This window comes from Malaclemys terrapin, chromosome 16 (assembly GCF_027887155.1).
Source record: "Malaclemys terrapin pileata isolate rMalTer1 chromosome 16, rMalTer1.hap1, whole genome shotgun sequence".
Lineage (NCBI taxonomy): Eukaryota > Metazoa > Chordata > Testudines > Emydidae > Malaclemys > Malaclemys terrapin.
In genome coordinates this window covers 20,147,221-20,435,578 of record NC_071520.1, presented here as the reverse complement: position 1 = coordinate 20,435,578, position 288,358 = coordinate 20,147,221, and the positions used below count along the sequence as shown (strand labels likewise).

Genomic DNA, 288,358 nt, shown 5'->3' with positions numbered 1-288,358 from the left:
ATATGAAATTTATTTAATTTGTCCTGCATCCTTCTATTATATAGTAAAGAACACTGAATAAGTGAAAGGGTCAAGAAAGAGGCAGTGTACATGAACAAAATAAGTCTGCTTCAACAACAGTCTTAGTATGAAACATTTTTGACCACCTTGCATAGGCAGCAGTTAATGAAAGTCGCATTAATTTGCTATTCTTTAACATCTATATTCAGAGGAAACAGGTTATAAAGCCCTTGCCTGTCCTTCTGAGAAACTGAATACATGTGTTGACAAAGTAGAGAGAGACATTTGGGGTTATGTGTATTTGGATTTTTTTTCTTCCATTTCTCTAGTGTTCCTGGGTAGCTCCTCTGGAAGTGGTGAAGAAAAATATGTTGACTTGATTCCTCACTCTAGTTATTGCAGTGGGACAACAAGAGAATGCTAAACACTTGCTATTCATTTCATTCAAGGTGTAGGCAAAAGTAATTACTGTAAATTACAAAGTTTACATTTATGTTGCTATTCAAACTGATATATTTTGGAGACTAGACCTCCCTGTTTAGCATTGTGAGGCTTAACAAATTTTTATAAGTAGTTTAGATATCACTGGATGTACAACCGACATTATTCTCCTCAAAACTCCCCTCTGCATCCCAATCGAGAAAGGTGTAAAGCAAGGAGATACGATTTCACCGAAATTTTTCACCGCCTGTCTCAAAATGGTTCTGAACAAGATCAATTGGAGTGGTGTTCACATAAACGGAGAACGATTATCTCATCTCAGATTTGCAGACGACATTGTACTAATTGCCAAAAGCACCAACCAACTGCAGAGCATGCTATGAAGACTCAACAAGAAAAGCAGTCAGGTGGGCCTGAAAACGAACTGCTGCAAAACGAAATACATGCAATCAGATGTCTTACGAAAATCCCGAATAACGAACAGGAGAAGAAATCGAAGAAGTGGAACAGTACATATATATTTTGGCCAAGAAGTTAATATGCACCAAGACCTGAACGGAGAACTCTTGCAAAGGATTCGGGCAGGATGGTGTACGTTTAATTCCATCAAGGACACCTCAAAGGAAAAATCGACAAGACCAGACGTACAAATATCTTCAATTCAACAGTGCTTCCAGCCATGCTGTATGGCAGTGAAATGTGGGACTGACGAAGAGAGAAGAGCATTGGCTGTTGGTAGCTGAAAGGGCAATTGAACGAGCTATGTTGGGAATTTCCCTTCTGGATCACATCCCAGATGACATGATCAGAGAACGCAGCGGTGTGAAAGATACCATCGTGGAAAGCAGATATAACAAGATGCGATGGGCGGGCCACACAGCACGGCTCACAGACAATAGGTGGACCGCAATGATTGCTGAGTGGTACCCGCAAGAACAGAAAAGACTACCAGGTCAGCCTCCAAGAAGATGGGAAGATGACATTGTTAAACGTTTCGGAGGAATGTGGAGAAGAAAGGCAAGAGTGCGAGAAGAATGGCGGACGTGTTGTGATCGGCGCAGTCTTAACAACAGCTGAAGACCGACTGATCCAGGTGATCCGGGTGAAGATATCATTTGAGAAATATATTTTTACTTATAAGTCAGAATATCAATAGTCATGACAGAACACTCAGTGTGATGAGAGGAGCCAAGACTTGGAAACTTTCCCCAGTGCCTGTTAGCATTAACATTTCAAATGACCTTTGCTCTCAGGTTTCCTAAAGACCATGTATATTTAAATTCCTTGAGACATCTTCATTCACCAATCATTTCTATCTCAAATTAGTTGTCTTCCCTGAATAATTAATTCTGCCCTTCTCCACTTCATGGGAAGGCATTCTTAACAAATAATCTAAGGTCTATCTCTGGCTGTGTTTTTCTTTTCTCTTGCAATAGATATAAAGTTATTTACACCTGATTTAGCTCATGGAGCTGCATGCCATAAACCAACTTAAATTCTAATGATGTCACTAACTGTATCAGATAAAAGAGAAACTGAATTTGCAAATCTTTCATTTCTGAAATGTCGATATAAAATCAAAGGATTTTTATCCTTCAGCTCTTTTTATATTTAGAAAATATAAAAAATTATATTTATTTTATGTCATCATAAAAATGTTAACACTGCTGTTATATGGCACTGTCAAGTGTTTACCTTCAGCTTTTATTTTATAATGTTGTAAACGTTAAGTTGAATGAAATATTTCCATAATTTTCTGGAAAACTCACTCTTTTACTTGGAGAGAGAATCTGATAACTCATAAAGATAAACAAACTGAAACTGCACGAAAAATAGGTGGAATAGAACAGGCATCAACCTATTTATTAAGTTTTTGTACACATGAGAAACCGGGTCTGTTACTGCATATCTATTGACAAATTGCTATAATTTGTTTACATTTAGGAAAGCTGGTGAGAATATTTTCAGTTAAGTTCAATTTTGTTGAAATGTGCAGTTTCATCAAAGCTGAGATGTATTAGCTTTCATTGGGAAGCTTTTTTGGTTCATGGCTCTCTGGTGACTTCTAGAGAGAGAGACTCAAATCAAAAAGCTCATGTTCTTCTGAATATTGTCCTTATGGGTGCTCCACTTCAGGAGTGCGTGCATCCCCTGCATTTTTGATCGGAGTCTTTTGGTAGTAGTGTTCATTTTCCCCCTGTGAAAGTGACCCATACTATGGATATATAGAATTGCACAGGCAAACCACCCTTGGTTTCTTCTCAACTGCCTTCAGCCTGATACGGAGGGTTGAGCATGACCGCTTCATGTTTACTTAGCGTAGTTTACATAGTGGTATGCAGTTTAGTTTGGGGTTGTCGTTTCCCCTCTGTTTGTGTTTCACCATTTGAGGGGTTATTTTGGACTTTTTGTCTCTGGGGTATGCCAAGTTCCCCAGGCTTTAAAAGTTGTCTTTCCTATGGGGAAGCTATCCCAGTTAGAGGTGTACATTTTTTGGGTCTTCATTGTTTGGGAGATCCCATATACCGGCAAAATATAAGATCTGCTCCTCATTCAAAAGTAGATCTTGTGAGAACAAGGAAATAAAATTCGAGCTCTTGATGACTAATCAAGCTCTAAGACCAGCTTCTGACCCTGGATCCAAGAGCTATCTTGTACACCAGCTTCTGAGCGCACTTTGTTCCCCGTCTACCTCTGGGTCCCAGTCACTGAGCGCTGGGGGAGGTAGCTGGAGGTGGGTCTGATTTCCCCTTGAGAGTGGCCATGCATGGGAAGAGTAAGTCCTGTCCCTTCCTAGCCCAACCATGAGTAGCAGCTAGGAGCTCCTGGCTGGGGCGCTCCCTGCAGCATGTGGGAGATCAGACCCACCTCCACCTACGACTGCAGAAGTGCCGCAGATGCTGCCTTCAGAGTCCAGCTCTAAAGGCAGCGCAGAAGTGGGTCGGCAATCACGCAACCCCCCTACAACAGCCTCGTGACCCACCATGACCCCTTTTTGGGTGGGGATCCCCATGATTACAACACTGAAATTTCAGATGTAAACATCTGAAAATGTGAAATTGACTAATTTTAATACCCTCTGGCCCTGAAATTGACCCTGAATTTGGTAGGGCCCTACCCATCATCTGAGACTGCAATGCCCCCACTACTTCCCTTGGTAGTTGACTTCAGGCAGTTACAGGAGCTGATGAAACGCCTTTAATAGCGGTCCAGGATTCCTTTTGTAAACTGGATGTTTTACATACTTCTGTACATATGGCCCGCCATGTCAATAAAACTATGCTATAGCCTACCAATACCATCTAGCAGACTCCACCTACATCACCTCCTACTTGTAAACTTGCTAACAAAAAACAGTGTGTCAGCTCCGGTTTCAGAGTTTTATTTTCACATCCAACATCGAATTCCCAGGTAGTGGATGCAGTTTTATGAACATGGTAGACAACACAATACTAAGTCTACCTCTTATCACAGAAACCGGCTTGACTTTGGTCGTAAAAGTTATTCCTCTGAAACATTACAGTTCAGATCAGTGAATCATCAAGCGCTTACGTCAAAATATGACTATCTGAATTACAGTGAGTTTAACGGCTTTATGGAACTTTTACCAGAGAATCCACATGAACAATTGAAGACCATGAAGTGCAACTCTTAGCAAAAACACTATTGCAGGGCTCCTTAGATGTAGCCTGTACTGCAGCCTGGACCGTTGCCACTGTGATCATGATGCGACAAGCATCTTGACTCCAGTCGTCCTTCACTAGGGAGTTAGAGTACTGCAGAGGACCTTCCCTTTGATAGTCACTATGTACAGGTGGCTCACTTGACATCTTGAAGGATTTGAGGGCCATGCACAAGTCCCTCAGATTTTTTTACGCCTGTAGATAAGAGAATGTAGCAGGTCTCAAATAGCACAGAGATCTCACCCAGTTCACTTTTCTAATTTCCGTAGACCACCTGAACCACCAGCTAAGAGACAAGGTATTCAAAAAAGTCAGCTGCTGCTGCTACCAATTCATCTCAGCCACCCATGTTGTCTAAACGTTTGGCATTTGATGGTTTGGTCAAGAATCTGAACCTTCTGCTTGATACCATTCTTCGCCCTCCCCCCGGACACTTTCCTGTTTTCAGTCTTCATGGGGAAGAACAACATCTGATGTATGGATGCTGGAGGTCATGACATCTGGTTATTCTGTCTTTCACCTCCATTCCTTTCTCATATTCCCTTTTCCCTGTCCTTTTTCAGGGACCTATCTCACAATGAGTTGCTGAGATAGGAAGTCACCTCCCTTCTATGCTCTCTTCCACTAATCAGAGCCAAATCTGTCAAGATAGTGACACTGTGGCCTGTATGTTTTTCATCAATTGTCAGAGTGGGGTGTGCTCAGTCTCTCTCTCTCCCTGGAATTGATACATAGCTAACCAGATAGTCATTTCAGCGTCTTATGTTCTGCATATATAGAACACCATGACTGATGACCTCAGCAGATGCTTCTTCTAGAATTGTGAATGGGAGGTGGAGTCACAATTCCTCAAAATATTTCTAACCTGGGGGTTTCCAAAAGTGGACCTTTTTACCATCACAGCCAGTGCAGTGTGCAAGAAGCTCTGCTTGAGAGGTGGACTTTGTCCTCAATCACTAGGAGATGCTGTCCTCATTTCATGACTGAAGCTTATCCACCAACACTCTTGCTCTTGACAGTTCTCAATGAGATCAAGCAAGACACGGTCTTTTTGATTACACTGACTAGGTTTGGTATCCTTACCTAGTTTGATTCACTTCTCGTCCATCACTGAGACTTCCAAACAGTCGCCACCTGTTGTCTCAGGAGAACACTCAGGCCCTTCATTCCAGTTTGGATGCTATGTGATTCTAAGTGTGGCTTCTAGATGGTTCTCAGTGACAGGGATTGCCCATTCAACAGAGGTACAGTAGGTATTGTTTAATAGCAGAAAGATTGCTACAAGAAATACCTTCAGAAATGGAAGAGATTTCACCATTGGTGTACCGATCATCAAGTCTCTCCTGTTCGCTTTTCCCTTGCCACTATCCTGGATTACCTGGTAGAATTAAAAACATCAGGTCTCACTGTGAGTTCCATTGAAGTTCGCTTGGTGATCATAACAGTTTTTCACTCTGTGCAAGGTTTTCAATCTCTGCTAACCCCACAATGTCAAGATTCCTTAGAGGACTGATGAATCTTTTTCCACAGATTAGACAGCCTATTCCAGTATGGAACTTGAACCTTATCCTTAATTGCCTCAACCAATCCAGTGCTGTGTTTGAATCGAAGTAAATATTAACTCTAGTTAAAGCAGAAAGCTGCTATGCTTTTGTCTCTTTAAAGGAGCAGTGTACCTCATTACTTCTCTGAATGTTCCAGGTAAGGACTGGACATTTCAGGGAAGACTGTTTTGGGGAAATTTGGGTGGTGGGTGTGCTGGTCTCTAGCCAAGTGAGCCCAGAGTGTGACTGTAGTGTAACAAGTAGGTTGCTGGAGTCAAAGTTGCTGAAACTGACCTGCTGTGCGTGCGCGCGCACACACACACACACACACACACACACACACACACACACACACACACTCTGCATGTTTTCTGTTGGTGTCTGAGCTGTGAGCCACAGCAGCAGAGCATTTAAGGTTCCAGGTAGTATGTGATACAACCTCTCAGTGGTCTGCAGTGCACCCCGAATTGGAACATTGGCATAGTTGTTATTGGGGCATTTAGTGTACTGCATGAAGTACACTGCAAGTTGTGTATGTGGGTGAAATGATAGTCCCTACACTCTCGAATGAACTCACACAAAAAAAAGACAAAAACACCATATCACCCATGGGTGAACACTTTTCTCATAACCATGGCTCTATATCTGTTCTTGGTCCTCATTCTCCAAGGAAACCTTCAAAAGACTAGCCTGGGAGCTTAAATTGATAACTTTACAAGATACTAAAAATTGTGGACTTAATAAAGACACTGGATTTATGGCTTATTACCACAATCTGTAACCCACTGACCCTCCTTTTTTCTGTGACTGCAGAGGTGTTAACTGGCCACTTCACCTTGTGTGAATTTCTCTCTTACAACTTATGGAAAACAATTCAACCTTGTATTTCACTTTGGCACTCAGTGGCCTGTTCTACACTATGAATTTACTTAGGTATGGCTTGTCTCTCGGAGGGTGAAAAATTCCTGTGAAACATAGCTATACCAACTTAACCCCTGGTGTAGGCAGTGCCAGATTGGCAGAAGAATTCTGTCAACCTAGCTACGACCTCTTGAGGAGGTGAATTATCTACATTGATGGGAGAATTCCTCCCATTGGTGTAGGTACTGTCTATGCTGATGTGCTACAGTGGCACAGCTGTGCTGCTGTAACATTTTATGTGTGGACATATCCTGAGTACCTTTCTCAGACCTGAAGAAGAATTCTGAGTAAACTCAAAAGCATGTCTTGTTCACCAACAGAAGTTGATTCAGTAAAAGATAATTACCTCACCCACCTTGTCTTTCTGAGTTTCAGACCTTTCATCTCCTGATTTTGATTTTTTTTTTCCTGAAACCACATCAGACTAGGCAGGAAGCTTGGATGTCAGAAGGGCACTAGACTTCTATTTGGACAGAACCAAACCATTCAGAAAATTTTCCACAGTCTCCACCCACAGACTTTCAGGTTGGATTTCGGGGCATATTGCCATGTTATGAGTCTGTCAGCATTCAGTCTCCATCTGAAGTGCTAGCCCATTCTATGAGGTCTCAATTTATCTGTATGACAACTTGGATTTCAGTACATACATTCTCCACACACTGTGCTTTGGTTCATGCCTCTAGATTAGATGCTGCAGTGGGCAATGCAGTTCTGTCTTCAGTATTAGACTCCGCTCCAAAGCACCCTCCTTCCTGTTGGGATACTGCTTGGCAGTCTCCAGAAGTGGAGTACCTTTAGGGACACTACTCAAAGAAAGAGAGGTTACTCACCATGTGCAGTGACTGGAATTTGAGATGTGTACACCTTCGGGTGCTCCACTACCCACTCACTCCTGCCTCATTTCCTCTGTGGGACTTTGTGGTAGAGCAGGTACAGAAGGGTGGTTCGCCCACGCAGCCCTATACATTCTCAGTATGTGGAATGAGGCTGTATGGCCTTCATGTGCAGGCTGAATGGGCACTTCTACTGAAAACCTCCGATTGAAGGCACGGGAGGCTCATGCACAACTTAAGTGGAGTACCCTCAGGGGGACACACTTTGAAGAACATCAATTCCTGCACAAGATGAGTAACCTCTCCTTTTTGATTAAAAATTTCTTTTGACAGAATTCCATGTCACCAAAGCTTCAAAAGGTATTGTTTTTGTTATAATGCAGAACAACAACAAATTGCTGCAAAATGGAATTTTCATCCTCTGCAGAGCTCTAACATTTAATTCGGACTAGTGTACTAACTTAAAGAACAGTGGAGTGGTATCATGTATGGGATAGTTCATTTGTTCAGAGATTGGAAAAGAAGAATGCATGTATTGCACTGCAGTGTGAAAGACACAGGTTTGGAAACTATTGGAGTTACCTTAGTTTCAGTCAATGGAGGCCAGTATATATCACGGAGCTGACATAGAAGAAACAACTTGCATATACTCTTTAACGAAGTGAACTGTGACATTTCAGTGGTGTTAATTGACTCACCCCCAGAAACCAAATGAATGATTAAGGTGTTTATTCTGACTTATAGACTCCTAAATTCCAAGAGTCCTTAATACTGCTTCTTTCCTTAGGTGAGACTGACATTTGTGATCAGCTATGGTGCTTGACCTAAGTATCTCCCCAGTTTGATGGTGGAGACAACTTGTGGTAGAGCATTTTCAGTGATGGATGTGCTAGAACTTGCACTCCTCTGCCTCTTTAAACAGTGCTCAGGTTTGTTGGTCTTCGGAGCACTTGATTTCTTAGGCTTTTCCTGTCTGGGTTAGTTAATAGGGTGGGAGTGGATTGAGGAAGAAGACTAAGATAAAATAGTTAATTTTAATAGATCTTTCAAAGAAAGAAATAAAGCAATGATGATAAAAGTAGTTGCATGTGTCCTTACCCATAGGAAAGATGCTGGAGTCATGAAAGCTGTACATAAGGACAAACAAAGGAATATATTCTGTTCCTCTTACCACTTTCTTGTAATTTTCTAGAAAACACTGAACTTGTCTTTAAAATGTTGTATAAGAGGGCGAAGCCATTTGGATAGTCAACTTTACGCTGTATATTGTGAATGGATTGCATGTCAGACATTGTTATTTTCAACAATTAGCTGTGGTCATTAACATTTTGAATTTCTCTTTGAAAAGGGTGTATCTTTATCAGAAGATGTTCCAGCAGATACTGCTTCTGACACACAGGGTGAAACTCAGTTTCTGGATGATCACACTTCTGAAGATGCATCTGAGATGGGTGCTCCAGGAATTAAAAAGGATTCACCTGTCAGTAAAACTATCAGCGATGGTAAATTGGTGAAAGGTATGTTGAGACAGTTGGAAGATGAAGTCTTTGTAGGCATACATTTAAAACAGATCTATAATTAGCAAGGAAAGGACTTCAGTGTAAAGGCATCAGAAAGCACCGAACTGAATAATTTGATTACTTTCATACTTCAGTGTGTCAGACTTTGAGTTTGAAACCCAAGAGGATAGTAACTTGAATGTCAAAAAGTTTGAAGAAAGCAGAATTGTATACGGTTGAAAACTAGTATGTAAAAGGAACTGATATTTATAGACCAGTTACTTAAAATTTTGTGGATATTAATAATTTTACATATCTGTACTACACTTGCATAATTTCTAAATGTTAACAAATGGTATGTTCTGGCTCACTCTTAAGTTTAGAAACCATGGTATAAATTTTCAGATGGGCAAAGTCCTAGCCTCCATATTTGTGGGCCTTCTTTGTTTTCAAAACTAATGCTAGGTTTAAGGCCATATCTACACTACAAAGTTAAGTCGACTTCATGTAAGTTGACATCAAGCCTCCGATTTAAGCAAGTCAATCTTGCGTGTCCACACTACGATCATTGTGTCGGCAGAGTGCGTCCTCACTAGTAGGGCTTGCATTGATGCACGAAGCACTGCACTGTGGGTAGCTATCCCACAGTGCATGTAGCCGAGTGGAATTTTGGGTTGGGCTTGCAATGCTTTCTGGGACCAAAACATTGTTGCAGATGGTTATAGGAAGATGGTGTTAGTCTCCCATGATGCACTTACTTTCCTCCCTCCCTGAAATCAACAGCAAACAACCCAAGTCTTTTTCGCGCCTTTTTTCATAAGCCTGGGTTACACGTGCGGACACCATAGCACAATAAGCAAGGACCCCGCTCAGCTGTACACTTTCTGTGAGCATTACAAACACCTCGCGCCTTATCCTGCACTATTTACACAGCTGACACAGGAGCTGCTGTGCACAACCATGTGATGCCACACAAGCAGCCCTGCTGGAAGACATAGTGGAGCAATTTGCAGTTGCTGGCAACAGTCACACGTCATCTTGAAACAGTGAAACAAACACTGACTGGTAGGACAGCATTATTATGCAGCTATGGGATGACGAGCAGTGGCTGCAGAACTTTCGAATGTGTAAGGCCACTTTCCAGGAACTGTGCAGTGTGGAGAGCTTTCCCCAGCTCTGAAGTGCAGCAATACTAAAATGAGTGCTGTTCTGACAGTGGAGAAGTGAGTGGCAATAGCTCTTTGGAAGCTTGCAACGCCAGACTGCTACTGGTCAGTGGGGGGGGGGGGGGGGATGATATCTATTTAGAGTGGGTAAACCTACCGTGGGATTTGTTCTGATCCAAGTTTGCAGGGCCATCAACAGACTTCTGCTAAGAAGGGTAATGACTCTGGGCAATGTGCAGGACATAGTGAATGGTTTTGCCGTGATGTGGTTCCCTAACTGTAGTGGGGCGCTAGACCGAACGCATATCCCTATCTTGGGATCAGATCACCTTGCCAAAGGGTACATAAACCGAAAGGGGTACTTCTCAATAGTGTTGCAAGCGCTAGTGGATCACAGGCTGTTTCACTGACATCGACGGATGGTGGGGAAGGTACAGGACGGGACGTGTGCATCTTTAGGAACACAGGTCTATTCAGAAAGCTGCAAGCAGGGACTTTCTTTCCAGACTGCAAAATAGCCATTGGTGATGTTGAAATGCCAATCATGATCCTGGGAGACCCAGCCTACTCCTTGCTTCCATGGTTCATGAAGCTGTACACAGCCTGGACTGCACTAAGGACCCGTTCAACCATAGGCCGAGCAAGTGCAGAATGGTGGTTGAATGTGCCTTTAGTCATTTAAAAGGTCACTGGAGTTGTTTGATTACTAGGTTAGACCTCAGTGAAAGCAATATTCCCATTGTTGTTGCTGCTGGCTGTGTGCTCCATAATATCTGTGAAACAAAGGGAGTAAAGTTTCTGCCAAGGTGGGGGGGTTGAGACAGATCGCCTGACAGATGACGTTGAGCAGCCAGAAACCAGGGCATTAAGAAGAGCACATAGAGGGGCTCTGCGCCTCCGTGAGGCTTTGAAAACCAGTTTCAGCAATGAGCCAGAGTAATGTGACCCTTATCTGTGTTGTTCCTTACCAAACTATTCCCTCCAGTGCATTGTCTCCCCTGTAAACTCCACCCCCACCAAACACCATGTGTTGAATGAATAAAGAACCTTTTCTCTTTAATCCGTTAAGTTTTTTTATGCACACAAACACACAGAGATAGCAAAGAATAGTAAGTTAACTTGGGGCAAAAGGGCTGATAATATTGTAGTGTGGGGGGCAAGAGGAACAAGGAAAGCCTCGTAGAACGTTTGGAGGAGGAGAATGTAGAATTGCGCGATGATGGCAGCAGAGGGAATCTAGCATCCAGCTGCCTTTTTTGAACCTCAACCAGACGAATCAACATGTCTGATTGCTCCTTCATAATCCACAGCATCTCTTCCCGCGTGGCATGCTCTTGTTCCCTGCATGCTCTCCTGTCCTCCCTGTCCATGTCCAGGTTCTCAAACAGTGTAATCCTCCATGCTCTGAGCTACGTCTTGTCACTCTCAGAGGCACACAGTGACTCATTAAACATGTCCTCCCGAGTCTTCTTTTTCTGCCTTCTAAACTGGGGAAGTCTCTGTCCCAGTGTGGAGGATGTGCTGATGGACAAGGTTTCAGCTGCAAAGAATGCAAAGCACAAGGGTAGCATTGACAGTTCATACATTGTTTCTGGCACAAGGTTAATTTTTTTTTAATTAAAAATACACCCCTCAATGTACTTCACTTCAAACCACAACGTAATCACAACTGCTGGCTATTGTAAGAGTCGGTTTGCTGCTCCAGCCATGGTGAGTAAGGCCGTGGAAGCATGGGCGAGAGGTCTTGCACTGCTGCTTTTGTGAAGACATGGTTGGGATCACAGGTTGGAACTTGAGAAAAGCCCACTTCCCCAAGCAACCAGGATGGTGCTTGAGGACAGGCACCAGTGTAATGCCCCCCTAAATAGTTTGTTTTTTATAAAAGCGGCACTGGGTTGAGGGGGAATGGAGACAAACAGGAAGACACCACCCCCATCCCTTTTTTTCAATGCTGCTTGCAATACACGGTCAGCCTTTCCAACCACAACCAGGGCACGTGTGGGAAAGTGTGATTGTGTGGCCCAGATTTAATCAAATAGGGCAGATTACATGCTTGAATTGTTTGTGGTTTAAGGGCTATCATTGAAAATTTCCCCCATATCCCATGGGTAACCTTATGCAGAATCACTCTCCTGGGGGTAACAGAGGCAGCAAGGGAGCAGATGCTGCAAGTGTCTGGGTACAGACCTGGTCCTTATGCTGCATGCTGCAAAGATTCCAGCAGAGTTAATACTGGAGTGGCGCGGGAAAGTGTCCTAACATGGTGGACAAAATAAGGCAGCCCTTCCCAGAAACCTTCTGCAAAGGATTGCAGAGTACCTCCATGAAAGCTTCCTAGAGATCTCCATGGAGGATTCCCAGGCCATCCCCGTGCACATAAGCAGTGTTTTTCAGAGAGCACCTTCTGTGTAGCTGGAGTGGCCACCGATACCCACCTCACCTACTTTTTTATTCAGATTAAACATAAATAATAGCATGTAACTGCTACAGTTTGATTGGAAATGTGTACTCACCAGAGGTACCTTCCCCAGCATGACACTCCGCCACCAACTGGTCCTGTAAAGGGATATGCTCCAGGGTTAAAAACAGTTCTTGGCTGTTGGGAGAATGGATCCTCTGCTTGCCTGCCTCACATTCTTATCGTCATCATCATTAACAGTGTCCTCCTCGTTGTTGCTTGAGGTCGCTGGGGCTCCTGGGAGGTATCTGTGGAGTGTTTTGGGGTAGTGGTGGGGTTGCTGCCAAGATTCATATGCAGCTCCTCATAAAAGGGGCATGTCTGTGGGACAGAATCGGAAAGACTGTTTGTCTCCCTTGTTCTCTGGTACGCTTGCTGGAGCTCCTTTATTTTCACATGGCACTGCTGCGTGTCCCTGGTGTAGCCCTTCTCTCCCGTGCCCCATGCGATCTTGGCATAGATGTCTGCATTTCTTCTGCTGGATCGGAGTTCTACATGAACAGATTTTTCTCCCCACACAGCAATAAAATCCACCATCTCCTGTGTACTCCATGCTGGAATGCTTTTGCAGCCTTGAGTCTCCGTGATCAGCTGAGCTGGTGAGCTCGCCACACTGGTCAAACAGGAAATGAAAATTCTCCAGAGCGGTCACAGTGGAGCACTGTGGGACACCTAGAGGCCAGTTGATTCGAATTATACAACGCAGTCATGTCAACTCGTGGATGTCGAATCAAGTGCTACACCTCTCGCAGAGGTGGAGTACAGAAGTCAACTTTACAGGCCACTTAGGTCGGCAGAAGGGACTCAGTAGCGTAGACACATACGTTATTAGATTGACTTAAAGTGGCTTATTTCAACCTAAGTTTGTAGTGTAGACCAGGCCTGAATCTGAGTTCACATGCCTCTTAACTACCTGATTTGTGCCTGCAATAATAACTCAAATTTGTGGATGGTTCGTGCATTGGCAAAAGGAAGGCTACCCTTATGAAATGTTCTCTCCCCCCATTGGTATCTATTATTTATTACCAACTTTTTCTGTACAAGAAACTGTACTGAATTGTTTTATGCACAATAAGAAAATGCAACTAGCCTCAACAATTCTAATGATTGAAACCGTTTGTATCTCTCAGGATTAGTCTATTTCAGATGTCTACTGTTTGACAACAAATAGCATAGAATTTTTAATAAATTGAGTTATTCAGCACTAGACCATATTTTTATATGGTGAGTGTTTGAACTTAGTGGAACCTTATTTTTGCCATTGCTAAGCAATTTAAAAATATAAGGACATAAAATCTGTTTTGTTTAATAATTGAAAGCACTGGGAAAAATAGAGTTGGATAAAACGGAATCTTTAAGACTTCTGCCTGATTATTTCATCTGGAAAATGCTGTAGTCTAGTTGAAGCTGCAAATATTGGAAGTATATTGAGGTCACTTTCCACAATTACTTCATTTGCTGGAAGAAAAAGCCTTACTGAAGGAGAAGTCTATTTAATGCTAGAGGAATTTTCTGCATGTGAGATTTTTAGCAGTTTGAGGACAATTGGGAAGATATGTTTAAGACCAACCTTGCAAAGTCAGCTAATGGAGTTGAAGTGCACCAAGTCTGTGTGGTAGACGTATTTCCATTCAAGGGCCTGTTTCCTGGGCTGTTGGCATCCATTTACTTGATTTATTGGGAAAGGAAGCAAAAAATTATTTCCCCCCTCTTTTTACAGTTTACTACAAAGATAAAAGCACATTAGATCATAATTGTCTCTTGTTTTGTTGACATGACTCTTAAATTGTTTAACATGAATTATTTCTAATGTACAATTTAGTAATCTTGTTTAGACAAGATTCCTGAGCCTCCACATGATTTATGCTAAGCAAATGGGCAAATAGAACAACTAAACTTCTGTCAGTGACTTCTAGTGTCCTTAAAGGAAAAATCTTAATCCAAGAGTAGAGCAGATCATGAACCACAGAGGTCTTCAGAAATCTGAAGTCCTTGGGGTAATTAAAGACATTACACAATCGTCTTAGTAAGAACTGGGCTTTTGAAAATTTCTCTTCCAGTAGATGCCAAAGGGTAGATATAAGATCCAACCTTAGAACCTTGGGGGCTAGAGGGAAGAGAAACAATGTATGGCGGAGAACACCTTCCATCTCCATACCAAAGTCCTTTAACAGGTAGCAAGTCTCGGACCTATGCAGACAACCCCCTTTCTTCCAGAGGCTCCAGGTAATTATTCCTATTGACTTTTCCCTTCCCTCTTTTAGCACTGCTTCCCTTCCAGAGCTTTCTGAGCTCCCATTGGGAACCTAGATCCCTTAGTCTTTTCAGGGCGCCACAGTCACCTCCACTCCAGGTCTGTCCCAGAACTAATTTATTCAGGTCTGCATCTTTTACCCCAGACCAAGTATGGATGAGTTCCTGTCCAACTACCCAGAGAGCACCTCTGCCACTGTCTGCCTCCCACACTTAAGATCCAAAGTGGCTTCAGGAAAAAGCCATAAAGATGTCCATGTGGTCCAAAGACCATCATGTGGCCCCAGTCCCTCCAGTGAGGAATGACTAGCCCCTCCTTCCCCACTGACGGGACCAACCCACCCCCTTCATCTAGGTCCTGTCCTTTCTAACATCTGCTGTTTCCCTTTTCCATTCAGAGCCAAGTCTAACAGATTTTTCGAAACTGGACATTCTCAAGCTGTTTTATAGCATAGATCAGAGACTAATAGAGAAGTGGTTCTCAAACTTCAGCTATGGTCTGCAGACTTATTTGTCATTGTTAAAGCCTCTGCCATTCTGTGAGAGATGGCATTTTCTGCCAGTTGTAGCCTAGTCCAGAACTTTCTTTAGGAGTATGTATACAGACCAGCTGGGAGTGTGCTGCCCAGCATAGGTAGACAGACACAGGTTAGCTCTGTTTGAGCTACTGTGCTAAAAATAGCAGCGTAGCCACAACAGCACAGGTAGTAGCTCGGGCCGACTATCTGGGTATGTACCTGGATGAGTAGCCCAATCCGCCACCTGTTGTGCTGTGACCACACAGCTATTTTTAATGCACTAGATTGAGCACAGCTAACCTGTGTCTATCTACCCATGCTGGGAAGCATGCTCCCAATTGCAGTATAGACCTATTCCAAGAGAGTTCTGGACTGGATTATATAGCCCCTTAAGAAAACTAAGGATTTTTTTTTAAAACTAAGGCCATGTGTACACTTATAGTTCTACAGTGGCACAGCTATACCAATACATTCTGCCGTTTGGTCACACACTAACTGTAACCTAAGTATAGAATCCCTAGAATTGTAGATATAGTCAGTAGAATTATAGATACAAAATACTTTGGTTCATGCACAAAATATCAAGCTCGTCTGATCCAAAAGACCCACAGAATGACCTGCACAGAACTCTACTTACATTTCTTGGAAGGGTAAGAGAAGTTCAGATTGTGGTAAGGTCGGCTCATATTTCTGAAGAATCTGGGTCTTCCAGATCTGATTTGAGACCGACTCTATATGGCAGATATTTCTTTCCCATTATCAATACCATTTTAAACTTCAGCATTCTGTTCTATAAAATGTCCTGTTTTGTCCAAATGACAAGTAGAAATTGCATGCTATTTCCATTTTTCAGTATTTTGAGTATACTAAAGGTGTATATTCAGTATTATTCTATTTGTAGAGTGCTATACTGTTATGGAAAAAACTATTCCATCTGAACTTTTTCATTTGCCTTGGAATTTTCTTTACTTTTTTAGCATATCAGTTAGATTCTTGTTAAAACAAATCTAAGCATCTGAAAATTTTTGCCTTTTAGCAAAAAGAGTTTTCTGTCTATAACGTGTTTATTTCTCAGTAATTTTCATTGGGAAATTCCAACTGCTGATACCAAAGGGTTAATGAAAGTTTGTGTGCTCCATTGGCCTCTTGTCCATGTGTTTTTATAATATTTTTTCAACCTGTGACTTGTAACTTTTTATACAATTGATCCAATGGATGACTGAGGGCTTGTCTACACTGCAAATAACAGCACTGCAACTTTTCTCGCTCGGGGGTGTGAAAAAACACCCCCCTGAGCGCAGCAAGTTGCAGCGCTGTAAAGTGCCAGTGTAAACAGTACCCAGGCACTGGGAGCGACGCCCCTCATTGAGGTGGGTTTTTTTAAGAGTTCTGAGAGAGCTCTCTCCAAGCGCTGCGCAGCGACTATACAAGGCACTTAGTGTTGCCAGTGTAGACTAGCCCTGAGTGTTTTCCTTCTGTCAAACCTGGCAGCAGGTCAGAAAAGGCAGCTCAACAAGTAGCAGATAAATTTTTCACTTGACCACAGCTCAAAAACTGATGTCTTTTCATTGAAGTTTGAGCTAAATGAACATAAGAAAGGTCATGCTGGGTCAGACCAGTGGTTCATCTAGCCCAGTATCCTGTCTTCTGACAGTCGTCAATGCCAGCCAGGTGCTTCAGAGGGAATGAACAGAACAGGTAATCATTGAGTGATCCTCTGTCGTCAACTCCCAGCTTCTGGCAATTAGAGGCTAGGGACACCCAAAGTTTGGGGTTGCATCCCTGACCATCTTTGCCTATAGCCACTGATGGACCTATTCTCCAAGAACTTATCTAATTCTTTTTTGAACCCCATTACAGTTTTGGCCTTCACATCTTCCCCTGGCAATGAGTTCCATAACTTGACTGTGCACTGTGTGAAGGATTACCTCCTTATGTTTGTTTTAAACATGCTTCCTATTTATTTCACTGGGTAACCTCTGGTTCTTGTGTGAAGGAGTAAATAACACTTACCAGTACTCATTTTCTCTACAAAAAGCAACAGAGGGTCCTGTGGCACCTTTGAGACTAACAGAAGTACTGGGAGCATAAGCTTTTTTGCATCTGAAGAAGTGAGGTTCTTACCCACGAAAGCTTATGCTCCCAGTACTTCTGTTAGTCTCAAAGGTGCCACAGGACCCTCTGTTGCTTTTTACAGATTCAGACTAACACGGCTACCTCTCTGATACTTGACATTTTCTCTACATCATTCATAATTGTACGGACCTCTTAGGTGTCGCTTTTCCAAGCTGAAAAGTCTGTCTTTTTAATCTGTCCTCATAATGATTTAACAATAGTGTAGTGTAGTTATTGCCTTCTACAGGCCATTTTTACAGTGAGATTGAAATTTAGTAACTACTTGTTTGCTTCAGTTTTAAGGTGTCAAGTTGTATGAAATGCAGAGGAGGAATGTATTTTTACCCCCATGCAGCAAGGGTTGTAAGATGTAAAGTAAGAAAGCACAGCCTATAATACAGGGGTCGGCAATCTTTCAGAAGTGGTGTGCCGAGTCTTCATTTATTCACTCTAATTTAAGGTTTCGCATGCCAGTAATACATTTTAACGTTTTAGAAGGTCTCTTTCTATAAGTCTATAATATATAACTAAACTATTGTTGTATGTAAAGTAAATAAGGTTTTTAAAATGTTTAAGAAGCTTCATTTAAAATTAAATTAAACTGCAGAGCCCCCCCGGACCGGTGGCCAGGACCCAGGCAGTGTGAGTGCCACTGAAAATCAGCTCACGTGACGAAGGCGGCACGCGCGCCATAGGTTGCCTACCCCTGGCCTAATACTACAAATCTAGATGTCTCAAGCATTTCCAAGCTTCATGAATGTATTTTTAAAGTTCTCTTTATTTCAACTGTAGCACACAATGTATAAATCATGCCTAACCTTAAACAATAGAATTATTTAAGAGTGTAGAAAACATCAGCATGTGCTGGTCTTAAGCACTCAAAAGCTGAATACTAGTTTTTGCAAGGAAGAGATTATATAAACAATGATTATTATTTTTTTGGACCAGATATAAAAATTAACTTTAGTTTTATTTAACTTTTTTTTTGATGAATACTGAAAACAGCATGTAAATGCATCTCTAATGAGAAGGCTGAGCAATTTATAGAAGCAGCTAGAAAACATTGGCGGGGGGGAAATGATCAGCCATTTTCCCTTTCCCCAGAGTAGTGTGTACTGCTAACAGCACACTGTGTTTTGGGCAAGAGGATTATAAAAATGGGGCAGTCATGTTTCATCTTTCAGAGTTTAATCTGCAGAGGTGGTAATTAAGCAGAAGAATTTAACCTGCTTTCCACAGTAGTGCTAGTGATACATAAAAGTGTTACTCTTTTATCCAACAGCATCATTTGCTCCAATAAGCTTTGCAATCAAGGCCAAAGAAAATGACCTCCTTCCCTTGGAGAAAAACCGTGTTAAGCTAGATGATGACAGTGATGAGGAGGAGGAAGAGGGCAAGGAAGGCCAAGAGAATACTAGCAGCTCTTCAAATATTAATCCAACACTCGCCGCTCCCTGTACTGCTGCTGAAGAGAAAAAACCTCAGCTTACCCAAGAGGAGTTGGAAGCTAAACAAGGTATGCTGAATAATACTGAAAATGATAAATTGCCTAAAGTAGTCTGAATTTTTCAGACCTCAAAAGCATTGTAAATAAGACTTGGTTTTAGTTATTTTGGATCTTAACTATGTTTTCTGGTTTTGAAAACATTTTGAATCACTGCTCTCTCTACTTCCCCTGCTTATCTCACTTAAATAGACTTCCAATCCATTGCTGTTGTCAATTTAGATGGTAAGGAATCAAGCGGGCATCCCTACCAGCAACAAATTAATACACTGGAGCAGAGTGACTTTATTAGTCCATATGATATTTCTTTGTTTTGATTACAGCTCCTGAGTGAAATGTTAAACTTTTAGTTTTAAGGCTGTATTAATATGTATGGACATAGCTTTCTCTGTTCTTCTTTTTGCGGATACAGACTAACACGGCTGTTACTCTGAAGCTTTCTCTGTAGAACCCTTAATGCTTCCAGCTTTCTTCCCGTCATGTATCATACTCATGCTCTCTAAAGACATGTTGCTCTCTTGTTACTGGTGTAATGCATTGCTATAAGCTTCTGCCTGTTGCTCTGTTTATTTTGCGTGTTAGGGGGCAGAGAAGAGTTGACTGAAGTGATCATTTAAGGGGATCAGACACCCTCAAGCCATTTCACATTAGATGTTAATTTTATAAATGTGAAGATGCTAGCAATGTGTATGAACAAAACATTGATGTAGCTTGTTTTTAAAACCTTGCTTTTATATACATGTCAGTATTCATGGTCACTTATATCTTTTTATCCTGCAAACGAATATTGCTGCTTCAGAAAATGTATCATGGAATCATTTAATAGCATATCCTTTTTGCATTATGCATTCTACTCTACGGCAATGATGCATATCTGTCACCGATACAAGGTTTTTGATATAGTAACTAATAAATATAAACATGGAATACAGTTGTTTATCACAAGAATTGTGTACCACATAGAAAATGTTAGCCATGAAAAGAAAATACATACCAAAAACTTGACACAGAAAAAATATCCATCCAGCATCTGTGTAGAATGCAGGAAATCATAGTGGAAACTGAAAATGACTATACAAAGTGCTATGAGATTCACACAATACTTTAAAACTTTTTTCTCTAATCATTAGTGAATGTTGCTTATACCAGTTGTATGTTTAAAAAAAAAAAGCGGGGGAGGAGGGGCAAGCTGCAGAGTTTATGTAAAATTTGAAGAGCATTGGGTATAAAGAGGGTTCAGGGTCAGTGCTACACTGTGGATGTGGTTTGTTTTTGTTTTTTGCTTGGATTATTACTTTTAGCTGAGAATAGACAACTGGATTTCTAGTGGCATGTTTCATTTTTCATGGCTGGCAAAGGTACTTAGAGAATATGATAGGTGATCTTTTATTCTGTATTTTTAACTGCAAAAATATCATTAAAATAGTATTTTGGAACGATGTATCTTTCCCCAGCACAAACTCCACGAGATATGGTGCAACCTGGAAGAGAAAAGATTCTTATGGCAGGAGGTCTAACTGCTGTGGCTTCTAGTACAAACCCACAGCATGTAAATATTTATGCCATATGTTACAGGTCATGATATTTTAAATATATATTTTAAATCCTAATTTGCTATTATACGTAAGTTTGTCTCTATTTTATCAACCTATTTCAATGCATCTTCTATTGTTGAATCTGTAGTAGTCTAATCCTTATCTTTAAGTGTATTTTATTTTAATTGAAAAAAGTCAGTGATACACTTTTTCTCATGCACATTAAAGGTGATTTACTTTTGTGGATATGAAGACTATTTTCACAAATAGGAATGAATTATATTCATCTAGCTTTTTTCTTTATACAAAGTCTAATTAGGTTTTGATCTAAAGAAAATGTCTCAGTAGAAGCAAAGCACTGTAAAGTCTCTCAAGAAACGGGTTTTGCCCCTTATAAAAAGTGATTAAGCAACTACATTTCTACACTAAAAATCACTTTTATTTTGTAATCTCATAATTAACAAATGCAGTTAAATTACCATTTCATTTGTAGAATATCCTTGAATGTATAATAGTAATGAAGATGATAGCTCAGACTTGCATTTGGCTACTTTAAAAGGTTGTCAGTACATATTTATATAAAGCTTTTCCAATTAAACATTTCAAGTGTACAGGATATTCCCAGACACCATTTGGTGGTCCCGTATATGCATTATATGATGATTTTCCAACTGCTTATCAATCAATGAAAATAAAACTTTCATCCAGACCAACTTTGGTTGAAGTATATTAACAGGGGTGACCCAAACTTACTGGCCCTCCGAGCCACATATGACAATCTTCAGAAGTTCGAGAGCCAGAGCGTGCCTGCCTTGAGGCCCCCCCTTCCTGCTGGGCAGAAGTCCTGAGACACCCCTCCCCACTGGGCAGAAGCCCCTACCCCACCACCCCGCTGCAAGCCCGAGGTCCCGAGCTCCCCACCTTCTAGTAAATGGAGAACGGGGAGGGGGTGTAGGGGCCGTACTTTAACACTAGAAGAGCCACATGTGGCTCACGAGCTACAGTTTGACCACCCCGATTATATAATCTGTTTTTTCAGATTACAGCTATATTATACACTTTGGTCCCACATGCTTTGTAGACAATATTCCTGATCTAAATGACCATTAAATAAAAATTATAATAAATTATTCCCTATGAAGAATAATTGGAAAAGTGTAATTACATTAAGGATTTGCACAGTGACTAAAAAATTAGTGCATCAGTCAAGTCATGTATTTTCTTGATGTTTTAAAACTTTTCTCTATGTATACCTCAGGATGATTTTGCATGGTGCTTTACAGAAATTCTTTGTGATTTATGGTACAAACCACAAAGAATTTATAATATAAATGAGAAAAACACAGGAAATAAAAAAAGCGGGATAAAGATTCCAACAATTAAGGTGTGCATGTGAAGTTTGCAAGTTTTTTTGGTAAGACTAGAAAGGTAAAGCCATATTTCACTAGTGGAGGTCACTGGCTGTACAAGAGGGTGAGTTTTGAGGATATATTACAAGGAGAGTGGGGATGCATGCTGAGAAGAGGGAGGCTGTTACAAGCAGAGCGGCCTCTGGGGAAAGCGTGGGCAGCCGAAGAAAGACAAAGGGAACAAGAAGCCTAGAAGAGTCAGCAGAGCACAAGACGGACTAGGAAGAAACAAGGAAAGAATTGTAAGCAGATGCAGTCTTGAGAAGGCCTTTAAAGGTGAAGGGTTGGAACTCTATGTATACAGAAAGCCAGTGAACAGATACAATAGGGATGTGACATGGTCAGGGTCATGAAATTAACATTATTTTAGATGGTTGAAAGGAGTTGGGGAGGGTTGGAAAGGAGGATGTTAGTAAACTTCTGACTACCATATACATGAAAACGACGTGTGTGTGTGTGTATATATATATATATATATATATATATATATATATATATATATATATATATATATATATACACACACACATATATGTTAACAGTTGAATCAAATTAAAATTTACATATTTCCATAATACAGTGAAATATGGAATTATAATTTGTCAAAGACTGTATCTTAAATTCATAACACTAGAAACTATAGAATATGTATGTTGCCTTTCCCTTTGCCTGACTGTGCTTTGTTACTATGGCAGAAAGATGCAAAGGCTCAACCTAAGTATTTTTTGAAAAAAAAAAAGTATTTTTTTAGTGGAATTATTTATCAGAAGTATTTATATGAGATCTTCCCAGTTAAATTCCAGGTGAGTATTATTTGGAGTGGCAGGTTAATGAAACTAATAGAGGCTGAACTATGTAGTAATTGTAGGTGAGGGAAAGTTGCTAGATGTTATCGTATTCCAGGGGAGTTCTTCTTTGCTTGTCTTTTGGACAGATAAAATATATTTTTAATATACACCTCTACCCCAATATAACATGAATTTGGATATAACACGGTAAAGCAGCGCTCCGGGGGGGGAGGGGCTGCGCACTCCGGCAGATCAAAGCAAGTTTGATATAACACAGTTTCACCTATAACGCAGTAAGATTTTTTTTTTTGGCTCCCGAGGACAGCGTTATATCAGGGTAGAGGTGTATTTACTAATATTGGTAAACATGTAAGTTTTTGGAAAGAGTAACATTTCATTTAAAGGAGCAGCAGTCTGAATTTAAGAAAATATGGTCATCTTTCATGGGACCCTCTAGCTAGTATTTTTTAATTGAAACAAGAATTTTAAAAGGAGAATTATTCTATAACTAATAGGTATTGATACTTTGTTAGAAGCAGTCAGTATGCTCAAACTCTGCTGGTTACATGTTACATCAGGGCCGGCTTTAGGCCGATTCCCCGGAATCAGGCCCTGCGCCTTAGGTGCCTTTTTAATTTTTTTTACTCACCCAGCAGCGGTCCGCTCCGGGGTCTTTGGCGGCATTTCGGCGGCGGGGGGTCCTCTCCGGGGTCTTTGGCGGCATTTCGGCGGCGGGGAGTCGTTCAGTGCCGCGGAAGACGCAGAGCGGACCACCCCCGCCGCTGAAGTGCCGCCGAAGACCTGGGCCGCCGCCGGGTATTCGAATAGAGTCCTAAAGCCGGCCCTGTGTTACATTATAAAGAGGGTTTTCTGTAAGATTTCTAAATCTGTGTGAGAGTTATTGGTTTAAATACCTAAATATGTTTTTCTGCTAATAAAAACTAATTGTTCTGAATCCTGTAGAATTAATTTTGCCAGAGTTCAAAGGTCTGTGATTTTCCTATTTTGAGACAGTGAAATATACAGTTGATATATCTGTTTATAAAATGTGAAATGGAGAAATGTATCACTCCAACTCAATAAAGAGGCAATGGCAATATAAATTACATTGCAGGTCTTAATTAGTTGTCATTTGCAATTTGTCTGTTATCCTGTTTAAAAGTATGTATTTAATGATTTTAAGGTTACTTGAACAGAATTAAGCAAATAAATTTGTGGTTTAATCAGGATACTTTTGTAATCATAGCACATTATCATAGTGTGCTTTGCTTAATTTCCTTTGAAGGAATAATAATAAAGATCTATAATTCCTAATAGTCAGAAGTACTTTGTGTTCCTGCAGGTAGTAAACAAGAGTTCTTTGAAGAATAGTTGCTCAATAATACCTAAGAATTCTTAGTGAAAGTATAATTCTGTAGTCAACATTGTAACTTAATTTTCGTTAAAAAACCTTTTGTGTGATGTCTCTTTTCCCCCTTCTGCTCTCCAATTTAATTTTCTCATGGGCATATTGACTTGAAATTTCTCAGATGGTCTCTAGCCAGAAGAGTTTTATGGCAAACTCATGATATTTTGAAAAGGTATTTTGGAGATGTGGGATTTTATTTTTATTTTTTAAAAAGTTATGCTTTTCCCGTTTGAAACCTCTTTTTTCAAAGTAGTATTTAAAAAGATAATCTAAAAACAAAATAATTATTTAAAATATTTTTCTCACCAAGCATCAGTAGGAACTTGTGCATATTGAGAACAGCTATAAAGGTAGGCAGAAACATCTAGCATTAGTAGCTAGAACTTCCTAGAAGCTCCATCATGTCTTGGCTGATATTTATGACTTGATTGGTCAAGTCAGTAGAGCTTGAAAAGGCCAAATGCCATGTAGCTCTGGTTCAAGGGATTTGGAAGAGCTTCTGACTCCTGGTGGAGCTTGTAAAGTCATCACTGTATCTGCTTGAAAGAACGCTCATGTTTTCCTGATTAATTGAGGAATTACAACATCAAATAGCTGCTTATTCATCATTTCTGGACAGAACTTTTTATGCAAGAATAAACCCGCAGAGAATTGTTCAGAAAACACGTATGCACTGCAGTATGAACTACCTTGCATCACTAATTATAATATGAAATAGAAACACATTCAGTTGCTTATTGACAAAATATTTGATATATTGCCTTCATAATAATGTATCCACTAAAAGTCTTCCCCAGCAGAGATCTTTAAACTGGAGTTCTCTTTCAAGATAGATATATTATAAACAAAAAGATCCTCAGAGCATTTTAGTTGAACAAAAGCACTTAACTCTAAATCATCTGAGTTCCAAATATTTAAGATTCAACTCTGACCTGATTAACCTATATATCTACTTTACTCCATATACATTTCCCTGTCTCTTTGCTTGCTGTGAGCAATCACCAACTTTCACATACTGGCTACAGACCCAATTCCTTTTGGACTGCCGGCCCATCAAGAGCCAGAGATATTAATTTCTTCTCACATCTTTGTCTCCACACAGAGATTAGAGGTAAAGTCCTTCCATTGCTCATCTTAATGCTGTGATGTAAAGATCATGGTGCCATCTTGTACCTCAACCTTTAGATAAGGAGCTGAGGAGAAAAAACACCCCTTTTACCATTCTATAAATTGGATAACTTACTTTCCCTCATCTTCCTTCTTTATACACAAATCTCTCATGCATCTAATACGATTCGGAGATTTTTCTCTCCATATACATGCCAGATATACACATCTTTACCCCATTCACTCTTCATCTACTTGGTGCAAATGTGAGACACTACATCTGTTGGAACAGGCTTGGGACCTTGGTTCTTCCTCATGGATGCCAGCATGTGTGTAGAATATGTTAGATTTTCATTTCTTTCAAACATCAATGATATCAAACGTTTCTGAAAGTTGTAGCTATGCACACATATATCCCAGTTAGGTTGACAAAGGGCAGGAAAGCAAGTTGAATTAATACTGTTCTGGAACGGTAGTTTGAAATTAACTGTCATATAGTATTTTCTGAATTAATATTTAGTGTTCTCTGTTCTAGTAAGGTTTGTTTTGTTTAACATATATACATTTCCAGATTTAACTCTCAAAGGTATATTTTCTCTGGGAATTCCCTATGGTCTTCAGGTCTGAAGAGATCTTATTTAAATGTTCAGTTATTGTGAAATTAGCTCCTTTGTGTTTTTTATCTCTTCAGAATCTTGATGAAACTTGTACAGAGTTGAAATAATCCGGTTAATTTATAGGCCAACATTTGAAAATATCTTGATGAAGAGGAGAGTGTTTTTATACAATAAACAATCTACTGTAGATGAAAAATTGCTGTTCAGATTTTCCTTTTATCAAAAAAAAAAAAAAAAAACGATTGAAAGAATATATATCTTGCCCTTCACTCCTAGAATATTAAAGATGATACATCTGCACTTGAAAGTAAATTGATGGTATATTTGCAGTTAAATGGGGGGACATGTTTATATTTTGCTAGGTGTGAAACATACATCATATTTAGTGGGGTTATATATAGAGTGTGTAACTTGTTGATTGTTAAAGGGAGCCACTTTCATAATGCTACAGAAAAATAATTCTCTAGGGTCATGTCCTAAACTCCACAGTTACAACGGTTGTACTTCTGAGAAGGGCTGTTGGGGATCTTGCAGGACAGGAAGTGATGTAAATGAGAATGAAGTTGAACTCTTGGGAATATCCTCTGAGTAGATAAGAAACACACTTCTTTTAAAAAAAAAAAAAAAAAAAAAAAAAAAAAAAAATCTAATCTAAACTTCATGCTTAAGAAGAAAAATTCCCTCCTTCCCACTCTCCCTTCCACAAGGTGGCTGTGCTGGGCTGTGAGCATCAGCTCCCCTTCTGTCTCTAGCTTGAGACGTTTTAGGGAAGAAGGGAATGGATAGGCTTTCACTCCCTAGGACGACTCTTCAAATCTTGCATTTAGAAGTGGGGGAAGGGTTTTTATCTGAGTTTAACCATTTAGTATAAAAAGCAGTCTACATTTAAAATGGTAGCAGCAACACAAAGCCTTGTGCTGCCACTGAATATGTATGTAAATGGGGTGAGGAATGGTAGGAAAAGGATTAGTATCTCTACGCAGGTTAGGTGGTTTTGGGCCCACCTCTCTTCTTGTTGAGAAGACCCTAATAATCCACAAAAGAGGAGCAGAAAAACTCTTATCACTCTCTCCCTCCCCGTCAAAGAAATTTAAAAATAACAATTGGGACATACTATTGAAAGGGTTACTGGCTATTTAATCAGAAATTTTATTCTTTAAAAAATTAGTCCGTTTAATGGTATCTGTTCAATATTTGCCTAAACCTCAAACATCAATGTAGACAGTGTCTACACCTGAGTATAGTGAGTTGTTATGAAAGCAGTAACTACAACTCAGAAAAGAGTTGAAAACCCTGACATGCTAGCTTACTACCTTTTTGTAAAAACAACGAGGAGTCCGGTGGCACCTTAAAGACGATCAGTTAGTCTTTAATATGCCTCTGGACTCCTTGTTGTTTTTGTGGATACAGATTAACACGGCGACCCCTCTGTTACTTGATACCTTTTTGTAATAAAGAATATTTGAAGAAAAACAGCCATTCTTTTTATAGACTAATAGTTTTATATTGTGACTACAGACTAATGTGGCTTCATATTGTGTACCGATACATCCTTTCCAAAAGAAATGTGAAGATACTTGAGTTAGACACGGTATTTTTTTGTAAACTCAGTGCATCTTTGTATGTTCCCCCCCCCATAGCAAAGCAAAAACTAGAGGACAGACTGGCAGCTGCCGCAAGAGAGAAGCTAGCACAGGCCTCCAAGGAATCAAAAGAAAAGCAGCTTCAAGCAGAACGCAAACGGAAAGCTGCACTGTTCTTGCAGACCCTGAAGAATCCCTTGGCAGAAGCAGAAGTTGAGAAAATTGAGGAGAATTCCTTTAATATGGAGGTAAATTAAGAGTAAATTCCATGTACCGTAGTGGTTAATAGAGAGAGCCTATGCATAGAAATTCTCTGACTACGTTATTTTTTAATTAAGCTGATTTAGAAGTTACAAGCTCTTCCTGGATAACAGAAACCTCAGTTTAGAAATCTGTCTTTTCAGATGCCTTGTATATTTTTTGGATCAACAGAAATGTATCTATCACAATTGGTAGATAAATTTGAGAAATATTATTACTGTGTCAGTTTGTATGTTCTATACAATCAAATGAAAAAAAGCATGGTCAGATTTAAATCTAACGCTGCATTGAAAATCAGTGGATCAGTATCCACCCACCCGAGATTAAAGTACATCTGATAGCATTTTTCATTTTCAGTTCCTCTGTTGCTTGTAAATCTATAAATTGGGTTTTAGAAGAGGCATTTTGAGGTTTCAATACAGTTCAGCTGTGGTTTGCATACATGTGGTTTATCTAGAGAACTGAAAATTGAGTTAAACTTAGTGTAAAAATGTGCTGCTGGAAATGCTAATACAAGACCCAAACAAGATGTGTGCACAATAAGCCCCAGACAATTGGACACTGAATTATATTGAAAGACTGGCGGTGAGAGAATCCAGGGGCCTAATCATCCTGTCAGTTGCATATCCGTTGACTTCGGTGGAAGTTGCACATGCACAACTAATGGGATCACGTGGTCCCTTATGTTTTATTTTTGCTGTTGCTCTTTTCCAATGAGCCTTTATATAGTGTAAGGAACCAGGGTTTTTGGTACTGGAGGAATTTGCAAGTCGGTTTGGAGTATCACGTTGCACATTTCTTATAAAGCTCAATCTTTGATCAGTGGGGATGATTACCTCTTATTGCCCTGTCAAGAATGCCAGCAAGGAAATTATGGTTGGTCTAAACTGAAAAGTTAGGCCTTGTCTACACTACGAGAGTAGTTCGATTTTACTTAAATCGAATTTTTGGAATCGATATTGCAAAGTCGAACGTGTGTGTCCACACTAAGGACAGTAATTCGACTTTGTGAGTCCACACTAACGGGGAAAGCGTCGACATTGGAAGTGGTGCACTGTGGTCAGCTATCCCACAGTTCCCGGAGTCCCCGCTGCCCATTGGAATTCTGGGTGGAGCCGCAAATGCCTTCTGGGTAAAAAAAAGGTGTCCAGGGTGCTTTTGGGTAACTGTCGTCATCCGTCCATCACTCCCGCCCTCCCTCCCTGAAAGCGCCGGCGGGAAATCAGTTCGCGCACTTTTCTAGTCAGTGACAGCGCGGACGCCACAGCACTGCGAGCATGGAGCCTGCTGCAACCATCACTGCAGTTGTGGCCGCTCTCAACGCCTCGCAACTTATCATACACCTTTCCCTGAGGCAGATGCAGAAAAGTCAGGCGAGGAGGCTACGTCAACGCGGTGATGGCCTGAAGTCTGAGAGTAGCACAGACCTCTCAGAAAGCAGGGGACCCAGCGCCGAGAACATCACGGTGGCAATGGGTCATGTTGATGCCGTCGAAAGGAGATTCTGGGCACGGGAAACAAGCACTGAGTGGTGGGACCGCATAGTGCTGCAGGTCTGGGATGAATCCCAGTGGCTGCGAAACTTTCGCATGCGGAAGGGAACTTTCCTGGAACTTTGTGAGTTGCTGTCCCCTGCCCTGAAGCGCAATGACACCCGGATGCGAGCAGCCCTGACTGTCCAGAAGCGAGTGGCCATAGCCCTGTGGAAGCTTGCAACGCCAGACAGCTACCGGTCAGTCGCGAACCAGTTTGGGGTGGGCAAATCTACCGTGGGGGTTGTTGTGATGCAAGTAGCCAAGGCAATCGTTGATGTACTGCTGCCAAAGGTAGTCACCCTGGGAAACGTGGAGGCGATCATAGATGGCTTCGCAGCGATGGGATTCCCAAACTGCGGTGGGGCCATAGATGGAACTCACATCCCTATCCTGGCACCGGAACACCAGGCCAGCCAGTACATTAACAGAAAGGGCTACTTTTCCATGGTGCTGCAAGCACTGGTGGACCACAGGGGACGTTTTACCAACATCTACGTGGGATGGCCGGGCAAGGTTCATGACGCTCGTGTTTTCAGGAACTCTGGTCTGTTTAGACGGCTGCAGCAAGGTATTTACTTCCCGGACCACAAAATAACTCTTGGGGATGTGGAGATGCCTATAGTCATCCTCGGGGACCCAGCCTACCCGCTAATGCCCTGGCTCATGAAGCCCTATACTGGCGCCCTGGACACTGAAAAAGAACTCTTCAACTACCGGCTGAGCAAGTGCAGAATGGTGGTGGAGTGTGCTTTTGGCCGTCTCAAGGGGAGATGGAGAAGCTTACTGACTCGCTGTGATCTCAGCGAAACCAATATCCCCATTGTTATTGCAGCTTGCTGTGTGCTCCACAATCTCTGTGAGAGCAAGGGGGAGACCTTTATGGCGGGGTGGGAGGTTGAGGAAAATAGCCTGGCTGCTGATTACTCACAGCCAGACAGCCGGGCGATTAGAAGAGACCAGCGGGAAGCGCTGTGCATCCGGGAGGCTTTGAAAGCAAAGTTCCTGAGTGAGCAGGGTAACCTGTGACTTTAAAGTTTGTGTATTGAGAAGCTAAACCTGCCCCCATTTCTTTGCCCAGTTAATGTTGACTATCCTATCCAGTTACATACCCCCTTCACCCCACTTCCAACACACGTTTCAAAATAAAAATAGTTCTACTTTGTTAAAGCACACCGTTTTCTTTAATACTGTATTCGCGGGAATTTTTTAAAACTGGGACGCAGACTGTGGTGCGGAGCGGGTGTACTGTAGTGGCGCGAATGCAGCTTCTAAACTCAAGGATTGACAGGCTCCGCTGCGGTGGGATGGTTGTTTCAACGGAGCCTGTCACCCCTCCTGATAGGGACTGTGTGTATGGGGGGGTCTATGTGACTTTGTGGCAGGGGGAGGACGGTTACAGATCCCCTGCTGTGTGGCTCTGTGATCCTGCCTAAGGACCGCCGCTTAAGATCTGTAACTGCCCTCCCCTGCCACAAAGTCACAGAGCAACCCACCCCCCACCACATAACATGAAAACAACCTCCCAGACTAACCAGGGTAACTAGTCACTGCATCACTGCACTATGTATGTGCCCTGCTGCTGTGCCTGCCCCCGACTATATACCCTGCCAAAGGTGACTGTCCTGTCGAATTACCAACCCCCTATCCCCCCCTCCTGCAAAAGAACATGATGGAAACAGTAGTTAACAGAAACGTATTTTTTATTATCAACCAAACATGGAACTGGGAAAGTGAAACTTGGACGGGGGCTTGTGTCAGGCGGGAAGGAAAGAACTTGTCAAATTTTGGGGAATGAGAGCCTTCTGCTGCTCGAGCTCTCTGCAGGGGTGGAGTGAGAGTTAGCAGGGACTCTGCCGCCTCTCCTTCTGTGCACTTTGGGTGAGGGGAGTATGGGACTTGGTGGCGGGGGAGGGCGGTTAGAGATGGACTGCAGCGGGGCTCTGTCCTCCTGCCTCCGTTCCTGCAGAACATCCACAAGGCGCCGGAGCGTGTCCGTTTGCTCCCTCATTAGTCCAAGCAGGGTTTGAGTCGCCTGCTGGTCTTCCTGACGCCACCTCTCCTCCCGATCCATGTTGGCTTGGTGCATTCGGGTCAAGTTCTCCCGCCACTGGGTCTGCTGTGCTGCCTGGGCTCTGGAGCAGGCTATAAGCTCCGAGAACATGTCCTCCCGTGTCCTCTTCTTCTTATGCCTAATCCGCGCTAGCCTCTGGGAGTGTGATGACAGGCTAGGTTGTGAGACAGTCGCAGATGGGGCTGTGGGAATGGGAAAAAGGGAGTGAATTCCTCAGAAAGATAAATGTAGTTGTGAACAAAGAACATAGTCTTTCTCTGTGAACAAGACCATGCACAGCACCTCTCACATGCGCACTCAGCACAAGGTCGAATTCTCGGCCTTCGCATTCAGTGCCTGGGGTCTTCTACAGCACATTTGAGAAGCCTCTCAGGAGAACGGAATTTCTGTTGCAGGCAGACATGGTAAGCCGTAGACTTGTGGCAGCTTAAAACTTTAATATTAGCAATGGCCTCATTTCACATTGAAATCAATGTCGGTCCCTGCTGCCAGCAATTCGGCAAGCAGGAAGTCTGCTCCTGTCCCACACCCTCGCGGCTGTCCCCGGGAACGATCCCTTTCGGCTGCCCCTCTCCCGCCTCCACCGCGTGGCTGCAAACCAGCGGTTACAGTTCTGTAAAGGAACGGCAAAGCAGTCCCAACACTAACATTCCCCTACCTCATTCAAAGCAGGTCATCATGAGCGACATCACCCTCATGAGGATCTCTGACAGCGAGAAAGAGAGAATGCTCCGGGAAAGCCTGCAAAGACCAGGGCCGTATGCCGCCATGCTGTGCAGAGCAATGATTCCAGAGTACTTGATAGTCTCGTGGCGTGGCAACGTGTCCTACTACGGAGGACCCAATAAGGCCGCTCTCCCCAAGAACCTAATGCAGCGGATTTCCAATTACCTCCAGGAGAGCTTCCTCGAGATGTCACAGGAGGATTTCTGCTCCATCCCCGGACATATAGACCGCATTTTACTGTAGCTGCTGTAGCAGTGACTAACCAGTAGAGCGGCTTGGGCAGGACAATCATGCAAAACCGGACATTGCTAGATTTTTTTTCAATAGTTGCACTGCCCATGACTGAACCGTTAAGCTAATCAAACTAATCATGAGAAACCCATTTTTTAAATTGTTAATATTCCTGTTCTGTTACAAATAAATGTTTAGATTTTTACAACACTTACTGGCTGATCCTTCCCCAGATTCTGTGTCCGGGGTAACGGCTGGGGAGGGTTGGTAGGGGATCTCTGTAAGGGTGATGAAGAGATCCTGGCTGTCGGGGAAATCAGCGTTGTGAGCGCTGTCGACTGCCTCGTCCTCCTCATCTCCTTCCTCATCTTCCCCGTCCGCTAACATGTCCGAGGATCCAGCCGTGGACACTATCCCATCCTCAGAGTCCACGGTCACTGGTGGGGTAGTGGTGGCGGCCGCACCGAGGATGGAATGCAGTGCCTCGTAGAAACGGGATGTCTGGGGATGGGATCCGGAGCGTCCGTTTGCCTCTTTGGTCTTCTGGTAGCCTTGTCTCAGCTCCTTGATTTTCACGCGGCACTGCGTTACATCCCGGCTGTATCCTCTCTCTGCCATGTCTTTAGAGATCTTCTCGTAGATCTTTGCATTCCGTCTTTTGGATCGCAGCTCGGAAAGCACGGACTCATCGCCCCACACAGCGATGAGATCCAAGACTTCCCGATCAGTCCATGCTGGGGCCCTCTTTCTATTCTGAGATTGCACGGCCATCACTGCTGGAGAGCTCTGCATCGTTGCCAGTGCTGCTGAGCTCGCCACGATGTCCAGACAGGAAATGAGATTCAAACTGGCCAGACAGGAAAAGGAATTCAAATTCAAATTTTCCCGGGGCTTTTCCTGTGTGGCAGTTCAGAGCATCCGAGCTCGTACTGCTGTCCAGAGCGTCAACAGAGTGGTGCACTGTGGGATAGCTCCCGGAGCTATTAGCGTCGATTTCCATCCACACCTAGCGTAATTCGACATGGCCATGTCGAATTTAGCGCTACTCCCCTCGTCGGGGAGGAGTACAGAAGTCGAATTAAAGAGACCTCTATGTCGAACTAAATACCTTTGCGGTGTGGACGGGTGCAGGGTTAATTCGATGTAACGGCGCTAACTTCGACATAAACGCCTAGTGTAGACCAGGCCTGAGATCAGACTAGCTACAACTCTTGGATGTGTAAAAGAGACATAGTTAAGCCAATCTAACCCCTGGGTTAGACACTTGGTCAACAGAAGAATTCTTTGTTCAAGCTTGCTACTGCCTCTCAAGGAGGTGGATTACCTACAGCAATGGGAGAAGGGGATTACCTACAGCAATGGGCGAGGGATAGCTCAGTGGTTTGAGAATTAGCCTGCTAAACCCAGGATTGTGAGTTCAATCCTTGAGCAGGCCATTTAAGGATCCGGGGCAAATATCTGTCTGGGGATTAGTCCTGCTTTGAGCAGGGGCTAGGACTTGTCGGAGAAAAACTCTCTGCTTCCACAGACTAGATGACCTCCTGAGGTCCCTTCCAATCCTGACGTTCTGTGGTTCTACACTGAAGTGCTACAACAGGGTAGCTGTAGACATTCTGTAGCAGTGTTTTGAATGTAGACATAGCCGTAGACATATGGCCTGTGAGAGGCTGCTTTCCTGCGTCTCTCTCCTACCACTAAAATACTTGTCTGTGGATATGGTTGTCAACCTCACTAGATCTAATACAAGGCAAGAATCAGCTGGGGTGTTTTCAAAATCTTTGTTTGAGTGAGTCAGTACAGTGTTGTTCTCTCATACAGGCAAAGGCTGAAAGCTGCTTGAATGTTGATAATGACTTAAGATCTGGTTCTGGGGAATAATAGAACTAACAGTAGTGTCCCCTCACTGCCCTAAATGCCTCTCTGGATCATTGTCATCAAAGAAATTAGGGGAAATTGTCTTGTCGGTGTGAGCCAGTTACTGGAATTTACCGTGTCTGGATTAAAGATGATTACTGACTCCGTTAACCAGTTTTTTCAGCAGATAATAGAACGGCCAAATAATTTATCACTAGTATAAAACTATTACACGTTAGTCTACTGATAACAGCTGAGCATAACAGTATCTTGCTGGCTTCTTAAAGCCTTGTAGCTTTAAGAATTACATTGATCCTTTTTATAAGATTTGCATTTTAACTAGCCAAGCTTTTAAAGAGGCATCATGGATCAAAAAAAGTTAAATGTTAACACATGTTCTAAAAGTATATTTGTTTTTAATTATCAGGAGACTATCCTATTGATTTTTAAGGTAAAATAAGATAATTTTGCATTTTTATTACAGCCATATAACTATCTTTTGAGTGAAAATGTATTTGCTCTGTCACTGCATGGAATAATTATCACAGACAACAGTAGGCATCAATCTTTGGTTCATAATTAAATCATGAAATACTGATCACAATGTATGTCCCATCTTATAACATAAATGAGAGCTAAAATTTTACCAGGCTAACTGTAGCTTTCTTTTTTACTCTAGGAGTATCTTTAATTTAATTTTTAATTGATTTTCATTTCTACACAATATAGAGGCTCAAACTATATGTATAGTTCAAATAAAAAAAAAAGAGTAAGAGAACTGAAAAAATGCCCTGATGACTAAACAGAGTAAAAAAAGATTTTTCAAAAAATAATTAGGTTCATCGATGACAGGTCCACCAATGGCTGTTAGCCAGCATGGTCGGGGACATAACTCCATGCTCTGGGAGTACCTGAACCTCTGACTGACAGAGCTGGGAGTGGACAACAGGGATGGATCACTTGGATAAATTGTCTGTTTATTCCCTCTGAAGCATCTGGCACTAGCCACTGTTGGAAGACAGGATACTGGGCTAAATGAACCATAGGTCTGACCCAGTATGGCCATTCTTATGTACTTCTCCAGCTTTGCACCTAAGGCTTTAGCTTGCACGTTCAATTACAGTTCATCGACAAGGTAGGTCTATGTCTAGACACTAGAGGGTTGTTTCCCGTGTCAGGAACTAAAGCAGAGCCCACATTCTTCATAAAGGGAGAATAATAGCATTCTGAGGAGGAGGATTGATTAAATAAATGCATTCATGGACTGAGGAGCGATGCGATTCTGAAATAATATTAAAATTCAGCTTGGACTCGGTTGCTGAAGGGCCTTTTTGTTGAAGTATTGGAAGGCCTGGGAACATTAATAAAAAGTAATCAGGGAATCCAGTAATTCCTTGTTTATATTATGTCATTTAATATGTAGTATTTAGTATCCGTTTGTATAATGTGTAGAATGATGGGAACCCAACCTGGCTGAGGTCTCTAGGAACTCTTGACTTTTCATTTTAACTACAAGACTTCTTAGAGGACTGGAGAATAACCAGTGGTATTGTGCAGTGTTGTAGCCGGGTCCGTCCCAGGATATTAGAGCAACAAGGTGGGTGAGGTAATACCTTTTTTCGGATCAACTTCTGTTGGTGAGAGAGACAAGCTGATTAGTGGAGAGAGAAGGAAATAGTTCCAGTTAGACTGTCTCAAACTTCATATTCTTGGTTGAGTTAAACAAATTAGAACTAAAAACACCTTCCTGCCAAACAATTAAATTAAAAATGTCAGTGAAGTGCTCTAGTCCCTTTCTACATCAGTTGAAGTCTGAGCGAACCCTACTTCCGTTTTCCATTGCTTCAAGTGGGTGGAGAAGAAGCAGCACTCTAACATAACTCAGATGATCAGCATGTGCTTCGTAATCTTAACTATATGTGCAGAGTAAACCAAAAGACAAAGAATGAGAGCTGTATTAAAAAAACAGGATATCTCTCTGTTAAGGAGCATTGGAAACAAGAAAGAACTAGAAGACATTAAGTGAAGCAGTTTAATATCTAGTGTGCATAATGGAAACTTGGTGGGATATTTCACTAACTAGTATAAAATCCATCTAAAAAATTGGAGTAGTCATCCTGAGATGTTATCTTTGTATTGAGAGGTGAAAGAGTTAGCATTTTCTATCGATGACATGTACTTTTGCACACCATGTTGCCATCAGCCTACTACTGCCTGAAATTTGACAACTAGGTGTGGTAGTGATTTTTGTGCTGAAGTTACGCTTGTCACAACTGTGTAGATAGATGCAAAGAATGAGCAAACCTGTTTTACCTCTATCAAACGGGTTTTGAAGTAATGCTAGTGCTGCGTTTTATTTTATACCTTCAAAATTGATTCCTCTGGTACCACATGTGCAGGATATTTGATGCTATTGAGACCAACTGACATTTTAAAGCCTTTTTGCATTAAACTGTACCTTGAAAATAGTCAAATTGGTTTCTGCTGTAGTTGCATTTTTACTACTGTTTGTGTAGTTCTCTTGTAGCATTTTATCTTGACTTATTACTACAATATACATGCACATCTCTTGAGGCAGTTAGCACCAGAAACAATTTAGGACTTGGTGAGTACAGACCCAGTACCAAAAGTTACCGAGAGCTCTGAGTGACACTAGTAGCCAGGGTTCTCCTCACCTTTTCAAGGTCAGACTTGAAAGAGAACTATTTCTTCAATATTTTGTTTTCTGCATGTGTATTTATTTTTAAAAATGCACTTACACTATAACAAGAAAACTCTACCCATCAACTCCTCTCCTTAGGAGAAGTTTGAGGAAATAGGAGGTGCAGCTTGTCCTGAAAGGTAGCAAAGAAGTTAGCAAATTGACCTAAGATGGGAAGCCCTGAGGAGGACTTCGGAGTATCACTTTGAGCATCCCTGGTTAAGACAGTGATGCCCTTTCTGTTTTCAAAAAATACCACCTGTATGATAGCACTGAAAAGTCAGTGTGTTTAGTTTGCTGTTTTATGCAAAGCCAGTGTATGCAGTTTAAATGGAAAACTCTGATTATAAAAGATTTACCAGTCACTTCCTTACAAAGAGTTTCTCAGCCTGCACTACTAAACATACTCTAAACATTTTTTAAAAGCATATCAGTATGCTTTTAAATTGATGAAGATGAGACTTAATATTTATGAATAGAATGGAAACATTTTTGGAAAATGTATGTAACTACCATGAACTGAGTCCAGGGTTTTGTGTTCTCATGATACCTATTTTAAGAACCGCAGCTTCATTCTTTTTTGTTTATTTGCATCAGGGAATGGAATAAATTCACTTCATTCGATTAAATACCTAATTCTGGCTATTTGTATTGGTTGAACTCTAAATATGCGTATCAGTATTGATAGCCTCTACTGAACAAGAATGGTGTAGAGCAGAGGTAGACAACCTATGGCACGGGTGCCGAAGGCGGCACGCGAGCTGATTTTCAATGGCACTCACACTGCCCGGGTCCTGGCCACCGGTCCAGGGGGCTCTGCATTTTAATTTAATTTTAAATGAAGCTTCTTAAACATTTTAGAAACCTTATTTACTTTACATACAACAATAGTTTAGTTATATATTATAGACTTATAGAAAGAGACCTTCTAAAAACGTTAAAATGTATTACTGGCATGCGAAACCTTAAATTAGAGTGAATAAATGAAGACTCGGCACACCACTTCTGAAAGGTTGCCGACTCCTGGTGTAGAGGCCTACTAGACACATTCATCTGCCCTTATTGCAGTCCAGATCAAGTTTCACAACTGGTACACTAACTGAAATCTCTTTGGGACGGCAAGGAGCAATCAGTAAAATTGCCATAGGCATATTTGGGGAAGAGGAAAGCAGTGGGGAGGAAAGGAGGGATTTTGAAGATGCATTGGCAGCATGGAGGAGGCTCCTTGAGCTACATCAGGTAGTGGAGAAAGCCAGTGTCGGGGCAGGCTGCAGTTTACTTCAGAATGGCAGCAGCCTGCTGGCAACAGGCAGTTTTGCATTAGTGGTTCAGTTTAGGTTTCTGTGAACAAGTCATGATTTACCAGGTATTCATATAGCTAGTAAGGATTCCCTTACCTGTCTTCCTGGTATTATAAAATGTCAAAAATTTGGGTGATAAAGTAGCATGAACCACAGAAGAGGGGCTATTAGAATTACCCAATTTGTAAACAGTAGCACTTTCTAAATACCTAAAAGAAACCGGGAGAGAAACACAATCATAAAGTTGTGACACGTAGTCAAACATCTAACTTGAAAGTAATCTTCAATAGATTGTCCCAAATGTTGTCTGTTTCTGCCTCTGAATATGACCGTTCTATAGCATGAAGCAATCTCTCTTTTGGCCTTTCATTGTTTTAGGCTTGAAGATCTGTTCTTTGTTCTTTTCCTTTAGATGTTTGTCCTTATTTTTGTGCTGTGTATGACAGTATTCTTAACTCTATGGAGGGTAACATATTAACAATTGAAATGAAAATTCATAATGCAGAGTCTAAAAGTAGGAAGCTATTCAAAATTTGCCAAGCCTAAACGGGCTATCTAAATCAATGTCATGCACACATTTTTCATATTTACTAATATAGTCAGGAGTATGACAATTAAATAATATACAGTTCGGGGTTGCATGGATTTTTGTATGCTTCTATTTATTTCAGCTTTTTATTAAATGGATAATTTTAAAAACATAAATTAGTATGTTGTCACCTGCTTTGATTGTGGAATGGACTTTCATTTCTTAATGGATATTATGAGATCAATGTTAGGTAAAAGTGAGTCTTTTCAGGGTCTTCCGTTTCACCTTGTAACTAATGCATTTTTCAAAATATTCTTATTTAAGCCCTGATTCTGCACTGTGGAAATCAATTAAAGTTTTGCCATACAAGCAGTATCAGGCCTTAATCCCCGGCCATTCTTTAAAAAAAAAAAAAGAACAAATAAAAAGCATAAAATATATTTACTTACTAAGTGACCAGTTTCTTTGGGAAAAAAATCTAAATAAAATCTACTAATTAACGTTTTGAGTCGTGTGGTCTTTTGGCCCTAGTAATAGTTCAAAAACTTCACAATGTACCCAGATGTTAAGTTTTTTGGTAGCCTTCTCTTCAGTTCCAAATCCTTTCTCTGTTCCTTCTGCAATGACATGTCTCCTCTGTGATTCCATCATCTATAAGGCTGTCAGAAAGTCTCACACTGCAGTTTCGTTGTGGTAACCACATGACGGAGGGGAGGCCGGGCCAAATTTGAGTGAGTAGCATTCTGACCTGGCACATGAGGTGAGATGCTATTTCAAGCCAGGTGGTTCTCCTTACTGGGGGGGGCAGAGGCACACAGAGCCAACTGTGGAGACTCTGGTCCCTGCCACTGGCAGTAGCATCCAAGGGATGACTGTGCTGAAATGAGCCGCCATTAGGGAGCAGAGGTGCAGGGGAGGCACGGTGGAGGGAGAACCTGATGCCCGGTCCATGTTCCGCTGCCTGTTTTGGGCTGTGATAGCAACTCCTTTTTGGGGACCCTCGTGGTGGGGAGTAAGGCTGGATGTGGGGCAAAGTTGTGGTTTTGATGTGACCGTATCAAAGCCACAGCTTTCTTATAGCCTTGTTTATCTGCACTTTGGGAAAACATTTGACTGTTTTTACTGAGGGCTCGCATCTAGTCTGCTAGATGAGGCTCCCATGGGGACTCATTGATTTGATCCTAGCCCTTCTTGGAATTTAGCTGTAAAACATCAGAAGCTACTGTTCAAAATGAGGGTCAATCTTTCTGTTCCTTTCATAAGTCCTGTAGCTTGACTGCTTTCTTTCTGGTTCCTATTTTTGGCACCTTCTGCCCTTTGTGGTTTCCAATATGTCATTCCAATTGTAGTCATATAGTTATGACCAGTATTTTGTCCCTTCATTTCAAAGTTAATTTGTCTCAGTCTGTCCTTGTGAGAAGATCCCACATGTTTATCCTCACTGTAGGAAATGGCTGTAATTTGAGGCCCTATGGCAAATTGCTTGACAGTTTTGCTGAACTGTCAGTACTGAAGTCAAGTGCATGCTCTCTCAAGCTGCTGTTTTCTGTTTTTTTATTTGTTTTGGATTTTTTTTTTTGTGCTAGAATGTCTTTCAGATTTTGTTTTCATGGATTTCAGATTTTTTTCCCCATGTTTGGCTATTAATTGACTATTGGCTTGTATTTATACAACAATTAAATGGCAAGACAACATGAAATTAGGTAAATGATGGTTTAAAAAACAGAAGCACATAATCATAGAATGATAGAATATCAGGGTTGGAAGGGACCTCAGGAGGTCATCTAGTCCAACCCCCTGCTCAGAGCAGGATCAATCCCCAACTAAATCAGTAAAGCACTCATTCATCAGTAATATTTTTTGTCTTTACGTATAGTTAAAACAGCACTTCAGTGAAATCTCACTAATGTTGCTAGAGGATGTTAAAATACAAACACATACAATTACATGTACAAAATACACAGAACTTTGCCTTGATAAAGTTTCCCCCCAAAAACCCACCATTATAGTTTTCTTCAGCTGTTTTACTTTTGTTTATTGGATGGAGATGAAACCAGATAATGCCATATTATGGAATTTATTGACAACAAAATATTCTCATTTTTTAAAAAAACCTATAAAATACACTTGCTACAAGATAGCTCTGTTAATCCTGAAGATACTCATCTCCACCCCATAAAGATCTAAATTTAGACAGTGCATAGTGTACTGTGCGGTGAAACCTGTTGTAAGGCTCTAATAAAACCAGTAAAAGTTGTCAGTTGCATAGTGATGATCATATCATATAATCATTGAATTTAGGAATACTTTAAAGTGGTCTCTAAAAATATTTACTGGAGGGGAAATTTACTACAACTACCACTATAGATCTTTAATGAAATAAACAGGACGGTTAAACTCAGTTGATGCATCTTTATGTACAAGACATACAATTTATAATTCCAAACTTTTTATTGTTAATGGCCTGGATCAGGATATCGTAACCATGGAATGTGCCAATCTAATGTTATGAAAAGTGGCTATCTCCATTTTAATAACCTCAACCCACAACCACATTTGAATCTCTATATAGCAATTTGGTGTATTTTCTGGATTATTTTGAATTATAGCAATTTCATTTACACTTCCAATGAAAGGTTAAGACTTCAGACCATTAATCCTGCATATGACGTACTGTGCAGACCTAAGGTGTGCAATAAGCAATACATTCATTTTCCTACCTGCATCTAACAGCTAAAATCTTGATTGCTACATAGATTTTTAGAGCAGTGTTGTGTTTACACCTCTGAATTGTGGTAGCTGCATGAAAAAATTAGGTGATCCAAAGAGATGTAAGAGTTGCACTAATGGAAAACATGATGCTTACGACAGCATTCCTTCATGAGTTGGATGTTTAGATACTGTAGTTAATAAGTGTATTGTTTGATTTTCCTGTTCCAGCTGTGGTGCTTGTTTATGTTTCAAAATTTGTGTATCATTTAAGGCAAAGGCACGTCAAGTTGCCTAGTTCTATAATCCTACTCATCTACTGTGTAGAATATCACCTACAGGGTGGTGAGAGGCCAGCTAATTGGTCCTATTTTCTCTAGAATTTTTTTTTTTAAATATCCAAATTATGATCTGTGTTGCCTTGAAATGTAGCAAGTGTTAACCCTTTCTCTACAACAGCAAAATAAGAACAAAATTGATAAATTGTGGGTTTATTGTTGATGAACAAAAATTGGCTGCTTGAGTTAATCTATTATGGTGAAAGACAAATCGAGTATATATCATGCTTGTGTGCATTAATTTGTGGTGAATGAGAATCTATATGTAAATTAGATACATCCCTCAATCTCTACCAGAGTACCAGGGCTGCGCTAGGTGTTAAGTTTGGGTATCACAGTTTCAACTTGTTTTATGTTAAATATTTTCTGCAAATGTAAATTTAATTTCAAAGTTATCTCTATTTAAGAATAACAGGCTGTTCGTTACATTGTTGAATGGTGTGTTATGGTATTATGCAGAACTTACTTTCTGCTTTTTAGGTTCATATATATTAGATTTGGGATTTCTGTGTATAACTTTAGCTGTGGTGGTTCTTTAAAATTCTCTAATTTTTCAGGGTTGCTTAAATAATACATTTGAAAACATAATTTGTCATAAATGTTTCTGACCAGCCATCATACACCAGCAAGCTTTCTACTGAGTGCGCACGTATTAAATGAAATAATATCCTAGCTTTAATTATATTATATAGGGCCTGAATTTCCTTTCTTCTACACAAGTATTATGCTTGTGTAACTGATGTATAAACAGCGATAGCTGTTCTGGAGATTCAGGTCTATATATATGAAAGGCATTAAAGGCTGCTGTTCTCTCTGTTATGCCTTCTGAAAAAGAAATTAGCCTTAAAAATTCAGCAGTTCTTGTCTACAAGGGAACTGCATTAAATAGCATAATCATACTCCTCTTGATACAGTAAAAGCTAAGTTTAAGTTCTGGTGGCAAACTTCATTAGCAGCTGTTTCTCCCAACTATACTTCAAACAGTGGTTGAGTTGTGAATGCTTTTAACTTCCAACAGGATTTCCCCACTGTCGCAAATGTATAAAACTCACAGGGACTGTCAAACTTAAATCTGTAGAATTTCAGCAAAGGGAGTGCTACATTAATGTTGTTTGAAAACTAATTCACTCACCCTGAAAAGTACTTTTAAGGGTTTACCTGATGCATGTCATTTGCTTCATTTTTTTTTTTTAACAACATGAGGAGCCATTTAACATGATTTGGCTTGTCTAGTTTATAATGTTTAAGTTTGTATGTACATTTTGTTCCCAGGATACATTGCCTTTTTCAATAGATAAATTTAAACTGTCTCAGGATTCTTTGCTCTGCGTAGTGTTTGGTTCACAGCTTTTTTGCCCTCATGTCACTACTTTGATAAGCCATCGGACAGCTACTCTATTTTAATTCTGTGAAATGAATTGTTGGTGTTAATTGATTGCTTAGTCTGTAGATATCTACCTCATGCAAACCACCAGAACATGGCACCCAGACCTGAGGCAGCCATGGTCATCATAAGTAAGTGGTGTTCCTAGTCACATGAGGGGAACAATTGCCCTCCTGGATTGTCAGCCAAAAACTTGGAATTCTTTATTTCAGAAATGCCAAGAGGGGAAGTGTCATCAACCAGGGAAAAGAGTCAGAAGGCTTTGCCATGAGTACTGTAGCAAGGTAAATTAATTTAAGCCATACTAGTGATAGGGCCATTTGGAATAATGACATAGTACTTAATACTAATACCTTCATTCACATCCTGTTTAATTACAGTTACAATCTTGGTTGCTTCATCCTTTTGGCATCTGCTTTCTCACTCAGATCCTATTTAAAATTATGATACAACATTCTGAAGATGCCTTTGTGAAGTATATTACAATATTGGAAATTATAATGTATTCTAAAAACATCAAGGAGAGCGAGGAGCAGCCCATTATTCTCAGACTGGGGGAGCTTTCGCATAAACACAGAAATGACTCTTGCATGAAGCTAGTAAAAAATTGCATAACGATGTTATGTGCCTGATAGCATCAAGATGAAGCAGATAGCTTAAGTGTTTAAATGTTTAACTGAGCTGTGTATATATTTTTAGTTTACATGAACCTTTTTTGGTAATTGGGAGTTGTACAGTTGTATTGTACCCATTATTAAGGGGATATTTAGCTATTTTCAGCGGTTGCTCTTTTTATCAGATTTTCTTCACTTTTTTTCAGCTTCTGTTAGTTTCCCAAAGTTTTTCTCATCCCTCCTTTTGGAAAGGCATTTTGTGCCTTATGTTTTTAACCCCTCTTTGCTGCGCTGTTGTTTTTTTGGGCGGGGGTAAAGTCTGGGATTAAAACCACCTCCCTAAAGGCAGCTTTCACCTGCTACCTTGGCAGAGTCAGCTGGTTTTGTTTAATACACAGCAATTTTCATGCATTCCCACAGCTTATAGAGCACAGTTGCTTATTGATTTGGTGCTTTGGAGAGCTTAGACATAAGCCTTGGGAAGCTGAAATGAAGAAAGGTGACATGGTAGGACGGAGAGAAGCCAGGAGAGTCTCTTATATAATTGTTGATGTTCAAAAAGAAAACTGGGGAACTGCACTTGTTGGTGTATGAAACATCTCCAGAGAACAAAAGTAGGCCCATAGTAGTCTGTTTGGAAACCTTAAAGATCAGCGATGATAAAGCTGTCTGAAGTATCATGTCAATTGTAAGGTTAGCTTTATTTGAGACGGGTTTCCAGTAAACTCATCATCCTGAAATAAGAGGGGCAGTCTCATTTAATTCAAATGTTGATGCTGTTGTCTTTATGGTCTTTGAAGCATACTACCATAGTACAGCTTTATTGCCATGTTTTTTGTAAATATCATTGTAAAATAGCTACTGTCAATTAAAGCTCATAGAAGAAACATGACTTTGGCATAATATTTGACATGAAACAGAACTTCCAATTATCCAAATGTATTGAAGTGTTGACTTGACACAATCACAATAGAGAAAGGGGGAGAGCAAAAAAGATTACCAATTTCTGATTTGCTTATTCTAAGTTTTAATATATTAGTTGCTGTTTAAGTCACAGCAGGTATCCCAGTATCAAGTGGTGGAAGTGTCAGACCGAGCAGAGTGGAAATTATGGCGGGATAATCTTTCTCCAGGTGCCTTGAAAAACAGCAGTTTGAGGAGTGACAGAATTTGAAATAAGGAGCAAACCTACAGTGTCTAACTTGATTTGTTCTCAGCAAGCCATTTCAGCAGGGTTCTCTGAGGCAAAAAATAATAAATTGAAGTTATCTTGGTGTGCAGTGTTTAATTGTCTGCAGTCTAAATTATTCATTTAGCATGAATTCAGCAATGACCCTTTTGATCCATAGGGTAAAGGTAGTTTTATGGGCTTACAATCCTTTTTATACAAAATGTTTACTTTACAAACTAGAGAAGTGATTTGTAACGGTATTTTTTCTTCATTTTGCTACTTTTGTGAACATAGTAGTGTTGGATGAAAGGTTGCCTTGTTAGATTAAAACAATATTGAATGTGTACAGGTATTACTGTTTTAGAGTAAATGTGTCCAGTTTATCCTTTTAAATTGAGGGCATAAACTGAGGAGAACCTGTCTATCTGATAGTACCAGTTTCTTCAGAACCATTATTAATCTTTTAAAACCAAGGCTGTAATCTTCAAAATTGTGCCCAGATTAGGCACGCACAAACCTGTTTGCATGTGAGTCTGCAGGAGCGGCGCCAGGGTTTTCAGGCGCCCTAGGCAGGGGTCCTTCCGCGCTCCTGGTCGTTGTCGGCAATTCTGCGGCGGGGGGGTCCTTCCGCGCTCCCGGGTGCTTCAGGGCACTTCGGCGGCGGGTCCCGGAGCGAGTGAAGGACCCGCCGCCAAAAACCCAGAGCGCAGAAGGACCCTCTGCCGCCGAATTGCCGCCGCGCCCTCCCCCCCCCCAAATCCTGGTGCCCTAGGCAACCGCCTAAGTCGCCTAAATGAAAGCGCCGGCCCTGTGAGTATGGGGGGCAATGTCGACCTATGTTAAGCTCTGGCAGAAGCATGCATACATTTTAAAAGACTTCAGCCTTACCTCTCCAGACTGTGTTTTATTTAAAAATGTAAAGTGTTGACAGGGGGTTATATTTTGGTAGCTCTTGTGGAGTTAGCTAATTATTTTGTTCTAATTTGTATTGGGGTACCTAGGGCTTTTGATAGATGCCTCAGTTTATATTTTCATAACTTAAAAGAAATATTTAGTAAAATGAGTGCTAATTTTTAATATGACTGCTGATAGACTCCTCCAGTATTCCTTCCCTCAAAGGTCAGTAAAGTACATATAGCAAAGCCATTACACAGAGATGCTAAGTGACTTTATCAAGGCTACACTGCAAGTAAGTGGCAGTCCCAGAATTAGATCTGAATATCTGGCTCCTAGCTCTTTGCTCAGTGTACTAGGCCAGTCTGTTTCTAACATGCATATGTGTGAGATCTGATAGGTTTTCCTCACATTGAAAATCTACATAATCTTTGCTGAAAACTGAAAGCCATGTTAATAGTTGATTTATTTCTTATTTCAGGCTGTCAGTAACATGCCATATCCTTTGTTGACTGGAGTCAGAACTTTACCCACCGTAGAAGTTAAATCATCAGAAAAGCCTTCAAGCCAAAGCAAAGATCCTCCCAGAGATGAAGAAAAGGAAAAGAAAAAAAAGAAACACAAGAAAAGATCTCGGACAAGATCTCGGTCACCTTCCAAATATCATTCATCATCTAAGTCCAGGTCTAGATCACATTCAAAAGCAAAGCATTCACTTCCCACTGCCTATAGAACTGTCAGGCACTCAAGGTGGGTTTGGAAGTGGAAAGTATGCTTTACTATTCTATTTGGGCTAGTATTTAATTTGCCTCTGCACCTTTTTCTATACACATCAGAAAGAAAATCAACGTGTATAATATAGATAAGAGAACTGGAAAACTTTCAGTAAATACATAATCTTTATATTTGATAATGTTCTGAAAGATTTCATTTAAGTATTTGCAAGATAGTTTCTAATCACAACTTTATAGAGTGAATCTACTAAATGATTCTCTAACTGGTCCACGAAACGCTTGTTGATGGTCTTGTGTTAAGTCATAGGGCGCTGACTCCCTCTGTTTCCAGCTACTTCCACAGGTAGTTTTATTCATTTCAAAGAGGAGCCTGGACACCTGTAAAATAGCTGCGAACAAAGGTGGGGAGCAAATTGGGAGGGGGTTCTGTAGTTACATCGGCAGAGGAAGAAGTATGAGCTGTCCTCCGTGACTAGGGCCACCAGCAGGACAAACTGCAAGTAAGAGTGTCCGGAGCTACCAATGGCTCTGCAGCTGGTACTGGGATAGAGAAGTAGAGCAGAAGGGAATAAGGAAACAAGGTGTCATGTCTGGGTAAGCAATGAAAAAGAGAGGAGCAGGTGGTAGAGCAGCACACCCAGGAGAGTAGAGAACGAAACTAAGGAGTTGGGCAGTGTGTGCCAAGATGACATGAAGGGCCAGCAGGGCATCTGAGAGAGAGAAACAGAATAGACTGGAAAGGGACACAAGAAAACAGTGCAACTAACTTTGTTAAAAAAGCCCATTAAAGTCAGTTAAAAATACAGAAATACATTCCTGTTATATTACCACATAAGCAAATACTTCAGTCAACACAGGAAAGTTGCGTGATTGCAAGTGGGAGAGGCAGTGTCCATGAGACACTTGAGATGTGGTCCACACTGTGAAAAAGTCCCCAAACCCTTTTAGTAACTTAGAGTTTTGGGTGATTTTCCACGTAGATTCCACTCTTCGTGCTCATGCATCCCATGAACTTCATCGGATTCTTTTGGCTAGCTGTGTCCCCAACTCACTCATCTGAGGGCATAAAGGGAAGAGCAGGCCCAACAACCTCTAAGGCTCTTCTTTACTGCCAGTGGCTGTGAGGTGGAACTCCTGGCGTCATTGTTCCCTCTGCAGTTCACCTTAGATTTAGGATAGTGTTAGTGTAGTTAAGTTTCCTTTGCTTGTTGACATGTATATAAAACCCTGATTTTGATCCTTTTTCAGTCATTTACATTTCATTTTGTTGAGGAAAGCCCCCCGCACTCCATACGGAGGTGCTATGACCATGGCAGAGGCTAAATCACTAGGGTATTAAACACGTCCATTAGACATGTCCCCCCATCTAACTCTGCTGGGCCAGTCAATAACAGACATTCTTGGTGCCTAATATGCCTTGGGAAAGGACACATTCTGGAACATTGTTCCATGTATCATTTCTTCTCCAGGTGTATCCAGAGAGTGAGGGAGGTGAGAATAAAACTTCTCCTTGTGGAGAAGTCAATGCAGATCTTCTCAGACTCTGAGAAATCTTGGGAGAAGCCTTAATCTGTGGATTGGTCAGCGTCCTGGTGACTCCATTCTGAACTCCCAGGCCACTTCCTGTCTTAGCCCTTATTCATCCCTCACTACATCAGCAATGACATCCGGTAGAGGCAAGTGATGAGGCAAGGTACAGGTTGCCTTTCTCAGGACCTAACAGGAGGCACATGAGTCATCATGACTTGGCCCCAGGCTCAGTCAAGAGTCATAAGAGAATACCTTTGCCAATAGGTCAGTACGACATCTATGGCAGCTCACGTGATACTGTTTAAATCTAAGGACTTCTCTGCCTCCAGTACTGGCCCCTCAGCACAGGCTTCGGTACCCAGCATGTCCTCGTTGACTACCACATTCTTGCTGATGACTGTACCCATTCCATCACTACAGACTATCTCTTTGGGACCTGAGACATTAGTATTAACTTCTTTGGCACTGTAGCAATATAAATTGCCAAGTGATGTGTTGGTCGGCTCAGTTTTGGAGTTTCAGAGAGATCTGGGGAGGTTATTATAAACTTGCCTACTGCAGAGCTTCCACACCTGGCCAGGGAAGTATTCTGTATTCTGATCCCCTGGTTCATAGGCAGGGGACTCCTGACAGGACTTCCCCTTCCTTAGAGGAGATATGCTCCTCCCCCTACCATGAACATAGCAAGGAAGTATCCCTTATCTATCCTTCATCTCCTCCCGAATAGCTCAATGGGAATCAGGGAGAGAATCCAGAAAACAATCAGTAAGGGGAGCTAGGAAGAGCACTCCACCTTGCATCCCTCACTGTGCCACTATCCCCCTGCTTTCTGGGGCTTTCAACCCTACTATAGAAAACTAGTGTCTTCCACTGTATTTAGAGATAGGTCGTCTCACGGAAAAAGCAAATTTAACCTCCATAGGCAACTCCATCCATGGCTGCTGCAGAGTCAAGAGAAGAGTGGCAAAGAAGAGCAATCTCCTGAGCAGAATCATCAAATTCTGGTTCCAATGTCTTCCTTCACAGATAAAGCAGGGAACCCACTTTCATTGCTCTTGACAAATGAATTCAGAGATATCTAGGACTTCATAAAAAGTACAGCTGACACTTTCGATATCTCTTTGGAGATTATACAAGAGAGAGCATAAATTCTTTGATGTTCTCTGGTGTGCAACTCCAGAGAGATTGGCCATGCCATTCAATCTGTTGGAACCCAGCGAATCATTTTGGCCCACAGCAGAGATGGAAGCGGCTACCTCTGAAAAAGCAGAAAGAAGATGTTGGATTCCTGCTAAGGGGTTTGAATACTTTTACCAAATATCCTATATCTGGCTCTCTGGAGGTAGAAGCTTACAGGAGAGGATAAAAGAAAGCGTCTACAGCTCATGAGACAGACCCCAAAAAGCTAGGATTTTTTGGTCAAAAGGTGTATTTGTCTGCGAATCTACAAAGGAGGGTAGCAGACTGCCACGTGATACCCTCAAAATATATTTTTTTTTAATTGGTACAAACTATCCAATGTGGTGGATAAATTACCCAATGAGCACTAACTGAAATGTGTTACGACTGAGGGCCACCTAACTGCCAGAACATCTCTGCAGACTGTGCTGGATGTGTCTGTCACTCATCTGAACAAAGGCCACTGCAGCTGCTGTGAAGAGATTGTCAGGGCTCAAGTCATCTGGGACCTGCCAGGGGGTCTAGGCAACAGTCAAGGACCTCCTCATTTGAGGGCAACAATCACTTTAACAGTGGCACTGATGAGGCGCTCCATACCCTGTAAGATTTCAGGGCAGCTTTGTGCTCCTTGGGATTCTGTCTCCGCTCCAAAAAGAAAGCAGCCAAGACAAGCCATACTTCAGGCAGTGTTCTTTGACACGATTATCATTAGGATCCTTACAGCCTCCAAGGAAGAGGCAGAAAGTGGAGGCAACCCTCTGCTGGCTCCTCAGCTGTTCCATAGTCTGGTGCGTCAAATAGGCAGAAGAATCAATGCTATTGTCGGGAGCCTGCTTGGACCATCACGGGATCTCTTCTTTTTTTAACCCCACTCTCCCAGCTTAATATTGTAAATAAAGGGCGTCCCATCCAGTTTCAATCCCTTCCAATACACACACTCCCAGGGACCCTCTCACAAGAAACTCCCCTGGCCTTTCCCGCCCGCCCCCACAAGAAGCAAGATGTAAACTGCCTCTTACAACTGTGAGCAATGTAGGAGGATGCCCTTGGAGTTCAATGTGTTAGGGTTCAATTTAGATTATTGATGAAATGTCCGATAATCCAGGCCCAATCACTGTATTACTCAAAGATTATTAGTCAAAGGTTAATCAGCATGATAAAGAAAAGCAAATACATTACTGATCCGGGGAAGCAGTGCTGCTGCCTGGTCTATTCCAACTACTGTTAAGAAATTTACCCTTGTATATACCATCCATGTCTGCGAAAGAGACCAGATTCCATTCTCATGCCCTATTGAACCATGGAGTTCCCTTCATGGCCTCTTAATTTACATAATAGATAAGCTAAAGACATTGATCACAGAAGGGATCTGTAACAAGTATTCCCTTTTTTAATTTTCTGGATACAATTTTCTGAGTGTCAACAGTCAGAGCAATGAGACGAAACACACTAAGATTTAGATGCAAAGCGTTACAGGACTCTGGTTCATCTATAAAGGCCTCTGGGAGTCTGCTAACGAGGGGCAATGGTTTTTATTCCCACTACCTCGTACTCTCAAAGAAGAACAAGGCTTGTGAAGGCTCATCCTCAAATCTTCGACATCTCAACATCTTCATCTGCAATTTTCAAATTTAGAATGGTGACTTACTTCTGACTTTTATAAATTCCTTCATTAGATCCTATGGACTGATTCCCACAGCTTTCGACCACCAAGGTGCCTACCTTCCAATCACCATGTATCCAGCTCACAGGAAGTAACAGATTCCTTCTAGGGACATCCTACTGCCAATAGAGTTCAGCCCTTCATCCCCTTTACCTTGCCAAGTTTTTATCACATGCCATTTGGTAGTGGCAGGTCATCCAAGGAGACAGGGAATCCAGCAATAATCTTACCTAGATGACTGTCTAATTCAGGAAAGATCACTACACTTAATTGGTTCAGTACAGACCGTCCTGAAAATTTTCACCTTGTTAGGTCTCAGTATAAACACAGAGCAATTCTTTCTGACACCATAGCACTAACAGAAGCATTGTTAGACTCCAGATCAGTGAGGTCCTACCTTCAAAGTGCTGCAGCAATGCACTGTATCAACAGGCAAGGGGCAACATGATCATCCCTACTGTATCAAGATGCTGTATGCCTTTTGGAGTGGTGCATTCTGCACCAGATCTTGCCAGTAGCTCTGCACCTTCTGGGTCTTCAAAATACTCTAGCAGACCGGTTTAGCTGGGGATTTTTCCAAGAACTACAAATGGTCTATCAAATACTCAGTTCTGCACAGTGTCTTTTGCAAGTATAGATCTGTTTGCAACAAACCACAACAAGTGTCAGAATTTCTGCTTCAGAGGAGGCACAAGTCCCAAGTTCCCTGTCAGATCGCTTCTTCATTTCTTGATCCCTGAGATTAATATGCCTTTCACCAAACCCCATGATACCAAGTTCCGCGAAGAAATTGAGGCAGAACGCAAGATGCATAATCATAGTAGCCTCAGCATGGGCCAGGCAATTCTTCATATTCAGATTTGGTGACTGTCAGCACAACCATCTTACCTGTTCTATTCACGTCTCCCAGAACAATGGTCAGATCCTGCACCTGCACCCAGCATCCTGGCACAAGACAGCCTGGATGCTGGTTGAATAAATCCCATAAATAGGACCCTACCATATTCTTGGCCGTGAAAAATGTGTCATGGACCGTGAAATCTGGTCTTTTGTGTACTTTTACCCTATACGATGGCAAAAAAAAGCATACAAAAGTACACAGTGTTTCTCAAACTGGGGGTCCCGATCCAAAAAGGGGGTCAGAAGACTATTGTAGAGGGGGGTCACGGTATTGCCACCCATACTTCTGTGCTGCTGCTGGCAGCAGCGCTGCCTTTAGAGTTGGACACCTGTCCAGCTGCTGCTGCTCTCCGTCCGTCCAGCTCTGAAGGCAGTGCAGAAGTAAGGCTAGCCTTGCAACTCCTTTTTGGGGTTTATATTTTACCGTTTTTAAATACACACTCATGTTTTGTTACAACACTGTGATATTTAAGATTTAAATATCTGAAACTGTAATTCAAGATTTTTAAAATGCTGTGACCATGAAATTAACGAAAATTAACAGGGAATTTGGTAGGGCCCTACCTATAAATCAAAGCTATTTTGCTGCAGTTCAGAACATTGTGCCCCAGAGCAGGAAACCTTCAACTAGACTTATTTGCAGAGCTAAATGGAGAAGGTTTTCTATTTGGGCATCTCAGCACCAGCTTTCTACCCTCACAACACCACTGTCAGTTTTGGACTATCGCCCTGAAGCAATCTGGACTCCATCCGTTAATAAGAATCCATCTGCCAGCAGTATCATCGCTCTATTCAGGGCCACACTGTATCTTCCCACATTAGTGACAAAATTTCTGAAGCGGCTCATGCATGTCTTTCCCTCAGTTCAAGAGCCCCTCATCCTTGGAACCCAAGGCCGATGGATTGTGCAAGCCCTCCCTACCCTCTCAATTGTAGCCAGGGTAAGGAAGTCAAGCTAGGAGGATAAGGAAGAGTCAGGCTCTTATGCCAGGTCCTCTGTATATATTTCACAAAGAGAGGGTTACTCCGAGACCTTACCCTAAGTTTCTGCCCAAGGTGGTCTTGGAATTCCACGTAAATGAGTTCTTTCATGTTCTGGTATTCTTTCCTGAGTCTCTTCCTACCTTGTGTGAAGCTTGATATAGTGACAGCATTATCTTTTTATTCAGATAGTATTAAGAAATTTAGGAACACCCTTAAACTTTGTGTTGCATTTGCTGATAGGCCGAGGGCAACTTATATCCTCAGTGGTTATCCTAGTGCATCTCAAACTGTATAAGAACTTACTACAAGTTAACCAGGAAAGAGCCCGCAGCCATATTTGAGCTCATTCCACAAGGGCTCAGCAGAAGAATGGAACTTGATCCAGACATTTACTATTCTTTCCCTAGTACAGGCCTCCAAACTGGTTGCCAATTTCAGTAGATCTGTCCTGCAGTGGCCTTTAGGCTGGACTCCACATACCCACTGCCAAGTAAATAGACAACTACTTGTTAGTCATCAGCAGTGGAATCTGTGTAGACAATCACTTGAAGAAAAAAGAACAGTTACTTATCCTACAGTAACTGATTCTTCGAGATGTGTTGCCTACACGGGTCCCCTGGCTCACCCTCCTTCCCTGCTAATGCAGAGACTTACTCCTATAGGAATTAGTATTGGCAAAGGAACTGTGGCAGTTGGCCGCACTTCATCTTTTATACCTTTGGGACTGAGGGTGCAGATGCAGCCCCAGCGAACATAGAAGAATCTGATCTCAAGTGAATGGGTCTCAAAACAGTGTTTTGCTGTCTCATGTATTTTGTAATGTTGATAGTAGGGTTTACATGTTTGCTATGTACCTATGTAAACACACATATGAATGTACATAACTTCAGCTTTCCTCATGCAACTCTGAACAGGCTTTGGCTTGCTTTCCTTGTCACTTTCAGGCTAATGTAAGCATCAGGGTTTTTTTCCAGGCTTGCTCACTTACAAAGAGGAATTCATTTACTTTTGCAGAGTATTTAGTAGGATATTCTTTAAAACAAAACAAAAAAAATCTTCTGGATACAGTGTCTTCTCTTTCTTTGCCAAGTTCTAGACAGGAAAGGATTCATTGAAAGACAATCCTTTAAGTAGGCAATGCTGCTTTGTTTTCATTTTTTAAGTTTAGAACCAACTGGCATTAAAATTTTATAAATCTTGTTGAATATGCTTAGTACTTGTCACCTTCATAAAATCTTTTTTGTAAAAATAGCTCCCATAACAATATCTTGATAGGCTTTGCATGCATGACACTGCAGTGTTGAAACAAAAGTATAATCATAATTGTGTGTGTTTATAGATGCTGTGATCCCAATATGTTGGGAAGATAATGATTTAGATATAAAACAAAAAGAGGGAAGTGCCAACTTTGGGTCTTTGTACCCTTGACGTAACTGTAAAAGAACACTGACAAAAATAACATCTTCCCAGAACAGAAAACTTCAAATAGCCAGTCAGAAATGGCAATCCAATCCAAACCTGTCAAATTGCCCTGAAGTTCATCACTCCCCAGAAATCTGGGTAAAAACCAAGGGTTTTGTGTCATGTTGGAATGCCTGTGGCTACAATTTTACAGTATCAGAACAATGTCAAATAATTATCAATGCAAGCCTGTGAAGATAATGATGACATGACCACACTAGTAAAACAATTTAGCTGAAAGTTACATTATTACAATGGAGAATATTACAAAATGATTTCAACATAAGTTTATGGAGACGTTCCAGTGTCAAAATGTTAAAGATGAGCTTCCAATGTGAAATGAAAAAATTCTAAATTGAAGTAACTCACGGTCTGTGACCTAATACTAAAGCAAGTTTAACACCTCTGCAATTGAATTGATAGGTAAGTCGGAAACTTTTCAATAGTGCTGTTAAAGCATTGCATTGTCATGTCGCGTACAAAATGTGGCTCTTCACACGTCTTTCTTGTTTTGTATGCCTAGAGTCAGACATTGCAATAAGCATGTTGTTCAGTCTTTAGATTCCCACAAGACCCAGTGTTACGACTTCCTACCATACCATACGTTATTTAGATGTAGAGACTAATTAGAAGTATATTGTTTCCCACTTGTATTACATTACTCTAAACTATTTGTAAAGATTGATCTATGATGAATAGCCCCACTCAGTGACCTAGGATAAAGGGCTATCCTATAATACCTGGACACTGTTATTAAATTACATAAATTCTAACAGCTTTAGGCTTTGTCTACACTAGCACTTTTGTCAGCAAAACTTTTGTTGGTCAGAGGTGTGAAAAATACACACCCCGACCGACATAAGTTTCACTCACAAAAGCGCTGGTGTGGACAGTGCTATGTCAGGGGGGATGATCTCCCACCAACTTACCTACCGCCACTCATTGGGGGTGGTTTAATTATGCTGGTGGGAGAGCTCTCTCCCACCAGCATAGATCTGCCACACGGGAGACCTTACAGTGGTGCAGCTGCAGCAGTACAGTTGTGCCGCCGTAAGGTCCATAGTGTAGACATACCCTCAGTTGCTTTATTTGTCTATGTCAACCTTAAAACTATTTTAAACAGGTGTGTTATGCTTTTGTAACCTTATTTTGTGCTGTGCAGGCAGCCGATCCTAACCTTCGAACCTTAACAGAGAGGTTGTCAGTGATTACTTGGCACCTGGAGCAGATTAGAATGATAGTAACTATGGAGAGAGAGAGACTTCCTATTGAACTTTTTTTTTTTTTTTTTAAGTTTGACTAATGATCCTGTTCAACAAAGCATTCCAGAATAAGGATATCTTTTCAGAATTACCAAAATTTCATGTCTTTCTGACAGACCAGCACATTAAACGATGTATCTACACAGGAGTGATTTGTGTCTTGGTCCTGAAGCTGTTTAAATTAGTAATCATTTAAATTAATTGTGACAGCCAAAAGAGAAGCTGTACTTTTTCCGAAATTTCTGACTAGGGTATGTTTTAATTGAACATTAATTAACTCTACGTTGTGAAATGTAAAAACAAATAATGACCTATTGACACACATTTCGCTTCATTTGGAAAACTGTTTTGGTTTAGATCTTTTCAGATGTTAAAGAATTTGTGTATAGGTGTTAATTTGACTTTCCATTTACCTTGATATGTGAATTACTGGCTCCTGGTTGCTATTGCTTATGTAGTTGTAAAAATACATTGAGCATATCATTCTCAAGGGATAATTTGGTAAAGCATAAGAATTGTAGTTAATTTGTTGGGGCAAGTTAATAGGGGATGAGCTGAGGGAAGTAAAGCTAAAATATAAGTTTATTTAACTTTTCAGAGCATATTTAATTTTTGTTTTGCCTTTTTTTTTGTATGAGCGATAAGCCAAACCTGTCTCACAAGCAAGTGATTTTAGAGGCTTTTACATCACTTTTAAAAAATCCTTATGTGTAATATTTTATTTTTAGAAGTGTAGCAAATTGCACTGGCAAATTGTTATTTGGTATAAATGAGATTAAGAGTGCGATATATTTTTATTTGTTCTTACACTGTTAACATACTAGAGTCACAGCTTAGTAAATACACATGATGCACCATTGATGTTAATATAGCTTAATTTTTAAATAGTTTACTTAATTTAATCTTGTACCTTACAGTAGAAGTTGCAGAATTCACTTCCTGTTCAAATAACATCACTGATTCAGGGTGATGTCAGATATTTAATTATGTATTGCTTAAATGTGTGATCAAAGCAATTCTCCTAGACAAGGTAAAAACTGTAGATATGCGAGGAACCCAGCTGTATCAATTTTATTGCAGTCCTTGTGTTAACAATGACTCCTTTCCATACATACATATTCCTTCCATTACTGTTCTCAAATGTGTAGCGCGAAACTAGTTCCTAAAGCTCTTGATATACCAAGGATTTGATTGCAGACCAAGAAGATGCATCTAGAGTTTTAGAAAGCAGTAAAGCATGCACAATAGCCCCATAGTGTGTTGCAGCACTGCTTCCTGTGAACACTTTAGCTCAATAAAGTTATTGCCTCAAGTTCACAAATTAGTAACTAAAGTCTAATGCAAAAAGATGTGTGTGAATTTGTTAGAACTGTTTTGGAAAACAAGCAAGTTTTGGGACCCTCTTGTTTAGCTATAGTCAACACTCCATCAGTGCCCTTTTTCCTAATAAACTTCAAAGCACCATAACAAATTTGACGTAAATTGTATCTGATAGTGGTGCTCTGTTGTAGTAGCATAGAATGTCAATCACTGAAGTTTTACGCATGATGTTCTAGCTGAGAAGTTTCAAATTTCACAGTTGATGACCAGTAAATGTAAATAATGACCATATTAATGAGAGTATGAATCTTCCTATTTTGTATGAAATAGATCATCATAGCACAAAATCTAGGATAATGCATGGGGCATGAGTTGGAAGAAGGGAGGAGAAAAGGGGCTGCAAAGCAACTCATTATACAGTGAATGATTTAATGATTTTGCAGATAAAATGTAAGTCTGCATTTTGAACTTGTGAGTAGGACTGGAAGCTCTAAACTTCCATTTCATGTTAATCACTTTCCTGGTATATTTTAGTAATAGCTTACTGCTAAGCCACCTACTCCATTTATCCAGTTAATGAACCATGGGTAGTAATTAGGAGCAGGATGCATCATTAAAGGGTTTGTAAACCAAGCTGGATGGAATAGGTAAATGTGTGCTATGTTTTTCATTGGCCCAGTTTCAAAAATTCAACTAAAATTTACCTCAAAATAGCAGTCCCTCACCTAATTTGTAAAATGGGTGTTTCCTGTTGCTCCAAAATCCATCCATTCATCTTGGAGGCAATATCTATTCAAATACTTCCACTTTCTTCAGATGTAATGTGACCTGATAACTTTATAGAATAATGAAATTCTAAGAGAGCCTATTAAACAATATTACTGGTATTAACTTACTCTATTTAAAGGAGTATAATGCCTTATGAATATCTCATGAAGTCTAGTTTAAAATAATAATTCCATGTATTCCAGTGAAAAAGTTAAGCCATTTTTTAATCATTTAAAGGCTAGTGGCTAAATCTCTTCAGGTTGAAGTGATTGGAAAAATGTTATAGAACCAAAACAATCATACCCAATTCATAAATATTTTAAGCTAATGTATTTTTCTCTGACTGTTTGGACTTTTGTAGGCTGGTCCATGTAAGCATGCTTTCACTAAGGTTCAGCTTTGCTTAAGGGATTAAGTCTTTTCAAGATTCTAGTTAATACCAAAACTAGAACATTTATTCTCAATGTGAAGTGTGTGCCTCCATATCACAGACTCACAGCATCCACAGGGACACTGAGCATGGAGCCGAGTCTGAGCAACTCATCAATGGCAGCAGCAACAGAGCGAGAAAATTATCAGGCAGCTTCGACCACGAAAAGATTTGACTGCTGGAGCTCTTTAGAGGGAAATCCTGGTAAAACGTCAAGGTGTCTGACTGACCTCAAACTTTATAATCTGTTTTTTCCTTTAATCCTTCTGAAAGGCCTGGTAAAGGTCAGATTTCTAAGTTGAAAAGCAGTTAAATAGCAATATGGTACTTAACTGCTGTTGTGATTTTCCTTTCAGTAGGTCTGTTTGACTGTAATAGGATCTATGATTTACAAATGGCTTGTCTATTAGTCATTGCAAAATTTGGTTTTCTGAAGAAAATGAATGCTTGAGGTGCATGGGGTAAAGTATCTTGTATAAAGGAGATGGAGTAAAAATTCAAAATCCCTAAGCAAAATGATTAGATCTACATATCTTATTGGGAACAGAGCTAACTACTACTAAGGTATTTTTCAAGTAAAGGAAAGATTTTTGCTTTTTTCCTATTGTATGTATTCTCTATTGGAAAATGCTCAGGTTTTACTTTTACAAACACTTAGCGTTAAATCTTTGAGATAAGCATGCGCTCTTACGTTGATCTCTAATCTTAACTGGGCGCGCTCTGTTTCTCTCTGTAGGCCAGACATTTCAAGTTGAAATGCTAATGCTAAATAGTATTGGTCAGGAGTTGTTAGTCAGTTGCATAGGTTGAAAGTATTGAGTAATCAGGATTTCCTGCAGAATAAGGAACAGAATTTTTTTGACTTGTCAATATTCAGAGGAAACTTACAAATTTCAAAACAAAATGATCTTTTTAACTCAGTATCTTCACTGTTTTCAATTTACCTGCATGATGCAGCAACACTAGATACTGCTAATTTGGAAAGACAAAGTCAAGTCTAACTTTAAGATTCTAGGCTTTAAACCAAAATGGACTTAAGCAGAACAGTTAGCGCAAACTGTCTTCCATGAGAGGTAACTGACTAACTGCACTGTGACATTCCAGTGCTAATATGAGTTGAGAGTGGTTCACGTGGCACCTCTTCCCTGTTGAGAGTGAAGAGCAAGTCATGCATTCTCATACATATTAATATAAATAAATAAAATATTTTGATGGTGAGAAACCCTCGTGGCACTAGCAAGCCTTAGAGACTAGGAATATCCCATGTTGATATGAAATCAAATAAGCATTTGAAAGGCACCGTAGTTGGGTTCGATGACTGCATAATCCACTGAAATAAAAATAATACAACAAATTACGGCATTAACAACAACAAAAAATAAAACTTTCCCCTCCCATTCAGGTCGCGATCGAGATCTCCCCGGAGAAGGGTCCACTCACCTGAAAGGCGAAGAGAGGAAAGGGCTGTCCCAACGGCTTATCGCATTAGTAACAGTCCTGGAATGAGTAGGAAACGCACACGTTCCAGGTATGTGCACCAGTCATGACAAATGCCCCATTTGGGGTTTTAAATATTGTGTGTTGCTTTGTGTACTGTTTATGTAAAGCTTGTTTTTTCTGTGAGCTGAGGCTTTGTTTCACCCATGATTTATATAATGATTAACAAGCCAACCTGCGAAAAAACAGTTTGCAAGTAGAAACACTGGTCCCTCTTGTATAGAATGTGTGTACAGGTCTACAGCATAAAGTGATGAGCATGTACATGCTTTGGCTGTATCTAGTACAGTGACAGGTTATTTTACAGTTCATGTTTGCTGCTTGATGCACTGTAATTGGAGTATTCTAACCCCTTCCCAGTCTGAAACATCTTTGCTGTGCTTTCCTTCCTGCAAATACTGGAAACTGTTCAGATTTGTACTTGGAATTCCCAGGGTCTGGCTACACTGCTTACCCCTTGGTAAGATTCTCTGGCTGTAGTTGCGCAAACAGTGTGCCGAAATGCCATGCCATATTGGCATTTTAGTTGAGTGAAGATTGCATAGTCATGATTGGATCTAAAGCTAACTAATGGGGAGGGGGGACAATACACTTTAGCACACATTACGTTTTAGAATAAAATATATTTTGAATGTACAAGTGGAACTCAGCCTGTAAAATGGTCAGTGTTTTTTTCCTGTAGGAGTTGTGGTTTCTTTCTACCATGTACACTGCAGCCAGGGCCGGCTCTAGGTCTTCTGCTGCCCCAAGCAAAAAAATTTTTGGCTGCCCCCCCCACATGCTCCCCAACTGCACCCTCCTGCTGTCCCAACCCTGGGTCACTGGTAACTCGCTCCCAGGGCGGGTCATTCAGCGGGAATTTTAGATGTGCACAGAACACAGATACGATTGGTTCCCATATGGTTACAGAACTGCAGTGAAGTGGAACAATTTTCACTTGTGTGACTGGAGGATATCTGGATGCATATTATAAGACTGTCCTACATAAATGAGGAAAAGCTGAGGTGCCTTTATTATTCTTTTGTTCCATTCTTTGTTTCTGTGGGGAATGCACTATCACCGTCTTCCTTTTAAACAAATAAAACTAAAACTTAAAAAAAAAAAAAAAAAAAAAAAAGCTGCAATGGCTGTTGAAAGTAGCAATTCCAGTCCTAACAACCACTGGGAAGCATTTCTTGCTCAATTTATTCTACTTTGTCTACAGCAAGTTACAGTGGATCAGTATATTTGATTTGGGGGAAATGAAGTAACAGCTGCCCAAATTGAGCTTGAGCACTCCTGAATTTTGAGGGTGTTCAAATCTGGAAGGCAGGTGCTAGATTCCCTTTCTGAATATTAGCTATATCTGGAGAAGAAAAGTCAATTTCTGCTTCCATGGCTCAGAAGTGGAAATCCTCCTAAGTGCCTGGTACTGTATCTAAAGCTGCCCAGGTCCAGAGCCTCCCCTCCCTTACTTTTCATTTTAAAGTCTAGTGGGATCCACATACCTCCCTTGCTAGGCTTCAGATAGAGAGGTGCACCGTCCATTTAGTCCCCCCCAATTCCTTCTTTGGGGGAGAGCCCAGGGCTGGGGCGGCAGGGGGTGTGGGCGGGGGAGAGCCCAAGGCTGGGGCAGCAGAAGGGTGCAGGTGGGGGCCAGAGCTGGGGCAGCAGGGGGGGCGGGGGCGGGGGAGAGAAGAGCCCAGGACTGGAGCAGCAGGGGCATGCAGGTGGGGGCCAGAGCTGGGGCAGCAGGAGGGTGTGGGCGGGGGGTGGCAAAAAACCTAGAGCTGGCTCTGTTCCTACCATTCACAGCAAGCTGCAGATTTCAGTTCCATACTCCTTTCCCACACCCTTTCCTGTTGCTAGTGGCCAAGGGAATGCTGGGAAATGTAGTTCTTTCCCTGCTCCAGGGCTGGCTCTATGGGCAGGGAGCTAACCAAGGAACTACAGCTCCCAGGGCCCCCTGTTGGTTCTCAGCTCCCATGCTGGATTCTTGCACCCCTTGCAAATCTGCTGCCCCAAGCAACTGCTTGCTTTGCAGGTGCCTAGAGCCGGCCCTGACTGCAGCCGCCTATGTACTGGAAATGTGGAATTTCGGTTTTCATGATGAGAAAAATAAATGCTCTGTTACCTACTTTTGTCAGAGATGCTTTGTGCAGTCTGTGCTCTGAAGAGGAGAAACCGCAGTTTGTGTTACTTTGGGGACATTAGACCAAAAAAATTTCCAAACTCAAAAAAAATTGTTTACCTGGGGCTTTTTTTACTGTTTCACTTTTTGTACAGTTGACTTCTCTAGTCATGTGCTGCTCTTATGGTGAATATTTATTAATAAAAGTATTTTTCAATATCTTTCTACAAATTAAAGTAATTGCATACCTACCATTGTCCTAAATTTTTAAACAGGCATATTCTGAAAGCATTGTGTGATAAACATTACATTTAAAACACCTGTTGTAAAATTTGATTTCTTCTGGATCTTCATTTTTGTGCTAAAATGCATATTTACTAAGCATAAATATATTTTGATTACATTACTATGGTTATTCAATCAATATAAAGTCTAAGCATACTGAAAAAATGATCCCTTACTTTAGCAGCCCAAAACACCGTAAAAATTTAATAAAATTAATTACTGCTGTGTTCTATCATAAGCCATGAATCACTTTTTCCATTGCCTTTACATGCTCAACACAGATATGGTCTTTCTGAAATGAAAAAGCTTTTTGTCTTGTTTTAGTCTGTAATGAGAAGATTACATAAGTAAAACATCATTTCAGGTCAGTGAGCTCCGTAGAACAGTACACGTTTGCAAAGTTTTTAAGGGTTGATGGGCATGCACTCTTGCACCCTCAATTTAGGTGTGCAAATATTTGTGCAATGTGTGCACTCATCAGTTTGGGAGCACACACGTGCATATGCACTCACAAAGCTAAATTAGATGCACTCTTTAGGGTAACTGCATCTAAAGTGTGCATGTCACAATTTCATATGCCTGTCTCGGAATCCTACTCAGTCCCAAATTTAGGTTGCTTATCTGTTGGGGGGTGGAAAAGCAGCAAATTATTTTCATTGTTGTCCATGTTTGGTTAAAAAAGTACTTGGTCTCCACTTGTCTTTTTTTTTTTTTTTTTTTTTAAATGAGAATAATCCCTATTATGTATCCCATTGCATAGCAGCAGTGCATCCACGTTGAGGAATTATATGTCCTTTTACTCTCTTTCCTGACAGCAAAAGTTAAAAACATGGTAGAATCCAAGTCCACGGGCCCCTATGGATCCATGAGGAGAAGCCCTGAGCCACCGGGGGCATTGCCCTACAAACTGCAGTGCCTTAACCAAAGTGGGGCAGTCCCGAGGGCACAGACACACACCCCACCTCCTCTCCCCTGCCTCCTGGCCAGCTTGGAAGGAGGAAGTTGGAGCTGGGCAATCCAAGGCAGCTGCTGCTCTTGCTGGTACCATTGGGCAGACAGCTGCAGCACACCCCCATCCCAGAGCCCCAGCTGCTCCTCAGTTCCCAGCACCCTTTGACTGCTCATGCAGCCAGTAGGAGCCACCCAGGTGGGGGGACCTGGCTCGGGGGTCAGCAGAGCCCCTGGGAGCTGGAACCGCACAGCCTCTAGGTCGCCCCCCCCCCCCCTTCTGCACCCTGAGCTACCCCCCTGCCTGCATACAGTTCCTAGCTGCACCCTGCCTGCACCCTTGAACAGTTTTCAAACTTTTTGAGCTGAGCACACCCTCCCCTTTAAGTTATAATTTTTGGCTGCACCCCAACCCAACTCAGACAGCCTGGGTGGCCTTCTGAGGTGACTCAGGCTGTAGGTGGCTCTCTCTCCCCTGGCTCTGCCGTGCAGAGCTGGCCCAAGCCCCACCGGGCCCGGCCCCAGCAAAATAAAAGTCAAACTACGCCTATGGGGCCTGGCCGAAGCTCCGGCACCCCGCAGAGCTAAAGTCCCAAGGCGCCCTCAACACCCCCTCTCCTCTGGGTCCTGGAGTTATTATAGTATGTTGGGGAGGGGCTCAAAAAGAAAACGTTGGAGAACCCCTGGTTTAAAGGAAACCTCACCAGTTTGTCATCTGGTTAATTAGTTTTTCATATTTATTGCCTCATAGTAACAAAAGACCCTGTTGCATACTCCTGGTGGATTGGGTCAAGTAGATCAGAAGACTCAACATTCATAAGTCTTAAGATTCTCCCTTCCCTGAAAAACCAGAATGTCAGGGAAAATGAATCCTTTCCCCCAAGTCATGCACTAGATGTGCATACACTTAAGTTCAGTATTTAGTGGCATGAGTTGCTGACCATTCAGTAGTTTAAATGAATAGAGGATTCTTACAGTTGCTACACTACTAGGGGTGCTGAATTGTGACTGCTTGCTTTGAAGACCTCCATGATTCAAGAAGGAAATCTGTTTTTACCCTTTAAAATTGTTATTTTAAATAGCATTATCCTCTTAATATGGATAGAAACCATATATAGCCGATCTCCAGCACAAAGCTGAAACTAAGATCTTGTGGGTATGGTTCCCTGAACAATGCATAATAAAAACTGGCAGTAAATGCCAAAAATTCAAACAACTGGGGAAACAGTATTAGACAAACATACATGCAGCCAGTTCTGAGAGCTTGCTAGTCATATTATTAGGGTTCAGTGAAATTTCTAGGCAAAAAAATCATGAGTGAAGCTGGCCTGTTGGATTTTTATGAATGGAAAACATACTACCTGCAAGGACCCGGAAGTCACCTTTCCTTGTGTCAACTTCAATGAATTAGAGACCTCTTGTTCATTTAGTATAGTGAGACCTATTTCTAGAGTACATCTGATTGCCTTTTCCAATGTAGGTCCTCTTCCTGTATTTCTAAATTGCCTGTAATAATCCACCTAACATGAGATTAGTGAAAAAAGTAGAGTATGTTCAAATCAAAAAGTGACAAGAAATGGCCTTAGTTTAAGAATGTGTATGGTACTTCTACTCCAGATATATATATATTTGGGACACTGTTTATAAGTACATCCTGTTTATGGTATGGGCTGTTGAGAAATAAGCCATGGAAAATTGAGATGTGATTAATATAATATTGTTTGATATTTTACTACTAGAATGTCATTACATGTTAGAATAAAAACAAATAAAAAAGCTTACAGTGAAACATTTTTACTTTTAAAAAAGGACTATTAAAAACTTAATAAATACTTGTGCTCTATGAAATATGTTCACAGCACAAAAATATGGTTTGCTGCTTAAGAAACTCAGCAATTAAAATACAGAGCTTACCAGTCAAGGGATAGCTGAGTCCCATGGCTTTGCTCCTTATGGTAATGGGGAGCTTAAATAGGTCAGTGAACCTGTCTGATGTTCAGTATCACTTGGTAAGTATAAGTAATTAATGTATTTGTTTTTGTCACGAATAGTGTTTTCTATTTTAAATACAAGTAAAAGTGTAACCGTTTTGTAATTATAAGATTGTGGTTTTTTAAGTTCCAAATGTTAACTGATATTTCAAAAGTGAAGTCTCTTCCTGGATTAAGTCTTAAGCATCAGAGATGTACAGTACTTGTTTTCCATTGTTCATGTTATATTGTTACAACAAAATTGATGTTTTATTCCCTAAGCAAGTTATTGTTTAATGTTATCAATTCATTTTATAGAATGCATTAATTACCTTTGGACTGTGCATAGTATTTATCTAAAACGTAATAATTATTCCACTGACTGCCCTGAAAATTACCTTTGTTTGCTAATGTTAGCTCACTGGAAATGTTACCAAAAGAATAAGATGTAGAGAATGATATGGGATATATATAGTGCTTTAAAGAGTGTACTTTTTGCAACTTTACCTCCATTCATCCATATAACTACTAAGTACAGAAATGTAAGACACTTTTCTCATCTTCCAGATCTGTGCTAGGCTTTTTTATGAAATCATAAATTTTCCAGAACTTCATTCCATACATTATTATAACTTTCTGATTAAAGATACTCTCTTAGGCTAGTAAATACACTAAAAAGTACATTAATTGGGCTATTCAGGGGCAAAAAATTCCATGGAAATTGGAGTGAGCTAATAATTGACATTTAGAATGTGGCTTGAAATGTTAAGGCACAGTAGAAGCATCAAGCAACTTGTAATCTACTTCCAATGAGTAGACTGTAAAAGTTATAGCAGAACTTTTTGGATTCCTCAGTGGACATTAATAGTTTGTTTTTTGTTAAGCTTTTAAAAATAGAGAGAGAGTAAAGTAGTAGAATAGGGAGACAGAAACACAATGAATTGTTGCATGGAGGTTGATTCAGTAATCTTAATTACACAACTGGGATGTTAGTCTGTAAATTCATAGCAAGCTATAAACGTCTAGATTACTCAGTCTCCAGTGTTACCTTTAGAATTCAACACTAGAGTTCAGTGCTGGATATAGTTTTAGAATATTTGTGTTGTCCCCTTGTTTTGTCAACAATAAAAATAATTTTATGTACCCATAAATCTACTTTATTTCTATTTTTTTAGTAATAATTGTCAGTTATAGCTAACAGTCATGTTGTCTACTCAAAGCAATCCCAAGCATATTGCTTTGGGTAGGACTATTTGAGAAATACAGTAGCTCAGTTGTAATTTCGTTTCAGACTGAAGTTTGTCATGCAGTAGGTTTGGTCATCGAAACCTATTTGTTGGTTTAGAAGGAAAATATACAGTATCAGTTTGCCTTTTAGATGAGACGGTCTATAGTTCTGTTAGAATGGATTAAAAAAATAAAGACTGTGAACACTCATGTTCCAGGTCATTAGGGAGTTAGGATCAAACTTTCCCTATAGCCAGGTTATTTTATAATTGTCCATTACAGGATTTGCTTGCACCTTGCTCTGAAACATCTGATTCCTGATTGGTATGTTAATGTCTGTGTTTCTGTGAAGGTCAAGTAAGGGCTGAGGAGCCAAGTACTCTTAATGCTCAGGTACTGGGTTGAAGTCTGGGAATCATAATGTATAGGTTAACTGTTGCATCACTTGCATCTGAAGAAGTGAGGTTCTTACCCACGAAAGCTTATGCTCCCAATACTTCTGTTAGTCTTAAAGGTGCCACAGGACCCTCTGTTGCTTTTTATAGGTTAACTATGAGGACTCCTGGGAGTTTTTCCTTCCTACTATCATAGGAATATAACCACCCATGGTATGATGGTTACAGTGTGTACTCAATGCACAAGGAGCACCACATCCAGGAGGGCTAGAAGATCTGTTAGAAATGACTAATACGATTTCTGCTTAAACTGGTTAACAGCACATAATTTTAAATCTCCTCTAATAAAATGCTTCCTTTTTCAGAAGCCCCCATGAAAAGAAGAAGAAACGACGGTCTAGATCATGTACCAAGTCCAAAGCTAGGTCTCATTCACCATCCATGTCACCTGGCAAACAGTCCGCACATAAGAACTCTGTACATTCAACTAGTGTATCTCCTGTGGAGAGTAGGGAATCCAGCCAAGAACGGTCCAGGTAATACTCTTTCACAACGGCATATGGGGATACTGACAGCTTTTGACCATGAATGTACCTTTTGATTGGATTTGTGTGGGGAGAATTGTAATACAAGTTATGTAGAGCTATAAGAAGTTAGGGCTATATGCCACTGTGGTTTTCGGGTGGGGGGTACTAGAACTGTGCTGGGTACCTGAGATTGTGAGGAACCCTATGAGACTCTCAGGGCCAAATTTTAAAAAGGGTGAATTTTCTAATAAACATTTCAGGCGGGAGGAAATGATAGAGAACTCAATTGCCTAGGGAAGAGCATGTGTAAAATGTGAGAGATGAAATAGTCATTTAAGGGAGGCACAACAGGAATAGTGCAACTTTTCCATATACACATCTCAGTGCAACTTGAACCAAAGTGATACTATTGAGACCTCCATAATCTAAATCCTACAGTTAAAATGTGGTTAATGTTACTAAAAATCATAATACTTCGTTGGGATGGATTTCTTTAAGTTTCTCCTTTTGATTGTAATTGTTATTGAGGATTCATAAGTGAATTACCCCATTGAGTAGAGTCTGTTCACAGTTCCTACACTGATACTCAGAGCTCTCTATAGCAGTAGTTCTCAAACTTTTGTACTAGTGACCCCTTTCACATAGCAGGCCTCTGAGTGCAACCCCCCCGCCCCCCTTCTAAATTAAAAACACTTTTTATATATTTAACACCATTATAAATGCTGGAGGCAAAGCGGGGTTTGCAGGCTGACAGCTTGTGATCCCCCCATGTAATAACCTTGTGACCCCCTGACGGGTCCTGACCCCCAGTTTGAGAACCCCTGCTCGATAGCATTGGCCACAGGTATGTGAGAGAGAACCTGTGTGACAGTGACCTGTATTGACTATAGTCCAGTGAAACGTGAAAACTATTGAGCAATATGAGGGAGGCTCATGCACATACAAGACAGAATTGTTGCATGAGATATAGCTAGAAAATGTATACATTTCTAATTCTTAACTTTTAATTTTTAGGGGCGTTTCTCAGGAAACAGATGGCCAGATCTCTTCAGCAATCGTGTCTTCAGTGCAAAGTAAAATAACTCAGGTATGAATTAAGACACTCTCTATTGTTTACTGAAGTGTATTACCATCATTGTAGCATGCTCCTTTAGGTATTTTGTATAATTGTATGATGTAGAACAGGGATTGGCAACCTTTGGCACGCGGCCCGTCAGGTTAAGCCCCCTGGCGGGCCGGGCTGGTTTGTTTACCTACCATGTCCGCAGGTTCAGCCGATCGTGGCTCCCACTGGACGCGGTTCGCCGCTCCAGGCCAATGGGGGCGGCAGGAAGCGACCGGCCAGCACATCCCTCGGCCCATGCTGCTTCCCACAGCCCCCATTGGCCTCGGAATGAGACCGGTGCAAATTCAGTCATAAGTGGCAAAAATTACTGAGGGCCTAATCTTCCATGCAATGTCTTTTATTGAAGAACCCATCTTGACACCAGGTTTGCAAAGCTCGCGTGGGGGGAAAATCATATTTCTTGTAAACTGTCGATATTTAATATTTATGTCACTGAGACAAACATGGATGCCATTTTTACTGAGACACTTTTCAGAGCAGAACTGCTTCTGTTCTATTAAACTTTTACTCTTTACTTTTACTTAAACAGTTGTCATTGGTGGGAAAGCTTAACTCAGACATAGAGGTGATAAAATAAAAGTAGAAAAGACTATTTATAGAAATTGTTCAGTCATTGGTAATATTGTTCTGCATAAAAATATCTGCCGGCTACAGCTAGAAAATTTCAGGTAAGTCTTGGCCCCTGACCAAGAATCATACTGTACTATCCAGATGAGTGAATTTCAACAGTGATAAGATCACCCTGTTTTTGGAAAATCATAATTGGAATGCTTAGGCATAACGGGAGAGTTAAAAAGAGGTGAAATGACTTCCAGTTGAAGTGCAATCTGTATGGTATTTCACAAGAAATATAGATGGAATGTAGAGGTGTAAGAGGTGTGAGTGTTGTGCTTGGAAATAGGAAACGTTTCATTCCGAGCTCTGGGGAGGAGTTTTGACTGGCCATGCTTCCCTCTCCCCATTTACTCCATGGTTTGCTGTGGGATTTTGTTTTGTGCTGCAGACTTTATCCTCCATGTGTGTGAGATGTGTACAGAGAGTGGTATGTAAAACCAGAAGTCCTAGTAGGTAATGGGCCCTTCATATCTGCAAGGGCATGCTTATCTCTCTGCATCTGTAATTTTTATAGATTGGGGTGTTTTTTTACTACTGTGTCTGTGGATGCTACACGTCCTACTAAAATTTTGGCTGAAAATAGACAAAAATAATACATTCTAAAGTTTTTCTTCTGGTGCTGAATTATAAATCTAAAAATAGGTTATTTCCAACAGGAAGTACCCTTAAATATAATAGTGCCGCAAGAACCACTTTTTAAAAAACAGATGTAAGACTTATTTGCCACTTCGGCATAATATAGCTGTACATTACTTTGCTGTGGTCACTACATGACGTTACCATAATGAAAAAAAGTCGATAAGAACTAGATATTATCTTTTAGCCTATGTATAGCAAGTCACCTTTTGACATGCATTATGGAAGATGGATATTACTCTTTTGAAGTAAACACATTTTTAGTAATTTTGCATTTGGTATTCAGAAGTTTTTTTTCATATATTTTGTAGTCATAAAGCTTCATGGAAGCCGTCAGATTCAACTTACCTAAAATGACAGTTCTTTTGTGAGGCACGGTCTCTACTGGATATTGGCAGGACAGAATTAAGTGCTATGACTCTCTGGACAGCAGCTTTCTTATATTTCATTCTGACTTCGTGGAAGTACTTGTTGTTTGTTCAAAATATTGTCTCCTATTGTTCTAAAGGTGAATTTTAATTGCTGCAGCAAGAGTCTTCTTCTCCAAATTCTCTTTTTGGGGGGGCGTGGTACCATTGGAATCAGAGTATCATGAAAATGAAAGTTTATGCTGCAGTGTATGCCCTTCATCTCGTGTGTATTGTGTATGGCCACTGCCTCGATTCCATTCTTTCCACCTACTCACCTCACACACTTTCTACCCTATCGTTTGTTGTTTCATTTCTCTTTCGTATTGTTTTATTTTTTTACAGTGAGATTTAATTCTTAGCTATTTAAAAAGTTTGCTAGCTAGCAGATCTATTAGTTTATAATTATTGTATGTGATTTTGTGAAATCAAGAGGCCAGTGCTCTGGGAAACTTACCAGTAGGACTGCTGACTTCAGTGCAGAGTTATACATTTCAAACTCTTGATTAAAAACTAAGGGAATTCTGACTATTTTTTCTCTATTCTCCCTACAGGATCTTATGGCCAAAGTGAGAGCGATGCTTGCAGCTTCCAAAAACATACAAACTAGTGCCTCCTGAGACTTGTTGAAGTGACCATCAAGAAAACGGTGTGAAGAGGAACACTTTAAAAAACTGCCTCATCTCAAATGTACAGCTGGCAAATTTTGCTCATTTTGGTTCAGTTCTCTTTCGTCTAAAGTTATCAAAACCTGAAGAACTGAAAACCTTATCTGTACAGAACTGTATCCTTGGAACTTCAATGACTTTTTGCACCCAGAATCTCTCTTGACAGCTTTTGGTTTTTGTAAATTGATTTTTTTGACTAATTCTTCAGTAAGATTTTATGATCAGCAGACTGTATATATGTAAATATCATGTTTCTGTGATAAAGTATTACTCAATAAAAGAGGAGAGAAACACCTTTTATTAGCTACACACTTGTTGGAAGTTGCTTAAGTGTGAGTGTTTTTTTTCTTTACTTTCTTTTAAAGCAGTTCCTCAGGCAATGCTGTTGCTAAGTTGAACTGAAAAACACCTTTCAGCTTCTTTAGTTCATCAAATGATCTAAGCACATACATTGCTCAGCATGTTACACCAGAGTTGGTTTTCATGCGGACTACAGAATTTTTTTATCCTTTATTAAACTCCAGTGTGCAGAGCACATTGGAAATCTGTTGTTTTCAGTAACAGCTCCCTTCCTTCTTCAAGATGAGCCTCTGCATTTTCACACTTAAGGGATCACTGTTCCTGCCTTGTGAGCATCTGGAGCCTTCTGGAACCTGGGCCAGTGGGACCACTTGCCCCTCTCTCCAGGGCCGGCTCTAGGCACCAGCAAAGCAAGCAATTGCTTGGGGCGGCAGATTTGCAAGGGGCGCAAGAATCCAGCATGGGAGCTGAGAACCAACATGGGGCCCTGGGAGCTGTAGTTCCTTGGTTAGCTCCCTGCCCATAGAGCCAGCCCTGGAGCAGGGAAAGAACTACATTTCCCAGCATTCCCTTGGCCACTAGCAACAGGAAAGGGTGTGGGAAAGGAATATGGAACTGAAATTTGCAGCTTGCTGTGAATGGTAGCAACAGAGCCAGCTCTAGGTTTTTTGCCGCCCACACCCCCTGCTGCCCCAGCTCTGGCCCCCACCTGCACCCTTCTGCTGCCCCAGCCCTGGGCTCTCTCCCGCCCACACCCCCTGCTGCCCCAGCACTGGTCCCCACCCGCAACTCCTGCTGCCCCAGCCCTGGGCTCTCCCCCCACCCGCATCTCCTGCCACCCCAGCCCTGGGCTCTCCCCCAAAGAAGGAATTGGGGGGACTAAAGTGCACCTCTCTATCTGAAGCCTAGCAAGGGAGATATGTGGATCCCACTAGACTTTAAAATGAAAAGTAAGGGAGGGGAGGCTCTGGACCTGGGCAGCTTTAGATACAGTACCAGGCACTTAGGAGGATTTCCACTTCTGAGCCATGGAAGCAGAAATTAACTTCTCTTTTCCAGATATAGCTAATATTCAGAAAGGGAATCTAGCACCTGCCTTCCAGATTTGAACACCCTTAAAATTCAGGAGTGCTTAAGCTCAATTTGGGCAGCTGTTACTTCATTTCCCCCAAATCAAATATACTGATCCACTGTAACTTGCTGTAGAAAAAGTAGAATAAATTGAGCAAGAAATGCTTCCCAGTGGTTGTTAGGACTGAAATTGCTACTATCAACAGCCATTGCTGCTTTTTTTTTTAAGTTTTAGTTTTATTTGTTTAAAAGGAAGACGGTGATAGTGCATTCCCCATAGAAACAAAGAATGGAACAAAAGAATAATAAAGGCACCTCAGCTTTTCCTCATTTATGTAGGACAGTCTTATAATATGCATCCAGATATCCTCCAGTCACACACGCTGAAAATTGTTCCACTTTACTGCAGTTCTGTAACCATATGGGAACCAATCCTGTCTGTGTTCTGTGCACATCCAAAATTCCTGCTGAATGACCCGCCCTGGGAGCGAGGTACCAGTGACCCAGGGCTGGGGCAGCAGGAGGGTGCAGTTGGGGGGGGGCTGAGCCCAGGGCTGGGGTGGAGGTCAGCCAAAAATTTTTTTGCTTGGGGCAGCAAAAAACCTAGAGCCGGCCCTGCCTCTCTCCACCTCCCATCGCGGTGGGTTCCCAGGTAGTAAAAGGAAGCGTGACCACTCCTCAGTTCCTTCTAACAATCAAAGGTGCAGTGAGCTCGGATTACACACACACACAAGGTGTCCTTGATGTTTTCTTTGTTGGTTTATTTTTTTTAATCTTTCTGGCTTTTTAGGGAACATTTTGTTTCCACTTAGTCCAGCTGGCTTTTCTTTTTAAAGAAAAAAAATATTCCCCTCTGGCACAAGCTTTGTTGGGTCCCTGAGTTTATCCATGTGGACTTTTAGAGACCCAGCTATATACCTAAAGTGATTCTTTGCCTGTTAGATCTGTGGTCCAAAGGAGTTAGATCTGCAGAGAGTGGATCCTGCAATCCAGCACAGATCCAGGGATGCAAAACCCAGATATGGATCCAGAGCAACAACAACAAAAACGCTGAGCATGGATATCTGGCTGACAAGTATGGATCTGCATCCAGAGCCAGAAAGCAATCCTGCATTTGGATCTAGCAGGTGAACATGAATCCAGGGTCATAGGTTGAGTTCAGATTCAACTGCCAAACTTGAAGGACTGCCAAGAATAGATCAGATTGCCCAAGATCCAGACATCATGAAGATCTGATATCTCTGTGAGCAATTTGTCTAGTGGTTCTGTACCACTGAGACCCCCCTGAATCTACCCAGGTTGGTGCAGTCCGATGCTGCAAGTTCCAACACCAGAATCTTCGCAGAATTGTTTGCCTTTCTGGTTCTATGCCCAACATAGTAGCTTTAGGAAGCAGATCTTCTGTGGCAATCCTCACAACACTGATAAGGGAAAGTGCGTTAAAAGCTTCTGATCAGACCTGGAATGCTAGATTGTGTTACAGTGTAGAGTTTTAATGTTGTGCTTCCTCTGTGGCCATTGTCAGATGCCCTGCTTGTCTGAGAGAGGGATTTTCCCCTTCTGATGCTCCATCTGTCTGGCCCTTGCCTTCTAGGCAAAAGGAAAGGTCCGGATCCCTTCTTAGACTCTTGTAAGTCCAGTTTCAAACATAACTACATTAATGCTCCTAGGGAACTTTTACTGCACGCCTGCAGGGTCCAAGCAGGCTAATTGGTATGGATTAAAATTTACACCCCTCTGATGCAGACTAAAGTACCATGCCCCTACTGTCTGACGTCTTAAGACGCCAATTTACTTGGTTCTGAAACTGTCAGTTCCCTAAGTTCTGGGTAGGACATACTGTGGTTCTCTTGGGTTTCCAGCCAATCCATGATTGGTAAGTCTAGTAGAAATTCAGCTGCCCCGGACCAGGTTTACAAGAATACAGCTGCTGAGAACTGGTGCTTGGATCAGAGGCTCCCTCAGGATGTGAGGGTCATATACCCACCACAGTTCTATCAGTTCTGAGATCTCCTGGACCCAAAGATTTCTCGGCTATGCAGCCTCCTAGGAAAAACAGGTTACCATAGAACAGGTGTCATAGAATCAGTCTGCTTCAGAAAGTCCTGCCTATTGACTTCAGAGCCTCTTTTTTGCTTTTTCATTCAAGGGCTGCTGTTCCTTTTTCTTCGGGGAATTAAAGGCACATTGCTAAGGTTCTTCAGAAAAGATAGTGCTGAAGGTCCTATTTATATTTAGAACTGTTTATGTGGGACTGAGAACCATTCTGATATCCAGCATCAAAAATACACTGACAGATCCAGGTGACTCCTCTCATAGGAATTAATTTTATTGAAACACTCTTGATCTCTGGGCTACCTGTCTCTAACAATAACTAGCTCCAAACTTTTCAGGCCCAGGTCTAGGTCCACTATGTAGTATGCAGTGTTTAGGTTTGGGTAGTGGCTTGGGTAGCACCCCTGTATGAGTAGTAAAAACACAGAAGGGGTGCCCATCCTTACCGTACAAAGGATTTCCTTGGATCTTTCATTAGATCCTAAATCTCTTTTGCTGCAATTTAAGGGAGATTTAGGTTAGCCATTAGGAAAAACTCCTAACTGTAAGAGTAGTTAAGCACTGTAACAAATTACCTGGGAAGGTTGTGGAATCTCTTGTCATGGAAGTTTTTAAGAACAGGTTAGACAGGGATGTCTAGATAATATTTACTCCAGTCTCACTTTGGGGGCCTGGATTAGGTAACCTCTTGAGGTCCCTTCCTGTTCTCATTTTTATAATTGTTTCACTTTCCGAAATTTGTCCTCTGGCAGAACAGCTCTCTCCTCTACTGAGTCCTATATGTCGCCTATAAAAGGAATCCTTTGTGTAGGACAGAGGATTGACTTTGTGTAAGCCAAAGGATTTCTCTTATGTCTATTAAAAAAATCAGTTTCCCCACCTAGAGGGTAAGGTTCTTCCTGGGCCTCATGGGGTTTGTGGCAGCTACAACTTGCATGACTTTGGTTGCCTATCTGAGAATGAGACCTATGCAGCGCTGCTGTCCCAAGTCACAGTCCAGGTTCAGACAGTCTCCAGTTATTGATCACCATGCCTCAGAACATCACAGTCTCTCTAGATTGGTGGTCAGGCAGGGCTAACATGCTCATGGGTGTGCAGTTCAGTCCTCCAAATCCATCGCAGACAGTGACATCAGATGCATCAATCAGTGCTTGGGCAGCACACTTGAATCACGTAGTTCAAGGCCACTGGTGTTCTCAGGCAAGAACATTCCACATCATACCAGAACGCAGAGCTGTTCATCTGGCTCTCAGATCGTCCCTCCCACATTTGCAAGGGAAGGTTGAGCAGATGGTAACAAATAATACATTGGCAGTGTATTATATCAATAAGTAGGGAGGTGCTCAGTGCACTACTTGATTGCAGAGGCAATCAATCTTGATTGGTTTGTTTGCAACAACATTTATCCTGTGGTGCTACACTTGGCAGGGGAGAACAAATCGCCTCAGCAGAGTGGTTCCTGAAGGGATTTGTTGGTTCAGACCATATTTTCCAGATAGGATCGACCAGTTGTGAACATGTCTGCAATGAGGTTTGACAAAGTGTCATTGTTTCTGTTCCAGAGCAGCCAAGGACAGTCTGTCTTTATCAGGTGCTTTCCTGCTGCACTGGGGATGGGATCTGATGTACGCTTGATCTTCCTTTCCCTTCATACATGAGGACAGGACTTTTATTACATCAGCCAGGAGAGTGAGTGAAAGGTTATCTATGTAAAATGCACTACAGTATATGTTTTACAACTATGACCCAACCGGGTCAGCTGTCTGGAAATATCAGTCCTTGTTGAGGTTCTGTGGCATTCCCTTGTGCTATCTTCATTGCATTGTTATGATAGCTATATGGTTTTAGCAAAAATTCTTCCTTGTTAAAATGTGATTTGGGGAGAATGAGACTTTTAGTTGCCTTTGTTCAGTCATGACCTGGCATCCAGAGCCAATGCTTCTTTTCAGAGCTCTGTCCTTATTTACCTAGAACTCAGTCTATCTCTTTGGGAGTTGTACTACTCCTTAAACTCCCACAAGTAGGAATATGCAAAGACCACTCAAAGGAAAAAATTTAAAATATTAAAATATATCTGTAAACAGAGTTCTTTGAGATGAACCTCTGCATGTTTACACTCCCTGTCCACCTTCCCCACTTCAGAGTCTCAGGTTAGGAATTCCTCAGTTAGTGGAAGGAACTGAGGGGTGGTAGGGGCCACTCCCTCTTTTATATCCTTGGAATTGTTGTAATAATTGGAGCTACACATTTACCATAATGGTGAGCTCAACCATAAAAAGTAAGTTCACAAGATGTCACAATAACCTATAACAAACATTGATGGGAAAAAGGAGACTGAATTAGTCCAAAGAAAAAGGCCTACTGATATAACTCAAGGACTGGGTTTAAAACCATGCCTGATAAACCAAAGGAGTTGAGGACTAATAAACCAAAATTGACATTTCAGATATTAGGCCTAATTGGTGAACAAAATAATGAGGGGATGGGCTATTCGACCCATCACTTTTATTACGTCAGCCAGGAGAGCTGCTTTTTGGAGTCTTTTTAAAGAAAGATTTCAGGGAGAAACATTGGCTGTGGGAGAAAGCATCATGGTCTTGGCTGCCACCCCCATCATCTCCTGAGACCCTGGATCTTTGTCCTAATTCTGAAAGATGTCCTGACCAGACCGGGCCAAAGAGAAGGACCCAGATAATACTTCCACTTCTATCAGCACTAGCTGAATCTCAAACATCACCTGTCATGTGAGATGTCTCTCTTCCTCCTCCCACCCCTCCATCCACCCACCATGTGCCCTTTTCCTTCCCCAGCTTATTTCTTCTTTTCTTTCCCTCTCCTTTTTCCGTCTATGTAATTAGAGAAGACTACATATTTTGCAACACTGTTGTAAGCATGTGACCAGAAAAAGGCAGCTGAATGCAGTGCCCTAAGCAGCCTGATGCTGGTACAAGTTTGCCAGGTCTCAGAGTGGGTGATAAAATCCTGTGCTATGCCTTTGTTTCTCAAGCAGTGGGGTTGCAAGTGAGAGTCAACGCCAGAGACGGAAGCTTCGTTTTCTATCTTTGCTGTTTTTTTCTTTCCCTAGGTGTGTGTTGGTCTTGTTTTGTGTTCTAGAAAATGGGATTGGACTTTAACAGCAGCAATGTCGACAGCTTCAACCCATCTCAGCTAACTTCTTTTTCCCCCCTAACAGGAGAGTTATTGCCATCTTTAATGCCATGTTAGAGATTGTCAAACAAAGGGTTTTTTCCAGGGAAAGGGGAGCAAGGGATGTTGTTAAAATGAAAACATTACTTGATACTTTACATTTCAAATGCTTTACCTGTTTTTCCTTTTCTGTATGTTTAATAAAAGGTTAAAAAGGTATTTAATGGTGTGTTTGCCATGTTATTAAGCAGGTTAAGGTTTCTTTATACCTGACCCTTGTTTAAAACTGTTTAATGTTGGACAGTGACACAGTCATGTTAACATCTTTTACTCTCTGGGCACATATACGCCATCTAAATTAATACAACAGAACCCTGCAGGATGGGAAGGGGATGGAGGGTGAGTGGGCACAATGGACGCCACTTTCCAGAAGGTTCCAGAAGCTTGTGGCGTAGGCGCCTTGATCCCACAAATGTCAATATGCGGAGGCTCATCTCGAAAAACCTCGTTACAGGGAAGCAACCTACATTTCCTTAACATGCAGTGTTCTCTAGTAAGTGTTTAAAGATATCCAACAGATCCAGGGCTCTTGCCGAATATAAAAGTTTTCATGCTGTTAAGAAAAATAATTTTGAAAGTTAGGGAAGATGCTATCTTGCCTTTATAAACGGCTAATAACAAATGCCAATTATGCTTTTTTGAAGGCTTGTGAAATTGATATAATTACAAGTTCATTTATAATCCATTCTGTGAAGTTCAATGAGATTGTTTAAATTATTTTTAAATAGAGTTAAAATGGTCCAAAAGCTAGGTTGAAAGTGACTACAAAAACGCAATAATTGAAAAGTAGATAATTAAGATAGTTGTCTTTTTCCAAGGCTGAGCTATGTAGTTCTACAGTTCCTGAGTTATATAAACCTCTAAAATGGGTTGCTGTAAGCTCTGAATTAAGTGTAGAGGAGGTAGACACGTCTTTGGACTAAAAATGATATTTAGAGCAAGCATAGTCCTGGTAGGCAGAAGATGAAGTATTTTTCCTGCAATAAGTATGCTGAAGATAATATTTTAATGAAGCTTTTTGGACATTGGCTTTTTATCTGCACTATTTCATTTTATTTAGTCAGAGCTGATTAGGGTGACCAGATGTCCCGATTTTATAGGGACAATCGCGATATTTGAGGCATTTTCTTATATAGAAGCCTATTACCCCACACCCCTGTCCCGATTTTTCACACTTGCTGTCTGGTCACCCTAGAGCTGATGTTGGAGAAGGGGTAAGGCAAATCTGTGATGGGCTGCCATTTTTTAAAAAAGGAAATAATTAAAGATATAGATGTGTGTGTTAGAAGAAATAGGTCAGCCAAGATTTTTGAGAAACTAGCGTTTTGGGTGCCTCAATGTTTAGGTGTTCAGTGAGAGGCATCTTTAACGGGACCTGACTGAAAGGGATGGAGGACTGAATGCTTTCTGGAAATGATTTAATTACATTAGTGGTGGTTCTAGTCTGCTAACAATGGCAGGATATTTTTGAGCATTTATTAGAGAAGGATGTATGAGAGTACACTGTGAAACCCAGTTCATTCAAACAATCGGGCTGCGGGTGATTTTGATTTCCATAATGTAAGGACACTGTGATGATTAGCACCATACAAGTGCATTATACCTACGCTAAATAAGGAATTCCACAACTGGACACCCTCTTCTGAAAACAATCAACTCCTGAAAGTTTTATTCCATCAACTGCAACATCCCATTGAGTTCAGCTACCTTGGAGAGTATGTGTAATGGGAAAGGTAGTCTCCAAAATAGCTCTAAGGATTTCAAAGATTAGAACCAGGGCCTTCAACTGGATCTAAAAACAAGTGAAACATGTTGCTAGCATGTTGGCCAAAGGTCTAATAACGTTGGAGTTTGGATGCTACCACCCACCTTGATAATTTTGTTCAGGAAAGCTGGAATGATGGCAGATGTGACAATAGTTGCCAAGGCTATTGGCACTAAATGTCCATTTCTTGAGAACTGGCTGCACTACCAAACATTTTGGTTGTCAGGTTGGTTTATATCAGTCATGAGGAACAGGGATTTTATTCACATGCAGCAACCCATATGTTGGCTCCGAAATCGACATAAGAGCTGTTAAGAGTTCAGCAAGGAAGGTGGAAAGATTGTCCTTTGTTTCGTTTTCTTGCTTCTAAGGAGATTTTCTAATTCAGCCAGTCCTTTCAGTGAAGTGGGACAAGAGTTGTTCTCAATGAGTAGTACCTGGATACGTGGTTGGCGATAGCTCATTCTCTATTTGGCCAGCATGTCTTTTTATGTTGCATCACTTATGCGGTGACCTGTCTAGTTGCATCTCATGTCAAAAAAAATGAATGCAGAAAGAAAATCTGTCCCTCAAGTTTAAAATGCCTCGCTGCCTTTTTTTTTTAATGGTGCTAAGTCAAGGCTTAATTCTTACTAAATTTCAGGCAAGTCCTTGTACCTTTGTCATTACTTTGGCTTCTTTGGTCCTTGCAGAGTATTATCTTTTAAAATAAAAATAAGTAGATGATCAAGTAAAATATCACCCACAACTTCTGTCTTAGGCATAAACCCTTCCCAATGAATGTGTCTTGATGGCACATCATGCCTGACTCTTTGCATAATGCAGATTCATCTGATTTCCATAAGTTCCCTTTCTGCATGAAACATGCTTGCTATTCTATTCCATGTTGAGCCTGCGTCTCTCTTGACCTATGATCATGTGAGGTTTTAAAATAGTGTTTATTCTAAAGTTGGCCTAATAGGAAATGGTCTGATCCATTAAGAAATAGGGTTTGAATGCCTACTGAGGGACTGCTGTCTGGCTGGTATCCAGAAGGCTGGTACTTGTAATGTATGGCCTTCAAATTAGGAGGTATAGAACTGTGGGAGGAAAGGGAGGAAGAGAATGGGTTCTCAGGGCTTTGTTAGAGAAACTCACATGGCAAAATTTTTCTTCAAGTGGAGCTGTGTTGACGACAAAGAACCACAAGGGTTGGTAGTTCCAACAAAAAATGGACAGATAAAATCCCATATGTGGTAACTTGGTGATCAAGATGGCTTCAACTGCCTTCCTGCTTGTGGTAATTTTTACTTGACGTGAAAGAAAACAGTAGTGTTTCTCCTTTGTAGGTTAGACTTTTCACAACCAATAGTAGCTCAGGTATGTTTCTATTTAACTTATATTTAGCCAATGATAATTGGCAGAGCTAGGGGTTCTCTGAGCAATATACAGCACAGTACCTGGGGCACCGAGATCTTTTATTGGTTACCTAAAGTACAATGAAACTGAGTCATCAAATAAGTAACATACATCAATTGCTTCCATCCTTTTACTCTGTCTAGTTCTCATAAAATTTAATGGTTTGTTCTGGCACAAAAAAGGGAGTTCAGACAGTATATAGAATAAAAGGTTTTGATTTTATTTTTTTGTTTGTTTACATGTCTCAATATGTAAAGGAAAATAAATTTATGTATAAAAATTTAAAATAATATATATAAAATGAATGAGGATGCAGCATAGATTTTACTCACTTGCTGTAGACTGCTGTGCAGTGTAAAAATTTACGGGAATTTATATTTCTCCTCCCAAATGGAGTCAAAACCCTTACTAGAATTTTATGATAAAGTAAGTGGCAGGTTGAATGCCAATTTTGTCATAAATAAAAAAAGCCCAACTCTGCAATAAAATAGGTTGGCCTGTTTTTGTGGCTGCTTTACGAATTTATTCTCTTTAAAAATGTTGTTGCTTAATGTCTTCTTAAAATATTTTCTTTCCCTGTAACAAAATCTTATTTGTTTCCCCTCAGTATGTCCTAGGTGAATGAGATGGACTGTTAGCTCCAGGAAAATGTAATGTTAAACTGCATTTTCAGTGTTTACTGTGGCTTGTTCACATTATGTGTGACCAGGGTGGGGGCAGTGGGCATTTACATGTGTGCACTATCTGTATAGGTGACTAACCCACCACACATGTTGACACTGTGTTGGAGAGTAACTCAGGATTTTTGGTGTTGTCCTTCAGAGTTAAGGTCCATTGACAGAGGTCTCATTGCCCACAATGTACCTGAAGCCAGTCTTTTTTGTCTCACTGTTTCATGAGTATTAGATTACAAATATTCTGAGGATAAAAACAAAATCTCTAAAAAATAGATATGTACATGTTGCAGTGAACTTCAGTTATAAAGAAGGCTTGTTTCTGGCATCTTTACTTATCCCTCATTCAATAAGTGCCCCAGTATGTAAGGGTCTCAGACCCAATAGTCATTATTTCTACCACTGGCAAAGGGTCAAACCTTGCTTCTATTGAAGTCTAACAAAACTCATATTGACTTCAATGGGAGAAGGACTGGATCCTAAACCTACATTAAAGGATGGTGGGAGATGAGGGCTTTTTCATCCAGTGACCAGTTCTGTCCCAAGTCTTGCTTGTCAGGTAATAGCCATTTGTTTCCTATTGCTCAGAGCAAAACATGAGGCTTTCATCCACCTCCATTCTGTTCTCTACCTAATTCAAGTTCTTCGTGCAGTTGGTTATGAATTCAGTGTCTGTGCTTCTTCACCTAGGATTGTTATATCCTTCTGTTGTTTTTCACATAGCTTTTAATTTTGCTGTCTGCAGTCTCACATCATTATATCTGTTGCAGCTTCAGATCTGTCCTTTTATGCTGTGTGATGAGTCAAATCCCTCAGTTTTGATTAATATGAAGTGAAGGGTCACTTAAATCCATCTCCTAGCTCAGTGTGAACTGCCACATCTTATGCAGACTCACTTATTTTTAGGCATTGCAGATTTTCTGTTTTCTCAGAATTATAAAAACAGTATTCAACGTTACCATAATAAAAGAAGCAAAGGGAGCTTCTAAAAGCTGTCTGCATTCTTGGCTTGCCCATCTTGCCTTTATCATGTGGAAGAAATATTGTCCTAGTTTAGCAGCAGGTAGTTGTGAGTGTCACCCTATTGACCCCAACAATGAATGTCCTTCAGAAACCTTTTGAGTCACAGCAATTCTGAAGAAAGGACTGAACTTCCACTTCTCTGCTGAACATACTCAGTAGCTGCATTAGTACAGCCTAGAATGTGGATCCACAATAACTTGTGTATGTCCTAGAGGTCCTTTTCCTTTCAGCGTGTTAAATATCTTAATGATCTCTTCAGCCATCTGATGTACAGCCTGTGAAAAAGGCAAAATCTATTGGGGCAGCAGGTCTTCATTATATCTAGAGATACCATTTTGTTGCCTATGCTGAACAGTTTCAGGATGTCCTAACTTCCTCTTTTAGGTCAGCCTCTGTCAAATCAATACTGAATTCATACTGATATTGAATAGAACTATTGCTCTGTCAAGGAGCTGTCAGCAATTGAGGTCTATTTGCATTCTGTTGACATTGATCATAATTTCTCATCCGTTGTCATGCTCAAATTCTTTGTAACATAACTTATTTTGTTAGATGCCAATTATTCTTGAGATTATAAATCCTAGTTCCCATTGCTGCTACTGTATGTACCCAGAGAGTATTGAGCACTGTTCTCTGTTTGTCAATAAGGCAACACAAATTATTACAGTTCAGCATTCATTATGCATTTGGGATGCAGGGAGGGGAGAAAGGACACTGCTGATCCTCTTCTGCTTTCTGAATCCCTAACGCTGGATATTTTATTGAATTGAGAACATCCCTATTACCACCTGTGAAGAAATTGTGTAGCAAAGTCTAACTCACTATTGAACTGACTCAGAAGGACACAACCCAGTCAAGATGAGTTTGTTTTGCATGTTCCTTCTCCTATCCCACCTCACACAGCAATTACAGACGGAGTAGGATTCCATCTACTAAGAAGCAAGGGAGTGAAAGATAAGTCAATCAGATTTATTATATAAGGGCAAATCGACCCACTTCCGTTCTAGTTTTCTTTGCCTCCTGACCTGGAAGCATGGACTGTGGAGGTATACCACTCAAATATCAGTTATTTTCCGCTCAGAAGCTAATTTGGCTATAATCTTTTAAGACGCTGTTTGAAATCCGCCCAAAATACAGCCCTAAGATGTGAACACTCAGGTTTTTTGATTGAATTATTTTTCTAGTGTGACTTAACTGCTAACACTTTCTGCATATTTTGTTTTGCCTCCAGCCAGCTCCTTTCATCACCAAAACTGCAGCTGGGTGCAATGTTTGGAACAGTTGGTTGAAAGTGAATACATGCTTGCCCACTAATTAAATTGTCTAGAAGGCACTCCCTCTTCCCTGCAACCAGCTTTCATGGCATTGTGCCTGCACTATTCTATCCGTAAATACAACCATGAAAGAATACCTGGTAAGGCATATAATACAAAACAACTTATACCTTTGATCTCACCTTAATTTTCCTTACCACGGATAAACACTGGAGATCAAATTTAGGTGAAAAAGTGCTTTGCTGGATTTTGTATATTCTTGAAGCAAGCTTCAATTTAGTCCTGCCTGTTATAACAAGTCTTCATTTACCCTCCAATGATCTTGTAAAGACCTAAGTACTTCATTTCATGCTTTTGCATGAAAAAGAATGCCTGTTGACACGAGTGAGTCCTTCACATGTGCAGAGTGACAGGTGCTACACAACTCAGCTCTGCCAATCCACTTTAACACTGACCTACTACTCTGCTAATCCTGGGCCTCTGGCACAGTTTGCTCAGGAAACATACGGTGGAGAAATGTCATCGGAGAGCTACACTGATGCTGTCAAATCCATTTTTCTCTTTAGACCTAAGCCACATTTAAACCACTGTTCTCTGGAGAGGAAAGTCAGTCATTTCATGATAATACTTGACATTTATATAGTGTTACAAAGCTTAATCAATCTGCACAGCAACCCAGTGAGGTCACTAAAATCCCAGTTATTGTGACGGGGCAATAAGCAGCCGGCGCTGACTTACCTAAACCACATACTGAGTGGCAGACCTGTGATACCTGGCCTTTGCATTCCTAAAGCCAGGCCTGATCCAGTAGTCTTTACAGTCTCTCTTCTTGTAACCTAATGCCTCAGACCATATTCCTAGGGGAACAAATCCTGCATTTGATTTTGTTTCATCACATGGTAACAGGCCAGATTTTGGATTTCATTTTATTTTTTTTTTTAAATCCAAGTTTGTTGTTCACAGCCAGGGCCGGCTCTGGCTTTTTGGCAGCCCCAAGCAAAAAAAACGGGGTGGCCAGAACGGCAAAGCAAAAAAAAAAAAAAAAAACCTGCAGCACGGCCGGAGCATGGGTGCAGGGGGACCGGCTGGGGGGGGAGGAGGAGTGAGCAGGCTGGAGAGAGAGAGAAGGGGGTGGCCAGGGCTACAGCAGGGGCGCTGCCACGCGGCCCCTCCCACTGCGCCGCCTCCTGCCGCGAGGGCTCCTCTCCGGTCGGCGGGGAGGGAAGGAAGAGGACTGCCCTGCAGGGTGCTCTGGTTCTCCGCGCTGCTGCCCCCTACAGGGCGGCCGGAGTGGGGGGGGAGAGAAAAGCGGCCATACCGCCCTAGGATTGGGCAGAATGCCGCCTCCAACAATCTGCTGCCCTAAGCACCAGCTTACTCAGCTGGTGCCTGGAGCCGGCCCTGTTCACAGCACTGCTTACATCTTCTGCATCTTCGGTGCATGCTGTTATGTTCAACGATTGCATTGCTGTCCATTAGAGAGAGAACCCAGACCCCTTTAATTTTGCTAATACCAACTGCCCTGGCTAAAAGTTAGGTGCTAGACATGGAAGTGGAGCCAAGCATAGGAACCGCCTTAAGAAATAAGTGATTGACATGATGTCCCACTACAAGAAAAGTGTCTGATGAAATTGGCCATCCCCATTGGCTGCTGATTTGTGATAAAGGCTGAACAAGGTAACATTTTTCCCCCTTCAGGGTGTAGTGTGACTGAGGTTGAAAAAAGATGGGGCCTTTCTGCTTTGAGCAGCGCAGATGAAGTAATTTATGATTTCAGCCAAAAAGCTGTAGTAACGATAATGCTTTTTTAATCAAGTGCTCATTGCCCACAGATCTTTGAGTGCCTGTCCATAAGCATAACAAAACCCAGTAATTATCAAACAGCATTATGACCCCAGTAAATCTTATGACATATATAATGTACATGCGCACACACTCCAGTGCCGTGTCCCCCCTCCAGTAAATACCTCCCCCCTCATTTAACTTCACCTGGAAACCAATTTCACATGAGCTCTGACAAAGTCGGAGGATAAGTACTCCAGAGCTGCACGCCCTCGGTGGAGGAGGCTCCTGTCCCCTCAGATTCATAGAATGGGATGCTCAGCAGTGACAATGCCGTCTGGTAGTGCAGTGGTGGGAGTTCAAAGGTTCCTCAGGTGCACCACGCCTGCATGACTTACAACATTATGTACACAAAGTAAAACCGCCCGGCATACTTGCTAAACTAGAGGCAGCCAGTTCAGTTGATTGTAGCAGGAGTGTCAGGCTTCCACCCACGAGAACCAGATTTCCAACTCTTCTGTGGTGAGGATGACATCATTATCATCAGAGTGGGCTCTCCTCTCTCCACTTGCAATTGCACACACCACTTCCCCATCTGTTGGGATGGCACAACATCCCGGTAATAATTGCAGCAGTTACTCAAATGGAAAATAAATGTTAGGAAAGTCTTTTAAAATGCCTCAGCAGCTTAAAACAAAGAGGAAAGCCAGCCCCATAGGACCAGGCAGCCTTCTGAGTCCCATGGTTTGGGACCCTCAGATTTAAAACTTTGAGAAGTCCTGACTAGCTGCAGCCTGCAAGTGGTTTTAAAAAGTAGTCCTATGTACCCACCAGGAGGGATTTTCAAAAACACTTAAGGGAATTAGGAATTAGAGCATCTTCTATAAAGGCATCTACTCTTGATTTAAAGACTTCAAGTAGAGTCTCTTTAAAGGCTACTGTAGATTTCACATACACCATAAAGGCTTCTCTGGGACTTCCATGTTCATTTTATGAGCAAATCTGACTCCCAGGTTCAAAATTTTACTTTTCTATTTCCAGGTATTTTTCTCCAACCCACAAAGAAGGAATATGGCCATCTTATCCAGGCTGAATCTCTACCCCATTACCTTCCCATCCACTCTGCAAACTCTGTCAGCAGGAAAAGGATTGGAATTGTCCTATGCTATCCTGGTAAGGTTCTGGGACCTTTGCCTGATTTTCTGGTATAGGAAAGGTATTTTTCTACTTGGGAACCTAGTTAATTGCAAAGATGAATGTCACGTGAGTCATCCCCCACAACATGTGACACATATTGCCTGAACCAATGTTGCTGAGAGAGGCTGATGATGTAACATTTCCAGAGCTAACTTCTCCAGATACATTTAGGAGTAGGATATTACAGCATGTAGTCCGGGAGGTATCTGTAGTTAGGCATGAGTGATGTCTGAAATGTTTGTGATGCTCTTAAAATGCTCCCCATTCTTTCACATTGCATCACCAGTAGGCTCATGCACTGTAGTCTCTTTATATGTACCTGAATATGCCTGTGCTTAGCTGCATCTCCCACTTTCACTATCTGCATGGACATAAACTGGATGACTTTTTAAAATGATAGAAATTGACAGCTACAACCTCACATGGTGCAAAGAAAATAACATTGGACACATATCTGTTAATCACATTACGTTCCCACTGTTTGCAATCTCCCATCAGAACCAGCACTGGCTAATAATGACTGACAGCATCACAACTAGCAAAAATTAAAACCATTATTCACAGAGATGAGACTTCCTTCCTTTTTCAAAGCGTTCTATATTAAGGTAGCACAGATAACATGACAAGGTGGACGTCAAATGATCTATTACCTGCTGGATCCCAGAATACCATAAAAATGAGAGCAGTGCTGGTAAACCGGATGACATTTGTCCAACTTTACTTAACTGAGTAGCATTCACTTAGCTCTGACAGCCTATTGATAACCATTGCCCAATGAGAGCATTGGTAGAGTAATTTGAGTTGAGCAGCTAATGCATTCTCACTAATAGGCACTGAATGAAAATTTGTTCATGCTCATAAGGTCATTACGAACTTGCAGGTTAAATAGACCACAACCTGTGACGGTCAGGAGGACCTGTGGGACTAACTTCAGGGTTTTCTTCCCTAGATAATGGCAAGTCTGCACTAATTCTTGGGTGGGGCATGACTGCACCACCTGCTTTAGAGAGGTGATAAAGCTGGATTCCTGCCTTATTAATAAAGAGAGGGGGCTTAATGAGGGCTCTGATGCTTCATCCCCCTTGGTCCAAGCATGATGCAGAAGACCTCTGCTCAATAGGGTTTTTGGAGATGGTTAAGTGTGTGCTTCCCAGAATGACGAAAGAGTGGAAAGGAGCTTTTTTGTAGAGGGCAGGCTGCTAGAGTTCTTTTTGGAATAATTATTTTAATGTTGATGGGGTTTTGTGGTACTATTAATGGCAGGGCACCTAGAGCTTTGTGTTGAAGTCTTATTATTTAAATAAAAATAAATAGGTTTTATTTGCTTTGCCTTTCTATCCGTAGATGAGTTACCCATGCCACAATAAAAGGCTAAGTGGGAGAGAGATTAAAACAAAATGATCAAGGATGGGATAGGTGAAATGACCCCATTCCATGGATTGGTAGGTAGTGATGAGGGAGTACATGCTTAGTCCCCGCAACTGTTTGGTTTTAAAGAGAACCATCCATCTTGTTCAGTGCAGCATGCTGAAATTCACACACTCAGAGCACTGTGGGCTGTGTAGGAACTCTGAAATGTAGTTGAAAAATAAATTTGTATCTTATTCATTACTCGGTGTATTTTCTGCAGACAATGCAGAGGAGTGTGAATGCAGCAGTCCTATTCAAGCCTCATACAATGGCGGGGGTAGCCCTCTTTCACACAAACACATTCCAGATTCTAAGTATTCTAAAGGAAACCGTTTTCTTTGCCTTTTTGCTGTAAGAATATGGTGATGCAGTAAATGCTACCATTCAGCCTTTAACAATGGCCCTGTTGTGACCAATTTCCCTGTCTGAGCGAGGAAAGGGAGGATAGAATGTTCTCAGCAAACGGAGCAAAGCACTGAGTCTGTGGAAAGCTAGAGACGAATGAGTTCAGTAAACTGCATGTGGCAGTTTGTTCAGGTTCAGCCGAACAGCTTAACATCCTGCAATTGGCCACCCTCTAGGAGGCCAGAGAATGGACTTGGGGAATAATTCCTCCCATCATGTACCACAGCAAAAGGTCAGAGATTCTTCCCCTCTATGCAACAAAGAAACAACAGTAACCCCCATGTCAATATCTAAAGCTGCAAAATGGAATCTGAAACATAGTTCTCGTGGGCTGTTTGGCCCAGTCATGCGAGCGTTCTGGGTAAGTCAAGGGGAAGAACACTTTTTTAGGGCTCCCAGTTTGGATGAATTTTCAGTAAACTATACAACATCAACACGTTTCTGATTGGAAAGATCTAGACAGCTGCAATCCCGTCGCTTAGCACAGCAAATCAGTGATTCCAAAGTAACTGCACATGAGATTTTTAAGTTTATACCAGTGTGTCTTGAACTCAGTCCAAACTGAACATCACCAGACTCCGGGGACAGTTTAAAATACAAACCCAAACTTTCCAGATTTTTCCTCCTATAAATGTTGGGGTTTTCAAGATCGATATGCAGTGCTGGTCTTTTATGAATAAACTATACAAGGCTTACGTTACAAAAGATGCTCCAGTGAAGTTAGATTTAATGCTACTTCCTTCACAGTCACAGCAGAGTCAGTGATACAATTCAGACATCATCACTGGTACAAAGCACCTTCTCAGCTGTCTTCCTGTCAGTGAACTGTTACCTTAATGAATAGCTTTCCAGCACTTTTTTCTACCCATATCATATATCCTGAGTTCAACTGAAATTTCAGCCTTTTCATTGTAAAAAGCTTTCACTTCCATCTCCCTTTGCCTAGACAGAAATTAGGGGCACAAGTGGTTTGCAGAATCTTTTATGCAGTTTGTGATATCTTTAGTAGAATGGATTGCTTGTAAAACTCTCTCTCAGTCCCTAGGATGTGACGGAGAACTGCATTTCTGTTGTGTGTTCGTACAGTGTCTAGCACTATGGGTTCTGGATGACTCCAACTCCTAGGTGGTCCTGCAATACAAATAAAAATGCTAACTAAATCCATGTATATTTTCCCCCATCCTCTTAATTCTAAGAGTTTCTACTTTTCTTTATTGCCTTATGTAACAATTTCATAGACTTAACTGGTACGACAGAGGGCGGGCAGAGTTTAGCATGTTGCTATAAATGTACAACTACATACACAGAGAAGTATAAGGTATCTACATTCTGAGTCAAAGTTTGTACAATTGCTGTCTGGTTAATTATACAGATATGAACGCCGATGGCTGTTTGGTAGCATGCAGCTGTAAATAGCTCTTGTGTCTAGTTACATATGTGGGCTGCCCACTTGTTAAGCAGTGCTTTGCGCAGAGAATAGGGATGCTACTCACTGTTTAATGTTTGCCAAGCAAAATAAGTTCTATAGAAGTTCTAAGTGGTGGCCAGGCCATTCAGAGCGTTGCAAAGGGGTTAAGAAAGAGACGTCTCCTGTATAATTGCCCCCTCCGGCTGGGCATATTGCAAGATGTTATCACCTTTGGCTAGCTGGGTACCTGTAAATGACAAAGTCTGGGCATCAGATTAGATGGGCTTGTTTTATGGTCAGATCAGGGATGGTAAATCCTATGTGTCCCTCCGGCATTAAGCTTTCAGACCCCTAATATAATAAAGTAATTATATGACGCTTTTCAGAGAATGACTCCGACAACCAAAAGGTTTGATTATTCTGAAAACAGCCAGGAAGCGTTTTTTAAAGAGAAAGAAAAGAGTGGGACTATTTGCGGTGGGGGGAAAGGGGTCAACTTTAAAACACACAAGAACCTGATTCAAATGCATAACTGCATCAACAGCCATCTGAACAACTGTTTTATAAATAAAATGAAATGTTTCATTGCAGTGTAAAAATGCTTCTTTCAAAAGAGGCAGTGGACTGTAAATGGAGAACAAGTCAGTCTCTATGAATAACAAATCAAATTAATTTTTTATTCTGCCAACTGCTGTCATGAAATAACCAGGAAAAAAGCTGTAAATAATGTGTTTGTGATGAAACACTGTAAATCACTGAATCTAACGTTTAAAAATTGAAATGTCTGGAGGAAGAGCTGTTGCGGTGTCTTGAAATGCCCATGAAAATTCAAAAGGGAGAAAAGGAATATATTAAAGTGTCTAATTTGTAACGTAACACCAGCCTGCCCTTTCCACTTTCTGTATCAACAGAAATGTTAACAGAATAATTATTCGCCGTAAAATGTTTTTGTGTGACTAGATCTACTGGAGTGCTGTGGAGACTCTAAAACAGAGACACGGGTTGGCTCTAGCAAAAATAATCATTCCCTTGTGACAACACCAGAGTGAACACTTTTTTGGGAGACTAACTGTAAACAAGCAAGGGTAAAATCACCTTAGTAGCATTGTCATCATCATCGCAAACAATCCCAAAGGGACGTAGCTTCCTTGTAGATCAAGCACCACCCAGATTGATCTGCAATGAGGTCCTTAAAGTGGTGAAGCTGGATATTCAATTTATGTCCATCATGGGTGACCTTCGTGTGCCACCAAAGCTTTTGCAACCCACGTGATCGCCGGACTTGTAGCGGCATTCCTTGGTAAACATGCTCCATAATTCGTTGGCCTTCCATCCGAATAATAGGTCTGTACCAAGAAAGCTGCCTCAACTGCACCTGATGGAGGCAGTTAGTGGGTTCAGTTATGAATATCCTCATTACTGAACTTGTCCTGCCACTTCATGTGGAGTAGCTAATGGAGATGACAGGAATCGAAATGTCAATCCTCTGCTCTTCAGCCTTCCTTGGTATACACATTTCTCTTCCGTACCATGAAGATGGTGTAACTGTGGTTCCACAGATTTTGTAGTAAGCTTGATGTCCCAACACCTCCACAGAGCCACTGAAGATCCCGTAACACAGCGGAGGCTGCTGCTCTTTGAGCATCCACATCTTTGGAGCACCCTCCAGTCCTGCCTGTGATGTTCCCAAGTATTTGACAGTTGCCAGTGCGCCATCTCCTGTCTGGACAAAGAGATACTGAGGCAGTTGTAATTTAAAGTTTGGAGGCCGCTTGATGGTAATGGCCAGCAACTTAATTTTGTCTGGGTTAGTAGCCAAACCAATGCACTCCGCTTCTTGCCAGACCAGATCAGACATGCACTGCAGCAATTCACAAATTGAGCCAACAAGACGATGTCATTGGCATATTCAAAGTCCTGAAACAAAATGCTGTTCAGTTTGACACCATTGACAGCTGCCCCTTCAAGTCTATCCATCAACCAATCCCTTTTATTATAGAGAGCTGTGAAATAGGGTGACCAGACAGCAAGTGTGAAAAATCGGGACGGGGTGGAGGGTAATAAGAGCCCATATAAGAAAAAGACCCAAAAATCAGGACTGTCCCTATAAAATCGGGTCATCTGGTCACCCTAGATGAAAGGTGGAGATATCTGTAGTCTTGTTTGAATATAGTAAAGGATATGGCACAAACAATGACTAAAATACTATGTGTAATAGGAGCTCCAAAGCCCAGAGCCTTTCCATTGATTTCAATGGGATTTGGACCATGACCACAGTAAATATACAAGAACATTACAACACAAATCCATTGACTGCCTTTGATAACATGGTTTTTGACATGGTGTTGATGTGCCCGTGGACTGTAGAAGGGGTAAATAGTCACTCATGAGTAGTGGCCCTCCTTCCATATTGCAGTTCTCCCAAGTGTCCTCTGGGGAGTTGTTGACTGTGGTTATGGGTGTTGATGAGCTGGAGTTCGTTTTGAGTTCCTAGAGGGGACTTTTTGTTTTTGTTTTGACTGTTGATTTGTTTTAAATGTTATGCCCATGCAGATCTCATTACAAGATTGAGCTCTTAGACTGCTACTGGGATGTGCAATATCTAAATCTAAATAAAAAAAATGCACTGAGAAACAGAGGGAGATTCCGGAGACATTTTGGTGCTTCCATGTCATTGCCTGTAACATCCATTATATTTTTCAATATATGGGATTTTTTAAAAGAGAAGACTCCTGCACTGTTACCAGATGTTGCTGTTTAAAAAGATAGAGTAAAAATGTGTTTATAAGGCTGTGTTGTTATATCTTCAGTTTTAATTTACATTCAATGCACTTTTTAATCTATATGCAGTTTAGTGCAATGCTGTAAATTATGTTAACTGCTAAATTTAATTGTCATGATTCATCCAACCATATTCTGTCATCTGACTGATTAAGCAAATGTGCAACATCAGGGCCCAGATTTCTTTGCCAGTTGCTCTGACATTTCTACCTGTTAATTTCCTTGCGTGAACGTTACTGTGGGGCTTTGATAATTAATGGCAATGCATTAATTATGTTAATCTCCTGTTAAAGTGCTCTTAGGTTGCACACTTCTGCAGTTATAGGTTGAAGCATTATCCACCATAAGCACATATCAAGATGTAATACCAGCAGTACAGTCCACTCTTTAAAAATATTTTAACTAACTAATAAAGCGAAGAAGGAGGTTTTCTGGTTAAGGCACTAGATTAGGACCCAGTGTGATCTTTTATAGAACACTGGCACTCTGAAGGATATTCAGTTGCCCATTAGTAAAATGGAGATAACACTTCTCCCACCCTTTTCTGTCTAGATTGTAAGCTCGTTGGAGCCGAGATCATCTTTCTAGGTATCTGTAGTGTGCCAAGCACATTGGGGTCCCAATATTCTAGTGCTGCAGGCAGCACTGTAATATAAATACTAATATTTTTATACCACACCTGTCACCATGCTATATGAGCACAAGGAAACGTACCTGGCATTATATTAATGTCTGAGAATTTACAGACATTCATGTAAAAACAGGATTCTAATACAATATAGAATGCTGGAGCGGGATCCAGTTTCATGCTAAAGCTCTTTTGTAGCTCTTGTATCTTTAAAGTTGCCTCTCTTTTTCAAGCCTGGAAGTTATTTCCTTTTCAGTTACACAAATGCATTAAAGTCACGTTTGCACAGGGTCAAGTTCTCAGCTATTAAAAGTAAAAATATATTATCTGGCACTACCACATACTTTTCATCTCACATCTCAATGTCTTCGTAGGGCTGAGGCAGTAATTTCCCCTTGTTTGAGGAGAAACTGTCAGTAACAGTATATTTAGAGAGAGTCTCTTGCAAGTTCCTTATTCATTGTGGATTTGCTTTCTTTCTAGCATCTTGAGGACTGAAGAGTTATCTGACTGATGGGTTGATTCAGTGTATCTTGGAGGTAGCTAGATAGGATGATTCATACAGTTTAAGGGAAGATGGTGAGCCTAGAAGATTTAATACATGGCCTAAAATGAAACGTCAGTGTTTGAGACCTGTATCCATTTCTAAGACACATTCATTTTGGGGGTTTTAAGTTTTCTTTTCAAATAGGAAGAATTACAGCTGAACATCTGCAATAATTCCTTAGTTTAATAACCTCTTCTTATTGATGAATAGTTTTGAAAAGGGATGATTTTGTAATCCCAGCTATTCATCTTCTGAATAATTACGTTTGTATTTATTACAAAGAGATAATGAGAACGTCTGTGTATGAATTTTCTTTCATTACTTTACTTTAAAATACATGCATTGTTTTGAGTACCTGCTTGGGGGAAATTGTTACGATAAAATAAGGAACTTAATGATCATTTATAAGTTACAGGAATCATTATCATACCATATAGGGATAAGCACTCTCACTGTTTCATTCACTGGAATTCTGTGCTAAAAACTTGAATAGTAGTTTTTGTAAATGAATCTGGTATAAACAGGAAAATCTTCCTGCTCGTGCCCAGGGGTAAAAGTGCTGCTAGTATAAAAATATCATTTGGCACTTGCGAAGAACATTTAAAATAAGCTGTTACTTTGTACATAGTCTTGCTCTTTTTTCTACTGTTTGCTCAGAAACACGCAAGTGGGAGCAACTTCGGTTGATTCGGTGGTACTGTGCTTTTCTTCAGCCAGCAGCGAATTTCGCACTGGATGTGTTTGGTTCTTAACGCATTATTTTTTGAGCGTGGCATGAGCCTGCTCATTAACAATAACTACACAGGGCAGCATTGTTGCTAGTGCTGTCTCCAGAGACCCAAGATGGTAGCAGGAGCAGAACGATTGTATGGCAAGGTAGAGATCTTTTTGGCAGGGAAACGGGAGGAGCCCCAAAGATGATGTCAAGATTGAAATGTAATGGCAGACCTAACTGAGGATCTGGCACTGTGCTGAGCCTGCCCTGTACCTACAGCAAGTTAAGTCATGTGCTAATATTGGTAAAGAGTTTCTGTTAGATTCTTCTAAACACAAAGTTCTCAGGGGGGTTCTTTTGTGGTCTTTTCGGTGGCATCAGTCTGCTATTGCAATAAAACCCTGTTCCTGCAAACTCTTGGGTATAGTAACTCATGGAAATTAGCACTGTGCTTGGGAGTGTTTGCAAGGTCAGGCTCTGTTAGTGACAAGTTTCCATTGCAGCACACGGGCCATGCTGGATGAGTGTGTGTGTGTGTGTGTGTGTGCCCGCGCGCACAAAAGTGCAAGGTACAGACATGAGGAAAAATACACTTCATTTGCATCAAAAGGCCAGATGTGTGTAAACTAACGTGCAGCTCAAAGGGCTGGGAGAGCAGTCATCTCCCTCCATTCCTGAAAAAGAGGGTAAGAAAGCACCTCCTTCCTGGACCTTCCAACTAAACTGGGTGTTCTCTTTGGGCTGTGATGCCAGCCTAGTCCTGCAGGGCCTTGCCACATGTGCAAGGTGTGGAGCATTGACTGGAATTATGCCAAGGTCTGACTACTGTGGTGGTTAAGGGCACTTAGCAGCTTACAGGATCCAGGCCCATGCTGATGGTCCAGCTCTGTTCCAAGTAACTGTTTGGTTTTTTTCGTCCACCCCCCACAAACAGCATGCCAGTCTGATAATCATCCTGTAGGAACCACTGTGGCTCATGGGCCAACGTGGGGCACTGGGATAGCTGAAATGAAATAGCGAACGGTTGGGGAGACTAGGGTCTCAGCAAACTGGGAAGCCAAGAGAAACTCTGAGTAATGGGGAAGAAAGAGATAAGGGAGCTATGGGGAACTAAAACAAAGAAAGGGAAAAAATTGAGGCCCAAGGGGAGAAGCAAGAGGCAGGGAGAAGACCATATAAACTAAGGGTGTTAATGGCTGAGAGTGCAGACAAGATTTATGCAAGCAAATATTTGTGGGTCTTCGACTATTTTCACAATCCATTACACCACTATCACAATCTATAAAAATATAACACCTTATGCTCCTTAGCATCTGAAAGTTCCTGCTGTTTTTAAAAAGCCCCGTTGCTGTAAAGACTGTGGATAGTGTAATTTATGTCACTAACGGAGCTTATGTATGTTGTCCTTTCAGAACTTCCTGGAAACATCCAGGAAGTATTTCAGGTCCACAGGAAAGCCTTGTTTTTCTGTAGGATCCACACCCCTCAAAACAAGCCACAGTTGGTGCCCTGTAAGCATTTGCCTTTATTGGGGGTATTGCCTATTGACCTTTTAAAGAATCCTACCACATGGAAGGTTTCCGGACGGCTCTAAAATGAGTGATGCAAAGCTGTTGCCTCCATTTCTACCTGTGTGTAATATTAGTAACTATCTAGTTGACCCTTAAATTCATCTAAATGTGCCCTGGCATAATTGAAGCTGCCCACATAATTCTCCATTCAACATTACAAATGGACCTCTTGGAGAGATTCACCTATTCATCTGTACAGATATTTTAATGACTTGCAAAGCGACTTCCAGCGTATGAGCCCAATCCTGCAACTGTAGTCAAGCCAGCACGGCTCTTGAGGACGGTGGGATTGCTCACGTGAAGGAGAGCGGCTCAGATGAGAAGTGTCTTTGCAGGCTCAGAACCTATATTCTTGCTAGGCCCAGGTGCAGATACATGTTCATTAACTGCACTAGGGTGACCAGATGTTCCAATTTTATAGGGACAGTCCTGATTTTTGGGTCTTTTTCTTATATAGGCGCCTATTTCCTCCCCCCCCCCCCCACTCCCTTGTCCGATTTTTCACACTTGCTGTCTGGTCACCCTAAACTGCACGGTGTCATTGACTGCACTGTGCACTCCCCACAGAACTTGGAGAATCTCTTCGTTGGGGTGTTAAATTGGATCATTGTCATTAATGAGTTGGTGGTGGCTTTGGTACCACACAATTCAGCCTGATACTGCTCAGGGACAGGCCTGGCTCTAAATCAGCTGGAGTGCATTCATAGATTCATAGATTCTAGGACTGGAAGGGACCTCGAGAGGTCATCGAGTCCAGTCCCCAGCCCACATGGCAGGACCAAATACTGTCTAGACCATCCCTGATAGACATTTATCTAACCTACTCTTAAATATCTCCAGAGATGGAGATTCCACAACCTCCCTAAGCAATTTATTCCATTGGTGGAGTTCTGCTCAGGAGGCTGTGAATGGAGGGTGAAGCAACTCAGGCCCCTGCGGTAAATGGCTTTAGAAGCCTCCATCAGTTTCTTCCTTGCAGATGAACTAGATAATATGTACTACACACACTTCCTCTTACAACCAGTATTCCGCTTTCTCCTCCCACGGCCGTAGAAATGGTGAAACATCCCCAGGAATATTTTTAATCATGCTTATTTGTAATTTTTCTCTGTATTTTTGCTAGGTCCCATACAAAAAAGAACTGAGGATTTTCCTTTAAAAGATAATCTCCCGCCCCACAAATAAGTCTGTCATGTTTTTTGTAAGAATTTTATTTTACATTATCAGTAGCAACTTTATCAGTATCAGGGGCTTGCCCTGTTAGTCTGTATCCACAAAAACATCAAGGAGTCTGGTGGCACCTTAAAGACTAACAGATTTATTTGTTAATATAAAATAAATAAACAAACAAATAAATCTGTTAGTCTTTAAGGTGCCACCGGACTCCTTGTTAACTTTAACAGTATTTCTAAGCCACCTATTGGCGAAGCATCTAAAAATACCACCATGTGATAGCGCATCTGAGCAATTCTGAGATGACTATTAGACCAAATTTTCAGCTGGTGTAAATATATGCATCTCTGCTGACTTTGATGCAGTTCCACCCATTTACATATTAGCAAAAAAATTATCCCATCTTCTGTAGCTCAGAAGGAATGGTCTTGTGGTTCAGGCATTGGATGGGACTCGGATCTGGGTTCAAATTCCAGGTCTGGCACAGATTTCATGTGACCTCCAGCACAGCAATCTCTGTGTCTCAGTCCTGATCTGCAAACTGGGAGATATCTCCATTCTCCTTTGTCTTGTCTATCTAGATTGTAAGCTATTTGTTGCAAGGGCTGTCTAACACTGTACAGCACATAGCATACTGGGGGGGTCTGATCTCTGTTGCAACTACTAGCATTATCATATTAACAATGTAACTGTAATTACGTAAACCTACTTTTTTCCCAAAAACATTCAAAGAATGGGATGTCTTTTATTCTTTCCCTTCACACACACACACACACACACACACAGATCAAAGCAGCATCTGATATATGCACACACGCTGGTCAGTTATCCATTATTTAAATCCTTTCAATCAAGAGTAATTACCAACTGGGCATGACTCAGAGAGCATTCTCTTGTTTGCCGGCTGTTGAATAATCTGTCCTACTTCCACTTCAAAATCCCACATAATTGGCTAAAAATACCCAAGGCAGCCCTAAGTTCCACAAGTCTCTCTGAATAATTATTACATTTATTTTTTTAATTGATTACTGGCCTAGTCAACACCTAGGGAAACAGCAGGTGTTCTACCATTTGTAAAGGATGAGGGCTTTAGATACTACCAAAACATAGTATTTATGTGGCGGTGGCCTGCCTTTTTGCAGTTGTACATTCAGTGTGTGTATGATTTTTTTGAGAGGTGGGAAGGGAATTAATATTTTCACTCATCTTCACTTTTTATTTCTAGAAATGCTGCAGTGCCTGTAAAAGCATTGAGCTACTGCTAAAAATAAATACTTTCCTAACACCCAATTATTTCAGAGTAGAAGAACCAGCTGCGATTTAAGTTTTAAGGCAGCATTCAAACAGGCCTCCAAAAATGTGTCCAATTTGCAAGTGATTGTAGATCATAGGGAGAGTGCTGCTGGCACCTGCTCGTCTAAGGGAAGGAATGCATGGGATAATAAAGAAAGAGGAGATAGCAGATGAGAGATAAAAAGGAAGGATGGGACAGGGGGAGAAAACCTTGTGAAGAAGATGAGAAGCAGAACATAGTGGTTCAATGAACGTGTTTCACTGAATGATCCAAGGCTCTTTATTGGTAATGTGATGGGATCAGCAGACCCTGCTCTGGCATGACAAGTCACTGAAGTTGCCTTCAGCCAGAAAACAGGTGCGTTTTGTGAAAAAAATTGAGGTTTTGAAATATTTCATTCCGATGTGGAACCAAAAAGGGGGAAAAAATTATCTCGCCCACATACACACCCCATCTCCTCCCACAGTGCTTAGGGTACTTACCTGGGATGTGAGAGACTCAGGTTCAAGCCCCTGCTCTGCCTGGTTCAGACATGCCCTCGCCAGCTGGCTATAAAGACAGTCTCTCTCTCTCTCTCAATCACATGTTGGAGCTTTTCCGCTTTGTATAAATAATGAAATATTCCTTGGGACAGAGAGAGAGAAAGAGACTGATTCTATAACCCAGTGGTTAGGGTGTTTGCCTGGGATGTGGGAAACCTTTCTGAATCAGGCAAAACAGGGAGTTGTATCCCACGGGAGTGAGAGACTGAGTGTCTCATGTTCCATCTACATTTATTCTATCCGTGTACATGGCTTTGAATGGGGGGTGGAGGGTGTCAGTGGGCAAGAAGATGCCCTTAGTGCCTGTCATAAACATACAGCTAAGGGTAGCATAAAATCCCTCCTTACCTGTAAAGGATTAAGAAGCTCAGATAACCTGGTTGGCTCCTGACCAAAAGGACCAATAAGGGGAGAAGATACTTTCGAATCTGTGTGGGGAGGTTTTTGTTTTTGGATTCCTTTGTTCTCTCAGAGTCAGCAAGGAACCAGGGCAGGGAAAATACATCTCCCTAAGCCATATCTGACCTAAGCATCTAATATTGCAGAAATAGTAAGTAATAGCTAGAAATGCATTAGATTCTTTGTTTTAGCTTGTGAATTTTCCCTGTGCTAAGAGGGAGATTTATCCCTGTTTTTGTAACTTTAAAGTTTTGCCTAGAGGGGAAATCCTCTGTGTTTGGAACCTTTTTGTTACCCTGTAAAGTTATCTTCCATCTGATTTTACAGAGGTGATTCTTTTATCTTTTTTTAAATAAACTCCTTTTAAGAACCTGATGGTTTTTCAGTGTCCTAAAGACCCAGGGGGTTTGATCTGTGCTCACTTTGTAACCAATTGGTTAGGATATGATTCTCAAGCCTCCCCAGGAAACAGAGTGTAGGGGCTTGGGGGGAGGTAGGGCTCCAAGTGGCGCTCCCTGAATGTTTGTTTAAATCACTTAGTGGTGGCAGCGATACTAAGGGCAAGGAAGGAATTCGTGCCTTGGGGAAGTTTTTAACCTAAGCTGGTAGAAATAAGCTTAGGGGGTCTTTCATGCGGGTCCCCACATCTGTACCCTAGAGTTTAGAGTGGGGAGGGAACCCTGACAGTGCCCTTCTGGATGCACTTGGGAGTCAGGGACTGAACCATCCATTAGATCCCAACTTATTTCAGGAGCTAAAAGCCCCAGCGAGAGAGTGTCATAAAAAGACACACACTGTTTTGGTAGAAAATAACATCAGACCCTTCTCTTGACAACAGGAAAAAGGGCCATAAGAACTGGAGGGATCCATTCAGATTGCCAAGATGCCTTAAAGAGGCACTAAACTATTCCAGTGTAGGAATCCATCCATGTGGGTAGCTGCAAGTAGTCATCACAACATGATAAGATCCAACATGACACATACATCAAGCCATAAGTCTGTAGTGGGGACGATAACTCTTAGGCATCTCTCCCTACTGACTTTCTTTTATTGTATTGTTTTTTGTTTCTCTAAGTAAGAGCATCTTAATTTTTCTGTTACATGTTTTATCAAACTATGATAAGATGGAGGGAGTCCTTCCATGCTCCAAAAGGAATACTGACGTTTCCGAAGGACATTTCTGTTTTCACCAACAATCTGAGTTGAATTAAAGGACGGGTGGGGGTGGGGGAAGAGGGCGAATCAACACAATCAAAACCAATATGTCGAAGAAGAAGAAGAAGGACCTTTCACAATGGCTAATGGACTGTCCTTTAGAAATGGAATGTTTGCCTCTGGGGACAAAGTTCTAAGTCAGCCAAGCCTGAAGTGCCTGAAGATCACGCTGTCAATAAGACTGGATAATTTCACGTTGCCTTCAAGTCAAAGAAAGTTTTCGGAGGTTCATTGCTTATTTATTGCCATGTTTCCTTTTGCTTTGAAAAAAGAAACAGGAAATTCCTGCAAGATAAAAGACATGCTCCCTCTCACCCGGAAGAAAGAGCCTGAGGATTTCTATGAATTCATCATTACAAATTGCTGGCAACGTTCATTGAAGTGCTGGATGGGGCCGAGGAATATTTTTTGCCTTAGATATATTCTTTGCCTAAGTGCACTCTCTGGTTTAATGATATTTAATGTATCCGTGTACAGAATAAAAACGGATTGCTTCTGGGAAGTAAAAATACCATCCGAATTGCTTAAAATCTATGCATTATTTGATGGTGGTTTGAGAATTATAGTGCTTTACAGGTGCAAAAGAGAGAGAAACTTCCCACTTTATTTTCAGGAGCAGCCCTTCATGCAAACAGCTGAGTTATCTGTTTCTCTGTCTGTACCTTACTTGGCCATGTGTTGGAAGAAGAGGCCCTGCTACATCTTTTTGCGTGCCTTTTATCAAACAGTACCTCCAGTCCCCTATGCTGAGCCAGCGCCAGTAGGTCATGTTGCCTTTTCAGAGCTTCTGTTGCTTGTTCATATCTGGATCATCTCTTCACAAGTGTATGGTAAATGTATTAAACCTATCCTGTGGGACACTTTTTTTGTGTGGCCTGGCTCTTGCAGCAGTGAAAGAAGCAATGATCCATGTTAAGAACAAACAGGAGGTAAAAGCCTTCAACATGCTTTACTGCATAGCCATTATAATAGCGTGGCAGGTATCATTCATTTGGGGGATGTGGGCTGAGTCGATGGAAATAAGCTGCTCAAGTGAAATCCACTCCATCATTTTTAATACAAGCAGCTGAAAGCACAAACAAAAACAGGCCAAGAACTTCAACAACCTCTGATTTGACTGCTGTGTAGCTTCTTGTTTTAGTCACAAGAGACCTGAATGTCCAGTAGCGTTACCTACAAGGTATGGTGGTAGGGCTGAGAGTACACCCCCATCCATCAGTAGGAGAAGAATTAAAGAACAAGAAGAAAGATGGGGTTACTGTTAAAGCAGTGGGCCAGGACTATGGAAACCTGGGTTCAATTCCTGGCTCTGCTAAAGGCTTCCTGTGTGACCTTGAACAAGTCATTTAATCTTTCTGTAGCAGTTCGCTAGTGGTAAAAAAAAAAAATTCTCTCATCCTGTGCCTGTTTAGATTGCAAGCTCTATAGGGTAAGGATACACTCTTACTATGTGTGTGTCCAGTGCCTACCACAATGGGCTCTGATGTCTGCTGGATCTCTTGGCATTACTTTAATACAAATAAATGGGATCAGATACATTGGATTGGGGTTGTGATGATTATATCCATTGGAGCATTTGTGAATGAAGACCAAAGTTTCATCATTTAGTAAAGAAAATATATAAAGATAAGTGCTTTTATCAATTGTAAATATAATGAATTTAAAGAGCAAACCCTTGATTAGGTTGGGTTTTAATATTGCCTTAAGTCTCACTGTGTACATTTAAAAAAAAAAAAAAAATTCTGAACACCCATTTTCATTGTCCAGAAAGAAAGCGTTATGGGCATGTATATGTATAGGTGCCATCTTCAACGTCTTCTGCCATCAACTTCACAGCCCTGGCTGACAACTCACTCGCATGAATCCGTAGTTCAAACGATCTATGCCAATTAGTCCAGCTCCGTGGAAGACTCCACCATTCACTTCATCAGCAATGAAAGCGTGACAACTCCCACATGGGTCACTGAGCTCAGCGTCCTGATGGAAAAGAGGAGGAGAGAGAGATTTTGAACGTGGAAAGTGACAGGGCTTGAAGGGCCAGGCAGAGAGGGAAATGTGCCAAATGCACAGGTCACAGAGACCAGCAGCAGCAGTTAGAATTCTCTTCTGCTGTCTCGCACACGCAAGAGCCAGCACTCAGAGATGGGAGCTGAATTGTGACCAATTACTTGCCCAGTGAAGTTAATTGTGTCAGTGATTTTTGGCTGAACATCGCTGGAGTGCAGCAGCCAGCAGGGTGCTGCTGAAGAGGAAGAAATGCAGTTTATTTCTGCCACCTTGGGGTGAGGATTACAGACATTCGTTCAGGCCACATCACTAAATGAGCCAGTGGGCACAAGCAGTTTTCCCATTTGGTATCACGGTGCAACTCATGTGGAATTCACACAGCACTTTGGTACCAGTTTCTGAAAGTGAACACGGGTTCATGACGTCTTGGATTGCAAACAGCCTTGCAGCAGGAGGAGGAGAGGAAACAGCTCCGCCAAGGAGTGCAGCTGAAGCTCCTTCACTCGCTGCTGTCTCTTCACGGAAGGGGAAACTGTTGTCACACTATCTGATTACAAAGCTGGAATTCAAGTCACATTCAGGTTCACTGGGCCGGTAAGCAGGGGCCTCACTAGACAGGGCAGTTCTGATATAAATGGTCCCCAGAGACCATTAGCTAGAGACCCGGCATGTGGATTGAAAAAAGAAAACCTAGCAGTATAGAGGAGAGATACTTAGTGGCCTACTCCTCAGGGTAGTGCAGGTAAGACTTAATAGGAGAAGAGAGAAGCCCTGTCATGGAAGCAGAGTAATGGAGTGCAGGCCTGAATAAAACAAAGGAAGATGATGATAGCCGGCTGGACTTACTGTAGGGTAAACCAGAGCCACGAATGTTCTTTGAAGTGAGAGGGACATTGATGAAAAGACACCGTCTGAAGACTTGTCTTTGGGTATGTCTACCCTGGCAGAGTTTTTGCACTGTCAGTTTCACCGGTAATAGGGAATCGGTGAAAGTAAAGTGCTGGTTTGTGTACTCCATTCCTCAGGCATCAGAGAGTGTTTACATTAGCACAGGGGTCGGCAACCTTTCAGCAGTGGTGTGCCGAATCTTCATTTATTCACTCTAATTTAAGGTTTCACATGCCAGTAATACATTTTAACGTTTTTAGAAGGTCTCTTTCTAAAGTCTATAATAGATAACTAAACTATTGTTGTATGTAAAGTAAATGAGGTTTTTAAAATGTGTAAGAAGCTTCATTTAAAATTAAATTAAAATGCAGAGCCACCCGGACCAGTGGCCAGGACGCGGGCAGTGTGAGTGGCACTGAAAATCAGCTTGCGTGCCATAGGTTGCCTACCCCTTCATTAGCGGCACTTCCATCGCGGATGAGAGCAGTGAACTGCGGGCAGCTATCCCACAGTGCAGCTCTCTCCAGTTTGACGATGGGTCTTGTGGGAAGGGAGTGGGGGGGGGAGAGTGATCGCAGGGCATCCTGGGTCCCTGCACAGCCTCGTCTCCCCAAACACTGATCAGCCCCAGTAGCTCCGCATTGCTCCAAGCAGGGGATCGTTTGCTCCGTGGAGCCGGCATTGTCACCTGGCCAGGTAAGTGAGCACTTGCCAAGAAAACAGGAAGGGGAGTTTCAAAGTTCCCTGGGCTTTACGGGGGAGGGGTGGACATCTGTTTACCTGGCCTCAGAGCAGCAGAGCTGCTGACCAGAGTGGTCACCTAGACCCTGTGGGATTCCTCAGGAGGCTAAAAGCTGTGTAAACAGGCAGAACGTGTCTTCATTTGCACATCACCACAAAAGCATCACCGGTAAGAGCCGTATGCCTCTCGTGAGGGTGGTTTTCTCTTTGCGGGGACACTTCCGAGTTTCACTGCAAAAAGTCATTGGCAACGGTAAACGCGCCTAGGATTTTGGTGCAAAAAAGGGACTTTCTCCGCTTTAAATGGCAAGTGTAGACGTGGCCTGAGTTACTAAACAATCCTGTAGCTCAGCGTCATGGTGGAGCCTCAAGAGGGCTGGTGCAATGCTGGCGATGATCCTGTAATCAGTGTAAACCAGGGCAAATCATGTTCACCATCACATCAGTTAGTCATGATTAAACCAGGGTCCCTGTTCCAGAGATTAATTATACGTAATGTTAGGAAAAAAAAAAAAAACCTAAACCCCACAATATTTCCTTTATTCTAGATAAAAATTGCTACCTTTCTACTTCAGGTCATGTCCCCAGTTCTTGTATTATGAGAAATAGTGAGACCGGGCCATGCTGTTATCTTCTCTATACCATTCATTAGTTTATACATGTCTGTGATGGTCCCTATTTTTCATCTCTTCTCTGAAGAAAACAGTCCCACTCTCCGTGCGAGTTTTTCCATGCCCCTAATGGTTGTCATCGCCAGACTCTGAACCCTCCTCTAGTTCCGCTGTATCACTTTTGAAATAGGGTGGCCAGAACTGAATTTGGTATTTGGCTGAGGATGCACCATAATTTTTATAACGGCACTTTCAGTATTGTTTTCTATCCCATTCCTTAAGCATCTGCACATTGAGCAGAGGTTCTCATCTTCTCTATATTTGATTAAGTTGCAAGGAAGCAAGAAGTGTATTGCAGAAGAGCTCCGTAATCCCAGATTCTGTAGCATCAGATGAAAGCCTCATGAATCTTTAGATTAAGTTTAAGAGGGAACAAGACATTTGCAGCTGCCTTATTGATTTTTGTATCTCCTCTCATCTCTGCATCCTGTCGCACTGCTCAGAATTAAATGCGTTAGAGGCCATCTGATGAAGACTGCAATCTCAAGATTGTAACCTACTTTTGTCATCGTCTTCTTTTTTTTTTTTTTTTGCATCCTAAAATCATGTTGTTAAAATCTTTTCTTCTTGTCCAAGGCATTGATTGTAATTATCTTGCGTAGATGGTGAAAAGCATGAGTAGCTGTTTCTTTGACTTAGGGGTAGTCCCCAGGTCGGTTGGAAGTAGTTTTTTCATGCAAGTGGCTCAGTTCATAAGCTCTACAGCAAATATCGCCAGTCAGACAAATTACAGAGCCGTGAAGAGGTTAAAATAGCAGAGTTGACTGCTATGTTTTGTCAAATGTGTAATTTATAAGCCTAACTCCTGTAATAAATTGGCACATAAAACATTCCAAGAGTAATCCGGTTTTTGTGACAATTGAGGCAGGACAGGAAAATTATAGAAATGAAACCCCTTTTTTAAGATGTCTTCAGATTGCAATCGTCTGACCTTCCTTAAACATTCATAAATTATAGTCTGAAGCTTCTGAGCTATCCCCAGTCCTAGCCAACAACCGTCAAGATAAGGGAGGCTAGTGATTGAATTTGTGACAGCAGCAAAACTAATATTTGGTGGTAAAGTCAGCCTGTTTAAAGTATATAATCTAGGGCCTTGAAATTTCCATGTCCTATTATTTTCACCCCAAGCTCCTAAAGGGAACAAACACGCCATTCTGTTTTGGAGAGTAGCACTGAAAGGAAGAGCAATTTAATTTAGAAATTGGAGCTAGTGGTGCCAGTTTTCTCTCATTAGCCAGCAGGTTCTCAGTGACTTGTTATGACAGTCAGGGCACTAATAGAGGCTTTCAGTTGTCGATGATCCTGATTAGCATAAATCAAGGGGACAGTCACATAAATTAGAGGCAAGCCCACTTAGTCATGGTCAGATAACTACTCATTTCCTATGTACCAATAAACTCACCCTGCCCGTAATGTGGTGGACTAGATAGGGCTCTAGTGTGGAAGTCAGAAGACCTGTGCAAGCTGCCCTGACCCATGTGTGCTTTAAACTCTTCTGGGTGGTCCACCTCTAGGTGACTGATTTATTCCTATGTCTGTGTTAATTTCTTAGCCTCTCTCTGGAGACTGCCAGCAAGGATGTCCGTTAGGGTGGTTACATCCACTTATCCCAGTGTCATGTTCTGAGATGCAATCCAGACCAGTGAGGGCTTGTGTCATTGCCTGCCCTGTAACCCTAGGAGCCTTGAATGCTCTGCTGGTGTGGCTCACAGCCTGGATGCTGACAGCCAGCAGATAGGCATACACTGAGGGTACGTCTTCACTACCCGCCGGATAGCAATCGATCTATTGGGGATCGATTTATCGCGTCTCGTCTAGATGCGATAAATCGATCCCTGAACGTGCTCCCCGTTGACTCGGGAACTCCACCAGGGCGAGAGGTGGAAGCGGAGTCGACGGGAGCAGCAGCCATCGATCCCGCGCCGTGAGAATGGGAGGTAAGTCGATCTAAGATATGTCGACTTCAGCTATGCTATTCTTGTAGCTGAAGTTGCATATCTTAGATCGATCCCTCCCCTAGTGTAGACCAGCTCTAAGTGTCGGCATGATGAGCAGCTCTGAACCAGCAATTCTGATTCCAGCCACCTGCTTGTTTGTTTCATCCCAGCCAAATCAGCTCAGGTTACACCTGGCCAGGTGACCCCAACACCATCCAGTCCTAAATTTTCCCAAAGCCACATGCTCTGCAATGTCCAATCTTCTCCTGGCCCATTCAGAGGAATAATAAGGTATGTTTGCTCCTCAAAAGAGACAAAATGCACAGATTATCACTTTAACTCAAACCCAGCAATGGCTTGGTTTAGATTAAAAGTAAAACAAGTTTATTAACAAAAGGAGATAGCATTTTAAGTGAGTTCAAGTATAAAGGATAGAGTTAGAAATGGTTATGAGCACATAAGTGAAAAACTTCTTAGAAACTAAAACTTAACAAAACTACAGTCTTGGTTCAACTTGATTCTTATCTCACTATCTTCCAGCAAGATGGCAGACCACCTCTGGGTCAGGATCTTCCACAAAGTCTAAAGGGCTCAGCTCCTCTGTTGTCTTAGGTGAAAGATGACTTGGAGTTCTTTGCCCTTCCTTTTTATAGTCTAGTAAACCTTCGCAATGGATTCTTCTGAAAGTTACCTCCCAAAGCAAAGATCACTCAAGCTGTGAGGAAGGCAACATGGAGTCTCCTGGTGTAGGAAGTTTTATGCTGTTTTTTTCCCCAGCTGATGTTTGCAGGAAACAGATCAATTTGTATTTTAGCAGTCTCCTTCCTTGGCTATGATAAGTGGTTTTCTCCTCCCCTTGTTGGCTTGATGGCTCTGTTTACCTTTTATGTAAATCGCATTCCTGTTGTCTCTTACTGTACCTTCAAGGTGGCAGAACCACATTCCTTTGTTTAGGGTGGGGTAACTTCAGTCCTGCCTGGCAGACACACTTCAAGAACATAATTCCCAATGTGTTTGTAATTTTGCATTTGACCTCCATTCATACACCGTGCAATAATAGTAATGATCAGCATGTTCTGAACTTTCTATTGGTATCATACATGGCAGCTTTTGGGTACAGGTTATGACATTAGTGAGCTGGGGTACGCTGAACTGGTCAGGCCATTTGAAATTCTCTACAAGATACCAGTGAGCCCTTTGCCCTCTTGTGTTGGGATGCTGTTAGGTCACACCCAATAAGAACAAGACTGAGACCACCAACTCATTTTGTATAGAAGGGAAGGAAATGATTCAGAGAGCGTTGGGCTCTGCATTGCTGTCTGGTGTCCTGGCTGCAGTAATAATACTTAACACTTGTGATCCACAGAGCACTTCCCAAAGCCGATTAACCGTTATTACCCCCGCTTTATAGATGGCGGAAACAAAGGTACAGAGTCGTGAAGTGACTTGTCCAAGGTGAGCTGCAAATTAACAGTAGAGCCAGGAATGGAAACCAGATCCTCCGACTCCCCGTTGCGGGGGCCACGCATTGGACCATACTGTCTATCTGTCTCAAACTCTGTCTTTCCAGCTAACCAGAAATGGGCAGCACTCAGCCACCATGCAAGCAGGATCCTGTCACATGACTCTTGCAGCAGCACATCGGCTGATTGAAGTTGATTGACTCCTTAGGGAGAATCACTTCCAACCCTCAGCTAGAAGAACTGGTGACTACAAAGGCCTTCAGGAAAGGGTGTGAAATCCCCAGAGCTCTGGAGGAGATGTGAAGGTGGGGAAAGCTGAGGCCTTCAAAAGGTTTGGTACATTTTATAGTGATCCACTGAGTCCCTGGAGTTTTAGACTGTTGTTCTCTGCACTGTATTTTATCACTGTTTTCTTTTATATGGATACACAAGAATTTTAATGTTTCCCTCACTCTCTACCCCACACCCATCCATACCTGCTCTACAGAGAAGAGAAAAGATTTCCACCCCACACCCATCCATACCTGCTCTACAGAGAAGAGAAAAGATTCTTAAGGTATAGTTGGATATTTGTTTCCAATTGCTCTCCTTGTTTTAAAATAGAAATCTTAGGTCCAGTGCACAGGCTGTGTTCATTTCCAGTGTCCGTCCAGATGAACCCCACTTGCTTTTACATTGAAGTAGGGTCTAAAGATCGCAACTGAGATCAGAGCTGCTGTGCTTAGTACTGTATAGACACATAGTATGGGACAGTCCCTGCCCTGCAGAACATACAATCTAAATAGACAAGAGAAAGAAATGAAGTTTCATTCTTCCTATTTTAAAGACAGAGAACGGAGGCAGAGGAGGAGGAAGGGCCTGCCTCGTAGAGATGCTGAGTACCTGTCACTGCTATTAAATTCAGCTGGAATGGCAAGAGTGCAGCACCCTGGATACTTAGACAGACCCCAGGGAATTTTTGCCCAAAGTCACAAGAGAAGTATGTGGTTGAGCCAGGAACTAAACTCTGATCAGTTTGAGAAAATGTGGGTACATCTTTCCATTTGGCCTTGCAAGTAGAATATGGATTTCGGAAAATAGAAAGTGGAGTCTCAGATGTTGATTTTATTGCTAATGAAAATCTCTTGGGGTTCTTTTTTTAAGATCATTTAAAATAGCAGCAAACCTGATGTTTTAATGTTAATATATCCTACAAATCTATTTTAATTGTGTTTAATTTAAAGTTACAGCCTAAGTGAATGGACCTTGTCCGCTCTAACAGTAACTTCCATTGCTGTGATTTGGAGACACCTAAAAAGAAATACTTTTTTTTTCTTTTCAGATGTATTTGGCATTGCTTCTGTTATTCCCAACTGGAGACTTTTGCTTAGTGTGGGAATTTGCAAACTCATTCTGGCTGTTATAATGATGTTTGTAGGAAAAAGAATATTTTTCTTATTAACCATATTGCGTTCATTATCATTAAAATAGCCATGTCACAGTTGGATAGAACATTTTTATAAAGTCACCTTTTTTCTTAATGAGAATTTGCTGCTGGCCAGTTACATGTATTTTTAACAAGAGAGAAGCTAGTAATAAGGCCCTGATCTACTCAATATGGCCAAAATTGGGTCTTGGTTCATCACCTCCAAAAATTTTAGGCCACTTCCAATTTCCAAGTAGGAAAATGTTGGCTGAATAGCGCTGGTTCTACTGCCTGAAAAAAAATCTCCCTGCGTTCTGCATTGATTATTTCGTACAAGAAAAGCTACATCTATGATGTTCTAAACTTTGATGCCTTCTTGAGATTTTAATATTTGCTTCCTAATGACACTGTAGTGCAGATGCACTGCCCAGGAGTCATACTCAAACATGCCTTGGCTAACCTTCATATTCATTGTAACAGGTAGCATTTGGGCCAAAGTGTTTGATGGCAAATATAGTTATCAAACCCTAATTAAAGTTCACCTCCAATATCCTGAGCAGCCAATTAAACCTCCAAGTTTTGCAATACGATTCCATTTGGCTTTTAATTAAATGCTAACCTCTGATAAATAGTTAAGCCCTTGGGCAGCCATTTAAATCAGGTTTCAGTGTATGTATGGTTTACATTCCCCCTCCTAAACTTAGTGGGTCAAACTCAGCTCAGATATATTTTCACCTCTTTCAATAGTTACCCCAGGGATAAGTTTTACCCTCAGGGTGTCCTTCAAATAAACATTGTTGAGAGGGCTTCTACAGGGGATTTTTCTTCTATGCCTAAAAATTCGAACGTGTATGTCTGTGGTATCAGCAAAGCCATTTCTTTCCATAGCACAATGTCATTCTATGCAGAAATTCACTCTGCACACAAATGCAGTTTGCTCATTGATGCACTGAAGCATTGTGGGACTTTCTTTCAATTTCACTACAAGGAGGATTCCCTGTATTTGAATTCACTAGGGGTGAAAAAATCATTCCAGCACATAGTCCTATGCACCATTTGGTACCCATCCCACTTAATCCCTGGCAGGAGGGCACGTAAGTGCTGCACAGGCCTTCTGCTGGCCCTCGATACTGGGGTGAATTTTACCCTATAATCATGTTCCATAATAGTACATCAAAGCACACTATGGGAGAAAAGGGCAATACCCCATTCCATTCCCAACAGCCAAATATTCACCACTTTATTTCCCTTCTGCCACATGTTTCTTTTGAAGACCGATATTCTTAGCTTCTCTTTATGTGTGTCGCAGGATAGGTTTCATTACTAAAGTAATGAGGAGCTCTCACCCACTGATTTTTATTTTCCACTCATTTTTTGCATTGATCAGAGGAAAAGTTTTTGGCTTCATCCAAATATCATTCAGATTAAGGTTCACTTTGTCAAATAAAAACAAACTTTTTTAAAAAAGAAGAAAAACCCTTCTCCTTCCTTTGTCTATTAACTCTCCAAAATCCTCAATAAAAACATTCAGTATGAAGTGACAAGCTGCAAAAACCTGCACACTTCATTTATAAGTAACAGTTACTCTGCTAGGAGAGACTCTCTCATGTCATTACCTAAAGCACATTTTGCCTCATTCTGTCAAAAGTTAATCAGCGCTTTTAGGCAGGGTTTAATGCTCTCAAAGGATGACCTAACATGTTCAAAGGGATGTCTAAAGTTCAGCTAGATAGATAGCACCGATAGATTGATGTTGTCTTGGTGACATGAGGATCCCAAACTTTTCAATGCCACCTCTACCATAAAATAAGGCACCCGGTGTCTGTTAGAATTAACTTGTGAGGTGGTTGTTTATTGCTTGTATGTCACCCCTCCTTTGCTAAATCACTTCTCAAGGAACAAGAAAATTGGCCTCTTTCCTTGGAAGAAGGAAGGCTGGTAATGTTGTTTGGATCATTCCTATTAGCTTCAGAAATTGGGTTTGTTGCAAACATCTGTTCCAAATGAGTTTGTTTTGTCAGCGATGTAACATTACAGATCTATGGACTCTTGCACCCACTCTAAATCTGCTGAACGATGGTATAATTCTCCTCTTCAGGGTCATGTGGAATGTCTTCCACTGTGGTTTGACTTTCTTATGCCTTCTCCTTGATTGCTGGATCTTGAAGATGAATTCATCTTATCAGTGAATTATCATTTGAGTAACATGTTACTACCTATTAGAAATACATTGTGTTCTCCAGACCTTTAACTCAGGTACTATCTTCTTGCGAAAGGGAAAGGATGGCACAATAAAAAAGAGGAGACCTGGTACCCTGTTGCTCTGCACCTTGCGTTGTCATTTACACCAGAGCGAAGTCTGAGCTGGTAGCAATTTACATCCTCTTCACACCCATTTTGCACTGTTGTAAAAAAATACACAAGGTCAGGGCAAAGGTGAACTGCACCCAATGTGCTTTCACGGGTTCTTGACTCTGGATCTTATCAGATATAATAGAGCTGAAAGTATAGTCCTGGTTCAAACTAAGCACAGCGGTGCCAGGTGGTCATAAGGCTAGTTACACTGAAGTTAACTCAGTGAGACCATTCGTACTCCCATGTATTTTCAATGGGGAGGGAGCCTCTCTGATCTGTCCATGTCCATTTCCCTTAAGATGCAAACAGAGTGCTAGCCTCAAAGGCATTCGCCTTCCTTCCCTTCAGCAGAACACAAGAAAACAGCTTTTAATACCTGCCTCTTTCTTCAACAAGGCTTTTATCCACCTGCTCCCCTTTGCTCCCAGCATGTTAGAGTTAACCATCTTCCAAGCCTTGTCCCTTTCGGATTTAACATGCTCAGATTACCAATGAACATGTTCAGTGAGTAGGAAAGAAAACACACTCCACTTGACTTCGCTAGTGCTGCTTGGGTCAATGAGAAGCATTTCTTCCAATGATAAAGGCAAAGGGCATTTAAAAATAAAACCGTGGTAGTCAGTGCTATTAGCCCATGAAACAAAAGGGTAAGTTAATTTCAGGAGTCCAAATCCAAACTTTTTCCACCCACAATGTGTTTTGTTGGTTTCTAGGCACACAACTCCACTGGCATTGCAGGAGCGTGTTTGGTTGCAGTGCCTTCCGAAGAGCTTTTCGCTGCTGTGAAGACTAAGATGGATACAGTGAGAGGAAGGCAGGTGTTGTAAGAAGAAGGCTGAGCAACATTTCATTGTTATATTTTTATCATTTCAATAGATAACATGGATGTTTCTTTTTTAAGTGTTTTTCTCCCTAATTTTTATTGATTTAAGTTTTCTCAGTTGTGCAAAATTATTGGGGAGGGGGGTTACACATTTTTCTCTATTTAAATTTTCACCGTAGCAGGAAATTATGGGGAAGTCAGATAATTATTTAATGATCTCAGATGTTGAGATTCAAAAAGTTGAAGCTTTATAACAGGGATCGTCAACCTTTGGCCCTCGGCCCGCCAGGGTAAGCGCCCTGGCGGGCCGGGCTGGTTTGTTTATCTACCACGTCCGCAGGTTTGGCCGAATGCGGCTCCCACTGGCCGTGGTTCGCCGCTCCAGGACAATGGGGATGGCGGGAAGTGTCAGCCAGCACATCCCTCGGCCCACGTTGCTTCTCGCAGCCCCCATTGGCCTGGAGCGACGAACCGCGGCCAGTGGGAGCCGCGATCGGCCAAACCTGTGGACGCGGCAGGTAAACAAACCGGCCCGGCCCGCCAGGGCGCTTACCTTGGCGAGCCGCGTGCCAAAGGTTGCCAATCCCTGCTTTATAACCATTAAAACACAAATGGTCAACATCTCACATCAGAATATACAGAGCAAATATCCTTAAATCAAACCAAGAAGTTCTCCAGCAGCACTTTTCTTTCTTTGCCTATCTGTAAATTTTGATTATCAATGGAAAGATTTTTTTCATCCATTTCTGTGTGTCCGGAGAAGTAAACTTTTACTGATGTTGACAGGTAAACATCTAATCTTTCCAAGCCTCTGGATAAAGTTCAGCGGCAGGACTCAGGAGGTCTGGATTCAATTCCTGGCTCTACCACAGACACCCTGTGGGAACTTGGAGAAGTCACAATCTCCTGTGTCACAGTTCCCCGCTTCTATCATGGAGGAGATGATAATGCTTCCATTCTCCCAAACTTTGCCTTTCTAAATTGTAAGCTCTTCAGGGCAGAACACAAGAGAGGGGGTTGGGAACCCCCTAAATGTTAATCCTAGCCCTAGCTTCTCAACCTTTTGCAAGCATTTAGGGTTATCCACTTACTCAATGAGTAGTACCTTATCCAGCAGGTAGACTCAGTGAAGTGAATGAAGCCACATCTGGAATAAGGTGCTACCCAGAAAGAGTGTTGCAATCAGGCTGTATATCTCTGTGCCTCTGTTTCTCCGTCTGTAAATGAATTCCTGCTCCCAACACAGGACTATTGCCAGAAGCATTTCCTTGAAAGCAAAACTCTGCTTTGACCATGCAAACTGTTCTGTGCTAAGAAGTATTATTTTCAGGTGATAATACCAAGCAGAAGCTAGGTGTAGCATTTTGTAGACTCATCTTTGAAACAAAGCTAAAACAATAGCCTTTCCTGCACTCATTTAATGGCCTTTAATTCCTTTGCAGACCTGCCTTATCTCCACAGGAATGGGAAGAAGTCGTCCCAATGACCCTGGACACCCCAAGACCAGAGAAATCATGATATTACTCCTGCGCCATTGTCCCAGCTGGGAAATGCAGGAAATATATAGGTAATGAGATGGTTGGAATCAAAGGAGCTATGATAGTTTAAAATACCTCAGGATGTGGCTTAATATGAATGCTATCCGCGATGCAAGAAAACTCTTTCCACAGAGTGACATTTACAGGATTCCCTTCTTTCTGCTTTACTTAATCAAGTAGGGGAACATTCACAGCCATTTCCTCCCCCCAAAATATAATTATTTAGATGTGACAGTGTAAAATGCCAAGGCTGGGCAGAGCTATGCAATAGAACAGGCATTAATTGTCTGTAAAGAAATAAAAGTAAGGATGTGATACTGACATGGCTGCCATCAGGATCCTGCAGCCATTTAAAAATAGGAGACAATGTCTAACCTCAATATGTTTAGGAAGCAAGAAGACTAGCAAGGCATGAAATCTGCTAACAGGCACCCCCAGAGTGGAAGGATGGAGTCTGGCATTGGAGTTTGCAGCTAGGGACGCGTGATTGCAGGGTAGTGTTATTGCCCAAGGAGCGACTGGGTGCCGGAGGCTCAGCAGTGCCCATCAGATTGGTTACGATTCTACTGCTCAGCTCCAGGAGCTTAAGAAAACAACGGACAGAAAAGGCTCTGGTGTGACTCAACTCTCTGTTTCTTTGTAGACACAATTATTAAATGCAAATATTAGGAAATGGATTTCTCAGACTCAGGAGAGTTTGTTTGAGCAGCGGTTGAATGCTTCTGTTCACTGTCATGCCAGGGGAGCTGGTCAACATGCTAACCCCATGAGGGAAGGAAGCAGCAGGGTGTTTGTGCAGATTCCGGAGTGGGGGGATGAGAGAGCTTCCATGATGCTCCGAGAACCTGTGAGAGGTGGGAGCTGCCCAGGAAAAATAAAATCTCTTCCTCTGCACAATTTGCGTGACTGGGCTGACCTGTCGTGTGTCAGCCACTTCTGCTAACCTGGTTAAAGTACCAGCTTTGTAGGAAGGCGTGACATTGTCCTTGGTGGCTGAGGGCAAAGAGACTAAGAGACCCACTTCTGTTAGCAGTGAGAGGGAAAGGTGTTTCTCTTAGCAGTAGCAGTGGCCTCTCTTCTGGGAGCTGAAGGCTCAGGGTTCTAATCCCACCTCCCTACTGTGTGTGATTGATTTAAATTAAATTGATCTTCCCTAAATTCGATTATTGACTTAAAGATAGCAAACAGTGAAGTTCCCCTACAATGGTCCCTGCAGTGCTTCTCTAGACAGCATGTCAACTCCTGTAGTGTGATGGTCTGAAAACACAGGAAGAGAGCAAAAGCAGTGCTAGAAATCGTGCCTAGAAATGGCTGACTTTGCAGAAATCAAAGGGGTATTTAAAAGAAAATGCAGTTCAGCTACTGTATCTACCCTTTAGAATAAGGGTTCAGTGACCATCTATCAAAGATGGTTAGAATAAATGAACTGACCTGAAACTTTAGCCAAAACACAATCCAAGCCTATATACCCATGTTGAAAATACTATGGATCACTTTCCCCAGCCCTGTTATTTCCCTTCCGCACAGCTGTTTACAGCTGTGGCTTGAACTGGGAGAGGAAATTCTGAAATATCAGAAATTAGTGCTGGGAGAATAACAGATTTTTCAGTTTGCTAGAAATTCTGAGAAATTAAAAAAATTCATTTGGGGTCAAACTAAAAATTAATTTTTCTACAAATTGAAAAGTAAAAAAAAGAGGGAGAGCTGTTTCAATTCTGAGCATTTAGTGTTTTAATTTTTCAAATACAATTAAAGGAAATTTAGAAACAACTCCATTCTGAATAAAAAAAAAATCAAATTTTAAAAAGTCTAAACGTTTTATTTTTTTCTGATTTTTACATTTTTCCTCCTTGAAACAATTGGTGAAATCCACCCAAATTCACAAAAACGTTTTGGTGTAGCCAAATGTGCATTTTACACTGAAAAAGTTTTGGACAGATATTTTTTTGCCGGGCTTTTTCAGAAATGGATCCTCCGGTATTTCTAGCTTTAACTGAGACCCCCGTTCAGCAAGGTACTTAAGAACAAGCCTCACTTTAAGTATGTGAATGATTTATAGATTCCAAGGCCAGAAGGGACCAATTTTATCGTTGAGCCTGACCTCCTGTTTAACACAGGCCAGAGACCTTCTCCAAAATAATCCCTACAGCAGATCTTTTAGAAAAACATCCTGTCTTAATTTTAAAATTGTCAGTGATGGAGACTGCAAATTGTCCGAGTGGATAATTACTCTCACTGTTAAAAATGTACACCTTATTTCCAGTCTGAATTTGTCTAGCTTCAACTTCCAGCCATCATGTTATGCCTTTCTCTGCTAGATTGAAGAGCCCATTATTAAATATTTGTTCCCCATGTAGGTACTTATAGACTGGGTTCAAGTCACCTCTTAATCTTTTCTTTGAGCCCCTTCAGTTTTATTATAAATCATGCATTCTAATCCTTGAATCGGTCTCCTGGCTCTTCTCTGAACCTTCTCCAATTTATCAACATCCTTCTTGAACTGTGGACACCAGAACTGGATGCAGGATTCCAGCCATGGTTGCACCAGTGCCAAATACAAAGGTAAAATAACTTCTCTATTCCTATTTGAGATTCCCTTTGTGTATCCAAGGATCGCATTAGTCCTTTTGGACACACATTATACTGAGAGCTCATGCAGTGGTGTAGCCAGCTTCTAAGGGAAGGGGGAGCAAATATAAAAAAGGCGCCCCCCCCTTGGCTCCTTCTCCAGCCGCACCGCCTCTTCCCCCCCACCCATGGCTCCTCCGGCCCTGCTGTGCCACCCCCGTACCTCCCCCCCCGCTCCTCTGGCCGCGGCTGCTGGGCCGTGCTGCAGGCCCCATGCTGCCCCCCCCCCCCCCGCCCCACTCCTCTGGCCGCTTTCAGAAGGATGGGGGAAGCGGCTACACCCGGCTAGCTACGCTATTGAGCTTATGTTCAGCTGGTTATCCACCCCCAAAACAGTTTGAGTCACTGCTTCCGAGGCTAGAGTCTTCTGCCCTGTATCTGTGGCCTATATTCTTTGTTCCTACATGTATTGAGCTCATGGAATTTAATTTATGATTAAAGCTAGGCACATGCCTCAGTGAATGGGGGCCTGAACGCAGAAGTCTGAACAGTGGAAGTCTCCTCAGCCAGTTTTTCAAAAGATTTTTCAACCCAGGTTTTCAGCACTAAAGACTCTGAAGTCAACATCTAACTGTTTGGGCACTAAACTGATCTGTATGCTCTGGGTATGTCCGCACCGCATTTTAAAACTCACAGCAGTGAGTCTCGGAACCCGGTTTTTTAGCACTAAAAACAGCAGTGTTGATGTTTGGGCTTGGGCTCTGAAGCCTAGAGAGGAGGGTGGGTTCCAGAGTCCAAACTCCAGCCCAAGCTGCAATGTCTACAGTGCTGTTTTTAGTGCCATAGCATGAGTCCTGCAAGCCTGAGTCTGTAGACCCGGGGTCTGAGAGTTACCATCACAAGTTTTAAAACAGAGTGTACGAGGCCTGCTCACCAATGGATCACGTATCTCCTGTATTGACTTGTCTCTCCTTGCTTTATCATTGGATTCCAATTAGGTTCAACACTCTAATGATGTTATTCTTGTAACAGCTCTCAGATAAAAGAATCCTAACTCCCCGCTATCAATTGCATGGCCACGCACAGCTGCTTCAGGGAGAGGAATTTAAAACAATTTCAGAAGAAATGTACTTTGTGAGCCATCCTCATAATTCCATTAGCCTGCTGCCATTCAACTTACCTTGGAGAAAGGACCCATGTGCACACACATGGCACCCCCAGCAGTTTCAATAGTGCCCAGAACTCCAATGTCAGCCTGTCACAGGAAATAGGTTGATCTGGAAAAACATCTCTGGTGACATGGGCAGGCATGTGTTGCTTCAAAGGTTTCTCTAGCCAAATGCACAATGCATAGGGCCCTGCTCGTGCACATGGGTGAAATGCTGTTGTAGTCAATGAAGCTGACACCATTTGCACCAACAGAGAATTTACACAAAAGGGGCCGCATTTTCAGGAGTGCTCAACGCCCCTTATTGGCCTGTGGTCACTTAGTTCTTCTGAGCATCAGGCTGATAGGTTTTAGAGCAGTGTTCTAGCCAGGTCAGCAAGCACAGATGTCTTACATCCTCCAGGAGACCATTAATATGGTATAGCCCAAATGCATATCTGTGTGTACATATGCAGATCTTCAGCCTGCAGGCAGAGGAGACATTGGAACATGAGATTTTCAGACCAGCATCTCATTTTCAACAATGACCAACACCCAATGCTTCCAAGGAAAAGAAGAATCCCATAAGGCCACCTACAAGAGCGTGAACTGCTGTATATGGCAGGTAATTTTCCTTCCCGGCCTTTATGTGACACATTCTCTCCTGAAGCATGAGATCTGATTACTCTTTGTAAGATCGCAAAATCATTCAGCAGAAAAACAGCAGGCATGAAACCAAGTAAGTGACCATCAGCAGAAAAGGAAAACTAAAGCTCCCCATCTTAAAGCTCAGCTGGGTCCTGTGTCTCTGGGCGCGGAGACTGGCATTCCCCTTTCTTCCCTTCTATCTCCCCCTCTCAAGGAGCTGAGTTGGAGTTTATCCTGTGAAGCCCCAGATCCATGAAGTCCTCTTGCTTTCATCTCACCAACAGTTACTAGTCCTAACATTCTCTATGCAATGTTGTAGCTGTGTGGAGCCCAGGATATCAAAGAGATGCGGTGGGCGAGGTAATATCTTTTACTGGACCAAATTCTGTTGGGGAGAGAGACAAGCTTTCGAGCTGAAGAAGAGCTCTATGTTATCTCAAAAGCTTGTCTCCCTCCCCAGCAGAAGTTGGAGTAACAGAAGATATTACCTCACCCACCTTGTTTCCATAAAACTCTCTAGCCCTTTTACAACTCCAGCTCTGACCTCCCGCAGCAGCACATGCCTAAAGCTAACTCCACGCCATGTGTTTCTTTTGACCTGCATCTAGCATCCATCAGGCACTACTTGATAATACATTGGGTAGAGAATTCCCTGAGCCCTCCTTGGGGGCTGGAGGCAGAGAACACCTGTTCAGTGGAGGTCCGATGCTCTGCTGATGCTAGAATCCATCCTATATGTCAGCCTGACACCAGAATCACTGCACATGAGCATCATGGACATTAACCAGGCATTACCCACCCCCACAGATGATGTGCAAACAGGTTAGGTGCCTGCCAGACTATGACAACTGGCAGTGCAGAGGAATGCTGAGTTCCTTTGACCCTCCCTGCTCTGTACGTAAGGCGTATAATGGTGTTTAATGACATCCTCATCTCAGCTCATCTATAAAATGAGCTCCAAGCTGAAGGTTACATTAAAAAGATCTCAATTTATTTTATACTCCATTTACACTATACACATTACCCACTGGAGGGCCAGTATGTTAGAGGCCACTGAAAGGGCTTTGTGCTCCAGTCTGATTTCCCCTCCCTCCCGCCCCCCGCCCATGAACAGAGGAATGGTGACTTACTCAACCAAATAAAGCAAACCTGATTGCCATGGGTACTGCTCTCATTTTATTTGGCAGGCTGGCTGTCTCCTCCTGCCCTCACATTCTCTCCAGCTATCAGGAATGTAACTTCAGTAGCTATCAAAAGGCGAGTGGCAAGTGCCCTTCACAACTCAGCTGGAGGGCAGGGGTTAGTCCCAACTTTTGAAAAGTCAGCCACCTGCCTCTAGGAAAACAAAACTGATTCTCCTCCCCGCTCCCGTACACAGATTCTTTAACCAGGCCGTGTTAGCAGGGCAGCATGGCCAAAGTTTTCACTGTCATTCTTCCACACATCCCATGCCAGTCCACTCTGCTTCAGCAAAGAAGCTGTCCCTCACTGTCCACGTTTGTTTTTGCAGAGCTCTATCAGAAATGGATCCTCCAGTAATTCTAGCTTTAACTGAGACCCCAATTCAGCAAGGCACTTAAGCGGGACCGATGTTATCATCTAGTCTGAGCCCCTGTTTAACACAGCACTTTCTGCGGGAAAAACATTCCATCCGAAAATTTCCGACTGGCTCTACTTATCCCTGCTCTACTCTGCTGCTCTTGGGACAGAAGCAAAATGTTTGCTGTCATTTTGAATCATATATTTATATATTTAATCCAGATCAAGGGAACGTTATGGACCTTGGCCCCAATCCTGCAAACATTCATGCACGTGTGTGACTTTAATCATGGAAGTAGCTCCGCTGAAGTCAATGGGACTGCCAGTGTGCATGAAGTTGGGTGTGCGCCTGGGAATTTGAAGGATTTGGGCATTCGCCCTTTCGGCGTCAGTTTTCTCATCTCTTTTTCAAATACACCAAGTTTAAGCAAAGCCACTCGGAGCATTCTCCTGGAACTCCATTGTTTGTCTGGAGACAAAGTCCCTTTTCAAGTCGTCCTGAGTGCCGGAGGGCCCGTGGCAATTAGTTGGCTGAGCAGATTTTTTCACCCAATTCATTTTCTTTCAGCTTGTTTTATGCATTTCAGCTTGAAACACAATATTTCACTAAATCAGAACTGCCAGGTCCACGCTGCACACAGAAGCTTTCTATCCAAGCCAGTCTCCCTGGAACAGAGCGTGGCTTGGAAAGCGGAAAAGGCAGCCAGGTTATTACCCGGCTCTAACCAGCTGTGAGCAATGTGCAGAAAATCTAGGGTGCACTGAGGCTGAAGGTAATTGATATGTGCAAGTGGTGCTGGGTGCCAAGGGGAGGACATGGTAGATTAAATCGCCTTTGCCTTTATGGTAACTGACTTGTTTTCATAATTTCTCTTCCTCTTAAGGTGCTTGGCCTCTAACGAAAGGGACAATGTCAAGGCTGGTAGGCTCAGAAACTGGCCGACCTTTTTAACCTTTGCATAAAGTTCTTTGTACATGTTTCTTCCCTCTCCCTATTCTGAGACCTCTGTGAAACCTTTTAAAGGAGAATTATTAAAGGTGGCTAGGCTCTACCCTGACTGTTAATTACCTAAAAAAAAATGAATATAGACACATCTGAATGTTCCACACATTCTGAGGAACATTTCATGTCTCCCTAGCTGCGATTGGTTCTGGTGTCACTCTCAGGGAGGGCTGTCATTCGACTGTGTCTGAGCCTGACCCTACCAGGCACAGGGCTTGTTCCTATCATGAGGAAGCCTGCTGGTCACACAGACCTAAATCTTCAATAATATCTAGGTGCCTAACTCCTATTGGTTTCAATGGGAGCTAGGCATCTAAATACCTTTGAGGAGCGGGGCCATAGTGCTTACTATCAGGAGTAGATCCTCTGAGAATTGTGATTACCAGGGCAAGTGGTTCAGGGCCGTGCTTACCACGGCACATAGTCCCACTGGACATAATGTTTACCCCTACAAACAGTCCCAGTTTGGCCTAATGGATAGAGCATCGGCCTGGAATTTGGATTACTAAGGTTTTGTTCTCAGCTCTGCAACTGGCCTGCAGGGTGACCTTGAGAAAGTCATGTCATCGTATTGTGCCTCAGTTTCACCATCTGTAAAATGGGGATGCTACCGACCTGCTTTGTAAAGTGCTTTGCGATCTAGTGATGAAAAGCTCTAGATAGAAGCTAGGTATTCTTATTATTTGCCGTAAGCCCCACAACTGGTAACCTTTGCAGGGTCAGCCCCTATACTAGCAGGTTAGACTTTCTACTGGAAAGTCCTAATCAGCAAAGAAATGCAGTAGAGAGGCTTTTGCTCTTTTTAAATAATTAAAGGGATCAATTCTGGTACAAAAACATTTTAGTGCGAAGCTTTTACGGGGTAGTTCTAGTAAAGTTAAAATGCTGACAGATGGCAGACTTATGCCCAGTTAGACCTAAATAAAGGCTTGCTTAATTAAAATAAAAGTGCCCATCACATCAATATTCTGTGGCTGGGTACCTTTGTCTTGGGATTGGATTTTTCATCATGGAATCATTAAGGGAATTCTGGGTTTTTGTGTTCTGTGAGTCTCGGCTCCAGGTTTCAGGCTTGTAAGGTGGGTCTGATGAGCCCAATTGTTTAATATGAAAAAGCTGTAGCTTGGAGGTAGGGTGACCAGACAGCAAGTGTGAAAAATTGGGACAGGGAGTGTGTGTGGGGGTAATAGGAGCCTATATAAGAAAAAGACCCAAAAATCGGGACTGTCCATATAAAATCAGGACATCTGGTCACCCTACTTGGAGGCACCCTAGCAAGAGAGGATGAATTTCTCCAGCTCCTTAAAGTGGAAAAAGTAAAATCTTCTTGAAGAGCAGCGTCTGGGAATAAAGGGGTCAGATCAGTCAGTTTAACAGGTATCACATGGATGAGGTTGATTTGTGTAATCACTCTAACTCTTTGACTGGCTTGGGTGGGGGAATGTGTCCTTGATGGGCCTAGTGCAATATAGTTAGTGAGGGGAGGAGCAGAGTTTCTCGCGTGGACATGAAATAAAATGAATCCTAGAAATGCAGGGCTGCAAGGGACCTTGAGAGGTCATCAAGTCCAGCCCCCTGCGCTGAGGCAGGACCAAGTAAACCTAGACCAGGGGTGGGCAAACTTTTTGGGCCAAGGGCCACATCTGGGTGGGGAAATTGCATGCAGGGCCATGAATGTAGGGCTGGGAAAGGGGGAGAGGGTGGGGTGTGCGGGATGGGGCTCAGGGCAGGGGGTTGGGGTGCAGGAGGGAGTGCGGATTGCAGGCGGGAGCTCAGGGAAGGGGTGCAGGGAGGAGTGTGGGATGGAGCTCAGGGCAGGGGGTGCAGAGTGCAGGAGGGGGCCCAGGGAAGGGATGCAGGGAGGACTGCAGGATGGGGCTCAGGGCAGGGGGTTGGGTGCAGGAGGAGGTGCGGAGTTCAGGAGGGGGCTCAGGGAAGGGGGTTGGGGTGCAGGAGGGGTGCGGGGTCTACAAGGGGTCTCAGGGCAGGGGGTTGGGGTGCGGCAGGAGGCTCAGAGTAGGGGGTTGGGGTGTGGGGTGCAGGAGGGGGTTGGAGTGTTGGCTCTGGCCCGGCACCGCTTACCTGGAGTGGCTCTAGGGTGGCAGTGGCACACAGCGGGGCTAAGATAGGCTCCCTGCCTGCCCTGGCCCCGCGCCGCTCCCGGAAGCAGCCGGCACCATGTCCTTGCGTGATGGGGAGACAGAGGGCTCTGCGTGCTGCCCTCCCCTGTGGGTACCTCCCCCGAAGCTCCCATTGGCCACGGTTCCCTGTTCCTGGCCAACGGGAGCTGCGGGGGGCGGTGCCTGGAGGCGAGGGCAGCACACGGAGCCCTCTGTCCCTCCTCCCCAGGAGCCGCAGGGACATGGTGCCAGCTGCTTCCAGGAGCGGCACAGGGCCTGTGGCACCACGGGGGTGGCAATCCTGTGGGCCAGATCCAAAGCTCTGACAGGCCGGATCTTTGACAGACTGTACTTTGCCCACCCCTGACCTAGACCCTCCCTGATAGGTTTGTCCAACCTGTTCTTAAAAACTGCCAGTGAGGGGGATTCCACAACCTCCCTTGGAAGCCTATTTGAATGCTTAATTATCCTTACAGTTTGATGGGTTTTCCTACTATCTAACCCTAATCCCCCTTGCTGCAGATTTAGCCCATTATTTCTTGTTGTACCTTCGTGGACATGGAGAACAATTGAGGTTTGTTTTGTTTTTTTAAACCTTTTCTCATCGGTCAGGTTTTCTAAACCATTTATCATTTTTGTTGCTCTCCTCTGGACTCCAATTTATCCACATCTGTCCTAAAGTGTGACACACCGAATTGGACACAGTACTCCAGCTGAGGCCTCACCAGTGCGAAGTAGAGCGTGACAATTACCTCCTGTGTCTCACATACAACACACCATATCCAGAGTGATATTTGCCTATTTTGCAACTGCATCACATTTTTGACTCATTCAAGGTATGATCCACTCTATACCCCCAGATCCTTTTCAGCAGTACTACCACTTCACCATTTTGTAGCCATGCATTTGTTTTTTCCTTCCCAAATGTCATACTTTGCATGTGTCTTTATTGAATGACAGTAATCAAGACATGTGCAAAGTACACGAGAGAAAGGTATTGACAAAGAGTTGTACTTTGAAGCTGCTTTACAGGACTGACGATACAGAGCGCTGGGCAGTAAATCTCTGAGCGAAAAGCTGGCTTTATAGAGCTCCCAAATCTCAGCGTGAGCGCGGCTGACCTCAAGCCCCTTTTAAAATTACTTAACAAAACTGCAACAGTGACCACATCAACTAGCTCAGTTAGCCGCCTATTTCTAGTCATGGAAGGCTCTGCTCTTAAATCTGATCTGGTCCCAACAAAGTCATTTCCAGCAGCCCTAGCTCAGACTGCAGCACTTAACACCCTATTAAACCGCACACACCTGCCGCCTTGCTTCCCGCTCGCCACTGCTGCCACTCAGGGCTTTGGTGAGCTGATCTTTGCTGTCATGCTCCAGGATGCGGCTAGTACTCGCGGTGGAATTATATGCCCTCTCAGTCACACACAAAATGTCACAAACAGATGGATAGGCAGTATAAACAGCAAACAACTCACGGCTCCGATGTCAGTAACTGCTTGATGTGTGCCTGGCCATGATGTTCCAGGGTGAATTATAAAGCTACTCTGTGCTTGAAGGAGAAGAGAAGCCGTTTAATTGGTGCCGTTATTGGTTATATTATGGTGCCAGCTGAGAGTAGGGATCAGTTACGTGGTACACTACACAGACAGATAAGAGACGATCCCTGCCCCAACTAACTTACAAGATGGAGTTAGGGTATGAAAGAAGAAAACTTATTATTGTTAGAGGATGACCTGAGACACAGAGAGATTAAGCAATTTGCCCAAGGTCACACGAGGCATTTGTAGCAGAGGGGGGAATTGAACCCAGATCCCCTGATAGCTGGTGCTATAATTCCTCAGGAGAATGGCCACGGCTCCAGCCTTAGAGCTTTTCAGTGGTGTCTACCGTGCTTCACACATTTACCTGTCATTTAGAAAGTGTAAATCAGAAATGTTCTGCACCTCCCAGTATATGGCGTGGAGGCATTTCCTGTGCTGAGTGACAAGCTGGTCACTGTAAGAGGAGAAAGGGCATTTACCCACTGTCCTGTTTATCTGGTACATTGACCACTTGTCAAAATCATGCCTATGTCCTTCCTTCCCACTCCCACAGAGTCCTTGAGGAATAGGGGTGGTCTTTTGAAAAGTAACTAGTGAGCTAGGGTGCTTCAAATCTGGGGAGCCTCACCTTGTGCACCTTCAAGGGGGCTGATTTTCATCACGTAGTGGGCATCCAACCAAAAATGGATGCACCCCAAATCACTGGCCACTTCTGAAAATCTTGGGCAAACTGCCTGCATGCAAAATATATATGTCCAATATACACAGCCTGGGTTTCATGCGCTATTTGTATAGCCTGCAGGCTTAATAAGTAAATAACTGGACTCCAAATGCTGTACAAATTCAGAGCTTTTTAGTTTGAAGTTTTTATCTGTGTCTCAAAGGCAGTAACTGAGCCTTAAAATGTAGATTTCTAGCCAGCAGGATGTGACTGCTTTAATGGAAGTGTGGATGGGAGGGTGACAGAGAGGAAAAGTAAATCAGAAATAAAATATAAAGTCCATTCATGGTTTTACCCATGGGATGAATATATTTTCCCTTAGTTCTTTCAATGAGATCCTGTTTATCTTGATTGCCTGGTGCAGATTTCTTACAAGGGTGGCTGCATCACTGGAGTGTCACTGTCATGGGAATGAAGTGAAAGCAACAAGCCCAGGAAGAGCCAAGCAACTCAAGCAGCCTTCTTCAATGCGATCCATGATCACTTTTGTGCTCATTGATAGCCTTGAATGGTAGCTGGAGTAGGGACTGGGAAGAGATTTAAAATAAAGACAAGTTGTGGCATGATTTGCTGCCAGGGCCGGCTCTCGGCACCAGCAAAGCAAGCAGTTGCTTGGGGCGGCACATTTGCAGGGACGCAAGAATCCAGCCTGGGAGCTGTAGTTCCTTGGTTAACTCCCTGCCTATAGAGCCAGCCCTGGAGCAGGGAAAGAACTACATTTCCCAGCATTCCCTCAGCCACTAGCAACAGGAAAGGGTGTGGGAAAGGAATATGGAACTGAAATCTGCAGCTTGCTGTGAATGGTAGGGACAGAGCCAGCTCTAGGTTTTTTGCTGCCCCCCACCCCAGCCCTGGGCTTCCCCCGCTCCCCTGTATTGTCCCAGCCCTGGACTCTCCCCCATCCACGCCCCCTACTGCCCCAGCTCTGGCCCCTACCTGCACTCTCCTGCTCCCCCAGCCCTGGGCTCTTCCCCGCCCACCCACACCCCCTGCCACTCCAGCCCTGGGCTCTCCCCCAAAGAAAGAATTGGGTGGATTAAATGGACGGTGCACCTCTCTATCTGAAGCCTAGCAAGGGAGGTACGTGGATCCCACTAGAATTTAAAATGAAAAGTAAGGGAGGGGAGGCTCTGGACCTGGGCAGCTTTAGATACAGAACCAGGCAGGTAGGAGGATTTACACTTCTGAGCCATGGAAGCAGAAATTGACTTTTCTTTTCCAGATTTAGCTAATATTCAGAAAGGGAATCTAGCACCTGCCTTCCAGATTTGAACACCCTCAAAATTCAGGAGTGCTCAAGCTCAATTTGGGCAGCTGTTACTTCATTTCCCCCAAATCAAATATACTGATCCACTGTAACTTGCTGTAGAAAAAGTAGAATAAATTGAGCAAGAAATGCTTCCCAGTGGTTGTTAGGACTGAAATTGCTACTATCAACAGCCATTGCTTTTTTTTTTTTTTTTTTTTCAGTTTTAGTTTTATTTGTTTAAAAGGAAGACAGTGATATTGCATTGGCAAATTCCCCATAGAAACAAAGAATGGAACAAAAGAATAATAAAGGCACCTCAACTTTTCCTCATTTATGTAGGACAGTCTTATAATATGCATCCAGATATCCTCCAGTCACACACGCTGAAAATTGTTCCACTTTACTGCAGTTCTGTAACCATATGGGAACCAATCCTGTCTGTGTTCTGTGCACATCCAAAATTCCTGCTGAATGACCCGCCCTGGGAGTGAGTTACCAGTGACCCAGGGCTGGGGCGGCAGGAGGGTGCAGTTAGTGGGGAGGGGGAGAGCCCAGGGCTGGGGTGGGGGGCAGCCAAAATTTTGTTTGCTTGTGGCAGCAAAAAACCTAGAGCCGGCCCTGTTTGCTGCGTCATGTTCTGAAGTGCAGGAGGAATAATAATAGAGCCTTGGTTCTTTACAATTCTTTCTGCCTTGCAGGGTGAGTTCCTTTAAAGGAAAGACCATCCCTACCCGCAGGACAGGAGGAGTTTTAATGTGCCATGATTCTACTTAACATGACAGAATGCAGAGAGATCGCACAACGTGACAAAATTCTCCACTTCAATCCCTGATGTGGCGCTCTATCGCACATGCCACAACTATCCTGCACAGAGAACGTCCGCTGCTATAAGGGAAACCAGTGTCTGAGAAATGCCCCCAAAGAGTCGTCAGACATCTGCAGTGAACAGTCCCACCTTGTGGCAGCGTAGTTATACCGATGTAAGTCAGTAGTGTAAATCAGGCTGTAGGGACACCTACAGCATGGGGGTTGCATTCCTGACTATCTTGGCTGTTAGCCATTGATGGATCTATTATCCATGGACTTATCTAATTCATTTTTTAATGCAATTATACTTTTGGCCTTCACAACATCCCCTGGCAAGGAGTTCCATGGGTTGACTATGTGTCATGTGAAGAGTGTAGCTTCCCTTTAAATGTTTAGCCGGTCTTTATTTAACAGAAATAAGGTTGGCAAAATTATGTCAAGTCCTTAGAAGCCTGTACACTCATCATCTGATACCTCTGACCCTACTGTAGTTACTAATGAATGACTTAGGAAGGACAAAGGAGAAATTACTGTAAATTGGAAAATAGGTTGGGCAAACTGCTGGGTTTTACATTATTACTCTGAGATCTCCACTTTCATACCAGGCATCTAAACAGGACAACGCTCAAACTGGCTTTTAATTGCATAAGTGCCTGCCCTCCTCTATGCCAAAACCACACATAATATGGAGCTCTGATCATTTTGATAAGCACTGTTATTGTGCTGGTTCTGTATCATTCATCTTGTATAGATAGTACTTTATATGAAATGTTTCTCTAAAGCGTAATCAGATTTCCAGCAACCCTTCCGTTTATTATTTTGGTGAATAATTTAAATGGTCTCTCTTCTAAGTTGGCTGCAGTCAGTCACTCAAGAATCTGAATATTTTTTGCAGATTTCCTATCTAGTCTGATTTTCAATCACAGCGCTAACAGTGCTTTCAGCAACTCTCCTTCCACTGCCCGGTTGCAATTGCTGTTGAGAAAATGTTTGTTCCTTCTGATCATTTGCCTAAACTGTTCCTTTAACAGTTTAAAATAGTCATGGCCACCCTCCCAGAAGCCAGCATGAAAGAAAGTGATGTGTCGTTTAAGATTATTTAAAGGTAGCGGTAAAAATAAACTGACAAAGATTTTCCTCAGCCCCTTCGGTTCTCATGCACAGTGACTTAGCCAGTGGCCCCAGATAAAATGTTTTATCTTTCAAATTCCCCACTGGACACAATACTGAACACCGCCTCCTCTAAGGGATTACTGATCCTGCAGGCAGGCAACACGGGTGGTCTTTTCTACCTTTAAAGTCACCGGCAGCAGCTTCTGTGATGCCCTTGTCTTGAATCGAATATCAGAGCAAAACAGATGCACGCGACATGGCCAAGCTTGAAACTGCTTTCATATATTCTGAAGTATCTGTCCGATTAGAAGGCTTAAAAGTCATTTATCCTAAGGCCTGAATTTGGGGTAGGAGGTATGATAATGTGATGAATTTCAAATCAGACCTCCCCAGGGCTCTGTTATTTTCCAAACAGATTTTCATTTTAAGAAGGACCATGGGGGAAAAAAAGTATAAAGTTTATATAGAAGATTTGACAGCAATGGTTAGTATCTGCAGAGCAGACCCCAAGGGGCAGTGTGGCCAGAGGAGACAGGTTTAGCTCCCTTAGAATTGCAGCTGTCCTGCAGTCCCTAGGTGGTTTGATCCTTCAAGGTGTGTATTTAAGGATCAGTGGAATAACACATGGCCTAGTGAGTCCTCACAGCCTGATTTCAGTTCTTGTCATGCATGGTTAAAACAGAGCAGCCCATACATTTTTAACTAGTCATGGGAAACCCTGCAGAAGCATCCAAAGGTTCAAAATCATCCAGATCTCTTGGATCTGGAAATCTCATGAGAACAAGCTCTCTCTTGAGATTTCCATCAATCTCTCATGAGATTTCAGTGGGAACCAGCAGAAGAGTCTCTCTCTTGGTATTTCAGTATTTCCTCCAGGAAACACAAAGCTACACTGCGGGCATGGGTTGGTTGGAGATAACCAGAAAAGAAAGAGTTAATGAAATGCTCTTGATCCTCAAGGAAAGTTTGGTTTGAGTCTGGGATGAAAGTTTGAGGGTTTCTCGTTTTATTTGTGCTGGTGCAGCCATCCCTTTTATTAACCATCTTCCCCCAAAATATGGACTAGACCTGAATGCTAGATACTGCTGGAGCTTTCTGACCCAGCCTGGCAAACACCCACCACCTCTTGCACCTCCCCCCCTCCCAAAATGTGGTTGTGAGTCACATGTAACCGCCCCCATTGCTGTCACTCCGCTGCTGGTCAGACACCAGCACAATGTGCGTTGCAGAGGTTGCTCTCAGTGAGGAGGTGGGGGTGCGGGGGTGTGTGTGTGCGCCAGGGACCATGTCTTCCCGCATGCACCTACTGCAGTGATAGAATTCTGCTGTTCTGAGCCGAGCCCCATCTTCCCACGCCTGATTGGAGCTTTGGGGATTCCCCAGTTATAAATGTGAAACAGCACCAGTCGCAGACACCTGCCCCATCCAGCCCTAGACCCTTTATTACTGGGTGTATTCAGCACCCCATTGACCGAGGCTCTGCACAAACACAGAGTCAGAGAAAGCCTCTGCCGGGAAGCGCTTACAGGCCAAATCGATATGCCAGACAAAGGGCAGGAGGCGAAAGAAAGGCCCAGAGAGGGAAATTACTTGCTCAAGGTGACTCAACAGGCCAGTGGCACAGCTGGGAATAGAACCCAGGTGTGTTGAGCCAATGCCCCAGCCAGTGGATTGTGCTCCTGGGAAAGGAATGTGGTAAAAGCCCCGGGTGGGTATGAGAGGGGCTGAGTGCAGAGCAGGACCAGTGATAAATTACCTCACTCCCCCACTGTGTTCTGAGCTCATTAACCAAGTCTGTACCACCCAGGTCTGTTCTTCTCATTTGGATTTATAAATTTTGCTTCCTAATAGCACAGAGATGGTCTCCAGGCAGAGCACTTCAAGGTGATTATTGCTTGGCACTCAGGCAGCTAGAATCACTTGGTGTTTGATCTCTCTTCTTACCTGAGGCATGCTATAATCTCCTGAATCATGCCTGCTGCGTCTGATTGCTTCGGCACCTCAGATGTGACTGGACACTGAGCCCTCATCAAATTCTGCTGCTGTGTTTTGCTCCTTGCTCCATCTGCTGCCTTTGGCGATGCGTTCCCTAATTGCAGCCACCCTTTGTGCAAAGTACATGTGGCAAGAGGGCGACTTGCTCTGCACATTTCTTTTAAAGTTCAGCCTTTCCTCTGCGCAGGGTGAGCGAAGGAAACCTTTGTGTGTGGTGAGTAAGCCACTACGCTCTAGTGTGCATCCCAGTTAAATCACCTTCTCAGGCCGGCTCCTGGCAGCGCGTCAACCACCTTCTCTTGCCCTGCTTGATTAGGGCAAGACAGAGCCAAATGCCCCCCGTCCCCCCATTGTTGGAGAAGTTCTAAACAGCCACTAGTTGAAGGGGCGGAAGCCAGCATTCTCACACATTAAATTACCAGTCAGAATAAGCTTAACTGCACCAGACAGCTTATTGCTTTCCTACCCGGAGCCAGCCAGATCACTATGGGCCAGGAGGATGGAGGGCAATGCAAATTTCCCTCTGATTTGGGTGCCAGTGTTCAGAATGGCAGCCTTCTGTCATCCGAGGGAGGTCCCCAGGCTGGCGTGCTCACTAAGCGTGTAGCTCTGAGTAAGGACTATGGGAGTGCATGATACTGCTCCCTCCGGTCTGTCCATACAGGGAAATGAGAACACGAGGAAGAGATGGAGCATAAGGCACCCCCTGGTGTGTGTTACCTGCATTGCAGATGGGCGGGAGAGAGGGGTGAGTGGAGCGTCGACCCCACCTCGCCCTGACACGTTGGCCAGTGCAGCTGAGCTAACAGTAATCTGCCACTGGTATAGACCAGAAGTAGATTACTGCTCCCCTGGAGTAAGTGAGCAGCCGAGAGGGAGCTGGGACTTGGAGGGTCTCAATCTAAGGCTCTCAATCTAAGATACATCTATGGCCTCTATCACTGTAGTATTTGAGTGCCTCACAATCCTTAATGTATTTATCCTCACCCAGACCTCTAAGGCAGGCAGTGCTATTATTCCCTCTTTACAGATGGGGAACTGAGGCACAGAGAGAGTGAATGACTTGTCCAAAGACACCCAGGCGTGGCAGAGCAGGGAGTTGAACCCAGGCCTCCAGGTCGTCCCTTGACCATCCTTCCTTTCTGGCTCGCCCATCAGGCAGCACAGCCATGCTCTGTAAGTGGCCAAGCTGGCCATTAACAAGTGGAGATGGGGCCGTCCAGGAGCCTCCTCTCCAACAGCACCTGTCCCCTGGATTTTGTTAGCTTGGATGAGACGGACTCCAGATCTAAAATGCCCTTGGTTTAGATTTTATAAACCCCCAATCCAATTGCCTGAGGTTTGGCAAGAGCCAGGACCAGAGGACTAGCTCAGGCTGCGATATCAAGCGGAATTAGTGGAAGAAAGTTGGAAGTTTAAAACAATGTTCCTCGAGTAAAGCTAACAATAAAAAAGTGTTCAGTTGTACTCTGATTATACACAGAGAGGTGTTATGTCTAAAACATCCCTTTGGACATCTTTCTGTCACCCTCAGAACAAAAGATTGGTTTATGTAACAGACTAGCCACGAATGAAAAAAATATATGAATCGATTTTATTTCGGTAGCATGGCGACAGACCTGAGTCATTTCTTGATTGCCATGGGCTGTGATAGGCTGTCACTCCGAGGACACACAAGTAAACAGGGAACTTTTTCCATTAAGCAAGGAGAGTTTTCAGTCGATCTCTTAATGGAGCAATGTTATTTTGCTGTGTATACCTGGGCATCATTACGAATAGCAAGATTTACTAGTGGCTGAAAGCCAGGAGGTTCATGGGCAATTTATTTCCATAGTGCTATTGCATATGGGTGTTCTTGGAAAATGAAAAACATTCAGGATGCTTTTTTTGTATTCTGGCCTGATACCATTATGTCTCTGTTGCTGCTCCTACTTCTAACACAACACAGCATATTCTGTTAGCTGGTTAGCATCAAAGGAGATGGGAAGCATCATTAAAGTTGAATCCCAAGAAGTAATTAAGTATCCATAGTTGCACCACAAATTACGCCTCAATTTATTTTTGGTACGTCTGACGTGCAATAGCATTGTCCTTTGGACTTCTATAAGTTTTTGTTCTCCCCTTTTAGTGAAGCACGGTGAGTATGGACTAAGAGAAAAATTCTACTCTCAGGACTACACACTGGCTATTCCAACACCAATATCGTCCTTTTCCAACAGAAGCAAGAGCTGTTTGACTTCAATGGGAGTTCTGAGTATGTAGGGAGAGCAGTTCACACTGTCAAAATCTGTGTGTCAATCTGAGAAAGGAATTTTGCTCTTCAACAATAGATTTCATAGTAAATACTTGCGTTATTAAATATCACTTTCTCTCACCACAGGTATCCAGTAGAAAGAATTGATCAAGTGGCTTGAACATACCTTGTTTTGTTAAAAATGTACAGAGAAGAATACAAAGAAGGAGACACTTCTAAATACAGGTTGCCTGTTTCTGATGCAGTGATTTTGCTTTTCTAGAGATAACTCTGATTCTAATGTTAAAGGACTAAAAGGGGGAAACTGACAATCTCATCAAGCTGTGCTCACTTTGTGGTGTCAATGGAATGCTGCAAAGGATAACGTTAGCATTAGTGCTAGTGCATGCTGAGAGAGAATGAAAAGAGAGATGGCCCTAACCACAACACCGGATCCAGTCTCCCCTTGCATCTTGTCGAGTTTCAGAACTGCTCCAAATTTACCCGCTGGCCTTTGGAACTGGACCAGGACAAAATCCTGGATACACGACTTTGGTAACATTGTGGCTCAAGCTTATCTTTATTTATGTATTAATGAGAGAAGGAAATAAATGTTGTGGCCTTCAGCTCTAGCACACTCCAAGGCTTCTCCAGTGAGATGGTGCATTGTACATGAGGGTTGAGAAGCTCCCAAAAAGCACATGCAAGAATCAATAGCAGGGACGGCTCTAGCTTTTTTGCCGCCCCAAGCACGGCAGGCAGGCTGCCTTCGGCGGCATGCCTGCGGGAGTTCCCTGGTCCCGCGGCTTCTGCGGCATGCCTGCGGGAGGCCCGCCGGTCCTGCAGCTTTGGCGTACCTGCCGCCGAATTGCTGCCGAATCCGCGGGAGCGGCAGACCTCCCGCAGGCAAGCTGCCGAAGGCTGCCTGACTGCCGCCCTCGCAGGGACCGGCAGGGCGCTCCCCACGGCTTGCCGCCCCAGGCACGCTCTTGGAGCGCTGGTGCCTGGAGCCGCCGCTGATCAATAGTTCATGGGTGAGCAGATGTACTGCCACACCAATTGGACCTCATGAGGATCTTGACAAATGAAGAGGTCTAGGTGGAGTGAAGAAGCAACAGGAGCGTTGTCAGAGGAGGTCACAAAGGAGAAGACTGCCTGATGGAACTGGAAGGAGGGCTAGGAATGTCTGCTATGGCCCAGGACAGTGGTTGGGGGTTTGGGATGGGAAGGGAAGAGCAGGACATGTTAAGCTCTAGAAAAAGAGGTGGTCTAGGAAAGAGGGTTGGGTGGCGTTAGGAGGGGAGAGGAAGAATGATCAAAGGCAAAAGATGGACAAACGTTTTTTATAAACTTCAGACAAGCTTTTCAGGGCTTAACCACACCAACCTGAAACCCTGAACCTTTTGAGATTCACCCATCACAAGCACCCTGGCTGTTCCATTGAAATATGTAATATTATTGTGGCATTGTGTGCTACAGACTGTCAAGCCATGGCTTCTCATAGCACAATAGATCTAAAATAGGCCAGGGATGGACTGTTCATTTATAATTTAGACAGTGAGTGCCCTTTTCGCAAACCAGAAAGGGGAATGCTGTGGACAAGAAAGCAAAGGCTTGAAATCTGAAGAATCCTTCCACTGTACTTCTTCAAACTGAAGGATCACCCACTGGATCCGCTCTCTGAATTGTGGTTGTGACTGCTGCAGTAGTGCATCAGGGTGAAGTCAGTTTGTTAGTCATCCTTGATTAATGTGATGCCTTTCATCTGATATGTTTTACTGACCTCACAAAGTAGAATCCCAGAAGTGTTTGAGCCCTGTCTTTGGAGAACTTGCCAGTCAAGATGTCATATGTTGAAAGAAAGAACTGATACCTAATTTTTCTGGCAGACTGTGCTAAGATACCATCAGCAAATGGAACACACAAAGGATCATTACTACAAGTTAGAAATGTTTACCGTGGGATAGGGAGCCTTTCACTTTGGAATCATCAGTTTGAGTCCACAGTGAGTGAACAAAAGGCCCTCCTGTGTGGAATGTGGTGGAAGGTCTCAGTCCAGTTCCTACATCACTGGTGTCCTCACCACAGACACCATCTATTTCTATTTTTTTAATGTCTTTTCTTTTTCCTTGACCCTGGTCATCCGTCTCTGCAGCAACCTAGGCTTGGCTGGGCAAGGGGGAATGAATGGTCCTCTTACCCAATGGTGTTCCTCTAGGCCCTGGATGAAGTCTACAATGTCACTACTTGTTCTGCGAAGAAGACTTAAGTCTTCAAGGCTTTCAATCCAATATCTTTCACAAGCATTAAAATACATGTACTGTAGTATTACAATTTTCAGATATTATAGTAATGCCTAGAAGCTCGATTTAGATTGGGATTCCATTGTGCCAGGAGATGGATATGTACTCAGTAAGAGACAGCTCCTGCCCCAAATTGCTCGCAGTCTAAACAAACAAGGTTGAATCATCATTTCACAGATGGAGAAGTGAGGAACAGGAAAAATTAAGTGACTAGCCAAAGGTCACCCAGGATGTCTGTGGCAGAGCTAGCTGCTGACTCCAACTTTCCCAAGTTCCAATTCAGTGCCTGGACCATAAGCGCCTTCTTCCTCTCAAAATGTGCCATGGAGCGGCTTAGATACTACAGTGATGGGGTGTGATGAAGTGGGAAGTTTCTGAATGTTGTGTATAAATACTGTGTGCGCGCCTCAGTTTCCCGTATGTGTTGCACAAGTATCTAGGTGGTGGGACAAGGGTGTGTAATCGTTGCAGAGACCCCTAGAGAGCAGGTGTGTCTGCCGACTAGCTGCTGGGCCCAGACAATGGCCAGACACTCTGTATCCTGGAAACTGATAGCCAGGGCCCAGCAAAGAGCCAGCCAGCTGCGATGGACTGGAGAACAAAGAATGAGGTGGAAGCCAGGTGACCAGTTTGCCTAGGAGTGAGACAAAGGATGGAGGAGGGGCAACTGGAATGACTGAGGGTAGGCTGCTGGAAGTTGGTCAGTCTCCTGGTTTGGGACTCCAGGGGTGAGTCCTGAGCTCTGGGTCTCCCCAAAATGGGCTTTTCTATAACTTCCTACTTTCCTTGCTAACAAGAACTATTCTATGCTGTGTTCCAGACGATGCTGGCTGGGAGTCACTGCTGACTGAGGAAGTTGGGGGTGCATGATCCCTTGGGGGGGGTGGCACATAAGGCTTCCCTAGGTGTCCCATCCAGGTGGTCTTACCGCTGGGAGCTCACGGTGTGAACAGGGTTGCTGAATGCTCTGAGGTTAGACCCAGGAGGCGCTGAAGCCCAGGAGGGTGGCCCGAGTGAGAATATGCCCTAAGGGGTGTCACGCTACCAGAGAGTCCTGTCTGAACTTCATTCAGAGCAGTTCCAGAGCCCCGAGTCTGTTCTGTGACATGAGGGGACATTACATAGGTGATGTCATCGAACCGTGCTCTTCAGTTCATTAGTGGGCTATAGTCTGCCGATGGACACATGTTACTAAAATGATTATCAGCATCACAATGTGGCACAGCACAGTGCCGACAATTACTTTGGCTGCTGTCTTTCTATGCATGGCACATCATAAGAACATAAGAAGAGCCATACTGGGTCAGACCAAAGGTCCATCTAGCCCAATATCCTGTCTTCCGATAGTGGTCAATGCCAGGTGCCCACAGAACAGATAATCATCAAGTGATCCATCCGTTGCCCATTCCCAGTTTCTGACAAAACAGAGGCTAGGGACACCATCCCTGTCCATCCTGGCTAATAGCCATTGATGGACATATCCTCCATGAACTTATCTAGTTCTTTTTTGAACCCTGTTATAGTCTTGGCCTTCACAACATCCTCTGGCAAGGAGTTCCACAGGTTGACTGTTGGTTGTGTGAAAAAATACTTCCTTTTGTTTGATTTAAATCTGCTGCCTATTAATTTCATTTGGTGGCCCCTAGTTCTTGTGTTATGCGAAGGAGTAAATAACACTTATTTACTTTCTCCACACCAATCATGATTTTATAAACCTCTATCATTCCCCCCTTAGTCGTCTCTTTTCCAAGCTGAGAAGTCCCAGTCTTATTAATCTCTCCTCATTTGTTGTCCTCTTGACTGATAGAAAAACAAACACTTATTAAAGTACTCCAATAGCAGGTCTAAGGTTTTGTGATATCCTCAAGCTAAGGAAGACCAAATTATACATAAATGGTGTTCAAATTAATTTCTTCCTCTCAGAAGAATCCACCAAATGTTAGGAGGTTATTTTTCTTTAAGGTAAATGAGTATGTTCTACCTCTAGTTAATTAAACTCTGGGCTCCTTTTTGTTGCTTAAACAAGGTAGGCTTGCAGCTGGCACATGAAGTGATGTTGATGCTGCATAAAGCAAAGGGATCAAGGAAGGAGGATCGTGATGCAGATGAGATGATTGTGCTATGGAAATATTTACTTTAATATGTCATTATGGTCAGTTCTTCTGCCCAGCTGCTGTTTCTGAGATGTTGATTGAGGCTATATGTGGTGTGCATGCAGCAGAGATAATCTTGAAAAAACACACCTCTTCTCTTCTGCTTTTCCTTGCCATTCTTTATACCCTGAGCCCTGTTTTAGTAGCAGTGAGTGACGTAGCAGGCAGGCAGAGACCTTTATTGAGCATGTGCAGAGGCCAGTGCTACATCCTGAGAGGGCTGGGTGTATCTGGCAGCAGCCTTTCCCAGCCTGCACTCCTCGGCCCCCGATGTCACCACAGACTAGACCACTTCTGGCACCCAAGCCTCTTTCTCCAGCCCTACCTCCCCGCTAGCTAGTTGGTTTTATTTTACTTGCTCTGTTGTCTCCTTGTCCATTAGTTGATGGGGGAGCTTTAAGGGGAGTAGGGGCAGAACACTGTGGTTTGCAACAAACCGCGCCGCTTTTAGTGATGCTCTTTGCTAGTCACTCTACAGCAGGAAATTGGAATTGCAATTTGACTGGACTGTATAGCAAGATACGGTTTTGCTCTTTGTTCATCTCCTGTTAATTCAATGCAGTGGGGCTTTTTGAGCATCCTTGAAGCTGAATGAAAAGATTAAGCAAATTCAGTATGTACATTGCTGAAAGATTGCATTGGGCTGCCTTTTTACCCATTGATAGCACTATACCTAAGCCAAGCTATGGGAACTTCTCTCACTGCCAGTAAAGTTTTGATTTGTTTCTCCTTCCCAGACAGGTTCTAAACCTGTCATCATGTCACTGGTTCTGCATTATCACATGGCTGAGAAACATTTTCCTCAGTGGAAATGTGGAAAGAGTTAAGATCACAGATAACTGATGCTCATCTTCCTAGCCACACCAGAACTTACTTAAAAAGGCAACCTGATCCATGCAGACAGCTGCCTGCCTCTCATCTTGGGTGCTTTAAATGCTGAATTGCTGTTTCTTTAGTGCGAATAGTTCTAGCTACTCTGAAGGCCAAGGTCGATCAATCTTAAAAGGTCAAATGACGAAAGTGGAACACCACAAATTAGGTCATGAAGTTCTGTATCTGCCACTGAAGCACTTGGCTTTGGCCACTCTTGGAGACAGGACACCAGATGGGACTGGACCATTGGTCTGTTCAGCATCACAATTTCTATGTTCCTGAGTGAGAATGTAGAAAACGAATATTTCTTGACCTGCCAGCATGCCAGAATTCTCAGGGATGTAAAAGGCAGAAGAAGTTGTAGAGCATCTACTGGCAAGAAATACTCTATTTTTAAAGCAAAAAGTATTTTCCACATAGCAGAGTAATTAGGAAATTAAATTGTCTGAATGTTGTCGTACATGCTAAATATGCTGAATACACTGAGAGGGAAATCTGCATATGGCATATATAGTTGCAAGATAATTAGAACATTTAAAATTGATATTCAGAAACTTGAGTGCACAAAGATGCAAATATTTTAAGTATATGTTTTTTGAATTTGAATCCACATATAAAGAAAACAAATATGTTGCCAGTTTCCAACTACTTACAGTGCCAACCGGTTCAGGCATGTGCTAACTTGTAAGTCAGTTTTATTAGTGCATGTTGCTTTGCATACAAGTTTTGTGCTAAATGAAATTCTATTGCATAGGCACCATAATGAAGAGCTATTTGCCGTACCTGTCATAACCACTATTTCATGCTTACAGTTGATTGTGGTTATCTTTATTTTGTTGTTGTTCTGAAAAGCAAATGTTTCGGATAAATGTCTGAAAATGCTGTTTTAATTGAGCCATTCATTTGCAACAAATGAAGAATAAAGAATACATATTGCAAAATGCACTTAAAAAGCTGACATCTGTCTCGCTGAATGGAATTGTATAAAAAAGAAAAGGTATGAATGGCATGAAAATCTTTCCTAGCAGTGAACTGCTCATATAAGCAGAATATGAAGCCTAGATATTTTGTTTACTGAAAAGTAAATGTAGGAAGAAAACCCACAATTTTGCTTGTTCTGTGAACTTCATGTTTTTCAGCACTACTTACTGCTGTTCTCTGAAAGTGACATATCCATGCAATCTGCCTTGTCCTATTGTACATAGCTTCCAAACGCCTCTGGAATTGAGCGAGACCTCCATAACTTCTCACGATGTCTGTGGGGCTGCTCTTGTGTTGAGCTGATTGAATCACCGATTTTTTAGTTTGGGGGCAATCAAAAAAAAAAATTCTGTATTTTTCAAAGCTAAGCTGACTTTTTCCCCATTTTTTTCTCCCAAAACAAAAACCAATAAATACATAAAAATCATTTTGGATCAAAAAACACCTGAAATTAAATGAAAAAAACAAACCAAAACAATTTTTCCACGGATTTCATTGTGGCGTGGGTTTTGATCCCAAATGATTGATTAGGCATTTATTTATTTATTTATTGGTTTTAATTTTTCAGGTGTTTCCCCTTTTAAAAATAAATAAAGGAGACATAATTTTAAAACAAAAAGATTCCTTTTAAAATGGTTGAAATGCTCAGTTTTAACTTTTTTTGAGAGAAAAATCCATTTTTTTGGCTGAAACTATTTGGCAAATTTGACCTGAATTTGCAAACAGTTTTCATGCCCCAAAAAATGCACTTGGGGGCAAATTTACTATTTGTCATGAAAATTTTGTGCAGCTCTATGTATATGCTCAAAGTTAAGCATGTGCTTTGTAAGTGTTCGCAGAATTGGGGATAGTTAGTCTCCCTCACAGTGGTTTCTGCTTTGCAAATCAAAGAGCATTGTACTCAGACTATGTCCAATATCACAGAAAAATTAACTGGTTCAGAAAATCCCTCCAAGCTTTTTGTCCATGCTGGTATCAGCCTTTTGATTAATTTTGCTCAAAAAATCTGCCACCCATTGGTAAATGTTCTCTCTTCTTTTCGCTAAATGTGTTGAAAGCTTGGTTGGGATTTATTCTGAGCTGCTGAAGGGAGTGGACTATGTATCTACTTGTACAATGTAGTGCATTACTTAGATTGTAAATTCTTAATGTCCAGAGCCATCTTTGTGTTTTGTGTTTGTACAGCGCCTAGCGCAATGAGATCCTGGTCCAAGACTGGGGATCCTACATGCTATCGCAAACCAAATAATAAATTAATAATAATAATAAATAATTAATAATATCCGGGTAATGGCGAAGTGGAACAATCATCCAAGAATGCAAACATCATAAGTTGGGATTTTCAGTGACGTTTGGCCAACTCACTCCCTTAGGAATTCCCAGGCGGAGGTCTTATGAGGATTGTGAATGGATTTGGCTTGGCTTCAACTCCCTTCGCAACAGAGCACACAGATCCTGATATAGGGCTTGATCCTGAACCAATGACGTTTGGGGATTTCAGTGGCGCTGCACATGTGTTTAAAGTGCAGCATGTGTTTAAGTGCTTCACTGAACCAGACCCTAGTTTCCAAACTCAACCCCCAGTCCTGGGGTTTGGCTTTGCTGGTGATTCAAAAATAGAGCTGGTCAAAAACAGGGTGAAAATTTTTGCAAAAATAATTCTTCCCTTTTTTTTCATCTCTCCTCCCCCAGAAAAATCAAGATTTGAAATTGTTCAAGCAACTTAATTCAAAGCCAACCTCAGCCTGACCTTCTTCCCAAGCATGGTTATTCATAGGATTTCATCTGCCTCATCTGTAATCACCCTGAAAAATAGATATACAATTTTAGCACCTGAAACTCGAGTGCCGCAGCAGATGAATCCAATAGGGTTCTTAGTGTCTGAATCCCTATGACAATGAGGTTTAAAGAGAAAAATAGGCTTTGAGACCTACAGTTTCGGGTGAGTAAGGTGCAGGGCAGGGAGCAGATTATGACTCTAAGGGAATGTCTGCTCTGGAGCTGGAAAGTAAAATTTTCAGCTGTTAGACATGCTCGCACTAGCTCTGATCAACTAGCATGTGGCGCAAGTACGTCTCTCTTCTCGGGCTGGAATTTACACCTTCTTCTAGCTCTAGTATAGACCTATCCTTAAAATCACAGTCTGGTTCCTGCTTCCCATTCTGTGCTGGCTTCGTCTGCCAAGGCTCCACCTACTCCCAATCCCTGCCTGCCAACTCTTATCCCAGAGGGGGAGTAGAAGCCCAGTAGCAGCTGTTCCCTTCTATGCAGACTCCAGTGCTGCAGGTTGTCTAGTGCTGAGGCATAAGGGATGTACTCCCCTGTACATGTGTAACCCACACACCTCCTTGGGTGTGGGGTTCTGTCCCATCTAGTGGCACTGAGACCACTTAAAGGGAGAGAGTTAAATGAGTCTGCTCTACAGCCTTAGCTAAGAGCCAGTTGGCTTTTAGCTCATGCACTAAGCTCCAGAGATTTCCAGTTCAGTCCCACCCGCGGATGACCAGGGTCTGTCAGCGTTACACATGCACCCGTTACAGAATATGAAGATGAGGTTGGAGAATCATTTGAAATCTGCAAGGTCATTTATCGGCCTTCTTCTGCCTCCTATCCTGTTCATTAGCGATGCCTACACGGACTCGCAGGCTCTCAGATGTCAAGGGCGCCCCTCCGCATGGAGTGTGGATGAGACCAAAATCTAAGGGACAGATTGGGGGACGCTTGCTCACGGTGTTGAGCAAGCACTTGCCCAGCTGACTTCAGTGGGCCTACTCTGGTGAGTAACTCCCCATCTGAGAGTAAGGGCTTCACATTCTGGCCCTATTTAAACAAACTCATTTGAAATGAATCTGGCTAGTCCAAGCTTCTTGTCTCCGGCTGTGGCCAATAACTGATGCCTCAGAAGAAAGTTTGAAAACCTTTGTAATCGTCATTTTGGCAATGCTGCTCACAGGGGATTCCTCCAGGAAGGTAATCAGCTTGGGCCTGGAATCGTGAGGTCTGAGTCTCCTTATAACACTGCCTCAAAAATCATCCCTGGCTGAACTCACTTGACTTCAGGGGTGTTATCACCAGAGAGAAACTTGGACCATCACAGCTTCCGCTGTTCCAGAGGGCCAGCAAATGAGCCATTCCCTTTTAAAACATCCATTCTACAGGCCAAATGAATCTCTGGTGTAGCCTACTGCAGCCAGGTTAAGCAATGTAAAGAAAGAGGTGTTTGGAAGTCCCTGGCTTAGAATCCAGTTGCCAGCATTCACTTGAAAGGAGGCTGTCTGCTTTTATTGATATGCAGCTGTGATTCCATCTTCGCTGTATTGAAACTTTCCATATAAATATGAAACAATGCGATTACAGTATTTGTATAACACAAGCTGTGGGGATAGTATTCTAGTGCCATAGTCAAGTTTAATATATTTTAGATTTGTTACAAATTGGTACGTTACATATAATATCAGAAGGAAAAGCCTAAAGGAATTAGAATACATCTGAGGCAGGGACCCCACCGCCAACCCATTTACAGCACCACCAGCACTGGCCGAAGTTGTCAGGTTTAATCCCTGAGGGTGCTGCTAGGAGGCCTCGTGGAGGAGGACATGCTTGCAGTTAAAGCACAGAGCCTGGCCCCATTGAAGTCCATTGCAAAACTTCCATAGTCTTCAATGGAGCCACTATTTCCTTCCTTGGGAAAAATAACGCATTCTGTGCTGTTGGACCCATCACTTTCCCCCTTTGTGCCTCAGTTTCCTCAGGGACAAAAGGAGGAAAACGACACCTATCCTATTAATGTTAATGAGCTCCTCACACGGGGAAAGCGTTGGACAAATCAACATATCTAGCTGCTCCATTGCACAGAGGAAGTGCTTATGCTGCCCCCATCACCATAGGGATGTATTATTACCCCCACTTTTCAGGGGAAACTGAGATAGAGACCTAGGGTCTGTTTTTTCAGGGTGGGTGCTGAGCACCTGCAGCTCCCCTGAACTTCAGCTGGAGCTCTGGGTACTCAGCACCTCTGAAAATCAGGCCCCTTGGATATGTCCACACTGATAAACGACCCGCAGTTGGCCCACATCCGTTCACTGGGCTTGGGCTGCAGGGCTACAAAAATGCGGTGCAGAGCTCAGGGTCAGGTTGGTGCCGGGGCCCTGAGACCCCCGCGAAGGGGGAGGGTCCCTGAGCCCAAATGTCTACACTTCAATTTTATAGCCAGGCAGCCTGAGCCGAGTCAGCTGACGTGGGCCAGCCCCAGGTATTTTATTGCAGTGCAGACATTCCCTGAGTGACTTCTCCAAGGTTACACCGGAAACCTGTGGCAGAGCTTGGAAATCACCCCAGCTCTCCTGAGTCATAGGCCAGCGCCTTAGCCCCAGGACCATCCTTCTTCTGCAGCATCCAAACGCTACAGGCCAGATTTTGCAAGCCTTATTTATGTTAGCGAGCGCTTATGCTGCGAGTAGGCTTCCTGATGTCAATGGGACTGCTCATATCCTCAAGGTAAGGGGGACAGAAGCTGACAGTATATTAACATCACTGGAAGCGCTAGCGTTGTGCGTCATTACTGTACGCTGCTCCAGTGTTGTCTTTTATATTGACTTTGTGTCCCTTCAAAGGATCATTTGGATCTGCCCAAAGTCATGTCAACTGCCAAGTGAAGTGACTCCTAATAAGAAGAGATTCTGAAGCTACTTAGCAGGAAATTACTGTACACGAGGTTGCTAAGCAATGTCAGAGTGTCCCTGAACACCCAAGATAATGCTTCTGCAATCTGAGAACAGGGGAGGGGCTGGAAGGGGGTTGTTTGGTGGCTTTTAAATTTTGCATGGAGTTGTGACTTCGGGATCCAAGCAAACAATATGCTTTCTATAATCATGTCAAATGCAACAATTATTGGCTTTGGGAAACGTAGCTGTCCCCAGAGAGCAGCAGAGAGGAAGAGCTGAGTCAGGAGCAAGAAGGAAGGAAAGGAAATGGAGAAAAAGGACGGAGGATGAGGAGATACTGATTCCAAGAGAATAACACGAAGAAGAGAGAGAAAAATAAAAGGGCGCCGAAAGAGAGACAGTGAGGTAAAGAGAACCACAAAGTAGTAAAGAGGATTTAGGCAAGTTTCCAAATGTATAATTAGAGGGATGTGAAATGGAGACATTAGAATACAGAACAGGCTAGACCTAATGCACCATAGATTTGTCTTTATTTAGAAATCTATTGAAGCTAATGGCATTTTTGCCATTAGCTTTGAGGACTGAGGGTTGGGACTTTGTTTTAGCAAGAAAAGCCCTTGAACCTCCTAGACTCCTGGCAACCATGGGTCTGAATCCCAACACGGTCAACTGAGCCCTGCACCCTTCTGTGGGAGATATAGTGGGCTAGATCCTCAGCTGGTGTAAAACAGCATAGTTCCATTGACTTCACTGAGCAGGCCCAGTGCGTTCGGTGCAGTTCACTAGTGGGGAGGGATGCTAGCACTCCAGAGATCCAGTATATTGGCGTGGAAATTAAATACCCCATGGCATTTTTTTTTACCCCCTTGATTTCCTCTCTCCATCTCCACAGCACTGCACTGGTCCCAGCTGCTAGCTGCTGCCCTTCTCCCCAGAAGTGGCTGCATTTCAGTGATCCCGCTATGCATTGAAGGTATCGTATTGATGTATACTATTGTTTTGTCCCAGCAGCATTCCATCCTGAACAAGCAGAATCTGGAGATCTCAGGGTGAACAGTGCCATCTATCCCTTTAAGAATAAGGCAGGCTCCCAGCTCCCAGGGAAAATGCATTGCAGAAGCTGTAAAATCCTGCCACTGTTTACTGGGACAATCCATTTGTCACAATGAAACCAAAGCCAATCTGAGATGGACTGTATGCACAGACTCTGCTACTCGCTGGGGGTGATGCAGAGTTTAGAGGCTGGACCGAGGTGTGGTGCATGTTGAAACAGCAGCAAAGTGCAGCACTCCCGTTCAGACCTAGTAACTTGTAGACTCTCTGTGTTCAGATCTAGTAAGTTGTCTCTGTGTCAGAAATTAAAAACTGACTTCATTGGTTTAGAGGGCTTGAAAGACTGGGAGCTTTGCTAGCATGATCCAGTCGGTGTATGTGATAAAGCATCTTTCATGGTATTTGATTATTATTATTGACATAGTCTAAATATTCCCATGGGAATCTGCTTTCTGCTAAGGTAGAGAGCTGGAGTCTGTGGGTCTGACGCTGAACCTATTAACGTCCATGGAAAAGCTTTCAGTGACTTCAAGGGGAAGAGGAGCAGACGCTTTGTTGGCCTGTTATTTATTGCTCTTTCTTCGTCATGTCAGGTGAAATTTCACCCCCTGTGCAGAGTCTGCCCAATGCTTACACAGACTTTAAGTAGGAGAGCAGGGGCATAGGCCTTGGCAGGCCCTCGGCATGGGAGTGAATTTCAACCCACAGTTGGCTTGAACAAACTGCAGCAGAGAGCACCAAATGGGCTAGGGTGACCAGATGTCCCGATTTTATAGAGACCATCCCGATTTTGGGGTCTTTTTCTTATAGAGGCTCCTATTATCCCCCACCCCCGTCCCGATTTGTCACATTTGCTGTCTGGTCACCCTAGGGCAGACAGTAGGTGGTGAGAGCCTTGGAGTCAGTGGCCTAGGAGGTAGAGAAGATGGGGGCTGTGACACTCACAAGCTCATCTCCTCACCAAGAACTGAAATGGCAACAGTGTTGCCTGCAGCCCTGTAGAAATGCGATTGACAGGGAGAGGAGCCAAAGACTAAGGAGCTGTTGCCTGCTTAAAAGTGCTTGGGCCCTGGCCCTGGTGGTGCCTCCCTGGCTCCACGGTCTACGTCCTTGGATGAGAAATGAAAATGGACGGAAAAGTACAGGGAGGCCGCTCCAGCAGGCAGGAAACTTTCCATTTACATCAGCGGGCTTTGGCTCAGGCCGTATATTTTGGGTGCCCGATGGTTTTGTAACTGTTCCTCTCGCTAAAGAAGGGCAGACCTGGACAGGGAGGGATGTGTGCAGCCGTTAGCAGCCGTGCAGCCGTTCAGAGCACTGTCTGCGAGTTGTCAGTGCTCAGGGCCCTGCTACTGAAGAGTGGAAAAGAAAGCAGCTCCTAGGCCGAGAATGATGCTGAAAAGACCCTTTAAGAGTTTAGCCTGGAGCAAGTATCTCTTGCCCTGCAAGAATTTAAATTATTAAAATTAATTTGTACATGTGCATCAGAAACATGGAGGGTTCGTTTTGTCTAGAGAGACAAGCTGTTAAATCTAAGTGAGAGGCCACCCCATGTTCTGATTTAAGTTACTCTCCCTCGGGGAGAGTCAAATCCTGTTTCTTCTTTCCTCACCTCTGCACCCCACACAGGCATATCCTCTGTAAACAGCTGGCTTTGGAAATGAACCACTGGGATGTTTGAAAGGTACTGCACAGAGCTTCCTTTTCTAGCAGGCTCTTTCCTTTGTATATTAATCTTTTCAGCTGTAGATCCCAAAGGAAAGACAGCAACATTCTCCTTCTTTTTACAGATAGGAAACTAAGGCACAGAGCAGGGAAGTGATTTGTCCATGGTCACCCACCAGGCCAGTAGCAGAGCCAGGGCTGGAATGTGGGGTGGCCTGACTGCCAGCTCGGTACCCTCACTGCTGGATTATTCCACCTCCCAAGAAATTATACGATTGCTTTTATCTGATAGGTAACAAGGCAACTCGTTATTTACTAATAAGCACAGACTCCATGATCAGTGTAGGTGGCATAAAAATAAGACCTTGCATACCCATCACTGAACATTGTGCTATCGTGGTGTCTCTCTCTGATCAGACACAGGGATAGATACGGGTTTTATATGGTGCTTCTCTAATCTACCCCCCTTCCTCCGTGGAATCTTTGCACAATATCCAGTGGGACAAATGCCCCAAACAAACATTACTTTTCATCGTTACTAGGACAGCACATAGATGCACCAACCCAGATTGGGGGGCCCACTGCGCTAGGCGCTGCACAAACCCCCAGGAAGACAAAGCTCCTGCCCCAAAGATCTCCCAGTCTGCAGAGACAAGACAGACCAAGGAAGAAACAGGTGCATGGAGGTATATAGAGCCTGGGCCCCAGTCCTCTGAGGCCGAGGGCAAGATAATTGCAGTGGGTCTTGGATCCCATGACTTGCCTATGGGCACCAGGACCTGAACTCAGCTCTCCTCAGCCCTTAACCGCCAGCCAAGTGCAGCCTGATCTTTCCCCCCCAGTGCAGAGAAGTTGCTAGGGGGTGTTTCCCTTCGGGCTAAAGGCCCTGCCGGAGGGGACGGACCCTCCTGGGGAGCTGCCCCGGGGCAGCGCCTGCTCAGAGCAGGGGGAGGCGGAGAAGCCGGCCCTGCTCCCGGGCTCGGGGGCTCTCTATTGCCGCGGCTGCAACGAGGAAGCCGCTGCTGGCGGTGCAGGGTCGCAAAAGCCCCGCCGTCCCCGCGGCCTGTCCCGCGTCTCCCCCCGCGCTGCGCGGCCGCTGCGCGGCCGCAGCGCACCCCGCGGCCGCCCCCCTCCCTCCCGCGCGGGGTCCCCCCTCCGCCGTGCTGCTGAGCCCCGCCCCTTCCCCGGGAGCCGCTCCGCCCCTCCTCCCTGCGAGCCGGCCGGGCTGGGGCTGCGGGCAGAGGCGGCCGGGCTGCTGGCGGGGGCGGCTGCGCTGCCCCGGGGAGGGAGGCGCGGAGCCGCGGGGCCCGAAGCAACTTCCCATCTCCCCGGAGCCCGGCTCCGGCTGCTGCTGCGCGGGGGAAGCGCCCGGGCTGGAGAGCGGCGGGAGCCGGGAAAGTTGGAGCCCGGGGAGGAGGCGGCTGCGCGCTCGGATGCCGCCCGCCGCCTCGGTGCCCCCGCAGATCGCCGGAGCCCGGCGTGGGCTCCTGCCCTGGGAGCGGCAGCGGGACTAGGAGGGATGCTGCTGTGGACCGTGGCCACCAGGCAGAGTGGGGTTTCCCGGGAAATGTTTCTGACCATCGCTGTCTGGCTGGCTTGGCAGGAAACCTCCGCGGCGCCGACCCCTACGGCCGAGGACCTGAACCTGGGAGTTGTAAGTTGCAGCCACCCGGGGTCCCCGTCGTTTCAGGGTGCAGCCTGGGCGTCCATCGCTCCATCCTCCCCCAAACCCGGCGCGGTCTCACATGCTGGAAGAGGCGGAATGGTCTTGCCTTGGGGCTGGGGTGGTCCGGTGAGGGTTAAACCGCCTCTTGGGGAATAGGAGGCTTATTCTCTGGAGCAACCATTGTACCATGGAGCTTAGACTCGCTTCTGGTTCCCGGGAGGATGGAGCCTGGTGCTGGGGAGGGACAGTGGTTCGCTTGGGGCTGGAGGAGCAGCGTTGCTTTTCCCCCATGGAAGGGCTCACCATGGCTGTTGGAGCTTGGGGATCACGGTGCAGCTTGCCAAATAAGCTCCTTTGCTGCCTCTCTCCTCAGAAGCTGCAAAGGAAGCTGGATTTCTCCCCCCCCCCCCCAGCCTTAAATCTGGAAGCTGAAATCAATCACCTGTTTCCAGTTTCTGTGCCCCGCAGATTTATTAGTCCATTAATATTAGTAGCCTGCACGGAATTTTGAAAGCAACGTCTTACTAAGATTGACATTGGACTCTCCGGTTCTTAAAGGAGAGGCTGTTCTGGCTTGGAATTAAAATATGTAAATAAACTCCAGCCACCAAATAACAATCCTGAAAATATGTATTCTGAGTAGGAAACCCTCCAGCAGGCTGAATCTCTGTGGAGACCGCTTATGCTTCTCAATGGGTCCTACTACAAATCAGATCCAAACAGAGGATTTGGTTGAAATACATGCTGGTTTTTGCAGCCACGCTTCCTGTGCTATGATCTGTCCTAGGGACTTGCTCTGTTTCAGGGTACAGCTAGGAACCCAAAGCTCTTTAGTGGCAGGCTGGGAACTGCCCCTGCAACTTAACATTACACCCTCTAAAGAGAGAGCCAGACTTTTCTCTTGAAGAAAGAAAAGTTTATTGTGCAAGATGCTAGCCTGGGTTCTGTAAAAGAAGGCACATCTCTAAGAACGAAAAAAGCCACGCGGCTGGATTCGTTCCAGATTGGTGTTAGCAAAGTTAGGACTTAGGTCAGGATTCAGTGATAGTTCCTGGAATTGGATTGTACCCTCCAGCTTTAGGAAATTCAGTGACTGTCGTGTCGAGATGCTATCTCACTCCTGAGCACAGCTGCCAGGAGGGGGCGAGGGGAACCTTTCAGCATAGCAGTTCTTTCACAAGGATGGTTTAAACAAAACCGTATACCAGGAACTTCATGATCATTGTTATTTGCTGTAAAGCCAGGTGTTGTGATGGAATCACAGTCCAGGCATTACTGGTGGCCACTTCTGAGCACCTGTTTTATGATCCAGAAGGGATTTGTTCACATCAGTTCCTCGGACAAGAGCCATCCAGAAAGCATGTGTGAAAGCAAAGTGCTGCTGCACAATCATTGTGCATTAACAGTCACCTCTACCCAAGTGCTAAAGCTGAACTGAATATTTAATGTAAGTGGCAGATGGGTGGGTGCACTGCATCCCAAGAGAGCTAAATCAAACGTTCTGTAAACTAGTCAACCTGATTTTTCCCCCTGCTACCGTATGTGTCACATGGAGCTCTTATGAGTTAAACATTGTGAGAGAGAGCTGCTATGCTTAACATGGCTTAATACTTATTATGGCTGCGTTTAAACCTCTGAGGTTTACTTGTTTGCAGCTGATCTTGGGTTGAAAACCAGCTACAAAGTGCATTCAAGAATTCAGATGCCTTGTGTGTAAATAGAAATTCACTCTCCTTGAATCAGTGTCTCTGACCCATTAGAATTCATTTAGTGATGCTGCAATCCAGTGCCTGTGACATTCAGACTGCTTCGTGGCAGTGAATTGTGGGATCCCCGCAGATACAGGATGTGCATAGATGTGATGTGATGACAGCCCCTTCAGATGGGACAAATTATTGGGTACTACGCTTTTTAAAAACAATCCTCAGTTAAGCAGGGGAACATCCACTAGATGATCTAAAATGGGTCTCTTTCTGACTTCTCCCCTCCAATGTGTGTGCAGCTCCCATGGCCAGTTGTGCATGTGTGGTGGATCTGTCTAGTCTCCTTGGTTTTGCATCACTGATGGAATTAAGCAGAAGTCTGAGTATAAAGACGGCTTTTGTTTATTCCCAGTAATCAGCAGCAAGGAGAAGACAGTTCTTCAGGGGGCTGTCAGGAAAATCCCCCTGTTTGAAGTGGACACTTTAGGAAGATTTATTTGATATCTACTCCATGCAGCAAATTAGAAATTAAGGGTCTATGAGGCATTTCGACCAAATATTTGAAAATGAGGAAACATGAAACCATGGCAATAGAAAGCACCACTAACCTTTGACAAATCCCCTCCCCCATTGCCTCCCCCAGCAACTCTCTGCAGTAAATACAGCACTGTGTCAACAGAGGTGTTCTGTTTGAATTGATTTTTCCCTCCTCTGCAAATTGTAGCTGAAAAGGCTTTTCCAGGTGGACAAAGGCACAGAACCAAATTGTGAAGCTGAGTGGGATGCTCCAATCTAGTGCTACTATACAGAACAGGGGCCAGATTAAACTTCAGCAAAATCAAAGAGGGCTATAATTCAAAGGCAGAGCTTGCTAGAGTACTGTCCACAGCAGTATGATAGCGATTGATGTTTACCACTGGAATATCCTGCCCTATGCATGAATCTAGCTTGCTTGCTATGTATTCTTATTATTATTATTCTCTGTTAGCTAACCTCACAAAGAGAGGGAGGAAAGAATGAGGAATTGAAATTGTCCTTCAATATGAAGAGATTGTTTCTGAAGTTTGACGCTGATCATTTTGACCTGCCCCACCTTTTAAAATATAAAAAAAAGAAGACCGTATCTGATGCAGTGTCTAAAGCGCAGTTTATATATTAATTACTCACGGCGCGGTGGTCATTTGACTTGAGATCCTCTGGCATCACACATGCAAAAACGTTACGTATGTCAGAAGTAAAGCGGGTAACAAGATTTTCTTTTACTCCGGGGGCTTAGATTCAGGCACTAAGAGAGAGATGTCTGCAGACCTTGATTCCTATGAAGGCCAACTTGGTAAACCTGTATGCTAAGGGGGTTGACCTGGAGACATATTGGAGATCCTGCTGTTTTAACAAGTCGGCGTTTGCTGTTGAAAGCCAGGTCCTGGCAGCTGGACCGTGTTATGATGTGCTGTGGATGCTGGAAAGTCGTCACAGAAGCTGTCTGCTGGGACAATCTGTGTATCAAGTTAGGGCAAAACATGAGTGCCTTTGAACTGGATTGATGTCCAAACAGAGCAAGGTTTGCAATCCAAACTGGCAGTGGGGGCTGCCGCAGCGACCGTGATGTCCCTAGGGTGGGTATGAGGGACCTGCTACAGGGCAACACATGAAACGGGAGTTCCAGCAACGCTGTTAGGTTTGCAGATGCTCCCTTCTCCCAAAATCTACAGTCGTGTCCCAAGGGGCCATCTGTTATGTCGGGTGCTCCGCTTTGCAGCTGGCTCACGTGCTGGCCTGCTCTACCTTGTCTATGGAAAGAGTTTTCTCTCTTTGCTGTACATTCAATGTCATCCTGTGTTGTTTCAGGGAATTTGTTCCAGGGGCAGTGTAGACATTTGCATTCATTAACTGAGGCCATGGACGAACCGTCCTCCTCCTCTCCTCCCCCCATCCCCACCAAATGTTCCTTTGTTCCCATGGCAGGCAGGACTCCTGTTGCCTTTGTTCCTGCTTTCCAGCTGAAAGACACTTATGGGCATAGAGCTCTTCCAGCCAGCAGGGCTCTAATGGGCACACAGGTTTCTCTGTGGATGAGCTGAAGAATGGGTAGAGGGAAGGAGAGGGAGTTCCTACGGGGACGGGATGAACTAGCCTTCGGTGCAGTGCATTCCTCCGGCACTGTTTTCAAAGCAAAATCTGCATCCAAGTGCATGGGAAGAAAGGGGCTGGCTCTTTGTCTCTGAAAGGACCCGTCTGACTTCCGAGCTGCTCAGGCAGATCGCACAGCAGCAGCAATTCTGTGGCTGTCACCGTCAGACATCATCCTTCCCTTCTTTTGCCAAGCATCTCTCCCCCCGGTGCCTCCCACGGCAGATACAGGCTTTGCCATGCTGTTGCATTTAAATGCAGGTTAAAGGCGGCAGTGTCACCACGGCACATTCATTTTACGGCCCAAAGCTCGAGATGATTAGTCATTAAACAAAAAATAAAACCCAGCCCCTAGTACCGAAATAGGCTACAGTTCATGTTAGAAGAAATCAACATCCTCCTGATCTGCTGTCGCTGCTAATGGGAAAATACATGCAAGTTAGGGCTCCGTCCTCAACTGGCAAATCTTCCAGGACACAACCTCTGGGAGAGCCAAAACAATAATGCGATCAGTCTAACAGCATATTGGGAAAGAGCTTTGCTTGGCCGCCCCTACCATTGTAATTCCTTGTTTTTCTTTGACCAGTCTTCGGGTGAGACTCTGACAGTTTGACTAGCTGTGATGATTTAGTATAACAGAAGAGGAATTTCTGAGATGGGGATAAACCCTGTATGCAGGGAATCCTTCTTCTGGGAAATCTGGAGACGATCTACTGATCAGGGCAAGACCTGTCCAAATAACATGACTGAGGGGGTGGCAGTATATTTATTTATCTTTTATTATTTTATTTTGCGAGTGTTCCTGCTTGTTGACTGCCAGTGACAGGGTTGAGTTCTTCATATCAGATGACATATTATTTCATTCCAGGTTCCAAGTATTTCTTCGAAGAATGTTAGGTTTCCATGTAAGAATATAGACACTGGCTACATCTTAAGGTACCTCTTGAAGCCAAGGTACAATGCAGACTACATTAGCTTGACAAAGGGTTGGCTGGGAGCTTTCCAGCAGACCGGCTCCTGTGAAAGCATTTAATCTGGTATTAACACTCTGCCTGGTCAGAACTGCTACTTCCTTTTTAAATTTGAGACCATCCGCCCTCAGATTCTGTAATGCGATTTAGTCCTGTGCTCAGTCGCTATTGTGGGCCCGGCAGTTTGAATTACCGGTGGTAGTTAAGCTAAATTACTCAGTATAATGAGACTGCTTTTAGTGATGGTTTCAAGCCAGTGCGTGGAGCCGTGGTTTTGGCAGCTTTCCAGCAGTTCTGGTGAAGGGATCTTGATGGGTATTCATTAGACTTATCCATTAGCCAAAACCCCGTCTGTGTGTGTCTCTCTCTCTCTCTCCTTTATTTTTGGACTCGAGCATTGAATGTGAAGCACCGAGGGCCAAATCTGGAGGCCGTGTGTGAAGTGGTGTAAGTGCTGCCTTGGCCGGCCGCACCTAAGGGAGTCTGGGTAGTGAGTCTGACACATGGAAGGGCTGGAGGAGACCGGCACAGTAGGAAAATCAGCCAACAGGAGGTGTAAGTTAAAATAGACCCCACCTGATTCTTCCCAGCACACAGTGCTGTTAACTTATGCTTTGCTCTGCCCCTTTGGATTGTAAATTCTACCACCGTAGGTCCACTTGTGCATGTGTAACTGACACCACCTTACACGTCGCCTCTGAATCTGTCCCCGGGCTCCTTGGAGTCACAAGGTTAAAATCCCGCCAGGGTCCAGGCAGTTTTCCCCCAGTGGAGATAATTCCATTCCTCTGTGTGTGTGCGCAGAGGAGACTTTTGGATAAGCCCTCACCAGCCAATGTCCGGCTTGCGTTGTGTGGTATGGTGTGGATAATCCCCCGTCCCTTTTAATAAGAGGTGGGCTTTGCACTGACTTCCCTGGCTAACATTTCCTTTTCTTTCTCTGCCCTGCATTACTTGGTGGCTGCATGTCTGCGGGCTTGTCCATACAAGTGTGTTCACTTTTCCTAACCGTGCTTTGGGAAACTGCTGTATCCATGTCAGTTGTTATTTTAATTAGAAAGCTATCTGGCTCCTTTGTCATTCCCCCTCATTAAATTGTAATTTAATGTGGGAAGTGAGTGTGTAAAATACAGCACCTTCTGACTCAGCAGATCTCCATCCCCTATCGTCAGAGGCAGATCTTGAAGAGCCAGCACAGCTGAGAGAATCCTATAACACCTTGCACATCATCTACAGTACGGATAACTCCGCTCCAGTTAATTACACCTCTGCTAACTCATTAAAGGGCATGAATTTGGCACAGGTATGACTGAGGGTGAAAATGGGATTGCATGGCTGTAACTGAAGTCCTGGTTTGGCCTGCAGGTGCGTTATTACTGGTGAGGCTACATGAGAGATTGTGCGTCATCAACAAGATGCCTTCTTTATTTCCAGTCTCTTTCACATTTACAGCAGGGACTGGGGTTGTACAGCTTTCGTGGAGGGCGTAATTTGGCCTGCAAAGCCTTTATTTCTGGTGATGCTCTAGGAAATGAAAGGTACCCAGATTGACTCTCAGATTCCAGATTGACTTTACAGGGCTGGCATTAGCAAAAAAACCCTTACTTGTAAAGTAAGCACATCTGGTGCTCGAGTCACAGAGAGATGGGAAACGTGGGGCACCATGCTGCCATCTGGGTTTAAAAAGTCACTTTTTAGAGTAGAGCTGCACTTAAAAGTGAAAGATTTGGAAGATCAGAAAACAATCCAAGGTCTGGCAGTAACCGTTTTCCTGCAAATGCTTTCTTTAATCAAAATCACTTTAAATGGGTAGATTTGGGAGTTTCAGAAGCTCTTCCTGTGCATCTGTCTGTGTGTTCTTTGTCCCAGTTATTTATGAGGATTGTCTGATTTCTGGGTCAGAGAATTAAGAGATTTGATGTTTTTTATATATATATATAAAATAAATAAATAAAAGAAAAGCACACAAAGTTAACCCCAGTGAGAAACAAATGGTTTAGCGCAGAATTGTTGGGGTCAGGAGGAGAAACCACTGAAGTCAAACAGGACTGGAGAGTTTTAAATGAATGTAGTGTGAAATTCTATTTGATGACATTTCTGTTCAGGGTAGCGACCTGGGATGGAAAACAAGGGGTAAATATTGAAGTTCACCGAGGAACGCAGTCTTCGGGTGAGACTCTGACAGTTTGACTAGCTGTGATGATTTAGTATAACAGAAGAGGAATTTCTGAGATGGGGATAAACCCTGTATGCAGGGAATCCTTCTTCTGAGAAATCTGGAGACGATCTACTGATCAGGGCAAGACCTGTCCAAATAACATGACTGAGGGGGTGGCAGTATATTTATTTATCTTTTATTATTTTATTTTGCGAGTGTTCCTGCTTGTTGACTGCCAGTGACAGGGTTGAGTCCTTCATATCAGATGACATATTATTTCATCCTGACAATATTGATCTTTTGGGTATATGAAAGCAATCTTGTCAATGGCATGAGCCTTTGCTCGAAGGTGATGGACACGTCTAAGTTGTATCAGCTTGTCATGTAACGAGCCCACAATGACATCTCCTTTCTGTGTAACTCACAGCCATTGAAGAACATCTGACAACCCAGGCTTTCCATGACGCCGCATGCTCAATTTATTCTGCGCTCAGGCGTGTTTTACAAGACCACCTACAGCTGGGACCTAAACAGACCGGTTGCCACAGGAGATGAATTGCTAGTTTGATTAAATGTGGCTGGCTGGCGCTAGCAGATTTCCCCACATGAGGCAATTCTGCAGTTTCTTTTGAAGAAGCAAAGGGGCATCTGCAGGGGCTTGGGCTTTATAGTCAGCAAACGCCACTTGGTATCAAAGGTCGCTGGTACCTAGGGCCTGGTACAGATCATTCTAACTTCTCTAACATGAAAGCATCACAGGCCATTTGGTGCAGGAAAGGATTCGGCCCGCTTGCATGGGGTTTAAACACCCTTTCTTGGTCTTTTTTGTAAAACAGAAAGGTAAGTGGACAGACTGTCCAGCTTCTTCAAGACCCAAATACCAGGGCTTCCCAAAGTGCAATGCAAAGACAGGAGGCCTGGCTAGCTTCAGCTGAAGGTGTGAGAAAGCACTTGCAACTCCACCTGGAGTTTGGGGAGCTGTAGGTTCTTGGCCCCTCTCGGGATTTTCCTCTCTGGTGTGTTGGAGGGAGGATTTAATTTCCCTACAGCTGTCAGAGACAGCCCTGTCTGCAGATCAGACCAGACAACTGTGGCTTGCTCTCTAGACAGAGGAAGAGGGGTACCCCCCTTGTGTGGCCAGTTGCTTTCAGGGGTCTGAATATCCCGTCACTGGGGGATTAATTGTTTCTTACAGGGGATACTTCACCCCGAAGCCCCAGAGATGGCAAGTTGCCAGCAGATCAAAAATGAAGTTCAGAGGCTACTGCCACCTCTGGTTTGCTTAATGCACTACATTTCCCGGAGATTCCCAGTGCAGATCTGAGATAACACTTAGCCAAGTGAACTCTCTACCTGCAATGCACTAGGCTGGGGTCTGAATGGGGTAAAGGAAGGGTGGAATAAGATGGGGAGAGGAGAGACGCATACACCTCTTTTAAAGGAAGGTGCTGGGCACATTGGTCTGAAAAGTTATGCTCCTTAATAGGCAGCTCCAACTCGCTCCAAAATACAGGCACTGTAATGAATCAGACTTTACTGCTAGCTCTCAAGCTTTCATTGTATAGCTGCCAGTGGATCCGCCTTAAACGTCTCGTTCTCGCTCAGCGGCAGGGATTCAAGTGAGGTGTAAAACGGGGGGGCTAACTACATACATTCAGGAGTTCAGTCCCTGCCATGGCAGCTGTTTAACAGCGCCCATCGGGACCACACCACCATTTAGGACAAGACGGACAGCACGGCTACCTCGAACTGGAGGGGGAATGCAGAATGGAATTTCCCAAACTGTCATTTAGCCAGGACACTGATGCTAATATTTACACTCATGCATTAACCAGTGGTCCCCAACCTTTTTCGTCTGGCGGGTGCCAGACAACGAGCCACGGAGGACCATGGCGGCGGACGAGCATCCACCGAAATGCCGCCGACAAGCGGCAACGTCAATAGGTGTCGCCGCCGACAAGCAGCGTCATCCAGAGGCGTTGCCGCCGAAAATCGGCGGCATTTCAGCGGCGATGCATCTGGATGACCCTGCTTCTCGGCGGCATTTCGGCAGATGCTCGTCCGCCGGCCAGTACACGGGCGCACTTAGACGCCCCGGTGGGCGCCACGTTGGGGATCCCTGCATTAAAGTGACACAATTGTTGGAGAGTGTCGTGGCAGGTACTCTATTCCTGAATGCGTATGGTTACTAAAGTGCTTTGGGATCTCTCAGGGTGAAAGTTGCTATAGAAGTGTATGTTCTGATCAGTATTATGACAACTAGAGATGGATCCCAATCAAGCCCCCAAACCTAAATAACTTTGAAACATGAGGGCTTGAGGGTGGGATTTGGAGTCTAACTTCCTGGCTTGGTCCCTTCTCTTGACTATTATTGAACATGAGTAAAACAAACTGTGTCCCTGCCTGTGCAATACAATCAGACGAGCCCCAAAGCTTCTGTGGGGACCAAATCAGCTCCTCTTGTTGAACACTTTCCAGAGCTCTCGGCAGCTGAATACACTCTCCAAAAGTTGTGCGTTTTGCTGGGACAGGGAATGGCTAACTCCTGCTGTAGAGCACTAGAATTGTTACTACATTGTTATGTTTGCTTGCGGGGGGGGGGGGGCAGCGGTGGGATTTTAGTTTCTCTTCAGCACATTTGGTTACAGAATGACAGTGGGTGAGGCAACTCGAGAAGCGTGTTTGCTTCTTTGATAAATTCTCTGCATTAAATTGGCTTTTATTTTGTGTTTGTTTGTTCTGTTTTGCTGCTGATTTGTAAATTCCCCACACCAGACAGTCTGTACCATTCCACCCTTCATGTCGCTGATGTACTTTTTTGTTCAAAAGCCAAACAAAGTAAATTGGGTTTGCAAAAGGGAAATCCCTGATAGAGGCGTCTGCGAGTCGACAGCATGTTTTGTGTAAAAACACAGCTAGAGAGACTGGTGGGGTTTGTATTTTAGACAGCATTTTATTAACACTGCGTCAATTTACACTTCAGACTTCCCCCAGGAGATTTCTGAGATAAACGACAGCCTGGTATTGCCATAATCAGCAATGAAATGCAAACCATTCTACTACTTCCCCTTGCTTGGATACATGTCACACTTCAACCGAAGAATGATTAATGTGGCTGGTAATTTACTCATTTCTGGTACGCCCATCACTATAGTATCAAGGTTCAATCAGTATCCTGCATAGTCTAGATAATTTAAAAGGGGGGGAAAGTGCTCTGCCAGTTGAGAGTTCCACGCAACACCCAAGAGGGACGGGCTCTTGGATTAAAGGCCTCCAAATACAGAAGTCTAAAGCTTCACCTCTCTCCGAATGTGAAATCCTGAGTGCCAAGCATGCTGCTTCAGAGAATGAGAGGAGTCATTGACCTGACAAACTGCTCTTCTCATTCTACATGTAATGCAAGTTTCCAGTAGCTAGCTGTGTCTTCCAGCAAGCACTTAACCTTAGAGGGCCCCTCCCGATGAAAGCATCTGGTTTAGAGGACGGTTCAATCCATCGCTAGACAAGTAGGCAGCTTTATACATCTTCTGCAAACCCCAGAACCACTGGCCGGTCCAGCAGCCTATGCACCAATCAGTCACATCCCTGGAGCTAGAAACCTTTCAAGGTGTATCATCTCCCTAACCCCAGTGGGATATCATGACAGTTTATTGTGTATATGAGGATTTAAACGATCAATGTATTGCATCTAGACAAAGTGAAACCCAAATGAGAGGCGGTTACTGTACATTCACTTTGCAGGATTATATATCTTGGCTATTTAGAATTTCTTTTCTTTCCCTCCTAAAGTCACAGGAGTGTCTAGGTCCGTTTATGAGATAACAATCGTCTGTTTTGTTGTTGTTTGTTGTGTTTTCATGGTTATTATAGGAGTAATAAAAATTACTCTAAACTAGCAAACTTCAGTTGGTTTTGCTCAAGATCATGTCTCTTAAAGCATTCAGGTCTGACTTTCAGAAGTAGTAAGCACCTTCAGCTAACTCGTCAGTCAATGGCAACGGCAGGTGCTCTGCACCTCTGAAAGTCAGCCCATCCTACCTTGAACCGTGTTAAGAAAAAATACAGTTTTGGGGAGCTACTGCCAAGTTTCTGTTTAGGGCTGATTTCTAAGCATCTGAGAATAGGCATGTGTAATAGAAACACTGACCTCACTGCGGGATCTGTGGCATGAGTTAACCTGCTGTGTTGAAGAATGATCTTAGGCAAGTGTTCCGTGCTGCAGGAGGAAAACGAGCAGGAAGAGTTAGGTCAAGCTGAGCAGCCCCGGGTCCCTTTCTCTAAAGCGGGCTGGAGAAACCAATACGACACACAAGGGAAACTGACTAAACACGTGACTAGCACTGAATCCCTCTTCACAGCGATGTGGCAGAACAGGGTGTGACCCCTAGTCCTATGGATCGTTCCTGTAGGAGAGCCTGGAATCATGGAAATGGAGGGCTGGAAGGTGACCTCTAGTGCAGCCCCCTGTGCTGCGGCAGGACGAAGAAAACGTAGGCCCTCCCTGACAGGTGTGTGTCCAACCTGTCCTTAGAAACCTCCAGTGATGGGGAATCCACAGCCTCATTTGGAAGCTTGCTGCAGTGCTTAACTACTTTTACAGTTAGAAAGTTTCTCCTAATATTCAACCTAAATCTCGCTTCATGCCAATTAAGCCCATTACTTCTTGTCCTACCTTCAGTGGACAGGGAGATCAATTGAGCATCGTCCTCTGTAGATCAGCCCTTCGCATATTTGAAGACTTATCAGGTTCCCCCTCCCCAAGTTGTCTCCTCTCAAGACTAAACATGCCCACAAGACAAGTTTTCTAAACCTTTTATTTTTGTGGCTCCCTTCTAGACTCACTCCAGTTTGTCCCCATCTTTCCTAAAGTGGGGTGCCCGGGGCTGGACACAGCACTCCAGCTGGGGCCTCACCTGCGCTGAATAAAGCAGGACAATGACCTCCCATGTCTTACATCCAACACTCCTGTTAATACAACCCAGAGTGATACTAGCCTTTTTCGCAACTGCATCACATTGTTGACTGAGGTTCAATTTGTGATCCACCATAACTCGCAGATCCTTTTCATCAGTACCACCACCTCACCAGTTAGTCCCCATTTTGTGGCTGTGCCTTTGATTGTTCCTTCCTAAGAGAAGCACTTTGAACTTACCTTTATTACTGTACTATTTTGTGTGCATGTGCGTGTGACTTGGATAACTCTTCCCTTTTGGTTGCCATACATCCAAGCTGGAGTGCTATGACCCCTGATGCAACGGAGCTGGGCTTCCTGGCACACAGGGGATCTGGGCTCCCAAACCCTTGTGCAGTGGGGCAGAGATGTGGTGGGAGGGGAATAGTCTCACAGTAAGTTTACAGACGTGTTTGTTTAAGCTTGTGGTAAAGTGATGTCCTTATTGGAGCACCGTTGTGGGAACCTGTGTGCTGATGTCTGGTTTGCATTAAGTTTATAGCAAGATTAAATCAGCTGCATTTACCTTTTGCACACGTATGGATCAATGGATTAAACACACACAAGTCTTGTGTAAATCCGTGCCAACCACTGCCGTCCACATGCTGTATAAACACCATCTATTATGCTGAGCAATCTCTTTTAGGCTGCACTCCTCTGTTTGTCTATTATTTGTGGATGTTGTCTGATCAGGCCCATAGCTCTTCCCAGTTTAAATGTCTCCATGAGTCAATGTTACATTAGTCCTCTCTCTCTGAGCTCGCTCAGTGGCTGAGGATGCAGTAAATAAACAAAGGTTGCAGGATCACTTGACTTCCACAGCTCCGTCTGTCTGCCTCATCATAACTCTGCCAGGGGACACAGGGGTTCACCCTGGGGCCATCAATCCCCATGTCTGCAGATAAGCGGCTCTCTTTGCCTTTCTTTGCCCCGCACTGATGCTTTCAGATGACAGCATCAAGAACCTGAATAAGTTTTTGCTTCGTAGCTTGACCATATGCCGGAACAGGCTGTCTCTTGGCGGCAGCTATTTGAACAGGCAATCCCGTTGTAGACTTCTGCCTCTAATGCAGTAGTACCCAGAGACTCAATAAAGCATCGGGGCTCCATTGTGCTAGGCACTCTAAAAGCATATCACAAAATGACTGTTCCTTCCCGAAGAGCTTACACCCCTTAGGCCTCGTCTACACTGGGGAGGTTGACCAGCATAACTATTCTGTTATAATTTAGCTATTCTGGAATAGTGTTCACACAGGGAGCTATTCCAGAATAGCTATGTCGGTCAGTTTCCCTATGTAGACAAGGCCTTAGATTTAGGTCCCCCTCCTAACCACGCCGTATGCGGCTACCTCTCAAACACATCTACCTTCTAATGTGACTGTTGTACTCCTGACTCCAGAGCGTTCCCCTCACCCACAGGAGGACCCACCATACCAGCATAACTCTGCTCCCGTGACCACGCTGTGGTCTGTGTTTTACTTTCATGCTCATGTTGTGGGCGTCAGAATTCTCTTGGGAAATGTAATTGTGTCAAATAAGCAAAGGGTCCCTTTAGCAGAGGATCAGCTGAAACACTCGGATGCATTTTTACTTCTGTATTGAGTGCACCTTTAAATTCCTGTGCACTCTCCTGGCATGAAAAGTCTAGTGGTTAGGGACCAGCTTCAGTTCCCTGGTCTGCCACAGACGTCCTGTGTGACCTTAGTCCAGTTATATATCCTCTCTGTGCCTCAGTTCCCCATCTGTATAATGGGGATAATAGCACTGCCCTACCTCACGTGTAGAGAGAATAAATACATTAAAAGATTGTGAGTGCTCAGATTTAATGGTAATGGGGCCATTATCTAGGGTGGGTAGAGTTCAGCAGTCATGTTGTTCTGAGAGCTCAGTGCCAGGAGCATTATTCTGTGCTTTCTCCTGGAGATTTAGTTCTTGTTTTGTTCTTCCATTAATGGAAGTCAGACGGGGAAAGTATCTCTTTATGCCTGGTGAAACATAACACACTGTATATTTTAGTAGGAGATAATCACATCGCAATGCAATGAATTGCTTTAAAAATAAGCAATGCACTAACCCTTGAAATAGAAATATACACTTGAGAATCAAAGTAACTTTGACTCATTTAGCAGCCAATGTGGAGCAGAGAAGTGCAAATGTACAAAAGGCTGCGGAGCAGGACCCCTTAAATTAACATGGCAACACGTGTGCCCTGGCTAACAGCTGCGAATAGCATCACAGGTTAGCAGAGGCCTGCCATCTAAACCGGAGACGTGCCAATTTGTCCAGGCTTTTACTGCCAATGAAGTCCATTGCCCTGGCTCTGTTTTGGGACATTCATCCCAGCTGTGCAGCCATAGTGTGCATTAGGGGGTCGACCATGTGGATGGGACTGGGTTGCCCTGGAAATACATCGCTGTTGGTAGCGCTCAGAAAGTTATTCCCATTGCAGGCTCTTTATTCAGAATGAATGAAAGTGTGAATTGAAGGCTCCCCCAGCAGGTAGGGCTTGGCAGAGGGAAAGAACAGCTACTGCTGCAATTAAGGGTCTTCAAACCAATGCCCAATTGATCTTTGTCTCTTGCAGCTTTTCGCCTTGCAAAATGTAGTTTAACTCCTGTGCCATCCTCATCTGTATACCATGTAAAGGCAGCTTGGTTATTTCCAACAGGCTCTGTTCTATGTTCTGTGTCCCCCAACGGGTTAACTATAGACTAAACATTTTCAGGGCATAATCTGCCTTTTGCACACCTGTACTCGAATCCACATAGGTAAACCCCTGGTTTGCTCTCTGCCCTGTCCCAGCCATATTCTGAATTAGCCCTTTGGGGTTCTGCCAGGCCAAAGGACTTTGGATCCATCTCAAGGAAATCTTTGCTGGTTTTGCATCTGTGTCAAAGGAGGGAAAGCGACTTTCTCCACATTCTTCAAGTGACCTGTGGAACAAATCTCTATTGGTGTTATGTTGGTGCCCTCTTGTGGAAACTACAAGGATATCAGGCTAATTCCTCATGTGCAGCTTCATTCATGATCTAAAATCACTGTCTCCATTCCAGGAAGTTTGGGATTGTTGTGCATAAAAGAACCTGTCACTCAAACTCAGATTGGTAAGTGAGATCCGCTCCTGGTGGAATGAGAATGCAGTCTTTGTTTATCGAGTCTCAAATGGTTTCCCCCTCCTGTTATTGTGCAGCCGTGTGAGCCGGGCTTCCACTCCGTCCTGGTAGGAATCCAGATCGCCCATCATGCTCCAGACCTAGCAGCACAAGGTGGGATGGACCTTTGGGAAGAACTGTCAGTGATGGTAATGAGAGGCCTCCGAGGAGTACAGGAATGTTGTACTGTCTCTGTCAAGGCTAATTTTATCTACAGCCTTGGAGATTTTTTGCCTCATTTGGTTTATGCAGGGTGAGAGAAATGCTCTGAGTGCAGATCTGCAGCCAGGGGTCCCTGGGTTCAGATCCCACCTCTGACATAGGCTCCCACTGTGATCCCGGACAAGTCGCTAAATCTCTCTTAAGTGGGGGTAGTAATACTTGCCTCCTGGGGGTTGTGAGGATTAATCAGTCAGTGTTTGTAAAGTGCTGTATGAGGGCTCAGTATTGTTAGTTATTCTGAAGTAATCCCAGAGCCAGCCAAACTCCCTCACTCTACTCCTTAGCAAATTGTTTCAGTAGCAGCACAGCCCGTAGCGGTGTATGCCGGGGCTAGACGCACACAAGTGTTTTCCCATTGTTCTTACTACACAGTCAGGGCTGTCTTTTCCACACAGACCCACCCAACCCTCTCTCCTCTGCAGTAAGGAATCTCTCTGCCTGACACAGTCCAAGTGTCAAGCTAACCGTCTGGCCTGCTCTTGAAAATGCCATTTAATGCAACGTATCTCCCTTGGAGTTACCGAGTTAGAGCCCACGGTAATGGGGCGCGAGTTCACTCGTTCCTGCATCCTTGGTCCATAATAAAGAGCATGCGCCTCTGTCCTTCCAGTTAGCCAGCAGCTGGCCTTTTTGTCACGCTCTGTGCAAGCTGCCAGGGGAGTATTTCAAGTGTAAAGAACTATAATTAATAGCTGGCACAGTAATCAGCCTTCTGGTGACTGGATATCTTCTGACCCTGCAAACCAACTGGCTTTCAGCCTCAGTCATGTCTGGCTGGCAGACAAAGCTCTGTACCTCAGGGGAAGTGATTCCCTGATTGCCAACTGCCATCCTGAACCTCCTCTGTCAACCTCCTTATTCCTCTTTTCATGCTCTCGGATATCTGGGAGAAACTCTGCGTAGCCCTCACCTTTTATCTGATCGCTTGTCTCCTGCCTCTCCCTCAGTAACAGCGTGCTCTCGGCTCCAGAAGTGTGTCTAGCTTTGCTCTCTGCATCAACTCCTGTCCCCACAACCCTCCAGAATTAAAGGCTAATGTTTTCTTTCTAGATTCCCCTTCACAGCTCCCATTTAATGCATTCATCTCCTCCTCCTGGGGGAGAGGGGGAGGGAGCTACAGCTTTTGGTCTATTACAGAGCTTTAGTTTCTGACTGACCCCCAGCTCTTCCTACAAAGCATAGGGGTTCTCCAGCTTGTCTTCATTCTGCCTGGTCTCTTCTGGAGAGGTGGGTTCTCACAATAACGTAAACAGAGGGCAGAAGACACTGTACCACTGCCGACTCCGAGAAAGCAGAAGGGTAATTCACAGGAGATCTGCTGTCAAATCCTGGATCTGTGTGATGTTTGCTGAGTCACTTAATCTGTCTGTGCCTCTGTAAAATTAGGGATAATACTATTTCCTTTGTCCATTTAGACAGCAAGCTCTTCAGGGCAGGGATTGCCTCTTATTATGGGTTTGTGCAGTGCCTAGCCTGTCGGTTATATACCCCCCGCTATAGTATTTGAGCACCTTCTAATACCCCTGGGAGGTAGGGCAGTTCACAGATAGGGAACTGAGCACAGAAATACTAAATGACTGGCCCAAAGTCACTCAAGAAGCCTATGCCAGAGTAGAGAACAAAACCCTATTTTCTTCAGTCCTACACCGTTTCCCTAATCACTGGGCCCCCATCCTCATGCGCAAAGGGGCCCTGACATGGGCTGAGGCCTGCCATAATGAAAATAACTTGTCTATGACAGAGTGCAGGGCGTTAACAGGTGAACAGGCACTCTGATCATCCTGACCCCTGTTTGTTCCCTCAGCAAACACCCATTCGTTCCCCAGAGAAAGCTAATTGGAGTAATTAAAGGCAATTAGCTAATCAGGCCCGTGGGCTGATGAGCCAGTTAGCCCATCAGGGCAAGAGTGATAAAGAGGAACAGGAAGGAAGTGCTGGGAAGAGGAGAAGAGAGAGCAAAAGCAAGCAAGCAAGCAAATAAGCAGTGTTAGCTGAGGCCGGTCTCATAGAGGCCTCAGGGAAGGAAGACCTCTGCTCCTGTCAGGTCCCGAGGAGAGGGCCAAACGCCCAGGGGCTATTGTAAGTAGTACTGTTGCATGGGCCTGTGAAGGTATTGGTGGAGGGAACTCCAATAAATGGCCCAGTGGATACGCAGCCAGTGGAGTTTGAGCTGGTTTCTGTGGGGCTAGAAGGCAGGAGGGGACTGTGGCCTGCTACACTGTCGTAAGACCTTGTACTAGGATTTGTGGTGAAATTGCTGTTTTAGCAGGGAGTTTGTCTGGGTGCATGGCACTGCCGGGAGAGCGACAGGAAACGGCTGCTGCTAGGATGGAAGAAGGAAAGATACATAGTACTCTCTCCACCTCCAGTGGTAGACTTAAAACCTAATAGGAAGCTAATTTGCAGCCAACTCCCAGCAAATCACCTGGGGAAGCTGTTCAGAGGGCAACCGGGGGAAGGAATCCTATACAGTGAACTGCTGCAAGTGCAATGCATAACCTCCAGGCCAGGGGAAAGAAGCCCTTCATCATCTGTGGGTGACAGAGCAGTCCCTGGGGAGGTACATGAGCCGAAGTGCAGGGAGTGAGCAGCACAGAGGGGATCTGCTACATTTGCAAAAATCGGACAGCGGCCATTTATTATAAAGCAGAGTGACTACCCGCTGGAGTGACCGTAAGACTGAAATCATCATCATAACTCATAAACAGAAAGGAGGGGGGAGAAAAATAGTCCAGCAGCAGCATCTGGTCCTCTACAAGGCAGACAGGTGAAGTTAAAGGGGGAGGATGGTAGCCTTTTATTGGGCAAATGTTGCAGTTACAGTACCTGAGCATTTCAGGTGCCTGCAGGTTGCCTGTCCGTGTCCTCATGAAGTAGGGACCCAGTTCTCTGTAGGGCAAATGCGCTTCAAGAGCAAAATTGCTTTCTCTGTGATGTGCTGGAAGGAGGCGCTCAAGCCATCCAGGGATGATGTTAAAAAATGACCCCTTTTTTGGACTGCAGCAAAACAGAGATGTGAGATTTATCGCTTGCTGCCATCACTAAAATGTCTCCTTCATTTCCTTTGGACCAAAATCCTAGGGCAGGAATTTCCATCTCACTATTGGCCCCATATTTCACTAGCTGTTTTCTAATGTACATTTCTTAACAGGACTGCTGTGGGGCTGCCACCTGCTCCTTGGGATTGGGGGGGGGTTCCCTTTTAAACTGGGTTCAGAGGAGGGATGTGGGGAACCACATTCCAATCGCAGCTTCCTGAAGCGTTGGCCAGAGGAAGAATATAACAATTGCCAGGGAGATTCTTTCAGCCTCATCCAGATGGGGCCTCAACAAGACAGTTCTTATTCTAGTTCTGCGGCCTGATTCTGTGCTGCATCTCTCAGCCTCAAGACATTTGCTGTAAAGGTGGCTATTATTTGTATCCTAGGAACTACTAGAGCTCCCAGTGAGATGTCTCCCATGTTGGGTGCTATACAAACACATCATGAAAAACAGCCCCAAAGAGCTAACACTTCAAACAAGGCAAGGCAAGGAGAGGATAGAAGGAGAAGCAGACAGGAGATCTTTCAGCCTCCTGGGTTCTGCCTGGTGTGGAAGTGAAGAACAGCCCAGGTACCACGCTTAACGCAACCTCTACACTGCAGCCCACTGCTCTGAAGAGCCAAGGCGGCTCAAAGAAAGTGAGCTGGATTCTGTGCCATATTGGGCATCATCAATAGGACTGTATACTCAATTGCAACAAGATCCACCTCTGCTAGCCCACTGGAGCAATGGTTGCAGAGGTCTAATTCAGTAAGGGCCTAACTTGGCCTGCAGAACCTTTACTAATGTTGCCTGAGCTGCGGATACATGATGCAGGAGCTGTCGTGCGTCATCCACAGATTTGTTCCTTCTGTTCCTCCTGTGCGGGATTGTTCCACTTGTGCAGAGCCATTAATATTGGACCAGCATAGGCGGCAGCAGAATCTGACCTGCAGAATCTTTATTCCAGGGGATAATGAGGCACGAGAAGGCGAGAACCCAGCTTGACTCTCAGAGGCCAGGACAAGTGTGCCCAGCTAGCAGTCAGGAAAAAATATACAGTTTTGCTTGTAAACTGAGCACCGTCAATTCAGAATCTCCTGGAGAGAGACAATAAATGCGGGATGCTGACAAGTGATGTCAGAGTTAGCCTGCATGATGGGCTTGCTCCAAAGCCCACTGGAGTCAATAGAAAGCGTCTTGTTGACTTCAGTGGGCTTAGGTAGACGTGTACTCATCAGTCCTGAACCAAAGCTACAGTAGCATTGGAGGCTAGATGCACCTTTGCTGAGCTCAGAGGTGCAAGAATAAGGGCACCTCAATGAGGATAAGGGAATTCCTACTCTCAGCGAGTCCACAATGTCCAAAAGGCAAAACCAAGCACAGTCCACTTAAATCTTCTTGGGCCAGAGAACTGCTAGAGTGATGGCACAGCCGGGGGACGTGGCAGGGGCAAGAACTAATCTTTGAAAGAACAGAGACTGAAGCAGCTGTAGTCCAAAGCTTTTAGAGCTTTCCTGACATAAATAAATACAGCAACTAAACGACATGCCAGGTACTCTGCCCTCGTCTGATAGGACACTAGATACACTAACATAATGGTTTAATACTCTGAAAGAGCTTCAAAGGCCCATAAAGCTAATGCATGCAGGGGGAAGAGGAAGCAGTTGGCTGTTACACTACAAAACAAGATTATAGAAGATGTACAGGGCACTAAACAATGGAGCGGGAAAGTGCTCGAGAATCGAATTACGGTTCATAATATTTTCAATCTGGAAGCACCAGAGGGAAGGGGAGATCATTGTCTATTGTACAATGGAGGTTGGATGTACAGGAAGGTGGTGGTGTTGAGTGGCTACAGCAGGAGACTTGGAGTCATGACCCCAGGCTCTCTTCCTGGCTCTGCCACTCACTCTGTGACATTGGGCAAGTCACTTAACCTCTCCGTTCGTCAGTTTACTCATACACTAGTAGTACAGAAGTATTAATATTTATCTCCACTAGGGTTCTTTGAGGGCTAGGCTTAGGGCAGGCAAAGTGCTAAATGACACATGTTTCACACACAGACAATTCCAGGTGCAAAAGCAAGAGGACAGTGTAGGAGGAAAGCTATTTTCTTGTCTGTACTCAAGTTCTCCAGTAAGCCCCATTGCCTGCTGGATGCAGGTGGGTGAAATGAAAATAAGATTTCAAAGACAGATTTTTTTTGTCAAATCATAGCAGCTAATCCATAATCACACGGAACTTGTGAATATTTTAGAAACTTCCTTGAGAGTCTGTAGGTTATGCCTCACATCCATCCTCCCCTAGAGTCATTACAGTACAGAAACCACTTTTCATGCTGGCAGAAATGGAATCTGGCATTTGCTGAGATGAAGCAGCATTTCTGCCTGCAAAAAAGAAAAGGCGGGGGAGGGGGAAGGTTTTAAAAAAATCCTCATAGCTCAATGTGCTGGAGAGTACAAAGGGGAAAAGCTGCAGGTTAACATGCTGCATCCTTCGCTTTCAGTGGGTCTCAGTGAATCCCTAGCAGCCAGGAGACTTCTGTTCTTGCTTCTGCCACTGACAGTCTGCTTGTCCTTTGGCAAATCAGTCAGCGTTGCTGCCTCCATTTTTCCCATCTGTAAAATGGGATAACACTTCTTCCTTTCTGCTATAAAGTCCTCGGAAATGGACTGACATATTATTGTTATGTATATTACAAGCTTCTAAAAAGCCCCAGTCAGGATTGGGTGCCCATTATGCTAGCCGCTGTTTGGAACATGGGAAGACATGTTCCTTAGCCAGCAGCCAGGTCAGCGGAAATGTCAATCTGTTTTTCTGACTGTGGTGCCCGCTGAGAAGTCTTTGCACAACTCATGTTCTATAGGAACCTCTGTCATGGATCTCCTGATCTCCTTGCATATTAAAGGTATTCTTGGGTAGTTTGTTCATGCCTCCTATGGAATCCTCTGGCTGCCTTAAATTGCTTGGTTTGTTCTCCTCCCTCAATCCCTCATTGCAGACACACACTCAGCCTTCTGGCTGAGGAGGTCTGGAGGGGGGCTTATTTCAGAGGCATAGTTGGAGAGAGAACTGGTTGGGTGACACCCTTCTGCAGCAATCCCCACCTGAGGCTTGGAGCTGGGCCCAACAATCAGAAAACCGCTCTGGCACGGAGCAGCAGAGAGCGCCGTGTCTTGCCACCAGACCACCCTGCTCTTTGGCTATGTCTACGCTACAGACTTCTGCTGTCATAGCTATGTTGACCAGGGGAGAGGGAGATGGAGTGATGCCTGATCGACATAGCTGTGTCGGCAGAAGTCCTTAATGTAGACTGCAAAACTGCACTTTTACCAGCATCGCTTGTTTTGCCCATGGAGGGTGGTTTTACTCCTAGACTTTAAGGTCAGACGGGACCATCATGATCATCTAGTCTGACCTCCGGCACATTGCCGGCCACAGAACCTCACCCACACACTCCTGTAATAGACCCCTAAACTCTGGCTGAGTCACCGAAGTCCTCAAATCACGATTTAAAGACGTCAAGTTACAGAGAATCCACCATTTACTCTAGTTTAAACCTTCAAGTGACCTGTGACCTGTGCTGCACCAGGTCTTAAGCCATTATAGCTGCGTCCAGACTCGGAGAACTTTGCTGATGATGTATTGGTATTTCTATAGTGGTACTGCACCCCTATTGCGGACATGGCCGCAATCTTTCCTCCTCTCCTCCGGCCCACCAGCACAACCTGCCTATCACCTCCTCCCTTAAATAGCTAGAATGGTGTTTTACCTCTGGTATTCTGTGCTCCACACAGGATTGTCTGCTACCAAAACTTCTCAGTGGACTGGTGGGATTGGCAGCTTCCCCTGATTATTCCCTTTCACTCCCTCCGCGTCTCCAGAACTTGTCTGTTGCTGGCCCAGACAGCTGCCTTTGTCCAGGCTTTAGAAGCTGTCTGCTTCATTTCTTTGGTGAATTGACAGCTGTGGGGCCCAGACTGGACAGCTAGGGTGAGGGGAAAAGAAAAGAGAGGGGAATCACAATGGCTGCAGCAGCGGTTGGGGGAAGTGAAATAGTTCAAAGGCTCTCTGAAGCGTTATCAGGGCTTTCTCAACACTCTTGCTTCAGCAACTGGCTGTCCCTTCTCAAACACCTTTCATGGTGCTGCTATCTCAGCTCTTGGCTAAATGTCCTGTGTAAACAGAAGAACAGACAAGGATAAAGCTTTGGGAGGTATGGAGCAGGGTTTGTCACCTTACTGGCGCTGAATATTGATTATACATATAGCTCCTAAGTTTCTTATGATTAAGGCTACGTTTTAGTCACAGGTATTTTTAGTAAAAGTCATGGACAGGTCATGGGCAGTAAACAAAAATTCATGGCCCGTGACCTGTCCATGACTTTTACTATATACCCCTGATTAAAACTTGGGCTGGGGGCTGCGGGTGGTCTGGGGACGCTGTGGGTGCTGGGGGTGTGTGGCCCAGGACCCCCGCTGGTGCTGGGGGGGGGAGGGTTTGGCAGGCTCCCTACCCGGCTCCTGCCGGCATGTCCCTGCAGCTCCTTGTGGGAGGGGCGGCCAGGGTGGCTCCACACGCTGCTCCCGCCACAAGTGCCAGTTCTGCAGATCCCATTGGCCGGGAACTGCAGCTGTGGGGGCAGCGCCTGTGGGTACAGGCAATGCGCAGAGCCCCTTGGCCCCTCTGTTTAGGAGCTCCAGGGACATGCCAGTGGGAGCCAGGAAGCTCCCCCTCCCCTCCCCCCGAGGTAAGCGCCGCCCTGCATCCCAACGCCCTGCCCCAGCCCTGAGTCCCCTCCCACACACCCAAACTGCTGTTGGCCCAGGGGCTGCCCGGCTCGGGCTGCAGAAGTCATGGAAGTCACGGAATCCATGACTTCTGTTACAGACACACAGCTTTACTTGCAATATATGTAACCCCTTTGAAGATAGTGCTCCTGAAATACCACAATGAGCATGTAGGGGATTTACACCACACTACAGCAGCAATGGTGGCAAAAGTTCATGTCTCCATTTCCCAGATTACCTGGGTCCAGGGTGCAGAGAGATCCGGCTAGCAACACTCCTAGCAACAACCATTCATTAGCCAGAGCTCAGAGAGAAAGGGTTTGGCTTTACTTTGGGGGTTGGTTGCGTTTAGGGTGTAGCAGAGAGTAAAGCATGGCAGCCAGGGTGGACCCTTCTCCCCTCCACATTCCTACTCAAGAGAAGACTTTTAACTCCTTTTGGGATGTCTGGCACATTGGACAGTGTCATCACAGCAGAGACCCAGAAGGCTGAAGAGAGTCACAGTCAGACTACCAAGAGCCACCCTAACTGCACATTGGGATCCTGACCAGAGAGCCACAAGAGTGATCTGACCATCCTTGGTGCGGATGCTTTGTAAGACCCCCCCTGTTTAGTTTGTTTTAAGCCAGCCCTGACTTCAGCTCTGCCCCACCCATCAACAACTGAGTCTAAACTCTCTATTTGCCTAGGCAGATGCTAGAAGGGACGTGGTGTTGTTTGTACTGGCAGTACTTTTGGAGGCATAGAGATTATGTACTGTCTTTTATTTTCCTTTGATCCCTTTTTCCATTGTCTCCTATCCTGAGTTCCCCCAGACCTAATAAAGCCCCAGTTACCATTTTACTCCCCTGGGAATTGCGGTAGATATTTTATTTTTGTGTGCTCTGACTGACATTTGTCTGGATGTAAAATATTTTCCCAAGGGACAAGCCCTCTGTGTTCTGTGCACTAGGAGGGGTTTCCTTGGGTGGAGACACCAGGCGCCTTTATAGGTGAACCCAGGACCCATAACCGTGAGAAGAAAAGGGAAAGGGCTGCAGCCACACCTCAGGGCTGGGATTACATATTTTTAAATGTCAGCTTCTGTGTCCTTCCTGTTCACTAGGTAACTGTATAAATACTCCCCGAGTTTAAGGAGTGTATTGACCCAAGATACTTTTTTTTATTGCATCCGCATTATCCTGAAAAGTGCTCTCCATCCTGTGAGCACTGCCTCCTAGGTGCCCCTGTTTGACTAGTAACTATTCCACGTCCCTTGTCTGCATGCCCAACACAAAGATGGCCACCTTGGATTCTAAGCCATGCTGTCCTTGATTGCAGTAGTAGGCAATTCTTTGCATAAAGCAACAGAGGGTCCTGTGGCACCTTTAAGACTAACAGAAGTATTGGGAGCATAAGCTTTCGTGGGTAAGAACCTCACTTCTTCAGATGCAAGAAGAAGTGTCTTGCATCTGAAGAAGTGAGGTTCTTGATGTCTTGCATCTGAAGAAGTGAGGTTCTTACCCACGAAAGCTTATGCTCCCAATACTTCTGTTAGTCTTAAAGGTGCCACAGGACCTTTTGTTGCTTTTTAGAGATTCAGACTAACACGGCTACCCCTCTAATTCTTTGCATAGTGTCTCTTGCCACCTCCTCTTTGCTTCTTGAGGGCAGCAGTATGGTCCAGTGGATAGGTGATGAGAGTGGGAGTCAGGAGACCTGGCTTCGATTCTTGGCTCTGCGGCGAGACCTTAGGCTAGTTCCTTCATCTCTGTGCCTTAGTTCCTCCATTTTAAAGTTGGGTATGAGCATGTTCCTTTCCCAGTCTGCTCCTTTTCCCTTAGGCCTTCTTCCATCCCCAGTCTCTCTTTCTCCCTCCTCCAAGGAATCCATATTCAGTGCAGGGTTTGGAAGCTGTGCCGTAATTAAGCCATTTTGTAACCTCTGATAAGGCCTATATTTAACAGGCTACAATATACTTCATTTACTTACATTGTACGCTCCCCATCTTATTATGACAATGGGGCCCTGATCCTTGCAATTCAAATGATAAATAGCAACAATTGGTGCCACAGCTTTGAATTCCTTCATTTTCATGCGTGTAAATTCTCCGCCTAAACAGGCTGTTTGTATTCCCTCCTATAAAAGGTTTGTAACACACATAGAATATGCATCACTGTATCAATTAAATGTATCCTCTGTTCCCTGCCACAAATGGAACAAAGCAGAGGTCAGTGATAAGACGATGTTTCCAGGTCTCTACGAGTACATTGTTTTTAACAGACAGAAATATCTGTGTTGGAAGAATCAAAGGCACAGAAAGAACAACTGATGAGACGAAGGGTTGGGGAGTGCACGAAACATTCGTCTTTCATTAAGACTGTTATATTGAATCTGTTATATAAAATAACTAAAAATATCCCTTCCCCACTGTGCAGTCTGTCCTTTGTATTGTGTGACCTGCTGCAGAGTATCTGAGGAGGGGATGTCCCCAGCAGTGTATTTCCCCATTTATTATGGTATGGCATTGCTGTTTTCCTTGTCCTTTCAACTTAGAGCTTGTTATGCATCTAGACTTTCATATCAGAGAGATGCAGGGAAATTGCTATATGCTCATCATAATAATGGCCTGTGTTTTGTAGCAGTTACTATCCCAAAGGAGCCAGTGCAATTTACAAGCATTAAAGCACCATTTTCACCCAACACTGAAATACAACTCCTTCCAGGGTGGAGTTTGGCAGCTGTTCCTAGTACACAGTAGGAGTTTAGGACCAGGAGTGAACAAATGCTGGAGGAGTTTAAGGTGGACATGGCATTTCCCACAGTGGAATTTGGCCAGGAAAGCAGGGCTATTGCTCACCCTCTTGCCAAGAGTGCCATGGGACCTTTATAAATGGAGAATTAAGGACTCAGCTCTAGGACTTGCCTGACAAACAGCCCCACCAATAGCACAATGACCCCTGGCACCAGGCTGAGATATTGATTCAATACTGTCTTAGAAGCAAGAGTGTCACTTCTGAGTTGCCAGCACCACTCCCGGAAATAGTTTCATGATCAATCAAACTAACTGTTTTTAAATAGTGACTTTTAACGTTCAGCTGCATTTGATGGAGAAAATGGCTTTGCTCTTTGGAAGAAGAGCTTTCTATTAAACCAACACTCACTCAAGCTAGAAGACGGCATCTCGCTGTTTCAAGGGTTGCAGTGGCCTTTGCTCAGTTATACATCCCCATGGCCCTTTTCGTCTCTGCACCAAAGCTCTTCTTGCAGGAGATTCATGTGCAGAGGCAAAGACGCAGATGCTTTTACAGCGCCTCCATTGATCTGTACCTGGTTTTGATGTTTTGACTGGAGGAGGAGGCTCAGAATAGACCAAAAGAAATCCCATGTTAATCATAGAATCATAGAACTGGAAGGGACCTTGAAAGGTCAGCTAGTCCAGTCCCCTGCACTCAAGGCAGAACTAAGTATTATCTAGAGCATCCCTGACAGGTGTCATCATGTAATGTAACATCCCTGACAGGTGTTAATGTAAGTGCACTTCTCTGTTCTTTTGCTGTGGGTAACATTATGAAAGGAGAAGAGGCCTCTTTAATGAGGAGGTAGGTGTGTATCTGTAGATCAAAGGTCTGCTCACCCTTCCTTACTGGAGGAAAGTGGCGCCATTGACAGAGTAGGGACTGTGGGGTTGTCTCCCAGTTCTTTGTGCTGTTGACATGGATTCTGAACAGGGAGATGCTCGTTGTTTGTTTCTAAGAGGTCTATTCCTGACTCTCGGGAGCGAGGCACCCATGAGCCTATGTATGACAGCTCTGTGTCACCTGAACCCCTCCTGAGCATAGGTGGGCCAGTTGTTGAAGGGGGGGGGAATGGTGCCTGGAATGGGTGAAGAATTCATGAACTCCCCACCAACCACGTGTCCCTCTGCAGGTTCTTGTACCTTTCCCCACAGGGCAGCATTGACCCCCTCTGAGCGGCCCTGGGGGTTCTGAGGAAGAGCACCTGCGTGGGAGGCACTGGGATACTACAGCGCTAAGGAGCCATTTAGGAGTCTGGCTCTAGGACCGGGATGGGTTCTGGCTCAAGCCCAGCTCCAGCAGGAGACGGCTCTGCCAGTTATTTATTTCTGTTCGAAGAGCAGAATGGTATCTTCCTTCTCCTGTTGGAGCTGCTACCTTTCCCTCCCAAAATGCTTCAGGTCCCTTCTGGGGAGTTGCTGGTGAAATCACATTTTACTGCTGGATTACGGGTGTGCTTAATTTTAATTCCTTGCCCCTGCTGTTCTGAGCCTGCTGCAGGGCAAAGGTCTCTCTCTCATTACAGCTCTTGGCCACAGTGCGGCTTAGACTCTAGCATGCAGCTGTGCTGCTCTCCCTGCAGATCTGACTGCTTTTTCAGGAACCTGCCAGAGCTCTGGGGACTGCCTCCCCACAGCAGTTCTCAGAAATAATTGTGAGGCTATTTACTGCTGACCTACTAATGATCTGTCCTTCCTAATGCAAGCGTATTCAATCGGTGCTCTATAATCTGCGCTGGTTGCCTAGGGACCCTGGGGGAACTTTTGGGTATTGTTTTTGACTTATAAAGGTCTAAATGTCTACCTGAGAGACCAGCACTCTCCCCAGTCCGTATGACAGCAGCTGAAATCAGCGGAGACACTTGAGCTGGAGTCCCAGTGGTATAAAGGAGAAGAGGACTGCTGGCAGGGCCTTTTCTATGAGGGATTTGGAATTCATTCCCCATCTTGGTCTGAAGCAGCCTGTATCTGATGTCCCACAGGGCATGCTGCAAAGCTAATGTGAAAAAAGTGGGAGAAGGGGAACTGATATATATGGGGAATTGATTTGGATTTTTAAGTTGCCAGGCTGACTGCGGGTGGGTTATATTGCATTGTCATTCTGCACTTGAGCTGTACTATTTGTGATGTATTCTGTGTTAAGAGCACCTAGAAGACATGGATGCCCTTTGTGAAATGTTTATATACATCTGTAATAGCACCTTAGCTGTCGTCTCTTAAGGATCTGCCATGCTACTCCGTTCCCATGAGCACACTTTCTGCGTTTCCAACTTAACTTCTGGTTTTGGTGCATCATGCCAAAGACAACCCACAGATCAAACCAACGCTGGGATAAATTGGCCTGTATGTATCTGAGATGTGAGGCAGCAAGGTCTGGTTTCCAGAGTGGGAGATTTTTCTGCTGTGGAAAAAAAACTGGTGACAATTTACCAGCCCACATACAAAATCTGTTTGTCTTCCCTTCGCCGTGATGGTTGGTAATTGAGATTTTATTCATCCAGCACAAAACCTGACTCATTGTAAGTGGGAGAAGTGAGGAGAATTTTCACAAGGCTATTTGTGTTCCATTTGTGACTTACCCACTGACTCATTGGAAGCCTGATCTAATGCTCATTGAAATCATTTGGAATGGTTCCCTGCGTGGACTTCAGGAAAGTCTCCTATTGCGCTGCTTTGGTTTCCCCGTCATCACAGTGGGGATGAGACTGCTCCCAAATGTCTAATAAAGCACTTTCAGCTCCTCAGATGAAAGAATCCATGTAAGAGTTGAAGTATTCATGTTTTTTTAGGGCCTTGGCAGGGTCTGTCAGCCTGCAATGATCTAGCACTTCAGCCAGTGTGGGAGTAAATAGGATGTCAGAGCTGCTAACTCTGCACAACACCTAATGGAGCATTCTCCTTTGGCTGGCGCAGTAGCAATCTCTGTTTTTGGAGCAGAAGTCTGTTACTTCTGCTCCCCGTGTGGTTAGCCGGTGGCAGTGGTGCCTGACTTAGCATTGTTGTGCACTGCATAAGAGCTTCCCCGTGAAAAGCTATTTCTCTTTTGCTAACGCATAACCTAGGCCCTGAAATATTATGGAGAGGGGCCTCCTAGATGTATTTAAGATAGGCTCAGATTCGCTGTAGATGTAAATGGGTGAAACTCCATTGAGTTGCACCCATTTCCACCAGCAAAGAGCCTGGCTGTTAATTTTAGTACCTCTTGCTTGCTCTGCGTCTCCAGGGTTGCGCATTAGCTTTTCTAGGTGGTATTTCATTCTTAAGGCGCAACCATCGGCTGTGTGAGCTGAGACTGCAAACAATGATCTGCGCAAGGGCTTCGATGTGGAAAACTGGAGAACATTCAAAATAGCGCAGGGAACGAACTACAAGATGAGAGGACAATTGGAAAGGGAAAGCCAGAGCATTTCCTAGCAGTTCACATTTTTTGGTTTGTTCGAGCGGCTCCGTAAGTCATGACCGGGGATAAAGCAGCAGCTCCTGAGATTCCTCTTAGCTCCTTGGTGCTGGCAGGAATGGCACTTCCCTGGACTGGCAAACTGGCATGTGCTGAGAAAAATCCGACTGCTGCCGTCAACGGTTCAGGGAGTGCTGCTATGAATAAGTATTTTCAAGGCTCTGTCACTTATCTGCAGTGCCTTCTAGTCAAGCAATAGATGATTCTTTTTGAGCTGTGGATTTCTAGAGGGGAGCCTAGGCAGAGAGAGAAGCTAATTGATATGAATCGTGTGTCTTGGGCTAAGCCGTAGGGAAGTGAGCGCCGTCCAAGAGATGCACAGAAGGTATTCTCTCACTGGCATGCTGTTCATTCCTCCTAAAGTACAGGCTGGATTTCCTCTTCTTCTGTCTTCTCCTTTATGTGCCCACTTTGTGCCTTGTATGGGGTATGTCTACATGAAAGCTGGGAGCTCTGCTTAACCCAGTGCGCAAAAATAGCAGCATGGATTATGCAGCGTGAGCCACCTGAGTATGAACCAGGGGGGTGCGAGGGCTTGTATTCAGGCAGCTAGCCCATGCTGCCCCCATACTCCAAAGTCCATGCTGCTATTTTTAGGGGCTCAAGCAGAGCTAAGACATGTCTGTCTGCCAAGGCTGGCAGATACGCTCCCAGCTGCAGTGTATGCATACGCTCTTGGAAACTGCTTGCACTGCAGGGAACTTTCCCCTGGCACTTTACTTACCCAGTTGACTTTCAGCTCTGTAATGACAGGAGTCACCGCCGTGACGTATTGTTCCTTTCAAGCTTCAAGACTTGATTTCATCCACAGAGACACCTTGCCCATGTCTGCAACGGCAGCATCAGGTATAGGTTAAGTAGGCATCACTTAGAATGGTATGTTCTCGATCAGATGTTTTGCAGCTCACCTTTAATTATCGCCATTTATTGTGACTTGACATAGAAAGCTGCCTCAGGGTCATTTTATTTTTCACACATGCGCGTGCGCACATACACACGCACACACACACACGTTCTTTTGTCTTGCTTTTTGTGTTTGCGTTCAAAATACAATGTCTTGTCCTTTCTGGTTTTGCTGGAAGACATGAAAGATGGTGGGATCGCGACATTGCACTAGACTGAAGCTTTAGCTGCAACGTACTTCTCCCGGATTCCAGCTGTAAAGGGGATATTGAGTCAGACTCTCTGAAAGCTCTCGCTTCCTTGTGTTTAAAAACTTGTTTTAACTCTGCCAAGCAGTTCGTAGGTTCATAGATTAGAAGGCCAGAAGGGGCCACTGTGATCAGCTAGTCTGACCTCCTGTATAACACAGCCCATAGAACTTTCTGGAATGAATTCCTCTCTGAAATACAGTAGATCTTTCCGAAAAACATCCAGTCTTGATTTATAAATTGCCACCACAACCCTTAGTAAATTGCTCCAGTACTTAATTACCCTCACTGCTAAAAATTTGCATGTTCTTTCCCGTCTGAATTTGTCTAGCTTCGACTTCCATTGGATCGTGTTAAGCCTTTCTCTGCTAATTTGAAGAGCCCTTGATCAAATATTTGTTCCCCATGTAGGTATTTATAAACTGTGATCAAGTCACCCCTTAATCTGCTCTTTATTAAACTATACAGCTTGAGTTCCTTGAGCCTGTCACTATAAGGCATATAGAGAAGGCACTACATGTAAGCACTGAGAATAATTCCACAATCCAACCTCTACAGCTGATGAGTGGGGAAAATACAACTCAAGTTTCAGCCTGTTGTGGGTCTTTATCCCCCTCTAGTCCTCAGGGGCCCTCAAAAAACAAACACACACAGAGGCCTGAAGTTCCTGCTGTCTGTAGGATACAAAAACAGGCAAGGGAGGGAAAAAGTGCTTGGGGGGGAGGAAGAGGGATAGCTCAGTGATTTGAGCATTGGCCTGCTAAACCACAGGTTGTGAGTTCAATCCTTGAGGGGGCCATTTAGGGATCTGGGGCAAAAATCTGTCTGGGAATTGGTCCTGCTTTGAGCAGGCAGTTGGACTAGATGACCTCCTGAGGTCCCTTCCAACTCTATGATTCTATGGGAAAATCCTTGAGGTTTTCATCATAAAGGAGTAAATCCTTTTCCCCTTTGAAATTTACATTGATACTGGGGCACCAGAATAGCACTAAACCGACTGTTGGCTCTTACCAACAGGCCAGTCCTGATTCACTCTTTTCTCAGTGCATAGTTCGTACCCACCTAGTCTGCCCTTTCAAAGCAGCCTCACTTCTGCCTCACTTTGCAGCAGCTGCGGGAAATGTTTTGTGCCAGCAAATGCGACGTTTCCAGTTCTGTGGCTCAAACAGGCTTCAGCTGTCAGTCTAGCACCTTCCCCAGGCACTTACATGATTATTGTTTAAACTCCTTGCTTTGCCTTGGTTGTAATTTGTGTGTTCCAATATCCACCATCGCTTTCCTTGCTCGCATCAATCATTGCAGGATTGAATAATCTGCAAAATAGCCGCCTATTCTTCCTGACCCACCCGGAGCTGTGTGTGCGCGCTGTGCCAGGAAGGAGGGTGTATGGGCCTAGGTTAATTCATATGCTGGGCCTACAGGAAAGTGAACAGCCAGGAAGACTGGTTACAGCACCCCATTGCACAGAGATTGCAAGCTGTTTGGCTCCTCCTGCTGCCTAGGGCAGGAGACACGTGGAGGATGGGGCTGGAAGGACAGAATGGCAGAAATCACTCTTAGCGTGAAAGAAAGAGGAGATCCAGAATCTGCCCTGGAGCTGAAACATAGCCTGCTGTACATCAGGTCTGATGTCCTATTGCTGGTGTTAGAGGCGAGGGGCCAGATCTTCACCTGGAATAAGTTGGTGCGGCTCCATTAAAGTCGGTGGAACTATGTTGATTTACACCAGCCGAGGATCAAGTTTGAGATCAGTACCTGTCGTGGCCGTCCTTGATAGGGTAGTGACACGTCAGTAGTAACATCTGTGCTATTCTTGGTATTCCGGGAGTTGGTCAATGGCGTAACCCACCCCGCAGCGCTCAGCTCCACTCAGTTCAGTGCAGTGAGTACAGCGGCCATCCAAAGGACTGGCCAAGATCATTTCCTCAAACATGGACTTGAACTGAAGGTGAAACAAAATTGTCCTGGGTATGATCACTGCAGGTGGGTGGGAGGAGTGGCCTAGAGGTGTGGTTCTCTGTACAGGTTTCAGTGCATTTCTTCATTTGTTTGATTCTTCCTTCCTGGTCTCCATTTGACTGACTCTCTTCCTTGACTGTGTTCGTTTGAGCTCCTGCTAGAACTCAGCCTTGTGTGCCCCTGCTCCATGGCCTGTCTGCTATCGAGCTATCTGCCAGAAGAGCAGGGAAGACTGGGCATGAACGGGGGAGTAGCGAGTGTTCCCAAAACAAAGAGGTTTTCATGCTATTCTCTTTCACCTGCATTGTGTGTGTCTCTATCCCAGACTGACGTGGAACAAAGTACATTCCTGTGACTTGATTAAAGCAGCTTGCCCCATTGCATGCTAGCATTTAAACAGAAAATTAGCTTTCCAAGCACTCCTGTTGAGAATAAATAGTCTGTCACGACGGATTTGTTGATAGCTTGACCATGATTGTCTGTGACAGCGGAGCAATCTGCATAAACTGTAAATCCAGATCCGGAGAACATCCTTTTCCAAAAGCAACACAACCAAATGTTGTTTACACAGCTGATCATTCCCTCCCCAGGATGGCGTTCCCACCGGAGCCAGCATTGGTGGAAGAGAATGATATGCAACAAACTCCCTGGAAAAGGCATTTGCTCTGCAGATGTGTGTTGGTAGGTCTCAGGAAATAGCACTGCACATAGCGTTGGAAAGACATTTGGCAAAAAGACCACTGCAAACTCCAACCAGTTTTTCTGAGATTCAGGCTTGACACAATATAAACTTGAAATAAAGCTATATCTTCACAATTAAAAAAACAGCTAAAATGAAATAGCCTGGAATTTTAATACAGAATGAAACACTCCAACCTTCTCTGACCTTACCCCCAAACACCTCTTTCTCAACTTGGTTTCCCAGTAGGGAAGACCAACTATTTCCAGTGTCTGCTTGACTCATTGGTCAAATGCTGATGTTTTCCATCTCAAAGAGGATGTCCAGTTTTCTTTTGGGAAGTTAGTGGGGAGGGAGGGACAGGAGCCAACTGGAGGGACTCAAAGAAGCAGAGGAGGAATTCGGGAAGGCAGGTGAGATATTGGGGAAGGTATCAGGGGAACAGCAGAGGTAAGTCGCTAGGGAAGGTAGGAAGTAGCTGCAGGGTTTGGGATGGAGTCAGGGAAATGGCAAAGGGGAGTTGGGATGGCATCTGGAAATGTAGTGGGAGGCCACAGTGGCATCTGGAAGGGCCTGGGAAACTGCAGAGGGGTGTCTATAGTAATAGTAATTTAAATCTAATGTGACTGCACTTAGCATAGGAGACAGCACTGACTGTAAGCAGTGGTGTTGACTTCCAGGGGTTTGTTTAATGTTCGGTGTGCAGACTCCTAAAGTATCTCTGAATTATTTTTCTGGGCCGCATTGCCTAGAGAACAGGGAGTGATGGTGCCAGGAGCCCTCAGGGAAAGGGAGGGTGCAAAATTAGGTTCTGTAAGCATCCAGCCAAGCCAGCGTTCAGGAGACGGCACAAGACTTTCAGAAAGCTGGCTTAGGTTTGGAAACTGTTCTTCTCCTGTGTTGTCCAGTTCTTTCCCAGTAGTGCTGGCAGTCTGCATTACACATTTTGTAAGCTGCATTACAGATGGATTCACAATGCCCTTGATAATTCAGCTGAATTTCATAACCTCATGAAACTGGCCAATCAGCCTGATATTTAAAGTTGATTGTATCTGGCTCCTACCCTGGATTTTGAAAATATCAACTTGGCAGCTTCTTTAAATGTTAAAGATCAGGGATACTGTATAGTGCCAAAAAGAAGGCACAGGCAGGAGATAATTTGTCCTATGTGTGAACTCGAATGCAGGAATAGGTGGTGTGGAGGGACAGGGACAAAAATGGTGAAACAAGCGTATTTCTTTTTCATTCATGTGTGTGGTGAGCAGAGAGTTCTATTTTTTTCTCTTGCAAGTTTTCATGACGGAAGATCATAAGTGTTGATCAATTGCTGCAGAAGATACACAGGGTCACAGTTTAAATCTGAACAGTGAGCATCTTTCATACTGAGGGAAGCTTAAATGTCTTGGCTTTGACACCTCGGCAGCCTCTCATTGGGATGATTAGAAATGTGGAGATTGGCGCACTGAGAAGCTGGCATTAAAGAAGCCTGGAACAGCTCTTTATTCATCCTTGTAAAGGTTCATCTGGGCACCCAAGTGTCTCATTCGTCCATTCTCCTTTTGTTCGGGTGCAAGTGAGAAGTGGCTTTTCCACATCAGAGTGGGGAGCGCTTTAGAACCAGATTTCTTTCTTTTGATTAATTTTGAATTGTTTTATGGGCTTTAAGAAAAGGCCAGGCAGAGAACAAGCTGAGGACAAGCAGGAGAAGGAGGGCAGAAGAAAGGAACCAGGAGAGAGAATGGTCCTGTAGCAATAGAGACATGTCGATAATACCGTCTCTGTGTAATATGCTGTATGTTTGTGACTGACCTGCAATAGTGCACAGTCGGTAGCTGTCGCTACGTGAATATGCACAAGCTGGGATGTGGTGAAGGTACAGGGAACAGTGCTAGCCATCACGGCCAGATAGAGTTTCAGGCAGCACACCGTGTACCCTTTCAAATGGCAGCAGAGCCCCTCTTCAGCACGCACAGTCCCAGTGGCATTCCCATTAGTCTCCAACTGCCACATGGCCCTGCCTCATCTTCCCACAAAGCAGGCCGTGCCTTAAAGCCATACTCTGGCCCTTAATTGCGAGCAGCCACCTGCTTGTAAAAAGTAACCTCTGTATCTATTCTCCTGAGCGCTGCTCTTCCTAGAGTTCTCGCTTCACTGGTCTAATCTAGAACAGGGGGCAATTCCCACTTAATTGCAGCGGCTTTGATTTCGCCAGCCTGCCTTTCCCTTGTTGCTCTCGGATCTTTTACATTCCTGCAGCCAAAGAGAAGTTCCCGCCTATAACTGCTGTTCGTCCCAAGAAAATACAACCACTCCCACCCCTCCCAGCCAAGGGTCTCCTCCTTCATCCTGCAGGAGAGGAAGGCAGTCAAGGGGATAATACCCATCACTTCAACAACACCTTTCCTCTGAAGGTCACAAAGGGCTTTGCAAACATTCATTAATTTAGCCTGCCAACACCACTGAGAATAGTAATACTATTACCTCTTAATGCTGGGTGAACTGCGTCACCAAAAATGAGTGACTGCCAAAGTTCCCACAGCGAGACCTTCTCAGAGCCTGGAATGTGCAGACTCTCTGATACCATTGAGATGGACATGGTATAAAAACCTAGATGCACAGGCACAGGAATCCTGGCTTCCTGTCCAGCCACTAGGCAACGCTTCCCAAAACTGCCCCCGATGCCGCTCAGAAAAACATACTCCATACATAATCCTCGCTGTTACTTCTCGATTCTATCCTTTTGGGTCTGCTCTTACCTCTAGGCTCCCATGTCGCTCGCGTATCTTATACTGACTTTCCAAAGAGAATGTGCCCTTGCTCCAAGACAACGCGTGTAAGAGCATGACTGCGCCGATTGCAGTATTGGGCACTTGTTTAAGAAACTACTTTGTGCTGCTTTTTTATATCTGTGTCCAAATGCTTTTAAAAATTCAAGCCCGATCGGAGCCTTTGGTTCAGAGGGTGCTGCTTTGTAAATCTCTCCGAGCAGCGTGGCCACCGTCATTCCGAGCATCATCGCAGCTTTGCCCCAGCCGGTCTGCTCTGCCTTTGTTTTCTGACCTCCTCTTTCCCCACTGTTAGACACAGGGCTGCTGTCATGAAGGAAAAACACTTTTGTTCTTTAAATCTTTGATAGAGTCGAGGTTTATAAAAAATTGAACACAAGCCTTTAGGGAGCAATCGCTCTGCAATCTGTCCAGCAGACCAGGAGCTTGGGCGCCTTTGGTTCAGGCAGAGACAGCTGTTGTTGGAAGGATGGCGTTGGCTTTTTCAGCCTGTCACCTCCCCCCGCTTGGACAGCTTTGCACCTGTCTGGTTCCAGAGAGATGGGGTTCCTTGCGACTGACATCTGGCTGGTGTTCATCCAGGAGTAGCCTCTGACGGGTGATCTGCAGTCCTAATTGTCCCTAGCAGATTTTTAATTCATTTCAGAGCGGTTTTTTTAAGAGGAAAGTTTTTATTTTACAGAGTCTGTAAGTTGGGGTCTTGAAGTCAGTGGGAGCTGAGAGCTCTCAGTACCCTGCAGGAGCAAAAACTGGTACCCTCTGTCTTTAAAAAAAACAACAACCCATCTGCTCTGTGTTCAGCCCCCACTGGTCTACAGTGGATCTACATTCATATCCAGGGAATCACAGTTCATTCCCACTGCACTGCTGGGCTCAATTCTTTAATTAGGAAAGCTCCTAACCCTGAAGAGGGAAGTCCTCTATTTAAGAGGTTCATCAGCAGCACAAGTTTTCTCATGCTGCCTCATTAGCACCTATCTTCCTTTCACCGGGAAGGGACAGAGGCCCCAGTCCTGCCAGGGCCGGCTCTAACTTTTTTGCCACCCAAAGCGAAAAAAGAGCGCCCCCCGAGCGCCGTGCCGCCCCCCTCGAAACACCTCCCCGAGCGCCGCGCCGCCCCCCCGAAACACCCCCCCGAGCGCTGCCCTCCCGAAACACCCCCCGAGCACCACGCCGCCCCCAAAACACCCCACCGAGCACTGCGCCACGCGGCCGAAACAAAAACAACAACAACAAAAAACCCTCGCATGCTGCCCCACCAAAAACAAAACAAAACAAAAAAAAGCCCCGAGCGCCCTCCGCCACCCCAAGATTGGCCACCCCTTATAAGGTGCCACCCCAAGCACGTGCTTGATTGGCTGGTACCTGGAGCCAGCCCTGAGTCCTGCAACCAGTTCCATGTGTGTGGATCTCAGTGTCCAGACAGAGCCCCATTGATGTCCAGGACTCCTTGTAGGCAGGGTCGGCTCCAGGCACCAGCCGACCAAGCACGTGCTTGGGGCGGCACCTTATAAGGGGCGGCCAATCTTGGGGTGGTGGGGGGCGCTTGGGATTTTTTTGTTTTGTTTTTTTGGTTCAGTAGGGCGGCACTCGAGGTTTTTTGTTGTTGTTTTTGTTTCGGCCGGGCGGCGCTCGGGAGGGCGGGGTTGTTTTTGTTTCGGCAGCATGGCATGGTGCTTGGGGGGGGTGTTTTGGTGGCGTGGTGCGGCGCTCAGGGGGGTGTTTCGGCGGCGCTCAGGGGGGTGTTTCAGACAGTGCAGGGTACGGGGGGGGGTTTCGGTGGGGCGGCGCTCGGGGGGGGTGTTTCAGACAGTGCAGGGTACGGGGGGGTGTTTCGGTGGGGCGGCGCTCGGGGGGGTGTTTCAGCGGGGCGGCACTCGGGGGGAGGTGTTTTGGTGGGGCAGGGCGGTGCTCGGGGGGGAGGTGTTTTGGCGGCGTGGCGCTTGAGGGGTGTTTCGGGGGGGCAGTGCGACGCTCGGGGGGCATGTTTCAGGGGGTAGCATTCGGGTGGGGTGTTACGGTGGGGCGGCGCTCTTTTTCTTTGCTTGGGGTGGCAAAAAAGTTAGAGCCGGCCCTGCTTGTAGGCACATTTGGGGGAGTGCAGCCCAAGAGGTTCTGTGTCTGTGCTTCTGTACAGAAGCTGCCAACCAAGATGCAAGCTGTCCTGGGGATTTCTGGGTCCCTGGACCCGTCTCCAGGACCTTGCTCTACACTGGAATGTGCCTCTCCATACTCTTAACCCCATGGTTTTGTGACTATCCTTTGGCTTGGGAAGGAGAAGTTGGTTTTTAAGACATGAGAAGTCAAACTGATGAGCCAGAAGACTTGCTAACCACCCCCTCTGTGTCTAGCAAACGCTGAGCTGGCAGAACAAGAGGCTTATTTCAGCGCGTAGGGAAGCTGGCTGTTGCTGAGGTGCTGAAATCTTGTCTTGTTGATTGCTTTAGCGCTCCTGTTGGATGAGAGCAGGGTCTCTGTTTAGAGACGATTTCCTTCCCCCTATTAGAAATGTCGTTTTGGTGTGGTAGAAAAAAGGCCCTTTGAAGGGGAAACAGAGATTGGTGTGGACATTTCTTCTTCCCAGAGCACCAACCTATTAGAAACATAAGCTGCCTGGGAAAAAAAAAATTGGAATGACACACCGGATTCTAATTGATCACTGAGTAAGCCACCTCAGGTAGAGCTAGGCGATCCAGGGTCTGCCTTATTTGCAGGCAGCCAGCAAAATGCACTCATTTGGGGAGATAGCTCGTCATCCAGCTGATTATATAAATTGCTTGACCAGTATTAAGTCCCACCTGAACTTGGTCTTGACGCAGTCAGATGCAAATAGATGCTTAGCCAACGGATCATTGATTACCTACAGCACTTGGAACTACTGCACTTTTAATAGCAGCCGTGGATTTTAATATATCTGTGTAACTGTGCTGCTTACAAAACCAGAATTTGCCTCAGCGCATGTCATTATTTCAGGCCCTACAGTAGGCACAATACAGATTATACAGGAATTGCCATGGCCTGCAGTACAGTATTCTCTGTTACACAGACAAGGATGGGGATCGACCCCACTGTGACGCTGGCTGACCAGGTCATGTCAGAGTGTATTCAGGTCAATTCGCTTGTGTATTAGTATAGATCCAAGTGATTAGTGTTTTGGGTGTTTAAACTTCGTAAAACGAATGGGATGTTACATGCATTGTTTTCACTTCTGTTTCTGTTGTAATGTAATAGCAAACATTTACATTGTGTGTACCCCTGTAATGAAATAACTCTCCAGACATCAAAGAAGCTAAGGAAGGACTTTATCAGAAAAGGTGCTACAGTAATTCCAAAGTAAATGGCCATTGTGTTGATGACCTGAGGTGAGGTGCATTCCTCACAGATTGTCATCAAAGGAAAAGCCCATGTGGGTAGAGACACTGTCAGCTTGTTTTCTGTGTGAAGTTACTATAAACGTGCATGCAAAGAAAGATCCTTTTTCTCTAGGCTGTTTGGATTCTAACAGGACAGAATAACTGAACGAGAAGACAGAGATCCCCAGAGTTACTTTGGGTAGCCCTGAGAGTCTTTTGGGAAACTGACAGATTACTACACCTCTGCTGCCATTTGGAATTACAGACTGACTTACCTGCTTTATCCTCTCAGTAACTTTCATTCTTTTTTCTTAGCTAATAAACCTATAGTTAGTTTACTATAGAATTGGCTGCTAGCATTGTCTTTGGCATAAAATCTGGAGTACCAGTTGATCTGGGGTAAGTGACTGGTCTCTTAGGACTGAGGGAAACCTGATGTGTTGTGATTTTTGGTTTTAATAACCTTTTATCACAAAATTCAGTTTGTCTGGGTGGTCAGAGAGAATCAGGAGAGGCTAAGGGGACTGTCTGTGGCTCCATGGTAAGACTGGTATAGTGATCCAGGAATTCATTTGTTACTGGCTTGGTGAAATCTAATTATAGACCACATCACCAGTTTGGGGGGGGTCTGCCCTCATTTTCTGACGGTCTGTCCTGAGATAGGCACTCACAGTTATGAGCCTCTCGAGACGGCATGACAGCCGCTAAAGCGTTGTTTCAAAGGGTGAAGATGCTGTTTCCCAGTCTGGATTACTGAACATCTCCCTTACCCTAAGTCCCCACTTCTCCTTGTGTATTTGTACATTTTGCATGTACAGTTCTCTTGACCTTCCAAAGGTTTCAATAACAGCCAGTGTCCTGTGGAGAAGCATACTGGTAACTGCATGTTGCTTTACCTTCAGGGATAGCTCAGTGGTTTGAGCATTGGCCTGCTAAACCCAGGGTTGTGAGTTCAATCCGTGAGGGGGGCCACTTAGGAATCTAGGGCAAAAATCAGTACTTGGTCCTGCTAGTGAAGGCAGGGGGCTGGACTTGATGACCTTTCAGGGTCCCTTCCAGCTCTATGAGATAGGTATATCTCCATATATATATAGTCTTCTAAGTTGGTATGTGTGTGTTCTGCTCTGGAATTGCCTGTGTCTTGCTGCATTCAAGACCCAGTGCAAGATTAATTTGTTTAAGCCGGGCTTTCATGAATAACTCAGAAGCACAAGGGTGAGGATCCAAAGATATTTTTCTTAGAAGATAGCCACCATGTTTGATCGCACTCGACAGCTTGCCTTTGAGGCCCCGATTCAGCAAAGCACTGAAGTGTGTGCTTAATGTTAAGCATGTGAATGGAGCCTTTCCTGTTCAGCAAACACCTGTGCATAAGTTCACGTTCCACTGACCTCAGTGGGTATGTCTATGATGCCAAAGAAAACCCCCGGCACCGAGTCTCAGAGCCCAGATCAATTGAGTCAGGCTTGCAGGGCTAAAAATTGCAGTATAGCTGTTCAAGTTCATGCTGGAGGCTGGGCTCTGAGGCTCAAACCCCGCTTGGGATTTCAGAGCCCCGGCTCCAGCCTGAACATCTACAGTGCATTTTTTAGCCCCACAGCACGAGTCCAGTGAGCCTGAATCATCTGAGCTGGGCCAGCCACGGTGCTGCCCTGAATGTTTTATTGCAGTGGGTCTTAAGCACACATTTAAGTACTTTGCTGTATCAGGAACAAAATGAGATCTCTTCCACCACTGGGCATATACAATTCTGATCTATAATTTTGTTAATATGGCCCCTACATGCTATGGGAATAGATGCAATAGAAAAACATATAGCTGCATTGAAGTCAGTGGCAGAACTCCCATTAACTTCATTAGGGCCAGGGTTTCACTCACAGATTTGTGTTTAAACTCTTACAATCAATACCATTTTCTTGAAGAGAAGAGGTGTGCAGGTGCATGAAAATTGAAGACGCAGTGCTGCATGCATTCAGTGTAATTAGGAGAGCTGACAAACATCATTAGAAACACTGCTAATTAATTAAGCCTAAACTGCTCACAGAACAAGATCTACTTCTCATATGTGAGTAATGGGGACCTCACTTCATAACATTTAGCAATGGGTTCTTCCTGCCGTCCGCCTGCAGTGGGCTGTCGTGCTCAGCAGATGGTGTCAGCAGTCAAGGCCCTTCCTCAATGCCTCTTTTCTCCTACTTGATCCATATTGACACACTGAAATGACTGGGGGAGGCTTTTGAGACTGAATTTAATGTCCCAAATGGCAAGAGAAGTTGAGCTGGGATGGTTTTTGGTCAGACCAAATCTGTGCATGTGGCACAGAAATCCAGATGGCAGAGGGCAACGATAATGCCGAATGTGTGTTTCCTCTCTCACTTTCCACCCTTCTTGCACTGGCCAGACGATAGCCTTATTAAACAACCAGAAAGTACAGCTATATTCTGCAACAATGGTCTGAAATATGACACCCTACAAGGGTACCCCTGTAGTATTTGGGGGGAGCGCTGTAGTACTTTCTAAAATAAGGGTAGAGTACTTATTCTGTCAGCCGCAAGTGGAGCAATAACGGCTGATGGATGTAGAAGGAGCAGGCAAGGGGAGTGACTAAGGGCTAGTCTACACTACGAATGCTTTGCTGGGATAACTATACTGGCAGAGTCCCATAGTGCAAATGCAGCAGATGCTGGCAGAAAATCCTTCTGTTGGCATAATAATACACCTCCCCAAAGAACATTAGCTACCCCAACCGAAGCATTCTTCTGCTGGCCTAGCTTTGTCTACACTGGACGGGGGGGAGAGGAGGGGTTGCCAACATCGGCTAGAAGGTCGTGGTTTTTCACACCTCTGACCAACCACATTTTTTAGTGTAAACCTAGCTTCAGTTGGTCAGCTGGTGCTCTTCTAGGGAAGTTGATCATCTGATGCTGTCCCCGGTGAGAGCAAACTGGCCATGATAACTACTGCTGCCCACGTCACTGTTAATTATCTAGTAAAAAAACAAAGGGAGAAGCTGGAACTCTCCTGCAAACAAGCTTTCTTGGGTGTCTCCTGGACACTCCAGGCCAGAAGGTCCCATCTTGGCTAATGCGATTCTTATTCCTAATTTAATTATTGACTGCCCAGAAGGGTTTCCCATTTCTGCGTCTGGTCCCAGCTGGAATCCAGAAGCGCAGAGGTGAGTGGGAAAATGAAAAGAAGTTTAATCTGCAAACTTTTGTTTTTCCTTTAGTCCGAGAGCCCTAGTGAAGCTATAGCTCGCAAAAAGAGCCTCCAGTTTCATCTTCCATCACCTCTCAGGAGGGGGAGAATAAATTAAGCTTCTTTAACCTTTTCTCCTAAGGATCTGTAACAAAAAGAATCTTGCTGGAAACTCCACTTAGCACATAACTTTAAAATATGCCTGTGCACATAGGGGTCTAGGCCGTTGCTAATCAGAAGCCTTTCACCAGATTCCCTCTGCTGCTGCTCCGCTGCCTCCCTAACCAGCCATCAATCACTTTTTATTATCCCATTGTGTAGTTCCCTCCTTTTGCCCTGCCAGGCAGTGCTCCACAGGTGACCTTGGATCATTAGCGTAGGATGTGACCAATCACGCAGCAGCTCGGGGAACAGTGGAAACAACACGTTAGGAGAGTTTTTCCTGCTGTCCAACTCAAGTGGGTCTCATCTCTAGCACATTTAAAAGGCTTCCAATACTCTGATGTTTGCCTGCAGCTCCATTAAAACTCCCCTCCCCAAGTCTCTCTCTTATTTTTTTTTGTTTTTTCCTTACAAGAAGGGTGACCAGGTTTTGCAAGTGGGACACGGTTCAGTGGGAGAGGTCAGATTGTTGGAAGCACTTCGGTGTCACATTGATCCAGGTGGCAAAAACGTGTCCTCCACTCCTGTTGGCTGCATCCAGGGATAGCATGCCTGCTGCAAGGCATGTTTGGGATCAGGGTGGAGCCATTGAGGGTGAGAAACTCCAGGGCCAGATTAAATGTTACTCTAAGCATTTTACTCTCCAAGAAACAGTAGGTTTATTTTCGTGGGTTACATCAGTAACTTCACGTATGTCATCTTCCACAGCAGCTCGTTTTAATTCTCATTCCCATCAGCAATGTAACCATCACAACTGTCCCCCTCTCCCCCTTTTGGGTACCTAACTCATTTCCCAGCCCACGTGAGCTGCAGGAAATGGCCTGAGAGGGAGCTTAGAATTTGTTCATCAAAAGCTTTGGGAGCTTTCTGAGTAAGCCAGGGGCAAAGACTTGAGTAATCCTCCTACTTTCCCATGAGATCTGGTGGAGGCGTTTGTCATTCTTAGGCCGAAGCTGCATCCAACCCCGCGCTTCTGCCTTTGCTTCTCCTACAGGCTCTAGGGTGACCAGATGTCCCGATTTTATAGGGACAGTCCCGATTTTTGGGTCTTTTTCTTTTATAGGTTACTATTACTCCCCCACCCCATCCCGATTTTTCACATTTACTGTCTGGTCACCTTACCTACAGCCGTAGTAATAACACTTGGCATTTACTCAGTGCTCTTCATCCAGAGCTCACAGCAGGTGAAAGTCGTCAGCTGCCCTGGGACAAAGTGTGTGGGAAATGCTACCGTTCTGATTTGTTACAGGGGACACGTGGTGCAAAGTAATGGAGTGTCTGGCCTATAGTGTCCATGCTGCATCCAAGGGCCTATTGTCCCACCTGGGGCCAAACTCTCAGCTGTTGTAAGTCCTTTGGCGTCAGTGGAGCTTTGTCAACATTGAATTTGGACTCTTGTGGGTCACCAGATTCTCTCTTTCTTGGCCTGCTAGCTTAGTCCATTTTCAAGCCGATTCTCTTGGAATATGGGGCCAGGTTCTGAAAAATTCAGCACCCACAATCGGCAATAGCCTTTCCAAAGAGCTCAGAACTCAACGTACCAAGCCCTTCTGAGTACAGAGCCAGAGAGGTCACGGGGGAGCTGCTGGGCACTGAATTCTTCTGAAAAACTGGTGTGACATTGTGCAGTCTATATGGTTTTATAAAAATATGGTAATGAGTGAATAAAATGTAACTGGAATATGCTTCATGCAAAATGTCTCTTGTAAGGTATCATTACAAAGCTTATAATCTACTGTGTGTGATCATCCTATTTGTATAAATGTACCACTCTTGTATCTGGGACTAGAAATATGAAATATAACTCTGAGGGCCTATTGTAATTATGCAAAGTGTGGGCCATTAATGGTGATTTGGAATCTTAATAGCTCCCATCAACCAGGACAATTGACTGGGGCTCTGTTTGCAAGCAAGCCTTCCTGTGAGTCAGGTTGGGAGGAATGAAGGCTTGGGGTCTTACAGTGACATGTGATCATGGCACATGAACTGGACTCCATCTTTAACCTGGTGCTTTTCCAGTGGGGGTGGGGGGTAAATCCAGAGAGAGAAAAAGGATTCTCACCTTATGCAAAAGATATATAAAGGGGTGAAACAAAACAAAGAGGGAGTGAGCCATCATGAAGAATCTCCTAGCTACCACCTGAGCTGGAACAAGAGCTGTACCGGGGAAAGAATTGTGCCCAGGCCTGGAAGGTGTCCAGTCTGAGGAAAAAACTTACTGAAGCATCTCTGAGGGTGAGATTATCTGTATTCAGTTTGATTAGACATAGATTTGCGCATTTTATTTTATTTTGCTTGGTGACTTACTTTGTTCTGTCTTTTACTACTTAAATCCTACTTTCTGTATTTAATAAAATCACTTTTTACTTATTAATTAACTCAGAGTATGTATTAATACCTGGGGGAGCAAACAAGTGTGCATATCTCTCTATTAATGTTATAGAGGGCGAACAATTTATGAGTTTACCCTGCATAAGCTTTATACAGGGTAAAAGGGATTTATTTGGGTTTAGACTCCATTGGGAGTTGGGCATCTGAGTGCTAAAGACAAGCACATTTCTGTGAGCTGTTTTCAGGTAAACCTGCAGCTTTGGGGCAAGTAATTCAGACCCTGGGTCTTTGTTGGAGCAGACGGGAGTGTCTGGCTCAGCAACACAGGGTGCTGGAGTCCTGAGCTGGCAGAGAAAGCAGGGATAGAAGTGGTCTTGGCACGTCGGGTGGCAGCTCCCAGGGGGTTTCTGTGATCCAACCCGTCACAACTGGCTCTTACCGTCTTTCCTTGAAGGTTAGTTCGCTCTTGGTTTCCCTTTTAACCTGCACTTGCTTTAGAGATCCCTGTAACCCATCTCTCCATTTGCAATTTCCTGTTTACATGTATCTTCCTTAGTCTCTCTCTCCCCCTCCTGCTTCTGTTCTCTGCTGACACTTGGCCTTTCTTATCAAGCTGCCTGTGATGTTCCTTTTCAGTGTATGTGATGCTTTTTTTGCCCCCTCGCTCTTCCTGTTAATCATCTTTCTGGTCTGCAGCTTCTTGGCATAAACTGTCTTTAAAAGGTTACCGTATGGAGCCTGCCCACAGGAACACCCAGTTGGACGAGTCCTGGCGGGAGCTTCACTGTCACTCCAAACTCTCAAAGCCTCAAGACAACGTAAACACTTCTCTATACTAAACTGCAACTGCCTGCAATAAAGTCATTTATGACATGAAGTGCACAAAATTCCATTACAATAAACCCTGCTGAGCTAGGTGGGCTGGTGTTACTGTGTGCTTCCAGCTGGTGTCTCTTTGTAGTCATTGCTTTTAGTCAGATTGTTCTGGTGCAATTTAATCTGAATACATTTTGTTCTATTCCTCCCACTACGCCCATCCATCAGGAGAGGATGAGCTGTTCTGTGGCATGCTCGTGCTCCTGGCGAGTGCAGGTGGTGGCTGTGATTCACTCTTGGCTTTGCTGCAAGTGCTGATGTGGAATTGTGGAAACTGTTCACCGGCAGAAGCAAACACATGCCTCCTTGGTCCCCTTTCAATGGGTGCAAGTCCCCGATTGGAAATGGTAGCCCTGGGCATTCAGATTCGGGGGGAGATCCTGGCCCCACTGAGATCCATGGGATGTTTGCTGTTGACTTCAGTGGGAACTTCACTCCTGGGATCTGTTTTGCATGCAGCTGTTTTCACTCCCATTTCCCACGGAATCCGAAATACCAAACCCCTTCTTAGGGCAGAAAGGCACAGATTGCAATTTGAGGTGGTTTTCAAAGGAAAGCCTAATTGTCCCCTGTGGTTACCAATGGATCCTGTGATGTCTTATTCACAGAATACCTGGGGTTTTTCCAAATTTCTATTTAATAGTATTTTAAAATTAATCAAACCATGTGCCCATTCCAGGACAAAATTCTTCAGAGCCTCACCCACACCCTGCTGTGGTGACAACTTATTTAGGTGTCGCACACAAGTGTGTGCATTTTGCATACTAATCCAAGAATCTAAATTGGAAAAGAAATTGAAGCGTAAATGAGCTAATGAAGGGGCATTAAGAAATAAGAGCCTGGCACTCTCTCTGTCCTTGCCTCAATCTTGATGAGCACCATTTGTGACACCTCCTTTATTGACCTTGTGCAGAAGAAGCTGTGCTGGGTCAGTGTCCAAGAAGAAATGCCCTTTCCCTAAGTGCTTTATTCTGCATCTAGCGGGGAAAATGTTGCAGTGTCACTGTTTGTTTGTTCGGAAAGCCTTCAAAGAGTCAGGGACAAATCTCTTCTTTTTGACAGTGTTGCAAGGTTTGGGAAGAACAAAACTTGAAAAGATTTTGACATTGAATATGGTCCAGATCCTGCTGTCAGTTACACTATTATAAATCCAGTGTAACTCCATTTACACCTGTGTAATTGAGAATAAAATAAAGTCTTTTAACTTTCTAACTGCTATTAGAATGTCTCTTTTATCGCAGATGTCTGTAATACTAAATACAATCGTGCTTCTTATTCAAGGTCCTTCCATGCAACCCTCCTCATATTCTGATCTGCTCTTTCATTATATAACAGGTCTTCTGCTATACTCATCCGGAAATCATTTGGGATGCTCTAATGACAGGGAACTTATTTCAGCCTTTTCAGGGAACTCAGTTAAACTAATATTTTGGCTCTGATTTGATTCTTCAGCCTCTCCACTCTATTACTTAACAATTTATTTTCTTTCTGTGATGGCTGCACAGAAACTGTTCACTTGCGCATTTTTTTGAATGGACAGTTCCCCTCCCCTCAGCTCCCTCTTATTTGAGCCGTCAGAGTAACCAAGGATTCTCGGATGAGGATGCCCCATCCCCATCACATGTGCTCAGATACCCAAGGAGGGATGTGCTAAAGAAACCTAGGTAGAAGTCTGACACCAAAATATGATGATGATGTTTTGAAGAGGGAAATTATAGGTAAAAAAAGACCTAACAATATAGATCCCAAGAGATAATGTGTCCTATTGTATTTGGTTCCTAACTTTGCACCTGAAAAGCCACATGTATCTGTGAGAACTCGCCATGGTTCAGCTGGGGGTCATCCCCAAATAAGAATAGACATGGTGATTATTATGGCCTCCTTATATTCCTGAAATGTTCTACCTTGTTCATACAGCTTCAGGGAGAGAACCTTTTGGGGCCATCTCCCTTCTTTACTTTTGGAAATTACAACTGTTTGTTCATTACTGCATAAACTCCCTCCATTTTAATCAGTTAAATAATTTCTAATGATGGTTTCAGGAAAAGAAGGCCAGTACAGACACTTAAAAATACCTCCTCCTGAGACTAAAGTTTATGAATTTCTTAAAGTTAATAATTTCATTATTGTTTGCAATGTTGTTGTACCTGTGTTGGTCCCAGGGTATGAGAGAGACAAGGTGAGTGAGGTAAAATCTTTTATTGGGCCAAGTTCTGATGGTGGAAAGGGACAAGCTTTCGAGCTTCATAGAGCTCTGTGTTGCTGTATGATTAAAGATGACCATTTATCTTTAATCATATCATTGATATTGCCACTGTTATACAATTGCAATAAATCTTGCATGTATCATGTAAGGTGTCTGTGGAAAAGTTACCATTTATCAAGTATGATTATCCTGAATAAATCCATGTATCATCTTTGTATCTAAAGTTATGAATATTGGCTATGTATTTATCTCTCCAACATGTGTTTTGTTCCTTGGTGACACTCTCCAGATAGATTTACATCAGGGCTAGATAACTATTTGTTGATAGCTCATTAAGGACACTCCACTCTCACTAAAAAAACTCATGCCATCTCATAGGCCTTCCTGTGGATGCCTCAGACAATGAGTAGCCAATGGCCACTCCCTGTGATTCAGCAAAACATGTAAGGACATGGATAAGCACATGTGACCCTGGACTCCATATTGGGCCAGTAACTTTCCAGGCACCTGGGCTGTGGACTTTGTTTGGGACAGTAAATTTCCGGGCATATGGCAAGAAATATAAAAAGACACCTGAGACACCTCCATTTTGCCTCCTTCCCGCTCTAATTCTCTGGACTGTGGATTTACAACTAAAAGGAGCATCTTGAACTATGGAATGAGGACCTCCCAATCTTCTGTAAGTTACCAAGAGACTTTTGCAAGCCAGCAGTCTATTCCATCACTACTACAAACCTGATATAAGGCCTTCACAATAATTTGTATGTCTATGATCTATTAACCATCTATAACTCTCTTCTTTTATTAATAAATCTTTAGTTATGTTACTAAGGATTGGCTATCAGTATGATATTTGGGTAAGATCTGAGAGACATATGGACCTGAGGATAAGTGTCTGATCCTTTGGGATTAGTAAGAACCTCACATATGGTGAAATAGGTTTTTAGTAATCTCTCACTATATTAGACTTTGTCATCTGGATGGGTGCCAAGGGCTGGAATGCCTAACGGGGACTGTATTTGACTTCTGGTTAACCAGTGTAGTATTGCAGAAGCTCTTTTGTTACTGGCTTGGTGAATCCAATGCTAGAATAAACCACCAGCTTTGGGGATTGTCTCCTCTATTTCTTGCAGTTTTCCCTGGTGTGACCTTCTCAGTACAGTCCATCCCAGGCACTCGGTCAGATTTGGCGTAGTCGGCAGGATCCACATGATCACAGGTCAGTTGGCTTTTGGATCAGAACCCCCACACTAGTCAAATTTGAAATTTGATATTGAGAATTTTGGTGGTTAAAGAATACTAACAATGGGTGAAACATGGTCATGAGCGGATTGTGACTTGAAGCTTAAACAATTATGTAAAGAAAGAAAAATAACTCTTAAAGAGGATATTTCAGATCAGAAAATAATGGATTTGCTTATAGACTGTGTCCAGAAAGCAGGGTCTCCGTCTTCACCTGCCCCAGATACAGCGGAAATGATCAGAATGCAAGTGGTGAAAGAGAAGCAGCATCTTGAGCATGAAGAAAAACTGGCAGAACCTCATTTGAAGGAGGAAAAGGAGGCTGAGCAGGCAGAGGAGAGAGTAAAAAAGAAATTGCAAATAGAAAATGGCAACTGGCTACCCCTTGAATAAAGCAGCATGCCCTCTGTTATCACATACACTGGGTGCCTAATTCTGCATCAGTAAGTAGGTGCCTTAGCATTGATTTCAATGGGCACGGGATCAAATTAAAAACCCGAGAGAGAGCAGCATGCACCCAGATACTTCAGCCTCTCAAATTGAGTGATCAGTACCAATCAAGGTACATAGAGCCACACCAAGGCACTGCAGCCAACAAGAACAGAATATATAGAATTTTCCATACCAGATCAGACAATTGGTTCACTGAGTCTGGTATCTTATCTCTGACAGCAGTCACTGTCTGATGCCTCAAGGTCAAATGTGCTTTCCTCTCCCCACCAATAATGCACCTAACCAATTAGGACATACTGTTTATGGAAGAAAAATTCCTTCCTGGCCCCTGTCAATAATTAAGCCCTGAAGCAAGACAGTTTATTCAATTTCTTTTTTTCCCCATTCCATTATGTTTATGTCTTTTAAAAAATATTCTTGATGGTCATAAAATTATCCAGTTCTTTTTAAAAAGTCAATATTTGCTACTTAGTGGAACCATGAGCCTACATACAGGCTGGAAAAGATTCAAACCTGCACTAGTTGAGCTGAAATGCATTCGTCCACAGAGTACATATGTAATGTTACTGTCCTGGCTTGCAATGAGTCTTATCCGCAAAGTCTCTCCTCTCCAAGGGTGAATCTGGATTTAAAATTTTCTTTTACTGCTTCATAGGTCTTAGGACTATGGATTGTCCAAAGCAAAGCAAGGTTTTTGACTTAAAGCAAAAAAAAAAAAGTCTGGCTCGCTAAGAGGATCGGTAACGGAGATATTGAATCTATCTCCTCTAGGTTGTCTATTCAAATCGAGCCCATCTCTGTAGTACAGAACCCGAGTGTCTGACAGCTGTTTGGCCAGTGTGAAATGGTTTTGGTCTCATTCTGATTCCCACTGATTGGCAGTCTCAACAGAGTGGCCTAGGATTGCATGTGCCACAAAGTTTGAACTCCCTTCTCACTGTCTAGCAGAATCCCTCCAGCTCAAAGTTGTGGGGGAAACTTGCACTGTTGCCACCATGCGTACCTGCTCTGTAGCTATATTGGAGGATTTAATTCACCAGGGCTGTCCGTCTGGCTCCATTCATGAGCATTCAATCCGCACATACGCTGTATTTAGGAGAGAGATGAAATGAAGAGGAGCACGTGTATTGGCAAGCTGTCACGGTAGCAGTGAAACAAGCTACCTGCATTCAGGGGCAAAAGCTGTTGATCTGAGCTATTGCTTTTGGCATCATCCTGTGTCCTGGGCATGTGCTGTTCAGCAGCAGGTGCCTCCTGAATCATCCAAAACCATGGAAGGGTCTGTCGTCCCGTTTCCAAGTTGCCAGAAAGCTGCTTAGGAACCTTCAGCAATTCCCAGACCAATCCTGACTGCCCGATTTGCGCTCTGTGGAATCTGCTGAGGTGCTTCGACCTTTTCCAGCCTGTATGAATTCAGCCCACTGCATTAATGTGAGAGCGGAAAAGAGAAGCTATTGATAATTAAGGCTGCAATTTAGTCATGGAGGTCACGGATTCCGTGACTTCCAAAGACCTCTGTGACTTCAGCCAACGCCAGCTGGGAGCTCCAGGGTCCTCTGCTGCCTGCAGAGGCAAGGAGCTATGGGGTATCCCCCCCCCCCCAAGATGGTGGGAGCCCCCTGCAGGTCCCGGCCACCGCAGATGGCAGACAGACCCCCCACAGCTCCCCGCCGCCATGGGCATCAGGGGGGATCCCTGCAGCTCCTGGCTACTGCAGGAGGCAGGGTGGACCCCCACAGCTCGGATCCACCAGTGGAGGGGGCCCCTGGAACTCCCTGCCCACAGCTGCCCAGGCTCCTCATTTTGTCATGGATATTTTTAGTAAAAGTCAGTGACAGGTCCATAGGCGCCAATTTTCCCCGGCACCGGTGGGTGCTCGCGCTCCCCCTGCCCCTGGATCCGCCCGACTTCACCCTTTCCCCGCCCCAGCCCAACCCCCATTCCAACCCCTTCCCTAAAGTCCCAACCCCAACTCTACCCCCTCCCTGCCCCTATTGGACCCCTTCCCCAAATCCCCACCCCTGCCCTGCCTCTTCCCCGAGTGCGCCGCATTCCCCCTCCTCCCCTCTCCCTGTCAGCGCTTGCTGCCGCGAAACACCTGTTTCACGGTGCAAGCGCTGGGAGCTAGGGGGGAAAAGCGGGCACACGGTGCGCTGAGGGAAGGAGGTGAGGCAGAGGTGAGCTGGGGCAGGGGGGCGGGGAGGGGAGCTGCCGGTGGGTGCTAAGCACCCACCAATTTTTCCCCGTGGGTGCTCCAGCCCCGGAATACCCACGGAGTCGGCGCCTATAGACAGGTCACGGGTTTCCATGAATTTTTCATTATTGCCCATGACCTGTTCATGACTTTTACTAAAAATATCCATGACAAAATCTTAGCCTTATTGATAAACTAAAATGCATCTGTTTTATATTAAGAGCAAAGGAGGGGAGCTGCAAACCACCCAGATTTCAGCATGACAGCATATAATTCCTGTGTTGCCTGGTGCCTATCAATTTAATTGCCCTGCTACCATGAGTTCACTCAGTATCAATTGTTACATGGCTGATCACAGTACAATCATTTGCTCTTTGTGCCACTGTCACACGTGCTTCCTTCATGTTCCATTAGTGCAGCAGTAGCTAATGGACGAAGTGATACCTGTAAAATCTCAAAAGTCCCAGAGAGTCATAGCTCTGACTCAAAGCTTACCATCTGCTTGTTAACCTTAAGACAAGAATGCTAGCCTTGCAGACATCAGTCATGTGTTTCCAACAAAGCAGTGGGGCTTTCCCGCCCCATCCCATTGCTGGTCAATAAAAAGCATGAAGTAGTAAGGAAAAAGCCTCCACCACAAAGATAAAAGCTTTGAGTAGGTCCACAGCCCTGCCTCAGGTTGCGACCATGTGCCACATCTCACAAGACTGGCACAGGAGAGCCAAGATAGATCCAGGTGCTATAGAAAGTGGTTTTGGTAGTTCTCTAGTTGGCCCTCTTCCCTTAGGGTCTGTACCAAATCACTGCGCTGCTTGGGGATGCTATCTTTCACCTGAGTTATACAATAGAGAGCATTCCCAATGTACTGTCTTTAAAAATCCCATGGCTTATTGTACCAGTGTATGGGAGCGAAGTCTGATGCTCTAGCTAAATTTTATTTTAGGTAATTACATGAGCTTGTTAGAAAATGGAAGAAGAAGGGGCTGGTGAGAGGGGAATTGTGGGAAAAAAATCATTTCTGGTTTCCACAGCCAGTTGGGCTTTGTCAACCTTTTCTGACCAGTTCTAGTAATTACATTCCATATGTCAAAACTCTCTTCTGGTTTCAGCTGGCTGATTCATTCTCTTTCCTAGGCTTACCCTACGTCCAGATTTCTCCAGACACGTCCGGCTTTTTGATGCTTAAATCCCCGTCCGGGAGGAATTTTCAAAAAGCCGAACATGTCCAGGGAAATAGGGAGGCATAAGCCACGGTCCACCCGGCCCCAGCACGATCCGCCAGGTCCGCAGTGCAGCCCAGTCGCCCCAGCTACATTGTAGCGAGCTCGGGTGGGGGAGGGGAGGCGGGGGTACAGCCGCAGAAGGCGGCGGAGGGGCCGCTGCTGCCCCCGCAGGCTGGGCAGACCGCGAGCCCCAGCCGAGCCCGCAGGACCACGGGGAGGCTGGGCCCAGCCAGTGGCTCGGGCTTCCCTCCCGGGCAGGGACCCCCCAGCCACTGGGGGACCCTTCCTGCGGCCCCGTCGCCCCGACACCGCGGGAGCTGTTCCAGCGGGGACAGGCCGGGGAACATGCTTGGCGGTGGCAGGAAGGAGGCGGCGGGGAGTGCAGCATGTGCCGGGGCTGCAGGGACCCGCGCCGCCCCGGTCACCGTTGAGCCTCCAAAGCCCCCACCAGGCAGAGGCTGCTGGGTGAGCTGGGGAGTGGGGCAGGTGGGGGGTGCAGAGGCTGCAGGGCAAGGAGGAGCAGGGCAGGCAGGGGCATAGAGGCTGCAGGGGCAGGGGGCGCAGGGACAGGGCAGGCGGGGGGCGCAGAGGCTGCAGGGGTGGTGGGGTGGCGAGGGGGAGCAGGGGTCACAGAGGCTGCAGGGATGGGGGGGTGCAGGGGCTGCAGGGCGAGTGGGGAGCAGGGGTCACAGAGGCTGCAGGGATGGGGGGTGCAGGGGCTGCAGGGCGAGTGGGGAGCAGGGGTCACAGAGGCTGCAGGGACGGGTGTGCAGAGGCTGCAGGGCAAGTGGGGAGCAGGGGTCACAGAGGCTGCAGGGCAAGGGGACGTGCAGAGGCTGTAGGGCGAATGGGGAGCAGGGGTCACAGAGGCTGCAGGGGTGCAGGGGCAGGGCAGGTGGGGGGTGCAGGGGCTGCAGGGCGAGTGGGGAACAGGGAAGCACTTAGCAACCCCCAACCAAGATCAGAGCGGGAGGGAGGAGAGGGAATGCAGGGTGCTCAGAGGAGGGGGCAGAGTTGGGGCAGGGACTTTAGGGAAGGGGTTGGAATGGGGGCGGGGAAGGGGCAGGGCCAGGGATGGGGAAGGGGCGGAGTTGGGGCAGGGGCAGGGCCAGGGCCCCCATGGAGTGTCCTCTTTTTTCAGTGTTGAAATATGGTAACCCTATCTTTCCAGTCCTGTCCTAGACTGTTAGCTAGCATTGCTGTGTGCCACTGAATGGATGTCACATGCCATCCAGTAGTTCTCCCTAAAAACTGCTATTGTGATTATGAATGGGAGGCAGTGAAAGGGAGTACACAAATAAGAACTTGCTTTAGAATGCCTCATTGGAAGGGTCAGTACAGTGAGAAGATAAAGAAATAACAGGGATTCTAACGAGTGGCAATGGGGGATCTGGGTATCAGCTGGATCCCACTACACAATAGGAATAAACCAGGTCCTTGGTCTATAGCTCTGGCTAATACTGCTTCTTTAAAGCCAAGTTACAAGTGTCATTACATCAGCTTGAGCAGAGTGGGATTATTATCTAGCATGAGTGGAATGTGATTGTCATGGAGAATTGCCCTGCATTACTTAAAGCACCCCAGTGAAACGGAAACTAGCAAGTTAAGAATTCCTGACTGAGTCTGGTGTAACTTGGTCTGTGCGAAGGTTAAGTGGGAAACGGAGAGATGGAGAACTGGGAGGAACCTAAGCAATGGTGGCCAGGATCTTGTAGTCTACAAGAAGAGACGTAGAGATCCCCCCATAATACACAGATTTGTCTATTGCAGTCCTCAGGTCCCTTTCAGAGGAGGAGGGCACTAGAGAGTTGCTGCTCTCTCTCTCCTGCAAGATTGAAACTTTCCATTCCTCATCAGTTTGGTAAATCGGCTGTAAGTTAAGAGGTTTGTATGTGAAATTGTCATGTATCCAGAGAGCAGTCAAGCTGCTGACTCGGTGAATGACCTCACCAGAGCTCACAGCTTACCCTCCAGCCACGCTCTCTGACTATGTTATTGTTGGGAAAGACTTATTGACAATCCCTTTATCTCAACACACTCAATGGAGGCAAACAGGAGACAGTGTGAAGCTGGCTTCCATTCAACTCCATCGCTTCCCATTTACCTAAGATTGATTATCTGGAGCTGAATTTGTGTACTCTCCTTATTCAGCATCCCATTCATCAGAGCTGGCAGGCAGGCCTTGCTTCAGGTGCAGATTTAACTTGGCTCCAGCTATACCAGTTCCCTATAAGATATTCATACCCAGAAGGGCTGCACTATGCCACTTGGTTATCTTGGGGAAAATCCTGGTTCCATTGACTTAAACAAAGGCAGGAGTTCACCCCTGGAGTTTCATTTTAACACAAGAATGAACCATTTACCAGAAGCTCTTGATTTGCTCTCTTCCCCCCCCCCATGTTGTAAAATAGCAACACCACAAGATTGTCTAGTAACAGAAAATATTTAGAAAGTTATTATCTAGCTCTCAAAGCCATGGTGAGCAAGTACCATTATCCCCATTCTACAGATGGGAAAACAGAAGCATGGAGATGTCAATTGACTTCCCCAGCATCACACAGCAGGCCAATGAAAAGCAGGTCTCTTACTTCCCAGTCTGGTGCACTCCCCAATACTTCAGAGGCGAAGGCACCACCAAAGGGATACACAATAGAAATAAAATAATCTGGGTGTCAGAGCAAGAGCTGGTGAGAGAATGTAAGTCTGTTTCACAGAAGGGTCTGAGTTTGGCAAGCTGGCTTGGTTCTCATTTGGAATGAAAACCGAACACTTCAAAATTTTCTGCAAAACAAAAATAATTAATAATTTAAAAGTGGTTTTGGAAATGTTTTGACCTTTTTGAAAAATTTCCGAGGTTCCCTGTGCTGCCCGGAGCCCTGCCTAGTGGGGGAACCCAGGTGCGAGGCAGCTCTGGGAGTTCGGTATAGGAGCTAATACGGTCCCCGAGGCAGCTGCTTGTCAAATAGGCTGGATGGCAGGGGGTAAAGATCAGGGGGGCTGTCAAACATCCCTTTGTTCAGAGTCTGCTTTTTCCTGTGTATGTCACTCTCAGCTCCCCACTGGTGCTGTACCAAACGCTGCTCTTTCAGATGGAAGCAGGACTGCTTGCTTGCAGGAAGGTGGTGTGTAGATAGGTGGTTCTCTTTGACCTATTTGCTTCTTCCTTCCTGTCACTAATCTCTTTTCAGACTCCCCCTGTTTGCTTGGTATTTTCTCCCTGCCCTTTTCCCACAACTCTGCCTATGGAACAGAACCTTGGTGCTGAATGGCTTAAAACCCTTAGGCCCCTTTCAGGTGCACTGATGTTATTTTTCCTCGCTTTCCTAAAGCATGGCTGTCCTGAGTCCGACATTGGGAGTTGTTTTGAGGGGACAAACCATGAAGGGTTATTCTTCAGTTTAGCTCCTAATTAGTTGGGAAAAGTTGGTTCGGACCAAACATTTGAAACATTTTGTTCTGAAAATGTCAAAATGAAATGTTTTGATTTTTTAGAATTTTTTGATTGAGTGGTGGTTGTTTTTGGATGAAATGGATACAAATTTGCAAAATGTTTCATTGTTGCCAAATCTGCATTTTTGGCCTCAAAAAAAAAAAAGAAAAGAAAAAAGTTTCACCTGAAAACTTTCGCCCTGCTTTAATTATGAGTCTTCGATGAGGCGGAATCAGGAGTTCCTGGCTCCCACTGATCTGTTCCCCCATTTCTCTAAGAACTTGCTTCTCTCACAGGTATTTCTCTATTGACCTTCCAAACAGTCTCCGTTAGTCCTTCCCCGTAACAATCTCAGTTATTATCTCACCTAATAAAACTGCCCATTCATATTCCTGGAGTATCAGGGTTTTTCTGAGTCAGCAGGAAGTATCCTGAAGTGAGAAACTCCGGTTTCTAGATCATTAGAAGTAGATTTGATGGCAAATCCTAGGTTATTCCAGTCCAGTGCCTTTAGTTGTCATTTTAGAGTAAGTCTGAATCCAATTCTCCAAATGATTCTCTTGGCATTCAGGGCAAGAGACAGCAGGACTGGACAGTTGGCTTCTGGATAGTTAACAAATGGAACATAATATAGAGAGCCGAAGAGGATAGCAACCCGTTCAGGTTGGTGTGGTGCACGTCTGATCCTGATAAAGAACCTTCCTAATTCTTTAAAGAAAGCGACAGTGCATCTTGACGCAACACAGATAGTTACTTTGACATTTGCAATCATGTCTGTTGAATAGAGCCTATGTCATGAAGCTGGAGGAGTAAAAACACATGGACATTTCTTTCAAAAAACAAACAAACATGGTATGAATTAAATGTATCCAATTTACCAGCTGGATTTGCTGCTCCTCAGTGCTTTTCCATGCATTCCTCTGCATTTCAAATTCTGTTTATGTAGGAACCTAAAGTACTTCTCTGTTTACTGAGTTTGATTTGTATCATCTGATCAAAAGTTAGCCTGCATCTTTGCTGAGCATAATGAACAGCCGGCAAGGTACTCCAGGGTAAATTCCTGTATACACCTGAAACAGCACAACAGCCTTCTTCAGTGGGCACACAGCACCAGCTATCAGGAATGGGAGTCATTGCCCTTATTCTCCCACTGCCACTAAAAAACTTAATTCTGGTGGAAAGGAAGGATATGGTTTTAGCAGACCACCAGCCCAAATATAAATCTGCCTAGCTTTTATGCTTGCACTGTAAGGGTTGCAGATATAAAAAACCAGTGTGAAAGGAATTGAGGTTGAGGATTAAAGGAATGTTTGCTAGCTTGAAAGTGTAGATTAGTTCTTTTGCAGTACACTGTACTTGTCCGGGAAACTTAATCCCGATATCTGCCAGTCTCCTAGATCTATATTTACATGTAATAGGTATAATAAAATCTGGCTGTTTGTGTGGAAAGGGGAGGGATGTCCCTAGCTGTGTCTGACTGCATGAGCACCATCTGGATATCAGGGAGGATTCAGTGTTCTTTTCTTCAGCAGAGCTTTCCAAATGTATAGGTTTCATAATCTCTTTATGTCATCATTTGGTACCTGCTGAGGGAGTGGTGATCATTTTGCATGGCTTCTCCTCTTCTCAGCCATACATGTATGGAAACAGGAGGTGGATGGGGGTAGGGGAATGTGCTCATTTCCTCACCAGTATTAGCTGGAGTGTCCTTCGCTGTGTAAAATCACACTCAAAGGACCTAATTCTGAGGACATTTAACATCAATGATGATAACAGGGTTCAAAAAAGAACTAGATACATTCATGGAGGATAGGTCCATCAATGGCTATTAGCCAGGATGGGCAGGAATGGTGTCCCTAGCCTCTGTTTGCCAGAAACTGGGAATGGGCGACGGGATGGATCACTTGATGATTATCTGTTCTGTGGGCATCTGGCATTGGCCACTGTCCCTCTGGGGCACCTAGCATTGGCCCTATTTAGCCTGATCCTGGCCTTAACTGTAACTTCCTTGGTGCTCTAAAATCCACCACCTTCTGAGACAAAAGAAGCCCAGAGGTACCTGGCAATACTGTTTGTGGGTATGTATGGCCGGCTAGCACTTCAGCTGGAGACTGACTTTGTTTTTGACAATGAAAGTTTAGCTTCTGGAGCATAAGATGAGAGAGGTGCTAGCAAGTCGTACTGGTGCATACCAGCTGAATCTAATCTCTGAATGTGGGTAGCTTTAGAACTAAAATGGGAAAAGGTCCTTGAAATGAGGGTCAGTTGAGAAGTGTTGTGGTATTGGGCACTAGGCCTTTAAGGGCTGAGCTTCCCAGACAGAGAGTTTGGGCAGGGTGCTGTGAAGCAACACCTTAAGCACTAAGTGATCACTGATCACCACAGGCACAGGGTTTTTATTTATTTATTTTTTTTAAACTGCCTTCAGGCAGTCCATTGGATATGGGGACTGATTTTCCTCTCGCTTACCTGGTGTAAATCAGGAGTAACTTCTCTGAAGTCAATGGGATCACATTAGTGTAAGTCTGGGGTGAGGTGTGGAGAAGGGAGGAGAACGGGGAGGGAGGAGTAAAATGAGAAGGGGCAATAGGCTCTTTGGGACAGGGACCATCTTTTTGTTGTGTGTTTGTACAGCACCTAGCACTATGGGGCTTTGGACCCATGACTGCGACTGCTAGCCACTACCACAGTACAAATCATAATAACGAATAACAAATGGTGGGGGGAGTGGGAAATCTGGGACACTGGAGGAGTTGAAAGTGTTAAAAAAAACAATTTTCCCTCCAACTGTTTATCAGCCCATCTTGTCTCTCTCTCCCCACCTGCATTTTAAATGTGAATATTTAATTTAGAACGTCCGTTTAACAACACTACTGCAGTGAGGGTGCGCTTTGTTAACTGGGTAAGGAACACATCCTGGGCTGAATAAACTGAGGTCAACGGTGGTGGTGGCTACAGGAAATGAAGGCTGCTTTGACTGGTGTTTTGCTTCCACAAAGGAAACCAAGTCGTATCTCTTTAAAACATGAGTTATTCCTCTGCTGCTTCCCACTCACTGCAGCTGTCGGTGGCTAGAGAGCGAGGGGCAGGTCAGCCTTTGGGAGCTGACTGACAGCTTATTAAATTGATACTGAGTATTTCCCTGTTGGAGATGAACTCTTAGTAAAGAGGGAAATAAAGGTTCTTCTCGCTTCTAGGAAAGAGAGAAGAAAGGGCTGAGTTACATGCGGCAGCCTCTCTCCCACCGATAGCAGGGAAAAAACAGTCCTTCCAATACCCTTTCAGCTGCTTGGTGGCAGGCAAGGAGCGTGCTAATTGACCTTAGGGTGACCAGATGTCCTGATTTTATAGGGACAGTCCCGATTTTTGGGTCTTTTTTTTATATCAGTTCCTTTTTCCCCCCTCCCCCGTCCTGATTTTATAGGGACAGTTCCGATTTTTAGGTCTTTTTCTTATATAGGCTCCTTTCCTCCCCCTTCCCCCCCATCCCGATTTTTCACACTTGCTGTCTGGTCATCCTAATTGAGCTGTACTGGAGCTAATAAATAATGGAATGGCTGAAAGAGGGAGGCATCCCTTTGATCAGCAATGCAATAAGGTCAGACCTGCCTCCGCTAGCACTTAAAATCATAGAATCTCAGGGTTGGAAGGGACCTCAGGAGGTCATCTAGTCCAACCCCCTGCTCAAAGCAGGACCAATCCCGAGACTGCACTTGGGATTCCTGGGACGCTTTCTGCTAATAATACAAATAGAGCTGACTGGTCAGGTGTGAAATACCCACAAGCCTTGTCTGGAATTGGGGTGGAAGTGACACCCACTGGTGCCCAGCCCAGCACCATTACCAACCCCTAGTGTAGACAGACAAAGCCGCAAGAAGCCAGGGTTTGCACTGGAGCAGCGTACCCCTACTTGAAACCAAGTAAGTTGTCCCGGTGCAAATCATAGCTTATAGACTGTGTTTGTACTGGCAGTACTGGTGGGTGAAATTGTGACAAATCCCCATAGCAGACAAGGCCCTTTGCATTCCAGATCCACAACTTTGAATCCAACCCAGTGTCCTTGGCTAACACTCTCCCTCTCTCTTTCTCTCCCGCCTCCCCTACCCCCGGCCGTCCCCTTTCCCCCTGCTCTGTTGCTTTGTGCCGATGTTGTGTAACTTTATCTAGATTGTAAAGCCCTCAGGGGTGACAGTGTCTATAAAAAAGTACATTTATTATTATTTAAATTTGCAATTGGGGAAAAAACAAATGAAGTGCTGGTAAAAGCAAATTTTGCATTGTACTGTTCTGATGGTTTGCAGAAATCAGATACTGTGTAATTTTAATCACTCATGGGGAAAATGCAGTCTAGATTTTTTTTTTTCAGTGTTCTGGCTAATTTCTAAAACATTGTTTTGGGCCACAGTTAGGTCACTCCCAGTATATGATCTCATCAAGTAGTGGAGTTTTCCTTAAAACCTCAGAGAGATGTCACAGTACCAGGTGCTGATTAGTCATTGCAAATAATTTATTTGACTAATATCTCCTCCCTTTTTCCCCCATTGGCAAATTATCCACCAACAGGTTATGATTCAAATGAATGTATTTGCAGTTGTTCTGTGGATAGTTTGTGTGAACTAACAGTAGCCTATGCATTATTCACAAAGTGGTTTCAAAAAGTGCTTTTTGCTCATTACTTGCACTGTATAATTGCTCAGCTGAGTCATATGGTGGTGGTGTTTCCCAGTTGAATTCCCCTTTTCCCTTCACCAGTTACCCACAGAATCAATAATCATTCCAAACTCCTATGCCAAATATAGACAGAGCTTTTCCGAAGCACCACGCAAGTCCCATGTCCAGGGTGGCTATTTCGTAGCCCTAACATTGTGACGCTGTGGCTTTCAGCACATGGGCTTGTGAACAAAAACTCACTCGCTGTGATGTTTGCTGTTAAGAGGTTGTGAATGCCAGTGAGGCCAGTTAAATTTAAATTTATGGAGATATCCTATCTCCTAGAACTGGAAGGGACCTTGAAGGTCATCGAGTCCAGCCCTCTGCCTTCACTAGCAGGACCAAGTACTGATTTTGCCCCAGATCCCTAAGTAGTCCCCGCAAGGATTGAACTCACAACCCTGGGTTTAGTAGGCCAATGCTCAAACCACTGCGGGTTTTATTCACAGGAGGGCTTGCAAATGTTTTTGCGATAGTCATGTAGGTCTGGGGCCAACAAACTGGGCCTGATCCTTCATTTCATGCCCAGGAAAACTTTTGGTTCATTTGCTTGTGTTTTGGATCCTCAGTGCTACCACTTCAGTACTTAAAACTAAATGGGATGGTGCAGTTCAGAAGCACTAAGGCCTGATCCAAAAGCTGTTGAAGTCAATGGAAAGACTCCCATTGCCTTTGATGGGCTTTGGATCAAGTCCTAGTAGAGAACACAGCCCTAAGAGCTTTGAATTCATGGGTTGTACAGGATTGCCGAGTTCCCAGACACTGGTTCTGTTGTAGGCATGAAGGGGCTCCTGAAAGAGAAACTCTGAGCCATCTGTGCCATATCATGCATATGCTTAAATAGCTAGGCCACATTCGGGATCGTGCCAAATTGGCCAGAGGATCAGGAAGCCACAACCAGTCCCTCCGAGCTGTGCCCAGCAGAACTTGGGCAGAGCAGTGAGCCATGGCCTTGGTTTCCAATGTGGCCAATGGAATGTGGTGTTAGGAGAGCCGGCTAGGTTTTCAACGTGGATTCAGTGGGCAAAGCTCTGCCCTTGCTTACAGGCACACAGGTCTTGTTGGCATCGCTGAATTCAGTGGGTACATGGTTCCTCTTCTGAAGCATCTAGTTCTGGACACTGTCAGCAACAGCATAGTGGCTTAGGTGGACCATGGGTCTGATTCTATATTCTTACATGGAGCCGTTACAGGAGGGGGAGCCCTGGGTGCACCAGACAAGGGGTGCAGGGGACAAGTCCTCTCCTTTTAACAGTCTCCTTGAATGTAACCCTTGCGCCCACAGATCTAGAGTTTGATCCGATGTCCTTTACTGATGAGTTCAGGGCCTGGCTCAATAAATCTGACATTGTGCTCGAGGGTGTGTGTGGGGAGGAGGGTTAAACTACAAGGTAAGTACAAAACCGTTTGACTGACTTTCAAAATGGCAGATAGGATGTGGGCCAGCCCTGTACTCCCCATTCTCAAGAAAGGAGCCCAGGCACCAGAGAGAGAACTAGGGAGAAGGCCTGTGAGCCAGGGGCACGTCAGCAGCAGTTCTGAGATCACATGGAAAAGAGACCAGTGTTGATGATGTCTCGTCATTTTCAGTCTTTTTATGGTTGGGAGAGGAGTCGCTCTCTTCCCTTCTTTCATTGCTGCTGCTGGAGCACCCTCTTGTCCCTGACTGTGCGAGGCGTCCCCTCCCACACGGAGTACGTGGAAGGAGATTGCACACTGGCTTGTTGATATAAATGAGGTTTGAATGAGCCTGTCAATTAACCTGAAAATTACAACGTTCAGTTACACCCTAGCCTGGCTCAGCCCTGGTGTCAGGAGGTACAGGTGCTGAGAGGTATTCCTGAGACTGGATCCAAACTCTTCTGCCAGCAGTTCCATACCATATGTTGCTATAGTAATTGCTTATTTTTTTATTGAGTGGAACAATAAAGTGTTGTCTAAATCCCAGCTGATGGCATGAGTGCAAGCTGGGCTGCCAGAAGGCTACACTGATATATGTGCTGCTTCATTCTTGATGAGAGCATTAAACCCTCTATTTCCTAACAAACAGCTGCCTTTGCATGCATGAACAGGGAAAGACAAAACTCGCTCCGTGTTTGTCATAGCGATGGCTTCCAGGATATACTCTGTGACCTTTTAAAGTCATGGGCCCAGATTCTCTGTAGCATCCAGGGCAACTGTCAGGGAGCAGATTGCAACTCCCAAATTCCACCTTGCTATAAGCTAGAGCAGCCCCCAGGCTGCTGTGACTTAAAGCAGCTGTCAGTGGTTCCCAAGAGACTGTCCACCAGCCTGGGGACAGCCGGAGCACAGATTGCCGTGGCCACTTCTCCTTCCCATCCCTGACATTGCCCCTTCCCTGAAGGCTGCAGAAAAGGTGGTATAGGAGCTGGCTCTATGTCTGCTAGGGGCTCTCCCAGACCGGGGAGGGTTATCTCCAACTGGAGAATGATGAGCAATGTCTACTCCCTTTCCACAGACAAGGCTAGAGAAGCTGGCCCATAGAGCCTGTCACCCATACAGCCTGCTAGTGAGTGAGGCTGCTGGATGAATTGTTGCTAACACGGCTTCAGGTAAGCGCAGTGCAGCGGGAGCAGGGTTTTCTAAAATGATTACCTCTGTATTATTGCCTGGTTTTATACACTATAAAGATCAAGCATGTTTATCTGACTATTTAATTAACATCCCATGACCATTTCAGTAGAATGTGTCCTGGGACTTCCTTTTTAAAAAAAAAACAAAACCCTAAAATGCTGGTTTAAGAAATTACCACTATGACAGCCAGCATTAGGCGTACCGAGGGCTGAGCAGACATTATCCAGTGAAACTGCTTTTTGATGGGAAATTGGGTTTTTGACTAAGTGGACTTTTTCATCGAAAGTGTCTGCTTTCTGTGGAAAATTTACTTTTTTGGAGGGGCGGGGGTCAAAATACCCAATGGCCTGAAAATCAAAATACTTAGGTTTGGGGCTGAAATTTTTCAGTATTTTGAATTTCTGCCAAAATTTAGACATTTTCTGGCTTTTGCCAAAATTTTCCACAGGGAGGAAAGAAACATTCAATCAGTTCTAGGTAATCCCCTTCCCCCCACTAAACAGTCTCTCCCCCCCTCCTCATAATAATAATACCACCACCCTGAGCTAGCACTTCTTATCAGTAGATCTCAAAGTGCTTTACAGAGGAGATCAGCATCAGTATCCCCATTTTACAGATGGGGAAAGTAAGACTCAGAGACGCCCAGGGTCAATAACTCAGTAGCAGAGTCAGGAATGGAAGCCAGGTCTTCCCAGTCCAGTGCACTGCCCCCTAGGCCATACTGCCTGCCCTTTTTATGGCTGGAAATTGAACTAAAAATTATAGACAAAGGCACAAAAACTTTTCCTTTCTTTGACTCATTCAGAGAGAAAATTTCCTTCCCCCTTGTAGACCAAGCCTCAGCTGACTGGGTGTGCGATGCAGGGTTTTCACCATCTGCCTAAGCACCAGGGACCGATTCTCTGTTGCCCTGCCCCTTGTGTAATCATTGACTGCAGCACAAAGTGGATGTAGAATGTTCCCAATTCGCAACAGTCCTGCTTTATGCCCATTTTGCACTGCTGTAAATCCCTCTTCAAGGTGCAGGGCAACATAGAGTCAGGCCACAGGTATTGGTCCTGCCCATCCAACTGATGGATGCAGCCCAATCCGATCATGTATGGCAAACCTTGTGTTCCAGTTCCGGCTGCCCACAGCTGCCAGCTAACAAATGAGCAATGCTTCAGTTGCTGTATTCTCCCTGCCAGTTCTTCACTGACGGGGATGTACCATGTCCAACGGCATCAAAGGATGCTATGTTATACCACGAATGCTGGCACAGGAGCTGCTGTCTCAGAATTGTAGGTTGTGCCCTTCTGCATCACTGCTGTTGTTAATCTAATTGAATGTTTAAAAGGGAAAAAAGAAATCATTAGCAGTTGCATTAATGGCTACACAGAATTCTACGTGCTGTATTAGCTTGGATTAAACGGCTGTTTGGATTCAAGTGAACTCCTCCCGCATGAGCTAATGGAATTGCTCCTTCAGTTCAGCAGCAGATGCAACCAAATTCCTGGTCCTAATTCAAGCTGCAGTTTCTCCTCCTAATGAATTAATCAACTGATTATGTGCACATTGTATCACATTAGAGAGGTGTGTCAACCTTTGGGTGAAAATTATTGGTGCTTGTGAAAAAACATTACCTCGGGAGAACGTGTCCCTTGGGAAAAACACAGCATCATACCCTTTGCTATAATTAATTGGCCTTATTCCTAGAGTCATTTGGTCTCACAAAACTCATTTAAAAAACTTAAGAAAAATCCAAATAACTGAAAGCAATTTCCCTATAATTAAGGGTTTGGGGTTTGTTTGTTTTTTAGCTTCCACTCTATTTAACTGTAGCACTGGAGATCAAATAAATCCTGATTGGGGCATTTGTACTGGACATTTAGGTTGTTGTAGGGTTTTTTTTTTACTCCTGTTGGCCATTAATCTTTTGAAAGCAAGTATCTGCATTTTCTTCTTCTGTGTTTGAAAAGATAAGGCCCTGGTAGCTTTCAGTGCCTCTTAAGGCATTTGTTTTTCATTGTCTTGTTTGCAAGCAGTTTCTTACTGAACTGTTGCTTGGGGAGAGAGAGAGCTGTATGAATAAATGATTTTTTAGTTCTCTGGCTGTTCTGAAAAGTAAAAAAAAAAAAAAAAATTATTTCAGGTCAACCTGAAAATTTTCAATGAACAAACAGGGAAAATAAAATTAATTTAGGCTTGTTTTCATCTCAAACTGTTGATTTTTTTTTTAAGTAAAAATTGAAACAAAATGTCTTTTGGGATCAATAAATGACAGCATTTGGTTTGGGAAATGTTGAAATGAAACTTCCATTTTTTCAGATTTTTTTCCTAAGTTTTTTCCAACTGGAACAATTTGATGCATTTGACACAACTCAGTGTTTTGGCTGACTTGAATCTGCATTTTTATCTGAAAAATTTCATCCAGCTCTAAAAAGAGGGGGCAGAGTTAAGGAGATTGGAGAGTCCTAAAGTGCTACCGGTTGTTTGTTTCTTTTCCTATTGCCCTTCCCTCTCTGCCTTCCTCCAAATGATTCCAGATGGGAAGATTATGTTTCAAAGCTTTATTGAATGACATATATATTATATACACAGAGAAATAGCTCCATAACTGCAGTGCATCAAAGGAGAGTTTTATTAACTGCTTAACTGTTGCAGAGAAGAGCAAATACATCAAGCAGACACAAACTGCTGTGCTGCCAGATGTTCTTTACATCCTGATGTTCATTTGATTTTAGTAGCATCCATTTAATGCTTTGGTGTTTACAGATGCTAGAATAAGCTACCTGTCCAAGGTATCAGCACTGGCAGGTTTTAAGAAGCTTTGGATATCTGGCTTTCAGGAGCATTGTCAAAGCAAATAAATAAATAATTCTGGGAATGAGCATCCTAGGAATGCTATTAATACATAATGGGAACTGGGATTGGTCATAGATATCTGCTAGTCGAGACGGAGTTTTGTTTGTGTTGCACTGGGGCAGGCTGCTGGGTTGTACTTTAAGATGCTGGTGTGGATTGTATGATTGTTTCCTGTCTTGAAAGTGAGTTCTGTTTCTCATTCTATCCCAGCAAGCAAAAATTTCTTATAAATACGATGGAGGTATGGGAGTACCTGGGTGTTCCAGTCACAAAGGTATTTTTAAAAAGTCCTGTACTCCTTGGTACTCCTTACAAAAGCAAAGCCTATGTGATCACGTGCATGTGATACGAGTGAAAGGCAGCCTTTTCCAGGAGTGGAATACTTATATATGTCTTGTTCCTTCCTACATATGCATACAAGGAACTGAGTCAGCACGCACAGCAGCAGTCTGTACACACCAATGAGCCAAAGCTAAATTTGGGGATTTGTTCGAACAGCCTTGATGGTATCCCCTTTAAATGAATCAAAACAACAGGTAGCTTGGTTAATGTTTCAGTGATTCAGGCAATCATTTATTCGAGGTGCTGTTTGGTAGAGCTTTTCATAAAATATTAACAAAATGAAGCGTTGAGCCGTAAAACATGTCTCGTCTCAAAGCAGGATGAGTGAAAATATCCGTATGATCCCCCAAAGAGTAATTTATCACGCAAGATTGTAAAGGGAAGTATAAATACACAGGCATATTACCTATGGGTACCTCTGCACGTATGGCAGCATGCAGAGGACAGACACTGCATGCCCAGCCAGCATGGGTATAAATAGTGTAGACATGGCTTAGGTGAATAGTGTCCGCCAGGCCTGAACCCCCTACACAGCTTTCTACATGTCCAAGAAAGGGCCTGCAAGGGCACCTGGGACCATAGGCTGCTGGTGCTTCCACCTCACCACTGGAAGACGCCTTTAAAGCTAGGTTCAGCAGGAAGTACCACCCACCAGCGCCTGAGTGGCGGCTCTCATAGCCCACTGATTGGCTGATACTAGTATTTAAACTGGGAGCCAGCATGGGGTGGTGTCTGAGAAGCAACATGGACTGCCTGCCCGCTTCTGCTCCAGACCCTGCTTGCTGTAGACCTTAGATGCTGGCTTCCGCCCCTGGTTTGTCTTTGACTTTGCTATTCAATTGCTGTCTATCACCTGGTGCCCATCCCTGACTTTCTGGTGTCCTGGCCTGGCTCCACTCTGATCCTGTTATCTGTCTGCCACCTGTAACTTGGTGCCTGACCCTGACTTCCTGGCATTCTGACCCTTGACACCCTCACCTCTACATGGCTATTTCTAGCAGGGTAGAGTACTGCCGCTTCCCTGCTGCAGTGAAAGACTGGCTGTTCCAGAACCTTTCTCCACTGCCTCCCCACCTGCCAGGGCTTTTCACTGCAGTGTGTAGCTACCGGGGTAGTGCCTGTACTCTATGCTGTTGTAAGTACAGACACAGCTGATGTGTAATGTGTATTGTTCAGAGGGTTTCCCCAAGTGCTTTGCAGGCAGCATATGTACAAGCATCATTTCACTTCATCTTGAAAAGAACCCATTTCTTCGGTGGAAGTTGGCAGCTGTTTAGCAACTGCACTGTAGTCACATGTAAAAGTTTAGGACAGGAAGTGAAAAAATAATCCCGTGTCCAACTCAAGCTGCGGATAATCTCTCCCGAGAGCTTTTAAACACAATGTGACAAAGGGTAGAAGCATTACTTGGTCCTTAATGTGCAAGGGCTTAAATTCAAGGGAGTGTCCTCATCTTCCCTTCCCACCCCCAGCTGTGCTCAGGGGAAGAACTATACACCTTAGAGGGCAAGGGTCTTGTGCTTAAGGCACTGGAGTAGTACTCAGGCAATCTAGGTTCAGTCCTTCGTTCTGTTGCAAATGTCCTGTCTGATATTGGCTAATTTCCTTCTCCCTGAATTAAGTCCCTACCTATGCAATGAGGATAATAATACTTCTCTTTTCAGAGCAGCAGCCGTGTTAGTCTGTATCCGCAAAAAGAACAGGAGTTCTTGTTATCTTGATTATCACTTCAAAAGTTTTTTTCTCTTACTTAATTGGCCTCTCAGAGTTGGTAAGACAACTCCCACCTGTTTATGCTCTCTGTATGTGTGTATATATATCTCCTCAATATTTATTCCACTCTATATGCATCCGAAGAAGTGGGCTGTAGTCCACGAAAGCTTATGCTCTAATAAATTTGTTAGTCTCTAAGGTGCCACAAGTACTCCTGTTCTTTTTGCGAATACTTCTCTTGTCAGTTTACATGGACTGTAAGCTCCTCAGGTCAGAGGTTGGCTTTTACCATGTGTTTCTAGAGCACCAAGCACAACGGGACCCTGACTTTGGTCAAGTCCTCTTGGCGTTATTGTAATCATAATCCTACAAGAGGCTGCTTAGGAGACAGAACAGAGAGAAGGTCGGATTCATGATGCAGAGGAACCTTGGGGTGCGGGAAGGAGATTTTTCTGTTTACTTTTCTGATTACGCTGGATTGTAATGGCCACCCTCTGACCCTCAAGGATCAATCACAAAACCGAGCAAAACCTTTTTGGGGGCTGTCGGCTGATCCCACCAGGAAAACCACAGCGTTGAGAAATCATCCATAAAACAATAATAATCTTTACATGTGTTTCAAAATGAAGCATCTAATTGTGCGGCAGAGCAAAAGGTAAAAATAAAACTAAAGTATACAAGAAATGGAAGTGCAGTTCTAACCTGGAAATTGACTCTACCAAGGGCATTGTGAAGTTTCATGTTTACTGGGATCGACTTTTTGTTCTCTGGTTGCACATGCCCTGGCACAATGGGGTCCTGCTCCATGACTGGGGCTCCTATGCTAAACATGTAATAATATTGTCTGTCCTTATCTTCCAGATCAAATCAGTTTACAAGTAAAAGGATCTGAGATTCAAGCAGGGTGTTTTCCTGCCTTGTACATTGGAAAAAAAATTCCTGCAATTGGAGCTTTGTTGATAAGCATAAACCAGGCTCTGCTCCATCTGACTCTCCAACGTCTGTGCTGATTCTGCAGAACCAACAGAAATAAAAAGTAATGAAAGCTTATTTTTAGTTAGTAAAATGAGTGGTTCAGACCCTGGGAGCATCCTGGATGCACCCAGGGATCTGTGGAGTAACCATAGTCACATTGTTAATATAGTGAGTCACCTTTCCAAAAAACCCTGCATTTTAAACTGCGGTTGCTTTAAAACATCTTTCAGTAATGTATTGGTCACCAACCACAGCAGGATATGTAGGGGAAGAATACATTAAATCAAGCCAGTTAAAAATTATAGCATTTTCCTCCACCCTCAAAAAACATACTGAACCATAGAAGTGCTTTATTAAACTGTATCCCAGCAGGAACTGGTATAAAAGATGACACTTCTAAACCAAAAACTAAATCCTGATTCTAATGAAGTTCTGTGCTCTGTGGAGGATGGGAAAACATTCACCTATAAATAAGCGAAGGCAGAAAAACACAGAGGAGGAATTAAAATAAGGGTTCTGCCTTAATTCCATCTTAATTAAAGGTCTGCCGTCAAATAATTTTTTAAATATGATGTAGCCTCTCTCACCCCTGCTCCTCATTGTTTATAATGTACCCTTTCAGCTCTTTCCCAATTAATCCCATATTTCCCAATTTGAGGGAAGCATATTTTCTCCTTGCTCCCGGAGACAGTAATAACTGAGCAGAGTGAGGGTGATCGCATTGTGGCAGTGACAGCTGGCAGGGTAGCTGGGATCAATCAGAAAACAGATTGGGATTGTTTAGATAGTTGCTCTTAAGATTTTACAACTGTCTCTCTCTGTGTATGTATGTACAGCACCTCGCACAACAGGCCCTCGGTCTCAGGGTATGCCTATGCTGCAATGATTGCAGCTCAGGGAGGCATACCTGTGCTAGTTTTAATGTAGCCAGCACTGGTACTAGTAGCAGTGAAGCTATGGTAGCACTGCCTTCAGCACAGGCTGCAGCAAGGTCGCCTAGAACAGTGGGTAATCACTCAGGCAGCTAATCAGGGCTGAAGGCCACGTGGCTGTGGCTTCACTGCTACCAGTACCTGAGCGAAAGCTAGCTTGATGATGTCTGTACCAGCTGCAAACGCACACACCTCCCAACACGCAATGCAGTACAGACATACCCTCAGTCAGGGGCCCTGGGCTCTACTCTAAAAAAACAAATAATTCCCATTGATCTCCACCATTTCTTTTTCTACTGGTTAATATAAGACCCGTCGTCTCTCCTGCCTGGAATCTTAATCCCCTGTCTCAAGGATTTAAAATGTTTTGATATCCTGCCTCCCCGCCTTAGACCCAGCCTTGCTCCAGCAGTTCCCCTGCTGGGTGGAATGTGATTCCCGGCTCCATCCTGGGGATGGCTAGGGAGCCAGTACAATGTTTCATCAATAAACACAATGCCTCCATTTTAAAGGGAAGTCTCTATGCCAGTCATCTGCTCAGCACCGAACAGCCAAGGGCCCACAGCTGTGTTTATCAACCACAATAGAAGTTAGGGTTCGGCTGAGCGAAAGCGTCTTTGGACATTACACAGTGCCACACAGGCACTTGTTTCTTTTCTTTTCTTTTCTTTTTCTTTTCCAAGCATGAAAACAATGGCAGAGTCTTTAAATATTTTATCAGCAATGAAGCTGGATCATCCTGGATTCTTTTCCATTTTTTTGTCTGTCTTTGTAAACTCTTGGAACCAGGGGGAAAGATTCTCCCTGGGTAGTGACAGCTTTGAAAATGAATGGGGTGCACTATTGGCATTATAGTGCCTGGGGCTCTTGTGCTAGGTGCTATACTTACACACAATAAGAGACCGTCGCTGCTCAGAAGAGTTTAGAGTCTAACCAGACAAAACGGACAAAAGGCGAAAGAAAAGGAATTGCTATTATGCCCCTTTTACAGATAAAGAAATGAGACAGAGACAGCATAAATGATTTGCTCACACTCACACAGAGAAGTTTTTCTAGAGCTTGGAACTGAACTCAAATCTCCTAAGTCCTAGCCCAAGATCTTTATATAACAAAGCCACCTTCCTCTCTTAGCCAGTGCAGTGTTAGTTATGCTCTTCTCGTGTCACCTTGGAGCAGATGGTGGGGTCAGTTGCAGAGCTGGTTGGGAATTTTTCAATAAAATATTTTTTCATCAAAGAATGTCAGTTAGTTGAAACTGAAACTTTTAGTGGGAAAGAGTTGGTTTCAGTGAAGTTCTCAACTTGAAAATGTTTTTGAATAAAAATTTCAGGTTTTCAGAACATGCCGTTTTGGCATTTTTGACATGAAAAAATCCAATTTTCCACTTTGAGACAACTCGTTGTTTTGAAATAAGCTAATGAAATTAAAATAAAACATTGCAAAAGTATTGAAATGTTTTGACCCGAACTTATTCTTTTGGAGGTGTGTTTTGTTTTTGTTTTGTTTTGTTTTGTTTTTTTGTTAGAAAACATTTTTGAGCTTTTGAATTTTTGCCCCAATTCAGGACAAATCTCAAGAAATCTTTGAGGAAGGGAAAATAGTTTCCCACCCACTTCTATTCAATTGTCATTTTCTCCAAATCCAGTTTCTCTTCCCCTAGCCTACACAAATTAAGAACAGTGAGGGAGGGAGAAGTTACATCTTCTGTTTGAAGAGATGGTGGCATCCATCCTTGGCAAGGGCGTCTCAAGCATGAATCACTGTAGGGTGCTGCACACCATACTTGGTATAGAGCAGCTGGGGACAGGAAAACTAGTAGTATGGATTGTCCTTAAATCTAGAATGAAATAATCTAGATTGAGCATTGTGAGTAAACCCTGAGAAAGTCATTGGTGGGTCTGCCATTCTTTAGGCAAAGCAGCAATAGGGCGTTTTTAGCTGCAGAGAGCTCCCACCATTGTCCTAAATGTTTTGAAGCTCAAGATGATAAACTCTTTTTTAAAAAGATGAATAAAGTAGTTATTGCTATAGCTAAATCATTGAAGGCTTCCCCTGGACTGATCCCCTTCTCCAGCTCTTTCACCCACATCTACAAAGTTCTGTGCCCTTTTCTTTGCCTTTTGTCTTCCAGTGCATTCTCCAGGAGGGCAACAGGGAAGCTGATTTAGTTAGGTCTGCAGTGTACAAAAGGTTCTGCTACAACTAGAGGATAAATGATACTGTCTCCATGGCTGTGGAGGAAACCAAATTAAACCCCACGGTCCCTGGCAGTCGACGGGCTGACGTAGGGCTCCATGTCACAGGCGATTTCTCAGGAGCAATTTGTGTAGCTAATTGCTGTCACCGATGTTTTTCCTATGCAAAGGGACAAATAAAGCAGCAGGAGCAAACACTGATGACAGCATTCAGCCCGGCTTTCAGACCACACTTCCCAGCAGATGGGATAAGAGTTAAGTCTCTCTCACTGTGGTCTTTGGTAGCTAATATGTTCCTAGCAGTTGAGTTACTGAATCTGGGAGCTACATTTAAACAATGTGAAAAAGCAGCATAAGCAATTTTCCCTATTCTAATACTGTGCAATCGCGCTAAAATGAGCCAACCATGTACGAGGGCAAGGAGACAACTGACTAGCCAGAGAGAGACCAGGAACCAGAGGCCTGGCTCTTTGAAAGAAATGGCTGAATTTGCTCTCCTAGCAAGCATAAGAAAACCTAGAAGGGAGTTGTGTAAGTGTGAGCCCACTTAACCCAGTGCATCAATAGGGACTTGAGAACTCTCTGTCCTTGAAGGGTGTTGGGAAACTGGGCAGTCAAGCATCAGTGGTAAGCAGAAATTGACTCACAGCATTAATCTTACCAAAATAAGTTAATGGTGTATTGACCATGGTAAAAGCCTAAATCAATGTCAGTTCTTAGTGGCGTGGTAGATCAATATGTCTTTTGATACTGATAAAAACCACAGGAGTCATGTATTCGCAGTAATATAAAGTTCTCCTCTGCAGCTCCTTCTGCATTGACTGGAGACAAGAATGGGAGTAAGTGGAAGGCCTCCTTGGAGATGATCAGGCACTGGGCAGAGAGGTGGTGGTTAGGTTTCTTATGGGCCATACTACTCTAGATTATAAAAAAATATATGTGCTTGACTCTATATACATACACTGAGGTCATTGGCAGAGAGGTGGCTAAACATGGGGGGAGAAAAGTGGGCGTAAACCCATCCACCCTTCCTCTTAAATAAATAAAAATCAGGACTGTCCTCTGAAAATCATGGGCAACTCTGAATGGTTTCGTTCTCCTCCACTGAACAAAGATTGACTTTTTCTTGTGCAGCAAGAGCCAGCGTAGCTGCCACTCATTTATACAATGTTCAGGCTGTGCCCCGTTATTACCAGCAATTTTCATAGCAAGAATGCGGCACAGCTTTGAGAATGGAGTTTTTACATACAAGCTTGCGGTAGAGAGCTCGTTCATTGCTTCTTGGCATGTGGCACTAAATTGGTGGCTCTTGGTTTGGTTTTAGTGATTTCTTGGCAATGAAATGGAAGATATTTGGTTTTCTTTAAGAGCATTTAGTGTTCCTGCAAGATGCCGGAATGGTATTCTTTTTGTCCTCCCAATAGTAACAGTACGCACAGCCACCCTGCCAGTGGGCTTTACCCTGCGCTAAAGGTAGCGGCTGAGAGGGGAAAGTCAATTTTCATGGACCATTCAGTACTTGGTCTCTCTGCTGATCTTGCCAATAACAGGGGAATTATAGCTGTAATGGGAAGTTCTTCATTAAGAGCCTGACGCAAAACCCATTGGAGTCAATGGGGGACTTTCCACTGACTTTGGCTCAGGCCCTCGGGAATGTACGAAGACTCCCAAATTCATTTTGCATTGGTGACCAAAGAACCAACCACTTCTGGTCAGGGGAAGGGTTGAACAAGTAGCCTAGACTTGAAAGGCTCCCTGTGCCGTTATCAATGGGATATTATATTTTTAAAAGGGTTTTTTTTAAGTTTATATGTGTATATACACACACAAAGGCCATTGGTCTCCTGGAAATGGCCATTTTAGTGTGGGTCAAATTATTTTTGGCCCAAATCTGTTGAACAGTTTCCCATTCTGTGGCTCTTGATGCCTCAGAAGAAATAATAGAGAGAGATATACCTATCTCATAGAACTGGAAAGAACCCTGAAAGGTCATAGAGTCCGGCCCCCTGCCTTCACTAGCAGGACCAAGTACAGATTTTTGTACCAGAGCCCTAAGTGGCCGTGTAGTAGGGTCGCACTGGGGCTCTACCCTCCAGGACGGAGGGGCGCCACACCGGCTCACTGTAGCACAGACAGTCAAAGCTCAGGTCCCTTTACGCAGGGGCTGAGCGGCCCACAGTTCAGGGAGCTCAGGCCCTTGGATGCAGGGGCTGAGCAGACAAGCAGTTAAGGAGCCCAGGGTCCTACACCTGAGCGTTGGGTGAGGGGGAAGCCTGCCACCTGTGAGCGGGGTGGCAGGGGGGGAACGCAGGCCCACCCACTCCACTGCGTTCCAGCCCGGGGCCCTAGCAGTGGTTACTGCCGCTGCTGGTCAGTGGGGTATCCTGACCAAAACACACTGACATCAGTTCACAGGCCTCTGCAGCCTGACTGGGGTCGGCTACCCCCGGCCTACTTCTGTGTTCCCCCTCGGGGCCTACCTCGTTGGCAATGCCGGGTTCGGGCCAGTCCAGCAGCATCGGTTCCTCTGGTGCGGGGCTTGGGGGCCGGTCCGGCAGCTCTTCCCCAGGGTAGCTGGCACGGGGCAGGCTTGGCCAGTCCTCCTCGGGGTACCTGGCTCGACCGGCGCGGCGGGGTAGCAGGCGGCTCGCGGCCTGTGGCTGTCTCCCAAGCGGGAGCTCGGCCCGGGACGTCTGTTCTCTCTGCCGGCCTGGGCTCCACTGAGCTCTGCCGGTGGGCTTTTATACTTCCAGGTTGGGGCCGTGACCTCGGAGGGGCGGGCCCCGGACCCGGTGGCTCGCCCACGCTGGGGTTAGAGGAGGCTCGGCCCTATTGGAGACGGAGGGGCGCCACACCAGCTCACTACAGGCCCCCTCAAGGATTGAACTCACAACCCTGGGTTTAGCAGGCCAATGCTCAAACCACTGAGCTAGCCTTCCCCCCTGTTTATAAACTGTGCTGCTCATATCTCACTTTGGTGACATTCTTGTTCATGTTGCCTGTCAGCTGATTAGGAGAGTTGAAGAGAAGCTCTTTCAGTGTGTGTGACAGGATGGTTTCCCTGGAAGCCCGTTGTAATTTTGTGTCTTCCTGAGTTTCCTCTGTTTAAGCTTTGGGCTCATCTGCTGGGGGTCTTGGGTGATTGCGGCTACTCTGAGAGCTGCCTGGAACTTTAGCTAATTGGTAATCATTTCATAAATTGCCACCTGGTTCCTATTAAGGAGCCTGATCCAACTCCTACTGAAGCCACTGGAAAGACTCCCACTGACTTTAATGAGAGTTGGGTTGGGCCCTAAATCAGATGATGGTGAAGATGAGATATAAAACCACGTGAGCCTCTAATCTCTCTTCAGTGGAACCCACCAGCTTTGGTTTGCTTGAGTCTCAGTGAACCTCAGTGGCTGGTTTGCTTCTCACGGTTTTAATGATTTGAGGTTCCAAAACTCATCACGAAACTCGGAACAAAACAATGCAAACCCAAGTGAAGTGCATCGAATCCAAGAACACTGGGCTGTCTCCACCCCACCCGTGGCTCCCTAGCACTTCCCCACCTATAGACATTTTCAGGGAGCAGATGAAGGCCCCTGTGCCCATCTTCAATCACTGGAGCCATGCCGTCTCCGCATCTGCAGCGTTTGGGGCACTAGCCTGCCACTCCCCAAACCCCCAAGATATCTTCCTTGAATGAACTGTCCGTTCCAGGTCCCACTGCTGCCTCTCCACTTTCAATCTACCTCTTTCCTAGGCTTGAGATGTTCCCTGAGTGCCCTCATGGTAAGAAAGCCCCGGTTTCCTGGTTATCAGGCTGTGTTTTCTGGGATGTCTCAGGCCCCAGAATAGAATAAGTCAGTAACAAGAAGGCAGTAGCAAGTCCCAGTGGATTAACTGAGGCCCTGTTGCTAAAGGAAGGGTGAGTAGGCAGGCAGGCAGAAGTTTTACTCTGAGGATGTGGAGAGGAATGGGTCTACCTTGCCAATTCCAGCACCATCCAAACACTGTAGAGGAGAGGGTGGGACCCCAGGGAACCTAACTCCTGCCCCAAAGTCAGAACTATGTAGAGATGAAAAGCGGGTGAGTTCTATTTCGCTCTTTGTTATTCAGCTCCCTTAATCCTCAGCAAGTCTCCCCACAAACAGGTCTCTGCTAACAACCAACAGTCCAAAGGGAGACTAAAAGATAGCTGCATAGGCCCATGTTTTATAGCTGCTGTTGCCATGATCAAAGATAGCTTGCAGCCGGATGGGAAAATTAAATGTCAGCATTGGAATGCATGAAGGTCACTGGATTCCATTACTTAAGTAATGTATACAGATCCATTCTGACACATTCATTTGTTAACATGGACCACAAAGTTCAATGAGGAACTCAGGTGTAGACATGTAAATGGGAAAGACTTCTCCATGCAGAACCGATGGGACCTTCAGACCCTGTCATCCTATCTTTTTTTATTTCCCCCTTCTCCTTGCTTTACAGGACTGGCTGACTAAATTTGGCTACCTGCCTCCTCCAGGCCCTGTCACAGGACAACTGCAGACCCAGGAAGAGCTTGCAAAAGCCATCACAGCCATGCAGCAGTTTGGAGGCCTAGAAGCAACAGGGATACTAGGTCAGTCGGAAACAAGCACTTTCTTCTTCTGTTTCATTTTGATGATCAGCTGCAGAGATGTCTCTTAATAAGATTGGGGAGGGAGGTGCGTTCTCCTATACCACTGAGCCTGCAGAAGGATGACTGCCGGTCCCAGGAAGATCTAATGTGAGTGCAACAACGTACGGCCCAGTTTGCAGTTATAAGGAGTAATTACATGGCTCAGGTGCTTTGTTGCCTTGCGTTTTCAACAACCTGAGGCGGGCAATTATTTCACTAGCCCACATGCCCATGGGGTTCTTATTGTGCTCAGAATAGCTCTTGATGTGTTTAAAAAAGGAGAGAAACCATCAGAACTGCTGGGTTGGTTGGGTTTTTTGAATAATTGATTACATCATCCAATTGAGGAAAAATAAGCTAATTAATCGCCCAGATTCGTATATTGAACTATTCTATTGTTATCCTTCTTTTTGACAAAGAGGGCTGGGGGTGGAAAGATTGTTTCTAAAAGACCGACTCCCGGCTGTTCTTTTTGTCTTTTTCTCCTGCTCATTATACTGGTTTGCATTGAATTCTTTTTGAAGACCGCTAGGTTTTTTGGCTTTTCACTTTGCTAAGAAAGCCAGAGCTATTGTCAGGCTCTCAGCCACATTAATTTGCAGCTGCAGAAGGATGGGCTCATGGCTTAACCACAGGGTTTAGGGGTTTGGGATTCTATTCCTGGCGACTTTCTGTGTGACTGGAGGCAAGTCTTTAACCTCTTTGCGCCTCGGTTTCCCTTTCAGTGACATTGGATTCATTAATGGTTGTGAAGTGAGAGCCTCAGAAGGAAGGAATTATAGAATTATGAAAGATTACTGTTGTTGCTGTTGTTGTTTAGATACTGTGACATTGAGCGCTCCTGTGTATCCTAGTGTTCAAGAAAAGTAGTTGCTCTAGTTAAAAACATAACAAGTCAATTATTTTCTTGCCTTATTTATTCCCACCCAAAGCAGTTCAGAGTCTTACCATAAGGTTTACCACACCTGAGCCCTCCAATAGATTTCTCCCTGAGCTCCAGGGATGGGATCTAGGAAACTGATCCAGCTCCTGTTGAAGTCAATGAAACGACTCCCTTGGAGGTCCGTGGGAGTTGGATCAGACCCCCGAAGTGCAAGTCTCTTCCTGGCCTGTTGGCCTCATGCACTGCTGTGGAGTTGTCCAACCCTTTGCAAGTCCAGGTTGGCTGAACCCCACTCTTGCAATGTTGGGACTGGGTCAAGTGCATTCCCGTCCCGACGGTTCAATCACCCCCACGAGGAATTAGCCGTAGGTGAGCATCAAATGATTCCATGGTGAAGTTTGGTCGACATAAGCACACACAAGACCGGGGCTGGGATTTTCAAAGTCGGTTCTGCTTTTCTCTGAATCTGTTTGCTTGTCCCTAACAAATCTTCTCAGTTGTTTTCATTTTAAAAAGGAGGGGGGAAAGTATCATCGTAACCCTCCTAAAGTCTCTTTGTCTCTCCCTGCCTGGACACAGTTCTTACGCATAGAAACAACCTGCTGTGGTGAGGTCAGTTTGCTTTCACTGCCTTTATTTAGGAGAGAGTTAGCGAGAACCTGCTAATTAGCAGGCTCTCCTCCTTTGCCAAGTCCAGACTGTGGCTTGGCAGCTCTCGGCAAGTCCTTCTCTGAGCAGCTGCTTCCCATGTCCCAGCTCTCTGTCCACGTTTCTTATCAGCTCATCACTGAGATGCTTGCTTTCCATTTTTAATTAAATACATGAAATTATCTTTCTTTCACGTCTTATCAGAAACACCGAGAGGCCGAGGAGCAAGGTGGATTTCTTGGTTTGGGGTTTTTGTGTGTGTGTGAAATTATGAGCATAGTTTAAAATGGCTTTCACAGTCTTTTCCTTGTGAATTGGGGGTTTGTGTTTTGGGATTTTTGTTTTAAATAAAAATATTTAATTTCCCTTTTTTTAGAATAAAAGTGTAAGGCCAGATCTGTAAATTGTTGCGTCCACAGAGTCCTGCTGGTTGTGGAGCCAGCCCTTGACAATTTTATTCCATTCCTAATAAAGAAACTTACTCATGAAGAAAAGAATATTAATATGTTGCAAATCAATTTCCAGTCTAACACGACTATGGTATATTTGTATGCAAATACTATCCTGCTTTGCCAGGGGAGTGGTGGGAATCCAGATAAAAGAAGAGACTAAGGGCATGTCTACACAAGGCAGCAATGTGCTCTAGGGTGGTGTGATTTCTAAAATGCACTGAAGTGTTGCGCACTAACCGGTCCACGTAGACCACGCAGGTGTAAACTAAAAGTTCCCTGATGCACTTTAACGTAGAATACTGGGAAGAAATGTGCTGTCATCATTCTACCATGGTGCCATTTGCCAAAGGGCGTGCATTATGAACAGGGCACCAGGGACGACAAGGCTCTTGGTTTCCTATTTCCCATCTTTTAAAATAGTACAAAGCCAGTGTTAAGGCCAGGCCTAACCCATGCATTCAAAGAGGCTTCCCATTCCCGATACTTTCTTGTACCTTGCTTGCTAACTGCCTTGCTAACAACTTGGCTCCCCCCGCCCCCCATAGGTGATTCTTGGGACAAATAAACCGGCCCTGCAACCGCATATTTGCTCCAGTTGTGTCATTTTGGAAAATGAGACTTTGTCCTTATTTGGGGACTTGTTAATGATTACTGCTATCCTGTTTTGGGGGCGGGGGTTTAATAGCCATAGCATAATAGCAATGCAATCCGCTCCATGACCGGGAACGTTCAGTGTCAGCACACACAACTATTCCAGCGTGTGCGTATGTGGAGGTGGGGCATGGCCTCAGCTGCATAGCTGTTCCTAATCAACGATGAAGAACCTTGTTAATATCAGCAATCCCCCTGCGAGACACAGCCCCTCGTCCCTGCTGCCAGGCCATGTACGGCACCGGATCGATTGGTGGTGGGGTAGAAAATGGCCCAGTGCGCCGTAGAAGATCTAGAAGAAGAGTCATCGGTGCTATTTTCCCCATATAGTTTCTTTAGGCAAGGGAGATATTTCCCACTCCCTAACCCAGCCCTGATTGCTGGGCATTTCCAATCGTGTTAAAAGTTACAGTCCGGATCAATACAGTTTTAAAAGCCTACGGCTCTGTCGACAGCCCTGTGGTGAGCTGAGTGAATGCCAGTACTGATGAGATGGAAGAGCATTCCCTTCTAGGTCAGGGAGAGATTGAAATGGCCGCAGGCGTGTTTTAAGGGGAACATTATCACTGCTGCATTGCCATCATTTGCCTGATAAGCCCACCGCATTGCACGAAATGCACAAGGTGTCTGTAATGCTCATTCCCTCCCTCCCCTGTGCTCCCCTCAGTATCGTAAGGAAAGGAAATTAATATTTTTACCACCCGGTTTCACCCTCTGAAAGTGGAGACGTTAGACCAATTTCCATCACAGTATTTCAAGGCGCTTTCTTTTTGTGTGTGTTCTTCTTTGAAATCTAGATGAAGCTACACTGGAATTAATGAAGACACCTCGTTGCTCTCTACCTGATCTTGCTGAGTCAGAGACCAGAAAGAAGCGGCACACTCAGGCCGTGACAAAGTGGAATAAAAGGAACTTATCTTGGAGGTAGGCATTCATCTTTCACTATTTCAGTGTCACAACGAGGAATCGATCATAGACAGAGCTGAGTTAAATCAGGCTGGCAATGAGGTGGAACGTGGCTGTGTTAAAATGTGTTCTTTCACGCTCCCAGACCCCAGCAAGCCAGGTTATTAAACTATTCTTCGCACCTGCCCTACTTGCAGTCTCGATTCCCAGTCCTACAGCAAACTGCAATAGCAAACCCATATCTGATAGATCTGACGCAGGGAAGTAGCTGGGTTTCGTTAGCCAAGTTGCAGCGGGGTTGGGAGCTTATTTGTCTCGAATGCTTTGGGTTCCCGGCTTCCCTTTGTCAGACTCCAGCAGGTTTGGACCCGCGTGGATTCTCCTCCTGGTTGAGAGAGGAGGATGTATGAGTCTTTTTTGGACCCACAGATGATCTTTTCCCCCACCCCTTTCTCTCCCTTCCTTAAAAACCATGTGTAACCCACAGTCACTCAGTGTGGCATTGTGTCTCCCTCGAGAGGTTGAGGAGCCTGCTACGGCCTTTGTTAATGGCGTCTTTTAGCTGAGGCAGCGTTTAGATCCAGAAGTCCCGGGTTCGAGCTTTGCTGTTGATAACCCACCCTGGGGGCGTGATATTACACCTATGGGATGCTCTTTACCTGTCTCCCCCGGTGGAGATTGGAAGCCTTTTGGGACCCATGGATGATTTCTTTCGCTTTCCTCCCCCACCCACCTCCTATTCTCTCTCCCCCTCAAAGACTATGGATCGTGCTGACTGTTCTTCAACCACGACCAAAGAGAGCTGGATGCTGCTTTCCCTGCTCATTGACTTGCCTGTAAGGGGTTGCTGCAGAGTCAGACTAGCTGATCCGGCTATCCCAGAAACACAAGCTCGCAGCTTGTCGAGAACTCCCTGTTAATAAGGTCCAAGCTGAAAGGCACCAAGCCAGATGTAAACGTTGAGTCCACACGTATTAGTGTAACCACTAGCTTTCTGGAGGAAGCCCATTCAGTAATACTGTACCTTGACCCAGCTAATGCAGTTGACAGGCGTTGAAACGGTGACATTAGGTGGAAAATTGCTTTATTTTTCAGCATTATCCAATGGGGATCTTATTTTGAGGGGTGATCTAAATAACTAGCATTTAGCTGTTAATTTCAGCATAAAAAGCTCGTGGAGAGATTCTAAGAATGGGACCCTAAGGTGTTGCTATTAATTAATTCTTAGGCCTTGGCTAACCTCGCGGATTCACAGCGCTGCCACGGCAGCGCTGTGAAGCACAAGGGTAGTCGCGCCGCAGGGGAATAGCTTGCAGTGCTGCGAGAGAGCGTGCAGCGCTGCAGGCGCTGATTATACTGGCGCTTTACAGCGCTGCGCTCAAGGGGGGTGTTTTTTCACACCCCTGAGCGCAGCAAGTGCAGCGCTGTGAATTGCCAGTGTAGCCAAGGCCTTAGTGATCAAGAGAAGACCAGTGGGTAGAAGAGTGACCTCTTCTGGTTACCCAATATAAGAGCCCAGAATCATTTGAGACCTGTCTGCTTAAGAGACTCCCTTACCCCTTAGCAGTTAAGATGAGTGACTGGGGTTCTCTTGATGTCTGTTCCAGAGAAAGAAATTCTCTTTGGGATGAATCAGTGGAGCTTTCTGCCTCTGACATTCTGCCAGACTCTCAGGGCCAGACCCTCAGCTGGTGTAAATTATGGCGCTCAGGGCCAGCTCCAGCTTTTTTGCCTCTCCAACCGGCGAAGAGAAAAAAAATAATGGAAAAAAATAAAGCCGCGATCAGCGGCTGCTCTACCGCGCCGCTTCATTCTTCCGTGGCAATTCGGCAGCCGGTCCTTCCCTCCAAAAGGGACTGAGGGACCCGCCGCCGAATTGCCGCCAAAGAGCCGGACGTGCTGCCCCTTTCCATTGGCCGCCCCAAGCACCTGCTTCCTGCGCTGGTGCCTGGAGCCGGCCCTGATGGAGCTACACCAAAGGCTCTGACTCTGTTTGGTGACCTTCATGACATCTACCAAAGCATCTTGGTACTGTGAGTCACTAGCACCAGGTTAGGGTGGGGAATGTAGAGAGGCAGTGGGCCTAAGCCAACCATTCAGTTGACTTGACCTGTCTGGTACGTGTCCATTTCAAATTCATTATGAGGTTTTGTGATGCGTCCTCAAAGGAGTCCATAAAACGGCGTCACTGGGTTTGTGTCTTGAAATGGTTTAATGTTGGTGGTATAAAACTCCCATCTCCTGACAACTGGGTTAGACTTTTTCGACGCCTTCTGCTCCTTTCCAGTGGTCTGACTTATGTTCAACGGGGCTGTGTTTTATATTTGGAGGTTATCTAAGCATGGGAGAAGCTATGGCCACACAGGAATGATTATATGGTATTTATGCCCAACACTCAAGCCTGGCATTAAAATTTACCAGCCCAGGCACAAAATTCACTTGCTTTTACCATGATGATTGAGAATAATGGAAAAATGCTCATGCATCCAAAGAAATGGTGAGGCAGGATAAACAACCCGTGGGAGTTGTGCGAGGCTGCCCCACGGCGGGGCCTTTGGACTCCCCAGAAAGGGGCATCTGATATATTTTGTGATGATGGAAAAGCAAAATCAGGTTTAAAATGTGGAAACAAGATTTGAAGGTGATGCCGGTAAATCATGTCTCTCTGTGATTTATTCTCTGGTCCCTCCCCAGGTGCCTCTGTGCAGCCAAACCCAAGCAGATAGAGGTCTCAGAATAGTGGGATCGGTGCTGCATACAATTGTAGGTCCATACATATGCGTCCTTCCAAGATATAGCCCACATGGTAAATTTCCAGCAGAATAAGACACACAACTCACCCTATTTTCAACAAGCTTTTGGCTGGAAAATGTAACCTCACATAGTTACCAAGACACTCAAAAAGTGAATTGCGCTCAAGCTGGGAATGAAATAAGTTTTGGGGATTTATTTCTGATTTTTTCTGTTGAAATGACTTGAAAAACAATATTAACTGGAGCCCTACTTCCCACGGGGTAGCTCGTGTGGATCGGGCAGGGGAACTGGGGGTTGGTCTGTGGGGTAACAGTGCCCTCTGCTGGTGCTAGCCAAAGTTAATTCAAATGTCAATATGGCACAAGAGGGGGTTCATCATAACTGATAGAAATTAGAGAAAGGAACAGCGTATGTTATCATCTGCTGCCAGTTTCCTGAAGGATATTCCCCCCTGATTTTCAGCCTAAATGTCCCTTTGTTTAATATCATTTTATTACTTCCAGTTATACCTTATTGAAGGACAACTCATATAGGGAGTTTCCATAAGGAACTGCGATTGTTGCACTCTTCCCATAATGCGTTACATTTCCATTGCACTTTGCACCGGTGCTGCACAGTGAGTTAGTGATCAGTGATGAAAGGACTTGTGCTAACTTAGAGGGACTATATGGGCCCAAAGAGTTCAAGGTGTTAACATGACTCTGTTACTGTCTAGCACTGAGCAGGGTGAACCAAGGTTTGAGGTCTGGTATACGCAGACCGTGGCCTGCTTAGTACCATGGCAAGCACACTGCTAAAGTTTGGAGATTTATGGATTGGGATACATGAAAGAAAAGGAGCTAAAGCAAGTTTTAAAGTCCTTTAAAACTGAAATGGAATGATTATATAAAACAAACTTAACCAAAACCTATCAACGTTCTTTTTTAAAAAGTTAGTCTTTTATTGGACAACCTTTCTTGGGGGGAGGGGAGAGAGAAAGGGGCTAGTTTTGTTGCTTAGTTCTGAGATGTGAAGGATGGGGTCATGACCCATGGGGAGGGTCTCAAACCCAGGCCCGTAAGGCTGCTGAGAGCAGCCCCACTCCAACACTCCACCAAGCAGGCTGCTGAGATTAGTGTACCTCAGATACACGAAACCCAGCCCCAGTGGAAGGCTCCGCCCCGAGGTTTGATTGGCAGAGTCCCAGAGTGGCTGATTGGCCCACTGGCCCTACTTAATCCAACAGCAGGCACAAGAAACCGAACTGGGCTCCACCATGCTGTGGACTGTGTGTGTCCTTGGCTTGATGTCCTGGCCTCTGACCCGTGGTTCCCAACCTCCAGTTTGTCATCTGCCTCTGGTTCCCCCCTGGTGGTTCTGATCTCATGTTTGTCTGCTGCTTCTGACCTGGTATCCTGACCTCGCCGACTCTTGACTCCTGTCTTGCAGCCTCTGGTTCTGACAACTAGGTCTGGCTACCCACCATCCAGCCGTGACAGATGGTCACTTTCTCTGCTTTTGACAAACAGAAAAGTGTGAGGGGAAAAGAGACAGGATAGTAAAGATGGAGAAATATGGTTTTTGTTGATATTCTTGAGGTTCTGGGTTGCCAGTTCAGCTGCAACAGCAGTTGCTCTGGGTTCTGGCTCATCTCCCAGTCTGGGGTCTGGGACATCCTCTGACTGGGCTGGTCTCTCTCAGGCTGAGCAGAGCTGCATGGGCTGTCCTGTCTCATTGTGCTGGTGCCGTGTGGTAAGCCGAAACAAGAGAGAGACAGAGAGACACATCATAGGAGGAAAAATAGTGGGGCAGAAAGGAACACGCAAGGGAAGGGGAGACAGAGCAGGATCTTGGGTGTCTCTGGCTGGAGTCTTTGCTGGTGAGGTGGTGATGGTCAAGTGTCCCTGCTGAGGTCTGGGCTTCATGATAATGCAATGATTTCCAGGGGCAAAGGGCAAAGTCCCTGAAGTGGTGTGGAGGCCTGACAGCCTTCCTCCTCCTCCAGAAATCCCAGTCAGTCCGTGGACCCCCACTGAAAAAGAGGTGATGAGCGGAATAGTCCATCCTCTCATTATTTGGCCTACCTAGAAGATGTAATTTTCAACGCACCAGTTTTGGTTCATTGATTTCCAACCCTATGCTTCTCTTCATAGATTCCAAGGCCAGAGGAGATCATTGTGAACATCTACTCTGAGCAGAATGTTCTTTCTTTTGTTTCCTGGGCATGATTGTCACACAGTCTGTCAGTTATGTCACTAGGTCTTTTTGTTTGGACTAATTCTGTTTTTCTGTCTCCCTTTTGCACCTTCTTCCTTCAGCATTTATTGTGATGTGTTATTGGAACATTTTGCAAACTTTTATTCACTTTCCCACAGTTGAGCTCACAATTAGGATAAATTTGTAGACTAGTTCTTATAAAAGGACTCTGAAATCTTCGACCCTGGTTATAATGCTGTGCACTTTGACAGCATCTTGTGACACTTCACAAGTATCCATTAATTAATCCTCAAACACTCCTGTGAGGCAGGCATTATTATCCCTATTAAACAGATGGGGAGACTGAGTCATGGACAGGGAACTGACTTGACCAAAGTGGCACGGCTGGGAATCGAATCCAGGCGTCCTGACTCTTGAACTCCCTGCTCAGCTGTGACCTTGCTTCCCTCTGGGTGTCACTGATGACAAAACCATAGTTTGAAAAGTTAATAAATTATGTGTAGCCCTGATTTTTATCCTCCTGTAAATACATAATCTCCCCCTCCTATTAGCAGACTGCTATCCCAGGCGGTGCAATTCTGAGGGAATGTTGCACTTTTGGACTAATTAAAAGTTATTTTTTAAATTCAGTTTTAAATATATTAAAATAGTTCTCCATGTCCACTGAAGGAAGGACAAGAAGCAATGGGCTTCACCTGCAGCAAGGGAGATTTAGGTTAGATATGAGAAAAAACTTCCTAACTACAAGGGTAGTTAACATCTGGAATAGGGTTGTTGAATCTGCATCACTGGAGATTTTTAAGAACAGGTTGGACAAACACCAGTCAGGGGTGGTCTAATTTTGCTTGGTCCTGCCTTAGCGCAGGGGGCTGGGCTTGATGGCCTCTTGAGGTCCCTTCCAGCCCTGCATTTCTGTGATTCTGCTCAGCTTTGGCTTCCTATTCCAGGGGGACACCCAAGGAGAGCAATAATCACCCAGAAACACACTGGCTGTTGCTTCTTCCTCTTTAAATACAGGGCACCTGGCAGCAAAGAAAAGCCGTCAAAGCCCAGATCTATAAATTTACCAGGCTTTAGCCCACAGTAGCCAAAATGTCACCCCTACGCTGAACTCATCCGATCTTTACTTAAGGAGAAGTCCCAGGCTCTGCATCATCAAAGCGTTGCAATCAGGATGCCTCTGACCAGAGCTATGACATCTATAGGAAAGCAGGGGTCACATCACAGTGAAAAAAAGGCAAAGAGCCCCCGTGGGACCCCAGAGTCTGTGCCTAATGAAACATCTTCGGAAGGGCTGGGTTAGGCTCGGATCACTTTCTGTTCAAACAGAAGCTGAAAGAGGCGGCGCTTGTGGGCTTCTTCTTCTGAGAGATGATTGAACTGGTGGAAATAATCAAAGCCCCCAGCCTTCAAGTTGCTCCGTGGTGCTCTGCACAGGGGCAAGGGCTAAGCTGTGGGGAACAGCCTGTCTAATCCGTGCTAAATGTATGAAAAGAGACAGTTTTACCGGGATTTGGGAATAGCCCGCAGCATGTTATTTAGGGGAGAGGGCTGGGGGAACGGACTGTTCACTCTTAAAATTAGAAATGAAATAGGATTCTCATCTTCAAGATATCGCCATGACCTTTCACCTCTAACGGTGTCTGCCCCAGTTGCTGCTAGCCAATGATCGTTAAGTCTGGGACATGTGGAGACCCAATAGTTCAGTATTCTTTGCATGCAATTGAATGCACACACCAGGGTGCATAGTCTGCACAGGCCTCACCCAGTTGCACGTGCAGATGGCCATTTAGGCATATAACTGGTGACTTGCATGCACCAAACAGAGCTGAGGGGTGGAAAGCTAGCTGAGAGAAATGACTTTCCGGGAGAGGTGTGAAAGGAGGAGAGAGAGGAAGCCCATTGCATGAAGAGGCTATTCCAGAAACAGGGGGCAACCTAAAACATCATAGAATTGCCCAGGAAGCAGGACATAAAGGGGAAGGAAGAGAATGGGGCAGGAGATGGGGAGGAGGGAAGCAACATCATCCAATGGGAAATAGAACAAGTGTGAGAGAGACTGGAACCCGGAGCAGGGCTGGCCCGGCAGGTTCGTTAGCAGTTTGATGCAGCAGTAAAAGAAAGAGAAGCAGGCACTGGAAGTAAACAAGGCGGAGTCTGCCAGGAATAAGCCCCGCCCCCACTGTCTCTCTCACACACCTGCCCACCCGCTCACGTCTTCATCAATAGCAGTTGTTCCCTCTCTTCTTTTCTCTCTAAACGTGCTGGTCTCCTTTAATGCACTTAATTCAAAATCTCCTCTTTGCTGGGCCATGGTGTTCGAGGCATCAGGGCCAGAGGCACAATTGAAGGAAGCCGCTACAAGCCCAGCAGCACAGTCCATTAATGTGCTACTTGCTCTCCTGAGTCTTCCGTGTTTTCTCCTCCTGGCTTTGTTGGCCGAGTTTGGAGCAAGCGCTGAACAGCTGCAGATTTCGCTGTAGCAGCAGTGTGGCACTCTCCAAGGGACGTGCAGATGCGTAAGCCAGCTGCTCTGTAGTACCAAATAGAAAGGTGAGGCAGATGCCAGCAAGCTGGAGTCAGTTCTCCAAGGCTGCAGTGCTTTATAGACATCACACGCCACGGGTAGCACCTGCACAGCCTGTCGCTGCACTGTATGAACCCCGTGGAGCAGAGAGTAAGTGCCTCACGTGGATGGCACTTCTGCTGCAGGTGCTATAACTTACAAGGAGAAAGACAAGCTTCTGTGGCATGCTTGTCTGCTCTGTGAGATAGCAGTAAGTGAATGCTGGGACAAGGTTTGTAAAGAGCTGTAGTTCAAGTACAAACCCAAATCTCTCTTGGTTTCATCCAGCACAGCTCCTCCTTTCTCAGAATGAATCCAGGATGGCTTGCCTGGGAAACAGGCAGTGACATTTTATTTTACCAGCATCTTTTCCCTAGAATAAGTTATCTCCCGTGCTGCTGCTCATTCTGGAGCCGGAGGATGCCTTCTGGTCATCTATTTGTATTAAAAACAAAATAACAAAAGTGACCCAGGGATGGTGCGAGGCTGAAATCACTAACCTTTGTGAAGGGCTGTGAGATCCTTGGTTGAAAAGTGCTATGGAAGCACAAAATATTGATAGCAGTAGTTTGCAGCACTGTTGTGAAATATGTTGTGTTTACTTCTCTGTACGCAGATCGCCCAGCCAACGACCAGGTAGAACACAGTGGAATGAATGTGGCTTGTTGTGCTGCTATTGCTAAGATCCAGAACTACTGGGGCATTGTACGCGCTACCGAGCATGACCTCTGAGCAGCTGGGAAAGAGTCATTTTCTAGTCTTAGACTATGAGCATAGACATTCTCAATTTACAAAAAACAAACCAACCCCCCCGAATCAATGCTTGTTTATCAGGCAATCCATAGTCTGTTATGTTTGGTGATTATCAACATTGAATTTATTTCTCTCTAGCTTTGGAGTTGCCCAACATGAAGGAGTGTTTCATTAAACCAGAATTGATTTTTCATATTGCACTAATATTCTTTCCCTTTCGCCTTCACATGAAAAAAAGAACCCAGACACCAAAATAATGATTAGAATGGACACCTCCTGAGCTCAGGCAGAAATGTGTCAGTCACATTTGGATCTGTTTATTAACTGACTCAGAGACAGACTGACTAAGGGACGGACTGGCTGTGGTGATTTGTAACGGGCTGTGGCGCTCTTCAGCTGTAGGTCGCTGGTTCAATTCTTGTCCATGCTACTAGCCCTTGGCAGTCTTTAGACTGAGAGGACTGTCTGGTGACCCTTGTGAAATGAGTTAGTCGTGTCAGGCTGGCTCCAAGTGGACGTGTCTGCAGCGCACTGGCTGCCACCATAGCAAATTGGTAGGAACTGGCAGTATCGTCAGAGAGGTGAGAAACGCAGCATAGCCAAGGCCTTTAAAAGTGACTAGTGATTTGGGGCGCCCAACTTGACACACCCTAAAGAAGCCTGATTGTGCCACAGTGCTGAGTACCCAACCTCTGAAAATCAGGCCCTTTCGTGTGTCTCAAGTGAGGCATCCCCAAACCCCTGGTCGCTTCCGAAAATCTTGGTCACTGGGAGTTGAACAACCCTCCTGTCCCTGTCGGTGCACGTACCTTGTCATCCTGGAGGCATGTGGGCTGCAGATGGAAGCAGCTACAGCCCCTCTGCAATGACTTCACCAATCTAGCTTCCTCATCTTACATCGTCCTTGGATCATTATCTCTAATCTCTCCCCCGCCCCATTACCCATCTCTAAGAAGGGTTGGAGATAGCTCAGAGCCTATTCATAGTTATTCAGTTGAATCAACAACTAGTGAATAAATGCAGATGACCATGACTGTAAGAGCTTGTCTACACTGCCTAGCCTGGGGTGGTGAAGCTGTGCCAGCAGTGCCCCCTAGTGGAGATCCTGCATAAGCTGGCAGAGAGAGCTCTTCTGCCAGCATGGCTATACCGTCTCCCCGAATGACTTTAGCAATGCCAACGGAAGCACTCTTTTGTTCGCATAGTTGTGTCTACATGGGTTTGGTTTTTTTGCTGGTACAGATACGTCCGCTAGAGGTTGTAATTCTTCAGTGGAGGTCCTGGCAGTTTCCCTAACGTAGCCCCCAGGTGAATAGGTATGATGGGAGTTGCCTGACATGCGCATTAGGATGCTAAATAGTTGTAAGGCAGGAGGCGAACTCAGATCTTGTGGTGATTGTGACAGTGGAAGAAAGCCTTGCAAATGGATAACGAGCGGGAAAGCAAACCATCAGCTGAATGAAGGGATAAATATTTACAATACAGAGCCCATTCGGAATTAATTAAGTCACTGCAAATGCATTTTTTAATTGGATCCTTAGAGTTGAGTACAAATGGATAATCTCCTAGTTCCGGAGCCTGTGGGTCCAGAAGATAAGGGATTTACCTGCATTGCCCAAAGTGAAATAGTGTAAGAGTTTGCAATGACTTCTCACTGGCTATACTGTATGACCACTAGGCTCCCAGAGTTGGAATGATATTTGTCCCAGCTGTTGTTCCATTCGGTTAAAATTTTAGTTTGCTTCTCATGTCCCCAGATATAGTATCCCATTTGTATTTAGCATCGCTTCTCTCCTGCCCTGTACGCTTACGTTACTGTCACACATCACAAGGCATTTCTGTGTGGTAGCTTTCAGCTTGAAGGACTGTCAAGAGGCTGTTACCGGCAAGAATCCTAATAAAATACAGCATGTTTAGAGCAGGCAAACCTATTCCCTGACTTGTTTGTTTTAAATTGGAATGTAATGGCACATGTCTGTAAGGTCCCTTTTCATTCCCCTCATCCCCCACAATACACAATATTTTTTTTGTAGGACAGCAGTAGCCAAGGAAACCATAAGATTGCCCGGCTGTCAAAGTAGCAGTGGATAATAAAACTGTCATTCCGCAAGGAATCCCTACTAGTTCATGAAGAAAATCATATTGTTAATGAATCACTAACCCTAATAATTAAAGGGGCCGTGTGGTTTAGTGAAGAGGGGCACTGGACTGGGAGTCAGGAGACCTGGGTTCAAGTTCTGCCACTAACCCGCTGTGTGGCCATGAACAAGTCACTTCACTGCACTCTGCCTCAGTTTCTCCTCCCACTGTTCGTCAGGTAATTTTTTTCAAAAAGGCCTAAGTGGCTTAGGTGCTTTTGAAAATGATACTTAGGCTCCTAAGGCATATAGGCATTTATGAAAATGTTACCCATCTCGTCTTTTAGACTTTAAGTTCTTTAGGGCCATGACTGTCATTAACTTTCCCATTGATTTCCATGGAGTAGCTTGCAGGATTGGGGTATGTGTAAGGTTCTTGGGGCATGTGTAAGGTTCTTGGGGCTAGGGTGACCAGATGTGGCATTTTAATCTCTAATAACGTGTGTGCCTGCACGTAGTTATTTATTCAACTCCCATTGAAAGTGAGAGGGGACTAACTTTTCTAACTGCTGCAGAAAAGAAAACCCCCATGCCCCTTCCTAACTGGACGAAGGAATAGCTGGAATTCACACAGTCTCGCCAGTTTTACATGGTTCCACCACCGTACTGTAAATTGGTGACTGATCAATTATTCACTGTCCCAGCCCCTAGGGTCTGGAACCTGCTTTCCCTAGGTAGCTGTCCCTGGCAGCCTCTTCCTTCTATTAGCAACAGGCTGAAAACACATCATCTCTTCTATTCATGAGTGTATACCATACCCATCCCGGCAGGATCTTTGTTAGAGGTGAATTTTAATCTTACCCCTGTGTTTATACTGTGCAATGGTTTAATAGTGGATGCAGTTCTTTGACCTGTGTTTATACAAGAGCTCATGCTAGAGGATCGTGATGATCCCTTCTGGCTTGGAAAATCTACGAGTTTATGAATATTAAATGTTTGTTTTTCTTTCTTGCCCTGACTGCTTTAATTGTTTGGGCAGCTCCCTGGGTGCCTTGGTCGGTGTGCTGGTAGAGATAAAATCACCATTATTATTGGAGGGCAGAACGTGTCAAAACATTTCCAGCAGAATGATTTTCCCTTGGACAGTACTGGACAGTACTGGTTCGATGAAACTTTTGCGCAAAGTATCATTGTAGATTAAAATCAAGATATCTTGTTTCAATAAGATCAAAGCGTTTCGTTTCAACGTCATCATTTCAGATTTTATATTTTGTTAAATTGATTGTATTCTGCTTATTTTTTATTTTGGTTTTGCAGGAAATTTCAGAATTTCCACTTTCATTCTGCTTTGGAATGAAAGGAAATTTTGAAATGTTCTGCAGAACCGAAATGTTGAGTTTGATCAGCTCTACTGAGGGCTAGCTGTGAAACACCACCCCTTGCGGAGTAGTGTTCATTCTTGTATTTTCCATAGGATGTATCTACTAGGGGGTAGGGAGTGGTGCGGGGGGCCGACACAAATTCACACAAAGTTTCCCGGGTCTGACATTCCACCTAGTGGAGGGCAGAGGTGGGAGAACCAACAATAGAGTATTGTGTATGTCAGTGATTGCCAAGCTATGGTCCATGGACCTCCAGTCATCTACAGAGCCCTTTCTGGTGGTATGCAGAATAGACTGAGGATTTGGGAACTGAGAGGAGGATGAGTCCTGGAGAGGATCATGAAGCGATCGGCAGAATAAAAGAGCTGGACAGCCTCTGATACTGATTGTTATTTTCAGATCCTTGGTTTCTCTTTTCTATCCCAGAGTCCGCACCTTCCCCAAAGAATCCCACCTGGGCCATGACACGGTCCGCGCCCTCATGTACTATGCCCTGAAGGTCTGGAGTGACATCACCCCGTTGAATTTCCACGAGGTGGCGGGTAACAACGCTGACATACAGATAGACTTCTCCAAAGCAGACCACAATGACGGGTATCCCTTTGACGGGCCTGGGGGAACAGTAGCACATGCTTTCTTCCCCGGAGACCATCATACCGCAGGAGACACTCATTTTGACGATGACGAATATTGGACCTTCCGATCATCAGGTACGTCAGAGTAAGAGAGTTGGAGCAGAACTCATGGACTCCCAGACTCTCCCTTTGTAAATATTTATGTCTCTGTTATGGGCATTCTTTGGGTTTTGGAGTCCCGTGCACATCCCTCGGGGCCCCAGAGACCTCTGTTTGCTCCCTTATGTCCCCAAAGGCCAGTAACTTGTTTGCCCATCCAGGGGTCCAAGTCAGGTAGGAAACTGTGGTAGTATTCCCATTTCTCCTCATAATCCCTCACTTGCCACACCTAAATAACCCAGAGTTCTCATCTGCCACTCCCACAATCCCTGTCTCGCCCCATCCTGCTGCTCCCTGCCATGGGGTCTCTGAACTAGTAAGTGATGCGGTTGGTTGGGCTCCCTTTGAGTTCACAGGACTCCTCAACCCTGCTCTGTAGAGACTTCAGTGGCAAAGCTGTGAATTCTCTGGCACCAGGGCTGGCATGCAGAGACCAGCTAAGAGGAAAGCACATGTGTTCTTCCTCCACAGCTGCAATTCAACCCCTGCTTCCACTAGGGTGACCAGATGTCCCGATTTTATAGGGACAGTCCCACTATTTGGGGCTTTGTCTTATATAGGCGCTTATTACCCCCCACTTGCTGTCTGGTCACCCTAGCTTCTACCCAGTGAGATCTGTAGGGATCTGCTTGCAAAGCCCATCAGCAACACTCCTACACTGTGGAAGAATGAGAAGTAAATAGGAGCCCACTGAAAAATAGCTCTTGCCCACTCACTTCCCCCCTCTACCTTCCAGTCCTGCTCTCCCAGACAGACTTTGCCTTCAGGTTCACGCCTGCTCTTCCCCTCCTGGCCCCACTAAATGACCAGGGACTTGAATCTCCTCTACTTATTGTCGTCAATGTGCACTTGTGCAAAGTGGGCATAAAATGCTACCAGGTCAGAAGGATGCTTTTCCACCTACTGTGCACAGGTGTCAAGGAAGGCACGAAATGCATGGCGGTGGGGAATGAGATCCTTGATCCCTCACTGACTGCAGCTTTGCCACACCCCCGATAGAAGAGTTCAGGTCCCAAGGATTCTTCCCTAATCCCCCCGACTATAGGGCAATCAGCTCCCCACCGCTCCCCACTATTTGGGGGATGGAGCTGGTGGTGCAGAGCCAGGTTGGGCTGAAGGCTGCTGTTCTCAATGGCCAATAACCAGCTCTCCTTCTCCCAGTAAGAGAAGACAGAGCAACGCCAGCCATGGCTTAGAAACAAAGGATACTCTCGTCCCTTAGGAAGTCAGGGCAAAGGACCGCCAGCTCCACCAAATTAAGGCATTTACCTTAAGGCAATAAGAAGTTCCACTTAAAATGCAGTTTCAGCCTTTCAAGCCAGCAGCCCAGTTTCAGTAAGTGGAGAGCCTTTGAAAACAAAGCTGTGCAGGCCGGGGCTGCAGGCCAGGGATCCCACAAGCTCCATCTTAGTTGGATTTTGACAGAATTTGACAGAATGTCACCAGCTGCTAATTTTCTCGTCATGCCACCTCTCCTGCTGATGTCCCAGTGGTTTCTGCTGCCTGGGCTTAATAATTTCATTTAGACCTAATCTTCCTCCTTGAAATTGACTAATATTTTCTCTCTCTCTCTCTCTCTTTCTTTTTTGGTTTGGTTAATCTGATTTCTCTCTCCCACCTTGCTCCTCTCTGTCCCCACGTTCAAAAACCAGAACCCCCAGGAGAAAGGACCCGGCTACCTTTCAATGCTGCATCTCCTGCAGCTAATGTTTCTATGGACAACCTGAGTTTCAAACCTCCTCACAAAAGCTGCCTTACCACAAGCTGCCCCGTCCTCTTCCCCTTGCACACTTTTTTGCACCAAGCCCTTTACTCCAAACAGTTTGTTCACCGGCCTTTTCCTCTTGCCCTGCCCATGCTCAGACTGAGTCATAAAGGCAGCCCTGTGGACACATACACTGACATCCTCCCAATCCACTGGGCCACACCACTTGAGACCCCAGATAAGCTGCGGTGGTGTGGCAGTTACTGTAGAACCCTTTAGTGCTTTTTCGTAAGGGGGACTGGGCAAACGGCTGAGATTTCAAGACAGCTAGTCAGGCAGGACTATCTGCTGCCCGCATTAGCCACAGGGCGCAGAACCTGATCCAGAACAGCCACGTCATGTCTGACTCCACTGCTGTACAGCTGCTAATACAGGCAACCTGTGTGGAGCCTGTGACTCTGTGTCTCTGGGGCCCTCCAGTGTCCCTGTTCCAATACTGAACAAAATCCTTAAATTGGCCTTATCTATGCAGGGGCCCCAGAGCTTCAGGGCCGTGCTACGCTAGGTGCAATGCCGAGGCCAACAGTACAGCGGGTGGGGATATCCAGCTGGCAGTGACACCTGCTCTGGCAGATAGTGCAGTGCTGGCAGATATCCCCATCCGCTCACTGTTGGAATTAAACGCAGGTACTTTGGCCCAATGCTGTAGCGAAAGCACTTCCTGTCTGTAAATGTGTAGGCCACTGAGGGCCGTCTGATCAGAGACTGCCTCTTCCAGGGAGCTGCCCGCTGATCTCCCATAGACTCTTAGTCTCCGGCTCCAACCATTCGACCTCAGTCCCTCACACTGACACACATGTGCATGTTGAAGTAGACGCCTGAATGCCCACCACCGCCCAAAGTGTGATGAGCATGCAGTGTTATTTTGATGTTGATGATGACTTTATTTTCAGATGCCCATGGGATGGACCTGTTTGCCGTGGCAGTCCATGAGTTTGGCCACGCCATCGGCTTGACCCACATCTCTGCCTTAGAGTCTATCATGAGACCCTATTACCAGGGACCGGTGGGGGATCCCCTGAAGTATGACCTGCCTTACGAAGACAAAGTCAGAATCTGGCAGCTGTATGGTTAGTTCATGCCCCCATGAGTGGGTTTACGCTTCACTTCATCAGCAATGGCTCGCAGAGACAGCTCTTCTCCAGGATGCACTGTCTGGCTGTTGGGGGTGGTGTGCCCTCTAATGCTTCCTTGTCTTTATTCCTAGGAGTCAGGGATTCTGTGTCCCCAACAGCCAAACCTGAAGTAACCAAAACTGACGACCACCCTGTTCTGCCAGAGCTGCCAGAGAACCGCTCCACTGTGCAGTAAGCAGCATTGCCACCAATGTCCTTGTGAAGAGTCTCCTGAAGCATGGGGTCTTCTCAGACCATGGGGTGGATACTTCCCTTCAGCTGTGGTTGCAGCAGGGAGTTAAAGCCAGAAGAAGTGGGCAGAGGGGTGACTCCAATACATGTCCCCTCCCCGCCCAAATCATGGCTAGTTACCAACCATGGGGTTGGGGATTTTCAGATTGGGAAGGGGAAGGGAACCAAAGGAGCAATTTCTACATAACAGGCCTCGCTCTCATGGGGACCCACTAGATTTTTGAGTGTCGATTCTGAGTCCAGCTCCAGAACACCCTTGTTTGCTTGCTCGGGGTAGATGTGTGAAGCGCAGAGGCTCCTCGCAAGAACCTTTGAAGAATCGTGTGCGGTGCTTTCCCCAGAAGGTGCTAATTCTTCCAGCCTGGGAACCACTGAGGTCCAGCTCATTCTGGCCACTGGTGTCCTGTTTGCATTCTTTGTTACTACCAATCTCTGTGTAATGTGGGTCCAGAAGAGTTAAAAGTGGCCCAGGGATAAAACCAGTGTGGGTAAGAAGCTTAATGAGATGTTAATTCAGGACTGGAACATAAATAAGGAATTCAGGGTGTGCTGGAGGATTTTGTAGAAAGGGAAAAGTGCTACTTATTAAGGAAAAAGGACAAGATGAATATCATTCTTCCTTGGTATACATAGTATCCAAACCCTCACTTATGCTTGCGTGTGTGTGGTATTTTTATTTAAAGAGCTGGCTAATTGGCAAAGGCCCAGATCCCCAAAGGTAATTCGGCCCCTAACATCCATTGATTTAATGTAAGTTACCCTTTTGGATTTGGGCCAAAGCTTATATTTCATTTTGGATTTTCAGAAAGTGCTGAGCACCCACCATCTGAGAACTGGGGTCCTTTACATTTTCTCAAATTGGGGACCCAAAATCGCTAGTGACTAGTGAAAATCCAGGCTTCATTGTGTGTGTTTCAAACAAGAGGCGAATTTGGTCTACTATGCGTCAAAATATCTTCATGACGTTTTTAATTAAATGAAACCGTTTATTTTATGTATGAAACCTTTCTCTTCAATGTTGGCAGCAAACTCACTGGAAAGAGTATGAAATTGACAAGTCTAGTTTCACACTCTTAAGTTGGGGGAAGAGCAGAGCCGTAATCGAAATAGTGTCAGGGTGAAAAGTCAATTACACTTTTGAAATTCTTTAATTTTAACGATTGCAGATGTTGCTAGGACCTCAGGTAGAGGTTGTTTTTAAAATATATGGGCCCAGATGCTCAACTGGCGTAAATCAGCATTGACTTCCATGGGGATACGCTGAGTTTATACCAGCTGAGGATCTAAAACAGGATTTTAATTTTGACAAGTGTCTCTTGAATAATGAATCGGCAGAGGAGTAGATAAATCTATGAGGCAAGACAGCTCTGGGCAGCATATCAGGGGCACAGAAGCCTTCTCTCTGCTGGTAAAATCCACTCAGAATTCATGAATTACGATTATGCAGCTGATACAACCCAGCATGGCCTCAGGGGCTTAGTTATATTTGGAGGGTCCCTTGGATAACTGAAGTGCTGTCTTTAGAATTCTGCTTTGTTCCTTAGAAGCAGGGTGATCATTGGAAGCACGCAAGGATATTCTTTTCTTTCCCCATGAGGATGAGCAAGAGGCTTTCCTGGGAACGGCCTTTCTATGGAGAGTTTCCTGAATGTTGGTAGGGCTGTCAGTCTGTGGGGATGTGAGGAAAATGCTTTATTTAGGATGTGCCCTGCAATGGGATAATTCCATCAATTTACTCATCAGTGTCAGAATCGTGCAATGGGCTTTTCCTCATAAAGCCCCCGAAAGGTAGGGTGAAAAGTCTGAAAGCTCTAGGAGGTTCATGCTAGGAGATTTCATCCTCCTCACAGTGTGGGTGGGCTTGGTGCTGTATTGGTCATGTTTAGTTAGATGCCCTCTGCAAAGCTGTCATCGTAATGGGCTCACAGATTCCTTCCCTCTTGGCATTTAAAGCAAATCCCATGTAATGTTTTGTGTGCATGCGTGCGTGCCATCCTCTAGTGACTGAACCACAGAAAGGATAAGGGACCTACTACTACTAGCAAAGGGAATTTTCCTTCAGGTCAAGTGGTAGAGGTCTATGTTTTTGGAGCTGAAGGTCAAGGGTTCTAATCCCAACTCCTCTGGGGCAGGTGTTTTGTTTAGCTCGTAACGGTGTTGTCAGAAACCCAAAGATTTGTTACGCTTCTAGTGGCACAATTGTATCAGTTATGTTTGTTGCTGTGATGCTTTGAACGAAGGGAGCTGGCTCTTCCCCTTGGCCACACAGCACTGTATCACTAATGTGAAGTCTGTTTTATGGAGCCGAAGGGTGCTCAGATACCAAGGTGAAGTCTTGATTGGGCTCAGACATGTGGCTGGTGTATTACATAGGGAGAAGTTGAGAAGGATGGTGCCGGCAGTCCGATATGAAGTTCTTCTAAAGGCAAATTAGATTCATGCTTCCCTGCCATGAAGAGCAGCTGATCTGTATACGGTTCACAAATCCTTTCTTTGCTCTCTATCAATCATTGTACAAGGGCTTCGTTACTCTTTACATTCTTCATACTCCCCATGGCCCCACCACACACCTTGTTAAAACAGGATCTCAGCCAGGCTAGTCACTATCTGGGCATTCACCATCCGGCCCCTGACCCCCTTTGTTTGGTTTCTGTTACTGCCTCATGGTGCGGCTGTGACCCCCAGCAGCTCAGAGTCTACGTCCAGAGTTCCTGTATGTTGAAGTCACTCTTGTCAGCCTGTGTGCTTTTTGTTCAGCAAGTATGTTCAGCAGGGGGCCCAGGTGGGCTGTCAGACGCACCCCAGTGAAGCTGGAGTAATAGCTTTGCCTGCACTGGAGGTCCTCTGGCTTTCCAGAAGTGCTACAGAGAGCAGAATCTAACTCCCCATCTCCTTGGCTCTTGGTGATGGTCTCACGTAGAAAAGGGGGGGTTGTGTCTGCCATGGATTCGTTTTGATGAGAAAACTGTCTTAAAGCTGCCGTTTGTCCAGAGAAGCTTTGCAGAGCCTCTGCCTTGGAAAATCCCCTGTGCACAAGGCTGGGTTCACAGCAGGGCTGATTTGGGGGTGGGAGCAGGGACCCGCCAAACGTTGGGCCTCTGTGACCTTCTGCATCATTCCTAGTTACAGCCATGTCCCATTGAACCCCTCCATCTCGATGGCCCGGGGCTGCAGATCCCAGTTTCTGTGTGCACTGGGGAATTGTCTTCAGCCAGACGAGCTAGCGCAGTGAGTGGGAGGGGAATTGCTGCTTGCCTGGAGGAGCAGTGCCTGGTCCTGGGGAGCTGGAGCGGGGCTGCCGCTCACATGAGTGCTGTCTTTCTGCAGGCTCAGAAGAGATATGCCCAACAGGTGCAACACTCACTTTGACGCTGTGGCTCAGATCAGAGGCGAGGCTTTCTTCTTCAAAGGTAAGCAGCTGCTTTCCGCGTAACGGCTTAGGTGACCTTTGCCAAGCCGAAGCTGCACCTAGCTCGGCGTTATGCAGCTGGGCTCCGTTCGTGCAACCGTTCAGTCTACTCTTCTCTTCCAACCTGGTCTCCAGCAGAGGGATGGCTTTGCCAAGACGTCTGGGGCATGGAGTAAGGGTATTGGTTGCAGCACTAGGTTCACATCCAGTAGTATTGGGTTTGGTCCAGAGCTTCCTGCCAGGGCTTGATTCTCATTCACACTGAGGCCACTTTAGACCGTTGGGGCAGCATGAAGGGCTCTTAGAACTTTAAGGCCCTCTATCTACACCCACCTTCAGGTCCCGCTGGAGCAGTATAAAAAGGCCTGGGGATATGCTGGGCATTGGTGACGATGAAACATGTAGAGACTTCCAGATGGGGGGAGAGTGACTGGCTTTGTCTACACTGCCAATTGAATGACAAAGCTTTTGTCGTTCACAGGTGCTTAAAAAAGCCTCCCTCCCCTACCCGAAAGACAAAGGTTTTGCCACGGCAAGTGGCCGCGTAAACGGCTCGTTGGCAGGAGCGCTCTCCTGTCGACAACGCAAACCCCGCTCAGAGAGGGCGGAAGTATTTTGTCCGCAAAAGTGTTGACAAGCAGCATTTACACTGCCTGCTGTGTCGCTAAAAGCTGCGTAGTGTAGACAAAGCCTAAATGAGGCCTGCTTGTTTTAGAGAGGAGGTGAATGAGGGTCGTGGTAGAGGTACACAATACTGAATGGTAAATCAGGCACTTCTGCTTACCCAACAACGCAGGGGAAATCCGGTGGAATTAAGAGACAATCAATTTAAACTGACACATAATTAAACTATGGAATTCACTGCTGCTAGAAGCTAAAGAGGCAAAGAATTGAATAGGACTCTAATGAATGATTAGGAATGTATGTAAACTGTAAGAACATCTGCAGTTACACTAATTGGGTGGTAAGGCCCTCAGGACACCAGCCAATCACTGACTGCCTGGAGCTCAGAAGAAACTTCCATTTCCTCCCCCGTTCATCCTGCCCCCAGTCATGTTTTTGCATAACTGCTCATTATGGGGGTTTTACACTTTGCTCTGAACCAGCTCTCAGTGGCCACTGTTAGAGACAGGATATCATCAATGTCTGCTATGCCACTATTTGAGCTGTTCAACCAGACACTCCAGGATTTCAAAGTGACAAACTGAAATTGGCATTTGCAGTATCAAAGTACAAATCTGGGTCCATCTGAGGATTGAGAGAACAGCCACAGATCACTTTGACTTATGTCCTGAATGCCTTCAACTTCCCTTTCCGCCCACACTTCACGTTCCTGGTTCCACATGCTGTGAATGCACCATCATCCAAAGACGACAACACATGCACAAAATTACAGTACCATCTGGTTCATGTTTACTGAACAGTTGCTGACAGTGTATCTCCAGGGGGGACAGGCTGTCTTAAGAGAATCCTGTCAGTGCCTCCTCAGCTGTACAGAGTCCTTCTCTGCCTGGTTTCCTTGGGGTTTCTTTGCCTTTGAGGTGGAAAGGTCCCCGACTGAGGCCACTGTGATGCATTGTCCAGAACTGACTCAACTGATCTCCTAGGGGGGGAGAAAGGCATCTCCTCACTAAGATGAGATGATAAACAGAAACCAGGAGAGTTTACGGCATCTCCATTGAAACATGTCACTACCAGATGGAAGGAGGGAGGGCATCCAAAGAGGGAATGAACAAAAGCATTTGAAGCTGCCTGGGCCGCTGAGGCAGCACAAAGCAGAAGATGATGTTCACACCGCGAGGCACTCGCTCTGCAGATGTCTTTTTCTTTCTCACGCCTGCACAGAGCTGCTGGCTCCAAAGAGGCTGCAAGGAAGAAAGGGAGTTAGGAGAGGAGAACTAGAACGAAAAACCAAGAGAGAAATTCTCCTCATGGTTTATTTCTGGCATATATTTGTCACGTGTGTGTGTTTCTTCTGGTGAAGCAAGGGCAGATTTAAAGGGCCAGATCCTTGGCTGGTAGAAATCTGTATAGCTCCATTGGCATCAATTAGCCAGGTCCTCAGCTGGTGTAAATCTCCATAGCTTCAGTGATGTCAATAGGCAGATCTGGGGTAAACTGGCATAACTCTGTTGACTTCAATTTACCTTAGCTCACGATCTGGCTCCAAAGCTATCCATTGGACTGGGGTAATTAATTATCACCTCTTGTTGGGCAGTTCCCAATTCTGAGGCAATAACGTGTCAGAACCGCATACAGAATGCCACCAAACAGTAATGTGAAACCTGAAGTAACTCCGCATAGGTGGCAGGGTTCTGTGCAGTTCAAATACAGAGTGCATCGTCAGTTACCCAGAGTTCCTGTGGACTTTCATGGAATTGCAGAGTTTCAGGACTTCTGAAAATCAGACCACTTTGATTTAGGACCCTCACTTTAGGCAACCCAAGTTTTAAACTTTGGCCCACTTATATAATGTGTACAGCAATGTTGCCAGAGGCATCCAGCGTGCTGAGAGCATTTCACAGCTGGAATCTAAACCACCAAGCATCAGAAAAAGCAAAATGCCTCCGCCCACATGAACGGGAACTTACCATGATCTCTGTGAATTGGGGGGAGGTCAGGAAGGCCCATCTTAACCTTGGTTTTCATGCTTCCATTTCAATCTGCCAAGCTTGGGCTGGTCTTACATCAGGCTCTCTCACCATAAATGTACCATTTCACTCTGTACGCTAATTACAGTTCTTGCCCAGGATGGCCTGGGGATAGTCAGAGTAAGTGCGGCACTTCTGCAGGCAGACCAGGCCACGGTGAGGTGATAACATGAGCTTCGTGGGCAAACGGGAGCCATTGCATTCACTGCTACCTAAATTGCTATGTTTCTGCTGCTCCCGACGGGCTCTTGGAAATCAGCTTATTCCTGACTTCGAATTCAGATTGAAAACTGGCTTCTTGCAGCCGCGCACCTGCTGAGCCCATCAGTAGGGAAGGAGAGCTGCTAAATAATACAAAGTGGTGGGGTTTCTCCAGTTATGTCAAATTAGCACTGAGCGCTTTTAACTTTAGATACATTCCTATTAACAAAGCAATTATGCCAACTGTATTTCTTCTGAAAACGGTGAAAATCTGGCATTTTCCAGTGCAAGCCTAATTAGAGATGCAAAGAACATCTTTATTTCATTACATGTGTTTCCATAAGTATACAACAGCCAGACAGTTTGAATACTAGATTTGTAATGATCTTAAAAGAATTTGTAATTACTGCCATTCCTAACAGTTGAATGTATTATTCAGACATAGATTTCAGTCATATAGAGCAAATAGGCAAAATGCAGCAGAAGAATAAGTATGTGACATAAATCCTTATAATTGTAATAAAAAAAATCCCCACGCTGCAGATGTTTAAGTGTTGGAGTTTTGCCTCCTGCATTATTAGGCTAAGATCCAATTTCCATAAAATTTTGAAAGTTGGTGTCACAGTCTGCCAGCTCTGTAGAAATGTCGTTGAATGTCTTGAATACAAATCTAAAGAAACATCTTGGACCTGTTGCTCATTTCCCTGCTTTGCCGAAAGGAATATGCATAAACTCACGACAATAGCTTCTTGGGAATGGGGGTACTAGAGAGGAGACTGAGGGGAGATAGGGTAGGTAATCAGCCTGCTTCCTCCAGCTCAGAACTCACGCTATAGAGATCCCAGAGGAACGTGCATTCATGGAATGTGCTGCAAAACCACAGAAATTCAGGTGGAGAGTTCCAAATGTGCCTAAGGGAATTAGATACCCAACTCCCATTGAATGGGATTTGATAACCTAACTGCCTGATACACCTTTGAATATCCCAGCCTTAAACATGTTTCTCCCCCAGCAAACATTGGTTGTGATGGGAAGGGAAGATCAATGTGATTTCTTGCTGAGCCCCAGTTCCTAGCTGCAGCTTCATAGACTCATAGACTTTAAGGTCAGAAGGGACCATTATGATCATCTAGTCTGACCTCCCGCATGATGCAGGCCACAAAAGCCGTCCCAACCCCTTTCCTTGAGGTCGCTGGAGCTGTGCCCTTTTACAGCAGCAGAGAATTTGTCTCATTATAACATTTCGGGTGAGAAGGAGGCCACCTTCTCAATACACCTTAGAATGGTGCACAATATACGTCAGTGGTGCCTCCTTTTCTGCTCTTCCTTTCTTCCTCTGTATTTTTTCTTTATTCTTCTCACTCCTCCACTCCTACCCCTTTATAAAAGCTACCGGATTTCAGATCGCCTCTTCCTAGTACACAATATGGGTTGGTTGCAGAGGGATATGCAAAATATTCGAACACTTGGAGGTCAGAGTCATGGCAGAGCAACATACAGTAGTAGTCACTTTTTTTGCTAAAGCAATCGGCGGTGTGGGGAGAGGGAAAAGCTCCAGATACTTCTGTCTCTTCAGAAACTATCACTTGTTGGGCTAGTCAGTGGTCTGATCTAGCCTGGTTTTAGCTGCCTTAGTACTCTTTGGTCTCAGGTGCTCAGTTGCTGGGTAGTAATGATACTGGTACTGATGCTGAGGCAGCATATTCAGCCCTGGAGGGAAGGAGAGGAAATATCTCCTGTCTCCCCCCAGCAGGCGGATGCTCTTAACAGTAAAAGATTCATTTATCGGACAGAAGGATGGTGACTGTAACGCAGAGTCTGGAAGTGGATTTCTCCTTATGACTCAGTGTCAGGGATATGGGAGCCATCCAAGGGATGGGGAATAAAAGAAAGCAAATAGTTTCATAGTTCCCACCTTATGTACTTTGTTTTCTACTATCCCCTGACTCCACCCACAGCTTTTTCCTCCTAGCAAAGGGGTGTTATGGCATGATTCATTAATGTCCAATCTGTATTCATCTAGGCAAGTACTTCTGGAGACTGACTCGCAATAAACACTTGGTCTCCCTCCAGCCAGCTCAGATCCACCGTTTCTGGCGGGGTCTCCCTCTCAATATGGACAGTGTGGACGCGGTGTATGAGAGAACCAATGACCACAAGATCGTGTTCTTCAAAGGTAAGAGCAAAAACATTGTTAAAGGGACCACACATCTCTTGCTAGTATCTGTGGCTTTAGTATCTAGTAGCTTTAAACTTCCATTAGTCCTGCAGGCAAGGAGGAACTCGGTGTCATTCAATGGAATTTGCCATGCTGGACAAATAAGCCTCAGTGTGGCAGATGAAATGTGAGGGCCACAAGTGTATATGCTGAGGTGTTCCACTGAGCTCCTGGGTCATAAGCTGCCATGAACCCACCATTGCAAGGCTAATACATATTAGGCTGCTAATAGAGCCACTCAAAAAGCAACAATTATGTTTGGTTAAAAAAAACAAAATGAAAAAAATTCACTTTCTCAAACAGGACCAGCTGGAGTAGCAAACTGCTTTTTTTTCTTAAACAAGTGCTACAATTCTTAGAATCATAGAATATCAGGGTTGGAAGGGACCTCAGGAGGACATCTAGTCCAACCCCCTGCTCAAAGCAGGACCAACACCAACTAAATCATCCCAGTCAGGGCTTTGTCAAGCCGGGCCTTAAAAACCTCTAAGGAAGGAGATTCCACCACCTCCCTAGGTAACCCATTCCAGTGCTTCACCACCCTCCTAGTGAAAAAGTTTTTTCTAATATCCAACCTAAACCTTCCCCTCTGCAACTTGAGACCATTACTACTTGTTCTGTCATCTGGTACCACTGAGAACAGTCTAGATCCATCCTCTTTGGAACCCCCTTTCAGGTAGTTGAAAGTGGCTATCAAATCCCCCCTCATTCTTCTCTTCTGCAGACTAAATAATCCCAGTTCCCTCAGCCGCTCCTCATAAGTCATGTGCTCCAGCCCCCGCATCTTCTTTTTCTTTCCCTTTATTAGGGTTACCATATTTCGAGCCTCCAAAAGGAGGACACTCCAGCGGACCCCAGCCCCACCCCCAGCCCCGCCCACGCCCCAACTCCGCCTCTTCCCCAAAGTCCCCGCCCCAACTCCGCCCCCTCCCCTGCTTCCCGCGAACATTTGATTCGCGGGAAGCCTGAAGCAGGTAAGGGGGGTGGGTGTGGGGGGAGAAGGAGCGGCCCAGGCTGGCCCCCCACCAGAGTTTCCAGCCTGGGCCGGCCCCTGGCCGACCACCCCCTGGCCCCACCGGCCCCCAGACCCCCGGCCGAGCATCCCCCGGCCCGCTCAGCACCCCCCAGCCCTGCCGGCCCCCTGGCCCGGCCCCCGGATCCCCGGCCGAGCACCCCCTGGCCCCGCTGGCCCCCAGACCCCCAGCCGAGCATCCCCCGGCCCGCTCAGCACCCCCCAGCCACGCCGGCCCCCCGGCCTACTCAGCACCCCCTGGCCCCGCTGGCCCCCGGACCCCCAGCCGAGCATCCCCCGGCCCGCTCAGCACCCCCCAGCCACGCCGGCCCCCCGGCCTACTCAGCACCCCCCGGCCCGGACCCTGGCCGAGCACCCCCTGGCCCCGCCGGACCCCCGGCCGAGCATCCCCCGGCCCGCTCAGCACCCCCCGGCCGAGCACCCTCTGGCCCCGCCGGCTCTTGGTGCTCCCGGTCCCCGGCAGCGCTGGCGCTCGGCCCCGCCGGCCCCCCGGCAGTGCCGACCGGCGCTCTGCCCCGCCAGCCCCCGGCCCCCCGGCAGCGCCGGCCGGCGCTTGGCCCCGCCGGCCCCCCGGCAGCGCCGGCGCTCGGTGCCCCCGGTCCCCCGGCAGCGCCGGCGCTCTGCCCCGCCGGCCTCCAGTCCCCCGGCAGCACCGGCGCTCGGCCCCGCCGGCCCCTGGTCCCCCGGCAGCGCCGGCGCTCTGCCCTGCCGGCCCCCCGGCAGCACCGGCGCTCGGTACCCCCCGGCCCCCCGGCAGTGCCGGCGCTCGGCCCCCCGGCAGCGCCAGCGCTCGGCCCCGCCGGCCCCCCGGCAGCGCCGTTGCTCGGCCCCGCTGGCGCTCGGCGCCCCCGGGCCCCCGGCAGCGCCGGCGCTCAGCCCCGCCGGCGCTCGGCGCCCCCGGTCCCCTGGCAACGCCGGCGCTCAGCCCCGCCGGCCCCCCGGCAGCGCCATTGCTCGGCCCCGCCGGCGCTCGGTGCCCCCGGTCCCCCGGCAGCACCGGCGCTTGGCCCGGACGGCGCTCGGCGCCCCCGGTTCCCCGGCAGCACCGGCGCTCGGCCCCGCCGGCCTCCAGTCCCCCGGCAGCGCCGGCGCTCGGCCCCGCCGGCCCCCCGGCAGCGCCGGCGCTCGGCCCCGCTGGCCCCTGGTCCCCCGGCAGCGCCGGCGCTCTGCCCCGCCGGCCCCCCGGCAGCACCGGCGTTCGGTACCCCCCGGTCCCCCGGCAGTGCCGGCGCTCGGCCCCCCCGGCAGCGCCAGCGCTCGGCCCCGCCGGCCCCCCGGCAGCGCCGTTGCTCGGCCCCGCTGGCGCTCGGCGCCCCCGGGCCCCCGGCAGCGCCGGCGCTCAGCCCCGCCGGCGCTCGGCGCCCCCGGTCCCCTGGCAACGCCGGCGCTCAGCCCCGCTGGCCCCCCGGCAGCGCCATTGCTCGGCCCCGCCGGCGCTCGGTGCCCCCGGTCCCCCGGCAGCACCGGCGCTTGGCCCCGACGGCGCTCGGCGCCCCCGGTCCCCCGGCAGTGCCGGCGCTCAGCCCCGCTGGCCCCCTGGCAGCGCCAGCCCCCGGCCTCCCGGCAGCGCCGGCGCTCTGCCCCGCCGGTGCTGGGCGCCCCCGGCCCAGCATCGCCGCCCGCATGTCCTGATTTTCCCGGACATGTCCGGCTTTTGGGAATTTCCCCCCGGATGGGGATTTGGAGCCCAAAAAGCCGGACATGTCCGGGAAAATCCGGACGTATGGTAACCCTACCTTTATACTTCATTGAGTAGAAGATGGATTTTTTATTCTTCTGTCCTAACAGGGCCTACCCTGAGCATCTTGCATGTGAAATATTCAGTGTTGTTGGAGGCACATGGAGGAATTTGCTGGCTGTGTGCATCAGTGCCTGAGTGAGGTTGTAGTAGATAAGCTGTAGAAGGGCCCTACTAGTAGTGTTAGCTAAGGGGAGAGTTCCTTCAGCTCAAAGCGTTTAGGAGCTGAAGAGCCAGGATTCTAGCCCTGGTCCCCAGCTGCGTGTGATTTAGCTGAGAACTGTTTCTGTCTGCAGTGCACTGATCCATTACAATAATTCAGTGAACTATGTTCCATCTTTGTGACTAGGCATTAGGTTCGGTTCATGTCCCACATGGAAGAACTAAATGTATCTCAGGCCTGTTCATTCCTGGTATTATTCCTGCTGCCAGTAGTTTAACTAATTTAACTAATTAGCAGTTTCCCACACTCAAAACTGTGGCTGTCTCTCCATTGTGTAATTACTGCACCCAGCACTCAAACTGGGTCTGTGGTGCTTTTTAGGGAGCTGGCCTACTGGATAATTCCAAAAGGAGCAGCTGTGCTAAGCTTCTCTCAGTTGGAAATTGCTTTTTGCCTCTCTAATGTCCCACTTTGCGTGTGGTAAATTATTGATTTCAGAAGTGCTGAACTGTAGAGGTGAGGCTGCAGAAATGGATTATCCTCAGTAATGGATCCCACATCTGCACCCATTAAAGCTTTTAAGGCCTCCCACATACTACCGAAGCATTATTTTCTCAGATGGAGAAATCCAAAATGGCCACCATGACGTGTTGGACTCCACAAGGACCCTGCCAAACCACACAGCTATTGAAAGAACAATATCAGAGAGGCAAACAATCCAAAGGTCCAATTATAGATCCTGGGCCAAATTCACTCCTTTGAGCACAGGGCTTGCAGTTTGTCCCCTCTGTGCACATAGGAGCAGCTGTGCTAGAGCGTGATCTGTATGGATTCCCCTCCTGGAGAGCAGCCCAATACTATGCTAATGGAGGCCACATAAGTACCCAAGATAGATAGATCTCTCGAGACGCCATGTGCCCTTCCTACCACATGTGCAGGTCTTTCAAATCCAGCTGAATGAATGCACAGAAACTTGGGGGAGTCACCTACAAAGGTGGTACGTAGGTGCGTTTGTGTTAAAAGTTGAATTACAGACAGAACTTCTCCATTGGCCCTCGAAAGCTGTGTGTGACTTTTTATTTCTATTAAACAGTTATTGTGTGGAAATCAAAGGGGATGAGGGGGTGGGGAATTAAATGGCATAACCAGAGATGACTAGCCTCAGACTACGCAGCATAATCAACATGTCTATGTCCTGGGCCCACAATGACAAGACGAGGATCTAGGGATTGTCACAGCAGCAGATCATGGAGTGTAACCTGAAGCAGAATTGATATTTCTACATGCCTATTTCCTCTCCTCAGGAGACAGATACTGGGTGTTCAAAGACAATAACGTGGAGGAAGGATACCCTCGGCCAATTTCGGATTTTGGCTTGCCACCGGGAGGCATCGACGCTGCTTTTTCCTGGGCCCACAATGACAAGACTTATTTCTTTAAGGACAGTCTCTACTGGCGCTATGACGACCATGAGCGGAGGATGGATCCCGGCTATCCTTCCGAGACCACTTTGTGGAAGGGCATTCCAAGCACGTTAGATGACGCAATGAGATGGTCAGATGGTGAGTCGGTGCTAGCTTAGCAGAGTTTGGTTTGGTTTTGTTTTTTAACCTAAGGCCTTGTCTTTACTTAGAAATGTTGTGGCTTTAACTAGGCCAGCATAGTTAAATTGGAGTCAGAACAAAGGCCTTAGTGCAGACACTGTTATACTAGTATAAAAGCATTTCTACCCATGTAGCGTATTCTGTTTCAGTAAAGCAAAATAAGCGATACCAATATAAAGTGCCTTATCCCAGTATAGCTGCATCTACAATAGGGCTTTTACCAGCATAACTATTCTGGCAAACAAAAATCAGATCCCTTACCAACATAATTATGTCAGTAAAACTTTTAAAGTGTAGCCTGGACTTAACACGCTATTCCAGCAGTGATGCACCATTATCACTGGAGTTCTCATGAGACCTTGTGACTACAGCTGTGAAATCTCACCATGCTGCAGTTTTACTCAACGGGAGACAGAGCTGTTATCACAAGAATCTTGTGGTCAGTCTTGCAAGTTGTTGCTCAGTAACTGGACATGTGTCACTGCTTGATGTGTAAAGCAAATGCAAGGATGTAGGCAAGTCTGGGTTCTGTATTGCACCGGCCAGGGGCTGCAATGTGTCTGACGGCATACATACCACCTTGGGTTGTGATTGGATGAAATTAGCAGAGTTGAACTAGCTCATTTCTTGGGTGGGAGACCTCAGAGGTAAAACCCCAGTAAGATATGTTGAGGACACTCTGCTCTCTGTCAAAACTGTGCTGTACGCCTACATTAGTATCAATACCAACCAATGCGCCACATGATATTAAGCGACATGGGGCTTTGGATATAACAATAAATTCCTGATCACTTTGGACATCTTAGGGCATTTTTGCAAAAGTGGAGCATGTGTTCCAGCATCCTAGGCAAATTCCAGTGAAGGTAACTCTGTTCTGCTACCCCCATTCCCCTGGTGCTTTGATAGGATAGGAGATTCTTCGCATTTTTGTCTTGAAAGTGCTGCAGCACTGCCAATCTGGGGTATGTCTAGACTCCGGGCTGAGGGTGTCACTCCCAGCTCTAGGAGACGTACCCACACTAGCTCTCAACCAGATAATGTGTTAAAAATAGAATATAGGATGGCAGTGTGAGCTGTAGGGCAGGCCAGCTGCACAAGCCCACGCCCATCTGAGGCCCTAAGGGAGGGGAATTGTTTAGCATAGGACAAGAAATTATAGCTAGGAGTACCAGGATGAATTTAATTCTGTGAATGATGAGATTAAATTCCCTAGGCAAGCAGTATACACATCCTCCACTGCACTCAGTTTTTTTAATATGGCAGTCATCCACCTCTAAAGACAATGAGCACCGAACCAGATCAGTTATTGTGTGTCATGCTGCGTATATATGATAGAAGTGGCATTGATACTTGTCTGATGCCAAATAGGTTCTATTGTTTGCTATGAACATTATTCTTTTTCTTGAAGTCTTCAGAATTATTTCCAATCCTACATGTGCTCTGCAAATGTTCTGGATTTCTGCCTTTATTATTTATTATCATTTTACACTCATATTGCAACTGTTCATGCTAGGCACTGTACAAACATGTAGTGAGAGAGAGTTCCTGCCCTAAGAAACAGACAACCAAAGGCCCCAATCTTGTCAGTTGCACTGCAGAAATCAGTGGGGTTCCTACAGACAAAAGGATCATTTAGAGCAGCTTGTAGGACTGGGGCCTCCTAAGGTGGTTGATTAGGGCAAAGCAAAGGCAATAGTCTATCCTGTTTTGGCAGTAGTCTGGCTTGATCCGTATCATGCGATGGGTTGGATATGGTGTTTTGTCTTGTGCCGTATTTGTTGAAATTTGAGTTGGAAAAAAATAAGTTAATAAGATATAAAGAGTTTTGGTTTTTTAAGTAAATGTTTGGCAGTGGGTCAGAAAGCTCCTTGTAGGGGATGAGATTTATTGGTGTGGGGCCTGATCTCCCTGGGGGAGGGGAGGGAAGTTCCATTAGTGGAGACGTAAAACCATCCATTTCCTCCAGCACAAGCACTACTTACAAGAAAGTGACACTTCCAGGTTTGATTTAGATGTCAAACGAACAATGTAATAGCGACCTGGGAAGAGGGACATCTCCAGGGGCTTATCGGGCTGAACCATGGAAGCTTTTGAGCATTGCTCATCACTCCCATTGGCAGGTGTCCTTAACCAGCATGGAGCGAGTTCAGGGAATTCAAAATGTACCTGTTCGTGGATGAAATTTACCCCTGGACAAGAGGTCTGTGTGCAACCCACTACACCTCCTGGGCGTGGTGTTATCTCCCATCTAGTGGCGCCGAGACCACTTAGAGAGAACATAAGAACATAAGAAAGGCCGTACCGGGTCAGACCAAAGGTCCATCTAGCCCAGTATCCTGTCTACCGACAGTGGCCAATGCCAGGTGCCCCAGAGGGAGAGAACCTAACAGGCAATAATCAAGTGATCTCTCTCCTGCCATCCATCTCCACCCTCTGACAGACAGAGGCTAGGGACACCATTAGAGAGATTAATGAGTCTGCTTCACAGCCTTAGCTAAGGGCCATATGGCTTTTAGCTCATGCAGTAGAGGCTCATGCATTTAGCACCAGAGATCCCAGGTTCGATCCCACCCGCCAACAACCGGGGTCTGTCAGTGGTACATGTGCAAGGCCCTATGAACCACTTAATCCTTTAACATGGGACTTAAGTGATGCCTAAGACGTAGGAGGCCTCTGTGCTAAGGTGTCTTTTTGAAATGCCTGGCTCGCAGGAGCACAGTATATTATAGGAGTTTCTCTTCCCAGGTCCCCGGTGGATTAAAGGCCTTGAGGTTATCTCTTTAAGAATATGCCAGCGGCATCACAAAACCCTCAGCATATTCTCTCTGGGCACATCAACATATAGGCCCTTCTGTCAAGTTAGACATGTGAGGCCTTGCCCATCTTCTTCCCCCACCATAACTGGGCCTTTGGCACCATGGCTGGTGAGTCGTGTATGTGGCAGACCCGCCCCCCGACTTGGCCACTGTAGTAGCATACGCTTAAAGCCAACCCTGTAAACAAACAGTTGGCACATGTCCCTGCCTACTGTGCTGTCGTGAACAGGTACAAGTGGACAAAAACTCCATTACTCCTAGTGGAGTTGCACCTGCTCCCATCAGCTCAGGATGTTTCCGTTACTGCTGTGTCCAGCTGGGTGTGACCACCCCTTTGCTGCCATGGAGACTAATGATTGAGAGCCCCTCCCAGAGCTCATGCCTGCTAACCCTGCATGTCTTTTTTTTTTTCCAGGTGCAACCTATTTCTTCAGGGGCAAGGAGTACTGGAAAGTGTTGGACAATAACCTGGAACCAGAACCTGGTTACCCTCAGTCCATCGCCAGAGACTGGCTGGTGTGCGGTGACATGCAGTCTGATTCTCCAGACTCGGCAGGGAGCAGCAGGACTGGGGCGCACTCCAAGCAAGGGCAGCACGACGAGAGCCGTTCGGAAAATGGCTACGAGGTCTGCTCATGCACCTCTTCCTCAGATTCCCTCTCGGCCCGCCCAGCACTCAGACTCTCAGCAAGCCTTCTGCTAGCAAGCGTGTGGACAGCAGCAGTGGCTTGCGCAGCACTATGACATCCAGTAACATGGACAAGAAGACGTTACGGTGCTTCAGGGACTGGTGGTGGATAGAATCACACCATGCTACACTGTTACAGCCGAAACAAACATGCCTAGGAACATGGCAGCGAAGGTTTCAAGTTCTCCATGAGAAGTGAACTGGGTTTATTTTTATTTTTTAGTTAAAGGTCTAAGAATGGACTGTGGGTTCTGCACCTTCTTATTCCCCCAACCAGCTAAAGAATAAAGACGTTGCTGAATATTAGTTACAAAGGTTCCATAGAGATGTAACACTCACGGTGTGTAAGAACTGCCAAGTAGAGACGGCCTGGATACATTGAGAGGCGACTCTGGTTTCATGAAAACAGACCAGATAGTGTTGAAACCCAGTTGTTATTCCAGGAACAAAAGCAGCCCCGTGTAAGGCTATGGGAAAGATGCAACAGCTGTGCTGACATTCAGTAATGTAACATATGCATCCAAGCAGATGTATGAGATAGAATGGCATCTTGACTGCACTGGGCTTGATTGCAAAGTGGTACATTTCACAAACAAATCTACGCTGCCAACTGATGTCAAGCTAACCCATGCCAGTTTCTATAGATCAGAAACATATTTGCCTTTATAAAGGACGTGAAGGTCACCTTTGATTCCAGGTGTTTAAATGTAAGGGCTTCTCTGTTAAATCTTGGCCACACAAACATAGATACCGTGGTCAGCAGCAGGTATCGATCCCCCTATCTTCAGCGTACGCCTTGACTGCTCGAGCTAGAGTAGCTCTTTCAGCTCTGAGCAAGTAGCAGGCTGTTATAAGCACTGAGTGCAGTCGTTCGGCTGAGATGCAGTTACACACACGAAGCCAGTGTAATCCACATGCATCTAACTTTTCTGCTCCCCTAAATTCTATTCTAGATGTATTTCGTGATTGATACAAAAATCACATTCGTTTAAGGCTTCCTTTGAAGGATCTGTGAGGGACTAAACTTTGAATTGTGGATGCACGCGCTAGTTTTAAACATATTTTCAAATAGCATATTCTGCTTTTTGGCTGGCTTCTAATATCAGCCAGACGCCATTATGATACCATCAGTTGTGAATCAATTATTCTATATGCTACTGTCACTGTTTAATTTGGCACCATGAAATACACTAAGGGAAAATGAAGGGGATTAAATGTTTTAAAGTGGGGATCTTGCTCCGTAAAAATGACATCACAAAATTTGTCTCTCCTTCACTTACAGATCCAGTTTGCTCAGTTCACAAGTAAAAAGATGGTTTTCTAACTGTCCCCAAACTCTACATGGGACCAGAGAGTCAAGTTGGGTTCTGTCTGGCTCCTGGACCAACACCTGTCCCCTTGACTCAGTGGAGGTGTATTATAGATGTACATATGTGGGGCTCCTATGGTTGGTTGAAATGGTTTAAATTTCACACGTTCCATCAAAAATGTTGTTTGAATTCTGAGCAAAAAAAGAGCAAAAGATGTTCAGTGAAATCTTCACAAAACTTCTCTCCCCTCTGCCCCCCGCCCCCGCACATATTTTAGACAAACTTTAGAGCTAGCTGGGTGTGAGCACCCCTTTGCTGCCATGGAGACTAGTGATAGAGAGCCCCTCCCATGGTTCTCCTCTGAGTGGATGTGTACTTTATACGTTGCAGTGATAGTGTGTGCCCTCAGTGTACTCGAGTTGGGAAGCACGTGCGCTTGCCATCGGTGGAATGTATATGTACACAACGCATCTTGAAGGACAACAATTACTGTACAGATAAATAACCCTTTCTTCCCGGTGGTGGTATGTGAGCAAGAAGGAACCAGCTTGACTCTCAGATCCAAGGAGAACTTGAAGGGCAACTAGATTTTTAAAAATCCTTTAAACTGTAAACTGAGCAACTTTGGTGTTGAATTACATTGCTTAGAAACTCCCCCAAAATTGTGATCAACTATTTCACTGGGGGAAAGTGGGGTTTGGGATCAAAATTGAATTTTCAACCCAAAACAATGTGTTAAAAATTAGAACTTTTCCACTGGCCCTAAGTCTGGAGTCAGTGAAAGACAGTCAACATGGAACCCCGCAATGTTGATGTTCAGAGTAGAACACTTTTAAGGGAGCCATTTTCAAAAGTGCTGAGACCTGGCCTAACTCTGTTCCCACTGAGATCAACATTGAAAATTGCTCTTGAAAATCCACCGAAGAGCCCCTTCAATGATATTTCCCGGAAGAGACTCTTTATTTTAAAAAAAAAAAAAAAAAGGCAGCACTAGTTTCCTCTAACTTCCAGATACATTTAAATGATGAAACATCTCTTCCGAAGTCTTTTGATCATCGGCCTTTCTCTCTCCCCCTTCCCATGTGGATCGCGCTGACAAGTAACTCTTCTCTTCAGACTAGCCACTATGGTGGCACTGAACAGGCTGGTGTCTTTTGGTGGCCTAGCGGGAAGCTGGATAAGGAATCTAAATGGTGACTCTCACACACTTGGTGCCATTTTGGGGTGAGTGGGTGGGTGTGGTGTTAAATGGGTTATATTAACTCTTTCAGTGCTTCAGGGAATGGTGTGGCTTGCGGGGAGCAATGTCCACACGGTTGCACCAGATTGTTTAGTTCTTGGTGGTTTTACTGTGGTAAGTCCCTTACCAAAGGCTCTTCAGCAGAGTAGGCAATGGCAGGATAAGAGGGAAGGGCATCTCACGGATCGGTAACTGATTCAAAGATAGGAAACAAAGGGTAGGAATAAATAGACGGTTTTTACAGAGGAGAGGTAGATAGCAGGTTCTCCCCAAGAGTCTGTACTGGGACCTGTTGCTGTTCAACATATTCATAAATGATCTGGAAAAGGGGGTAAACAATGAGGCGGCAAAGGTTTGCAGACGATCCAAAGTTACTCAAGGTAGTTCAGTCCAAACCCGACTGTGAAGAGCTACAAAGGGATCTCACGAAACTGGGTGACTGGGCAACCAACTGGCAGATGAAATTCAATATTGATAAGTGCAAAGTAATGCACAACGGAAAACATATTCTCAACTATCCATACAAAATGATAGGGATCTAAATTAACTGTTACCATTCAAGACAGAGATCTTGGAGTCATTGTGGATAGTTCTCTGAAAACATCCGCTTGATGTTCAGGAGTAGTCAAAAAAGCTTGGGAAAGGGATAGATAATAAAACAGAAACTATCATAATGCTGCTATATAAATCTGTGGTACACCCACACCTTGAATACTGCATGCACTTGTGGTCACCCCATCACAAAAGAGATATATTCAAATTGGAAAAGGTGTTGAGATGGGAAACAGAAATGATTAGAGGGGTGGAACAACTTCCATACAAGACTGGGACTGTTCAGCTTAGAAAAGAGGTGAGTGGGGGGAGAGATGTTAGAGGTCTATAAAGTCATCACTGATATGTAGAAAGTGAATAAGTAAGTGCTATTTGCCCCTTCACATAACACACGAACTGAGGGTCACACAATTAAAGTAATAGGCTGCAGGTTTAAAACAACATAAGGAAGTCCTTCTTCACACAACGCACAGTCAACCTGTGGAACTCATTACCAGGGGATGTTGTGAGGGCCAGAAGTATAACTGAGTTCAAAAAAGAATTAGATAACTTCATGGAGGACAGGTCCATCAGTGGCTATTTGCCAAGTTGATCAGGGATGCAACCCCATGTTCTGGGTGTCCCTAAGCCTCCAACTGCCAGAAGCATCTGTGACTGGCCATCAGAGACAGGATATTGGGCTACGTGGACCATGGATCTGACCCAGTATGACCATTCTTATGTTCTTAAGTCCATTTCCCTGGGTGTACACTGAGCAGCTGAGGGCACCTAAAGGGACTGAATTAGATCCAGAGCTGGTAAACAATTCCACACCCAAAGCGCTGTCAAAATGGCGGTGCTACTGTAATTCAGCAGCTGTTAATGGACCCTAAAGGTGTGGGTTTGCCAGCAGCTGCTGGTCCATGTTGTTATGTTTCTCTGCCCGGCACATGCAGCATAGAGTTTATTAAAAGCCATCACAAAAATCACTCTCCCCCTTCTCCCCAAATGCCAGGCCTCGGTTAATAGCATGACACAGGGACTCGGAAGCAGGCTGCAGCATCCGTTTGGGCTCATATTGTAACACTTTACCTTTGCAACATTGCTGCCGCTCTGGTCATATCCTAGTCTGGGGCTGCTCCTGAAGGAGGACAAAAAAAAAAAACCCCCGCCTTGATCAGAACGGACTAGCATGTAATATGGGCTGGAAATCGTCATCGACAAGCTTGGGTGGCTCTGTGAGGGCTGCTTCTGCTGGAGAACCACAATGAAAGAGGAAGCAGTACTTGACGAGGCCCATTTCCTTCACAGCAGGAGGCTCCTTTGGTTCACTTGAGCTACAGCCGCGAAGCCACTTTGTTTTTTATCTTGCTAGGCACTGATGGGCCATTGATTTCTAAATTACCAACCACATTTGTTTTGAAAGCACCAGCCCCATTAGTCTGCACCTCCTGTGATTAGCTGGTGGCTAGTGCTACAGCAAGGTTCATGTGGAGCCTAACTGTATAGAACTGTTGGTGTTTCACCATCACAAAGATCTTATCTTTGCTGGGAGGAGACCTGCTGGTTTGCAGACTTCCTTGAGCTAGCATTGCTATTTCCCCCTCTCCCCGCACTTGGGGCTGGATGCAAATACCAGTGGAAAATCGATGGGAGTCTTGGATCAGACTCCCATGGAACTATGTTGGGTGCCTTTTTCTAGAGTGGGAACAGGACACAATTGCATCCTGACAAATTTTTAAAAAAAAGCAAACGGTCACCTTGTGTTTGCCCATCTACTGTTTGCATTTTTAAGTATTCACAGTGATTTGCAAAATGGGACTGTTTTTAGGACATTATAATGCAGTGTGATTTTACGGGATACTGAATGTGAACACGTTTCATGGAAACCTCCTGTTAAACCATTAAATATCCTTTCTAAAAAAAATGTGTGTGGCGGGTCCCTCCGTCAGGTAAGGTCGTCTCTGAAATGTCATTCCTTAGGAAGGACCTCTCCCCTCAGATGGATTCCGCACCATCTCTCTCTGTGGGGCTGTGCTAAAGCCCACGGGTTCTCATAGATTCTTCTTCAAGTGATGGTCCCTGTGATGGGTTGCCCCCCACCCCGTCCTGCTGAGCCAGGCCCTCAAGCCTCTTCCAGCACACACGCAGGTAGCAACCCGGGGCGGGGGGAGGGGTCAACCCGTCACAGCGGCGTAGTCGGCAGGACAATGTAAAGGAGCCCAGGCTGGTGGAACAGGCAGGTTCAGTGGTACCTCAGTACATCAGATGGCACCTTAGGGGGGACACCCACAGTCCCTATGTGTATTCCACCAGCAGGGTGCACATGCCCACCATTTGCCTGAGTCTGGAAGTGTTTTCTAGCAGTGTCCGTTGACCTGCACATGCGTAGTGAGTCTCCTCATGCTCTTAGCTGAGGATATAAGAGAGAGTGTGGATCGATGCCACTCCATTTGTCTCTTACTGCCGCATGGCCTGAGTTGGCTAAGAGTGTTATTCCTGCTTGTAGAAATTGTGTAGAGAGTTTTAATAGTTTTAGGGTTAAAGTTGTACAGTAATAGCACAGTGGTAGACAGAAGTGATGTACCAGCCTGCACCAGGAAAGCCTTACGTAGAGCCTACTATCCCAGGGAATGGCCAAACCCTCCAGGCAGTGGACAAGTTCACCTACCTTGGCAGTACATTGTCAGGTGCAGTCACATCGATGATGAAACCAACGGCAGAATTGCCAAAGCAAGTGTGGCCTTTGGCAGAGTATGTGCAAATGTGTCGGAGTGCAGGTCTTTGAGGTCACATTTCTACCCATCATGAAGCTCCACTCTCATTAATGTGATCTTCAGACATGACCACAGGAATACTGAAGATCACTGGGGGCTGGTAATGGGATACTTCTTGGTCACTGGTTCAAATTCAGACAGGGTCAGTGAGGACTGAAAACGGTTACCAGCTGACAGCTGTTCAGTAGCTGATGTGAAAGGAGCTTGTGGTCATAGGCCAGTTCTTCATGAGCAGATGGCCACAGCACAAAAGTACCATAATTAGCACCCTCATTGGCCGGGGGAGAAGCCAAAATTTCACCCCAAGTGAGCAAGGATCTGCACAGAGTGGGGAGCCCTTACGGAGCAGAGCTGAGGCATAGCGATGCCTGTTACATGCATAAATTGAAAATGTCAGGGCCAGATTTGGGTCCCGCACACATCCCTGTATATCACTATAGTGGCTATAAGGGGGGGGGGGCTGCAACAACCCAGGGAATTACTCCCCCAGTGCAGGTAGTGCTGTCCTGTGCTGCTCCCTCTCGCCGTCCTGAGTGCAAAGCCATGCTGGGAGCATGGCCACAGTGCTGGGATGATGGTCATTCTGGGCTATCGAACGCAGAATAGAATGCTATTCGGTAGAGAAGCTCTGAGGCCTGCCCTATTTATGCCAGGGGCTGTACTGGCCCACAGTTCAGGCAGAAGCCAAGCTGCGCAAAGGTGGTTTAAAACTATCTGTGCCCCTGGGCTGCACCATCTCTGTGTAAGTTCTCTGGAGGCGCAGCCCAGATGTCAGGGCTCTCACTCCAGCACCTGCACTATACACGCACTTTAAAACCAGGGTTCTCGAACTGGGGGTTGGGAGGGTCACTAGGTTATTACATGGGGGGGTCGTGAGCTGTCAGCCTCCACCCCAAACCCCACTTTACCTCCAGCATTTATAATGGTGTTAAATATATAAACAAGTGTTTTTGATTGATAATTGGGGGCTGCACTCAGAGGGTTGCTATGTGAAAGAGGTCACCAGTACAAAAGTTTGAGAAGCACTGCTTTAAAACAAACGTTTGGTCATTTAACGATGGGGGCCCTTCACGTCCGATGGAATGGATCCCCTTAAAGCAACACCCCTTGACAGATGCAAGATGCCTTTAGGGGGTCGTGATTGAGCGGGCCAAAGCTGCCCTTTGGAGCTGGATGCGGCACCGTGTGCAAAAGTGCTTGGTGCATTACAAGTCGCAAAACGAAGCCAGCCCCTGCCCAGAACAAAGCCGAGGCAATGGCGGGCGGCGAGGGCCAGAGGAAGGAATAACTCAGAGGGTTTTTTCCTTTTTATTTCAGTTCTTTGTTAGATTCACTTCTTGTGAGCCCAGTGGAAGAAGTGAATCATATGGAGGGGCTTGCATGTGTGGGAAGGACTGGGTGACTATCCCCACCTGAAGGAATTGCTGGCAGGTAAATAGTGCAATGCCATGCTCCTATCTAGGACTTTCTATTTATAGATATCCGTGTATTTCACACAGGGGGACAAGTATTAGTAGCTTCATTTTAGAGATAGGGAAACTGAGGCACTGTTGACTTGCCCTAAGTCACCCAGCAGGCCAGTGTCAGAGTTGGGAATAGAGCCTAGGTCTCCTAAGTCCCAACCCAGCGCCCTGACACTGAACAACACCATCGCCAGTCAATACGTTCTCCCATTTAACGGTGTCATTTTCAAATGGCAAATACTTCACTTGATTTAAAATGCATGTTAAAAAAAATTCCTGCCGTTCACAACGGTGCACTGGAACCTTAATGAACCATCTGCCACCGGCTGAGAATGGGATAATTACATGCTGCAGTTTTGAGAATAATTGCATGTTTATCACAGTTTGATACGGGAACACACCAGGCATCCAAGGCCCAGGAATTCTGACTATTTCCTGTAATGCCACATGGGGGCAGCAGAGACAGCATTATGCAGTTAATTACTCAAGTTACTCTGTAGTCCGTGGGAGGAAAAAGTCTTTTAACAATATAGAAGTAATGAGTTGGACTACACGGAGCCTCAAAGGTACTTAGGTGCTTAAGGAGTTAGACACCTAAATAACTTTGAGGTTCTGGGCCTGAATGCAACGAACCAAAGAAATGTGTTTGTTTTCAGGAGGGAGTTAGGATTTCATAAGGCTTTTTAGCAAGAATTTAACACTGGAAGGTGGAGAAAGTATTCATAAGTTCTAATTCTTCCCCAAATTGTTCATCAGATGCTCTATGCCTGGGACACTGGGTTGATCCCTGCAAATGAAATCTACCAATTAGACCTGGAATAAGAATCATGGAATACATTTATATTTCTTTTTCGCTATCATGTCAAAATGTTTTTTCACTATTAAAAAAAAAAACCTGAGAAACCTACTGTATCATTTATTTGTCCCCTTAGCAATTAGCTGGGTCACAGCCTGGAGCTTTGTGATGTCGGAAATGTATAGTTTTGGGGGAGTTACTTTATTTTAATAATTTAGTGTCGCTGTCTTGTGTTCCCAAGGGATCTAGGAGATAGCTTTATTCTTCCAATTCCCATTCATTTTGAATGGAAGCTGGAAGTCCCAATCCCTTAAACAGTTTTCAAAACTTCAGCCCACCACACCCCTGCTTAATACAAGCGCTGCTCATAAGCTTTCATCCCCCATTTTCTTATTTTTCATCCCCAAACATTCTCAGTCCCTCCCCCAAACGCTCTTTACTTTTTTTTTTTTCATTTTTGCCATTGGAAAAGGGGGCACAGAAAGAGGCCGGGGAATCAGTTTTCATTTTTTCATAAAATAAAAAGACTGCACACCAAATCATTGTCAGCTCAGTTAGCGTCTAACACTGAGGAGCCAATGGATGTAATAAAGGTCAGACACACAAAGCTGGGATGAGACTTCTTTTTATTTGCTGGTTCAAGTCATGTGACATGGCTCAGTGGTACAAAAGGCTAATGACCCGTCTTTGCCAGAGGGCAGTAACTATTGGTCTCTGCTCCAGAGAGCTGGGGGAAGGGCTAGTTATCATGGCAATGTGTTTTAAGAACTTTTATTTCACTGAAAACAGTTTTTTTGTCATCTAGTTTAAGAGAAAGTTCCCTTGCATGATTCTGAGTCCACATAGCAACTGCCCTGGACTTTAACTAGAGCTGGAAGGTGAAAGTGACTAGCATAATTGCCCTTGTTTAATGGTGGAGGCAGCCAGTCTTTGTCATTGGCTGTGCTGAATGAAATGCAACCACGTAAGCAAACAGCATCAAGGCTAGAAATGAGTTAGGCAGTTAAATTGCTCCTGGTTCTCTAGTCAGAGGTGCCAATGCAACCCAATGGGGGATGCCACGTACCAAAACCAGCAGGTACTTGGGGTTTTCACAGATTTTGGTTGTGTTGAAAAGCTCTTGCCCAGCTTTGCAGACCACCCTGCCCTGTTGAGGTCACAACTTGCTTGAGCCCCCACCCTCTGTTCTCAGAGCCGCCCCTGGACTCTGCCTCCTCTTTAAAGATCTCTGGAAGGGAGCAGTACCCCAGGGGCCTGTACTCTCCCTACAGAGGAGCCTATAACCCAGCTTCCATGCCCAGTGCTGCTATAAGGAGCAGGAGAGCACCTGACGGAGGGTGGCAGAAGGGTGGGGGAGGTTTTCCCCCTCCTAGAAGATTCCTTGTAAGCTTGACAAGGGCAGAGGGTCTCCTAGGCAGCTCCCAGGTGGTGAGTGAGTACCTGTGACTCCCTGAAGCTCCTAGGATGGGAAGGAGCTGGCTGTCTCTCAAGGAGGCACTGGAATAGAAGCGTGGGGGGTCGCCCGGCCACTCAGAAGACATCAAAGGTAAGGGGGTGAGGTGTTGTATGGGGGAAGGGGAGTCTCTCTTGGGAAAGGTGGGGGAGGGAGTTAAAGCTGGACGATCCTATTGGTGAACCTAGGCCGAGCTTTGGGCTCTCATCAGGGTTCGCTTAGAGTAGACTACACTCTTTGGGGTGTCTCTTTGTTTGTAAAGTGCCTAATACGATGTTTTTGGATAGTGCCTAGCACCTCCAGGTGCTACCATAAAACTATTAATAGAGCTGAGTCAAAAACCCTTATTTCAGCTTATTTCTGGTTTTCAGACCCCCAACCCACTGACCACTTTGCCCCTTCTCCATGTAAACAATGAACCCCCAGCCTAGGCACTAGGTTCATTGCAAACATTTTGCCTGGCCCTAATGCTGAGCAATAGCAGCATGGCATTTTTAATCTTGATTGTGTCCCTGTCTCAGCAAAGGATGAATTATTAGCTAGTTTTATCAGGACTTGTGCTCACCCCTGCAAAAATAAGACTCAGCCTCTTAGAAATAAGTGAGTAACATAGGTTCAGCACAAGCAAAGTGCTGCACGATGAGACAGCTTTGTTGTAGCAAGGAAAAAAGAGTTTGCAAACTTTGCACAGAGTTGCATCAGGGTTCAGGCAAACTTTGGGGAAAGTCCTCTCCACTTTGCGTATGCCAAACCAAACATGGCATGATCTCCAGAAAATAGGTGTGTCCAGGGAACTTGAAAATGAAAAGGTCTCTCTCACTTTGATGCACCAAAAGCCCAATTCAAAACAAGTGATTTTTGGAAGGGAAACATTGGCAAGTTGTTTGCATGCATGATCCACGCAGAAATGAGTAAAAAGGGAAAGTTTCATGATGAATTTCAGGTAAGGAGCAGAAATGTAACAAACAGCTCTAAGGGATGGCGGCCATACTGTGCTTTCATTCTCAGGGAGGAAGGGCAGCATTATCATCAAGATACAATTCAGGCAGTGACAGTGCATGTTCCCCTCCGCTAACCCAGCTGATATGCCCCTCGTCCTGGTCTGGAAGAATGAAAAGGAAGTTCAGGCTTTGTGATTCTCTCTCTTGGGTCTTCTAGCAGGAAATATTAAGCTATGCTGGTTGTAGCACTGGGTTTTCCTGATGTGGACACTTGCCCATCAGGACTTGGCCTGAGGCACCAAACACACTTCACTCACCATAAACCACCGACAGGCACTTAGATGATGAGACGTTACGGCCCCTGTTCTAATGTGCTTGCTGGTCAACAGCACAGTGCTCAGCTGCACTGAAAACGTGCTTGGAAGAAATGCTGGAAGAACATAAATGTTTGGCAGCAGTGCTACACAACGCAGCTGGCTTTTTCTCTCAAGGCACCAGTGTTCAAGGGGACGACCTCCCACCCTTTGTACCTCCCGGTCTTATAGCGGGGGTGGTAGCCAGAGAATACGTATTGGCCTGCGGTTAGAGCACAAGCCTGGGAGTCGGGACACCTGTGTTCCATTCCTAATTTTACCACTGACTTGCTCTGTGGCCTCTCTCCTGTCACTTAACTTCTCTTTAACCTCAGTGTGCTCGCCTGTAAAATGGGTTGGGTAAAACTTGCCAACCCATAGGGGGTGCTGTATGCTTTAATGTTTCTGTAGGGGATAAAAGGTGCACTGGGGTCATAGATCCATAGGACCTGTGCTATGCCCCAGCTTTTAAACTTGGAGGAACCCCTTCAGTCTGTCAGACCCACCAGGGGTCCTACTATTCCCTAAGGGTCGGTCACGCAGCCTCAACACCTCCAAGACTGAGCCTCTGGGCTCCAGGGCTCCTGTTTCACACCATGAGCTCTGCCCAGCGAGTCCAGCTAAGAGAGACTCCCAGTCAGTATGCTCTTCAGGGACCAGTGCACCTCAGCCAGTATTTGCAGTGACTTCAGGCAGCCTTTTTCCAAACAGAGTAGGGTTTATTAGTCAACTGGCATACACCAGTGGGAAGTCCTTCAGTTAGCATAGAGAACTGAAGCTTTCGATACAGTCGGTTCTGGCCATGCCAGTGTTTCACCCAGCCAAGCTGCTGTGGGCTCCATTCCTGGCCCCTTCCCTCTGTCTCTTTGTCAGTCCAAGGTGAGAGCCCCACCTCTCTCCAAAGGGAAGCCCTTATCCCAGCGACCTGACACCTCTCCCCTTTGTTCTCAGGCTGGGGCTTTTGCTTCCCTTCCCCACCAAGAGGTGGGGCAAAATCTCCTTCTTGTTTGTTGGTTGCTAGGTGTGAGTGATTTGGCTGTTGGGGTTCCTGTTGGTTTTTTTTTGGACTCCCCATTGATATGGGGTCGGTTTTAGTCAGTCCTTTAATGACCCATTCATTCCACCCCAAATAGCTACATGACACACCCACCTCATGTCCTCGCTCTACTCCAATGCAAAGTACAGAGGGAAACTGGGGCACACATAGGCTTCATAAAAATATTACAGAAAATCCCCATTTCCTCACACAGCATGTGAACGCAAAGCACTGGACTTTCAAGGGAGCCTAAGGGAGGTGGGTGCCCTAATCGTAATGAAATCTGGGCACTTAGATTCCTTTATGAAAATCTTGGCCTAGATGTTTGGAAGCCCATAGGTGCCCCCAGCATGCTGGGTACTGTGATCTCTCACTCCAAGCACTGCTGTGCAGGGCTACTGGCTTCTGTATGAGTGGCCACTGGGGAGAGGGCCACGAGGAATACCTTTCATTTGTCCACCACGGCACTGGAAAATCATTGCAAAAACTTAAAATCTACACCCCTGCCTATTCCAGGAAAAACAAATAAGATTTTACTTGGCTATCGTGGGGGGGAAGGGAAGGGGAGCCATGCCCTAGGTGAGTGGAATTTTGCAAGGCTAATATGCATCATATACCGAAATGTAAACACCAATCTCTGAAACATATGGATGATGTTCGGTCCCCAGTGGCCACTCTGACTCCAGGAAACAATATCAGCCACTAGACTTCCTTTCTAGCAGCTCCCCATTTCCTCCCCCCACTCCCCACCGAAGCAGGCTTGTTGCTGCTCTAGGAAGCCTGCCTCGAAATATTTTCATTCTAGCAGCATGAGGCACCAAGGCAGGCATGTTATTCTTAACCCTTGGGCTGAGGAAGGTAGCGGTGATGTAATGGAAGAACTTTGTCATGCTGCAAACCCTTACCGTCTGTCATTGCCAGGTTTGAAATATGGCTCATCTGTCAACTTCCCGGGCGTGAGCAGCATGGTCTCTTTCAAAACTCTCAAAACTTTGTTTCCACAAAGGCGAGTGCCAGCAGAGTCTCTGGTCAGCTGATCGGTCACTGGCATGAGCTGGTTTTCCCTGGCAGCAGAAAGCAACCTTTCCCATCAATTGCAAAATCCAGGCTGAGGACCCCATACGCGGTCCCGCCAGAGTCAGCACAGGCTTCTGTACTTCCCCTATTACTGTAAGCACACCACTGTGCGCTGCGCCATTCTGCCAGCCACTTTGGTCTGGACAAAATGAAGCGATTGTCGCTGCACTGACTGACGTGTTTACTGCTCCCATATGAGGCCATCCAGGGATAACGTATCTCCTTACAGGAGAATCTGAAGAGTGACTCCTGGGTGGGGACTGTCTTCACAAGTTTCTGCCAGAAGATGTTCCATGCTCCTAATCCATTGGCGAGTCATGCCTCGGCAGGTTCGGCAAGCTGAACTGCCCTGACAAATTTGTGAAGATGCCACCTTATGAGGTTCTAAGAAATAGCACCGTTTGTCATGATTGCAAAGTGCAGGAGATGATTATGGGAGACAGGTAGCTCGCTGCTCCCATGTCAAGTGTTGCAAGAATGTTGTTTTTATATAACTCCTATGCCTGCCTTGTTTCCAGAGCCACTAAGGACAGTCAAACAAATACTTCCATACGAATGTCATGGAAACGTATAGTCAGGTGTTTGTCCACTTGTCCTTGTGACAAACGTGTACGCGAACTCTATCTCAAAGCTTGTTTGGATTAGACTGGAGTGACGCCGTACCATGCAGGTATGTTAGGTTAAGCTGGTGTGGGTGTGAGCTTGATATTGACATTGCAGAGAAAGGACTGATGTCATTTTTCTTGTCTGGCTTCCTGAAGAACCTCATTTGAACCCAATTTATTAAGCCTGCCCGTGTGGGTGGCTGTGAAGTAGTGCTCCATGAAATGCCTGGAGCAACTGAAACGTTGAAATCAAATCAACTGACTTGCAAAGATAAAGGAAACCTGGCAGCTTTGGTTACTGTCCTTGTCCCCACCAGAAGAAGCTCCAGTACAGTAGAATGTCCATCTTATTTAGCTATTGTATCTGTCTAGAGTTTGATACTATACACGTCACCATGGGGTAGAATAGCAAATCCCGCCGTCTTTGCCGCTTAGCAGAGAACGGACGTTTTCACCACAGGGAATAAGTATGTTAGACCCAGTGTCCTGACAAAATTCCCAATCAGGTCTGCTAGCAGGAATCCCCCTGCAGGTTCAGCTGGATTCTGTATCAGTCACTTTCCGCCTTTAACTGTTCTCCCATATTGATGGGTAGTGTTAAGTACCTGCTGAGGGTGAAATGAGCCCTTCCTCTACTTGTGAGCAAAGGTGACCTTATCCCAGAGCTAGGCTCTAAACCTGGATCCAAACCCAACTTGTAGGGGAAATAGAGAGTTCCAATCCAGTGCTCTGGTTTGGGTTCATCTCTAGCTGTACGGCATTGAAGCTAGGTTCTGCTTCTACTGAAGATAAGGGATTGTTGCAATTGATTCCAATGGGATAATGATCAATCAAGTGCTTTGAGATCATTGGATGAAAAATGCTATAGAGGGCCAAGGTAGCAGTATTTATTAAGGAAATAAATTATACATGTTAGGCTTCAGCTCAAAGAAAACTCAATGAGCATGTGGCAGCTAAGTAAAGGCAGTGAGTTGGACTGGCATCTATGTGCTGTTGAATAGTTTTTCTTTCCTTCCAAGCAGCATTTATTTAACTAATAATCTGCAGCACAGAATTTTTTTTTTTTTTACAAGTACCCAAGCAAGACCCAAAGTTCACCAGTAAATGAAACAGTGCACCCTGGAGCAGCATGAATTGTAGGATAAAGGATTAGAGCCTGACTCTGTTACCTTGTAATTAATGTAAATCACAATTTACGTAAATCTTATTAGTTCAGGATGTTCTCATTATGTCTGGAGTAAAAAGTAATTAAGGGCTCAGAAGTGAAATAGGGGAACAGCATCTCCTTTTCATCGGCAGCTAAATTCAGTGACACAAACAGAAGAGTAGAGTGGCAGCTGGCTGAGAAAGAAAACTACAGGCATTAAAGTTCCCCAGCCGAGGCCCCTTCTCCCCTAATGTACATGGGAAAAAACTATGTAGAGGAGAGGCAACTGTGAATTTTAACTCATGGGATTTCCTTTTAATCCTTCCCTGTGGTGGGGCTTACCAGCTTGTGGAAGAAGCCAGACATTCCCGCTCCTTTTACCCTTGGATGTCCTGCAAGCCAGTCAGATTTTTCATGGGATTTTTTATTGCCACAAAGTGACACTAATGGGACCCAAATAACATGAGATCAGGTCTTATGATGTTATCTTAATTCCTGGGTGGTGGGAAAGGTCAGATCTCGCATTGTGCTTTGTGGACAAGGATTGTCTCCTACTTGTGTTTGTACAGAGCCTGACACAATGGAGTCCCAGTGCTGACTGCAGCCTTTAGGGGTCACCCTAATGTAACTGTTTGATGATAATGGGTATGTCTATACTGCAATAAAACACCCCTGGTTGACCCATGTCATCTGAACCACACGAAAGGAGTCTCTGATGTCAGAATGGTGGTAAGCCTGTACATTCCTGGAGTAAAACCAGGAGGGCAAAGACTTCAGCTCATTTATTCATGCCAGAGCAATTAGTCAGGGTAGTCAATTGTAGAGTCTGGTCCTGCGGCCTGCCACGTACTCTAGCCACTTCACACAGGATGCATTCTGACCATGCAAGTCATTACATTAGGTGATGTCATACATAGTCCATCGTCCCATGCAAGGTGAGTGCTGCCTAATGATTAGCACAAGGGATGGGGAGTCACAACTCCTGGCTACTATTCTTGGCTCTGCCACTGACTCACTGTGTGACCTTGGGCAAGTTACTTCACTTCTACGTGCCTCAATTTCCCTGTGTGTAAAATGGAGATAACAATACGTCCCCACCTAGGGTTTGTTTAATGCAAATTAGACGTGGCTCACTGGCTTATGGCTAATTGCAAAAGTGGCTTTCAGCTGGATGGGATCGCAGTGACCCCTGAATTATGTCAATGTCAGGGGTTTGTTTTAGTTGCTTTCAAGGCAGCAAAACACCCTCGAGCTGGGAATTTTATTGGCTAGAGTTTTTCTCCTTTGTGCCATTCTCTGTGATAAATGGCCATCCTTCGTCCATGCACTGATAAGCATCTGGGAAGCTCCACTGGAGCCAGCAACCAGCCCTGGCTCTAATCAATAGGATCCTATCAATCCTCCAGCACTAATGAAAACAAACACAAAGCACTCACATGTATACCACTGAAACCCTGCCAGCAATAACGGGGAGTTTCATCTTCTCTTTCCATTCAGGCAATAAAAGAGGAGCTTAAACAAAGTCTGCTGGTGCTCAGTGCAGGATTTCAATCCCGCTGGATTTCATTTTACAGTCCCTCTAAGGCAGATAGCCTAGAATTAAGTTAGATTTTAATTGGGGGAAACCAGCTTGTTGGAAAACACTGATCAAAGATGTCAACATTCATTTAGTTTTAAACTATCATAAAACCACGTCGGAGCTTCTCGGCTTTAAATCTTAGCAGAGCCTCTGCTCTGTGCTTAATGTGTAGCTGCATCTCCCTCCCGCAGCCTCCAACTCACTGCTGTGATTTGCGTCAGGCTGACACGTGGAACACAAATCGTCAGCCTGGATGAAAAATATTTCTGCTATAGGGAAACAAATAGACTACTACTCTGGGTTTCCACGGCGCCTTTCAACTGACCGCTCCCTTCGAAAATATCGCCTCGGAGCCAGGGCCGGCTCCAGGGTTTTGGCCGCCCCAAGCAGCCACCCCTCCCTCCCCCCAAACAAAAAACAAACAAACAAAAAAGCCGCGATCGCGATCTGCGGCACTTCGGCAGGAGGTCCTTCGCTCCGAGCGGGAGTGAGGGACCCACTGCCGAATTGCCACCGAAGAGCCAGACGTGCCGCCCCTCTCTGGTGTGGCCGCCCCAAGCACCTGCTTGGTAGGCTGGTGCCTGGAGCTGGCCCTGCTCGGAGCTTAAATGAGGATGGTGCCAAGTTCGATGGACTTTGGGCAGCTACCTCTCTGAGAGTCTTTTGAAAATTTCGGCTTCGGTGCTTGACATGAATTAATTACACTTCAAATCACTACGTGATGGTAGCTGGGGGGAGGGATAGCTCAGTGGTTTGAGCATTGGCCTGCTAAACCCAGGATTGTGAGTTCAATCCTTGAGGGGGCCATTTAGGGAACTGGGATAAAAATCTGTCTGGGGATTGGCCCTGCTTTGAGCAGGGGGTTGGACTAGATGACCTCCTGAGGTCCCTTCCAACCCTGATATTCTATGATTCTCCTCACTTTACATCCCAATAAATGGCAGCACAAAGGGGTGAAAGGTCAGATTGTGAATCCCTTACTCACATTGGTGAGAAGTTACTTACATGAGTATCCCCACTGAAATCAAGGGGGTGACTCCTGAGAGTCACAGGGATCAAAATCTAGCCCTAAATGATTTGCCCCAGGAAAGCCAGTGAGTCAATGACAGGGCCAGGCATAGAACCCAGGGGTTTGACTGCCCCGTACCCTGGCCATGTCACATAAATTGCTTGAACTTGTTTTTAATATAGCAGGACACGTACAACAGCAGCCTGGGCAGTGATTCCGATTTTCATGGCTTATTCAGGAGCACACGGACAGAGCTGGACTTTGCTTGTTGCAGTCCCTGCACAGCTGAGATTTTCACACAATTTACGTACGAGAGCAGCTCTGTGATGTAAGTTAGGTAGCTGTCTGGTATTCTGCTGTCATGTCAATTAAAGCTGACCCTGGGCAATTAGATATCGCAGTCATTACTAGGGCACCTAACAGTATGTATTGTTTCCCTATAGCCATAGCTAATGCAGCCCACAGTCCTGGAGGCACAGATTCTGCTCTCAGTCACACCACTGTCACTGAGAGTGGGCTCATTAGCCCAGGTATTTTGTACGTGAGGAGGGACTTACTTTTTTTTGAAAGAAAACAGAAAAAAATGCTCCCAATTAAATACCAGTAATGGCGAGTCATCTCATCCCCTCCATGATGAGAGGAGATGACTGGGCTTTGGAGTGTCCAGGTTGGGAACATGGAACCATTTCCCCTTCCTGACGAGAGAGCCCCTTCAGAGGATGAAAGGTCTGGGAGTGAGGCCAGGTGGTCAGCAGAAAAGGCACAGCTGAATCCCCATAACACTCCTGGCCTTCTGTCAGCATTAACTTGTCGTCTTTTCCCCTGCACGGTTGGCCCTTGGGAGGAAATGGCTCGCTGGGACTCCTGGCAACATGGCTACTGCAAAAGCCAGGATGATCGGGTGCTAGACAGAGAGGAACTAGGGGAACAGGGAGCCAGGGCAACAGTAGCTCTACTGGGAATCCACGGGCTGAAGTCTGTAAACTCTGCCCAGTTCCATAGGGATGGGAGGGAGCAAACCCTCTCTCCAATGGAAGAATCCAAAGTAGGGCTGGGCAGGAATGGGATTTGCCATTTTGCGGGAATTTCTGTGATTTACAATAATAATAAAATAAGAACAGAACAAAGCTGGGAGATTTAGGAATTTCCTGCAAAATGAAATGTTGGGGAGGAAATATAATTGAAACATTTCAGGCTGATTTTGACCTTTCTTCTTTACTTTTTAAAAAGTTTGTATATTAAAGAAAAATTCCTTCCAAATAGTCACTTTTTCCAAAAAGAAATTTTATCAGAATGGACATTTTTGAAACACCTAGTTTTCAACAAAAACAACATAGTAAAAAAAAACCTGTTTTGATGAAAAATTCCTGACCAGCTCTAATCCCTAAGAAATGCTGAAAATTTGGACTTGGGAAGTTTCCTTACCAAGAGGCAACAATAACTTGCATAGGAGAACAATAGGACCTGGTGTTGCTTCATGAGAAGAACCAGATGGCTGTGGGAATTGTTGGTGGCTTTGTCCACTCTCGGTCACTATTCATGCTCAGCCTAGGTCAGTAGTGACTGAAAGGAGTTACTGGCTGATGGCAGTTTGGAAGAGCTCAGTCCAGTTCTGAGTGGACAGGTGTTCACTTCGGAGCTGCAGATTGGCTGTTGTGGCTGAGAAGCCAACCAATGAATATACACAAAGACTTGTGTAAGTTTAGCAATGATCCCTCCAGGTCAAGTTGGTGAGGGTAGGAAGCTTTCACAGTATGGAGAATGTGTCACAGACACGCTAGAGTCTTTCACAAGCTCAATCATTTCTTTACAAATAAATAAATCTTAAGGTTAAAGCAAATCCATTATTACAAAGGTTAGATTTAGTAAGTCTCTTTAAAAAGAGCCAGTCAGTAACAGCTCTTGCAATCAGCATGAGGAGTAGTTAAAAACTTTCTGGAAAACCGCATGTACAAAACAAACCTATTACAATGAGCTGCCTGATAAGCCGCATTATGCTTTAATTATGTTAGTGTGTAAACATCAAAGAGGCCTCAGTATCGTGGATAACAGTAAATATTAACCAGGTACGTTATAAGTATGCAAAATAATCCCAGCCCTTGACTTTGCACAGATTCAAAATAAGTATTACGTTGGCTTTAATCATTGCTCATTGTGGACTTTGAGAGTTTGTCTACATTAGCTTTATTCACCTAAAATTCTCTCTCCTTGCTCCACCAGTGGGAGCTCTAGTGTACAACGGGCATTTTAACCATCATGTTGTCTCTTATCTAAATTTGCTACCACCAATGGGGGTGGGAAATTTAATCAAAAGAAGTTTATTGCAGGCCAAGCCTGAGGCCAAAAGAACTGGCAGGGACCTGCTGGAGAAACGTAAGGGGTTGGAAGACCAACCACTGAATATTGCACAGAACCTTATGAGTCTTGGCGAGAATTCTAAATAATTAATGACCACTACAGTGTGTAGTAATAGACTTGCCTTTTAAATGGATGATGTCATGCTGGTTACTCAAGAGAGGCTGATGTGTTTCCGGTGTGATGAGGAAAGCATGGTGCATTTTGTGTCATGGAGGAATATGTACCGGGGATGATTCAATTATATTGGGTTACATAACGTATTGAAATTCCTTTCCCATAAAGTAGATGCAGTTAGGGCCTGATCCGAAGCCAATGGGCCCTAAGTCACAGAAAATGTGTAAAATGTAAAATCTAGCAGACAACTCCCCCATATGCACTATGCTGTGTATGGAAATAATGACTTAACTGTACTCTGATTCACATAAACGTTAGCCAAGATGGTCAGAGTTGTAACCCCATGCTTGGGGCAACCTGAAACCTCTGACTGCCAGAAGCCAGGAGGGAAAGACGGGGATAGATCGCTAAAAAACTGCTCTGTTCTGTTCACTCCCACTGAAGCTCTGGCCTTGGCCACTGTCACAGGCAGGATACAGGGCTAGATGGTCCATTGGTCTGACCCAGAATGGCAGTTCTTATGTACACTTCCATCATTATAAATCAGTGCAATTTGTTCAAGTCTCTGTGTGTGCACATTCTTCCGAACTAGTTAGTATTAAACCACTTTTACAGGCCCAATCACACTGTTAAATTAGACAAATTTGATTGACACTTCCGGGGGTGTGCAGTAGCTATCATTTTTAGTAACATCTGTCTTTACATTATTATTTTATTATTTACATTTTGATTGTGTCATATATTTCCTATGTTTGGGTTTATTTAGAGCCAGGAAGGAAAAATATGCCTGTACTGGATACACTACATTGAGTTATATAATGTACAGATATTCTATTACTATGAAATATACATGGAGTAATTCTCTGAAAAGACTGAATTAATTAAATAAAAAGTAAATATGTTAAATGCGCAAAGATATAACCATCCTCTTATTCATATATAATTATATGGATAAGAGATATGTGCAAGAGAGACTGAGAAAAAATGAGCATGTGTTTTGAATGGACATTTGTCCTACTCATGTATAATGACATACTCCATGTAAGTTTCATAGGAATAAAATTTCTGTCCAGTATGTAACAATATATGTTAACCAGCATGGGTAGATTTTTCCATCATGGCATTATCAAATCTGTCCTTGAAATATGACGCATGAAATATACATGTAATCACTGTGACATAATCAATTTAAAGTCAGATGTGATACTAAGCACAATAGCGGTCATCAAACAGATCCTCTTCTGATGTAAACGGATGTAGCTACATCCATTTAGCTGTGGATCTGGCCTAATATTCAGACTAGGCCCAGCATTCCTCTCACACATTCCTAGCCTGATTCCTGGTTTCCTGCACTTTCCACTTACATCTATCTGTTGTGGAGAAAAAGCAAACAGGGATTGCACAGCACGGCACCTGAACTCTCCAGCCCTGTAGCACCCTTGCAAAGTGGCAAATACCAGCACACATGAATGCTGCTAGGCACTTCATGTCTAGAGACTGGGGAGGGGCGTGTGCATGCGTGTGTGTATGTGGGGAGGGGGTGGGGAGCTGGCCAGTGGGAGCAGAGCTCAGGAGTGAGAGGGCCCAAAAGAGTAGTACAGAAGGATAAGCTCTCCACAGGGATGTTCCAATGTCAATGAGATTGCTGCATATCTCCTATAAGGGCTTGGCTATACTGGCAGTTTACAGCGCTGCAACTTTCTCACTCAGGGCTGTGAAAAACACCCCTCTGTGTGCAGCAAGTTAGACAGCGCACCATCGCTGGGAGCTACGCCCCTCGTGGAGGTCGGGTTTCTTTAGCGCTCTCTCCCAGCGCTCTGCCGCGACGACACAAGCCACGTTAAACCGCTTTAACATTGCAGTGTAGACTAGTCCTAAGACCCCATCCTTCCTGAGGAGAAGATCACTTGGAAACTGTTGTAATAATTGGGCCTATGAATTTACCTTAATTGTGAGCTCCACTGCGGGAAAGGGAATACAAGTTTGCAGACTGGACAATGGGATGGATCACTTAATAATTGCCCTGTTCTGTTCATTCCCTCTGAAGTGTCTGGCACTCGCCACTGTTGGAAGACAGGATACTGGGCCAGATGGACCACTGGTCTGACGTAGCTTGGCCATTCGTATGTTAATGGGGAAACGTGCAAAAGGAAAACAAAAAGACTAAATTAGTCCAAACAAAAAGGCCTACTGATATAACCCAAGGACTGTGTAAAATCATTTCTCATAAACAAGAGAAACCATGAGACCAGAAATCTGTGACCCAAAATTGGTGTGTCAGAAATTAAGCCTAACTGGACAAACTAATAAGAGGATGGGCTATTCTGCAAGTCCCTTTTGGGGTCCTTAAAAAAAGGAACTCGGGGAGCACTATTGGTGAATGAGGAGGCTATTTTGCTGGCTGACTAAAAGAAGGGAAAGGAGCATATGATCATAGCTGCCCCCCACTTTGTCTTTTGAGTCCCGGGATCCACTCTCACATCATTGGGCCTCTGTTGTCCTGATCTGAAAAATGTCTTACCAAGAGAGGGATCTGTGACTTTGTCACTTCCACTGGCTTCGGCTAAATCCCAACTACCAAACCATCACCTGGGATGTGAGACTTTGTCATCCCACCCACTTCATGTGTCCTTTTCCTTCCCATCTTTTTTTTTCTCTTTCCTATCCCTCTCCTTTTTCCTTCTGTCTAGTAGATGTCTGGCTTAGCTGGCCAAGACTGCATCTTTCGCAACACGGCTGTGAGCCTGTGACCAGAAAGCCAGCTAAAAGCAATGCCCTAAACAACCGATGCTGGTACAAGTGTCACTGGTGTGGCAAATCTCGGAGTGGCTGATAAGATGTTGTGCTGTGCCTGTTTTTTTCCCAGCAGTCAGGTTGCAAGTGAAAGTGAGCACCAAAAAACAGAAGCGAGGGCTGCATGGTCTATCTTTGCTGTTCTTTTCTCTCCCCTTTTGTGAGCGTTTGTCTTGTTCTGTCTTCTAGGCAACAGGATTGGACGTTAACAGCAGCAGCTCCAGCCCATCTCAGCTAACTTCTCTTTTCCCCAAAAGGATGGTTATTACCATCTTTAATAAGAGAATGGGGGTGTGGGGAAGGTTTCTTTCTAAAAACTCTCTCCAGCTAAAGGGAACAAGGGATGTTGGTAAAATAAAATCATTGCTTTATACTTGACATTTCAAATGCTTTAACTTCCCCTACCCCCGCCACTTTTCTGTATCTTTAATAAAAGATTAAAAGAATGTTTAATGGTGCATTTCCTGTGGTTCTAAGCAAGCTGAGGTCTGTTTACCAAACCCCAAACCTTGTTTAAACCGTGGAATGTTGGACAGTGACCTTTAACACTTTGGGCCCATCTATTCCATTGAACAGAACTCCAGCAGATAAACCTTGCAGAGTTTTCCTGGCTCTCTAGCTCCATGGGGGTTTTCACAGCACGCTAGGACACCCCTTCCCCTTGCCCTTTCCATCCCCTTTTCTTTAAATGAAGGAGCAAGTCCATCAGTTAAACCTGAGGAATGGGAAGCAGGACTCCCAGCTTCTATTCCTAGCTCTTTCTTTGACTTACTGTCTGTGTGATCTTAGGCAAATGAGCTGACCCAGGCCTGAAGAAACGCTCTGTATGAGCTTGAAAGCTTTTCTCTCACCCCAGCAGAAGTTGGTCCACCCACCTGGTGTCTCTAACCCCTGCGTCTCCATTTACCTACCAGCAAAATGGGGACAATAACAGGGCCGGCTCTAGGATTTTTGCCACCCAAAGCAAAAACAATTTTGGCCGCCCCGCCTCCCTTATTTAATTACCCCATCCCCGGCCCGCCTCAACTCCGCCCCTTCCCCAAATCCCCAGCCATGCCTCCTCCCCCCAGGCTCTCAAGCCTAGGAGGGAGGGGGAGAAGCAGCGCCGCGCCACGGCCACTCGGAGTCTCCCCCCTCCCTCCCAGGTTTGAGAGCCTGGGAGGGAAGGGGAGACTCCGAGTGGCCGCGGCGCGGGCGCCACTTCTCCCCCTCCCTCCCAGGCTCTCAAGTCTGGGAGGGAGGGGGAGCAGCAGCGCGCGAAACAGCTGTTTCACGCGCCGCGGCCACTCGGGATCTCCCCCTCCCTCCCAGGCTCTCAAACCTGGGAGGGAGGGGGAGATCCCGAGCGGCCGCGACGCGGGCACCACTTCTCCCCCTCCCTCCCAGGCTTGAGAGCCTGGGAGGGAGGGCGAGTAGCAGCGCGCGAATCAGCTGTTTCGCGCGCCGTGGCAGCAGCAGCGGAGGTGAGCTAGGGCGGCCGGGGCACATTTTTAGGGGCGGCATTCTGGCGCCGGCCATGCCGTCCTTAAACATGTGCCGTCCCAAGCACCAGCTTGTTTTGCTGGTGCCTAGAGCCGGCCCTGGACAATAATGCCTACCTTACAAGGCTGTCGTAACGATTCATTTTAATTTAAGAGATGCTGTAAAGTCTCCATTATTTGGCATGTTTAAATCAAGACTAGATGTCTTTCTAAAAGATAAGCTCTAATTTAACCATGAGTTATTGGGCTCATTTAGGTACTACTGGATGAAATTCTCTGGCCTGTGCTATGCAGGAGATGGGACTATATGATCCGATTAGTCCTTTCTGGTCTTAAAATCTATTGAGTGACTGTAAAGTCCTTGGAGCTCATTGGATGAAAGATGCTCTATTATTTTTTAAACATATTAAGCTTATTAATAAGAATATTTTTCTAACATAAACCGTGAGATCTGCTGGAATTTATACCAGAGAATCCCATTCTTATGAACTACAGATGAATTTTATCCTTTAAAACCAAAAAAACCTCATGAAATAAGTTATTTCAGCTTTTACCCACCAATGTGTTATAGTTGTAACCGTATCCTCCCTGAACAGCCATCACCCCCAGCTTCCTGGAACAGAAACTCCCTAATAGTTTGCCATCAGTTTGTGAACAGAGCGTTTGGGATCACTTAACCAGAACTGTCTGCGATATTTTACATGGGAGATGTCTCTCGTGCATCTGGTGTTTGCACTTGGCTCATTGTCACTTTATGTACAAGAGCATTCAAGCAAGGAGCTGGAATACCTGAAATACTGAGGGCCAGATTGGGGCTGGGTACTGCAAGAAAGGGAGCAAGGAGCCTCCTTATCCCCCTGAAGTTCCTCCATGGTGTTGGGGGGAAAATTTGTCACAACTGAACTTCTTGTGCTCAACTGATGTCAAGGGCTGTTCAGGACTGTCTGCTAGGTGCTTGTCTGGCTGCCATTACCATTGTATCGGAATGTCTCGCAATCTTTATTGTATTTATCCTCACCACACCCCTGAGGTAGGGCAGTGCTATTCTCCCCATTTTAGAGATGGGCAACGGAAGCACATAGAGACTAAAGGCTTGTCTCCATGGGGAAATTTACTGGCATAATTATACTGCTCTTCTATTCTACATAGGTTTTTATACCATGCTCATCACTGTAGTATCCAATTGCCTTCCAGGAGTGCATTAAGCAATGCTATTATATCCTGTTCTCACTATCCCAGTATAACTCTTCGCATGGACACTTGTATTCCACAGGAAGTGTGTCCATATGAAGAGTTACACAGAAATTTGTAAATGATTTTTGGATCCTCTGGCATGAAAAGTAGTACGACATTTAAAAACAAAAAGCTGCTATTGATAGAATTGAGAGTCTTTGCTTTCATTTCATTTTTCTACTTTCGGTTATGTAGATATATATTGCAATTAAGCTTTGAAGTAGGAAAAAAAGGCCCCGGTATTAATCACATCACCTCAGCATAAGGCTATGTAGTAAGTTAATAAACAAATCACTCAATGGATTTATTTTCTGGCCTTTGTTAGCTTAATTCATGAGTCACAGACCATTTGGCTAACATTTAAATGTGACTCATGGAAAGCATCTACAGTCCGTGCTGTTGTGAATGATCTTCCAAACCAGTTCTGCCAGTCCTGCAGTCTTCCAAATGTCTGGAAATACATTAACTTAATTGCATCAAACAACATTTTGCAGTGTCAATTAAAAACAAAGTCCTCTGTTGGGAAACAGGAGGGTTAACCTACCCAATTAGCAAAGCAAAAAGTGCAGTGTGTGCTTCTACTTGGGAGTGTCAGGACTGGCAATAGCTCTCTCAGTGCTGCAGGTATGTCTACCCTTAAAACGCTACAGCGGCACAGCTGTGCTTCTGTAGCATTGAGTGTAGACACCACCTATGCAGAAGGGAGGGATTCTCACACTGGCAAAGGTAATCCACCTACCCAGGAGGTGGTAGCTAGGTTGATGGAAGAATTCTTCTGTCAGACCAACTGCTGTTTACACCAGGGGTTAGGTCAGTAGCTACATCTCTCAGCGGAGTGGATTTTTCACACCCCCGAGAGACGTAACTATAGTGAAGTAAATGCCTCATGTAGCCCAAGCCAGAGCAAAAGAACTCTTTCCACATACTGTATTCAGTAGATATAGCCTCTCTTTCTGTTTGCAATCAGATAATTATTTTCTTAAACGTATTAGTGATTGGAAAGTGTTGGCCACATAAATCCCGGTTCGTAGCTTGTTGCATTTGAAATGGAAGCTATTTGGATGGGGCATATAGGTCACATGTTATTTTTCCGATGCCTGCTTGGATGAATGTGACTCTTAGGGCTTGTCTAGCCTGCCCCGCAGTTTGGACTATCGGGATGTGAACAGCAGTGTGCCCCAACGTGCTGTGCTGTAACTTCCCCGCGTGGATGCTGTTTTAAGAGGATTTCATAAATACGAACTAGGAACCTTTTAGTTCGCACCTGCAGCATCCACAAGGGAGAGTTACAGCAGAGCACGTTGATGCATGCTGCTATTCAGACCCCGTAGTCCAAACTGCAGGGCAGTGTACTCGAGCCCTTAAAATCAAGTTTATTTATGTTACAGTGATATCTTGAGGTCCCAGTCAAGATCAGAGCATCACAGCGCGAGGCACTGTCCATACACAAGTGAAAGACAGTCCCTGCCCTGAAAAACTTGCCATCTAAATAGACAGGACAAACGATGGGGAGTATTATCATCTCCATTTTACAGATTAGGAACGGAGGCACAAAGAGATTAATTGACTTGCCCAAGGTCACACGGGAAGTCTGTAGCAGAGCAGGGCATTGAAACCAGATCTCCTGAGTCCCAGGCCAGGGCTTTAGCCAGCTTTCATTTCTGGGCACTGCCACAATAATAAATTCAAACATTCACCTTCCAGGAATATGCTCCAACAGCCACGTAAAATGTGCAGTTTCTGCCAGCAAACTCGTTACCCAGAATATTCATGGGGAAGTGAACAAATATGGGGAATTCACTCAAAAATTCAAACTGAACTTCATGGGC

General features: G+C 44.8%; 2 protein-coding genes across 8 annotated transcripts in view; both read left to right on the top strand.

The window, feature by feature from the left end:
* SFSWAP (splicing factor SWAP) overlaps positions 1-70,650 on the top strand; it is a 108,260-nt gene extending 37,610 nt beyond the window's left edge. For 3 of the 7 annotated variants that reach the window (XM_054006869.1, XM_054006874.1, XM_054006875.1), the window contains exons 11-20: positions 8,771-8,939; positions 18,714-18,947; positions 27,440-27,630; positions 43,235-43,306; positions 46,183-46,451; positions 57,994-58,149; positions 59,335-59,460; positions 66,730-66,900; positions 67,906-67,978; positions 70,230-70,650. In XM_054006869.1, coding sequence (XP_053862844.1) covers positions 8,771-8,939; positions 18,714-18,947; positions 27,440-27,630; positions 43,235-43,306; positions 46,183-46,451; positions 57,994-58,149; positions 59,335-59,460; positions 66,730-66,900; positions 67,906-67,978; positions 70,230-70,295 — 1,527 coding nt within the window. In that variant the 3' untranslated portion in view covers positions 70,296-70,650. Of the gene's footprint in view, positions 1-8,770; positions 8,940-18,713; positions 18,948-27,439; positions 27,631-43,234; positions 43,307-46,182; positions 46,452-57,993; positions 58,150-59,334; positions 59,461-66,729; positions 66,901-67,905; positions 67,979-70,229 lie in introns of those variants that run through there. The other 4 variants (XM_054006871.1, XM_054006870.1, XM_054006872.1 and 1 more) reach the window with 4 other exon arrangements.
* A 77,023-nt stretch (positions 70,651-147,673) lies between these two features.
* Positions 147,674-264,863, top strand: MMP17 (matrix metallopeptidase 17). The gene is made up of 10 exons (XM_054007025.1): positions 147,674-148,037; positions 225,406-225,538; positions 229,009-229,135; positions 241,273-241,556; positions 244,239-244,415; positions 244,553-244,652; positions 248,040-248,122; positions 252,997-253,149; positions 257,430-257,687; positions 260,961-264,863. The coding sequence occupies exons 1-10, from the start codon at positions 147,903-147,905 to the stop codon at positions 261,287-261,289; spliced, it is 1,779 nt and encodes a 592-aa protein (XP_053863000.1). The 5' UTR covers positions 147,674-147,902; the 3' UTR covers positions 261,290-264,863.
* Positions 264,864-288,358: the final 23,495 nt, after the last annotated feature.

What these genes read in the sequence shown, in the direction of transcription:
- MMP17 (XM_054007025.1), top strand. Translation starts at nt 147,903, where the DNA reads ATGCTGCTGTGGACCGTGGCCACCAGGCAGAGTGGGGTTTCCCGGGAA. An exon ending in CAGAATCTGGCAGCTGTATG is followed by an intron (nt 244,416 to 244,552) that starts GTTAGTTCATGC and finishes CTTTATTCCTAG; the next exon opens with GAGTCAGGGATTCTGTGTCC. An exon ending in CGCAATGAGATGGTCAGATG is followed by an intron (nt 257,688 to 260,960) that starts GTGAGTCGGTGC and finishes TTTTTTTTCCAG; the next exon opens with GTGCAACCTATTTCTTCAGG.